Below are 270000 nucleotides of genomic sequence, written 5' to 3' on the forward strand. Positions count from 1 at the left end.
TGTGTGTGTTTGTTTAAAAAAAAAGTGATTTTTGTCACAGATAGTAATGCACTGTAAGGTTTCACTGCTAATGTAATGGTTTCTCTGTAGCAGCAATGTTTGGTTTATGACTAGAAATAGCGGGGCTTTGATGTGAGGGATTTTGTCTTTCTTGTGGGTCTGGGAACAGGGATTTCGCAGTCTTTTGTCGGGGAGAGAGGAGGAGAGAAGACACGAATGGAGAGAGTTGGTATACCGCTGGATGGAGCAGACTTGGAGTGAGGGTCCGAGGGTTGGCTATGCTCAGAGGAGGTCAACGGGAAACCAGTGGACTGAACTGTGAGCTCCAACATTGCGAATTAGACTGTTTCATGAGAATGAGCCCTATTCTTTGTTTCTTTACTAAACATATAGTCAAATTAAGAATTAGAAAGCTCAATCATTTAATTGTGTATTGTGTATGGTTTATTTTGTAGTACTGATTTGTAACAGGGGACACATCGCACAGCATCCACTCAAACAAAAATTATGGCTAGATTAAAATAGCCGAACCAAGAGTTACATACCATAATAACACATGAAGTTCAATAAGTAAATTATAAATACAGTGAAATAATTGTTCACATTATGCGTAACTTCGAGGAACGTATCCCTCGCATATAACGAGGATAGGGTGTACAACCTTGCGATTCATTTTCTTGTGGGCATACATGAAAATGAAAATAAAATCAGATCTGGAAACCTAGAACAAAAACAGAAATTGGTGGAAATACTTAGCATATCAGGTCGCATTTACCTTCGATCCAAGTTATTAACTGTTTCACTTCCCACAGACAGAGCTTCCAACATTTTTCAGATTTTGATTTAGAACACTATAGCACCATCATTTTCTCAATTGATTTTACACAAGCAGTCAATGGTGGGGTTTTCCAAATAACAGCCACATCCCACGAGGAAATTTAAAAAAAAAATTTAAATGATAAGATAATCAAACAATCCCCCTGACTGTAGGCACTCAAGTTTATTTAGATAATCCAGACAAAGACCTCATGGGTAATTGAAAGGTATGCACCAGTATCTCTTAGTTCAGATGTTTAAGGCCAGAAAACTGAGGGTGTCCCCAGTGTGACTGGGGGGGGGGGGGGGAGAGGAGAAGGTGGCTACCAGTTCTTCATTCTCCAGTAATGACTTCTGAGAAAGTGTTTCTTCCCTATCTTAAACCAATTCATTGCCAATAATCGCAGTCCACAGATGAAGTATGGGTAGTGAGTGACTACCATAGATGCAGAATTCGCTATTTTTTGCCAATTTTTTTTTGTCTCAATTGCAAACTGCAGAGTCCACAAAATCACTCTCAATTATATATATTTAAAAAATGCTGCAGCAAGGCTTTGCTCTGAGGGAAATTCAATTTCAAGTGATGGACCTCTGAATGTATTCTCATTTCCAGAGAAACATCAAATCTGAATTTATTGAAAAGGATATTTCAGCCTCTTTCTCAAATACTTTCAGTTGAATTTCTGCTGGCTGGCTTACATTTCCGATGAATGGTGAAAGCCATCTTTCGGTTTCACTATTTTCTGTACACTGAAGCTGTTAAGTCTTGTTGAACAATTTCTCATGCACAAACTGCTCTATTGGGTCTCACGTATGAAGCATGCAAGCTCATGTGGTGCAGCCACAGCGTGAAGTCAATATGGATGATTACCTGTATAACCTGAGACAGCTTCTGCCTACACCACAGTTAACTACAGTGTTGCACTGTTCAGGCTAACCCTCCATTTATCTAGTATTGTGCAAACTCACTTTCCAGAAAGTGCCTGGAAACCAGGAGGATCATCCGCTAATTCAAGGCATGAAATCAACAGCAGCCTAATCAAAATAAAACTTGGAATCTGGAAACTTGGAATGAACTAGGAATATAATTAAGCATTCTTTTATTGTTCAGTGTTGATTAAAAATATCATCCCCAAACTGATTCACTCTCCAAAGATTTTGCCCGAGTATTTTATACTTGTTTCAGATTCTCAGCATCGCAGCAATTTTTTTTGGCGAACTTTAGCTCATTCAAAATTGCTACAAACAAACTAACTTGCACCTGGTCCCATTCTCCTATCAAATATATTCACTGACATTGGGTCATAAATATGGCAAGTTTTGGATATTAGAATTCCCATTGTTATTTTCAAAATCTTCCATGTCCCTTACACAGTGCAGCAACAGGTCCACAGCAGATGCCACCTCACTGGCTCTTCACTCAACCCTGGAACATATGGACAGTTAAGATGCATACATAAGGATGCTCTTCATTGACTGCTGCTCAGCATTCAATACTATCATCCCCTCAAAACTAACCAATAAGCTTCAAGACCTTGGCCTCAATACATCCTTGTGCAATTGGATGCCCTACTTCCTCACTTTCAGATCTCAGTCAGTGCAGATTGGAAACAGCATCTTCTGCACAATCTCCATCAGTACAGATGCACCACAAGGATGTGTGCTTAGCCCCCTGATCTACTCACTTTGTACCTGACTGTGGTTAAGCACAGCTCCAAAGCCATATTCAAATTTGCTGATGACACTATTGCCATAGGCCGAATCAAAAGTGGTGATGAACCAGCATGTAGGAGGGAGATTAAATCTGATTGGGTGCTGCTCTTACTCAATATCAAGACTAAGAAGTTGATTATTGACTTCAGGAGGAGGAAACCAGAGGTCCATGAGCCAGAGTTCATTAGAGGATCAGAGCTGGAGAGGGTCAACAAATCTAAATTCCTAGATGATATTATTTCGGAGGAACTGTCTTGGGCCCAGCACACAAGTGCAATTATGAAGAAAGCATAGCAGTGCCTCTACTTCCTTAGGAGCTTGCGAAGATTCAGCATGACATCTAAAACTTTGACAAGCTTCTACTGATGTGTAGTGGAGAGTATGTTCACTGGCTACATCACAGCCTGGTATGGAAACACCAATGCCCTTGAATGGAAAATCCTATGAAAAGTAGTGGATACTGTCCAGTCCATCAGGGGTAAAGCCTTCCCCACCATTAAGCACATCTACACAAACTGTTATTGCAGGAAAGCAGCATCCATCATCAGAAACCCCCAATACCCAGGACGCATTCATTCCCACTACTTCCATCAGGGAGGTGGTACAGGAGCCTCAGGACACACACCATCAGGTTGAGGAACAGTTATCACCCCCCTACCATCAGGCTCTTGAACCAAAGGGGATAACTTCACTAACCCCCCATCAGTGAAATGTTTCCACAATCAACGGACTCGCTTCATGAACTCTTCATCTCATGTTCAATATATTTATTGCTTACTTATTTATTATTTATTTCTTTTGTTTTTGCATAGTTTGTCTTTTGCACACTGGTTGAATGCCCAAGTTGGTGCGATCTTTCATTGATTCTATTGTTATTGTTCTATTATGGATTTATTGAGTATGCTTAGAAGATAATGAATCTCAGGAACAGTTCTCGGAAGCTTGTATGCTGAAATGGTTTCTTGGGATACCAAAGTTCAAAGTAAATTTATTATATGGTGACATACAGTGCCTGTAAAAAGTATTCATCCCTCCTTGGAAGTTTTCATGCTTTCTGGTTTTACAACATTGAATCACAGTGGATTTAATTTGGCTTTTTTTTGACACTGACCAACAGAAGAAGACTCTTTTGTGCTAAAGTGAAAACAGACTTCTACAAAGTGATCGAAATTAATTACAAACATAAAACACAAAATAATTGATTGCATTTAAGTATCCACCCTCTTTAATATGACACACCAAATCATTACTGGTGCAGCCCATTGATTTTAGAAGTCACATAATTAGTTAAATGGTGGTCTCTGTGCAATCAAGGTGGTTCAACTGATTGTAATAAAAATACACCCTGTAACTGGAAGGTCCAATTGCTGGTGAGTCAGTATCCTGGCAAAAACTACATCATGAAGACAAAAAAAACACTCCAAGCAACTCCACAAAAAGATTATTGAGAAGCACAAGTCAGGAGATGGATACAAGAAAATTTCCAAGCCACTGAATATCCCTTGGTGTACAGTTAAGTCAATCATCAAGAAATGGAAAGAATATGGCACAGCTGTAAATCTGCCTAGAGCAGGCCGTCCTCAAAAACTGAGTGACTGTGCAAGAAGGGGACTAGCGAGGGAGGCCACCAAGAAACCTATGACAACTCTGGAGGAGTTACAAGCTTCAGTGGCTGAGTCGGGAGAAAATGAGCAAACAACTGTTGCCTGGGTGATTCACCAGTCACAGCTTTATGGGAGAGTGGCAAAGAGAAAGCCACTGTTGAAAAAAAAACCTCACGGGAAATCTTGGGTAGAGTTTGCCAGATGGCACGTGGGAGATTCTGAAGTCAGCTGGAAAAAGGTTCTATGGTCCGATGAAACCAAAATTGAGCTTGTTGGCCATCAGACTAACACAATGTTGGGCGTAAGTCAAATACCACACATCAAAAACACACCATCCCTACTGTGAGGCATGGACTTGGCTGCATCATGCTGTGGGAATGCTTCACTGCAGCAGGCCCTGCAAGACTTGTGAAGGTAGAGAGTAAAATTAATGCAGCAATATACAGGGAAATGCTGAAGGAAAAACTGATGTAGTCTGCAAGAGATCTGCCACTTGGGAGAAAATTTGTTTTCCAGCAAGACAATGATCCAAGTGTAAAGCCAAAGCTACACAGGAATGACTTAAAAACAACAAAGTTAATGTCCTGGAGGGGCCAAGTCAGAGTCCAGACCTCGACCCAATTGAAAATTTATGACAGGACTTGAAAAGGGCTGGTCACTCATGATCCCCAGGCAATCTGACAGAACTTGAACAGTTTTGTAAAGAAGAATGGGAAAAATTGCAGTGTCCAGATGTGCAAAGCTAATAGAGACCTGTCTACACACACTCAAGGCTGTAATTGCTGCCACAGGTGTATCTATTCAATACTGACTTAAAGGGGGTTGAATACTTAATGCAATCAATTATTTTGTGTTTTATATTTGTAATTAATTTAGATCACTATGTAGAAATCTTTTTCACTTTGATACAGAAGAGTCTTTCTGTTAATCAATGACAAAAAAAAGTCAAATTAAATCCACCATGATTCAATGTTGTAAATCGATAAAACATGAAAACTTCTGGGGGGGTGGGGGGGTGCTGGTGAATACTTTTAATAGGCACTAAATATATACTATAATAAATTAACTTTGAACTTTGATATCCCAAGTAACCCTTTCAGGGTACAACCCTCAGAGAACTGCTCCTCCAATTCTTTCTCTCTTAGAACTGCACTACAGTCTCAGCCCAAATTTTGAAAGTTTCTGGAGAAGGGCACAAAATTCAGATATATGAGTTCGAAGTTTCACCAACAAATTAATGGCTGACACCAAACATTTGGCCCTGTATGTCAGTGGCAAAATTTGTTTGATACTGCTTCAGTGAAACACATAGCTCCAGTTTTCTACATTCAGTGTTGAACAAATATAAACCATTGTTGGAACTCATTGTAGTTTAAATGAAAAACCTGGACATCGTACTGTAAGTGAATATATAAAGTAAGAATCAAACGACCAGGCAGCATCCAGGAAAAGAGTACGGTCGATGTTTTCCAGATTCTGCCTAGCCTGCTGAGTTCCTCCAGCATTTTGTGTGTGTTGCTCGGATTTCCAGCATCTGCAGATTTGCTCTTGTTTGTGATAAGAATCAAATGTTGGCTTTTGCATGTGTTGGTTTTACTTTCATCAACATAAATGTTTAGTGCCAGTATGAATTGTAAAAAGAAGCTCCAATGTTGTGGAAAACAGACTGTCACTGCTCATCCTTGAAATGTCACCTGACATTGAGCCAATTCATTAAGAACCAGAGAATATGTGGATCCAATACGTGTAAACCAGCTGTTCCACTTAAATATGAAGTCACACCAATGGGAAGATGTTAAAAGATTGTAATGCAAGCAAGGAATTTGAAAGAAGCTGCACATAAAAGCAATAGACTAGAGTCTGCTTTTTCCCAACATCACCAAGGTACTAAACTACCACCCACCTTCCCCAATTTGCTCTCTGGGCTTCTGCCAGATTCACCAAAGCAATGACTTTCTTAGAAAGTGTTCATGCTTCAAACTTCTTCTTTCCCTTTTGTCTATGGCCTGAATCTTTTTCTCAAAATAAATTGTGGTTACTTCCATAGAATTCAAACCTCCACACCTGAAAAGCACTGCAAAGTTCAAAATAAATGATTGACAAGCAGGAGGCTCTGATAACCTTCCTACAAATCCAGACTACTGAAGTCAATCGCAGCATCCCTCCCAGATTAATGTCCTCATGTCAGCCAGCTGAATGGGCTCATAGTGATGCTGATGGAAGAGCTCAGCAGACTGAACAGGATTTGTGGAGCTGGGGTGGGGGGGGGGGTGGAGATCATTAATGTTTTGCATCTCAATCCTGCATCAGCAGTCGGGGTTTCAAACTTAATCATTAACAATTCATTTCCTCTCACAGATGAAGCTCGTTTGAGTACTGTTGGGAGGGATAGCTTACCCGGGGGAAGCGACAGTGGCCGTGCCTCTGGCAGAGTCCGGCTCTGTAGCTCAGAAGGGTAGGGGAAGGAAGAGGAGGGCAGTTGTGATCGGGGACTCGATAGTAAGGGGGTCAGATAGGCGATTCTGTGGACGCAGTCCAGAGACCCGGATGGTAGTTTGCCTCCCTGGTGCAAGGGTCCGGGATATTTCTGATCGTGTTCAAGATATCCTGAAGTGGGAGGGTGAGGAGCCGGAGGTCGTGGTACATATAAGTACCAATGACATAGGTAGGAAAAGGGAAGTGGTCCTGAAAGGAGAATATAGGGAGCTAGGAAGGGAGTTGAGAAAAAGGACTGCAAAGGTAGTAATCTCGGGATTACTGCCTGTGCCACGCGACAGTGAGAGTATGAATGCGATGAGGTGGAGGATAAATGCGTGGCTGAGGGATTGGAGCAGGAGGCAGGGATTCAAGTTTTTGGATCATTGGGACCTCTTTTGGTGCAGGCGTGACCTGTACAAAAAGGACGGGTTACACTTGAATCCTAGGGGGACCAATATCCTGGCAGGGAGATTAGCGAGGGCTACTGAGGTGACTTTAAACTAGAATGGTTGGGGGGGTGGGAATCAAATTAAAGAGGCTAGGCGAGAGGAGGTTAGTTCACAACAGGGGGATGGGAACCAGTGCAGAGAGACAGAGGGGTGTAAAGTGAGGGTAGAAGCAAAAAGTAGTAAGGAGAAAAGTAAAAGTGGCAGGCCGACAAATCCAGGGCAAGCATCAAAAAGGGCCACTTTTCAACATAATTGTATAAGGGCTAAGAGAGTTGTAAAAGAGCGCCTGAAGGCTTTGTGTGTCAATGCAAGGAGCATTCGTAACAAGCTGGATGAATTGAAAGTGCAGATTGTTATTAATGATTATGATATAGTTGGGATCACAGAGACATGGCTCCAGGGTGACCAAGGATGGGAGCTCAACGTTCAGGGATATTCAATATTCAGGAGGGATAGACATGAAAGAAAAGGAGGTGGGATGGCGTTGCTGGTTAAAGATGAGATTAACGCAATAGAAAGGAAGGACATAAGCTGGGAAGATGTGGAATTGATATGGGTAGAGCTGCATAACACTAAGGGGAAGAAAACGCTGGTGGGAGTTGTGTACAGGCCACCTAACAGTAGTAGTGAGGTCAGAGATGGTATTAAACAGGAAATTAGAAATGTGTGCAATAAAGGAACAGCAGTTATAATGGGTGACTTCAATCTACATGTAGATTGGGTGAACCAAATTGGTAAAGGTGCTGAGGAAGAGGATTTCTTGGAATGTATGAGGGATGGTTTTTTGAACCAACATGTCGAGGTACAGAGCAGGCTATTCTAGACTGGGTTTTGAGCAATGAGGAAGGGTTAATTAGCAATCTTGTCGTGAGAGGCCCCTTGGGTAAGAGTGACCATAATATGGTGGAATTCCTCATTAAGATGGAGAGTGACATAGTTAATTCAGAAACAAAGGTTCTGAACTTAAAGAGGGGTAACTTTGAAGGTATGAGTCGTGAATTAGCTAAGATAGACTGGCAAATGACACTTAAAGGATTGACGGTGGATATGCAATGGCAAGCATTTAAAGATTGCATGAATGAACTACAACAATTGTTCATCCCAGTCTGGCAAAAGAATAAATCAAGGAAGGTACTGCACCCGTGGCTAACAAGAGAAATTAGGGATAGTATCAATTCCAAAGAAGAAGCATACAAATTAGCCAGAAAAAGTGGCTCACCTGAGGACTGGGAGAAATTCAGAGTTCAGCAGAGGAGGACAAAGGGCTTAACTAGGAAGGGGAAAAAAGATTATGAGAGAAAACTGGCAGGGAACATAAAAACTGACTGTAAAAGCTTTTATAGATATGTAAAAAGGAAAAGACTGGTAAAGACAAATGTAGGTCCCCTACAGACACAAACAGGAGAATTGATTATGGGGAGCAAGGACATGGCAGACCAATTGAATAATTACTTTGGTTCTGTCTTCACTAAGGAGGACATAAATAATCTTCCAGAAATAGTAGGGGACAGAGGGTCCAGTGAGATGGAGGAACTGAGCGAAATACATGGTAGTAGGGAAGTGGTGTTAGGTAAATTGAAGGGATTAAAGGCAGATAAATCCCCAGGGCCAGATGGTCTGCATCCCAGAGTGCTTAAGGAAGTAACCCAAGAAATAGTGGATGCATTAGTGATAATTTTTCAAAACTCGTTAGATTCTGGACTAGTTCCTGAGGATTGGAGGGTGGCTAATGTAACCCCACTTTTTAAAAAAGGAGGGAGAGAGAAACCGGGGAATTATAGACCGGTTAGCCTAACGTCGGTGGTGGGGAAACTGCTGGAGTCAGTTATCAAAGGTGATAACAGCACATTTGGAAAGCGGTGAAATCATCGGACAAAGTCAGCATGGATTTGTGAAAGGAAAATCATGTCTGACGAATCTCATAGAATTTTTTGAGGATGTAACTAGTAGAGTGGATAGGGGAGAACCAGTGGATGTGGTATATTTGGATTTTCAAAAGGCTTTTGACAAGGTCCCACACAGGAGATTAGTGTGCAAACTTAAAGCACACGGTATTGGGGGTAAGGTATTGATGTGGATAGAGAATTGGTTGGCAGACAGGAAGCAAAGCGTGGAAATAAACGGGACCTTTTCAGAATGGCAGGCGGTGACTAGTGGGGTACTGCAAGGCTCAGTGCTGGGACCCCAGTTGTTTACAATATATATTAATGACTTGGATGAGGGAATTAAATGCAGCATCTCCAAGTTTGCGGATGACACGAAGCTGGGCGGCAGTGTTAGCTGTGAGGAAGATGCTAAGAGGTGACTTGGATAGGTTGGGTGAGTGGGCAAATTCATGGCAGATGCAATTTAATGTGGATAAATGTGAAGTTATCCGCTTTGGTGGCAAAAATAGGAAAACAGATTATCTGAATGGTGGCCGATTAGGAAAAGGGGAGGTGCAACGAGACCTGGCTGTCATTATACACCAGTCATTGAAAGTGAGCATGCAGGTACAGCAGGCGGTGAAAAAGGCGAATGGTATGCTGGCATTTATAGCCAGAGGATTCGAGTACAGGAGCAGGGAGGTACTACTGCAGTTGTACAAGCCCTTGGTGAGACCACACCTGGAGTATTGTGTGCAGTTTTGGTCCCCTAATTTGAGGAAAGACATCCTTGCCATAGAGGGAGTACAAAGAGGATTCACCAGATTCCTGGGATGGCAGGACTTTCATATGAAGAAAGACTGGATTAACTAGGCTTGTACTCGTTGGAATTTAGAAGATTGAGGGGGGATCTGATTGAAACGTATAAAATCCTAAAGGGATTGGACAGGCTAGATGCAGGAAGATTGTTCCCAATGTTGGGGAAGTCCAGAACGAGGGGTCACAGTTTGAGGATAAAGGGGAAGCCTTTTAGGACTGAGATTAGGAAAAACTTCTTCACACAGAGAGTGGTGAATCTGTGGAATTCTCTGCCACAGGAAACAGTTGAGGCCGGTTCATTGGCTATATTTAAGAGGGAGTTAGATATGGCCCTTGTGGCTACGGGGATCAGGGGGTATGGAGGGAAGGCTGGTGCAGGGTTCTGAGTTGGATGATCAGCCATGATCATAATAAATGGCGGTAAAGGCTCGAAGGGCCGAATGGCCTACTCCTGCACCTATTTTCTATGTTTCTATGACCCACTGAGTTCTTCCAAGAAGATTATCTGTTGCTCCTGATTTCATGATCTGCATCTCCTATGGGCTGATTATGGTATGTATGCTCACTTACACATTGTAGAATACACTCAACTGTCAAGAACAGGAATGACCCGCTGCCCTGTTTGACACACATTACCCCATATGATAAAAATAACTTATCCAACATCTGTTGGGATTCCGCTTTCTCACATGGTAATGTGGAACTTCTACAAATGCAAATTAAGCGTGACATGTAGATAGTGCTTCTGCATAGCTCAATCAATTACGTTTGTGTTTAATGATGTTTAATGAGTTTAACATCTTCAAGGACCTCACAGCTGGAAGCAGAGTCACCTATGTTTGAATAACAAAACAAAGGGACAACACAAAGCTAGAACTGGCAAGACAGACTCTTCAGGTTTTAAGATTGGAATTGGAAAGCAGGGGAAAGCCCCAGCAGGGATTTGAAAACAAGAGTGGGAATTTTAATTGTGAAGCTAGAGCTTTAATCAGAATGTAGTAGTGATGTGAATAGTTATTCAAAGACAGGAAGCAATTCCAATCTCACCACCACAGTTACAGAAAAAGGAAATTCCAACTTCTATCTAAAAGACAAAATGGTTTCACATCAGATATGATACTCATACTCCCCTTTCCTGCTGTAGCAAATGCACCAATGTACATATACCAGATACCAGCAGAACCCTGCTGCCACTTCCCGTGTTTAATCTATAGCAGTACTTTACTCCTCGAGAGCTGCATGCCCTCTGGCATGACTCATCACTACAAGGGGGATCTCTTCGCTGCCACCTTTAAGCCAAATTTTATTGTTGTACTTACTAGTGCAAAATCCTTTCAAAGTAATTATTATGCAAGTAATATGGTTATCTGTTTGTTTCCATGAAGGAATTATTAACAAACTATTACCCTCTTAAGATGAACTTTGCAGCTTCCTCCTGACCAGCCAGGGAAAAAAAAATGAGCATCATTCAATGAAAATCATTTATATTTGAATTGTATGCATGTGTGATGACTGTTACAAATCAGTGATAGACTAACACATTACAGAGATGGTTAAGCTTTGGTCCAGGAGACTTGAATATATCCCTCACTTAAAATTTGCCTACATCTAAACAAATAAACAATGTTTCACTTTAGGTGGCAGCTACTAGTTACAAGGAACTAAAATAAGCTTTCACATATAATAAATTGCACTTATTAAAATAAAATGTTTTTTTATTGGTAATGGAATACTTTGCTTGGTAACAGCTGTGTTTTCAAAAAGAATAAAGCTCCTTCTGCACGGTTCCATCAAGCACTTATTTCCAGGGTAGAGGGTTACATACATAATCAAGCTAACCATATGCCTTCCCAACAACTTGCATTATTCTAAATTCACACAACTGCCAGCCTCTGACATTTAAGATTTTTGCCTTCTCCTATACAATCAGCCTAACACCAGGTAAAATGAATATAATCAGGGAATATTGTCATCTCCAGGAAGAGGCAAAAGGATGGATGTTGTTTGTGCATAGCTTTCAGAAGAGTGCCTGAAAACAACAATATCCAGTAGCCACCACTTGAACTGTGAAATGTGACTGGGAGAACACTATGAAGAAGCCTTAAAACTTGCTCATCACAAAACAAAGCAGTGGACAGGATTAGTGACAGATCCAGGATATTCCTACCTCTGATTGGACCTCCGGGTTTAATAACTATTGCTCCCCGGCTTCGAGTCTCCTCTTCTGCTTGAGTCATACGTTCCCTGGTCATTTGGTATGAGTCATCAGTTGCACACACAGTGATTTTATCCTGTATGCCTCCAAGACAGTCCAACTGCACATTCCCAGACCTGTCAGGAAATAAATGAAGAATAAACTCAGGCGTACTTTTAAATGTGAAAAAGCAAGCACAGGATGGAAGCCATAATAATCGGCAGGTCAGGGAACTGCCAGGCCATTGTACAGCCTGCTGGAACCCTGTGCGTTAAGTGGAGTACCTGAACCAGAAGGACAGAAGGAAGAAGACTCATCTCCAAGTGCCATGAATTTGCTCAGAGCCAAAAAACAGTGAAACGTTAGGACTAGCCATGTAGTAGGTGAATCAAGCTTTACCAAATTTCACAAGTATAACCTATTGGGCAATTGTAGAATAATTTATTTGGGATTTTACTCCAACAATGCCTTTATCTGGGCAATGAGTAGGTGGTTAAATCAACTCTTAAGAGAATTTTAAATTCAAGCAATTAAATACATTTTAGAAATTAGAGAATGGTACTTCTGAGAATATTAGATTGTTGCAAAACACTTGATCCACTAATATTTGCTAAAGGAGGAAAATGCCACAATTACCTAAATTGGTATGTGTGCAACTGCAGGCCCACTCAATGCCGCTGACTCTTAACTGCCTGAGGTTTAGGGTCAATTAAACATGCATATTAAATAGTGACATTACCAGTGACATACAAATCCCTTGAATTAGTAAGTGAAAATACGATGTCAAAGACTCGGCTGTTTCTAAACCGAGACAGGGAAGATGATATTAAGTGAAATTAAGGAACTGGGGAAAGCAACCAACAGGACCATATTGACCTACTGAAACCAAGAACTTGCCTTGGAAATCAGCTGCCGAGTTTTGTACCATTTTAGTTCTCACAAATAAATTGTCCGATAACATATTGAAATAATGTGGTACTAGGAAACTTATTTGTGAAAATTAAAACAGTGCAAAGCTCAATACTTGATTTCCAAGATGAGTTCTTGGTTTCAATAGTCCAATGTGGTCCACTGGCACACAGAATCCCCACAGGAAATGGGCACCAGTCTAGGAATGCTGATCTAGAGGCATGCAAAACAGTAACTTACCCAAAGGCTAGAAGTAAATAGGAATCAGATAACAAAGCTCCTCTGTGTCATACAAGCTTTCGTAATATTGAACACCATGACAATGGAGGCTACCTCAGCTCACCCTTCTCTACTGGGCATCTCTATATGCGCCATCTTCGCTCTTCTCTTCCTTTCAAAATTACATGGCCTCATTGCGCAATCACCTTGCAAGGGGTCATTGGGTCAAATTTAAATCATTCCCCCCAAATCATACATTTTGCCACTTAGTTAAAATAGTGAACTGAAAAATGTATGAGTAATGTGAAACACTGAATTGTTGAAAAACCCAGCCTGATTATTAGTGTACTTTACAGAAGAAAACTGGCCTTCCACAAGTCTAGTCCACAGGTAAAATCAGATTTAAACTCTAAACAGCACAGCAAGCTCCTCTAATCCTTCAAAATCATTGTGAGAGCATCTTCTAAAAAAGAATGCAAAAAAGTTCAAGCTGGTGGTTCACTATCACAATCTACTTAAGAAAAATTAGAGATGGATAACAACTGCTGGCAGCTAGCAGGGCTAACATCACACAAATCAATCAAAAACTTCTGCAGATTGATACACCAGCCATGGATCTGACTACTGCATTAAGGAAATACTCTTCACTGGATGAGACACTGAACCAAGATTCTGTGGCAGAATTCATAGACCTTAGAGTAATCCAGTACAAATCAATCAATATTCTTCCTTAAATTAAGACTTTAAAAAACATATCAATTATCACCAACTTCAATTGCTCTCTCAGAAAGCTGTGAAGTGCCTTATAACACCTTTGATATTCTTCACTGGATCTACATACTAAACAAGAAAAACTGAGTTTTCACTAGGGAAGTTCCAGGTAACAATAATCACACAATGCTTCCATTACAGAGTCAGTAGGTGACGGTTGGTGGAAGGTCTGAGGACAGCTTTAAAGGCTGGGAATTAACTATAAATTATGCTGGGTTGTATTTGAAATTCCAGCTCTGAATGTGCACCTGGGTCATTGCCAAGAAGCCTGATCATTAAACAGAATGTGATTTTCGACCTTCACTTACTAAATTGTAAATCACTTTAATGCCAAATTGCCCATCCCCATCCCTTCAAGATTTCCCACAGTAAGACCATATTCACAAACCCTAATGTCTTCTTTCCAATAGGGAATTTCATTCAAACGCATGAAGCAGCAGCAGGGCAACAGAATAGCACACATAGCAGAGTTGGTGGCTCACGGAGCTTCAAGATCAATTCTAACCTCTGGAGTATTCGTGTAGAGTTTGTGATAGAGTGAGGAATGTGAGTAACTGGTCTGAAGTGCAAACACTGCCTAAAGAAAAAGATTTGGTTAAAATGCCTGTTCTGTGAATTCTTGATCTAAGATTTAATGTGCCCACTCAGAAACTGCAAGTGCAACTGAGTTAACTTACCTGGATTGGTACTGCTGAATACAGTCAAAACTGCATTGAGGATTATCCCTTCCAACACTGCAGAGGTAAAACGTGAATGTCCGCACATCATTCGGGCTATCTGCCCTTGGAATGGTGATTTGCTGCAGAATAGAAATTAAGTTTCTTTAAAAAAATAACAAACATATTCCAGAAACATCCAACATTCCTGAATGCAGCACAGAGCAGAAAACAAAATTCTACAAATTTAAACCATGTGAAACTAAATCAAATCAAGATTTATCATCTCAGCTTGAACTGCCTTCATCTTACCTGGAAATGTGTTTAGACCACATTTTCAACTCAATCTAAACTGACAATTCACAGTGAGACTGAAGGTATGGTGCTTAGTAGTAAGTGCTGTCTGATATGACATCAAAATAAAGCTCATGATTAGATCTAAATGAAAAATTAAATGGCACAATAGAAAGGACAGGATTTCTCCCTTCACCCTTAGGCAAATACCACTAATACCTGAATCATAGGCAATTCTGCTCATTATTAACTACATCTTATTATGATGGTTTGCAAGTAGAGTAGTGCAGTCGACAGTGAGCACCCAATAATGGCTAGGGCAGCACAAACAGTAAAAATTTTATTTACACATGAGAATAAATATTTGGTACCACTTCAAGTGATCTCCTGATGTTAGATGCCAATGTCTGCACTTTAGTATTGTGCACTACAGAACCGGGGAAATGCTAAGGTTCTTAAAATTATCCATTGATTTCTGTACATCAAATATAACTAGGACAGGGCTCAGCATTTAATGTGATGCCCACTATATGGATGATAAAATAGCAAAATTGAGAAACAGTGATGGCAAGGAATGGAATGAAAAGTAAAGTTTTTTTAAAAGTAGAAGTTGTACAACCAGAACAAAAGGAGAAACTCCTACCACAGCTTACCTTCAGAACTTTGGGTTGCACACACCAAGAGTGCACTTCAGTGGAAAAAGTATTTCAGGAAATCTCTAAAAGCAATTCCAGCAGTATGGAATGTTGGAAGTTCTTAGCAAAAAACATGTAGCTAAATTTAGCTGCATATTTCCATATATTTGACTTGCTGTCTGATAACACTAGTGAAGAATGCATGTACTGCCTGATCCACATCTCTCAAATGCCTCCTGCCCATCACAGCAGTACCATTATGTAAAACAATCTAATGGCTAACAGCCCACACACTGCAGCAGAATGCACAAGCTTTTGGTAAAATTGGTTTGGGAAGAAACACTGGAAAAAGGAGTTAGCAAAGATTTGCTAACTGTAAATTTGTCTGACTAGATTTAATATTATTTGAAGTAGCAAGTAGATTGATGAAAATCACAATGTAGAAAATACCCTGAAAGCATTTGACCATGCCTGACCTTAAAATGAGCAAAACTGAGGGCCATGGAATAAGGGAATAACGATAAAAGAAATCCTATAGGCAAAAAATTCAATTATAAACAAGTCAGTCTTCCATCAGTGGTGGACAAACTACTGGAAAGGATTCTTAGGGACAGGATTTATGAGCATTTCTAGAAGTACATTCTTCGGGACAGTCAACATGACTCTGTGAAGGGCAGGTCATGCCTCACAAACCTGAGTTTCCGAGATGACAAAACAAATTGAAGGTAGAGCAGTGGATGTGGTGTATATGGATTTTAGCAAGACTCTTGCTAAGGTTCCCCATGGTAGGCTTGTCCAGAAAGTTGCAAGACATAGAGGGAGTCTTGGTTGCATGGATTCTGAATTGGCTCGCCCACAGAAGACAGAGTGGGGTGGTAGATGAAGGCCAGTGACTAGCAATGTTATACAGTATCTGTTCTGGGGTCCCTCCTCTTGGTGATTATTATAAATTACTTGGATGAGGAAGTGGAGGGGCTGGTTAGTAAATTTGTAGATGACATGAAGGTTGGAGGTAACAACTGAAGTAGGTTACAGGACATAGAGAGGATGCCACCTTGGGTGGAGAAGTTCAATCCAGAAAAGTGTGAAAGATCAAACTTGAAGGCAGAGCACAGGGTTTACTGAATTGACTTTATTACTTATATCCTTCACACACACACACACACACACACACACACACACACACACACACGTAAAAATCTTTATGTTACATCTCCGTCTAAATGTGAAATTAATAGTAATTTGTAATAAATAGTATGTACAACAATGTACATGCATTCTTCACTAGTCAATATCCATCAGCATGAATTAAATCAGTCTGATGGCCTGGTGGAAGAAGCTGTCCTGAAGCCTGCTGGTCCTGGATTTCATGCTGCGGTAGCGTTTGCCGGATGGCAGCAGCTGGAACAGTTTGTGGTTGGGGTGACTCAGGTCCCCTAAGATCCTTTGGGCCCTTTATACACACCTGTCTCTGTAAATATCCTGAAATGTGTGAAGTTCACATCCACAGATACGCTGGGCTGTCCGCACCACTCTGCAGAGTCCTGCGATTGAGGGAAGTACAGTTCCAATACCAGGCAGTGATGCAACCAGTCAAGCTGCTCTCATTTGTGCCCTTGTAGAAAGACCTTAGGATTTGGGGACCCATACCAAACTTCTTCAACCATCTGAGGTGGAAGAGGTATTGTGCTTTTTTCCACTACATAGCTGGTATGTACAGACCACATGAGATCCTTGATAAGTAATGTGTATGCCGAGGAACTTAAAGCTGTTCACCCTCTCAATACCCTTAAAAAGTAAGACCATATATTTTGGGTATATACTTCAAGAATGGTTGAAAAGAGACAAATATTTAATGAATATACTGCTGGTGGCTGGTAAAAAGTCCCTTACCAGGAAATGGTTATCACAGGAGAGCCCAACTTTAAATGTATGGATGAAAATTACAATGGACATTTACAAAATGGAGAAGATAACAGTATCTGTTAATCATAAGTTGGAACAATTTAATTCATACTGGGAAAAATGGTTTAAATACATAACACCTCCTAGGCCTGATTGTATTCTCACAAGTCAATGAATATGTTGTAAAAAAAAGAACACTCCCTACTTTGTACATAGTTTTCTTCTTTTGATTGTTCTTTCTTTCCTCTCCTTTCTATAAGTGTATACCTCAGATAAATATTATGTGGAGATTTGTGACAAATATGACTATATGATATATATGTAAAGTATCTGAAATACATCTTATGGAAAGTTTTGTTTGATGATGAACTTCAATAAAAAAATAAATTACAAAAAAACTGTTCATCCTCTCAACCCCAGATCCATTGATGTCAATAGGGGTTAGCCTGTCTCCACTCCTCCTGTAGTCCACAATCAGCTCCTTTATTCTTGCGACATTGATGAAGGTTGTTTTCTTGACACTACTGTGTCAGGGTGATGACTTCTTCTCTGTAGGCTGCCTTGTTATTATTTGAGATTAGGCTAATTAATGTAGTATCATCAGCAAATTTAACTAGCAGATTGGAGCTGAGGGTGGCGACACAGTCACAGGTATACAGAGAGCAAAGGAAGGGGCTTAGGACACAGCCATGAGGGGCACCTGTGTTGAGAGTCAGAGGGGTAGAGGTGAGGGAGCCCACTCTTACCACCTGCTGGCGATCTGACAGGAAGTCCAGGATCCAGCTGCACAAGGCAGGGTGAAGGTTGAGGTCTCTGAAATTCTTGTCAAGCCTGGAGGGAATTATAGTGCTGAATGCTGAACTGTAGTCCAAGAACAGCATTCTCACATAAGCATCTTTCTTCTCCAGATGTGTAAGGACAGGGTTTAGAGCTGTGGCTATTGCGTCATCTGTTGATCGGTTGTGTTGGTAGGTGAATTGTAAGGGATCCAGTGTGGGTGGTAGCATGCTGCAGATGTAGTCCTTGACCAGCCTCTCAAAGCATTTGCTTATTGAGGCGTTTGTGTGACAGGGCGCCAGTATTTCCAGACACGTTACCTTGGTCTTTTTAGGTACAGGGACAAGCAGGAGGGCACTTTACATTGGGAGAGGGAAAGATTAAAAATGTCTGTAAATACACCTGCCAGTTGTGCCGCATACATCCTGAGTACCCGCCCTGGGATGGCATCCAGTCCCTCAGTCTTGCAACTACCCACTCGTTGGAAACACCTGCGTACTTCAGCCTCAGAGATGACCAAGGTGCAGGTTCTCCTCGGGGGCTCGGTGTTGGTGATATCGAACTGAGCGTAAAAAAGATTTACCTCATCTGGGAAAGAGGCAGCAATGTTGGCAGCACCATTGCACTCAGCTTTGAAGTCTGCGATGGTGTCAAAAGCTGTGTGTGTGGTTGGTGGAAGGTTGTGCCTTGATCTTGTCCCTGTACTGTCGTTTTGCTGCCTTGATGACTTTGCGCAGATCATAGCTGCATTTCTTGAGCTCCTGCTAATTACCGGTAATGAAAGCTCTGTCTCACACGGATCCAGGGTTTCTGATTTGGGTAGACCCTGATCAAGTTCTGGGGGACAACATCCTCGATGCAGCTTTGGATGAAGCTTGTGACTCCATCTGTGACCTCTGAGACAGCCCCATCACGAAAGACATTCCAGTTGATGTCACTAAAGCAGTCCTGTAGCATGGAGACTGATTGGTCGGACCAACAGTGGACAGTTTTAACTATGAACAAGAGAAAATCTGCAGATGCTGGAAATCCAAGCAACCGAGTTTTAACTATGGCCACCTCATTTCAGCTTCTGTCTGTACATCGGCAGAAGCAAGATGGAGGAGTGACCCGACTTTTCAAATGGCAGGTGGAGGAGTGCTTTGTAAGCATTACAGAAGGGACAGTAGCAGTGGTCAAGTATACTATCTCCCCGTGTGCTCACTTGGATGCGTTAACAAAACTTTGGAGAGACTTCAGACAGTAACGCACTATTAAAGTCACCGGTGACGATGAAGGCAGCCTCTGGGTGTGCAGTCTTCAGAGTGCTGATGGTCTCAAAAAGTTCCATCCATGGCAGGATTCTTAGCAGTCTGGAGGAACAGAGGGATCCTGGGGGCCCTCAAAGTTGTTGAGCAAATTGATAGGGTGGTCAAGAATGCATATGGTATACCTTCATTATTTGGCAGGATTGAGTTTAAGAGCCACAAGGTTATGTTGCAGCACTATAAAATTCTGATCAGACCACACAGAGTATCGTGTTCGGTTCTGGAAGCTGGAACAGGAAGCTTTGAAATGGTGTAGAGGAGATTCAGCAGGATGTTGCCTGGATTAGGGGACATATCTTACATGGGAACATTGGAGTGACAGAGGATGAGCGGTGAGTTGATAGAGGTGTAAAAGATTATAAGGGGCACAGACCGAGTGGATAGCCAATACCTTTTTCCCCAGAGCTGCAATGGCCAATACCAGAAGACACGTATTTAAGATGAGTGGAGGAAAGTTTAGGGAAGTTGTGAGAGGAACTTTATTTTTTACACTGAAAGTGGTAGATGCCTGGAATGCACTGCTGGCAGTGGTGGTAGAGACTGATACAAAGAGGATATTTAAAACTCTTAGACAGGTACATGGTTGTAAGAAAAATGGAGAGTTATGGGCGCTGGAGGAAGGATCGGGTAGATGGATTATGGAGGGGCTCAAGCTGTTTTGTACTGTTTTATGTTTAAATAGTCAGGATCTAACAGACAGGGCTCCTCTCAGTGCCAGCCAAGCAATATCTTAGTGAGCTCTGGTGATAAGACATTCTGTCAAATGATTTTGACAGTATGCTTAGGAAGTTATCCCTTAAGGTCCATTGTATAGTTCTTCCACAAAACCTGTAGGCAGTTCCATGTCAACCACTGCCTGATGGACATGTGGTCAAAGATGTTTTTCTGAAGGAACTTTTCTCTAATGGTAGTACTGCAAAGTCCGACTGAACGGGCTTGGCAATAAGGCTGCAGCGCACAGTGACACTTGGGGATTGTGCACTTGGGTTCTGTGCATATCATGTTACAGCTTCACACAAAGGTGGACATCATGATGAGGGTAATGTTGGGCAATGTTTCTCCTCATATTTTCCAGAGACTAGAGGCATTGTGACCCACCACCTTGGACCTGCCAATGAAACAGAAGTGGCTCAGGTGATGGGCCACACCTGCACCATGTACAGCAACAGCAAGAGCACCCTGTACTTGATGACAGGATTCTTGTCTGTCTTCAGGAGTCAGTGCTGCCTCTATGCTTCCAATTTGCCTCACTGCTTTGGCCAAATTTTTTCAGTGTAATCTTCTCTTTAAGACAGAACTTCAGTACATTGGACAGTCAGACTGTGCTGAAAAGAAAGATGATTGATCAGGCTAATTCCCAAAGAATTGCAAAGAAAGCATGTGACTCTGGCCCCCAAGGTCAGTTCAAACAGGGCACAAATACTCTGGAACTGAGTAGAAGGTGATAACCTCATCCATGTTAAGTAAAGCTTTGTTCCAAAAGCCCCTATAATCTGGCATCATCACTCATTTTATGCCCATGCGCTTGGAAAAGGATTTTACACAATGCACTAAGGAAGGAGAAGGGCAACCTTTCCCACTCATTAACTTGGACTGCACAGTGAATGGCACCGAAAATCAGCTAGATTCAATTCCTGACCTGCATCACACCCCTTCCTCAAGCACAGTCTCTTGACATAAGATGACCAGAAAAGTCGCCACAACCCTATCCCACGCATAGGTGATGGTATTCCTGAGCAGCAGAGGCTATTAATTACTTTCTTGGCAGCTAGAGCACAGGATTCCCAACCCCGAGATTGATGGTATTGGTCCATGGTATAAAAAAGGTTGGGAACCCTCAGTCTAGGTGGATCACCTGTCCCTCAGTAGGCTTGATTTTAATGGCAATGACCTTGGACAAGATCCTGTAATCCACACTCAATATCTTCCTTTTTGTGCTCCCTTCTCTTCTTCTCCGCACTTGTTTAAAACTCTTTCAATTCTTACAATATCACCAAGTTTAATTACATCAGACTTATTTGAGCTATTCTATGATTTGCAAGTTGAATTTGTTCTGCATGGGAATGCAGTAAGAAGATGCTGCTCCAATCAGCCAGCTGCTTTGTCATCCAATTGATTCATAAAAGGAGTGAATTTTTTGAAGAATTTCCTAGAAGGTATTGGTTATGTGCAATGATGTCTGAAAATTAGTTAAGGACAAACAACTTGTTTTAGGTATGTTTTGAATAGCAGAGTACATTTCTTTTCCCTCCCCAAGAGGCCTGGCAATATCAATCTCTTAGCTATTGTAGTGCACATTCCCTAACCTGGTTATTTTATTTAAAGGATTAGCTACACTATTTTACTTATTATTGTAAGAAAATGTAACATGGTAAATCAACAAAAATAATTACATTCAAGGAAAGGTTTCCTGTTAAATTTCCACCTATCAAGACAAAATTGCAGAGAATACGAGTAATCCCATACAGGTTATAATGTGTAATGATGCCCAGAGATAGTTGGATCACTGCTCAACTTGGCTGCCTTGCAAGATGTGACGGGAAACAGCACAAGCTCACCAGATGCAAGCAACCCTATCAAGTGAAACAGCAATTTTTAACCATCCACTTTATAAATACATATGAAGTGATACGACTATTGTAGGATAGAGCTGCAATTCAGTCACCCACAGTAATTTTCAAATTAATTTCCAGTAAGAATACAAAATAAATTGGCAAGTAACTAGATATGGTCTGATAATGACTCAAGCAGGATGGCAAAAGCCTGCTTGGGTTCACTCACAGTGCACAGCCACTGCACAAAAGGCCCTACTCAGAGCAGTACTACATTACATAGACTCGCATCTCCCAGTTTACAGCTGCAGTTAACTGTAATACTTAAGAAAACTAATACATAAACACCTATTCAAATCATAGTAAACAATATGCAAAATAAAGTCACCAGCTTTCCTTCAATTCTGTTTCTCGACACCAGCTTTAATAAAGTATACCTTTTCCCAGAAAGTGGAAGGAGGCGGGAAGACATTTCACAAGGCAGAAACTTACTGTAATAAAAATGTTGTCATGTTCCTCTGAGTATAAAATCAACATCAAGCGAAAATTGGAGTTTCTGCAGTTCTCTTAACCTTTTGAGTACTGAACTGGCTCCAAACTAATTAAACAACTGCTCCTGAGATAGTGACTTTCTAAGTGCACAATATACAGGTGAGGAAATTATACCAAATTGAAAAGCCAAAACTAAAATACATGAAGTGTTTCTGATTTCTACTAATGAATAACATTTCCTAGCTCAGTTACTTTTAGGAAACTGATAGAAACTCATTTCACAATTTATCAGATCTTGTCTGGACAGAGGAAACATAAGACACTGCAAATGCAGCAATCTGGGGGACAAACAATCTGTTGGAGGAAATCAGCCAGTCAAGCAGCATCTGTGGGAGCAAAGGAATTTTTGATATTTCAGACTGAATCCCTGCACCAGTTCTGATGCATGGTTTTGACTTAAAGGTTAACAATTCCTTTCCTCCCATAGATGTTGCTTGATCTGCTCAGTTCCTCCAGCAGATTGTTTGGACAGAATCTCAATTCTATTATCTGTTTTAGTGTTACCTAACAAATACTTTACAGCTTTAAGGGATTTGCTTTTTTAACTGCAGTATAATAGTAGGAAGAGCTGAGGATGGCAGTGAGTATCTGGTTGAATGAGATGTCAACTCAGAGAAAATGAATGCCCTCGACATCAAGGCAACACTTGGCTGAATGCGGTATCTAGGGACACTTGAAAAATTGAAGTTAATCAATAAAGGAAAAATATCCCAATGGTTATAGAGTCGTAACTAGCGAAAAGGAAGATGGCTATGGCTGATGGAGTTCAATCACCCCAGCCATGGGTTTATAGATGCTTTTCATCGCGTCTCAGGTCTAGCCAGCTTCAGCTGCTTCATCAATGACCTTCCTTCCATCACAAAATCAAAAGTGGGGACATCTGTTGACAAGCATATAACATTCAATTCCATGTGTAACTCCTCGGACATTGAAACAGTCCATGCTTACCTGCAGCAAGACACAGACATCATTACGGCAAGCAAATGTTTCAACATTAATCTTTGATGTTCAATGGCATTGCTGCTGCTGTTGACTGCTGTCATATCCTCGTTGATTCATGGCACCCTATAGTGTGGTGATCGAACTCCATCAGCTCCATATTTTCCTTTCTGCTAGTCACGACTCTATAACCATTGGGATGTTTTCCCCTACGCAGATATCACTGCTGCCCAGCCAGGTTCAAACTGAAGACTATCCACCTCGAAGTCCAGTGCTGATGCCATGACATCACTGGCCAGCCCAGTGGCACTACCATCACTGAAACTCACACCATCGACATCAAAGATAATAGCACTGTCCAGAAATTCAATTGGACCAGTCGAAAAATACTGAGCTTTCAAGAGTTGGTCAGAGATTGGGTAACCCTTCAGTTTGACTTATCTTCTGATATCTAAAAGCATTTCCGATATGGAGAAGATGGTGGCGCGACGCAGCTTATAGCGGCCACTCAGGTGGTGATGTCCGTTATTTGTCAAGTAGGGTGCCGTGCACAATCCTGATTTGAAGGAGACGGACATGAGAGCACGGAGGAACATCTGGTGAAATTTCTGAAATCCCTGCTTCGCTGCTGCTGCTACTGTGTGGTCCAGAATCTCCGGAGGGGAAGGCCCCGAGTCCTCGGCTTTGCTTGTTGCTCGGCGGCCAGGGCGGTGTCAAAGTGCTCGGCAGAGGATGTTGCTCGGAGAGGCTGTGTCGGAGGCTCAAAGTTTTTGGACGGACTCAAGAGTCCGCTGCGGTCGGGTGCTTCCAATGGTGCTGCATCGGCAAGTTGGCGACACTGGAGGTTCATGGGAGGGAGAGTTTCTCCCTTCTGCTGCCTGCGTGAGATGATGAGTCTATCGGGACTTTGAGGCTTTTTTTTACCGTGCCTATGGTCTGCTCTTTATCAGATTACAGTATTGCTTTGCACTGTTGTATCTATATGCTATAAGTATGTGGTTTTGTTAGATTTGGTCTTGGTTTGTCCTGTGTTTTCTTGTGATATCATTCTGGAGGAACGTTGTATCATTTTCTAATGCATGCATTTCTAAATGACAATAAATGAGGACCGAGTGTCCTCATAATCTAATATAATCTAATTTCCACCATCTTTGCAGAGCAAAATATGATGGAATACCTGCTATTTGCCTGAAGGACCACAAGATCCAACAGCGGATAGTAAAAACCACCAAGATCATAAGGGTCTCCCTCCCCCCTATTTGTGCCAGTTACCAGAAGCATTATACATGAAGGGCCCAAAACATTTTTGAAGACCTCTACCACCCATAATCACAATTTCTCTGACTGACTACCATCAGGAAGGAGGTAAAGGAACATTAGGACTAGGACTGCCAAACTGGAAACAGCTCTTCTCAGACTGCGAGACTAATGAATACCCTGCCACCACTGAGGACAGTGAGCTGTTTACTGTTTACCCGTGGTGTGCACTACTATCATATTTTATTAATCTATTTGTGCTGTGTGCAATACATGTTTTGTGGGTAAACCGTGGTCTGGAGGAATGCTGTTTCATTTGGTTGTATACATGTAGTCAGCTGACAATAAACTTGAACTGAGTTCCAAAAACACTCAGATCAGAGGAAGCAACTCCCATATCTAGTATCCCATTAACACTAAATATTCATTCACCCATTAGAAGATCAGTGTCTGCAAATTGCAAATTACAAAATGCACTGCAGTTACTTTCCTAAGCGAACCTTCCTTGGTGGTAGGGGTCCCAACTTTTGACCCCTACCACCAAGGAGGATAAGTGTTTTAGGTGTATGGGAACATCATCTGAACATTTCCTTCTCAGTTACATTAGCCCAGAAACAACACGTAGGGTTGCAAGTCCTGGAACTGCTGCTGCCCAATAGCCTAATAGGAACACATGCATATTGAGGACAACAGCAGTTCAAAAAGGTGGCATTTTTCAACTGGCAATAAACACTGGATTTCCAGTGCCTTTCAAATTCTACCCAAAAACATTGACTTTTTAACGTTCCATGGGTTTGGGCTGGATAATAACTTAAAAGGTCCATTGCATCTAAATAAATTTCTCAATTAATGTCATCAATTTTACAGCTGAACACCCGGTCACACAAACTGTCGAAGAGCAACAGTGCCTATTTCTGACCAACATCTTAAAGGGACAAAATTCAAAAGCCAATCACTCACTCTTTTCGATTACCTAATGAAGGAGTAAAAATGAATAAGACATAATTAAAAGAAATTTAAACACATTTAAAGAAAAGTAATTTAAAATCTACTGTACTGACTCCTCAGACAATTTGCTATCTCGGCTGGACACTAATGGTTCTGTTAGCTATGCTCAATTGAAATTACGTCATGGAACTCACATGGTTGCTAAAATGGACTGAGTAATTCCATCTCCAGCACAGGCAGAACAAAAAAAGCCTCATCACTTCAGGTGAGGGTCTTGGCCCAAAATGTGACTGTTTACTCTTTTCCATAGATGCTGCCTGGCCTGCAGAGTTTCTCCAGCATTTTGTATGTTGCTTTCATCACTTCCATATCCAGTTACTCCAAAAAAAATATGCACATGCTGATGAAGGAGGGCACTAGATCAGTCGACTATGGAACCTATCCTACGCGCCAAAACAGTCTGCCAATATTTATCTCTCACTCATTGCTAGCTTCTTTGAAGTGCAGTAACACCCGTTACTCCAAAGATTCAGGAGTACATATGGTAGCATTAGTTAAAAATCAACATATAATGCTGTCATTATTGCATCTGTGTTTGTGGGAGCTTGCTTCTTGCAAATCGGTTGCAATGTCTCAAACTGCAACAGTAAATAGATTTCAAAAACACTTAATTGACTGCAAATCATCTTGAGATGTGTCTTGTCATGAAGTACTTGCAATAGAGGTAAACAACCAGTAAAATCCTAATCATAAACAAAAGAGATCCTGCAGATGCTGGAAATAATCATTATTCTAATCACTACAATTTAGTAACACGATCACCTTGACCATTTAGCACTAAATGGAATGTATTTTTATTGTCCTATTTATGTTTTCCTGTAAAAATTATGAATAATTTGTTTCATTTTTTTTCTTGTGACTGCTTATATTCAGCTATGTTCAAAAGTTCATTGAATGTAGCATACAGCTCTGAGATTCATCTTCTCCAGATAGCCATGAAACAAAGGAAACCATGGAAAGTCCACAGGACACAGAAGCAGAACCAGGCTATTCAGCCCATTGAGTCTATTCTGCCATTCTGTCATGACCAATCCCGGATCCCACTCAACCCCATACACCTGCCTTCTGGCCACATCCTTTGACGCACCGCCCAATCAGGAAACTATAAACTTCTGCTTTAAATAAATACACGGACTTGGCCTCCACCGCAGTCTGTGGCACACCATTCCATACATTAACTTCTCTCTGGCTAAAAAAAAATCCTCCTTATCTTTGCCTTAAAAAGTGACCCCTCAGTTTTGAGGCTGTGCCCTCTAGTTCTGGATACCCCCACCATAAGAAACATACTCTCTACATCCACCTAGTCTTTTCAACATTCAGAAGGTTTCAATGAGACCGCCCACCCGCATTCTTCTAAAATTCCAGTGAGTACAGGCCCAAAGCTGCCAAATGCTCCTCAGATGATAACCCCTTCATTCCTGACATCATGCTCATGAACCTCCTCTGGACACTCCCCAATGACAACACATCTTTTCTGAGATATGGGGCCCAAAACTGTTGACAATACTCCAAGTGCAGCCTGGCTAGTGTCTTATAAAGCCTCAGCATTATCTCCTTGCTTTTATATTCTAATCCCCATGAAATGAATGCCACGATTGTATTTGCCTTCTTTACATAGACTCAACCTGTTAATTAACCTTCTGGGAGTCTGGTACGAGGACTCCCAAGTCCCTCTGCACATTTGACATTTGAATCCCCCCCCCCTCCCATTTAGATAATGGTCTGCATTTTTGCTCCATTTACCAAAATGCATTTATCATACATGCTCCAACGCTATATTCCATCTGCCATATTTTTACCTATTCTTCCAATCTGCTCACCTTTCTGCAATTGCATTGCATCCTCAGCACTACCTACCCCTCCACCTATGTTCGTATCATCTGCAAACTTTGTCACAAAGCCATCAATTCCATTATCTAAATCACAGCCAAACAATGTTAAAAAAAAGTGGTCCTAATACTGACCCCTGAGGAACACCACTAGTCACTCACAGCCAAACAGAAAAGGCCCCCTTTATTCCCACTCGCTGCCTTCTACCTGTCAGCCATTCCTCTATCCATGCCAGTATCTTTCCTGCAACACCAGAGTTGTTCAAAGAGAAACAGCACGCCCCACAAAAAACTAACAAAATGCAACAAGAATATTGACTCTCAACACCCCTCCCATAACAAAATTATGAGAAAGAACAGGCGAAAACATAGAATATAAAAATCATAAGACTGAAAAAGTAGCTGGGATGTGTTGGCAAATAAGCTTTTCATTGCTCCTGTGCATATAACAAACTCGACTTTGAACTTCATGAAGGTTCACCATAGTGACACTTGAGATGGCAGAACTGTCACCTGAGGACAGGCCTGCATTCACATAAAAATTAGAAAAAAATTCATTGAAACAAACTGCTCCTCGTTCCACATTCATACAAACTGTGATATAGCTTTGGGGACAAACAGTCTGGTAACATGTACTGACTGAGGGACATACAAAGAATAACTTGTACCCAAAGAGAATACATCCAGCATTAACACCTCTTCACAGAGTCTGTTAAGTACTACACTAATGTATGAAACTTAATAAAGGCATTAATTGCACACATGTTCAAGCTGAAAATGTTCTTTTAAAATATGTAAATCACAAGCAGCTTTCGAAGATCCAGATAACGACTCTGGTTTTCTGGTAAATGTCAGCTGAGTACTTGTTCAAATTTATTACACAAATAACCTCCTGAAACTGCACATCAAAAGATCTCCTGGGAACCTTGGTGCATGCAAATGAACAAGAGGGATTTTCTGAGTGCCATGTTTAGAATATACAAGGTAAGCTATTGTTTCCGATTTTATATCTGCTGATCATCACCTCAAAATTTAAACTCTAATGAAATTAAATCCTTTGCTGCCTTCTTGACTTCGCATATTGTCACGATTTCAAGCTTAGTACTTCAGAGAATGCAGCCAAGCAACCAAAAATGGCTTCATTGCAACCAATGGTTTAGTTTGAAAATATGGGTTTCACTTCAGGTCTACAGCAAAGCCCTTTCTAAAAAGCATAACTGTATGATTCTGCTAGCCATCTTTCTCAAAGCCACACATACACAATCTGGAACATAAAAATATGCAAATGCTGAATATCCAAAGCAACACACATACAAAATGCCGGAGGTACTCAGCAGGCCAAGCAGAATCTATGGAAAAGAGAAAACAGTCGACGTTTCAGGCCGAGACCCTTCATCAGGACTGTTGCAATACATAATCTAATTTCATTCCATAAGTTCTGCTGGAACAGAATATGTTATATACCATATTTGAGTTGAGAAATGTAGTATTTGCATATTCGCTAATTGTGGGAAAGCGCAGTAGCCTAGCTTCCCATAAAGGCATCTCAACTGAAATTTTTCCTCTCTGGTCCAAAAGCACAAACTGTTGATAGTCCTTCCACTCTATAAATATTTCTGCAAAACTTCCTATATGCCTGGTTGGAGTGATAACAACTTCAATTCACTATTCAACAACACTTGCCAATATGCGTAACGTATGAGGCACTAAATAGTTGTCCAATTGTCAACATCAGCATTTAGTGGAACTACTATGCCTGGATCACTATTATAAAATGGTGAAGCAAATGTGATGTTGGCACCAACTCTACAAACCAATGTGTCTTTTTAAAGGAAAACAGATATAAAATAATCACCATATTCTCATGAACCTCAACCTCTGCAATTGAACCAAATGCCAAACCTTTTTACAAATTACAAACAGCAAATAAAAATCTGTATCATTCCTATGCTCACCTGCTTATTGTTTGCCCATTCCAACTACCATTACTTCCACCCCAAATACCCAGACCTTCAAAAGCTCCTGTTTAACTGAAAAACCTAAGTATCTGGGATACCCTCTGAAAAGAAGCTGACTGAATCATCTAGATCAGGGGTTCCCGAACTGAGGTTCACAAATCCCTTAGTAGTATTGATTCATTGCATAAGAAGGTTGAGAACCCTTGATCTAGATGATAGTTTGGCATAAAGCTGACTTTGATATAAGCAATTCATCTCATGACTTGTCAAAGCTGTCTACAGGAATAAAATCTGCAGCATGCTGTAATATTCACGAATTGTGACATCTATGCAGCCAAACATCACCTGCACACTTTCAGCAGCAGGACATATATGAACAGGACGTACCACAGTTAATTCAACAGCATTTCCTTCCAGGCATCTCTACTGCTGGGAATACCAAATCACACTTGATTCTGATTTAGGCATACATGCTTCTTTGCACTGTTGTTATTGTTCCTTTTCATCCCTTGTGGCACATCAGGTGGCATTTTTGCTGTTTCCTTAGCATTTGCCTGTTTTTTTCTTAAACAAGGCTGAGTTGCTCGCTCCACACTCAACATGGCACGGATGGAAAGCGTGCAAGGAGCCAGCCGGATTTGAACCCAGGACTACTTGCCTTGAGATCCGGCACTGATGCCGCTACACCACCGGCCAGCTATTCTTTGCATTGGATGACCCAATAACCTAAAAGCCACAGACACTACAACAGTCTACCACATTCATGGCTTACAAGAGTGGGCAAAAACAGTTCTACACCACAAGAACTGGTGTTTGATTTGTAGAAAACGTGAGCAGAGACTGGGCTGATTTCCTCCTGTAATCCAGATATTCTCATATATTGCTCTGGCTTACATGAGCAGTGCAGACCACAGAATAAATCTGGGAAACTGCAATTATAGCTCAGATTTCACTATTACAGGAAAGAGTAAACCTGTTTCAAATTACTCTGGATTGGAAAGTTACAAGGACAACCAGTAGCCAAGACTGTATCCCATTTGAAAGTACAATACCCAATAGATGCTGCAAACCTATAGCAGCAAAATGAACATAGAGCAATTCAGCAGATGATCAGGCCCTTCAGTCCACAATATTTGATGCCAATTTAAATTAATCTCATCTGCCTGTATAAGCTGTATATCCCTTTATCAATGGTAGGCTATTCAACTGTTCAAGACTGCACCAACCATTTAAAACGAACATAACAGACGATTCACCTGAATGTCGTATTTCTAACTTTGTTCCCTTGATAATTACTGAGAAGCTGGGCATGTACCTGAAGGGAGATTAGTGGCAATATAAGAGAGCAGAGGAATAGAACTAATTGGACCCATCTTTAATGACAAAGACTTGAAAGGATGAATGTTTTTTTTCTGTGATTTGACCTCCTAAAAAATATTGCTGCAGATTTTTCATCTTTAAAAAGCAGTTTGCATATGAAATTGTGAACAGTTTAGAAAAATCACCAGTCTCAAGGAAACAGCAACTGATTCTCCAGGTTACTGAACAAATCAGCCTATTAGTTTATACTTTTGCCCAGCATTCTTACAATAGTTTGCATGAAGTCCACATATAAATGACCCACCAAATCAGCAAAGGGCCATTTCAGGTGACAGAACCTGCAGTTTGACACAAACAAAAGAATAATAGCCCTGCCTTTATCAACAAGCCATATGCAAAATCTTTCATTGTTAGTTACTGGGGTCTCAAACTTGAACTTGCTGATTAGTAGAGAATATACTGTAATCAGACCACAATACTCAGACCACAATCCTTAATGTTCTGCACAGCACTTGTGACAAACAGTGATCGTAAGAGCTGCTGAGTAGGGAGCTCAGTGCTTCACTGCAGGGAAACATAATGTTATGTTTATCTGAACTGCCCATCAAGTATCATGTTTGTCTATCGCCCAGCAAATATTTACTATGGTATACTACTGTGTTTATATAATTGGAACTGTCTATGCAAATTCTTCTGTCTAAACAGTATGTTGGAACTGAGGATGACATGCTTCCCCTCAGTTACTGTGGTTTTCAAGTGACTTAAGGCCAATGTGGGAACTGAAACTCTTCCATGGATGAGTCAGGAAATGCCCAATGGTGGGTGGGTAGTTAGTTTGAGGTGGTGTAATCCATCTGTTGTTTATGCTGGGTTCCTCTGTGCGCCTGAAACATGGAATTAGGTTTTCAGTATGATCCTGAATGAGCCTGCTCCAACAAGCCCCAGGAGACAAGGTTGACATTGCATTATCTTCTGAAGAAGTTTTGAAAACAATTCTTGAATTTCTCTTTTCTCACCTGGCTTGGGATTAAGTGTCTGTTTCCGTAGTCTAGCATTGGGCATGTAAATAACATCGCCTGTCCAACAAAATGATTGATTGTCATTAGGATATCAACAATGAGAACATTGTCCTGGGAGATGACACTAATACTGGTTCATTTATGACACTAATACTGTTCTTCCAGAAGATTTGCAGGATTTTATGGAGACAGTGCGGTATCTTTCCAGTGCCTAGAAATGCAATTTGGAGGAAATCTTCGTCTCAAGGAGTTTGTACCACAAGTCTGCTGTGATCAAACACCCTGTTCCTTAGTCAAACAAAGGACGTGTCGGCCCACAGTGTTAACGGTGAATTTCATCACTGATACATCTCTGCCTTTGCAAGGGTCTAACTCCCAAGATTTGGGAAGTGGTGCATTTCTTGTGTCTGCTGTGAGGTCGAAGGCCAGTGTCTGCAGGCTGAGTCTGTGTCTGCTGGAGGCCTGTCCTAGGGTTAAAGGACTCTGTGTGTACATGGATGGGAGGGAGGAACAGGGTTTGAATTTGCTGTTTTGTTGCTTGTGTTCTGTACTGTTCTGCCAAGCATGTGGGCAGAATGTTGGCACCAGAAAGTGTAGCAGCACTTGCAGGGTGCCTCTAGGTTGGTTGTTAAAGCAAATGATGCACTCCACTGTATGTTTCAGTGTACATGTAACAGGTAAACTTGAATCTTGAACTGTGATGAATATTGGTGGAGGGCATTGTAAAGCAGGAGCAGCTTGATGGAAAACCTTGCCTTGCAGAAATTGAATACAAGGCCCATCCTTTGTACGCTTGAGTGAGCAAGTTAGCTACATCTTAGAGCTTGTCCTCTGACCTTGGGCAAATGCAAATGTCAGTGTCATTTCATACTGCTGATCAACTACTGACATTGAACCTAAGAACATTAGTCTAATAGAGTAGTCCTAAAACTGGAACTTGTTATGGGGGAGTTGAAATGGTGATGCATTGCAGTGAGAAAGATGGAGGGAAAGATGTTTGGCTACAACTACATTATTTGATATTAATCTTCACTGAGATTAACTCTGTTGTTAACCAGTTAGTTAGGGACCAGAGTGTGCTTAATCAGACACACCAATGTGCTGTTGAAGTAGGCCATCAAACCAGAATTTTCAAGGACACTTAGGAATAAATATTGGTCTTTAATTCTTTCACCCTCAGGTTGTACACGGCCGTGAGCTTCTTAGCTTAATTCCTGGAGATTCCAGAAAAATTGTGTTTCGACTGCATTCCAACAGCTGAAAGGCTTGCCTCAAAGAACTAGTGCTGCACTGAAGGAGAAAGGAAAGCATGATATTCCTGTAAGTCACAACTCAGACCCCACAGAACTTTCAAGCATTAGGTTTCGGAAGACAGATTTAGAAATATTGAGCAAGATTAATGAGGAGCCAATTCCACTAGCACTGCTCAGCAGAGTTAAATGTTAAGAGAAACTAAATGCCAGACATCCCACCTCTCCCGGAAGTTCCGGGAGTCTCCCGCATATTAATAGTGGTTCCCTGATGCCCGCAAATTATATACAATATCCCGGAAATCAATTTTTTTCTGTGAGAGCAAGAGAGCGAGAGAGAGAGACCACGCGCGCGCACGCACGCGTGATGGGAGAGTGTTCCAAAAAAAGAAAATATAAAACGTACGTCACCCCAGACTACCCTAAAGTGTACCCCTGCCTAATAGGGGTCAAAAATAATGACAGTGTTGCTCGCTGCACTGTTTACAACAGTGACTTTTCTATTGCCCATGGTGGGTTAAGACTGTAAAAGACATGTTGAGGTGAGTTTAACAGGTGTCATTCGTTCATTAGCATAGCTAACATTATTTAAACTAGCTGGCTAGCTGCTAAGGATACTCTATTACAGACATCCCACCTCTCCCGAAAGTTCTGGGAGTCTCCCACAAATTGATGGTGCTACCTCCCTGAAATGAATTTTTGCAGGGTGGGATGCCTGAAATGCAGTCTAGCTAAGTACTGTCTAATGAAGTCCAAGGCTGCATGACATAAGCACTTGAATAGGTTCATCCAAAGCCTGTCAGTCGCATCAATAATTAATAAACTGAATGGTGAAAGCTGCATCCCCACTAATAATATAACATTCATGACTTTTTGACTTTTAAATTTTAAAGACATTAGATTTTAAAATTGTCAACCTAACCTGCCATCCTAAATTCAAATTTTCATGAAACTGAACATTAAAAAGACAATATTGCAGTTGTTCTCGAAGCCTCTTTCTGTAGATACTGGCCCCGATACATATTTTACAAGTAAGAGAACTTTGGGAAAGTTACAATCACCAGAGAAGTGGCACTGAGCAAATGCTGAGAGTTGCAGACTAAAAAGTCCCTTTATCCTAAGGTCTTTGGGAGCTATTTAGAAAGGTGATTGGTTGGTGAGGTAGTTAATGTGTTGACTATAAGTTCCATTAAATTAAGAAGGGCATGGAACAACTTCTTTCAAAAATGGAAGCCAGACACAAAGGTGTAACTACAATCAGTTACCTTACATCTTAGGGGGGGAAAATAGAAGTGGTTAGAACACATAACATCTAACATTACACGACAGGAACAGGCTCTTCCATCCTTAAGGTTATGTTGAACAAATAATGCACATGCTCCATATCACTCTATTCTCTACATATTCATGTGCGTATTGAACAAACTATCATATCTGGCACCTCCACCACCTCTGGCAGTATATTCCAAGCACATACCATTCTCTGTGTGGAAAAAAAACTGGCTCCACATGTATCCTTTGGACTTCTCCCTTTCACCATAAATGCATGGCCTCCAGTATTAGAATTTCGACCTTGGTAAAAAGATATTGGTTGTCTACTCTATCCATGTATCCATGTGCCGGCTGGTGGTGTAGTGGCACCGGTACCAGACTGCAAGGTGAATGCTCCCGGATTCAAATCCAGCCGGCTCCTTGCAAGCTTTCCACCCATGCTGGGTTGAGTATTGAGCTAGCAACTTGGCCTCATAAAAAAAAGGACAGACAAATGCTAAAGAAACAGCAAGGCTGCTGCCCGATGCGCACAAGGTGCAGAGAAGAACAACAACAAGCAACAGCTCTATCCATGCCTCTCAGTGTTATAAACTTCCAGCAGGTCTCCCCTCAGCCTCCACTGCTCCAGAGAAAACAACCCTAGTTTGTCCAACATCTCCTTACAGGATATGTTTTCTTACCCAGACAGCATCCTGGTAGACTTCTTCTGGGTCCCTCTCCATATTCTCCACATCATTCTTCTAATGGAGCGACCAGAAGTTTATGCAATACTCCAGATGCGGCCTAGCCAGAGCTTTATATAAGTGTAACATACCTTCCTGACTCTTGAACCCAATGCCTTCGTTGCCACTCTATCAACTTGTGCAGACATCACGGCATGGACCATTGACCTACATCATTGACCTACAACTACTCGACGAGTGAAAAAACAAACGTCACTTGAGAGTTTCTTTGAAAGAGGTGGTAGGGGACATAAAAGGCCTAACAATGACGATAACGCGGAGACAGCTGAGGCCGAGACTGCAAACAAAAAAGGAAACCTTCCTTCAACAGAAAATACGATGAATCGTACATAAAATATGGCTTTATTGCGACGGATGACTCGCACGCTCCAAGCCCCCTGTGTGTGATATGTGGAGACAAGCTGTCTAATGAGGCAATGAAGCCCTCAAAACTGCTTCCGCACCTTGAGTCCAAGCACTCTGCACTTAAAGACAAAGCCATTGAGTTTTTTGAGCAGAAGAAACTTGAGCAAGCGGGACAGAAGCAATTGCTGAGAGCCATCACCTCCACCAATGCTGCTGCTCTGAGAGCGTCGTACTTAGTGGCTAGCCGCATTGCTAAGGCTAAGAAGCCTTTCACTGTTGGTGAAGAATTGATTCTGCCTGCTGACAAGGACATGGGCAGTACACTTCAGTGACTAGGAGTGGATAGCAAAACTCGCCTATCTGTGTAACATCTTCAAACTGCTCAATGAACTCAATCTGTCACTTCAGGGGAGAATAACAACTGTTTTCAAGTTGGCAGATAAAGTGTCTGCTTTCAAAGCCAAACTGTAACTGTGGGGACGGCAAGTGGACTGGGGCATATTTGACGTTCCCAACATTAGCTGGGATTTTGGGAGAGACTGAGGCTGCACATATCTTCACTGTCGACAGAATTCGAACGTTACTTCCCAACCACAAATGACCCAAGACGTGCAAAGGAATGGGTTCGTGACCCATTTGTGAATGTCCCCGGTGAATCATCCACGTCAGCGCGGGAAGAAGATCAACTCCTCGAGCTTGCAAATGATGGCGGGCTGAAAAGTATGTTTGACATAACATCTCTGCTGGCATTTAGGATCAAAGTCAAGGCTGAATATCCTGAGATAGCCACGAAAGCACTGAAAATGTTGCTTCCATTTCCAACATCATATCTTTGCCAAGTGGGGTTTTCTGCAATGAATGCAACGAAAACTAAATTGCGGAATAGACTGGACATAAGGAACCCCCTTCGAGTATTGCTGTCTCCCATCACCCCTCGATAGGACCGTCTTGTTGCAGAAAAACAATCCCACTGATTCAGCGATATTGGTGTGTTGCGATGATTTTATATGTTCATATGAGGAAAATATGCGCTGTGTGTTTACTATCCAAACGTTACTTAAAATGTTATGATGCTATTGACTTATAATTGACTTATCACTATATTCATGCGAGGAAAATATGTGCCGTGTTTAATATTAAATTTGTTAGGTAAACCCTTTTAGAAACGAAACTGAGTATATTAGCCACTTATAAGTGACTTATCACCTATATTCCAGTCATGATTAACAACCCCCCCCCCCCTTCGGCCGGTCCACGAGAATATTGTCAATATTAAACCGGTCCACAGTGCAAAAAAGGTTAGGGACTCCTGATCTAAGTGGTACGAGCCAGCAGAGCTCTGAGATGCAATGGAATCTAGTTGATCTAGTATACAATTCAAAAGGCTATTATGCACATACATCAAGATGTAAGATTTTCACAAAGAGAGTTGATGCAAAAGCAGAGAGGTTACAGTTGTCCTAGGAAGATCACATAAAGAGTCTTATATTCAATAGTGGTCTCCTTTTTAAACAATGATAAGAAAAAAAGTGTGTTGGAAGCAGTTTACCAGACTGATTTCCTAGATTCGTGAATGGCTCCATGAGATTCGGAAGTACCACACAATTTCTATATTCAAAACCCGAGGTTAGACACAAAACAGGAAACTACAGACTAGCAACACACACAAAATGCTGGAGGAACTCAGCACGTCAAGCAACATCTATGGAAATGAATAAACAGTTGACATTTCAGGCTGAGACCCTTCTTTAGGACTGAAATGGAAGGGGAAATGCTAGAATAAAAAGGTGGGGAAAGGGAAAGACAACTAGCTAGGTGCTGGGTGAAGCCAAGTAGGTGGGAAAGGTAAAGGTCTGTAGAAGAGGAATCTGGTAAGAAAATAGAGTGGACCATAGGAGAAAGAAAAGAAGGAATGGACTCCAAGAAGTGACTGACAGATGATGAGAAGAGGTAAAAGGCCAGAGTGGGGGAAAAGAAGAGGGGAGGTGGTGTTTTTTTTAAAAAAACAGAAGGAGAAATCGATACTCATGCCATCAGATTGGAGGCTACTTCTTCAGAATATAAGTTGTTGCTCCTCTACCCTGAGTGTAGCCTCATCTTGGCACAAAAGGAGGCAAAGGACTGACATGTTAAAATGGGAATGGGAATTGGAATTAAAATTAAAATGTTTGGCCACAGAGAAGTTCTGCTTTTGGCACATGAAATGGAGGTGCTTGAGGAAGCGGTTTTGCAATTTTCAACTGGTCTCACCAATGTAAAGAAGGCCACATCGAGAACACTGGACACAATGGATGACCCCAAAAGATTCACAGGTGAAGTGTTGCCTCACCTGGAAGGACTGTTTCGGGCCTTGAATGGAGGAGCGGAGGAGGTGAATGGGCAGGTGTAACACTTGGGCCGCTTGTTGGGATAAGTACCAGGAGGGACGAATGGACAAGGGAATCGCAGAGGGAGCGATTCCTGCGAGTGGGGGAATGGGGGTTAAAGATACATTTAGTGATAGGGTCCCTTTGGAGATGACAGACGTTATGGAGGATGATGTGTTAGCTTAACACTTAAGAATAAAGTTAGCAGTTACTAAAGTTGATACAGCAGGGTACTGAGAAAATTTCAAGATAATCCTATAATCCTACAGTCAATGAGCAGGTCACCTTATGCTCAACAGACTAGGTTTGTGTACAAACTCTCGTAAAGTGAGATGGAACTTTTCTGAAAACAGTCTTGTGAGTGGATCAGTTTAAGTGGATGCCAAAGATGAGTGATTTTTTTTAGGTCCTGAATCTTTGCAATTCTGGAAGCAAAGATTTAGAATTTTATCTTAAAAGCAAAGTTAGATAGATTTTTGATAAAGGAGATGGGGTTACCAAGGATAGTCAAATGAGTGCAGTTAAGACGATGGTTAAATCAGCCTTGACTTTATTGAATAGCTGAACGGACTTAAGGAGCTTTGCACTTAACAGCTGTTATGGTTATATTAGCATGTATTTCAAACACGTTCCCAAAGTGACTATTTTGCTGTACGGTACTTCTATTGATAGTAGTTTCTGATGGTCCTCATTAGCCATCACAATGTCTCAAGAGACAAAGGCCAAATGAGCAACAATTTGATATGAGCAGGAAACATAACCTCAAATATCCAGCTTCTTCCACGACTCAGCAGTTTTGTCTCATGACAATCTAAACCACACACAGCACAGCACGTTCAACCTAAGGTTGTGCTAAATTAACAGAATGAAGTGATGGGGGAAAAATTGTCATGATTCCTAGCTCCTGATCACTGACCACAGGCACATGGCTGCCATATCTTCATTCCATTGCATTTAAGTTACTGGACCAATAGATCAGAAGGCCAAAAAAACTTTGCAAAAGTGACCAGGGAATTTAAAGTATTCAGATATATCTGGAATTTAAAAAAGCTAGTATGGGTAATGGTGATCATAGAAGTACCACACTGTTGTAAAAAATTGTTTGTAACTCATTTCCTTCAGTGAGGAAAAGCAGTCAATGATACCCAGTCCCTTAGACTCACTAACATCAGCAACTCGATTGTTCAAGGCAATTTCAAATGTACAACAAATGATGGTCACCACAGCAAAGTCCACATCCCAGAATAAAATAAAAAGTGTGAATGGCAGACAAGGATTGGCCCTAAATAGTGAAGTTGGTTCTCGGTGTCAAGAATCATAATAAAATGATCAGCAATTTAAATTTTGCAATAGCCTGCAGTGATACCCACATCCCATGGAAGTGGATTGTGTGTAAAAACAAAACTGCAGAGCAGTTGAGGAATGATAAACTATGTGTGCTTCAGAACACATCCTGTACAGAATATAATGTTTTGTGCAAATAGTAACTGGACAAGTGGCTAAAGATATTAAAGACAGTAAAATTATTGAAGCTAGAGATAACAAGTGTAACACAATTTCACCATGCATTTCATCAGACACACAAGAAACTGCAGATAAAAACAAGGAAGTGAGTCATGTAAAAAAAACTTAGAAAGAAATTGACAACATGTCAAGTTGAGATCCTGCATCACAACTGGGAGTATGTAGGGAGGATAGATAATATAAAGGAAAAGGGAGGCAGGGGCTATTAGGTGATTGGAGGACATAGGTAGAGAGGGGGATGACGGGCAGATAAAAGTCAGACCTAGGGTATTAGATGGAACCAGACAAATAAATAAAGGGTAAAGACAGAAACTGAAGATGAAGAGTAATAAATGGAGGCACATAAGGCTTGAATCTGATTAGTAAGGAAGATGGCAGAACCCAGACAAAAGAGGGTTGGTGGACAGCTGGAATCAAATGGAGGAGACAGGAGACATGCTCAAGTGAATGGAACCAGATTGGGGAGGGAAGCCGTGGGGCTGGGAGTGGGGTTATGGGGGAAAGAAAAAGATGATTCTTCACATCTCAGTTATTGAGGAGCAAGAATATAATTCAGAGTTACCTAAATTTAATAATGTACCATCAAGGCAGTAATTGGGTTTCCAGAATGTGAATGGATTTTTAATATTATACTTTAACCCTTTTGAAAATTAAGGGCCAGGTAGTTGAGAACAGCCTGTTTTTAAGCAGTGAGGAGCAATAATAGACACTCCCAAACCAGAAATTAAACTTCAAGCGTGCCCCAATACTCTCAAGAAACTACTGCAACTCAGAGACAAGTTTGGATTCTAGAAATACATTAAATAAACTTTGTTCCAAACTTGCATGTTACCACCTGTATATTTTGTACCAGTTAAAAAGCATATCTACCCTTTGTAAAGTGTAAATTTTGAGAGTAGCTCCCTGCAAATACAAGCACCAGGAAACACAGGCCTGAGCTGAAGTTTCACTCCTACATAGCCAATATAATCACCAGACTGCTCCTTTCTTTCTGACACCTACAAATTGCAAATATTTGAAGTAGCTGAGAGAAAAATGTTCTAAAATTGCTCTACATTGACTCCAATCAAATGAAGTGAAAAACAATTTGTCACAAAGCAACATAAATCCACCACTAAATTTTTAAATCCCAGACACTGTTGCATGGAGTCGTTAGCCCTCATCAGTTTATTTCATCTATGCAAGATCCGTCTTAGTCATTCACTGGAAAAGCTCAACCCATCTCAATTCAGAAAAACAGGTCAGATCTACAAAAGAGCAAAAGATGAATGTTCCTCCGTCATTGCTGCATCTGCTCTCAGGGTGAGGCTTTTTATTCTAGAACGAAGAAGATGTCCTCCTTTTCCAAAGAAAGGGGCTTCCCTTCCTCCACCATCAACACTGCTCTTTATTCAACCTCAATTTCATTGTCAAGATAACTGCCAAATATTTTATTAACAGGACTGGAAGTTTGTATATTATGTAGTGGTGGGTCCCATTCTCTTCAATACAGGGGAAAGCAAACATCCAAGTACTATGGAAAGCAGAAGAATTGAGAGTTGATTCCCTGCACAAGACTGAACTAGATGAAGATCTTAGAAAAGGAAAGACTAGATAACAAAACTGAAGAGTGATTTTCAGATAATGACTTGGCTTGTTAAAATGGACACGTATCTGGTTGGGACATCTCTAGAATAGAGCTATTAATACAAGACAACTGCTAATAAATGCAATATGGTATTCAAAAGGAACCATTTTACTCAAAACCAATGGGAACAGGAGTTTGGATGTTGTGTTGAACATGTATAAGTCATTGGCGAGGCTTAATTTTCTTTGAACTATGAAGTTATATGCATTAAAATACTGTAGTTATTTCGGCTGCCATTATTGAAGACCAGCCATTGACAGAATAAAGGATGTGAACTTCCCACTATTCAGGACATTTACAACGACAGGTGTGTAAAAAGGGCCATGAAGGATCATTGGAGACCCAAGTCACCCCAACCACAAACTGCTCCAGCTGCTACCCCCCAGGAAATGGTACAGCAGCATAAAAGAATCAGAATCAGGTTTCTTATCACCGGCATTTGTCTTGAAATTTGCTAACTTAGCAGCAGCAGTTCAATGTAATAAATAACATAGAAGAAAAAAATAAAATAAATTAAGTAAATCAATTATAGGAAAGGAAAGGTACGTCGCATCCGGAGTTTCGCCGGTTAGCGGACCATTTCCCTCCATGCCTCTCTGACGTAGTGGGGAATCGCGTACGAGGCAAATTACAGCAGTGGTTTACCATTGCCTTCTGCCAGGTGAGTTTCTCACCAACTCATAGCCCAGCACGGATGGAAAGCGCGCAAGGGAGCCGGCTGGATTCAAACTCAGGACCTTTCATCCCGAAGTCCGATGCTGATGCCACTATGCCACCAGCTGGGTCAAATCAATTGTAGTACACTATTATTAAATAGATTAAAAATTGTGCAAAAAAAAAAGGAAATAATATACATTTTAAAAGTGAGGAAGTGTTCAAGGATTCAATGTCCATTTAGAAATCGGATAGCAGAGGGGAAGAAGCTGTTCCTGAATTGCTGAGTGTGCACCTTCAGGCTTCTGTACCTCCTACCTGATGGTAACAGTGAGAAAAGGGCATGCCCTGGGTGCTGGAGGTCCATAATAATGGAAGCTGCCTCACTGAGACACCGCTCCTTGAAGATGTACTGGGTATTTTGTAGACTAGTATCCAAGATGGAGCCGACTAAATTTCCAACCCTCTTCAGCTTCTTTTGGTCCTGTGCAGTAGCCCCTCCCCCCCATACCAGACAGTGATGCAGTCTGTCAGAATGCTCTCCATGGTACATCTATAGAAGTTTTTGAGTGTATTTGTTTCATACCAAATCTCTGGACCAGGACCAACAGGCTCCAGGACAGCTTCTTCCATCAGGCCATCAGATTGCTTAATGCATGCTGCTACAACTGCATTTCTATGTTATATTGACTATCCTGTTATACATAATACTTATTATAAATTACTATAATTGCACATTGCACATTTAGATGGAGACATAACGTAAAGATTTTTACCTCTGATGCATATGAAGGATATAAGTAATAAATTCAATTCAAACATTTTCATTTGATTTAAAATTTCCCTTCGTATGGTCAGAAAGTGATTGACTATCTGAAATAGTCTACCCCATGAAAAGCAAACGCTGGCTAACAGACATCTACAAACAAGTAACCAAATGATCAGGAACAGAAATTGCAATTGTTTAATCTTGTCCTTATTTGAGACACTGCTGACCTGAGGTCATACCACTCAGCACCAATTAAGGAATAAAGTTCAAAAGCAACTCCTAAACACTGATTTGTGTATCTTTCTGATTGTGATGAATGTGGAGATTAAGGGGAAACTAGAAATTCTAACCATGGTATAGATATAATTAGACAGGAAAATTCTTCCAGCTGTTCAAGGTTTCTAAGGCATCTACAATTATAAATGGATTTGAAATAGAAAATGGTGATAAACTAACATGGCCCAGTTGAACTATTTGAGAAAATAAGGACCTCTGCCCCAATGACCACTACTCATAATAAATTGGGAGGATGTGAAAATAATCCTCTTTCTGGGTACCTGTAGCTTTGGTTCTGCTGAATGCTGTATGATAAACGACATGTGGCTCAGATTAAAAAAAATATCAAAGCTTGCTATTTCTAAGGTCCATAGACAGTCTTTCAAGAGGAAAAGTTAAGCCTCACAATGGCCCATGGTCTGGATACAGAAGGGAAATGAATACTGATAGATAGATGGTGCTGATAAATAAAGCAGAAACATGGTTTTCACAAATAAGGATGATGTTTGGATTAATTTATTTCTATTGAAACAGTACAGTACATTTCTGGTAATGATATACTGATATAAGCATATCAAGGGGAAGGCAAGAGGGGTTGGGGAGATGGTTGACAGACAGCAATGACTACAAGAGAAAGTACCAGTAGCAGTTGGCTTTAGGAGAGCCAAACCCTAGGTTAAGATCCATACAAGAAAGAATTGATGGATTTTATGGATTGACCTGAGGATTTTGGGAGTCAGCCTGCCTCGCCAATAAGAGGCACTTGGTGGTTAGTGGGCTCTTTCCCCAGGGCTGTTATCAAATCACCTACTAAAACAAGCCTCCTTTGATCAAAGAGTGAAAGGGATGGAAGGGTACCAAGCACCATCCCACTTATTACCCCCACTCTGGCCATCAGTGCCAAGTGTTGTCTAGTCATCGCTGAGAAATGATAGCTAGAGACCAAGTAAGGATAGTAAATGGTTAGCAGAGGAGCTGCAACACCATTATAAATGTTTTTTTTCTTTAAAACCAAAGTGCTGAAAGCAGAAAAGCTTTATCTACCTTTACCCATCAATATGCCAACTGACTTTTGCAAATCACAATTAAGCAATCCATATTACTTACCTGCAATTCTGCATCCCTTGTTGGCAGTTTGCCATGATGTTTAGAAGCTTAATCAGGGAGAACTTTAACCATCTATGTTGTGTAATTAATCTTGAACAGAACACTTTATTCTATGCAAGCAGTCAATTCAGAATTGGGGGAAAAAAACAAGTTCAGAACCATTTTCTCCTGGGTAAAGGATTAAATGAACATGTAGTCTGACAGTTCAGGTAGATACTAAAGACCTCATGGCAACATTCAGCAAACAGAAAAGTCAGCCAGGATTCTGATCACCATTCTCCTTCGAGTAATGCCACTAAATGAACTACTCATTCAGTGCATTGCTGTCTGAAAAATTGGATGGCACTTACCAACACTAATACTCTATTCACTGCATAGTCCTTAATTGTATGAAATACTTAAGCCATTTCTAAAAGATGTCATACAGTGCTGTGCATAAATGTCCCTCTTTAGTCAGTTTGTTTCTATTGCTCACTTTCTGATGTAATTGGCTGCAGAGTGTAGAAGCTACAGGTAACAGATTGCCTTTAAAGTTTTGCTCTGCTGGACAAGTTCTGTACATGGCGTGTTCCTCTCCTGAAAGTACTGATTTACATAATCACTCGCCAGTACCTCATCCTAATGAGCGTGTATAAAGACACAGTATTGAGCATCAATAGAATAATCAACCGCAAATGGAAGTGCAGGTGCCAAATCTGATTTCACACAGCAGGCAAGCTTGTGTGCTGCTCATCTGGAATCACTGAGTGGAACTTGGAGGAGGATTTCAGGAAAACTTCAACCAATCAAACTCTATATTACTCTCATATTTGCAATTTAATAATGCAACAAATGCTGAATTCCATACAGTTATGAAACAATTTTCTATTACTAAAAATCATCCTGAAGAAACGTGGCAAGCTCGCATTACACTAAATTGTATTTGAATTGTGTCATTTGCAAAGGCAGAAATATAAATTTACAGTAAGAGGGATCAATGCTGCTCACTCATAGATCAAACCTGAGAGCTGCAGACATAGCGCCAGAAGATGCAGTGGCAGTTTCAGTCTATGAATAGCTTTGTGTCAGGTTTCAGATTTCTATAAAAGTGTATAAGATTTTTTTTTAAATAAGAACAGAAACCTAGAACAGGCCTACTAACTTGTACATATAATGCAAGTATCTCCATGGTACTGATAGCACTGTGGCAATCAATCTGATGTAATTCCATGCCATCATTGTGCATCTGCACCTGATCCACATTTACCTTTTTCTTGAAATTTTAAATGGTTACCTTGAAAGCACTCATTTAAATGTCACAAAACTGTGACTGCAAATATTGATCAACATAGTGTCAAATCTGATACTGCTGGTGTAAAAGTGTAAAATAGTCAGGAGAGATCCATATCATTATTTACTTCTGAATAATGTTCGGGAGAGAGCACACATTGGTGAAGTAGGTACAAGGCAGCTGGTAACAGCTCTGACAAGGATGTTTTGATCTGCTAAGTTTCTGGAACTGCATTCAAACATACCCCAACAATGCAAAGCAAATAATGTGATGCTATTGCCAGGGAACGCTTGCATTGATGAGAGTTGTAGCTTAAAAGTTGTAGCTTTGGTTTGAAGTCACGATGAATACAAGCTCCAGCTCCAAAGTATGGAGAATTACTGTCTCAGCAATAGGGACGTGCTATTTTCCAGGGTCATCTAATGGGTGGAAAGACAAAAACAGCCCATTTGTTTTATCCATGACAACACCCTGTGGGCCCTTGATGAGTGTGTTAGCATATATCATGATGAGGACTGGATTAGGCCCTACATAGCTGGATGGTCAGATTCACACATCAATAATGGACTTGGAGGCAAGATCCCTGAGGATGGAAGCTCTGGGACCTTGCCTCTTACTCCATTATTGAAGTGTAAATTTGAGTATAATAATGATAAATCTCTCAAGATCTCCAATTAGATACTCTGATTTTATAATTGTTGCAAATTATAATTGCAGCAAGTTATAAATTCAAATTTATTAAGTTCAGGTCCTGTTAACAAGATTTAAAAAAAAATCTATTTATTGAGATACAACATGGAATAGGCCTTTCTGGCCCTTCGAGCTGCCTGCCCAGCAACCCCTGAAATAACCCTAGCTTAATAATGGGATAATTTACAATGACCAATTAACCTACCAGACTGTACATTTTGGACCGTGGGAGGAAACTGGAATACCCAGAGGAAACCCATGCAGTCACTACGCTACCATGCTGCCCCATTATATTAGAGTAGTTCCTATCACAAACCTATAGAGAACTTATAACATGCTGCAGATTTGCATTTATTAGAAAGAATTAGTACAAATATCAAGAGCCCAAAGATGTTGGTGGAGCCTAACTGACATTGGGAGTTGCTTGCAGATACACAGCAATCATCACGCCTACCCAACTATAATTATACTCAAAAAATATTAATCATGACATTTGCAATGTTGGGAGGGAGATGGGGTGGCCAGATGTCTCACAATCTCAAGACCCATCAAAGCAATTTTTAAATCAATGATGGAATTTTGAGAGGAAATCAAGCCCATAACATAGGAAACAGTGCAACCAATTTGCATAGAGCCAATTCTCAAAAGTAACTTTGAAATAACAATGAGGTAATATTGATATAAATACTGGTCCAGGGTCATGGGAATTGGATAAGTAAAGCAGAAAAATACTGTAGCGGGAGCAGGAAAAACTGAACTGTTGGAGAGTATGGGATCCCAAAACTAGAGGACATAGGTTTAAGTGAGAAGGGAAAGATTAAAGGGGAACTTTTTCCCACAGAGGATGGTGAGTGAAACCCCCTTTTAGCAGGCGTCTCTAGAGATGCGACTCATTAGCCTCTCGCTAACAGGCACTGGACAGCGGTGAGAAAACCACCTTTCTCAAACTCTGTATATCTAGGGTCGGTAGGACTTGGGTCCCACCAAAGCAGGAAGTTGGGATGTCTTGACCACCCAAACCCCGATCTGTGCGGATACTGCCCCTGTGCAATTAGCCGTCTGCAAGAAATAATAGATTGTACACTGCATACAATTACAAAGAAAGCATATTTACAAATGTCAGCTTTAGGTTGAACAGTTAGTAGGAAAAAGAAAAGGAAAAAAAAAAGAATAAAAAGAGCCCATTACTGTAACCCAGTCCAAGTGTGCACACGAATTGGAGCTCATCTTGAAGTTGTCTTTAACTCACGTGCTGGACCCACAGTCTGCATGAAAGCACATACCATCTTCCAAGTGACACTCAAAGTCTATCTCGAACAAATGGGCTCCCCCATGGGAGTATTGGCCCCTCCTCCTTGAAGCCATTCATCTGCACTAAGAACCTTGTGCAACAAGGACAGCATCCTCGGCCATCTTCCCTCCTGTCTTCTCCCAGCTCCCACCAAAAAGATCTCGACCCACACTAGTATCTGTCACAAAAGCCTCTCCACCCAGCATTCTCTGGAACCTTCTACCAGTTCTACCATCCTGATTGGCTGACACAACATTGTTGAACAACATAGTTCCTTATCTTTAGCTCAAACTCAAACATGCTCAAAGCAGAACAGACTGCTCTTACAGAACTGCCAAAATTAAATACCTACAGCATAGCAGTAAAAAAAATCTTAACCAGGGTGTTACATGAGTATATGGAATAAACTGCCAGAGGATGCAGGTATGATTACAACATTTTAAAAAAGGACATTTGGTTAGGTACATGGATAGGAAAAGTTTAGAGGGATCGAGGCCAAATGACACTTGCTCATATAGCTAATTTTTATTAGCATGGGCAAGTTGGGTTGAAGGGTCATTTCCTTGCTGTCAGCTATGACTTTGCTCCTTGATACTCAGTACATACCCTGATGGGATGAAGGGTCTCCTTCTTTGCTACTGGATGAAATAGGTTAACCTTCTTGCATTTCTCATTGCGTCATGGGAACTTTCAGTCCAGAAGGAAGTTGATGTCCACCTTATAATTAGTGTAGCAAAATCAGATGCATTATGTCCTGTAGTTTTTTTTCTTTAATGGACTAGGTTTCTAAGCTACAGCACTGAGAATCTCAGAATTAATATGGGTTCAAGCTGCTAAAACAACCAAAGATTAACTCAATAGATACAGGTAACAACCTTGAGTCACAGATAACAACTCTCTCATGGCTTAGAGAGATTGGCTTTGCTCAAATATCTCATGAACATTGAAGGGTGTTAACTGTGAACTCAAATATCAGCAGTCATTCGACACAGAAAAATTCCACAAGTGATGATCAGCATTAGCCAGGACAACAAGAAAAACTACTTACTTCTCCCCTAACCAAATAAAGTACAGCATTTGCAACAATCAGTACAGATTCTTTTCAACAGTACAGATTGAATCAAAAGTAAGAATGGCCCTTAAAAGGATCTAGTCAATAGTTAACATCTTGTAAATATTAAGTTCACTTGTTTGTTCATGTTTCAAGTGGAGTTAGCTAATACAGTATTGGGGTGCTGACACAGAAATGGAAACATCCCAAAAACATCTGCTGCTAACTAGTGATAAGCAATTTTACACAAAAGATACAAGGATTAGAAAATTACTTTAAATTACCTTTATCTCAAGGAGACTAGAATGGTAACAGAGCCTAATCGGATTCCAAATTGCATTGTTTCAGATTTGAACCCAACATTGAAGTACTTGGTTTAGTCAAAAGTACAGCACTGGGATGCTGGGCCTGGTTTTGCTCACAACTCTAAGAAAGTGGGGTTCACAAATATGGGCAACAGTACCTTAGAAAGACCTTGAGAGAGAATGCAGCAAAATTCACCAAAAAGATTAAAGGACCAAAAGTCTTGCAACAGTCTCTGTGGATCAGACGTGCAATCCATTCAATATAGAACATAGAATTGATCTAATTTAGTTATTTGAGATTATTAAAGGAGCCGACAGAAAAGAGAAAATACGTCATTAAGTGCCCAGAAGGAGATTTTTGATTTAAGCCAGGCCATTTGGAGTAAAACCTGAAGTTGTGTTTTCACATGTAAACAAACGACAAGAGATAGAGTACAATAGATGAACTTTTACCAGGCAAATGAGTTAAGGGTTATGAATCAAGTAAGGTGAATAGAACAAAAGTACAAATTAGCACTAAGTGAGTGGCACAATAGAATCTACAACTTGAAGGTCAGTTACTATTTCTAAGAGTTGTTATTGCAGCAAAACAGATGCTTTCCCTCACCATTGCACAAGATTAAATAACAATCATCTACTCAATCTGAAGACTGAAATATGAATCACGGCTACTTGGAGACAGTTCAACTACCACATGCCCATGGAAGATTACCCAGAAATACGTCAATCGCTCCATAAAGAGGGAAGGGAAAAATCTGACAAATTTGAAACAACATACTGTTCCTCAAGTTTTAGAAAAACAAAGCAAGATTCCAAAGACTTACCCCTTGATTTCCTTCGAAGCGTATAGCTGGCTGGCAGGAAAGTTTACCCTAAAGAGACAACAGAAACAAAGTTAAGCATACTCAATAACTTGCAAAAAATATATGAATGCTCATTTTCCATAAAGAACACTAAAGAGTGTGGCAGTACTAAATACGTGCCAAACTTTAAGACTCCCAGTTCAAAGTATTGCCTATAACTAGGGAGCAACATTGTCAAGTTAAATCATATTATGCCCGCAGATCCTATCACTGATCATTACCTCATAACCTCCTGAAGCATAAAATGGCGAGAAGACCAAGGAATCCCTTGAACCTGCTTCATCATTCAATAAGATTATGACGGACAATGTATTGCAGCTTGATCCCCGTATATTCTGATGTAAAGAGACTTTTTAAAATTTGTAATGATTAATAGTTTATTTTTGAAATTAGGAAAAATTACCTACTGATCCAATCTCTAAAAACTATTTACCATCCATTTCCTTTGTTGGAAATTTCAAAGATATCAGACAAAACCTGAAGGATCATTTGTCTTTCTGCGTCGAGCTTTGGTTGGGGTCGAACTTACAAACCTCTACGTAAAGAAATGTCTCTCCGTCATCCTAAGCGGCTGTCCCCTTATCTGGGGCCTCATCCTAGCCCACAAGTTCTAATCTTTCCAGTCAGATAAAACAACTTTTCAGCATTCACCTTAAAGGGAATCCTCTATCTCAGAAATCAACCAAGCTATTCCAAGGAAAATGTAACTGCACACAATGGGCAGTGCACACACACCAACAAGAAAAGAATCAGCATCAAAATATTTCTGTCCCAATGCAGCAAGCCCCATTAATGTAAAACCACAAGGAATCATGCTATTTGTCAGAAAGGATTCACAGCAGTTCATTCAATGCACTCTCCAATTAGTTTCACTCCTCTATAACCTTTTTTCCATAGTCCTCCAATCATTTTTTCAAGTAATCATCCAATACATTTTAAATTTACATTTTTGTACTTCTAGATCATAATTTTTTGCACTAAAAATCTCCCCCGCCCTTTTTTTTGCCATTTATTGCAATTGTCTTTTCTAGTTACTGATTTATTCAGTCAAAACAGTTTACTGGTATCTACTTAGGACACCTGGTTGCATGATGCCACAACAACCCAAGTGAACTGATTGTTGACTTCAGGAAGGAGAAGAGCACGAAACTGTACCAATCTATTGGTAGGCTGGCAGTAGCTTTAAAATTCTTGGCATTAACATATTGGATAATCTGTCCAGGGCCAGGCATGACGATACAGTCAAAAGAAAGGCATGCCAATGTCTTTACAGGCATGTTACCAAAAAGTATGAACAAACTTCGACAGATCTACTGTTGAAAGTATCCTGACTGGTTGCATCATGGTCTGGCACAAGAATGCAAGAAACTGCAGATAGTAGTGGATTCAGCCAAATAAATCACAGGAACATTCCCCCCCACCCCACTACTGAAAACATCAACATTAGACACTGACTCAAGAAGGCAGCATCCATCATCAAAGATCACCACTATCCAGGCTATGCTATTGTCTTGCAGCTATCACCACGCGGGAGGTACAGAAGCCTGAGCCCTACACCACCAGGTCCAATGACAGCTACTTCCCTTCGTTTGGTTCTGCATAATTCTAATCTCGGTATAGCAACACTATGACCACTTTGCTCCAAAAAGCATTTTGTTTTCTTTTGTTTTAATTGTGTTTTCTTTTTTAATTTATGGATGTTTTGCATCTAATGCTATGTGCCCATGTTGTTGCTGCGTGTTTTTAAAAGAACACTTGTGTAATATACTTTATGCACATATGACAATAAGTTCGACTTTAACAACTTTGATTTTTACTCTTTTGTAACATTTCATATGAAAATCACAGAAACTATTGAAAGATGCCCCAATCACTGTTTCCTATCCCACCACCTCGTCCACATTCCCATCAAACACTTACACACTAACAGCAGTTTACAGTGACCAATTAAACCACCAACCTACAAGTTTTTGGGTTGTGGAGAGAAAGCAAAACACTCAGGAAACCCACAAAGACAGCACAAGAGTTCAAAATTGAACATAGGTCAATGAAGCTGTAAAGCAGCTAGTCTATGAACTATGCTACTGTTAGTATGAGAGGGTTGATTAGATGGGAGAGGGGCAGCAAATTAGGAAGACAATGGTTTTTGAATAATACAGCAAGGCTTTTCACTCCAACAGGCTTATATTTCACTTGAACCATATACTTTTACATGACCTTGCTCCCATATTTCATCCAAATGAATCTCTATTCCTTTCTGTGATGTGGTTTAAATACATTTCTACTGAACCACTCCCCAGCAGAAAGCTCCACACATCACTACAAAAAAAGAAAGTCATCCTCCCAAATTCTATATTAGATTCATTATTGACAATTATGAAGGTTATATCGTCCAGCAATAGGAACAGAGACTGCATGTGCAACTCTGGAAAGAGTTATATGCTGAAAATAAAGACAGATTAGAGAATCAGCACCCAGATTTCAGACTGCTTCCCTGAAGTACCGATGGTGTGATGTGAGCAAGTGTCAGACTGAGTTCCGTGAGCAATGGAAAGCCACCTTTACTACTGCACAGATTTAGAAGGTCTTTTTGGTAGACGCTGGCAAGTTGCTTGCATCTACAAATGCAAAACTCAGTTATATCTGAAAGTCAGTTTATTGCAGCTACGTTAAAACCTGCTTTATTTTTGCAAATGTTAAAGTACACTCTTAATTTAAACTATGTGCATATGCCTTTTAAAATCTACCCACATCTTTCTATCTGCTCTGTCACATCCCATCATAAAGCAAGGAACAAATCCAACGTTCTCTAAAGGGTCATTCCGTAACCTCAAAGTTGCTACATCCTGAGTATCTACCAATCATAATTCTGAAATTTAAAATTGGCCCTCAGCTGTAACCGCATTTTAATTGTTTCAGACCTCCACGATGTTCTGTTTGAAATGAAGTGTTTTGACCACACCTAAATATCTTCGATCAAATGTTAGTGCCTCCTTTATTCAAAACTTGCCGCAACTAGCTGCTTTTCAGTAACTCTCTCTTCATTCATCTCAATAAACCTAGAAGAAATAGTTTTCATCCGTCTAAATTGTCAAATGTTTCAATCATGTTGAACATCTCCAAAATGTCACCCCATTATCATATATTCTTGAAAGAGTACAAACATTCATGCATTCCTGAGGCAAGATACCTTTTCTGTGGCTATGCTCTAGAACAAAATACTACAAATGTAGCCTAGAAAATTATAGTATGATTCTCAGCTCTTGAAATAAAGCCCACAATTCCATTAAACTTTTGAATGATTTTGTACCTATTCATGAACATTTCTACTAAAATTTCTAAATTTATTTTAATTTGGCGATACAGCGAGGTCTGCCATGCAGCCCCAGCAAACCCACGATCCCAATTAACTGGACCTAATCACTGGACAACTTACAATGACCATTTAATCTACCTGGTACATCTTTGGACAGGGAGAGGAAACTGGAGCACCAGGGGAAATCCCATACATTCCACAGGGACACCGGATAGAGGATCTTTACAAAACGGTGCCAGAATTGAACTCTGAACTCCAGAACACCCCAAGCTGCAAACATTGCACTAACAGCTACGCCCTGTATCTTAAATATGCTGGCCGTCTTCCTACCCATCAAAGCAACTATTTTGGCTTTATATATATAGAGATATAGTGAACAAAAGGAAGTTATGCCAAACCTTTACCAAACACTGGTTGGTTTCAAGCAAGTGTATTGTACCCAATTCTAAAGATCATAATTTAGTAAGTATTTTGAGCCTTAAAAACAAAGGTTTGCTTTTTAAAAAAGGAAATTCCCTAAAATATTCTACCACTTTTGAAATAAAAATCTAAATTTAAAGAACGGTTTTTAAACAGGAATCCAGGGATGATTTATTCGACAGAAAGCAGCATCAATCGAGCAAAAAAAACCAGATTTGTGACAGGTCTTCAAAATAATGAAGCGTTTTGATTATATAAATAACAAAACAATAGTAGACTTAAAATATTTGGCCGAAGAAACATAAGATTTATTCACGGAGCTATGATAGAAACATAATTTTCAAAAGAGAAATGAATAAATACTCAAAAATGTATATGGATATGGGGAAAGGGCAGGAAATAGAATGAAGAACCAGCAATAGAATTATTTCTATAAAAGTTCATGATCTTCTTTATCCTGATTCTATAATTAGCCACCTGTTCAGCTTCTCAACATATTTACTTGGAAGTCTATACCAAGATGCATCAAGAAGTGTGCAAACACTGAGGAAGGATAATTCCTTTGCATTTTCCATCTAATACAAGAGCCACAAGGAATTTTGTTTTCAATTCAGTGTCCCCCAATATCCCCAGTGGCTCATGATTTTATACCTTACCTGTTTTTGCAAAGATTGAACCCTCAACAGAAATGTCAGTTACAAACAAGCCCCACTGAAAATAGACTAAAAGACTATAAATGAAACTGAAATACTCAGAGGAAAACAGTTAAACAGTTCTTAACCATCTGCCCTCCTGAGGTCTGAATGAAGGTGCATAACCACTCCCTAGTTCTTTCTAATGTTTCCAGTGTCCTAATATTGCAGAGTTTATTCTTTAATTAAAAGCATTTAAATCTGCTGGCTGATTTGGTGAAATCTGAACTGTCTTTATGTCATTAGTACAGTCTTCCAAATTACAAGTGTAATAGCTAAATCACCATGCTCTCTGAACACCTACAGTGGCAAAGACTGAAACACTTGAGTGTTTCTCTGTTGTGCTTCTACAACAGAACTGTTAAAACCTCAACCACCTGAAAAAAAATCAAAGGCTGGGTTTACAGTATTTTCCTGCAATTGTAATTTTGCATTGAGAACGGAAATTGCAGTCCTGGAGCTAACTCAGGAACATAACAAGAGATATTGAGCAGACATCTGAATCAGAAGTAATAATACAGGCGAGCCTTGACTTGTGAAGACTACTTGTTCAAGCAGGTGGTTAAAGGCTTAATCCACAAGCTAAAACACATTATGAAACATTTGGTGTAACTTGAACAAAAGTCAAAAAATGTTGTACTTTCAGTGGAAGGTACATAAATAAACTGGTATGTAACAAAAAGTTTTGTTGAAAAATCATTTTTTAGATTTTTTTTTAGATTATGAGGACACTCAGTCCTCGTTTATTGTCATTTAGAAATGCATGCATCCATTAAGAAATGATACAGTGTTCCTCTAGAGTGATATCACAAAAAAAACAAGACAAACCAAAGACTAACACTGATAAGACCACATAACTATAACATATAGTTACTGCAGTGCAAAGCAGTACCATAAATTGATAAAGAGCAGACCACAGGAATGGTTAAAAAAGAGTCTCAAAGTTCCGATCGATTCCCGATAGTCCCCGATAGCAGGCGGCAGAAGGGAGAAACTCTCTCTGCCATAAACCTCCAGGCACCGACAACTGTCGATGCATTGGAAGCACCCGACCACAGCTGACTTTGAGTCCGTCCGAAAACTTCGAGCCTCCGACCAGCCCTTCAACACCGAGCACAATCTCTGCTGAGCGCTTCGACCCTGTCCTGGCCGCCGAACAACAAGCAAAGCCGAAGATTCGGGGCCTTCCCCTCTGGAGATTCTGGATCACACAGTAATAACGGCAGCGATAAAGGCATTTCAGAAGTTTCTCCAGATGTTCCTCCGTTCTCTCACGTCTGTCTCCATCAAATCAGGATTGTGCACGGCACCCTACTTGACAGATTACAGATATCATTCACCAGAGTGGCCGCGCAAGCTGTGTCACGCCACCACCTTCTCCTCCTCTTAATAAGTTGCCAACTTTATTAATCTCATCCTATAAAACTACCATCTTCTTGCTGAGGGCATGGATTCCACAGACACTACCTGGACATTCTATATTCTGACCAGGTGATTTTGATCAATACTCACATATACCTGCTAGCAGGAGCCTTTGGATTGCCACAAGGGAAACTGCGAGAGGGAAACATAAATTGTAGGGTTCTTCCTGGGTTGAAATCACTTATCTCTATACAACTTGCGACAAGTAATGTCTTTTAATAAAGAATGAAGTCTCAAAGTACTTAATTCACACCCAGTAACTGACAAAGCCAGAGTGGACAGGAACAGTCGCAGTTAAAAGTCTGATCCAAGAGATCAGTTTTAAAATGGGAAGATGGAAGTTGGGAGGAGGGAGAGTGTCCAAGAGGTACACAGAATAGTGAACTTGGGTACGAAATTCCAGAACTTAGTCTGAAGGAGGTTACAAGGATAAGGATTCTAACATGCAAATGCAAATTTTAAATCAAAGGTGTTGAATCCGATGGAAGTCTTAAGTATACAAATGATAGACAGACAGGAAATGGTGCATGATCCAGTACAGTTAGAAGTTCTTTGGATAAGCCAAATTTAAACTAAACATTGCAACAGTTATTTATAAAGTGAAGAATGTGATTGCTGGATGCTGAAACACAAGCCAAGTGATGTGATGAAGGATAGAATAGCCAAACACAGTTCAAGATTAAATACAGCACTAAAATTGTGACACTAATCAGTCTTCAAGTTGGGATGTAGCCAAGGAACATACTAATTAACAAGCATATGGAAATTGTGGAAGTGTCCTTGGAAGATGGATTTGGTCTCTTTCCTTAGATGTCGAAAATCTTTAGCTTACCTTGTTTTGGGCATCAGTGAAGATGCAATGCAGATGCTGAGAAAAGCTTTCAGAATTATTTAGCTGGATGCCTTTAATGTATTGTGAAGAAATCTGAAGATGTGGTGTCAAGAGTAAACATGCTGGCAAAGACAGAGAGATCCTTAAGTGGCTCCAGTGGGAATAGCAATGTAAATTTAAATAAATGTAGATAAAACATTTGAGTTGTTCTGGCAATATCTGCTTTAATGGGAAAGGATTGAGATGCAGTCTCTCAATTGTAGAACAAGGGATATGTATGGGAGGAATGCATAGCCAACCCTGCCAAACACATACAAAAGACTACACAAGTTCATGTTGATATATGATGAAAGACCGGATCAACTAGGCTTATACTCACTGAAATTTACAAGATTGAGGGGGGATCTTATTGAAACGTATAAAATTCTAAAGGGATTGGACAGGCTAGATGCAGGAAGGTTGTTCCCGATGTTGGGGAAGTCCAGAACGAGGGGTCACAGTTTAAGGATAAAGGGGAAGCCTTTTAGGACTGAGATGAGGAAAACTTCTTCACACAGACAGTGGTGAACCTGTGGAATTCTCTGCCACAGGAAACAGTTGAGGCCAGTTCATTGGCTATATTTAAGAGGGAGTTAGATATGGCCCTTGTGGCTAAAGAGATCAGGGGGTATGGAGAGAAGGCAGGTACAGGGTTCTGAGTTGGATGATCAGCCATGATCATACTGAATGGCAGTGCAGGCTCGAAGGGCCAAATGGCCACCTCCTGCACCTATTTTCTATGTTTCTATGATATACAGAAATTTAACATGGAATGTTAAAAAATATAGCACCAAGACAGGCACTTCAGCCAAATGTTGTGGCAAACTAATAAAATTAGTAATCAAATGCCCAAGTAATCCCTTCTACGTACATAATAACTATACCCTTCCATTTCCTGCACATTTACACCCTGTATCTAACAATCTTTTGAATTTCTAATTCCCATTCATCTCCAATACAAGCCCTGGCAGCACATGACAGACAGCCACTCACAGTATAAAAACTGTTGCCCCACACATGTCATTTGAACTCTCTCCTCTCACCTTAAATACATGCCCTCTGCTATTAGACATTTTAATCCTGGGAAAATAATACCGGCGGTCTAAACTATCCTTGCCTTCCATAATATGGACTGATGAAGGGTCTTGGCCCGAAACATCGACTGCTTATCCTCTCCATAGATGCTGTCTGACCTGTTCCTCCAGCTCTGTGTCTTGCCCAACTTTGTCCAACCTTTCCTTATAGCACATGCCCTCTAATACAAGCAAACTCCTGGTAAAGCCCCTTCTGCACACTCTCCAAAGCCTTGGCATCCTTCCTGTGATGGAGCATCCAGAACATAATGGTCTGGAGTATTACACAGTATTATAAAGCTCAACATAACCGACTCTTGAACTCATTTCCTCGATCAATCAAGGTAAGCATACCATATGCCTTCTTTACCACCCAATAAATGTGTAGCCGCTTTCAGCAAGCTATCGATTTGGACGCCAAGATCCCTCTACACATCAGCAGAGGTCCCAGTATGGATCCCTCTGGAACAACACAAGATCACCAGCCAGAATAAATCCCATCGACCATCTCCTCTGTCTTCTCTGAGTAAGCCAATTCTAGTTCCAAATGGCCAATTCACTATGGATCTTAATCTTCTGCATGAGCCTCCAATGAGGGACCTTGTCAAACGTCTTACAAAACCACTTTTGTCTCCTTCTCGAAAAACTCAATCAAGCTTGTAGGATGCAAATTTCCCCACATAAAGGTATACTGACTGCCCTAATTAGACTATGGCTTTCCAATTGCTTGTAAATCCTATCCCTAAGAATCGATTCCAATAACTTCCCTGCGACTGACATAGGACTCACAGGTCTATGGTTTCCAGGATTACCTTTACTTCTATTTTTGAATAAAGGAACAGCATTAGCTATTCACTAGCCTTCCGGGACCTCACCTGTGGCTAGAAAAGACACAAAGGCATTGGCCAAGACCCCAGTAATCTCAACTCTTACCTCCAATCACCGGGGGTATATTCCATCAGGCCCTGAGGACTAATCCACCTTGTTTAACACTACCTCCTTCCCAATTTCAAAATGCCTTAGAAAATTAGCATGCTAATTTTAAACTGAAGTGGTGCTGTTTTGAGGCAGAAAGTCCAACGTATAGTCAGTGCAAAGATACATACACTTGGCAAAGTGAGAAAAATAACCCAGGTGAGAAAAATGAGACTTCGGGTTAGAATCTGTAAAGTGAAAGACCCATGGCTAGTGTTGAGAATTGGGAGGCATAGGAGACTGATGGCAGAATTTCTGGGAAGGGCAGCAATTAGAACCAGGATTTGTGGTGCATTGGGATGGCTTTATACATTTTGCCCAAAGGAAGATAACGAGTTTTATCTTTGTATTAAGTGTACCCATCTTGTGTTATCCAGATACAAAAACAAAGAAATTATTAGAAACCTCCAGCAAGTCAGGGCTATTATTCTATGCTCAGAACTTAATTTGTCCACAGGTATCTCCAGAGTGCATCTGCTGCTCAAATCTGTGCTCCAGCAAATTAAAAAAAGAAATTTAGTGATAATACCACAAATACTACTGACCTAATCAATTTATCCAACATTTTCCAATGCTCAGCATATGCATTTTTTAAAATTAAGATTTCACTTTGAACATTGCTATGTACCAACCGTTCCTACAAATGCACATTTTAAAATATCTAAGTCAGTATGGGGCAGAAATTCATCCATCTGCTTACAATGTCATATTCCACTGCACTGTGTGAAACTTTAAGTGTGAAACTTACATCTCTTTTTGCTGTTGGTGTAATCTAACCACTTCCTGATAATTTTTGGCCTATGCTGCACTTTGACCCCTCATATGGATTTCTCAAAAACAAACTGATAAGAGATAGTAAAACCACACAAGAGCTTCAGCTAATCCTAAAACAAGAAACAAGCTCCAACCTATATCCCAAAAGTCCACCGAAGCATCCTGAGGCTCTAGGCTTTGCAAGAACATTTACAACTTTTGTTTAAAATAAGCTGAATATGCAGTTAGCAATTGCATGACAAGATGCTGAGTGAGGAATCTGCTCAAATAGCAGCACTGCATTGTAACTCCCAGTAATCTTCCATTTTACAGCCACAACAGTTTTGCAGACTGGTGACCAGTGTACACTAGAGTTCTTTTCAAGAACAAAACAAAATGTACAAGAAGTCAGCAGCTAAGTTATCCATGAAGTATAAGGTCAAGCAAGGTAATGTAGTTGGAAGCTTTTACATCAGGCATATTAATCAGACATGTAATCATTGAATATCAAAATGAGTCACTTCCAACACTTAATTCAACCAAGAGTTAACCGAACCAAGAAGATCACTGGAGAAGGAACTGAAAACCCCTGACAATCAAAGGAAATAGCCCCAAATCTGCATTTTGGCTCAACAGCCCTGACTTACATAAAATAAGCTAGGTTCCCACCCCAATTACTTTTCAGAGATTGGCATTCATGTACTTTAATATGCTGCAATAGGATTTTAACCTTGATAATGTTCTGAACTGCAACACACTTACACTGCAACTTCCCAAATCAAATCAAAAATGGCAAGGTAGTGGGTGACTGATTTCAACAGTGAGGCTGCATCCTGTGTGTCAGTGCCAGTTGGAGAATGCGAGATCAATAACATCAATGCAACAAATGTTAGGTTCCAGATATGAGATGTCTAGGAATGCCTCTGATACTTACGCAATGGTGCCATTTTTAGTCTGAATTCAACAAAAGAATACTTCTATTGGTCTACAAAGTCAACCCCAACTTGTTTATCTTGGAAACAGGCTTAGGAAAACTGGTTTGGTTTGATTTTTCACCTTTCTATTGCAATGAAGCAGATGGCCGCGCACACGGATGTTGATTCTTAGAGACACTTCACTTGCACTCCAGAAGAGGAAAGCAATCTGCGCAGAGCTGTTTGGGATTGTGTACAAACCAGATTAAACCCTAATCGTAGTATGATCAGAAGGAATTTCATAGCTGAGCAATGCATAGCAAAAGAAGCAGCTTTAATTTCTGGGTTCTACTTACTGATCTCAAGGGGTGGAGAGCTACAATTGGATTTGAACATAGTCAGATTGATGGTGAGATGAATTAGGTGGGACTCCTCTCTAAGAGCTACAGTTATTCAGTGACTACTGTTAAGACACTCAAATGTGTCAGCACTGGGTTACTCAGCATGAAGGCAAGATTATGGCAGGTGATGTATTCTGGAGTAAAAAGATTCCAACATTTCTAACCTGTATGCCCCCACTCATTTTACAGCCTGTCTCCACCTTTCTCCTCCCCATCTACCACCCCTTCCATGTGTACTGTTAATGTTTATTTCCCTTTATCTGCTTTCATCTATGACCCACTTGCCTGTCTCCCAATTTCACCCCTCCTGGCTCCATCTGCCCATCATTCCTCCTCCTTGTTTCTCGTTATACTGGCCGCCTTCCCTCCCCACTCTTAGTCCCGAGGCATGGTTTCAACCTGAAATATTGACAATTCCTATCCTTGCATAGATGCCATTCAATTCACTGAGTTCCTCCAGAAGTGTGTTTTTCATTTGTTGGTATACTGCAAATGGCTCCTTGATTTTCTTATCAGGAGATGGCTGTCAGTACAAATCAGCAATATCTTCTCCTCTGACAATCAACACAGTGCATCTCAAGGATGCATGATTGGCCCACTCTTCCATCCTCTCTGTACTCACGACTGCATGGCTACAGACAGCTCAAATGCTTTCTATAAGTTCACCTATAATATCGATGTTGTTGATAGGATCCCAGATGACATAAGGAAGTCACAGAAGTGAGATAGTTTAGCTGGTTGAGTGATGTTGCAGCAACAGCCTCGCACTCAACATCAGCAAGATCAGCCTCAACTGCATAATGACCTCTCAATTTTTATACTCGATACCCTGACTGATAAAGGCCACCATACTAAAAGCCTCTTCACCATCCTATCTACCTGTGACTCCACTTTCATGGAACCATGTACTTGAAACTTGTTCAGCAACACTCCCCAGCGTCCCATAGCTCACTGTGAAATCGCTACACGAACTTGACTTTCCAAAAGTGCAACACCTCAATTATCTGAATTAAACTCCATCTTCCTTTCCTCAGCCTACTTACTTGATACCCCTGTAATTTTTGAATACCTTCTTCACTGTCCACTATACCATTATTTATTGTCATCGCCTTGTACGTTCTTATCCAAATCATTGATATAGGTGCCAAAGAATAAAGGGCTCAACACTGTTCCCCAAAGCACACCGCTGGTCACGGTGGTTCTCCAGTCTGAGAAGTTACCCTCTGCTTCCTACCATCAAGCCAATTGTGCATCTAATTAGCCAGAATTGAACCTCTCACAGCAACCTACTATGTGGAATCTTATCAAAAGCTTCACGAAGTCCATGCACATCACGTCTACACCCTGCCCTCATCAACTTTCTTATTCACATTAAAAAACAAGTTTGTAAGACATGATCTCCCACGCAAAGCTGTGCTGAATGAAGCAATAGAAAAGGTGAAGAAAGAGAAAAATATGGATGGACTGGTCAGAGTGGAAGTGGGAAAGACTCAGGGAGCAAGCAATCTGAAGTTGGAAAATTTAATGCTCATGTCACCAGGCTGTATGCTACTCAAGCAGAATATTTCCAATTTACATTTCAGCTCACCATGCCAGTGGAGATGAAAACCGACAGGTCAGTGTGGGAACAGGAAAGAGAATTGAAATGACATGCAATTGGAAATTCAAGATGGCCATTTTGAACAGATTACAGGTGCTCTGCAACAGTCACCTAGTCGACACTTGATCTCACCAGTGTGGTGGCACACCATGAGTACTGAATGCAACAGACCATGAACCTCTGTATCGCATGGAAGGACAGTTTAGATCCTTGAATGGTAGTAAGGGACAAAGTGCAAAGGCAAGTCTTGCATCACCTTCCAGTGCAGGGGAAAATACAATGGGGAGATGAATTAGGATACATGAGTGGACTGGAGAATCATACAGAGAATGGTTCGTACAGAAATTGAAAGATGGTGGAATTGGGTTGGGGAGAGAGGAGGATGTGGGCGGTGGTGGGACCCCACTGGACCTTGCAGAAGTTGCATAGGATGACTCCCTGTAGTGCAAACCCAGTTTCATTTTCCACAGATGCTGCCTCATCTGCTTGGATTCGCCGGCATTCTTCTTAATTTCAGTTTTTCAGCAATTTCTTTTAATGTGCTTTTTTTTCCCTCCTCCCTTACTCTGCCCTGTTCTCAGTACCTTCCTCTATTCATACCTTCGCCACAGAGTAGTTTTTCACCACCCTTTCTCAGCCAACACCAATCTATATTACAAACAGGAGAAAATCTGCAGATGCTGGAGAAACAAGCAATGCACACAAAATGCTGGAGGAGCTCAGCAAGCCAGGCAGTATCCATCAAAAAAATCATAGTTGATGTTTCGGGCCAAAATCCTTCAGCAGGACCATATTATCTACATTCAGATATTCCCTTTGGTCTCTCCATCTCTCTACCTTCTCTGCAACTTTAAAATGTCTGTTTTCTAATTTTTTTCTAGTCCTGATGAAAGGTCTTCAGTTTGAAACATTTGTTCTGTTCTACCCTTAGTTGACAAGGAGAATGAAGACAAACAAGCTAGGGGACACAAGGAGAAAAAAAAACAAAATTTCAACTTTTTTTTCCCCACAATTTATCAAGAGAAGAAACTACTTATGCATTCGTCTGCACCAGTTGAAAACTTACCAGAGTTCCAAAGATACTTCAGAAGGTTGGGGATCATTCTGGAGTTATGAATTTATCGATAGCATAATTATGGATTAACTAAAATGAGAACCAGTCCTCAGGAAATAAAACATGTACACAATTCCAACTGAAACTTTGTGGTTTATGAAACCATCATTGTGTGTGAGACATCTTCTGTTCCATTAGGTGAAGACAGTAAGTGAATATTCCTGCTATTAGCACATTATTAAAGGTGTATCCTTGTCATTTAAGGCACAGTTCAGAACAGATCTGTTTTGTCACCTTCTGGCTAGTTATCTATGCATGGCACCATCCCTGACACGATAACAAATGAGGTACATTTTGGGTGCCTGCAGTTTGTACATGGAGGCTTTCACAACAAACGCCAGTATTGCATATTCAAAGCGGTTCTGTTAATTGGGATGTGCTGCCATTGTAAACATATAATCCTGTAAATTTACCTGATCATATTCTAAATGTTAAAGTAGGTGATCATTGCAAATGAAACGAATTAATTATTTAGTGTTACCTTTGTGGTGAAAAAGTATAAAACAGCATGCTAAGAGATTTTCCTGGAGGTTTACTGTATGAATGAAGACTTCTATATTTCCCAGTTACAGCTTTTGGGTGGCTCAGTTTTAGATTAGATTAAACTATATTGTCATTGTGCCGATGAAATGCAGTTAGCATCTGACCAGAAATGCAAAGAATAGTGTTATTTACAAAATAACTGCGAATAAAAAGTGCTACAGCACACAATATAAAAGTACTGAGACAGTACAATATGGGTGCAATACTGCTTAGCGCTGTGATGGGAGGTTCAGCAGGGTCACAGCCTCAGGGAAGAAGCTCTTCCTGAGGCTCCTGCAGCACCTACTGGATGGGAGGAGAGTAAAAAGTCCATGGTTAGGGTGAGATGCATCCTTGATAATGCTTTTTGCCCTGCCCAGGCAGCATTTATGGTAGATATTCTCAATGGTGGACAATTGGGTGCCGTTAAGCCACTGGGCAGTTTTCACCACGCGCTGGAGTGCTTTGCGGTCGGACACGGGACAATTGCCATATCACAGAGATCAGTTGGTGAGTATGCTCTCAGTGGTACAGCGGTAAAAGTCCGTCAGTATCCTGGGACGGAGGTGAGCTTTCTTGATGCTCCACAGGAGATAAAGGTGCTGTTGCGCCTTTTTGATCAGGATGGAGGAGTTCAGGGACCAGGTGAGATCCTTGGAAATGTGGACACCAAGGAACTTGAAGCTTGATGCATGCTCCACTACAGCTCCGTTGATGTAGATGGGGCCGTGAATGAGGCTCCTAGCATGCCTGAAGTTCACAATGACGTCCTTGGTCTTCTGGGTGTTAAGGGCCAGGTTGTTGTCGGCACATCACACGGCCAGGTGCTGGACCTCGTCCCTGTAGGCCGTCTCGTCATTCCCTCTAATCAGGCCAACCACCGTGGTGTTGTCTGCGAACTTGATTATGGAGTCAGAACCACGTACAGGAATGCAGTCATAAGTGAAAAGGGAGTACAGAAGAGGGCTCAGCACACAGCCTTGAGGCACACCGGTGTTCAGGGTGAGAGTGGAGGAGGAGAGGTTGTCTAACTTAACTGATTGGGGTCTGTTAGTCAGAAAGTCCAAGGTCCAATTACAGAGGGATGAGCTGATACCAAGCTGGCGAAGTTTGGCAATCAGCCTGGAGGGGATCATAGTAAAGTCAATGAACAGCATTCTGACATAAGAGTTGGGGCTGTCCAGGTGGGTCAGGGCAGAGTGAAGTGCCGTGGAGATGACGTCCTCTGTTGACCTGTTGGTGCGATAGAACCACTCTCTCAAAGCAGTCTATCAAAGTGAGAGAGACAGTTCACCAGGTAGGGGATCTGCTTTGAGGGATCCTTGTTCCTTGTTCCTTCGGTCAAAGCCAGTCACAACACAGAAATCTGCTATACGAGCAACCAATATTTCAACAAATTCAGACCACACACACCCATAAACCTACATATTTACTAATTAGTCTACTGCCCGACTTCTGGAATTACTATTATCATCAGCAAATGAAGTAATTTTACTCCGTCAACCTTCATGTCCCTTCATTATAAAATTAATATTCACTTTCAACTGAGAAACACTAAAAAAGCCTATGGCTCATTATATATTGCACAAAGGAAATGAATGTTTAAAGGTGTAGGACTGGTCAGGCAGGATGTGGAATGGATGCTACTGGATTTTAAAAATGTGTATATTGTCAATGTGAGTGGACACTTAGAAAGATGATGAAAGCTAGTCTGAAGATCCCTGGATTAAGGAGATGTGTAACGGTTCTCTGTTCTGTCTATTTTGCCTCTCTAACCAGGGGCACTTAATTTGAACCTTCATCCTTTATACTTCAATTGCAAATCTTGCTGAACTATTCTGACATAGCATACTCTCACAATATAGTGGTTCTAATATTTTTTAGAATGTTCAGATGTTCAGAGAAAGACCCAGAAACCTGAGCTCAAATTGCATCATGCCAGATGGAGAACTTGGATATTCACATAAATTTTTTTGAAAAAGCAGGCTAAAAAAAACTAGATAGCAGTTACAATGATTATGCAACTACCGGAACTCCATAAAAGTCCTATCTAACTCACTAATGTCTTTTAAGGAAGGAAATCCTTCTGGTATCTATGACTCCTGGCACACAGTAATGCGGTTGATGCAACCCTTTTCTAAAATGGCCAGTTAAAGCAGTTGAAGTCATAGTCAAAAAATGCTAGTCTTACCAACAACATTCACATTCCATTCACTACTTAAAATTAAAAATCTCTATAATCAAGACAATGGCAGGAGAACACCTCTTCAAAGTTGCCCTAGACTGGTCAAACATCATTCCGACAGAGAAACATAAAATACGTGCCGTTACTTTATCAGTGCTGGCTATGAAGAATATCTTACCCAATAATAGCAGTACTGAACAGTTCAACCAGATACTGTACCAAGTATTGGAGGCCAATAACTTAAAATTTAAACAGCTGGATCAGTGTTTTAAATCATCTGCTTCTCTAGCACTCTTACAATGCTAAAATATAAATCAACCCATTACCCCCAAGGGCACCACAGTAGTGTAGTGGTTACTCCCCATGACATCGTGGGTTTCCTCCGGGTGTTCCAGCTTCCTCCCATGGTCCAAAGACCTACCAGTTGGTAGGTTAATTAGTTACTGTAAATTGTCCTGTGATTAGGCTAGGTTAAACTGTGGGTGAGTGGGCGGCATGGCTCGAAGGGATGGAACTGCCTATTCCGCTTTCTATCTCAAGAATAAACAAATAACTTCCTTTCTCCCAGGAAATGGGAGAATGTGTTGAAGTAAGCAAACCGATTTCCCACATGGGTACCATGTGAGGATTTACCTCATCATTATTTTATTCTCCAGCTAAGCCTCCGTCAGTACAGCTGCAGTTATATATGATACAATAATAAAGCAGAGAACAACGTCGATAATGCATCATGTTCTTCAGTAGCATTAAATACCAAACATTAGAGAGCTGTCCAATGAAGAGAAAGCATCCACCTGAACTATAAGCTGAGTTACTAGTACAATATAGTGACCTGACATTTATAGCTTAGGATAAGTCAGCATTTTGTAAAGCAAAAAAACTGGACCTTTAAACAACACACAAAATACTGGAGGAACTCAGCAGGCCAGGCACCATCTCTGGAAAAGAGTACAGTTAACCCCTCGGGCCAAGACCCTTCAGCAGTACTGGAGAAAGATAAAGCTTTTAAACAACTGGTTATCATTTAGTATTTTCAATTCATAAAACAAAAATACATGAGCTGGATGTACTGCCCTATAGTTGTGACTTTTAAATACAATCCTCAATTCTAGCATTTACTACATTATCAATTTAGTATGGATATACTGTTATGTGACTGGATAAATGAATGTGAGACAAATAGCAGCTGCTCAAATCCCACTGGATTTTGACTTCAGTCTTAAAATATGTAGAATGAAAAGCTAGTATCAATAGCCATAAATGCTGGATTAATAACCCAACTGACTCAATAATATCGCATATGAAAGCGGGTCTACAAGCTTTCCTGGGACTTTAGTCCCACATTAACTGTCAAACACACAAAGTTGTTTCAAACTTGCCACCATAGATTCAAAGAGGAAGTAACCAAACACCATCATCTCTGGACAGTTAGGAATGGACAATAAAAAGTGGCCTTGTAAACACTGCTCAAATTTAGAATTTTTCAATAAGTTTTTTGTATCAAAAGAATGTCTAATTGTTCCTATATTAGTTTATCAAAAATTTTCATCGAAAAGGCTATTCATTCAGTCCACTCTACTTGATCCCACATCAACTAAACAGTTCACAGTCCAGTCTTAATTCCAGTTTCCACCTCTTGATCTGGAATAGCTTACCTCATGCCATTTCCATAGCCAGGCAACTGTAAACTTTACTTCCTATCTCCCTGTTGTAAACTCTTTAATGATTATCTTTTTTGTGTTGCTTTAATTTTTGTTTCATGTGGGTCTGGCTAGCTAAGTGAAGTCATGGCTCCATCAGTTTTAGTCATTAGAATAAGAAAATAAGAATAGGCCACCCACCAAGCTTTCCCCCTCACCTGCCAACTTGTACTCCCTGCTCTCCACTCACCTTCCTATTCTGGCTTCTGCCCCCTTCCTTTCCTGTTTATTTGCCTCCATAGGTGCTGCCTGACTTGCCAAGTTCCTCCAGTATATTGTGTGTGTCAGCCCTTAAACCTGTCTCACCATTCAATATGGTGATGGCTTATTTGCCCCAGGTCTCATCTTCAGTGCCAGATATTCTCTGAATATAGTAATTCAACTGAGGCTCAACAGCATTGTTGCCTCCAAGCTTCACAGGTGTGCAGCTGCGCAGTAACTGAAATGCTCCCACGCACAAAGCCTTATTGCCATGCAGGTGGAATTTTTAAAATATATATGTTGATATTAAAGTGCCATGCAGTTTTTAGACCCTGTAAAAAATTTCCAGCTTGGAGCACTGGCTGGTCTGTGCAGCTGTAAAAGATATTAGAGGGAATGTTGCCCAACAGTGATGTCCTCATCATTAATCAAATGGGTGCAGGTATGAATTTTCAGAGATCACAACCTTCAGGTAAAACACATCAGGATGTATTCCTTTGCTGGATTTTAAATGCACGATACCAGTCAGACAATTATGGGAGTTCCCTCATGCCCTCGATGTTATAGATCTCTTAAACAACACCGAAACACTGGCTGAGTTTCTCATCCTCTGCGTGGACCTGGTAGTTAAGACTGACTACTGTACTTCAAAATTCAAAGTAAATTTATTATAAAAGTACATATACATTACCATATACTACCCTGAGATTCCTTTTCTTGCATTCATAGTAAATGCTAAAAAACACAATAGAATCAATGAAAAACTGAGCACAAAGACGTACAAAAATTTGATGTACAAAACACAGAAGTTGTGCAAAAAATAATAATAATTAATATTGGCCATAAAAGTTGTAGAGCCCTTGAATCAATTCAGTGAGTGGATGAGTGAAGTTTTCTACCCTGGTTCAGGAGCCTGATGGGTGAGGAGTAATAATTGTTCCTGAACCTGGGTGGTGTGCAACCGAAGACTCCTTGATAATGGATGCTACTTTCCTGCAACAACACTCCTTGTAGACATGTTCAATGGTGGGGAGAGCTTTATCTGTGATGGACTGGGCTGTATCCACTATTTTTTGAAGGCTTTTCCATCCAAGGCATTGTTTTTTCTACACCAGGCTATGAAGCAACTTGTCAGTATTCTCTCCACCATGTATCTATAGAAGTTTGCCAAAATCTTAGATGACACACCAAATATTCGCAAACTTCTAAGAAAGGAGAGGTGCTGCCATGCCTTCCTTGTAATGGCACTTTTGTGGTAAACCTACTAAATAACAATAACTGCAAAACAAAGGCAACTTACTGGTTGTAAAGGGCTTTGGGAAATAGCTGAAAGGTACGAAATGAATAATTCCTGTCACCCCACAAATGCTGATGATTCACTGAGCTCCTCCAGCATTTTTTTCCTCCAGATTCCAGCATCTGCAGTATCTTATGACCCCACTAAATGAACATGTTTGTATAAGTTGTTTTTGTTGTGTTAACCTAGACATCAAGTATAAGCACGTGATTTAAATTAAAAACGTTAAGCAATTCTTGCTTGTACCCAAAATGTATCGAACTGATTCAGATTTACTTTAGCTTTGCTGCTCAATGACAAATGCTATTGTTGATTCTTACTGTTCTCTCCCAGAAAGCCACTACCACCCGCCCCCCCCCCACCAATCAATTTAGCTATGTCTGTGTGACTAGGAAGCCCAGCACTCTTTCCAACACTGCATTGTGTTGAGCATAGACAATAAGGAAGAAGCTGGAGAATGATCAAAAATTGGACAAATTCAAAAGGGGAGTGATTGTACTAAAATGTCAGTTGACTAGTAGTGCCTCAGGAAAGACACAATCTATTAGGGGTTTGAAATTTAACATAAGCAGCAAGCAACTCAGGGTGAATTCTAAACCTCTTAGGTTTTGCCTTTGTGTGAAGAAGTGGAAACTCCTGTGCAAAACAGGCCCTCCCTGGGTTACAAATGCCTGGCACCTATACATACTATTTATAGAAACTCATTCGCAAGTGCACCAGGGGAAATAGAAAACCCGTTTATGTGAAACTTCCCCAAAGTAATCAGACATTGTTGTCTCTTAAGAACAGGCTGAAAGAGAAAATTGCTTTGGATATTGACAAGGTAATTGCTTCTACTGACACTTCTGATTCTAGCTCAAAGCCAATCCATTGAGTAAGGGACATCCTGATTCTGTACCACCGTAAATAGTAACAAATTTTGCATTTAAATGGAATATAGAACAAATTAAAGCACCAACAGTATCACAATATTATAAATGGAATAATTAATTGGTGTTCTTTGGATTGAGTATAATTGAACAAAATCAGCGCACTTAATGCAGGTAATGATCTACCTTCCTGCATAGAGTCAAAATAAAAAACAAAATGATCAAATATCACTGCTCTTTGAATCGGCATCCATCATTTCTTAACTTAACGCAAGTACACGCAACTGACACTATCTAAAATGTTCACTCTATAATGTCTAAAAGCCGATTCTGGCATCTCCAAGCCTGAATGCTTGAAAGCAGAGTGAGCAAAACTCAAACTGTCTTATTGCTTATTTTTCTCCAACTATCATGACAAAAAAAAATCACTGCTTTTTGAAAACAAACACATGAAGCTATTTAAAAACCTTTAAGCATGGTGTGGAGTCCAGCAGACACACAAGTGCACATAAGAAACATTAGTCAGACTGTCCAGCTAACGTCTTCTGTCCCAATTAAGTGGTATAGCGCCCCAAATAAACACAGGGAATCCCAGCTATTTTCTGTCAGTATTTTTTTCCTTTATTATCCCAAATAAGCGGCTGTTCCAATCAACCAGAATCCTCTGTATATGCTCATACTAATTGCAGCCCATCAACGCCACTTATTAGTACTATGGAGGAAATGATTACTGTATCGGATGGTTTTATGTTTCTTTTGGCTTATAGACAAAATCATATGGATGCCTGCAAAAATCAAACTTGTTCATAACGCAGGGACAGCCTGTATAGATGCACAGGTCCTGGAATTCCACATAGCTGATTCCCACTATTACTGCACGAGGGAAATGGTGTCTACAAATGTCTGTAATTTCCCAGCAGTTCAATTGGAAAAGCAGCCAACAGGTTAGACCTGCCAGGGGTTCAGTGACTCCATTCATCTCAAAGATGAGGAACAATGTGACAGAGATGTGTTACCTGCAATTGCCAAGACTTTTTAAAATACTCAGTTATTTTGCAGTATTTTCTCCTTTTAAAAAAAATTGAAATAGTATACTTATTCGTTAAACGTTCTTGAATGTGGATGAATACCAGTCATACTTCAATGGCAGGTTCACATGGTGTATGATTTTGCCGATTTCATTTTTTTCCCACCTGATGTAGGATGCCATTCAGGCCTTCAAGTTTGTGCCAATCCCATTACCCTACTTAGCTCTTTATAGTCTATTCTCTCCCATATGCTTCAACTCTATCCTGATTCTCTTAATATCCACCTATTTTGAGGTGATTTACAGTGGCTAATTAACCCACTTTGGGATGTGGAAAGAAGCTGAAGCACCCCAAAGGAAGCCCATTTCAAATTTCAAACAGACAGCTGAAGATCAGAATCAACTCTGGATCTCTAAAACTATCCAGCAACAGCAACACCACTTTACTACCTGGCAGCTGGGTGACCAAAGGTATGACCACCATTATGATCTTGCATTGTGCATGGCTTTCTCAATCAAGTTAGAACCATATTCTCTATTGTGACACTCACTGAAGGAAAAAGTGGGTCAAGAGGTAGACTACCAGCAAGTGGCTTTGCAGAAACTTCAGGCTCAGATTCCTAAAGTCTACCTTAAATTTCTAAAATGATCAGATGGACTCTCAAAGTGGCACCTTCACTGATGCAACATTGACTCAATACCTCATGTATTTAACTAGTAACTTAAGCAACACACTCATGGTTTAGTATGCAAACACTGGATTTACACAAAGTTCTAATTTAACCAGTAATATTGCTGACTGATCTAACAAACCCAAGTAGTCATCACTCATTGGTTAACTCCCATGATTCAGAATCGAGGATTAAATCGCTTATCCCCAAGAACACTGAATGCATTCATCTAACATTACCTTGCCCATCCTGACCATACACGCCCAACTAAATGAACTTGTACCATCCTAAAAGTATTGGTTTACTACAAGCTGGTACACACACCTTGTATTTAAATCAAGTCTTCAAAATCTCAAGTACTCAGATTCAAGTGTGTTTGGATGCTTCTCTTTAAAGATGAGCATCTGGTTTGACAAAAGCCAAGACAGAGCCACCATTAAATGCAGTATTCAAATAAAAACAAATTTATATTTTGCATAGTTGAAAGCTATCTTTCCAAATTATAACACATATCACTTTCTGTTCCACAGGTTGAGCACCCCTTATCCGAAGCATTTGTGGCCAGTAGTGTTATAGATTGTATTTTTTGGGATTTTGGAATATATTATGAGATGGCATGGGATCGTCATTATTTATGCTACCAGTAAGCAGTCCTTGTCTTTCACCTGTTCATCACACATGTATTTAACAGCAAAAATTATATACTCTTTAATATAATGAAAACTTAATATGCAGAGTAACAAAATCAGCACAGCAGCATCAGAATATCTGAATCAGCTGTTGAACAACAAGAAACAACAGGCTTTCAATCTGCACCTACGATGCTGTGTTTTGATTAAAATATTACAATTTTTTAAATTTTACTTTTGTAAGCCTTTATGCAAGGTATAAAGAAAAGGCATTGTAGACTTGTTCTGGTGTTAGATGTTAATTGCCGATGATCTTAGCAAATTTATCAACGCTTAGTGATCATTAAATGTTTTTAAATCTTTAAAAATTTAATGCTGAGCCTTTTCTTATATTTCTGCAACCAGCCTGCAGAATATTCACAATTACCTTCAATTTTCAGATTGCTGTGAGATCTTTGCTTGTTTCATGATCAGAATACCATTAAGTGACGACTGCTGACGAATGCACTCTTCCCATAGGGATTAAGATCTTCGTTTTTCACTTTATGCAGTATTTTTCTATTTTTCCATTAACTTCTGTTCATTACATAAGTCAGGTCACTTCTCAGAACAGCCTGTGATGCACAAAGACCTGTGCATCATCTGGGAACCTTTCCAGCACTGTGGAATTTTCCATTTGTGACATCACATCAGCACTCGGGGGAAAAAATATAGATTTTGGAGGCTTCCAGATATGGGGTACTCAACCTGTCCCGTTAAACTAATTATTCCTCCCCCCACCCCCCAACCTGGGTTTTTCTCCAAACCAATATCAGTTACATCATTAAAATGTGCAACTACTCCACACTGAAATCAATTTGAACATTACAGCTGCATTGTGAAATGATGATAGTGATGTTAACACAATGCAATTGGCACAGCTAAAATGAGCAACTGCGCTGTAACAAAGCCAAAGAGCATTAGCCATTGCACAACAGTCCGCACACGTTCCATTCGTGCAGTTCAAGTTGGATAGAGTTATTGTACTGATGTAACTTTGGCGTAAATTCCTTAAAATAACAGTCTTATTCATGATCAGGCAAATAGAATTATTTTAAAAGTGAGTATGACACCCATAGTTAACATCCAAGGATTATGGCTTCTATATGACTGGATATGTGCAGGTCCAAGACTCACTTCTACTTTAAAATGGCAAATTAGACTCATTGTCTCTGGAGCAGGTCTTGGAAAATCATCTGGAACACTTTTTCCATTTATTCTCCAGTGACACTGTTGACCTGAACATATAGATAAATTAGATACAGACATGTTTAGATGAGCTTCGGATGTTTCCAGAACCTAAGTTCATGGACAATCTTTACTTGCATACAAGGAAGACTGCTGGCCCTTGGTTGTAGAAACACTCAGTCGATCCCACATATCTGTGGATTGAAAATTTAACATTTCAGGTTGAAGAATTTCATCAAAATTATCAGCAGGATATGGGCACTACTGTTATCGCCATGCTTATTGCCCCAAGATGATGATGTTCAGGCTTTTCAGCGACCAGCTGCAGCCCAAAATACTTAATTTAAAGTAAATCCTACTAATCCACCTATGTCACAAACAGCTTACAGTTTTATTACCCAGTGTGGTAACTGATTTATGAAGATAATTCACAAGAGATTTCCAAATATACAATGCTGACACTGAGATAAAAACTACATTTACAGAACAAATGCAAAATAATTATCAAGGTACTCTTCGATCGCTCTTCCAAAATTTTATTGTCTGGGAATCACAAGCAGTTTTAAAACTAGAGACACATTGTCAGGCACGGACTTTAGAAATGCGGATGATAGATGAACTTAAGATACAAATCTGTCATATTGTTTTTCCTGTTTCAAGATGCAAAACTGTTCTATTGCATCAACTCTGCCTCAGGTTAAGTATTCCCAGGAGCAACCCATAATCTGCACATAGCTACAATGTATTACTTGTGAAGAACTGGAGGTCAGATATGATTTCTAGTGTCCTCTCCACTGGTAAACAAAATGCACACAGGAAATAGCCAGTTTTCTCCTTTAGGGTACTGCAGCAAATTAGAAAACCTCAGCTAGAATAAAAAGCAATGCACCCTAAGTCGATGAATAAGACAGCATCAGCCAAGGCACTACATCAAAGTCAAATGAGACTACAGATGATGAAATATAGAACAAAGAACAGGAATACTAGAAGAACTCAAAGTCAAGCAGCACCTGGCTTGACAAAAGTTGAATATCGATGTTTCAGGTCGAGACTGGACTGAGGGAGAGACAGAAAGAATGCAGTACAAGGAATGACTGCGACAAAGCTGGTGGTGAAAACAGCTGAAGAGGGAATTGTGGACAGATAGAACCAGGTAGGGGAGGGAAAGGGACTGAAAAAGGTGAACAAAGGGAGAAGAAACCTGGGTGGTTAGATGCATGAGGGAGGAGAACACTGGGAATGTAGATTACTTAAAATTGAAAAACTTCAATTTCATGCTTTTGGGTTGTAAACCGCTCAAGCAGAATAGAACATGGTGTTCTTCCAAGTTGAGTTTGGCTCACAACAGCAATGGAGAAGGCAGACAACATTTTAGTATGGGACTGCAAAGGAGAGTTAAAATGACATGCAACCAAAAGCTTGAGATAGCTGCTGTGAACAGAATAAAAATTCTGTATATAATATTCTGCTGGCTTGGTTTTTTCAAAGTAGACAAGATAACATTGTCAGCAGTGAACGCAGCAGGCCATGTTGGCAAAACCGCAGGTGAATCTCTGCCTCACTTTGAAGTACTGTTTAGGTCCCAGATGGTGGTGTGGGAGAAGCTGAAAGAACAGGTTTATACCATAATTGCAGGGGCAAGAGAGAAGGATTTAGCAGATCAGTCAGTTATGAAGAGAGTGGTTCTTGCAGAAAGCATAAATGAGGCAAGATGTTACAGGCAGTGGGATCACATTGAAATTGATGGAAATGGCAAAGGGAGATATACTGGATAAATTAGTGGGGTGAAAGCTGAGAACCAAGGGAAACTTATCACTAGTCTGTCTGATTGGTGGACTCTCACTCCAGCTGGAAGCAAACTGGTGTGATTTCTGAAGAACTGAGAAAGGCTCAATGATGTTATTTCCATGGCCGAGCATCACACTGGTATTATGACTACAAATCTACACAGAATCGCACCAATGTATGTTTGTAGCTGTGATATCTCATCCTGGTCTAGCCGTGACTGATTTTGGTTTCAATACTATTAGCTGTTATCATGCTTCCTGCTAAATAACACAAGCCAAAGAAAGTTTGAATATACCTGCAACTTTCGTAAAACTGACTAAACTTACATGCACAAAAGAACTGTGGGGAAAAAAATGAACATCCATAACTACTGAAGCTAAAGGCAAAAATCAATACTTTTAGCAAAGAAATCAGATTTAAAATGTTCTCTTGAAACAAGATCTTGGCAGAAACAGGTTTGGTGATAAACAGAGCAATAGCATTGCTTGGGACATACTAATGACATTCAGTAAAAGCACAGATTTACCTAAAAATCATTTTCACTTCATCAGATTTTCTGAACATAGGGCAATTCCTGTCCCAAATGGCCTTCCAAAAATATATAAGCAAATTTGAAAAGCAAACAGAAATAGCAGAAAAGAGTTGGTCAAAGGACCCTTGAGCTGATTGCGGCCAAACTCATACTTCAGGTACACTTTCCTGCGCTATCCCAATATCCAAATCTCTATTGATACCATTCTGAACATCCACAATGAGCAGAGAACTCCAAAGATTTACAACTCCTAAAGAAATTCCCCCTTACCTCTGATTAATCCTATGCCTCCTATAAAATCACCCACCACTGAAAACAGCCACTTGGCAATTACCCTTTCAGAACAATAGATTTCAGCAACTTTTGATTCTCCCAACCTATTCATATTCTCTCTGTAGGCCAATATCCTCATTCCAGGAATATGCAAGAGACAACAAAGACAAATAAATAGTTCCTAAAATAAAGGGCTGTCAAACAAGATGCAATAGAATTAATTAAAAACATACCAAGAGAAACAAAATTTGACAAGAAAACAGGTTTAATTGAGAACTCAAAACTGTAAGAGCTTTAAGGCTGATTTATACTTGTGCGTCAAATGTACGCCCTAGGTACCGCGTACCCTACGCCGAACGGTGACGTGCACCTCCCCAAAAATGTAACTCACTCGTCGCGGCAACGCAGACCGCAACAACTGTGATTGGTCCGCTTAGTAGCATCGCATTTCCTCCTACGCATTTCGGTTGCTTTTCTCCGCCATGTCTGTACACTGATGCGAAATAAATGGTTGGAGACGATGAACCAAATCGTCAAATCTACCTGCCGACATCAGAAAATATTTGAAATGCATTTCCTCCTCCATGTCTCTCATGAAGAAACTCAACACAGTGGCATATAAACCCCACCACCAACTAGCGTTTTGGTGGTGAATTGCAGAGCGACGCAGACACAACTACGCATGCTCGCTACGGTGTAGGGCTATGCAAAAGTATAAATCATGCCCACAGCATAGCCTGTACGCACAAGTATAAATCAGCCTTGACTCAACAGGTTGTGCAACTGTGTTTGCATCAGGTTCTAAAAACAAACTTGCATTAATAGCTGTTCAGTCCGCATGCTTATCACCAGAAGAATTTTGTTGTTATGCAGGTAAACCCAACTCTCCAGGGGCACAGCAAGAACAAGTATGGAGTAAAAAGATTAATGAATATTAATCTGTTATATCTTTGGTGTTGACCGAAAGAAGATGCACAATCTGGGTATCAGCAAAGGTTCATCCATTCTAAAGAGTGTGCTGGGATGTTGATGCCAATCAGAACCACTACAAACAAATGGACACTTGGCTTCACAACTCATCTAATGGATGCCAGTACTAATAATGCAGCTGAGTGGTATCATACAACCAATGTTGGTGGAGATAGATATCTGAAGTTGGAAAATGAAAATGCCTACAAATCCTTACAATCAATAATTGGTCTGAAAGTATTCAGTTTCCAAAACTGGAATTGTTTTCCATTTATTTCCTTTTAGTTTTCAATGCTGTGGAAATTAGTGATGACACAAAGGTTGGGTGTGTTGCAGATAGTGTGGAGGGCTGTCAGAGGTTACATTAGGATATTGATAGGATACAAAACTGGGCTGAGAAGTGGCAGATGGAGTTCGACCCAGACAAGTGTGAGGTGGTTCATTTTGGAAGGTTAAATATGATGACAGAAAATAGTATTAATGGTAAGACTCCTGGCTGTGTGAAGGATCAGAGGGATCTTGGGGTCTGTGTCGATAGGACACTCAAAGCTGCTGCACAGGTTGACTGTGTGGTTAAGAAGGCATACGGTGTATTGGCCTTCATCAATTGTGGGATTGAGTTTGGGAGCCAAGAGGTAATGTTGCAGCTACATAGGACCCTGGTCAGATCCCACTTGGAGTACTGTGCTCAGTTCTGGTCGCCTCACTGCAGGAAAGATGTGGAAATCATAGAAAGGATGCAGAGGAGATTTACAAGGATGTTGCCTGGATTGGGGAGCATGCCTTATGAGAATAGGTTGAGTGAACGGCCTTTTCTCCTTGGAGAGACGGAGGATGAGAGGTGACCTGATAGAGGAATATGAGATGATGAGAGGCATTGATTGTCTGGATAGTCAGAGGCTTCTTCCCAGGGCTGAAATGGCTAGCACAAGAGGGCACAGTTTTAAGGTGCTAGGAAGTAGGTACAGAAGTGACATCAGGGGTAAGTTTTTTTTTTAAAAACCGCAGACAGTGGCGAGCGCGTTGAATGGGCTGCCGGCGACGGTGGTGGAGGTGGATATGATAGGGTCTTTTAAGAGACTCCTGGACAGGTACGTGGAGCTCAGAAAAATAGAGGGCTATGGGTAACCCTAGGTAATTTCTAAGGTAAGGACATGTTCGGTACAGCTTTGTGGGCCGAAGGGCCTGTATTGTGCTGTAGGTTTTGTATGTTTCTATGATATCTTCAAATATGATGCACTAAAACCTCAGCAAAAAAAAATTGCCCAATAAAACGTTAGAGGATATCATGAAATATAAATCTTCCCTAACGAATGTACTGATTGGAACTGTGGTTTTCGAAAAGCAACAGGAATATATTCTTGAACACAAAAAAATGTGCAGGAAAGAAGAGATCAGTGAGATTGACTGAATAAACAGATCCTTCAACACAAGCACAACCAAACCAAATGATATTCTTCTGTGAGCTTAACTCCTCAAGCACTAAATTTCACCTATCTGAAGCCATTTCTTACAAATACACTCAGACCCCACTTAATCCTGAGGATTCCTTTGTCAGAGGTGACGTGCAATGTAAATCAGCACTATGCAGGGTCATTATAATATTACGTAAATGGACATGTGTGTCTCATTAAAAAAAATCAAACCCGAGATAGGAACTCAAGTTAGGGAAAGGGGAAGTACAACGAGATCTAGGTGTTCTTGTACATCAGTCACTGAAAGCAAGCATGCAAACACAGCAGGCAGTGAAGAAAGCTAATGGCATGCTGGCCTTCATAACAAGGGGAACTGAGTATAAGAGCAAAGAGGTCCTTCTGCAGCTGTACAGGGCCCTGGTGAGACCACACCTGGAGTACTGTGTGCAGTTCTGGCCTCCAAATTTGAGGAAGGACATTCTTGCTATTGAGGGAGTGCAGCGTAGGTTCACAAGGTTAATTCCCAGGATGGCGGGACTGTCATATGTCAAAAGATTGGAGAGACTGGGCTTGAATACTCAGGAATTTAGAAAGCTGAGAGGGGATCTTATTGAAACATATAAGATTATTAAGGGATTGGACACGCTGGAGGCAGGAAGCATGTTCTCGCTGATGGGTGAGTCCAGAACCAGAGGCCACAGTTTAAGAATAAGGGGTAGGCCATTTAGAACGGAGTTGAGGAAAAATATTTTCACCCAGAGAGTGGTGGATATATGGAATGCTCTGCCTCAGAAGGCTGTGGAGGCCAAGTCTCTGGATGCTTTCAAGAAAGAGATGGATAGGGCTCTTAAAGATAGCGGAATCAAAGGTTATGGGGATAAGGCAGGAACTGGATACTGATTGTGGATGATCAGCCATGATCACAGTGAATGGCGGTGCTGGCTCGAAGGGCCGAATGGCCTACTCCTGCACCTATTGTCTATTGACATGTATTTTATTTTCTGAATACACAGTATTTGTGGAGTAACAAACACACAAACAGGCCTAATATCAGTGGAGCAACAACACATCACAGCAGCAGCAGCAGAGGGAAGCGGGTGGTGGTTACATTTTACAGGAGGGCCCAGGTTGTGAGTACTCCCTTAACTTTAGCTTCTTCAAGTAGGCAGCGAGATTTGACAGCCTTTTCTTAAGTTTCCTCCCATGAAGCAGTTCTCAGTAGCAGGAAATCACATCGAGAACTCCTCTTTTTCCCTTATTGCTTCACTGCCAGTCATGGTAATTATCGATGAACTGGTCCATGATTTGTGTGATCATCAATGCAGCCAATTTCAAAGAGGCGCCAACATCAACTTAACGCTCACCAGCTTCCCAACGCTGTATCACTTGCAGTTTCACATCCCAGCTAATGCTTTTCCCAGACATCTGAGATGTACTACCCTCACTGGAATTTGCAGGGCATTTTCCAGACATTATGGGTGTAAAAAAAGTGGAATAAATTGGCACGGGAGCAAGAATGTTTATACATGCAGGGAGGCAATGTGATTGGCTGTGAGTAGCTCACAGCATACGAAAAGTGCTCTCATTGGCTGACTGGATGCTTATAGTAATGGCAGCTGCTCTTGAGAAGTTTTAAGTGTTGTTTAGAATGAATTTTTATCATTTTAAAAAATTCAATAATTAATTGAATAACCGCATTGTAATGAATCAGCACTATGCGGGGTCCAAGTGTACTTGTTTGTGGTTTCAATGTCAAGTATTCAAATACCCGACTGCAACCATAACCAATGCTCCCCATCTTCCCAAAACTGTCTCCATTCAGACAGAATACAAATTATTCCCTGGCCATCTGTACCTCCATACAAACACAGCTGGCCTCTCACATCAACAACATTGTAAACAATAAATAACCTTTGTTGGGAAAGACTTAATCAGATCTCTGCAAAATTTAATTTCGTACACTCTGGAGTAGCCTAAGGAAACAAGGAATACAGATTCAAATCTAAAGATGCCATTATCATGAGATAATGAAAACTTGTAACCTTGTCTTAAACAAAATTTTAAGCAAGACCCCTACTGAACATCAGGATTCCACTGTATAAAGAAAACGTTATAGTCATACAACACAGAAAAAGGCTATTCAGCACAGCAAATCCACACACACCAGCATTAATTCTATCTTCCAGCACTTGGCTCATTGCCTTTGATTCTGAGGCAAATTAAGAGTGCACACAGACATTTCTTAAACGATATAAGCAATTTTGCATTCACTACTCTCTCTGACAGTGCATGCCTGGTACTCCCCATACTGTCCTAATAAAAATCCTCATCAGAATCCCTCTAGGTCTCTTACACATTACTCTAAATCTATGTCCTCAAGTTTTATTCACCGTTGATAAAGGGAAATGTTCGGTGCAATCTATCCTGTTTATATCCCTCTTTCTACATGTACTCCATCTCCACACCCCCCCCCCCCACTCTTCATCCTCCTGGCACTCATCCCTGCAAGCAAGACCTGGGCATACATCTACCACTACAGCTCCTCCCTCACCATCATTCTGGGCCCCAACCAGTCCTTCCAGGTGAGGTGATATTTCACCTGCAAGTCTGTCAGGGCCACCTATTGCATCCAGTGTTCCCAGTGCTGCCTCTGCCATATTCATGGGCTCCAATGTAGATTGGGGGAACTGCTTCATCCAGCACCTTTGCTCCATCAACTGCAAAAGGTGGGATTTTTCGGTGGCCACCACTTCAATGTGACTTCCCATTCAAACCACTGTCATGATGAGGCACACTCATTTTGGAGGAGCAACATCTCATATTCCACCTGGATAGCCTGCAATATGATGGCATTCTCCCCCTCCCCTTCTCTCTTTTATCATTCCCCATTTTAGCTCCCATCTTATCCTTTCTATTCTCATCTAGACATGAAGAAGAGGTTCAGTTGTTGTTCAGACCAAACACCACAATAAGAAGAAATATGATCTAAGTGACCTTGACTGTGGAATGATTGTTGGAGCCAGACGGTGTGGCTTAACTATCTCACAAAATGCTACTCTCCTGGGATTTTCATGTAGAACAGTCTCTAAAGTTTACAAAGAATGGTGCTATAAAAAACAAAATAAACATCCAGTGAGTGGCAGTCTTATGGACAAAAACACCTTGTTAATGGAGAAGTCAGAGGAAAGTGGCCAGACTGGTTCAAACTGACAGGAAGGTGACAGTAACTCAAATAACCACGCCACACATCACAACAGTGGCATGCAGAAAAGCATCTCTGAACACTCAACATATGGAATGGTTAGGCTACCACAGTAGAAGGCCACACTGGGTTTCACTCCTGTTCCTAATAAAGTGGCCACTAAACGTATATGTAACAGTTTTCAATTGAAATGTGAACTGAGTGAAAGACTATAGGTTTCAGCCTAGGCCACTTCAACATGCTGTTCTAGGCACTTTCATTCCATCTATTATTCTTCACATACAATGATCTTTTCTTCAGAGATTAGCAGACTTCTATGAATGGAACTTTCCAGCCTTGGTCTGCAGTGTGGGCTGAAACATGTCAAACCAGTTTCCTCTAATCCGCACTCAGCACAAGAGACTCCAGCTGCCGTAATCTGGAGCAAAAAAAAAACGCTGGAGGAACTCAAATGAAGCTCTTGACCTGAAATGTCAACAATTCCCCCACCAGCCCCCACAATAAATGCTGCTTGATCAAAGTTCCGCCAACATTCATTTTTGTTTTGAATCTGCACATTATCTATAATATGCAAAGTTGGAACAGCAAGACAGTATAACATGACAAGTTCTCCCAGGACCACCTGGTTTATGATCTTGAATTCAATAGTTTACTCCAAGCATTTTTACAAGAGCTACAAAAGGAAAACTGACAAAAATATACTCACGTTAATACAAAGCTTGGCAGTATGCACATTTTAAAGACATTACAGTATAGTAGAAACAGCTTTTCATAGATTTTGCTGAACATTAAATAGTTTTGCAATAAGATACAGTTGTCTATGATAACTTGCACCACCATATGCCAATTACAATCAAGTACTGATTTGATTGTAATACGTCTCTACCAAAGGAGGTGTAAGGTGCTCCTTCCCTTCGCTAGCCTGCAGGTCACCCTTAGCCAAGGTGTAGCATCTGCTTAGCAATCAAGGTCAAGCCATGGGAGCAGGTGATGGATAGTCGTATGAGCAGCTGGTGCACATCACAACAACCACTGACGCCAAGCAGACAATCTTTGAAGAGTATTGACGACTGGGGTCACTCGTCTTGAAAAGACACTGTCCAAAAGAAGGCAATGGCAAACCACTTCTGTAGGGGAAAAAAGCCAAGAACAATCATGATCATGGAAAGACCATGATCGCCTACGTCATACACCACGGCACATAATGAATGAACCGATGTCCCAACATCCATAATCAATAAATCTTTCAAATGATACATTGAAGGATCATGATGACATCTGAGAAGGTTCCGGACTGTAATAGCTACTAAACTATTTAAGGTGTCACACAATGAGGAAGTGAGGTGTATGCTGGGTTCAATTCAAAGTTAGCACTGTTTAAGAGAACACCTAATCTCTTCAAATATACAACATACACTAAATGTTGGAGGAACTCAGCAGGCTAGGCAGCGTCTATGGAAAAGAGTAAACGGTCGACATTTCAGGTAGAGACCCTTCATTAGGAGTTTAAAGAAAGAGAAGTCAGAGTAAGAAGGTGGGGGAAGGGAAGGAAGAAGTCCAAGGTGGTAGGTGATAGGTGAAACAAACCAGGAGAAGTAAAGTGCAGGGAAGTCCATTGGTGAAAGAGATAAAGGACAGGAGAAGGGAGAATCTGATAGGATAGGGTAGAAAACCATGGAAGAAAGGCGAGGAGCACCACCAGAGGGAGGTGATGGGCAGGTAAGGAGATAAGGTGAGAGGGGGAAATGGTAAAGATGGAGGATGAAATTACTAGAAGTTTGAGAAATCGATGTTCATGTCATCAGTTTAGAGGCTACCCAGATGGAATAGAAGGTGTTCTTCCTTCAACCTGAGCGTGACCTTATTGCAGCAGTAGAGGAGGCCATGGACTGACATGTTGGGATGGGATTGGGAAGTAGAATTGAAATGGGTGGCTACCAGATCCTGCTTTCTCTGGCGGATGGATCACAGGTGCTTGGCGAAGTGGTCTCCCAGTCTACATCAGGTCTCACCGATAGACAAGAGCCCACACCGGCAGAACCGGACATGGTAGATGATCCCAAAAGACCTGCAGCTGAAGTGTCAGCTCACCTGGAAAGACTGTTTGGGGGCCCTGGATGGTACTGAGGAAGGACTATAGGGGCAGGTGTGGCACTTGTTCTACTCCCAAGGATAAATACCAAGAGAGAGATCAACTGGGAGGGACAAGTGGACAAGGGAGTCACATAGGGAGTGATCCCTGCAGAAAGTAGGGGAGGAAGAGAAAGATGTGCTTGATGGTGGGATCCTGTTGGGGATGGCAGCAGTTATGGAGAATTTTGTGGTGGACACAGAGGTTAGTGGGGTGGTAGGTGGGGACAAGAGGAACCCTATCTCTGGTGGGGTGGTGGGAGGATGGGGTGAGGGCAGACGTGTGCGAAATGGAAGCGATGCGGGTGAGGGCAGCATCGATGCCAGAGGAAGAGAACCCCCTTTCTTTGAAGGACATCTTAGTAGTTCTGGAATGAAAAGCATCATCTTGAGAGCAGAAGCAGTAGAGACGGAGGAACTGAGAGAAGGGGATGGGATTTTCACAAGTGACAGGGTGGAAAGAGGTATAGTCCAGGTAGCTGTGAGAATCAGTGGATTTATCTCTATGGGAAAGTGGCAAAGAGAAAGCCACTATTGAAAAAACACTCAGATAAAATCTCAGCTAAAGTTTGCTAGAAGGCATGTGGAAGATTCTGAAGTCAGCTAGAAGCTTCTATGGTCTGATGAAACCAGAACTGAGTTTTTTGGCCATCAGACTAAACACTACGTTTGGTGTAAGCCAAACAACGCACATCAAAACACACCATCTCTACAGTGAAGCATGGTGGCGGCTGCATCATGCTGTGGGGGATGTTTCACTGCAGCAGGCCCTGGAAAGCTTGTGAAGGTAGAGGGCAAAATGAATGCAGCAAAGTACAGGGAAATCCTCGTGGAAAATCTGATGCAGTCTGTAAGAGAACCGTGACTTAGGAGAAGATTTGTTTTCCAGCAACACAATGGCCTTAAAAACAACAAAGTTACGTCCTGGAGTGATCAAATCAGAGAATTTGTGGCTGGACTTGAAAAGGGCTGTTCCCTCACAATCCCCATGCAATCCGACAGAGCTTGAGCAGTTTTGTAAAGAAGAATGGGGGAAAATTGCAGTGTCCAAATGTGCAAAGCTAATAGAGACATCATCTACACAGACTCAAGGCTATAATTGCCGTCAAAGGTGCATCTACTAAATACTGACTTGAAGGGGGTGAATGCTTTATGTAATTATTTTGTGTTTTATTGTTGTTTTATTTTTGTGTTTTATTGCAATTAATTTAGATCACTTTGTAGAGATCTGTTTTCACTTTGACATGAAAGAATCTTTTTCTGTTGATTGTGTCAAAAAAGCCAAATTAAATCCACTGTGATTCAATGTTGTAAAACAATAAAATATGAAAACTTCCAAAGGGGGGGTGTGAATACTTTTTATAGGCACAGTATGTCTATAAAACAGAACTTGCTCATTTGTAAGGGATGACCTATATTAACATCACTACAAAATTTTCTGAAAATTTTCATATTGCAGTTTTTGGGGTCTTGTTCCATCTACACACTCATTGTCTTCACAATATGTAGTATCTCTAAATTACGTAGTTGGCCATAAAGTAGTTTGGATTTTATGGAGGCAGAGAAAGGCACTGTATTTCTCAGTTAGAAATAAACAGAGGACAGTTTTTTTTAAGTTGAAATATTCATTAATAATTTGGACTGAAATCAGATCCTCCCATCACCCAAGTGTTTTCACTCCCCAGCCCAAATAACTTCATTCTACCCTTTCACTTTTTGAAAATGTTTTAAAATGAAAACCCAAAATATTTCGATTGGCTGAAAGAGAAAGAAAAATGAACACTAATGTTAAAAGTACTTTGTAGTAACAGTCGAATACCTCTTATCCAAAATCCGAAAAACTCCAAATACAAATTTCTTTGAGCGCTGATAATCACAACAAATGGAAAATTCCACAAGGTACTGGGAAGGTTCCCAGGCAATATGCAGGTCTCTGCACACTGCAGACAGTTCTGAGAAGTGATATCACGTATGTAATGACAGAAGTTAATGAAAATACTACATAAAGCGAGAAATGAAGATCTCGATCGTGTATTGAAAGAATAGCTAAGTCAGCATCAGAGTGAACATATGCTGCTTAATGATTTGCTGATCATGAAACAAGCAAAGATCTATCACGACAAACTGAAAATTGAGGTTAATTGTTTCATGCACAAAATTACTAAAAATACTTTGTAAAAACTACCATCATAGTTGCTGTGCTATGGGCAGCTGATTGAAATCGACGGTGGATATAAAGGCAATCACAGCACTGGAACCCGATAATAAGACGCAGTCGGAGGCTGTCATTCAACTCCAATAGTCTGTGGAGAACCCAGCTCCATCATGTCAGATTGTGCTCCGACTGCGGACTGTTCACTCTGTGGTGTTCACTTCAGCCACACATAAAGCAGAATATGTAATGTAAAAGGATTGTGTGTTTAGACTTGGGCCCATCCCCAAGGTATCTCATTATATAGATGCAAATATTCCAAAGTCCAAAAAAATCTGAAATTCTAAACACTTCTGACCCCAAGATTTCAGATAAGGAATGGTCAACCTGTACCATTCTAAACAATTTCTTGTACTTCAGCATGATTCCTATTCCCTTCACTGCCAAATTTACATTGCAAATGCATTATATATTTGGAGAGAAGATTCCACAATTGGAGAGAAGATTCCACAATTGGAGAGAATGCACATCTTAAATTGTGGACTGAATTATACTTACCCTTACGTATTTGTTTTGAATATCCTCTGACCTCTAATCTGGCCAACTAATCATAATATAAATGCAATCTAGGGGAATTTAACTACCATAAAGTAATTGCATTTTGATCCTAAATTTATCACATGGGAGTTCTATGATTAGGATGTTAAACATTAATTTAACTAATTAATTTAATGAGTTCTGTAGACCCATGAGAATTCCCATTATAAAATGATCAACTGCAGCCCAAGGCCCTGTACAAATCAAACAGGAGACAAACATGAAACAGCACTCTCATTTGGAAATGAAACCAATAATCAATACAACTTCTATCAGTAAATATCTTCAACTTAGAAAACAGCTCAATATTACAAAGGTTTAAAGAATGAACTGAGTCATAGAAGATTCTATGGATTATGAGGAAAATGACATTTTTCGGCTTAGGCAAATAAATGCACAAATGTCAGTGGCTGGATGACCACAAAGGAATTTCAACAATAGGACTCAACATAGATTAACAAGTATGGGGCAATGAATGTGAGCAGAGCACAAGACAGGATTTTACAAAAGCTTTTTAAAACTGGAAGCCAGCCTGGAGAATAGCCTTGGCGAAGGAGCAACAGGGAAGGGTTACTGCAACCAAAGGAGGTAGTCTGGTACCATTAAGCAACAGGAATTCTGCAGATGCTGGAAATTCAAGCAACACACATCAAAGTTGCTGGTGAACGCAGCGGGCCAGGCAGCATCTCTAGGAAGAGGTACAGTCAGGACGAAGGGTCTCGGCCTGAAACGTCAACTGTACCTCTTCCTAGAGATGCTGCCTGGCCTGCTGCGTTCACCAGCAACTTTGATGTGTGTTGCTGGTACCATTAACGTAGTTTTGCAGATGAAGGGGACTTGAGGTTTAATTACATAAAGTTTGCTGCAAACTAGTTCAACCGTTGACTATGTGACATGTAGATGCTGAGGAACCAAAATAATGGTTTTGATGCTGTCTTCAAGAACTAGATGCTAATAACTCCTGCTAACTATGGAAGCTGCAGGTCCACTAGAGTAACCAGTGTCTATTGAATTGGAGATTGCACAGTGGCACAGCTGGTCAGACATGCCTCATGGCATCAGAGAACCAGTTTCAACCTGATATCAAGTGCTGTGCGGTGTTTGCACATTCTCTCTCTGACCGCCAAGGTTTCTTCCAAGTGCTCCAGTTCCCAAGCCTGAAGATCAGTGGTTTAGTAGGTAATGGGCCACTGTGACTTGTGTAACTAAGTGGTAAAACCTAGATGAATTAATGAATGCGAGAATATAAACAGGATCAGTGTAAGATTAGTGTAAATGGGTGGTATATGGTTGATCCGATCTTGATGTACTAAAGGGCCCATTTCCATCCAGCATGTCACGACAAGCTTATCAGCAGTGAAGAGACAAGAGAGATAAGGCAGAATTGGAAATCACTATTGTGAATGTGGAAGCTGACTTTTCATAATGGTATAAACACTACAAGCACATAGATGATATACAGGATTATGGGTGAAAGCCAGGGCCAAAGATAAAATTGTGACTGCCCATCCCACTGTCTGCTGGAAAGAACCAAATTGAGGTCATCTATGCTTTTTTTTACTCTGAACCTGAGAGAGCCAAGAAAATTTCTGGTTTGGGAGTCAGTTAGAGGAGGGCAGAAAAACATACATTTTGGAAGAAGGGACACACAAAAAGATCTATAAAAGTCAACCTCAGGATACAGATAATCCCAAGAGACATTACCTTGATGCCAATGCACACAGAACCTAGTGCTGTAGCAAGCCAATCATGTTTCAAACTGTACAGTGCAGATACAGGAATTTCCAAACCAGTTACAGTTAAAATTTAAGCTGTTTTTTTTCTCAAGCCCACAAGCTGAGAATGGAGCCATGATGTCTATAGCAAGCTGACTAGATTGTTTGATCTTCTACTTCAGCATTTAATAGGAAACCATATTTGTATAACGAGGCAGCCAATATATACATCAGCACAAACATTTCCTGGATATCATCACGTTAGTATGGAAATTCAAGCTTCCCTTCATTTTGTTTTAGCTCAATATTGACAAAATAGCTCAGTCCATTCATGGCCTGGTTTCTGAAGCTCAGTTCAATTAGACAAGGAGAAGTTTTTTAGATAAATTGTACTATGAACACACTATCCATAAGAATGGTGGAATCCAATACAACTATGAATTTCAAAAGAGATTAGACAAAATGAAGGGTATAAATAGCATGTTATGAGGAAGTCAAGATGGATAAATCTTTAACTGATCTGGCGCAGGATGGATTTATTTAGTCCTACAATTATAGGAGTCGTGCTTAGAACACTGCAGTGGGATCACTGTGGTAAATCTGTCTGCTTACGTAAAACTAGTTCACGCAACTCAGAATTCCAAGTGTGGCTTGAGAATTAAGCCAGTTTAAATGCTGACATCACACATTCCTTAGGCACTGATTTTTTTTTGACCCAATTGATCAAGATTGGATTCTCAATTAGATTAGGAAGATACATTTTCCAGCCAATTATATTTCCAAATGTAACAACATGCATCAGAGCACAATGCACACAAGCCCAAGGTTCAGTTTGTACAGTATATGGGTTTACATTCAGATTCCCCCAACCCCATTTAATAGAATAATTGCAACAGGTTCAAACTCACTTCCACTCAGCCTAGAAAATCAGAACAAGGAAATGCAAGCCACAGTAGTTATAAAGTACACAGCCAGTGAGGCATCACATCCTGCACCAACTATATCATAGGACACAGCACCGATGCAGCAACCATCACCTTAGCCTTGTTGCTGATGGAAGATGCTGTGTCACAGGTTTCAAAACTTGACTGTACCTTTCATTGTACAAAGTCTGAATAATACTCAGAGAAACTGAGGTGGATAAGACATAACATTCCAGATCACTTATTAAATTCATATCACTAGTTCACACAGGGAATTTGTGGTGGTGAACAAGAAAATTGAAAGATGGAGAATTAGAATTAAAATGTAAAATAAATAGCAGCAGACTTATATGTAAGCAACTATGACTTCTATTTACACTTTTGATGTTGCCACTAGGAAAGGAAAGGTAGGTGGCATCCGGAGTTTCTCCGGTTAGCGGACGATTTCCCTCCACGCCTCTCTGACGTAGTGGGGAACCGCACACGAGGCAAGTTACAGCACTGGTTTGCCATTGCCTTCTGCCGGAAAACATGTTTCAAATGTAATGAATTACATAGCAGATAAGTGACTTAATTGGAACAAACAGAGCACCCAATTTGCTTCCAATAGCCCAACAGCAAAAGGCTAATCTGGCTTACTTCTTGCACATACAGAGGATGAGGGTGGAAATCTGCCCAGGATGGTGGGAAAACAGGTCTTAACCCAAAACATTGACTGTGCATTCCCCTCTATGGATGCTGCCTGAGCTGAAGTTCCTCCAGCATTTTGTGCGTGTTACTCTGGATTGCAGGCATCTGCAGAATCTGTCTTTATGATGGGAAAACTTGCTGCATTTTTTGCAACAATGCTCTGAACTCTTTAAAATCCACATGAACCTCAGTGTTACAACTCATCCAAAGCTAATAATGCAACATTTAATTCCTATTCATACAGCACTGATGCAATAAAATGTATCAAGTTCTGTAAAATGAGGGTTATCAAAGAAAATTTAATGACAAAGTTCAAAAGGTACAAATGAGAAGAATTCCAAGTAGTTTTTACTGAGCATCTTAGAGGAGTGAGGTTTAGGGGAGCATCCAATATATAAAGCCTTAACTCCCACAGTGTCAGCTAAAATTATGCACTAAGTGCTCAACTGTGGACCAAAATATAGCAATTAAATTTAGCTTGAGGGAGGAGGGAATTCACAACAGGCATTAACTTGACATATTAACAGCCATGGACTAATAATTTATAAAAACACAATGAGCTGAAGCACAACTATTATTCAAAGGAACGCATAGACCAATTACAGGAAGGCACTTATCTAGTTTGGTGACAACTAAACAAAGATTTTGAGTTACTGGGCTGACAGGTTAATGTTCACAGATGGCTGAGTTAGAATACTGGACAGTCAATGCTTTCAAGCTGTTCTTAGACAACAGACTCTTTAAACTGAATTTAGGCCATATCCTTACCTCCAACCCTTGCGTCCCTAATACAAAAACCTTCCGTGTCCTATCAGGAGACAAAAGACTTCGCATCTGCCCAGATTCAATTCATGCAGCATGTTAGTTATGAAGGGCAAACCATCCTGCATCTAACTGAATGTGACCTGTCACATATCTACAACCACTTTAGCATAAGACCCCAAGAATAATATATGTAAAAATGCAAAAATCATGTTAGAAGAATAGTTAACTGGTTAAATAATTGCACTAATGATCAAGAATAACACCAGTTCATGGTGTAGAAATAATGCAAGTGAAAACACAGATTTTTATTCAAAAACATTGGCAAAACACCTTTCACAAAATTAGAAAATCTTAAATCAATGAGCTATTTCTGAAATATAGTAACTACCATAATATACTTGCTGGAACAGCTAATTTGCACACCAAATCATCCACAATGAGATAACAGCTAATGTTTTAATGAAATAAAAGTTAAAAATGGCTGATCGGTGCAGACAACTACAGATTTTGAAAACACAGCTAACACTAAACGTTCAAAATTCTTCTCCACAAATACAGGATGACTTACTAAGTGTTATCAGCATTTTCTGCTTCTATTTCCGATTTCCATTAATTCAGTAGTTCATTTTTATATAATCTGTCTTTAGCAATATTGGTTGAACCACTAAACCAGACATGAGTAATAATCTGTCAAGTTAAAGAAAGAAATTTCAACATTTAATACAAAGACTTCTTCAATGTTGACTAGCAATAAGCACTCATTCTTGAGCGTAAACCAATAAATAGCATGGAGAGTCTTGTGAGAGAAAGGAATCTACACCAGTCCTCGATTGATAAGGAGACATTAAAATCTATGTGTCTACTATTTAAGTGCAAAAGATGTCACACTGCATTGGAGAGAATCAAATTTAGGCTTGGACAGGAACAGTGCCAGGTTTGATTCTGCTGAGTATGTTGGCCTCAATTAAGCCAGCATCAACATACCACTTCATATCACTGGCTGCAGAAGAACCATCCATGATTCCACTGCCAGCTCCCTGATTATAACCCTCAACCATTTTGGAATGTTTTCTGGCATTCAGAATCGGGTTTAATATCACTGGCATATGTCATGACATTTGTTAACTCAGTGGCAGCAGTATTATGCAAGACATGATAATATAGAAAAATATGGAAATCAATTAAATTATATATAAAAAAGTTAAATTTAAAGAAGTTCAAAAACAGAAATAATAAAAGTGAGGTAGTGCTCGTGGGTTCAATGTCCATTTAAGAATCGGATGGCAGAGGGAAAGAAGCTGTTCCTGAATTGCTGAGTGTGTGCCTTCAGGCTTCTGTACCTCCTCCCTGACAATAACAATGAGAAGGGGGCATGTGCTGGGTGATGGGGGGGTCCTTAATAATGAGCACCCCATTTCTGAGGCACTGCTCCTTGACGATGCCTTGGATAGTACAGAGGCTAGCACCCAAGATGAAGCTTCAAAGCACATTAGAGGCATTGCATCATTGCAAATTGCTGCTGTTCCAAGTGCAATAAGAAATTGAGACTTGGATACATACAACATTACCATTCTCCGGAAAGTAGCAAGTGCGGTGTAGGAACAGGATGTGATGAAAGGTACTGACTGCAATTTACAAAACATTCACTAAGTGTACCAGTTCAACTATCCACCTGAAATGTTTTGGATGTCCAATTCTCCTTCCTTAATTTCAAATACTTCCAACCACCATCATTGTAAGCTCAGTTTTTTTTGCACTACTCCAAATCTGGTCTTACAATTCCCACATTCCACCACTCCAGCATTGACAAGCATGGTTTCTGAGGTTGAAAGCTCTGTAATTCTGTAACCAAAACTCAGTTTGTTTATTTCTCTTATCACCTTTAAAACACTCCTTCTACCTCTTTAACCAAATGTGGTGGCTCTGGTCAAAATTTGGCACAATTACTCTCAAGAAGCACCTTCCAATATTTTACAAATTATAACATTTACAATATATAAAGTAAAAATTACAAGCCCAGACTAAGATGGATTGAAGGAGACTATTGTGACATTGTGGAACATGAAACAATTCAGAGATATTAATACAATAAGGCAAGCTTATCCATCCTAAAGTGAAAATGGAAGGGATATGAATAAATTCAGTATAGATTACCAAAAGGAAAATCAAGTTTAACTAATCTACTGAAATGATTTAAGAATATGGTGCATTTAGATTTGGATTTTCAGATTTTTTTGTATATACTGTATGATGCTGCACAGGAGATCAGTCAACACGGCTAGAGCACATTGGGGGTAATTTACTGGCATACATTGAAAAGCAGTTCACACACAAAGTGGGAACGAGTATCATGAGAATCAGTGCTTGAGTTCCACAAACTAACTAAATTATTAATGTAGATTGTTAAAGCCAGGAAACCAGATGGGATTCTCAGTACATGGGTATACAGAGAAGCTGCAAGGGGACAGTCAAAATAGTGACGAGACAAAAACCTGGCAGATTGGTTATATCGAAAAATGTGAGGTCAACTGTGCACTAAACAAAAACTTTTCAGTTAAAATGGTAACAGATTGACAAAAGTTGATGTTCAATGTCCTTGTACATAAGCCACTGAAAGGTTCAGTAAGTAGGAGGACGACAAATGGTACATTAGCTTAACTATGAGAAGAATTGAGTTCAAAAATAAAGTTGTCCTATGATCCCTGGAAACTTGTGTGCAGCTTAGGCTTCCATTACTAAGAAAATGGGTGCCATTGCTTTTCAGGGAATGCAAATATTCATCAGACTGGTTCCAAGGACGATGATTTTGTGGTATATGGCTTGTTACTCGGCTCCTACTCTCCAAAGTTTAGAAGAATGAGATGACCTTCCCAAAATTTTTTTTATGAAACTTCACAGGGTAGATGAAGCATAAAGGTTTCCAGTGGTTAAGAAATCTAGAAGTAGTGCACAATCTCAAAATAAAGGGTACTCATTTAGAACTGAGATAAGGCAGCACTTTCTTCACTTGGAAGACTGGAGAAGCTTAGTCACTGAATTTATTTAAAAGCAGAGATCAATAGATTTCCAGATAGTAAGGAAATCAGGTGATACAGGAACCTGCAGGAAAACAAAGGTGATATAGGAGGAACAATAACGCAGACTCCAAGACCCAAAAGGCCTATTCCTGCTCCTAATTTTAGTACGTACCCCCAATATGAACTTGAACACAGGAGCTAACAATGGCACCAAAGTTATATGTGATGGAGTGCAAAAGGAGCTCCAGAAATTAGAATGTCTGCAGAGCTAGTCTTCATAAAGGTAGATTTTGCATTTATCAAAAGCTAGGGTCATGTGAAATTGCACTGGGGCTCCTTGGGGAAGTTACTTCTGTCCAGCTACTTCATAAATGACATTCACCCATCTTTCCATTGGGTACCTTATAGATTTGAACTCTCAAACTGTTTTTTTACACGTGTATTATTCAGGATGAGAGCGTCTGTGACAATGCCAGCATTTGTGTGGCAAATAGACATGGATAATAGGTGCAGCAGGTAACATTGTTTATTGCTAAATAACAATTAGATAACAGAAACTGGGCTGAGATAATAGCCAGTATTTGCACAAATGCAGTTCAAAACTCTGGAAGGAAGTGCCCTGTAGACAACCTTTAAAAACTCCATTCAGTGTGCACTACAGTAGAATATTCTGGAGTTTAAAAAAATCCTTCTTGAAAATACTCTCTATATTCCATAACTCTACTGTAGTCCCAGGAGTAGGTACACTGATAATCGGCAAGCCGCTTAATAAATGAAACCTACTGTAGATATTCAATAGATTCTATCCTCTTACACTCAGGAACTCTCCCTAAATTTACACATCTCATCGGTCCGGGAAACCCTTTTTTTATTTAATACCATTCATGTTGAATCCATTAGGACAATGTACTACATTAGAGATTTATGCATCTCTAATGTATAAATGTACTGTTCGACCAGGAATACATAGTCATGCATGTACCCATTTCAAACACTGCATGTGGAAAATTGAATTCACTCTCAGAATTTTAAGATTAATATTAAGGCATTAACCCTTTAATCGAAGAAGGATCAAACCTGAGGTATTACTTCCATAAATTCACAGACTGCTAATTGACAAACACATTAAGGCCAGCTTCCAATCAAGTACTAGCAAATTGCTGAGAACATTTCACAATTTCACGCTGATTGCTGAACTTGTGTATTATTTGGTGTTACTGGTGCACTCTCTTCCTCAATTTCCCTTTAACATATTAACCACTTTCCACTTTGAATATAGTTGAGGGTAAAGGCATTTCTAATACAAAATAAAATTGAGCTACTACTGAAATCCAAAACACTCTGATTAAACAACACAATGGAAGTTAAATCAAATGAGTGGAATGCATACTCCACACTCCAGCCAGGTAGGATTCAGCCAATTTATAACTGACGAGCATCTTCCAGTAAAATCCCAAACTATTTCATTTTCTTTTCTAGAATAAAAGTGTTCAGAAGAGATTGGCAGATTTCCAACCATGCAAGGTTTGGCAATATTTATGAAAGTGACTTACATTTGCAAGATTCCCACACGAGTGTCAGTGAAGGATATTTCAAATTCATTTCAGGAAGTTTCTGAATGCATCACATCCTTTCATTTGTATGGAAATTTACGTCCAGAAGCATTCAGAGATCTTTTGAGGAGCATGGACCCAATAGCCTCGTCCACTGTTTATTCTTAATTGTTTTTTAACTTCCAATTTCCACAATAAACCCAGCTGCTACATGCCATCATTTATAATCCCAATCAGATTTATGTCACACTATCAGCCCATCCTTCTCCCTCCTTCCTTATTGACTGGTTGTTTTAAAATAAATCTCAGCTATACACCTCAACCACTCCTTGCAGTAGTAATTTTATCATTTACACCACACCCTGGGAAAGGAGCCATTCCTGAACTTGTTACGGAATTTTCAATGGCAACCTTGCGTTTATTAGTAATTACAACTGATGGCTGAGCTGTGGCCTAAACTGTAAGTTTCAATGCCTTACGTGCACCCTATGCTATCCCTTCACAAGTTTTATGGCCACCAATCAGATTTGGCTTCCAGGTTCCACAGAAGTTTAATCACAAATTTAAAAACCAAGTGGCAAGTAACAGACCAACACAATGAAATAACTATCCGAATCCTTGAGTTCAGCATGTCTGTAGCTATTGCCAGGATGTTTAAACACAACTTCATTGAAGGCAATGGCAGAGAGCCGAATTACATGAGTAGTGTTACTGCTGTGGTGTTATTTTAAGGTTTGGGGGACTTATAGAGATGTGATGGGGATGGAGGGGGCAGTTCAAGGAAAGCTCTAGTTAGGAATTCAGGGATAGGGAGAGGGAAAATCCAAGGGAAGAAGGGAGATAGAACAGTACAGCACAATACAGGCCCTTCTGTCCACAATGCTGTACAAATCTTTTAGCCTACTCCAAGAACAATCAAACCCTTCCCTTCCCGCTCACGCAGCCCTCCATTTATCTTTCATCCATGTGCCTTTCAAAGTGTCTCTTAAATATCCCTAATGTATCTGTTTCTACCATCACTTCTGGCAGCACATTCCATGTACCCAACACTCCATGTAAAAAAAAAACCTACCTCTGACATCTCCCCTATACTTTTCTCCAATCATGTTAAAATTATGCCCTCATATTAGCCATTTCCACCCTTGGGAAAAAAAATACTGTCTATCCACTCCATCAATGCCTCTTATCATCTTATACACGTCTGTCAACACATCTCCTCTCATCTTCCTTCACTCCAAAGAGAAAAGCCCTAGCTCACTTAATCTTTCCTTATAAACAAACACACAAAATGCTGGAGGAACTCAGCAGGAATGCTGGAGGAACTCAGCAGGACTGCTGAAGGGTCTCGGCCCAGAACGTTGACTGTACTCTTTTCCATAGATGCTGCCTGACCTGCTGAGTTCCTCCAGCATTTTGTGTGTGTGGCTCAGATTTCCAGCATCTTCAGATTTCTTTTGTATGTGATTGCTTTCCTTATAAAACATGCTTTCTAATCCAGGCAGCACCCTGGTAAATCAGCTCTGCGCCCTCTCTCTGGAGCTTCCACATTCTCTCTATAATGAGGCGACCAGAACTGAACACAATAATCTGAGTGTGGTCTAACCAGAGATTTATAGAGCTGCAACATTATCTTGTGGCACATGAACTCAACCCCCAACCCCACAACTAACAAAAGGCCAAAAATGCTGGCGCCAGAAGTGTGGCAACATTTGCCAGCTGCCCCTGGCACAATCCTCATACTGTGTTGATACAAAACAATGTATTATAATGCATATTTCAATGTACATGTGACAAATAAAGTTAGTCTTTAAATTGTTATCTATAAACACATCATATGCCTTCTTAACCACCCTATCAACTTTCGCAGCAACTCTCATGGATCTGTGGACACGTTCTTCCACACTGCTAAGAATCCTGCCATTAATCCTGTACCCGGCCTTCAATTATGACCTTCCAAAATGTGTCACTTCTCACTTTTGCGGACTGAACTCCATGTCACTTCTCAGCCAAGCTCTGCATCCGATCAATATCCTGTTATAACGTACGACAGCCTTCTGCATAATCCACACCACCAAAACCTTGTGTCATCTGCAAACTTACTAATACACCCTTCAACTTCCTCATCCAAGTCATTTTTTCTTACAATTACAAAGGGCAGAGATTTCTGCAGAAGACTACTGGTCACTGACTTCCAGGCAGAAGACATGCCATCTATTACAACCCTCTGCCTTCTGTGGGCATCAATTCTGAATCCATGCAGCCATTGCCCTTAGAGGCCGTGTGTCCTGAATAAGCCTGGGGAATCTTGTCAAACACCTATCTAAAATCCACATCCACCGCTCTACCTTCATCAATATATTCTGTCACTTCCTCAAAGAATTCAATCAGGCTCATGAGGCATGATCTGCCCTTCACAACGCCATGCTGACTGTCCCTAATCAGACTACGCTTCTCCAAACGCTTGTAAATCCTGTCTCTTTAGAAACCTCTCCAATAGTTTGCCCACCACTGATGTAAAACTCACTGGTCCCTAATTCCTAGGATTATCCCCTTTACCTTTCTTGCCACCCTCCAATCTTCTAGTACTACTATGTGGCCAGTGAGGACACAAAGATCATTGCCAAAGGTGCAGCAATCTCTTCCTTCAGTTTCTGTAGTAACCTGGAGTAGATCTCATTCATTCCTGGGGAGTGATCTATTCTAATGTTTTTCAGAAACGTTACCTGCTTACCTTATTCTTATTTCTTCATCCTTAAGAATTGATGGAGTGTGTCCAATAGAAGTCATGGAAAATAGGTGTTTAGTAAGAGCCCAGGAAGGGTAGGTCGGAGGGAAGTCTGGTTTGTGGGAAGCACAGGGGTTCGGAAAGAATTCGAGAGGAGGCTGGGAACCCGTGGAAGCAACGGGCTGGTGGGGGGTTCAGATTCATTCAGAAGTAGAGTTCTTTGGGGTGGTGTGCTTCAATGAGGAATCCCGGGGGGGAGGTGTCTATGGGCCTGGGAGAGAATTCAAAGAGGCACTAGTTTGGGTTTGTGCGTCACGGAAGGCTTGATCAACTGAGTATACGAAGCAACCTACCATTAGCTATTACTCCCAGAACAGATAGCCACAGGGAAAGGACTACACCACGGAGGCCGAGGGAAAGGGGGGGTTAACTCGGCATTACCATAGCAACAACCCCCAGGATAGAGGCCTTAAAGTACGGGGCTCAAGTGATATAGTGGCCGTAAATCCGGCCCTGGACGCAGACGGGGAGGAATTCGGACCGCTGACCACCTCTTTCCATGCCCCCACCCGCCACTCTCCTAACCTCACCTTACAGTTCTGGTAGGCCTCGAGGGCACGCAGTGCAGTGTCTGTGAGCTTCACGTGAAACACCGATACATTGCTACCCGAGCTGAGTTTGCCACAGGAGAGCCCATAGCTCTGCTCCTCCTTCAGCGTCGCCATCTTCCCTCGCGCTGTTTCCCTTCCCCTTCCCCTCCCCCCGCGCACAACCAGGCCACCGGGATAGCCCGCCAGCAACAAAGATGGCACCCAGCCAATCAGGACATCTAGCGCCCCTCTGCCCGTCACAAAGATGGCGTTGTCGGGCCGGGCTGGCCTGGGGCGGAGATAGCGCAAGCGAGCAGACCTGCTACAAAGATGGTGCCCGTCAAATGAGACCACGTCCACCCTCAATAGCTTCAGATTAGCCCATATTAAAGATGGCGAATAGGGGAAGCCAATTAGTACGGTATGAGAATTGCTTCTCAACTTGCTGGTAGAGGTTATCAATGTTAACCATCAGTTTTAATCTGTAGAGAATACTTTGTTCATTGAAATCAGCAGGTAGTGTTATATATAAAATGACAAATCGGATCGAATTACCTTTGTTGGCATAAATAAACCAATACTGCTTATAATTGTACTTTGCTTTAAGAACAGTACACAGGCCTCTACCTGGACTAGCCTCCACCACTCAAAATATTATTTATACTACTTCTGTTAAATTTGAGGAGAGGTTAATTTGAAGACTTTAATAGAACTGGCCGGAGCACTGGCATTATCAATTTTAACTTCCCAAAAACAAATTCACTGACTCTATGTGTGCTTTACGGCAGATTCTTGTTTAAATCCTGACAGGAAAGTTTTCAAAACGTTAATCAGAAGTAACTCATCGATGCAACAAGCATGTTCTCGGCAGCAACGTGATCGTTTTTAAATGGAACATTGCAAGGATAATCGACTGATTTTAAGCATAAAGTGTTGATATCCTGCCATCTATAGGTATACAGAGATAATTACACCTGAGCTTCAAACATTTGGACGTTATTATGTTAAAAACAATTAACGGTGTATTTCCTATAATTTTCTACCTGCATATTTACAATGGAAATTATCATGTCGATTAGATAATTACATCCTATATTACTAAAAAGCCATAACCAAGAGACAGGTTAATGTTCATACGCATTTTTTATAAGTGTGAAAAGGACATTTGTCTTCAGTTGCAGGAATAAAGGCCGGCCTGTAAATATGAAGTCAGTAACATACACAAAATACTGGAGGAACTCAGCAAGTTAGTCAGCAACCGTGGTAAAATACAACAAGTCGATGTTTTGGGCCAAGACCCTTCTTCAGGACTGGAAAGGAAGGGGGAAGATGTCGGAATAAAATGGTGGGACGAAGGGAAGAAGAATAGCTAAAAGTTGACAGATGAAGCCAGGTGGGGAGGAAAGGTAAAGGATTGGAGAGGAAGGAATCTGATAGGAGAGGAGAGTGGACCATAGAAGAAGGAGGATGAGCACCAGCGGGAGGTGATAGGCAGGTGAGGAGAGGGAAGAAACCAGAGGAGGAAATAGAAGAAGAGGGGAGGGGGAGGGATTTTTTTTTACCGGGAGCAGAAATCAATATTCATGCCATCAGGTTGCTTTACCACCCTGAGGGTGGCCTCATCAGGGCACGAGAGGAGACCAAGGACCGGCAGGTCGGAATGGCATTGGGAATTGGAATTAAAATGCTGGGCCACCGGGATGTTCTGCTTTTGGCAGATAGAGTGGAGGTGTTAAACGAAGCGGTTCCCCAGTTTACAACGGGGCTCACCAATGCAGAGGAGGCTGCATTGGACACAATGGGCGACCCAAACAGATTGGCAGGTGAAGTGTTGCATCACCTGGAAGGACTGTTTGGGACCCTGAATGGAGGTGAGGGAGCAGATTAATGAGCAGCCCACTTGCAGGGGTAAGTGCTGGGAGCGTCAAATGAACATTGAGGAACAGACATGTAAACAGTTTAAGGAAATGTGTAAAAGTAATAAGATCGTTGTCATGGGTGGGTGGGTTTCAACTTCCCAAATATAAACTGGGACCTTCATAGAGCAAGGGGTTTAGGTGGGGCAGAATTTGTTAAGTTTTTCCAGGAGGGTTTATTAAATCAATATGTAGATGGTCCAACGAGACAAGGGACTGTACTGGACCTCATGGTGTAATGAGCCTGGCCAGGTGACTGACCTTTCAGTGGGTGAGCAGTTAGGGAACAGTGACCACAGCTCTTTAACATTCAGGACTACTATAGACAAGGGTAGCTATGGTCCTTACGAAATAGTTTTAACTTGGAGTAGGACAAATTTCGAGGGCATTAGACAGGAACTAAGGAGAGTTAATTGGGAACACCTCTTTTTCTGGCTAGTCCACATCAGACATGTGGAGGGTGTTTAGAGATCAATTGCACAGAATACAGGATAACGAGGGAGGGGTTAGGACCACTCAAGGGTAATGGATGTGGAGAATGTGAGTGAGGTACTTAATGAATACTTTGCTTCAGTACTTACCAAGGAGAAGGACAGGGAGAACCAGGAGATCAGTGCTGAGGGTATAAATATGTTAGGGCATATAGAGGTAAAGGAGGAGGAGGAGGTGTTGGGCCTCCTAATGAATAAGTCCCAGGGCCTGATGGGATTTACCCCAGGTTTATTGTGGCAAGAGATGAGATTGCCGAGGTCATGACCTGTATCTTCGTGTCCTCTCTAGGCACTGGCAAGGTCCCGAAGGACTAATGAGTGGCTAATGTTGTAGCTCTATTTAAGAAGGTAAAAAGGGAAATAGACACTGGTGAATCTCATGAGAGTTGGAGGTAAATTGCTGGAGAAAATTCTTAGGAGTAGGGTATATGAGCATTTGGAAACTCATGGCCTAGTTAGGGAGAGGCAGCATGGCTTTGTGTGGGGCAAATCATGTCTTACCAACTTGACTGAGTTTTTTAACAAGATGATGAGAGAGATTGATGATTGATGGATGTTGTCCACATGAATAAGGCGTTTGACAGAAGTCCCTCATGGAGGCTAATCTGGAAAATTAAGATGCACGGGGTCTGCAGCAAATTGGCTGTTTGGATTCGGAACTGGTTTGTGCGTAGCAGTGGTTGAAGGGACTTACTCGAGCTGGAGATCTGTGATTAGTGGTGTTCAGCAGGGATCTGTGCTGGGACCTCTGATGTTTGTGGTGTATGTACGCAAGTGACCTGGATGAAAATGTAGGTAGGTTGGTTAGTAAGTTTGCAGATGATACCAAGATTGGTGGAGTTGTGGATTGTGTAGAAGACTGGCAAAGAATACAGCACAACATAGACCTGTTGCCGGTATGGGCAGAGAAATGGCAGATGCAGTTTAACCCAGCTAAATTTGAGGTGTTGCACCTTGACAGGGCAAATGTAAGGAGACAGTACACTGTTAAAGGCAAGACCCTTAACGGTATTGCTGAACAGAGAGATCTTGGGATCCAAGTTCATAGCTCCATGAAAGTGGTCATACAGGTCAATAGGGTGGTTAAGAAAGCTCATGGAATTCTTGCTTTTATTAGTCCAAAAGTCAAGAGGTTATGTTGCATCTTTATAGCACTCTGGTTCAGTGACATCTGGAGTATTGCTTTGCACACAGTTCTGGTCACCCCACTATAGGAAGGATGTTGAGGCTTTGGAGAGGGTGCAGGACAGGTTTACTAGGATGCTGCCCGGTTTAGAGGGCGTATGCTAGTATGACAGACTGGACAGCTTGGGTTGTTTTCTTTGGAGTGGTGGAGGCTGTGGGGAGATCTGATACAGGTTTATAAGATTATGAGGGATATAGACAGAGCAGAAAGGAAGTATCGTTTTCCCAGGGTTAAAATGTCTAATACCAGAGGGCATGCATTAAAGGTGAGGGGGGGGTTAGGTTCAAGGGGGATGAGAGGGTAATTTTTTTTACTCAGAGTGTCATAGATGCTTGGAATGTGCTACCTGGTACGGTGGCAGAAGCAAATACATTGGAGGCTTTTAAGAGATATTTAGATAGGCACATAAACGTAAGGAAGATGGAGGGATATGGGTATGGTGTAGGTAGGAGGGATTAGTTTTTTGGGGGTTTTAATTTACTTTTTAGCTGGTTTGGCACAACATTGTGGGCCGAACGGCTTGTTTGTGTACTGTTCTATTGCAAGGGAATCACAGAGGGAGTGATTTCTGTGGAGAGTGTGTGTTGGGGGGGGGGGTAAAGTTGTGCTTGGTGGCAGGATCCGTTTGGAGATGGCAATTAGCGTACCTTGGTCTACAGTTATGGCACCTTTCCGACTATTTCATTGGTCTTAACGCCTTTGCTGCAGGAAGGCCATCAACTTGATGAAAGAAGCTCTTTAGTGTGTCCAAATCTTGTCTTCCAGTACAACTGGATGTCTATAAAGTTCCCACCGATCACATCCCAGGCTGCAGTAGTACATGCTAAGGGATGCACTGAAGCTTGATGCAGCCAACGCAAAGACTTTTTGGGGCAAGTCAGCAGACTAAGGTCCTGCTTCAACAAGATATTTTCTAATCCCTGTATACAAGCACTTGAATTTTATATCATCCAAGGAGGCTACATGAGTGGCAACGATGCCTTGTGCGTAAAATATGCGAACACCAAGAATGTACAGACCCAATGACACTGTGAATGGTTAGACTGACAGACAGTATGAATGGAAACAAAAGTAATGCATAGTTTTTGTTTTTATTCATTTTTATGAATTAAGTTGGGTTGATAGAAAAATGGTTGTGTAGGAGAGAAGGATTAGATTCATCTTAAAATAGGTTAAAAGGTTGGCACAACATTGTGGGCCAAAGGTTCTGTACTGTGCTGTAATGTTCGATGTTCTATATTCTATAATAAAACAGTGTCTCCCTTTGAGTATTCCATGACTCTGAGGTCCAGAACTATGTGCTGATGGACACACAGAGATTGGCTCCATTGCTCTAAGGTTCTATGGTGACATGCCAAATTTCAATAGTGTCCTAAGAAAATGGCGGCACTGGTGAACTTTCTTGGCCGTTGAGTCAAAGTGGTTGGACCAGGATAGGCTAAGGGTGTTGCTCCGAGGTTCCATGGTAAAAGGGTTGCTGGGCATTGAAACTAGGAAAGTGAGAGGGAAGAGGTGGTGGTTGTAGTTGTTTGGAAAAGATGATACCATCGTGGTGGGCTATATCTCAAATAGTGATGAGTCGGAGTACAGGAAGAAGATTAGAGAGTCTACTGACACAGTGTCACGACAACAGCCATCCCCTTGATGTCAGCGAAGCAACAGGGCTGGTCATTATCTTCAGGAAGGGTAAAGTTCCTGCTTGCATCAACAGTGCTGAAGCAAAGAGGGTTGAGAGCTTCAGGTTCCCAGGAGTGAACAACATCAGCAGCCTGGTCCAAACCTGTTGATTTCTCAGCCAGGAAAGCTCACTGGTGCTGCTACTTTCTCGGAAGACTAATGCAACCAGGAAGTGGGGCAAAGTTAAGACGGCGCTAAATGGCAACTCCTTTGCTTGCATCTTCAGAAACAGCTCTATTTCCATCTTTAATATCTTTATTTTTCCCTTTCAGGGTTCTTTTGAAGACCCCAACCTGGAGTTACACGCTGACTTTAGTTCTTTGCAGGAATGGGTCTCGCTCTCGGGATTCCATAACTGGCCGTTGTTCAGCATGCCAAAGGTTTGGCCTGAGAGCCCGGCTTGAATTAGGATGTCTAAGATCTTGGGGCTCTGGGGACTGGCGTATCAACAGTCGGTGTCACGGCAGGAGACCTGTGTGTCGTCAGGGGAGTCAGGATATCTGCTGTGGGCCCAAAGACCCGAGGTCTTTGCGATCTTCAGGCACAGAGCTCGGAAAAAGCAATGTAACGGACTTTTAACATCATAAACCAGCGATTTTTCCACTGTACCAATAATAAACCAATTTACAATTTACTGAAAAGTTTGACAATGGACAAGTGATGGCTGGCATTTGAAAAAAAAACTGTATACCTTTAGGGTTCAAAAACCCAAAAAGGCAAGTTATTCATTCATGACTGACCAGAGAAATCAAAGATATTGTTACATAAAGAAAGAGGCTTATACAGTTCCAGAAATAGCAGTAAGCGTGGGGAACGGAAGCATATTCAAACTTAACAAAAGGGGCCCAAGAAATTGATCTCAAAAAGGGAAGATAGAATATAAAGTATGCTAGTGAAAAATATACAAACAGAACTTGAGAGCTTCAATGTAAAAGGGAAAATAATAGTTTGGGCAAAGTTGGGTCCTTAAAAAAATGAGAGTATTAAGAAAAATGGGAGATTAAAGCTGTATTTTATGTTTCTCTTCGTGGAAAAAAGACACATTAAAAACCTGCTATAAAATATTAATGAACCAGGGTTCTAACAACAATAAGGAATTGAAGGAAATTGATATGGTCAAAGAAAGCACAAGGATTGGTAAACTCAAAGCTGATAAATCCCAAAGACTTGCATTCCAGAGTTTTGAAAGAGGTGGCTACAGAGATCAGGGTCACTCTGGTTATCATCCAAAAAAAAATGCTGTGTCCATGTGGACCAGAGGGAGGCATTTTAAAAAAAGTAGTAAGCTTTGATGAGAAAACTAGTTGGACTAATGTCAATGCATGCGAAAATGCTGGAATTTTTAATGAAATGGGTAGTAAAAGTAAAAGGACACCTTGAAAGCAATAATAGGATTGAAGAGAGTCAGCAGTGGATTTTGGATTTGGCAAACCAGCTGGAGTTCTTTGAGATGTAACGAGTAAAATAGATAGGGGAAACCAATGGATGTGTTGAATTTGGATTTTCATAAGCTTTTGATAAGATTCCACACAGGACGATGGTCGGAGCATGTGAAACACTGACATGGATTGAGAGTTTGTTACCAGATAGAAAACAAGTAAATGGGAATAAGTGGATCCTCCGCAGGTTGACAAGCTGTGACTAGTACCAGCATTAAGATTGATGCTTTACACCACCTACATCAATACAGTACTTTAGTTCTAAATTTGCTGCTGACAATAAACTATTCAGGATTGTAAACAATGAAGGATGTAGAGAGGCTATAGGGGTGATTAGGAACAATATGGAAGATGGAAAATGTGAAAACACCTCTTTGGCACATAACAGAAAATCAGTTTTTTTGAGAAATGGGAAGGAGATACAGAGTCCTGAAGGCACACATTCAGAGATTCAGGAACAGCTTCTTCACCTCAACCATACAATTCCTAAATGGACATTGAACCCATGAACACTACCTCACTTTTTAAATATATATTATTTCTGTTTTTGCACTATTTTAATCTAACTATTAATATATATATACTTTAATTGATTTACTTATTTTTTCTTTCTATATTACCATGTATTGCTTTGTACTGCTGCTGCTAAGTTAACAAATTTCACAACACATGCTGGTGGTAATAAACCTGATTCTGATTCTGCTTACGATCTTGTGCTTGTACACAAGAGCCAACATGCAAGTGCGAAACAAGATGACAAAGGAATATGAACTTGAAAAAAATAATAAATATTTATTATTGTAAGTTTACAGGAATGCGGTGAGATCACTCTGCTTTACTGTGTACTGGCTGGATCTCCTTATCTCAGAAAGTCTGAACTTATAGAACCATACTGTGACACCACTTTTAGAGAATTTTGTATCTGTATTCCCAGATCCCTCTGTTCTACTGAACTCCTCAGTGCCCTACCATTTACCTTGTATGTTCTACCTTAGTTTGTCCTTCCAAAGTGTAATACCTCACACTTGTCTGTATTAAACTCCATCTGCCATTTTTCAGCCCATTTGTCCAGCTGGTCCAAATCCCTCTGCAAGCTTTGAGAACCTTCCTCACTGTCCACTACACCTCCAATCTTTGTATCATCAGCAAATTTGCTGATCCAATCTACTCTGATATGCCTCAAGATAGCAAGCACTTATTCCTCTTCAATCTGTATAGTTTCAATGACCTCACTACTTGTTTGCCTTATTTCCATAGACTCCATGCCAGTTTCCTCAGTAAACACAGACACAAAAAACACATTTAAGATCTCCCCCATTTCTTTTGGTTCCACATATAGCCGACCACTCTGATCTTCAAGAGGACCAATTTTATCCCTTACAATCCTTCTAATATACCTGTAGAAGCTCTTTGGATTATTCTTCACCTTGACTGCCAAAGCAACATTGTCTTCTTTTAGCGCTCCTGATTCCTTTATTAAGTATTTTTTGCACTTTTTATACTCCTCAAGCACCATATTTTCTCCGTTTCCTACACTTGTCATACATCTCTCTCTTCTTCTTTATCAGAGTTCCAATATCCCTTGAGAACCAAGGTTCCTTATTCTTATTCACTTTGCCTTTAATCCTAACAGGAACATACAAACTCTGCACTCTCAAAATTTCTCCTTTGAAGGCCTCCCACTTACCAGTCACATCCTTGCCAGAGAACAACCTGTCCCAATCCACACTTTTTAGATCCTTTCTCATTTCTTCAAATTTGGCCTTTTTCCAGTTTAGAACCTCAACCCGAGGACTTGCCATAGAAGAAGTGCAGCAAAAATTCACTAGATTAGTGCCAGGGATGATGGAGAGAATGGGAAAGGTTGATGAAAATGTGAGTGGAGTAAACTACAGGGAAAATGCTTATGGGACAATGAGTTTGTGGAGTAAATTGGCATAGAATTGATAGTCAGAATGGCCTCCCTCTGTGTTGTAATGAAATATCAAGAGACACGTGGTAACGTTGCCGCTCTATAAAACTCTGTAAAACCACACTTTTGGAGTTCTGGTCACCTCACTATAGGAAGGATGTGGAAGCTTTAGAGAGGGCGAGGAAAAAGATTTACCAAAATTCTATCTAGATTACAAATCTTCTCCCAAGTTGCAGTTCTCTCGCAAACTGTATCAGGTTTTCCTCCAGAATTTCCCTGTATTTTGCTGCATTCATTTTATACTCTACTTTCACAAGCCTTCCAGGGCCTGCTGCAGTGAAGCATTCCCACAGCATGATGCAGTAGGGATGGTGTGTTTCTGATGCTGTACGGTGTTTGGCTTAAGCCAAACATAGCATATAGTCTGATAGCCAAAAAGCTCAATTTTGGTTTTCATCAGACCATAGAACCTTCTTCCAGCTGACTTCAGAGTCTCCCACATGCCTTCTGACAAACTCCAGCTGAGATTTCATGTGAGTCTTTTTCATCAGTGGCCACTCTCCCATAAAGCTGCGACTGGTGAAGCACCTGGTCAACAGTTGTACGGCAGTCTCTCCCATCTCAGCCATTGAAGCTTGGAACTTCTCCAGAGATGTCACAGGTCTCTTGGTGGCCTCTCTCACTCATCCCCCTCTTGCATGGTCACTCAGTTTTTGAAGACAACCTCTTCTAGGCAGATTTACAGCTGTGCCATATTCTTTCCATTTTTTGATGATTGACTTAAGGGATATTAAGTGTCTTGAAAATTTTCTTGTATCCGTCTCCCAACTTGTGCTTTTCAGTCACCTTTTAAGTGTTCTTTTGTCTTCATGGTGTAGTTTTTGCCAGGATACTGACTCACCAGCAGTTAGACCTTCCAGATACAGGTGTATTTTTACTACAATCAGTTGAAACACCTTGACTGCACACAGGTCTCTATTTAACTAATTATGTGACTTCTAAAACCAAATGGCTGCACCAGCGATGATTTGGTGTGTCATATTAAAGGGGGTGAAAACTTATGCAATCAATTATTTTGTGCTTTGTATTAGATCTGTTTTCACTTTTACATGAAAGTCTTTTTCTGTTGATCAGTAGAAAAAAAAAAGCCACATTAAATCCATTGTTCAATGTTCTAAAACAATAAAATATGAAAACTCCCGGGGGGAGGGGTGAATACTTTTTATAGGCACCGTAGATAGGCACATTGAAGGTTATGTGGGAGGGAAGGGTTAGATTGATCTTGCAGGAGGTTGAAAGGCTGGTACGAGATTGTGGGCTGTAGAGCCTGTATTGTGCTGTTATGTTCTATGTTAATATGGAAGAGCAGACTCACGCACTCCTACTTTATACTGGTGTTTAACTTTAAAACTTCTTGACTTGACGGTGATATTTCAGAGTAGGACGAGGGTTACTGCCGTTGGTTTGTATCCGAGGGGGATGTTTAAGGAGTATGTAATGTGATACTTGCAGATAACGTTCACAGAGTGTTAACGGGGGAGGGGCTTGTTGATCTTTGCACAATGGTGTCTGGGCTCTGACGGTGCTGATGAGTGGAAAATAGATGATACTGAAATACTGGGTTCGAATCCAATGATAAACTTGCACATTTGATGTGTATCTCATGTTTTGAACTCAGAGTTCAGGGTTTTTCACTGGACAGCGGAGTACCGGGTGCCTGAATGTGAGTATGGAAACGGGCGCTCGGTTTCAGGCAGCCGCAGAAGATCTCCGAAGCACTAAGCGGTTCCATGCGAACTGCGGTTCTATTGCAGGACTTTGGATGTTGGAACCGGAATCGCGGAGGAAGCGGAAAAAGGTCTGATTGACAAAGAGCAAAGCCAATCGACACAAGGGACGCTTAACTCCGCACCTTTGACCCACTAGAAAGGCGGGGCTTTTCAGTCAGAAGCGGAAACTGGGAAGGTGAGGAATGGCCGGGATTAGCGGGATGGAAAATATAGAGGGCTGGGGGCAAAGGCTGATGAGGAAAGATGGGGAGGATTGAAAGAGGAAAGGAGATGGGGAGAGAAGAAAACAGGAGGCAGATGGAGGGAGAGAGTGTGGAAATGGAAGGACGGAGATTGGAAAGATGGATAGATGTTGAGGGAAGAATGGATGGAGAGGGACAGGCATAGATGAAGGTAGAGAAATGAAAAGATGGAGGTGGGGAGGGTGGGAAAGACGAGCAATGGTAGGAAGGAAGGAGGGATAGATGAATGTAGGGGAAGGATGGATGGAGGTGGAGAAGATAGGGCTTGACAGAGGTAGTGAGGAAGGGAGAGACAGACAAGTGGGGAGGGAGAGATAGATGGAGGTGGGGAGAAGGGAGGGAGAGACAGATGCAAGGAGGGAGGTGGGAAGAGAATGGATAAATAAATGGAGGGGGAAGGGAGAGGCGGAGGTGGGAAGATGAGAGGGATTGGACCGAGGTAGGGAGGGAGAGAGATGGAGTGGGGAGGGAGGCAGAGGGATGGGGTCAGAGATATGGCAGTGAGAGAAATGGGATGGATTGGAAGTGAGGGGAAGAGGCAGGAGGAGGGATGGAGGATGAAACAGTATGGAGTTTGGGGAAGGAAAATAGTGGTAGAAAATGGTAAAGGAATGAATGGGAGAGGTGAAAAAGAAACAAATAAGGTGCGGTTTTGGTGGAAGGACGGGTGGTGAGGGCAGAAGAAGATATAAAGACACATTGTAGTTTAAAGAGTGTGAGGAATGGCACAGAGAAACTGAAGGTGGGAGAGAGAAATGCATTTTTGAGGTGGGTAGTGGGTGTGGGAGTGAGATGGTGGAGCGAGTGAGCTCGTAACTATTGGGCATGGGAGGAGTCTGAGACATGATCATGAAGAGAGATTTGGTTAATTTTTCACTTGGCAGTTTTTGATTCACAATGGATGAGAAGAGCTGGGAATCCCAGGAAGCCGCTGGTGATGCAAACTCACAAAACCTAGGAATCAAACAAAATGACCCGCCACTGAACACTTCCCTTGTAGCAAGTGGTGATAACATCGATAGCACCAATAGCGACACAGATGAGGATGATTCTGATGACCCTCCATCTCTAGAAGATGTTGGCTTCTCGGAGGAGCCTGATGTGCAGAGCATGAACCAGGAAAGTTCAGAACCCCGCACCAGGGAGGTCGGTGGTGAGCCTCAAAGCAGAGCAGGAAACCTGGACAGCACCCACAAGCCAGATGAGGAATGGCTACAGGTCCTTGGTATGATTCATCTGTCCTTGCACATGATGTTCTCTCATATCTAGTCTTTTTGAAGTACTTGTATTATGCTGCTCTGTTGATAAGACTTTCAGCAAGATCCGCTGTCAGGCGCATGATCTTGCACTGAGGCTGCTTCTGGTATTCATTCACAGTATAAGCACAAAGTTTGAAGTTTTCCGTTATCAGTCCTGTCTTATTAAGATGTTTTTACTAGATTTCTCCTCTCAACAGATGAGGGAAATCCTCTGTTTTTTTATTTTATTATGAATCCTCAACATTGTCAAACTGTACAGTGGATTCCAGTTAATTGGGACTCATCAGGACCAATAAGTTTTGATCCAATTAAGTGGCTGTCCCAATTAGCTGAATTTTCTTGGAGGTAGTTAAAAAGGTATAAAAAAGACAAACTGTGTAATTGATTAAAAATTATGTATTTAAATGAAAAACGGAACAAATTAGAACACTTTAAATACTACTACGGTACTATAAAATTGTGTAATAGTTCCCAATAGTTACTGATGGAGGAATTAATTCAGTGAATGCTACCGCATTCTTTTGATTTTCTGTCAATGAGCAAAATTAGCTCAGACACCCAGTGCAGATAATGAACTGCTTAATACAATGCTTTTGATGATTGCATCCTCCGTATTAGGGGTCGCCAACCCGTCGATCGCGATCGACTGGTCGATCTTTGAGACTTTCCCAGTAGATCCTGAAAAAAAAATCAAAAATAAATACACAAATACTGTTGTAATGTGAGCATTATAAAAATAAGTAATACTAATTAAGATAATGGTAATATAGCAATACTTTTGCTACAAAGCTGTTTGTAAAGAGAGATTGTTTCCGGGTTGTGGGGTTTTAGTTCCGTTCTTTCTGCCCACTGCACATGTGTGTAGCACCCCTGTCATGAACTACGTTTTCAGCGTAGCTTGTGCTGCATCAAAGTGACCAATTAAATTAGATATGCAGTGGTCCCCAACCTCCGGGCCGTGAAGAATGCGGCGGAACAGCGGTAGTCAGAACGCACCCAGCACATCTTTAAGGAAAAAGCCGAACTAAGCAAGCTAATTAATTAGGTGCCCACCAGCACGTAAATGTTGGCCCAGATCAGGGGCGATTGCGTCACCTCTGATCTGGGCCGACATTTACATGCCGGGCGGCACCTAATTAATTAGCTTGTTTATTTCAGCTTTTTTTCTTAAAGATGTGCTGGGTGCATTCTTCGCGGCCTGGAGGTTGGGGACCACTGGATAAGAGTACAGACTGTCGCAAACACCCGCTCGTGATATCCTGATAGCATGGCGGAGGCTCCACGAAAGAAGGCAAAAACGTACAAATTCCATCCAGAATGGGAAGAGGAATTTCTATTTACCTTGGTGAAAGACAAGTGTGTATGTATGTTGTGCCACTAAACACAAGCACTGACTAAAAGAGGGGATCTGGAGCGGCACCACAAAACCAACTTCCAGAAATTTAAAGACACCTACTCCCCCCAAAGAGCGCAATTCGTGCCAGGAAAGTTGAGGAGCTAAAATCGGGGTTGAAGGCCCAGCAATCGTTCTTCGCAAAACATGCTGCTCAAAATAAGGCTGCTATTGAAGCATCATTTCGTGTAAGTCACATTTTGGCTAATCACAAGAAGCCTTTTACAGATGGCGATTTATTCAAGGAAGCAATGGCCATTACTGCAGAGACTGTTTTTAACGACTTTAAAAACAAAAATGACATCACAACCACAATACATAATATACCGCTTGGCCCTGCAACAGTGACAAGGAGGGTAGAGTCACTGTCAGAGGACGTGGATATTTTTCACTACAATTCGATGAATCCCTGGATGTAATGCAAACAGCTCAGCTTGTTGTATTTGTCAGAACGGCTTTCCAGGATTGTACAACAAAGGAGGACTTCCTCACTCTTTTGCAATTAAAGGAGAGAACGAAAGGTGAGGATATTTACAATGAATTTAAAAAATATGTCCGTGAAAATGACAACCCCATTCATAAACTGGTGGCAATTACTACTGATGGGGCCCCAGCAATGCACAGTGTGCGCGTTGGCTTTATAGCACTAAAAGTCAGTGCCTTCTTCGGGTCAACTTATCTATGTGAAATTGCATTTTCACAAATGAAAAATTATTAAATCTAAGTACAGGAGCTGTCTTACTGACAGACACCTCACAGACTGTCTCAGACTGGCTGTCTGTAGTTATGAGCCAAATTTCAGGGAACTAGCAATAAGTATTCAGCCCCAGTCATCACACGGAGTGCAACAGTCAATTTTTATTCATTTATTTTTTGTGTTGGAATAAAATTAAATAATGAAACTTAGAATTAAAGGTGTGAAGTATTGTAATATTCTTAAAGAAAGATATGCTAGTTACAGTGTTTTCTTGTTTCAATTAATTTGAAAGTTTGACAAAAGTATTTTGTGTAATTCAAATACAATTCGCCCAAATAAAAGGCCTCAAATTGGCAGTACAATCTGAGCTGTTTTTTCTCTAAACGATTTTGTAGGTAGATCTTACTTTTCACTAAGGTCGAGGTAGGGGATCTTGGGCTTAAAAAGGTTGGTGACCACTACTCCATATCTTCATTTTCATTATAACATTCAAGATGATTGTTGATAACTTCAAATTCTTCGTAGATCCTAACTTGTTCAAGTAGTAAAATCATTTCATTTTCACTCTTAGTCATTTCTGACATCGCCAAGCCTGAATGCTTGAAATTACAAAACAATTCTGAATTGTCTTATTGCTTATTTCTTGCCAACTACCAGTGACAAAAATCACAGCTTTTTGAACACAATTGCACGCAACTGACACTATTTTAAAAATTGTTCGCTGTAATCATGGTATAGTGCCTAATGGTCACACAAGTGCATGCATCTGACGTTATTAAGAAACTGGAAACAGTCTCTAATTAAGCAGTCCAAATAAACAAAGGGAGTCCCGGCTTTTATTTTGATTAGTCTTTGTTCCTTAAGCGTTGTCCCAAATAAGCAGCTGCCCCGATGAACCAATGGCCCAATTAACTGGAATCCACTGTATTTCCCTTTGTACATTATGTGCATCCTGGCATTGAGCACCCAGCATTGAGGCTGTGTCCCTCATTGTGGGAAAGCGAACAGAGAGAAGTTTGCTGCTTATGTGGACCGCCTAAGCCAGTGTTCAAGAAATTGACAAGTGGAGGACAACGTGGGGAGTAGGGTCGGCAAATTATTAGGCAGAACTGCAATAAGTATATTTTTAATAAAGCGAGAAACTAGTAAGTGGTGTATAGAGAGGCGGGGAAGGGGTTGCTAGTTTTTGGACACAGTAAAATAATATGTAATAAAAAGCTATTCAGAGAGCAAATTGTGTTGTCTTTTATTGCAAACCATTGGAGTGCAAGGGAAGGAGGTTTTACTGAGATCTCACTGAACTTTCTGAGACCACGGGGAGTGAATGAGTGCAGTGTTGTTCTTTATTATTGATCCTTACGATGAAGGAATGGTCTTTTTAAGTTGAGAATGAGAGATGGTGTACATGACCTTGAGCAGGATGGACATAAGAGGCTGTGTCTAGAGAATCTGGAAACAAGTGGGCATATTGTCAAGGTTAGAACTGAGAAGACAAAAGTTTCTTTCCACAGTGTGTAAATTCTTGATTCCAGAAGAGCGTAGATGCTTAGTATCTCTCAAGACTGAGATGATAGACTGTTGGCTATTTAGCCGTACCAAAGGATGTGAGGAAAAGCTGGAAAAATGAATTTGAGACAGAGGATCAGCCATAAATGATAAAAATCAAAAGGCCAAATACTCAACTCTCTCAAATTTTTGCTATTAATCCATTGTGTTTGGCAATATAGATATGTCAGGAGACTTATTAATTGCACTTTCCTGTAGGGAATGAGCTGCTGAGGAAGAAAGTTCTGGTAGCAGGTCGGAACGATGAGCCAAAACCGCAGAAAGGTCAGAACATAACCGTGCGGCTGAAGATGACACTGGAGGATGGAACCGATGTAGAGGAAGATCCCTCCCTCACTTTCACCGTGGGGGATGGGGATGTTATCCAGGTTGGTGCTGGTAAGCAGTTGGTACCTTAGTGTTTTTGCAGGTGCAGGTTGTGTGAGGAATTTGTTTCAGTGTCTGTTTCCATCTCTCTGCAGGCATTGGATCTTTGCATCCAGCTGATGGAGCCAGGAGAAGTGGCTTTGATTGTCTCTGATGCCAAATATGCCTATGGTTCTCTGGGCAGGTAGGTGCTCAGAGGCTCATTGGAAACAATAGATGTAATAGTTGTTCACTGTGCTTCTTCACGTCCATTTCTCCCGTGGTTCCTACAGAACCATCTGCACCATCTAGACAGTAAAGTTCTTCTACATCATCCCATCAAAGAGGAATGGTATTGCAGTTGTTAAGTTGCTAAACTAAAAATTCTGTGGGACAAATTTGGTCTCTTGCATGGGGCAAGACTTGGAGCACCTTCGGGCACGGGCTGATAAGTATCAAGAAGCGTTCCTGTGAAGAATAGGACAATGACCATCTTTAACATAAGAGTCTAATCATTTACCATGATATGTTTGCCAATGGCCAGAGATTTTACAAGAGCTGCAAAATAGCTGGTCAGTGGGTATCCTATAGCAGATAACCCACTACCTGACTTCTTGAAGCCTTTTCTTTAGTTATATAGTGCAAATCAAGAGTGTGATAGAATATTGTTCTTGCCTAACTTGTTGAAGTTGTGAAATCATTTCCAGTTTCTGGCATCTCTAAGCCTAAATGCTTGAAGCCGCAGTGAGCAAAACAGGAATTGTCCTGCTTATTTCTCGCCAACTATCAGTGACAAAATCACTGCTTTTGAACATAAACACGGGCAACTGATACTACTTAAAAACTTAGCTCCAAGCATGGTGCAGCGGCTAATGGCCACACGAGTGCGTGTGACTAATGACAATTTGACAACAGTCTCCTGCTCCAATTAGGTGGTATAGTGTCCCAAATAAACTCTGGGAATCCCAAGTTTTTGTTCTTTAAGAGTTGTCACAATTAACCAATGGTCCAACTAACTGGAATCGACTGTATATACAGCCAATCCTTTATTGCTGCTGAGAATAGATCCTGGAAACCAAAAATACTTCAGTAGTTCAAGTCAGTCGTTCAATGCTACGTCTCAAGGGCAAGTAATGTGTACTAAATAAAAGCTGGTCCCACCCAGCGTGGTTTTTTTCCATAAATAATTTAATCTAAAAGAGATTCCACTCAACTGATTTTCCTTGGTCTGGGGGAATTTTTTATTGATTTATCTAGTTTGTGTCCTTGAGGTAGCCAGCACATTTGTGCCTTTATGTTTCTTTTAAAGGAAATGACCCAGTATACCTCTTACATAGGACCTGTGGCAAGGCTGGAGGTGCAGAGGTTGTGCAGTCTTTTTTTAATCATACTATCTCTCGTCCCCTGCCAGCATCCAGCCCACAGTACCTTCAAATGCCACTCTGCACATTGAGGTTCAGCTTCTGTCGGTGAAGGATGCCCCGGATATCGAACTCCTGTCGGGGAAGGAGCGCTTACTGCTGGCCAATAAGAAAAGGGAGCGGGGGAATGCCTACTTCCTACGGAATGAGTACGTCTTCGCAATCAACTCGTATGACATCGCCCTCAATATTGCAAACTCGAGCTCCAAAGGTACGTTCAGGTATTTTGAGTTGGAGTGGTAGGTAATGGCTAACAGGACGTGACCAATCAGTGAGACTGTGGCTTTGGACCCTCCAGTATTCCCTCATTTCAGTAAAACTTTGAGCAGTATGGTGGTAGAGCAGTTAGTGTAACACTTATTACCGTGCCAGCGATCTGGGTTCAATACTATTGCTGTCTGTAAGGAATTTGTACGTTCTCCCCGTGACCGTGAGGGTTTCTTCTGGGTGCTCTGGTTTCCCCCCACACTCAAAAAAACATGGATTAGTAGGTTAATTGGTCACAAGGGTGTTATTGAGCAGCGTGGGCTTGTTGAGCCGGAAGGGCCTGTACTGTGCTGTATAAATAAATAAATAAATACTTTGGACAGTTCACCTTTGGTCCAAAATCAATAACTCACAATTACCGGTATCGATCTCCGTTTGCTGAATCGTCCTTCTGTCCTACGCAAAGTGCTGTTCACTCATCTTTGTGTCATTGGCAATCTGTGCTCACTCTCAGGTTCCTGTCCCTTTTGCATTGTGTGAAACAATCCCCCTTGTATCTACTGCTGCTCTCAGGTGTCTTTCTCTGTGTTCAATCCCTTGCAGTTGAATTTTCACTGGAGGAAGAGCAGGAGTTGTTGGATGTGAAGGTGAAATGTCTGAATAATCTGGCGGCAGCCCAGCTGAAATTGGAACATTTCGAGGCGGCACTTAAATCCTCCAATGCTGCGCTCGAGCATCAGCCCAACAACATCAAAGCACTTTTTAGGAAAGGGAAGGTAGGCACTGGCCCACTGGTGGAAAACCTCAATCTTCTAAATTTTCTTAAATTAATCTCTCTTTATGTACATTACTAACAGGTTTAATTATTAGTACGTCCATGTGTTTAATGGGAAGTGCCAAATAAACTACACAGTAGCACAGCCAATGGTGGAGTGCTAACATTACAATGTAATATTCAGATGAGGAATTTCAAATACACAGAAACTTACAACAAATTGTTAAAAAGGCAGAACATGGACCAATTTACCTCTGTGCACTAATTCAATTATCTGTGTTTTTTCAGTCCATATCATCTGTAATTTTAAATTGTCTGTTATAGATATCATGAAGGTTGCACATTGCAGTCAAGGTTTACTTCTTGTCAGCTACAGAAGTAGGAACAAGTCCATAAGACATAGCAGAATTAGGCCATTCAGACCATCAAGTCTGCTCCCAATTTCATCATGGCTGATCCATTTCCCTCTCAACTCCATTCTCCCGCCTTCGCACCTTAACATTTCACACCCTGACTAATCAAGAACCTATTAACCTCCACCTTAAATACACTCAGTGATCTTGCCTTCACGGCTGCCTGTGGCAACAAGTTCCACAGATTCACTACCCTCTGGCCAAAGAAATTGTTCCTCATCTCCGTTCTAAGTGGACATCCCTCTATTCTGAGGCTGTGTCTTCTGGTCCTAGACTCCCTTTCCATAGGAATCATCCTCTCTACGTCCATTCTGTCTCTACCTTTCAACATTTGATAGGTTTCAGTGTGATTTCCCCCCTTAGTCGCCTAAAGTCCGGCCCAGAGCCATCAATCACTCCTCCTATGATAAGTCTTTCATTCCAGAATCATTCTTATCAACCTCCTCTCAAACCTCTCCAATATCAGCACATCCTTTTGTAGATAAGGGGCACAAAACTGCTCACAATACTCCAAATAAGGCCTCACTAGTGTCTTATACAGCCTCAGCATTACATCCTTGCTTTTATATTCTCCTTCTCTGGAAATGAATGGTACGTTGCATTTGCCTTCCTCGCCACCAATTCAGCCTGCAAGTTAACCTTTAGGGAACCGTGCATGAGAACTCCCAAATCTCTTTGCACCTTGGATTTTTGAATTTTCTGCCAGTTTAGAAAATAGTCCATGCTTTTCTTTCTTCTACCAAAGTGTGTGACCTTACACTTTCCAACACTATTCCATCTACCACTTCATCCCCCATTATCCTAATCTGTCTTAAGTCCATCTGCAGCCTCCCCGTTTCCTTTACACTACTTGCCCCTCTACGTATTTTCGTATTTTCAACAAACTTGGCTACAAAGACATCAATTCCATCATCCAAATCATTGACATACGACATAAAAAGAAGCAGTCCTAACACTGTTCCTGCGGAATACCACTAGTCACCAGCAGCCAAATAGAAAAGGCTCTCTTTATTCCTACTCTTTGCCTCCTGCCAGCCAGCCAATGCTGTATCCATGCTAATATCTTTCCATGGGCTCTTGTTATGCAACCTCATATGTGACAGCTTGTTAAAGGCCTCCTGACAAACTAACTACACAACAACCACCGACTCTCCTTTGTCTGCCCTGCCTGTTATTTCCTCAAAGAATTCTAACAAATTTGTCAGGCAAGATTTTCTTTTAAGGAAGCCATGCTGACTTTGACCTATTTTATCATGTGCCTCCAAGTACCCCAAAACCACATTCTTAATCAACTCCAACATCTGAGGTCAGGCTAACTGGCCTATAATTTCCTTTCTTCTGCCTCCCTTGCCTATTGAAGAGTGCAGTGACATTTGCAATTTTCCATTCCTCCAGAACCATTCCATAATCTAGTGTTTCTTGAAAGATCATTACTAATGCCTCCGCAATCTCTTCAGCTACCTCTTTCAGAACCCTGGGGTGTTGTCCATCTGGTTCAGACCTTTCAGTTTCCGATGCACCTTCTCTCTCGCAATAGCAACTTTACTCACATCTGCCCCCTAACACTCTCAAACTTCTGGCTTACTGCTAGTATCTTCCACAGTGAAGACTGATGCAAAATACTTAATTTAGTTCATCCACCTTTTCCTCTTCCCCCTTTATTACCTCTCCACCGTCATTTTCCAGCAGTCCAATATCTACACTTGTTTCTTTATTTTACTCTTTTTAAATTCCCGCGTCCTTGTTGATATTGTTGGCTAGCTTACCTTCATGTTTCATCTTCTCCCCACCCCCCCCATGGTTTTTTCACTTGCCTTGTGTTATTTTTTGAAAATGTCCCAATTCTCTATCTTACCACTATCTTTGCTCTTTTATATGCCCTCTTTTATGTTGGCTTTGACTTCCCTTGTAAGCCCACGGTTGTGTCATCCTGTATTTAGAATACTTCTTCCTCTTTGAGGTATATCTATCCTGCACTTTCTGAATTGCTTCCAGAAACTCCAGCCATTGCTGCTCTGCCATCAACCCTGTTAGTGGCCCCTTCCAATCGACTTTGGTCAGTCTCTCTCGTGCCTTTGTCCCTTTACTCCAAGGTAATACTGATACATCTGACTTTAGCTTCTCCCTCTCAAATTGCAGGATGAATTCTGTCATGTTATGTTCACTGTTCCCTAAGGGTTCCTTTACCTTAAGCTCTCTAATCAATACCGGTTCATTGCACAACAACTGATCCAGAATAGCTGATCCTCTAGTGGGCTCAACCAAAGCTACTCTAAAAAGCCATCTTGTAGGCATTCTGTAAACTTTCGGGATTCAGTACCAACCTGATTTTCCAAATCTACCTCCGTATTGAAATCCCCGATGGCTATCATAACATTGCCCTTTTGACATGCATTTTCTATCTCCTATTGTAATTTGTAGCTGACATCCTGGCTATTGTTCGAAGGCCTGGATATACAGTGCCTATAAAATGTATTCACCCCTGCCCCCCCTTGGAAGTTTTCATATTCTATTGTTTTACAGCATTGAATCGCAGTGGATTTAATTTGGCTTTCTTGACAATGATCAACTGAAAAAGTCTCTTTCGTGTCAAAGTGAAAACAGATCTCTACAAAGTGATCTAAATTTATTACAAATATAAAACACAAGATAATTAATTGCATAAGTGTTCATCCCCTTCCAGTCAATATTTAGTAGATGCACCTTTGGCAGCAATTATAGCCTTGAGTGAGTCTGTGTAGATAAGGTCTCTATTAGCTTTGCATATCCGGACACTGCAATTTCCCCCCATTCTTCTTTACAAAACCACTCTGTCAGATTGCATGGAAATCATGAGTGAACAGCCGTTTTCAAGTTCAGCCACAAATTCTCAATTGGATTGGGGTCTGACACTTTGACACGAAAGAATCTTTTTCTGCTGATCGGAGCCCCTTATGCCTCCCTGCCTGCCCTTTTGATACAAAGTGCATCCTTAGATGTTAAGCTCCCAGCTATAATCTTCTTTCAGCTGCGACTCAGTGATGCCCACAATGTCATACCTGCCAACCTCTGACTGTGCTACAAGATCATCTACTTTATTCTGTATAGCATGTACATTTGAAAATCACACCTTCAGTCCTGTATCCGTCACTTTTTATGATTTTGCCCCCCGCTTTACACTGCAACTCATCCCACTGACTGCAATGTTTCCCTATCATCTGCCTGTCCTTCCTGACACTCCATCTGCTTGTAAACCACTAGCCCTATCGCTCTGGTTCCCATTCCCTGGCAAATTAGTTTAAACCCTCCCCAACAGATTGAGCAAACCTGCCCACAAAGATATTGGTCCCCCTCCAGTTCAGGTGTAATTGTCCCTTTTGTACTTATCATACCTTCCCCAGAAGAGATCCCAATGATCCAGAAATCTGCAACCCTGCCCCCCTGCACCAGCTTCTCAGCCACGCATTCATCTGGTTAATCATCCTATTCTTGCCCTCACTGGCATGTGGTACAGGCAGCAGTCCTGAGATTGCTTCCCCAGAAGGTCTTGGTTTTCAGATCCCAGACGTCCTTGACCATGGCACGTGGGAGGTAACATATCATCCAGGTGTCTCTATCATGTCCACAGAATCTCATGTCTACTCCTTTAACAATAGAATCCCTGCATTCCTCTTTCCTTCCTTCCCTTCCGAGTTCAGTGCCAGAAATGGGGTCACTGAAGCTCCCATCCACACCCTAACCCCCCCCACCCCCTGATTTCCCACATCGCACACGACACAGCCTCTGAAACCATTCGCACTGCTATAACTATGTACTAATTGATGAAGAATGAACAAGAAAAAGGTAGATGAAACTTACCAGATACATACCTCACCTAAGCCTGTTCTCGCCAAACCATGAGCCAAAGCTTCCCCACGTTAACACTGGTCCGCTCCAACAATGACCACTCCGCTTGTCCCTGTCTCTTATTTTTAATTTGCCATTGCTAATGTGTGAGGCCTTGTGCACCAGTTTGACTGCGACTATGCCGCCGATAAAAGCACCCCCCCCCCCTTTCCCCTGCAGGTAGGATAGGAATAGAGGCATGCAAACTCAGACTGAGTTATCTAGTCTAGCACTATTTCTGGTCCTTTGACTCAGAATTCAAGCCATCTTAAATAGTGTGAACTGCTGTCTATTTTCTGTTATCTCCTTCCACATCAAGGACGTACATTTGATTGTGGATATTCACTGAGGAGGCTATGTCTGATCCAGGACATTGGTCATTAATTAGCTTTACTCTTTATTCACCTGCAAGGTTTGGGTGATGTTGACATTGTCATCTGTATATGTCCTACATTTGGTGTGGCAATGAGTCCCCATCTTGAACAGCTGCGGTCCTTCTGATCAATCTATCCCACAGCTCAAAGGAAATTTCAGAATCTGTACCCCGGGGAAATAAAAGAACCACATTATATTTCCCAGTTGGGATGGGGTGTGACTTGGAGGCAATTTGCAGGAATGTTCTTCTCTGTTTCTGCATCCCTTTCAAATGTCAGTTTCACAAGTTTGAAATTTGGAGAGGTCTTGAGCAACACACACAAAATGGTGAAGGAACTCAGCAGGTCAGGTGGCATATACAGAGTGGAATAAACAGTTTGTATTTTGGGTTGAGACCCTTCATGAGGACTCAGAACAGTGTTGGTGTGTGCCTGGAGTCTCTCATGTAGAGGTTACACATTGCAGCCTTGTAGAAGGGAATGATTGTTCAGATGGGTTCTGTCGACCTTTAAGTATTACTTGAGCTCTACCTATCCAAAATATTGAAGAGTATTTCTTCATATTCCTTTTTGTGTCAGGGCTAATTTATTCACCCTGGGTACCCAGCTCAGTCGTGTCAGTGTTTGAGGTTAGTCCAGTTGAGTCACTGGTCAACAGTGGTCCTAGGATATTAACGATTTGCAGTATCATTGCTGATCTGTGAGAGAACATGTACCTGCCTATCTATTAAAAAGTGCCACAAAGCTCTGTGGTCCTTCATGTGGAATTCATGAGTGGGCCATTGAAGGTTGCCATTCTGGCAGTTTAATCAACAGGATGAGGAGCCATTACCTGATCCCTCCTGGTTAATTCTCTGTTATCAGGTTCTGACCATGCAGGGTGAATATGCAGAAGCTATACCAGTCCTGAAGCAAGCTGCAAGACTAGAGCCATCAAACAAGGTGAGTGGGAAGCCAACAGAGTACCAGTGCACTTGTTCTTTGTTAACTGTAATTGATAGGGAGCATTGGGAACATCTCCAACAATGTAAGGATACTTTACCTGTGATTCTGGACACATTTTGTATTTTGTGTCTTTTGGCCTTAATTTGTGTGGATGAGGTATACCTTAGATTTGTGTGTGTCTATGGTACATGAGAACTGGGCTGTGTTTTTAAGTGCCTGATATGTGTTCTTTCACTGCAGTTTCAGATTCACAGATCCCTTCATAACATCATTGAAAGGTTATGACACAGGAGAAGGCCATTTAGCCCTTTGTGCCCATACCAGCCAAAAAAAGAGATGTGTAGTCAGATCTCTGGCTTTCAACACTTGGTATATAGCCCAACAGATCATGGCTTTTTAAATACACACCATGCTGTTTAAAATATGATGAGTGTTTCTACCTCTACCTCCATTTTAGGCAGGGAGTTCCACTCTCTTGGTTTAAAACACTTTTCCTCATCTTCCTCCGATCCTTCTACCAATTACTTTAAACTATGCACTCTGGTTTTGATACCTCTGCAAAAAAAATTAGCCTCCTTGTGGTTCCAAAGAAAACAACCACAATCTATCCAGTCTTTCCTTTTGCTGACATTTTCCAGTTGTGGCAATATCCTTGAAAATATCCTCTGCACCTCTCTCTCCAGCAATTGCTTCTTTTCTGTCCATGGCCCAGGACAGCACACATCATTCAAGCTGTGGTCTTACTAATATTGCATTCAGTTTTAGCAAAATCTACTCTTACATTTTGTACGCAAACACGAGGAATTCTGCAGATGCTGGAAATTCGAGCAACACACGTCAAAGTTGGTGGTGAACACAGCAGGCCAGGCAGCATCTCTAGGAAGAGGTACAGTCGACGTTTGGGGGTCTTGGCCCGAAACGTCGACTGTACCTCTTCCTAGTGATGCTGCCTGGCCTGCTGCATTCACCAGCAACTTTGATGTGTGTTTCTTACATTTTGTGCTGGGTATTAAAAAAAACATTCTATTTGTCTTTTTAACTACCTTATTGACCCATCTTACTTTATTTCTGGAGAAATATTCTACAGCCCTTCTGTTACTTTCCAGTTCCTAGTATCCTGCCATTTATTGTGCTGCTTCCAAAATACACTGCTTCTCACCTCTCTGGTTTTAATTCCATTTGCTACTTCCCTATCTGCCTTCTGCTGCCTTGCGGCCATACCCACTCATGGGAAAGGCTTCGGAAGTAAACCCTGAGGACAAATCTGGAGCTGGAGTCCCTAAGGCAGTCTGACGTTGCCTTCAACCTCTTTCTGGCGACTCCTGCGACGACACTGGTGCCAAGCTGTATCAGCCCTTGCCCTTCCCTTGGACAACATCGGTGTTGTGGAGAGGGGAGACTTGCTGCATGGGCAACTGCCAGTCTTCCATACAACTTTGCCCAGGCCTGCGCCCTGGAGAAAAACCCAGGCGCAGTTCCACGGTATCGCGAGACTGACGGATGCCACCATCACTTCCCTATCTAGCTGGACAACTATAATGGTCCAGTAGTTTCTCTCCCCCCACCCCCCACCACCCATTGTCACTTTATAGCCAAGTTTTGAATCATATGAATACTTTTTTTAATGCCCTTGCATTTGAATGTAAATCATTAGTACAAGTTTCAGAAAGGCATAGATTGTGTACTGAATGCTGTGGAACCCTACCATAAGAGCTTTCCTTTATTAACTGAACCACAACATATGACGGCAAGGAGATTATTCTACCATAAACGAAATGCCTATTAACCAATACCATTTGATTTGATTCAGACTACATGCAAGGCTAAAGTGCATTCCAAGCTGTGATAGTCTCCTTTTGCTATCTTCCCTAACCTAATGATCCTTCGACATAACACTTCCCACAGCTGTAATTGTTCCTTTGATCAATATTCCCACTATATTTGATTCTCCCTCTGAATTTCACTCGAGGACCTTATAAACAGGAATGTTACTTCTGTTATTCCCAACCTTTCTTGATCTGCATTTCACCAGTATCTTACTTCTTTGTGCCTATCTGGCTTTGACTCATCTGTCTTACTCACTGATCACCTGGATTGTGCATTTAAACACAGCCACGCTCTTTTAAAGATCATTTTCCGACCTTTGTTTGCTCTACCTTCCAAATTCTAATTGTCTTTTGCCTTGATTCTGCCTTCTCTCCTATTATTGGACCCAGACTTACCGAGGGTGCAGCCCATCTGACAAGAACCTAAGGCCAGCTATCCTTCCCGTAGCATCACAGTAATACATTTACTGACATTACCTGAAGCTTATGTCCTTTAAGTTTGTGATTTTTTTAAAATCCCTTTTGTGTCTCCTTCATTGGTACTGATATGCACAATAATCTCTGGCTAGTTGCCCTTTTCCTCTGCAGTTGCTCAATATTGATGAACCTCACATAGAGTCAACTGGAATCATATCTGCTCCCTAACGATGCAATCCCCTCTAACTTGACTTAGTGACCGTGCTCCTCCCACAGTGTAACTGAGCCTCCTGTGAGTCTTGCCTCTGTCTTAGGTTGTCACAACCTTAAAGATGTCCAGGGTTTGTTTGTTTTTTTGTTGGCTGGAATGATGGCTTTGCAGAGTGCTGCTGCTAGTTGTGTGCGATTTTTGATCTCTGTTAACGATCGCTGCTGCTGCTATACAGGCGATTCAGGCTGAACTCTCCCAGCTATTGAAGAAGCAATCTGAGCAGAGGACCTTGGAGCAGGCAATGTACCGGAAGATGCTCGGAGATATGGCTATGCCCCCTGCCTCCTCACCATCTCGATTCTCATGGGTATGTGAATTAAAAGCTTTGTCGTTTACATTTTCTAAAAATTAGGAAAGTAAAGGGTACAATAATGGATGGAGACGATAGAGGGAATTTTACTCTTCGTAACCTATGCTCCTTCCAGGTGGGAGGATTTGAAGGAATATCTAGAAGGAGCATCTAACCCATGCACTCCTGCCCCTGGGATGCTGATGAGGGAGCTAGCAGTTGGGGAAGTGATGATGTGCGAGTGGTCTGCTGTTCTCTACTTTTGCAGAATATTCCATGGAAGTGGCTGTTAGGAGCGACCATGGTAGCAGTCGGCGGCGTGGCTGTGTCTGTCATTGTTGCTGCAAGAACCTGACACTCGGAGAGTGGACTGAATATCCTCACGGGGATTGTGTCCACACCAAAACTCTTAACGGCCTCACCGGTGCTGAATTTAGTTAGCTTCCCCATCCCCTCACCCAGAACATTCTGAGCCTCAGACTGCTTCAGGTACTGTACATAAAGTTATCGGACAATGGCCACCCCTTCCTTTAACATCCCAGTACAGAAATGACCACAATGGAGCATGTAGTGATTGATGATCAGTTCACATTATAATACTGATTGGATTTAATTTATTTCTTGGGGGTGGCTTAGAGCTTCCTGTTGAGTGAAATTTATGCAAAATGTTTATATAATTATAATAAAATGTTTATATTAAATTCCATGTTGCTGAGTGTTGCTATAAATATTAATGGAGAGGAAGCTAGGCATCCTGAGGGGTGGGGCGAGATCATTTCCTTCCTCTGTAGATTGTAGGATTAGTACAGGGGTTGACTGATGTGAAGAGAAATTACTCAAAAGGGCTGTGAACCTTTCACATTCTCTGCCCCGTGAGTACCAAATATTCAATTCCTGAGCAGATTTCAAGGCTGAGGTCAGTAGAATTTTTGAGGGAACAGGGAGATCGGCTCAGGAAATGGAACTATAACTTTAATGAAGGCTGAATTGCATGCTGTACGTCCTTGCCAGGGTACCAATGCCCCACTTATGGATGGGCTATACATATGAACAAGCATTTGGGAGACTGGCAGAATAGATTTGCCAGCTGCTCAGGGCTGCAGGTAGCTTCTGTCTGGGGCTTCCCACTGCTGACTGTGAGGAGTTTGTACGTTCTCCTGCCCACATAGGTTTCCTGCCGCAGTCCAAAGACAATTTGTGGCTGAACTTCTGACGTGTGAACTGACCAGGTTGTAAACAGGTCACAGCTGTTTTCATGGAGGACCTAGATTCATTTTAAAGGTCATTGATGAATGAGAGCTCTGATGTTGGTTTCATCTAATAAGCACAGACCTTATTAAAGAGAATGGCTTTGGAAGCAGAGATTCAAATGATTTTTGATAGACTAACCTAACTTCCAGTACTTGTGTGTGTCTGAACATTGTCCTGGCCAGACAACATCCAAACACAGCAGCATCACCATCTACTGGTAAACGGAGCAAAAGTTTAAAAGATTTAGATAGGAGAAAAATCTCTGCTGGCCCTTTTTGCCCCACTTTACCCCGTGCTAGAAACTGGAATGCTAATATTTTTGATTTTACAAACACATTTTTTGTTAGGACTTCATCCTGTCTATGAGAACAACAATCTTTTTTACCTGAGCATTAGTTTCTGTTTATTACCTCTCACTACCTACTCTTGCCACTTGTTCGAAAGGTGATGTTGGCATGTTGTGTCACAGCGGTAGAGACTATTCTTGCAGCTGTGCTTTAACTGAAACTCCTTAGCTCTAAAATGGATTGTAGATTCTCTTAACAGCTTCTTTGAGGTGCCTTCCTAAAGTTAGGCACATAAACCCCGTCACAGAAACCACCAGATAACCACTGATTAGTGCTGAGAATCTGCAGGAAATAATCATCTCCTTCTGCTACAGTTCCTCTTTCACACTCTTTCCTACTTCTCAGTGACACTCTGGACTAAGAACTAATTCAACCCATTGTTGTATCTGAGTTAGCATCAATCCCTTTGCAAATATTTTACATTTACTCCACCATGACAAGTAAAAAACAAATAAGGACAACATTTATTTATATAAAAACTGTACTTTTCACAAGTAGGGAAAAATGGTTACAGGAGGGCAAGGGCTGAGCGTGACCTTCTCAAAATACCAGGTGGGACCGCACAGTGCAACTGAGGAAGTAACCCCTTGATCAGCCGGGGGAATGTACTAACAGAGCAAAGTGTCAGAGAAGGTCACTCAGTCATTTGGCCCACGTGGTCATTCATTCATTCTCCTGATCTCGTTCAGCCTCAGGCATCACTCATTCACTCTTCACATTCAGATCCCAATTTCTTTCACTCTTGGTCCCGAGCAGTTGCCTGCTTCCCCTTGGTTCCAGAGCACGAAGCCGGAGAGAGAGAGTAGTTCAAACTGCCTTGGCGAGGTAAATATATAAATGGGGATAATCCACTGCCTTCTTCAATAGGTGGTGGGCAATGTTACAGGGTAGATTCGTCACCTCCATGGGGTAGGTCAGCTAGCGGGTCAGAAAACCTCCTCTGGACCTTGGCTGGGGTGGGATTTGTTCCACCAGTGTTCGGTAGCGGTAGGAAGTCCTGCACAGCGACGTACATGGAGTGAATGTTGTCAGATCGCTGGGAGGGGGTGCGTCGTCGCATAGTGACTGCCAGTGAGTGAGGCTCTCCATCCGCGGTGCTGGGACTTGTGGGGACACTGCCCACGGCACTGACAATGCCGGGGGGGAGCTTGATGTTCCGCGTGGGCAGCACGGCTTTCCGACGGGGCAGCTTAATGCTGGTGAGCATGGAGAACGCCCGTCGCTGTGCGACAGGAGGGCGAGCTGGCGGCACGGGTTTAGTTGGGGTGACAATGCCCTCTGGAGCGGCAGGAAGAGGCTCGTGTCGTCCTGTGAACTGGAACACCGCAGAACCTGGAGGGAGAAAAGTTTACACCTTACATCAGTTTTGCAGCTGCCTATCTGCTTGCCTCTTGTGCAGACCACAGATTCACGCTGTCTAACACACTTGCCGCTTTGAACAAATGAAGGAGCCTCAGAAGTATACAAGATGGCAACCTACTTTTTACTGACCTCCGGACTCCACTTGTGCTGGTCGGTCATCAAGGAGGCTCTCCATACTCCATGAAGCCTCAGAATCAATGTTTTCCTCATCAGACCCTCTCTGCTCCAATTGTGGGAGCTCAAGTGTCAGCTGATCCCTGCGGGGAAGCAACAGACAGACAAAGGTATGGTTATCACATAACAAGAACCCAATTTTCTCCTTCATGCATCCACCATGTATAGCTATTTTTAGAAGTATCGAGCAATAAATTATCTTGGATTCTTTTAGCTAGTTTCTGGGCTAGCAAGACACTAAATGCTATTCAATGACAGGCTGATACATACTGGGTAGGGAGAGGATTGGGAGAGCAATATTAGACCATAACATAGGAGCAGAAGTAGGCCACTCGGCCCAATAAGTCTGCTCTGCCATTAAATCATGGCCGATTTATTCTCACTTGCAACCCGATTCTCCTCAAACTGTTAAGCACTGACTAACCAAGAACCTATTAAGACTCTGCTTTAAGTATACACAATGACTTGGGTTCCACAGCCATCCACGGCAATGAATTCCACAGATTCACCACCCTCTGGCTAAAGAAATTCCTTCTCATCTCTGTTCTAAATGGATGTTCCTCTATTCTGAGGCTGTGCCCTCTGGTTCTTTGACTCCCTTACAATAGGAAACATTCTCTCCACATCCACCCTGTCCAGGCCTTTCAATATTTTTGGTTTCAATAAGATCTCCCCCCATTCTTCTAAACTCTAGTGAGGGGGGGAAAAAAAAGAGCCGTCAAATGCTCCTCATATATTAGCCCTTTCATTCTTGGAATCATTTTCGAAAACCTCCGGACCCTCTCCAATGCCAGCACACCTTGGATAAGGGGCTTAAAACTGCCAACAGTACTCCAACTGCAGTCTGACCAATGCCTTATAAAGCCTCAACATCACACCCTTGCTTTTATTCTAGTCCTCTCAAAATGAATGCTAATGCTGCATTTGCCTTCCTTACCTGCAATTTAACCTGTGAGTTAACCTTTAAGGAATCCTGTGCACAATGACTCCCAAATTCCTTTGCATCTTGGATTTTTGATTTTTTTTCCTCATTTAGAAAATAGTCTGCGCCTTTATTCCTTCTACCAAAGTTCATGACCATATACTTCCCTACACTATATTCCATCTGCCACTTTGCCCATTCTCCCAGTCTATTCAAGTCCTTCTGCAGATGCTCTGCTTCCTTCTTTGCCAATCACCTGTCCAGCTCTTGGCTCCATCCCTCCCCCTCCTGTCTTCTCCTATCATTTCGGATCTCCCCCTCCCTCTCCCACTTTCAAATCTCTTACTAACTCTTCCTTCAGTTAGTCCTGACGAAGGGTCTCGGCCTGAAACGTCGACTGTACCTCTTCCTAGAGATGCTGCTTGGCCTGCTGCGTTCACCAGCAACTTTGATGTGTGTTGCTTGAATTTCCAGCATCTGCAGAATTCCTGTTGTTTCCTCCTTTGTCTGTTCTGCCTGTTTTTTCCTCAAATAATTCCAATAGTTTTGTCAGGCAAGATTTCCCCTTAAGGGAACCATGCTGACTTTGGTCTACCTTATCATGCACCTCCAAGTACCCCAAAATCTAATCCTCAGTAATACATTCCAACATCATCCCAACCTCTGAAGTCAGGCTAACTGACCTACAATTTCCTTTCTCCTGCCTCTCTCCCTTCTTAAAGAGTGGAGTGACATTTGCAATTTTCCAGTCCTCCAGAACCATTTCAGAAACTAGAGATTCTTGAAAGATCTTTACTAATGCCTCCACAATCTCTTCGGCTACCTCTTTCAGAACCCTGGGGAATAGTCCATCTGGTCCAAGTGATTTACCTACCTTCAGACCTTTGTTTCCTCAGCATCTTCTCCTTAGTAATAGTAACTGCACTCACTTCTGCTCCCGATACTCCCAAATTTTTGGCACATTGCTAGTGTCTTCCACAGTGAAGAGTGATGCAAAATACTTATTAAGTTCGCCTGCCATTTCTTTGTCCTCTATTACTACCTCTCCAGCGCCATTTTCTAATGGTCTATTATCCACTCAAGCCTGACTTTTAATCGTTATATCCGAAAAAAACTTTTGGGGTTTTGGTCTTCTCTTTGATATTTTTAGCTAGCTTTCCCTCGTATTTAATCTTTTCTCTCCTTGTGCATTTTTTAGTTGTTTTCTGCTGGTTTTTAAAAGCTTCCCATCCTCTAACTCCCCCTGATTTTTTCCACTATATTATATGCCCTTTCTTTTGCTTTTATGCTGCCTTCGACTTCCCTTGTCACTCACATTGCCTCATCCTCCCATTAGAACACTTCTTAATCTTTGGGATGTATCTATCCTGCACCTTCTGGATTGCCTGCAGAAACACCAACCATTGTTGTTCTGCCATCATGCGTGCTAGTGTCCCCTTCCAATCATCTTTGGACAGCTCCTCTCTCAAGCCTCTATAATTTCCTTTATTCCATTGTAATATTAGAATATAGAACATAGAATAGTACAGCACAGTACAGGCCTTTTGGCCCACAATGTTGTGCCGACCCTCAAACCCTGCCTCCCATATAAGCCCCCACCTTAAATTCCTCCATATACCTGTCTAGTAATCTCTTAAACTTCACTAGTGTATCTGCCTCCACCACTGACTCAGGCAGTGCATTCCACGCGCCAACCACTCTCTGAGTAAAAAACCTTCCTCTAATATCCCCCTTGAACTTCCCACCCCTTACCTTGAAGCCATGTCCTCTTGTATTGAGCAGTGGTGCCCTGGGGAAGAGGCGCTGGCTATCCACTCTATCTATTCCTCTTATTATCTTGTACACCTCTATCATGTCTCCTCTCATCCTCCTTCTCTCCAAAGAGTAAAGCCCTAGTTCCCTTAATCTCTGATCATAATGCATACTTTCTAAACCAGGCAGCATCCTGGTAAATCTCCTCTGTACCCTTTCCAATGCTTCAACATCCTTCCTATAGTGAGGTGATCAGAACTGGACACAGTACTCCAAGTGTGGCCTAACCAGAGTTTTATAGAGCTGCATCATTACATCGCGACTCTTAAACTCTATCCCTCGACTTATGAAAGCTAACATCCAATAAGCTTTCTTAACTACCCTATCCACCTGTGAGGCGACTTTCAGGGATCTGTGGACATGTACCCCGAGATCCCTCTGCTCCTCCACACTACCAAGTATCCTGCCATTTACTTTGTACTCTGCCTTGCAGTTTGTCCTTCCAAAGTGTACCACCTCACACTTCTCCGGGTCGAACTCCATCTGCCACTTCTCAGCCCACTTCTGCATCCTATCGATGTCTCTCTGCAATCCTTGACAATCCTCTACACTATCTACAACACCACCAACCTTTGTGTCGTCCGCAAACTTGCCAACCCACCCTTCTACCCCCACATCCAGGTCGTTAATAAAAATCACGAAAAGTAGAGGTCCCAGAACAGATCCTTGTGGGACACCACTAGTCACAATCCTCCAATCTGAATGTACTCCCTCCACCACCACCCTCTGCCTTCTGCAGGCAAGCCAATTCTGAATCCACCTGGCCAAACTTCCCTGGATCCCATGCCTTCTAACTTTCTGAATAAGCCTACTGTGTGGAACCTTGTCAAATGCCTTACTAAAATCCATATAGATCACATCCACTGCACTACCCTCATCTATATGCCTGGTCACCTCCTCAAAGAACTCTATCAGGCTTGTTAGACACAATCTGCCCTTCACAAAGCCATGCTGACTGTCCCTGATCGGACCATGATTCTCTAAGTGTCTATAGATCCTATCTCTAAGAATCTTTTCCAACAGCTTTCCCACCACAGACATAAGGCTCACTGGTCTATAATTACCCGGACTATCCCTACTACCTTTTTTGAACGAGGGGACAACATTCGCCTTCCTCCAATCCTCCGGTACCATTCCCGTGGACAACGAGGACATAAAGATCCTAGCCAGAGGCTCAGCAATCTCTTCTCTCGCCTCGTGGAGCAGCCTGGGGAATATTCCATCAGGTCCCGGGGACTTATCTGTCTTAATGTATTTTAACAACTCCAAAACCTCCTCTCCCTTAATATCAACATGCTCCAGAACATCAACCTCACTCATATTGTCCTCACCATCATCAAGTTCCCTCTCATTGGTGAATACCGAAGAGAAGTATTCATTGAGGACCTCGCTCACTTCCACAGCCTCCAGGCACATCTTCCCACCTTTATCTCTAATTGGTCCTACCTTCACTCCTGTCATCCTTTTTTTCTTCACATAATAGAAGAATGCCTTGGGGTTTTCCTTTACCTACACGCCAAGGCCTTCTCATGCCCGCTTCTTGCTCTTCTCAGCCCCTTCTTAAGCTCCTTTCTTGCTTCCCTATATTCCTCAATAGACCCATCTGATCCTTGCTTCCTAAACCTCATGTATGCTGCTTTCTTCCACCTCACTAGATTTTCCACCCCACTTGTCACCCATGGTTCCTTCACCCTACCATTCTTTATCTTCCTCACCGGGACAAATTTATCCCTTACATCCCGCAAGAGATCTCTAAACATCGACCACATGTCCATAGTACATTTCCCTGCAAAAACATCATCCCAATTCACACCCGCAAGTTCTAGCCTTATAGCCTCATAATTTGCCTTTCCCCAATTAAAAATTTTTCTGTCCTCTCTGATTCTATCCTTTTCCATGATAATGCTAAAGGCCAGGGAGCAGTGGTCACTGTCCCCCAGATGCTCACCCACTGAGAGATCTGTGACCTGATCCGGTTCATTACCTAGTACTAGATCTAGTATAGCATTCCCCCTGGTCAGCCTGATATTGATACATCTGATTTCATTTTCTCCCTCTCAAACTGCAATTCTATCATTTTATGATCACTACCTCCCAAGGGTTCCTTTATCTTAAACTCCCTAATCAAATCTAGTTCATTACACAACACCCAATCCAGAATTGCTTTTCCCCTTGTGGGCTCAACCACAAGCTGCAATAAAAAGCCATCTCGTAGGTATTCTACAAATTTCCTCTCTTGGGATCCAGCACCAACCTGATTTCCCCAGTCTACCAGCATATTTAAATCCCCCATGACAATCATTTCATAGAACATAGAAACATAGAAAATAGGTGCAGGAGTAGGCCATTCGGCCCTTCGAGCCTGCACCGCCATTTATTATGATCATGGCTGATCATCCAACTCAGAACCCAGCCTTCCCTCCATACCCCCTGACCCCTGTAGCCACAAGGGCCATATCTAACTTCCTTTTAAACATAGCTAATGAACTGGCCTCAACAGTTTGCTGTGGCAGAGAATTCCACAGATTCACCACTCTCTGTGTGAAGAAGTTTTTCCTAACCTCGGTCCTAAAAGGCTTCCCCTCTATCCTCAAACTGTGACCCCTCGTTCTAGACCTCCCCAACATCGGGAACAATCTTCCTGCATCTAGCCTGTCCAATCCCTTTAGGATCTTATACGTTTCAATCAGATCCCCCCTCAATCTTCTAAATTCCAACGAGTACAAGCCCAGTTCATCCAGTCTTTCTTCATATGAAAGACCTGCCATCCCAGGAATCAATCTGGTGAACCTTCTTTGTACTCCCTCTATGGCAAAGATGTCTTTCCTCAGATTAGGGGACCAAAACTGCACACAATACTCCAGGTGTGGTCTCACCAAGGCCTTGTACAACTGCAGTAGTACCTCCCTGCTCCTGTACTCGAATCCTCTCGCTATAAATGCCAGCATACCGTTCGCCTTTTTCACCGCCTGCTGTACCTGCATGCCCACTTTCAATGACTGGTGTATAATGACACCCAGGTCTCGTTGCACCTCCCCTTTTCCTAATCGGCCACCATTCAGATAATAATCTGTTTTCCTATTTTTGCCACCAAAGTGGATAACTTCACATTTATCCACATTAAATTGCATCTGCCATGAGTTTGCCCACTCACCCAACCTATCCAAGTCACCCTGCATCCTCTTAGCATCCTCCTCACTGCTAACACTGCCACCCAGCTTCGTGTCATCCGCAAACTTGGAGATGCTGCATTTAATTCCCTCATCCAAGTCATTAATATATTTCCATTGCCCTTTCTACTTGCTTTGTCTATCTCCCATTGTAATTTATATCCCACATCTTGACTACTGTTCGGAGGTCTGTATGTAACTCTCACTGTTTTTTTTTTAAACCCTTGCAGAATCCCACAAGGATTCTACATCTTCTGATCCTATGTCACCTCTTGCTAAGGATATTGGTGTCTCTTGCAATACCCCTGGAACAGTGATTTCATTCCCCAGTGAGAATTGATACCTGAACCCCAGGCGAAGTAGTATTTCATGATGGTATTCTTTCCTCACTGACCTCTCCTCCTTTATTGACTGGATCTGCTCTATCAGGATCTCCTCCTCGTGTTCCATGTCAGTGTCCGATGGCTCCTCTTCTTCCAGGCTTACTAGACTTGGAGGGTTCTCCTCAGTGGGTTTTGGGGTCCTAGGCCCTTTGCTCTAAAATGGAAGTGGGGAAGAAAATGATCATTGTTACAGAGCTCCTCCTTGGTGCCCTGGCTCCAACCAGAACACAGTTAGGGTGACAGCTGTGGGGGGTGGCAAAAGTGTGATCAGCTGGTAAACCTCCTAACCCAGTGACTTCGCTGTGGAGGGACAGAATGGGGCAAAACCATGACAACTCTCAGACTGCAGGGAGCCCATGAGCCTGCACCATATTGGAGGGATTGACGGAAAAGGGTGGGGGTGGAGGGTGAAACCATTTGTAATAATTGGAAGAACTTATTACAGTCCCAGAGATCCCAACGGTGGGCTGTGATGATGTCTTTCACTCCACAATGGTTTGCTGTGGGGTTGACTTGGAGGAGTGAATGAAGGCACAACAGGAGGTAGGTGGGGTAACCTCCGATCTGATGCTGGCTAGCTTCACCCATATTTAGCTGCAAGTAACTCCCCCCCTTAAACTTTTACGGCTGAAATCTGTGGACAGTTTATTACATTCGGAAACCCCACGTAACCACTCGCGGAGGTAAGCACAGCAATGCCTGGGTGGTGGACGTTGCCGGTGTTAAGTGGAAAGGGATACTCGGAGTGAAGGAACACTTCAATACAGAGAACACAGTGAGTAGATTCAAAGTGAGGTGGCATGCACAAAACACATGCTTCGCAATGAGTGCATGCCAGTGATGGAGATCAGGGAACATGCATGAACTGTGGAATGAAAGCAGACATGCAGAGTGAGGAGATTGTCCAAACTAGCCCAGTACCTACCAGTACCCCATCATACGGAGCAGCAAACCCGACTTCAAGAGGCCAAAGCTGGAGAACAAGAGTAAGAGTGAGGAGAAGGAGTAGCAAAGAAGAAAAAAATAATCACCAAACAGTCCCAAACTAATCAGATACAGAAATACCAACAGAGCAAACGTTCCAACGATTCTCAGAGCAAGAGGGAAGCCCAGATCCCACAAAAGGGCTGGGGTAGTTTGCAAACTGATTTCTATTTGCAGAGGTTGAACTGACTCCTCCTCGCCGAATCCTAAGCAACATTGTCACTCGACTCATGCCTTCATCACCTTGATTTTACTTCCTTGCAGATTATGCACAGTCCTCCATATAGAAACAAAATTAAAAGGTGGGGGGGGGGAAATCAGGAATACCATCTCAGGGGAGCTGAATGGCCTCCCAATCGGGTGCCACAGATACCAGGACCGAAAGGCCTTCAGTTTCTCAAAACCCCGCTATAGTACGTTTACCAACTCACACGTAGGAGTGAGAGGCGGCGGACGGCAAGCTGCTCTGCTGTCTCCAGTTGGGTGATTTCATCCATTTTCATTTTGTATTTCCGCATCTGCTCAGTGATCAGCAGCTCCACACACCTGCAAGGACCAACTCAATAAGACCTCAGCCAACATAGTGCCAATCATCAGCTTTCTTCCACACCCCCCCCCCCCACCACCACAAGACATTCCAAAGCTCACCGCAGCCAGGAAAGTAAATCTCATCTGTTGGAGCAATGCAGCACAATCGCACAAAAAAAGTTTGATTTGGATCTAAAATGTTGGATGAACTCTTTTGCTCTTTTTTAAAGTAATGGGCACTCCCACTTGGGAGTATTCTAACTGGTTGCATCACCGTATGGTACGGGGGGTGGGGGGTGGGGGGGGGCCACTGCACTGGATTGGGAAAAGTTTCAATGAGTTGTAACACAGCTCCATCATGGGCAGTAGCCGCCCCACCATCAAGGACATTTCAAAAGGCCACGTCCCAGAAAGGTAGCATCCATCATTAAGGACCTTCCCCCTCGCCCCCACCCCCAAACACCCAGGACATGTGCTCTTCTCACTTATACCATCAAAGAAGAGATACAGGAGCCTGAAGACATGCTCAACATTTCTTCCCTCCACCATCAGGTTTCCAAATAGCCTGTGAACACTACCTCACTATTTTCCTCATTTTTATATATATATTCCTTATTGTAATTTATCATATACTTTGTGAATTGCACGGTACTGCTTCTGCAAAACAACACATTTCATGACACATGTTAGTGATAATAAACTTGATTCTGAGTTTAATATTTCATCTGAAAGTTGGCATCTCTGACTATGGAGGATTCCCCCAGTAAGACAGTCTGGAGTATCCCCTTAACAAGAGCCAAACATCCTTCCAAAAGTGGTTCATAATTGTACCTCTCCTCCAGCTGAACTCTTATCAATGATTATAATAAAGGTACTTCATTATATATAGAGAATTTTTGTAAAGAAATCAAGCCATTGCAGCTCACAAGGAGATAGCTCAATCTTTTTGCTTGATAGGGCAAAGAAAACACATTCTCTACTGACATTGATAGATACATGGGGATGTTTTTCAGTCCATTGAGACTTCAGTGAAGTCATGACCAGCTTGTAGCCCAACCCCATTTTATTAAAATATATCCATCTCACAATTAGAATATGACACTGACCTGTTATCGGTTGTTATTCACAGATTTTCCTGTTTTCCTATCCCACTGTACTGAAATGCTTCAACCCCCACAGATCCCCAAACAGAAAGAATAGTTTTTCTCCATCTACTCTCATATCCCCTTCAATCAGCTTGTGTCATACATCTGCTGTGGAATTACAACCCTAGTCCACAAATCTTAACCCTCAAGCTTGAAGCACTAATCTGGTCATCCCTGGGCAATGTACAAACTGTTGGGATCTTTTAAAGGGGATTTTGTAAAGAAGATAAAAAAAAAGGTTCTGGAAAAAGAGCCAGGGTAGAGCAGTATGGGGTTAGCAAAACTAATTGGAGAGTACTCTGAGATGGCAAACTGAGTCAGTGATCCAAATAGCCTCCCTCGGTGTTGCAAGATTCCAAGATCTCAGTGGGGATATTTGCTCCTGGACAACAGCCCAATAATTCCTTGCTTGAGTGTGCAGAGGGGTGGTTTGGGCTTGGATTAGGTTAAATGCGACTATGCCAATGAATATTCTGCTCTCTTCCGTCTGCAAGTTGGCACATGATGATTAAGCAGTTAAGTAAGGCCCAGGGTGATTGATGCTGTTGGATTGCTAAACCATCTGGGGAAAGAGAGGAAATGCCATTAACTCAAGCACAACATTTTTTATTCACTTAAGGTTTGTATTCACAATGAATTACTTCACTTATCTTCAGAAAGGATCCCACAGGGTGTAATCAGTCCAGGGTGATTACCGTGAGACAGGGTGGTGCTGCTCAAGGAAGTGCTGGCACACAACTGCTGTGTCACGGCCTCTTTCAAAGGTTCAGTGCTACTACATTGATCAGATTTTGAGCAAAAAAAGACCACCAAGGAATGGTGCCTCTGAGGGGAACCTGAAATATTAACTTGTTTCTCTCTCCATGGAGGCTGCCTGACATGGGTACCCACTCTTCACAGGCTGGTTTTTAATAGGTACATTTAACGTCAGAGAAATGTCTATGATATACATCCTGAAATTCTTTTTCTTTGCAAACATCCAAGAAAACAGAGAAGTGCCCCAAAGAATGAGTGACAATTAAATGTTAGAACCCCAAAGCCCCCCCGACTCCCCCTCCCACGTATAAGCAGCAGCAAAGCAATGACACTTCCACTAGCAAAAAAGCATCTGCACCCTTCACCAAGCACTCGAGCATGCAGCAAAGCATCAATAAAGACACAGACTTGCAGTACCCCAAAGACTACTCGTTCACCTGGTATTCGACATACCACAGGCTCTCTCTCCCCCCAATAAGGGGGAAAAAAAGGGTCCCCGTTTCACACAACAGGTAAGAACAGGCAGTGGGTCCCTCAGAACCTGTGTTTTACATACACACACACACACACACACACACACACACACTCAACTGCTGAGGCTGTCAGTCACCTACACACAACCAGTAGAATTCCTGATGGATTAAGGAGAATGAAGACTCACATGGTTGTCTTGGAGACGTCTTTCATGCTCATCAGTGGGTCAGAGCTGTCTGGGGACCGGAGGATACAAGGAGCAAAGACAATCGCTAGAGCATTGGGAGACATTCGATTCATCTCTTCTAACACCGCTACCCTGAAACCAAGAACATCATCATCATAGGGGAACTGCATTCCCAACAAAACACCACCACTGAGGTCAGAGTTCAGAGCCTAACCAGGAGTAACTAAGTTATGGGTGTTCTGTACAATCACCACCTCTATACACGTGGTCTCTCCTATTGAGAAAATTTTCTAAGATGCCCAAGTCACCCCATCAACCTGTCAGAATGGTGGAGCTGGGTCTTGATATCTTTCATCAATTGAGTCAAGACCACACATCTCCCAATAAGGACAAAAAGAAATGTTCAAATAACAACCCCAGCCCCTAGTAATTCTTACTTTTCTGGTTGGGAGATGAGCAGAATCTAGGACCCATGCAGTGTCCATTGAGTATTCCAGAGAGCCAGTCCTACAAGAAATTTTGAATAGAGCTCTCTCCCTCACGGAGAAAGTAAAATTTTCCCTCAATAATGCAAACCTCCGCTCCCACCCAAGAATACATCCCACCCCACCCCACCCCAAATTCATCTGCTTTCCATTCCTACCCGACCCAGATGGTTCTCTGTCCTAATTACACAAATCTCATTGAACCTACTCTCACCTCAGGCTCCCCGAGCAAGAAGTGTTTCACTGTACCCTCTTCTACTTCCCACCCCTTTTCTTACCTCGCCCTTCTCTTCCCTTCAGGAATCAGAAGGCAAACTCAGCTTGTGCCATGATTCTGCATTTGCAAAATAACATCTCTAAGGACAGTGGTTTAAAACATCCCTAACTGTACCTACCAGACCCTCCCCCTTCACCCACTTTTCAAGTGGCTCACTTACTTGACCAGGTGGAAGATGAGGCGTTCAAGAGTGTGGAAGATGCCGCTGGGCAGTTGCTCAAGGACACTGTAAACTGCTTGTACCTGCTCTTGCCTCCCTGGGTGTTCTGAAAGAAAGCAATGTCCAAGTATAGAGATGGTTCACTTATGTGCGAAGGATAAAGAGATAAACTAAATTTGAACCTTGAAACAAGGCTGAAGACATGGGGTGTGGGATGGTTAATGAAGTAATTACAGATATCGTTTAAAATACAAGGACAAATTAAGAAGGCCATTAAAGAAATACAGGGGTAAACAGGAACATAGGACTATAAAACAATTGTTTACACAAGTCACTGCTTAGGTCCCAGGAAGTTTGCAGTTCTGGCCACCTTATTGTCGGTAGAATGCAAAGGCATAGGAAAGGCTGTGGATAAGTACTGGAACAAGTTCAGGGGCAAGTAATGATCACTATGTGGTAGAACAAACTCAAAGGCATGCGTTTCCTCTGGGTACACCAACCTCCACAGTCCAAAGATGTAGGTTAATTGGTCATTGTCAATTGTCCCAGGACTAGGCCAGGATTAAATTGAGGGATTGCTGGTCAGCGTGGCTCGAAGGGCCAGAAGGGCCTATTCCACACTGTATGTCAATAAAAAACCCTTCTGTTCTTAGGCAAGGCACATTGAAGTTATGATCCCCACTCTTTCTAGTAAATAACGATGGATTGAATGACCAGTTTGTGTGCTAGATAATACTATAAACCAATGAAACTAAACCTGTGCAAACCATTCCCTACAGTCTCTCTGGGGTTAGGGCAAATTTGGAGCCCAATACTCTGGTTATGAAACAATAGACAATTGATCAACTGAAACAAGGGGGTGAGTAACATCAATCTGGCAGCAAGACTGGAGAAACTGGAATTGTTCTTGGAGCTGACGAAGGTAAGAGGAGATTTAATCAGGTGCTTAAGAGAGATTTTTGTAAAGTGAAACCATATCCTGTGGCAGGATTGATGAGCAGTGGGACATGGATTTATGTTGATTCAGAAAGGGAAGAGGAAGGAGGAAATATTTTCTTTCGCATCCAGTCATTCTAAGCTGGAACAATGCCTTAAAAATGTGTGGAAATTAATTTAATGTGATTTTTTGAAAGGGAAAAGAAACATACTTGAAAATAAAGATTTTAAAAAGCAGGAAAGGGGAGAGTGGGAATAATTAGAGGGTTCTTTCCAAAAGCCAGCAGAACTATTTTGGGCCAATTGTTCCCCTTCAATGATTCATGTCTCAAACCTATGAAATGCCCAAAGATCAACTGCTGTAACTCACCAATTGCACGCAGGAAGTCACCATACAGATCAAAGGTCATTAGTGGAACTGGGAGTTCCCGTAGCCACTGTTTAAGCACTCCGGTAATGGCGTGAATGTGGTAATTCTCCAGGTGAACTGAATCTGGATCTGAGAAACACATTTAACAAACATTTCATTTGGAGATAGCTGTCTGCATGGGTTAAGTGTAGTATGAATCTCCCTCTGTGGTGTCCATGAAATAAGTCCCATCAAGTGCTCCTAGGTTAAGCACAGCTCCCTTACAGAGATGCATGGGATCAGCTGGGGTGAAGGGCCTGTTTCCTTGCTGTATGACTGGTTATAGGGCACCCTCATAGGCCTGGCGGATCTGGCAGTGGCCTGCCAAGAATGATCTCCATCTCAATTGCCTGCACCTTTTGAGGTTGCATCCATGCCTGGGTATCCCAGGAGACGGAGCGTGCAGTGTGGTCTGACTCTTCGAAGGCCTTAATCCGCTGGCGGTCACCGCAGTGGCAGAATGCATCCTGCACACTCGGGAAAATGTTTAAAATTTTCATTACTCTGTTTCATAAGCTTATTTTCAAACAAAATAACCCTTACAAAAGGCTAAAAAAATAGTGGTCTAGACATGAAGGTTTAAAAATAAAGCTCCCAGGGTAGAGAAAGCACAAAAAGAGCTCCAATCCTCTCCTTTTGATGTTGCACAACATCCTAAGACTTTCTTAGGAATGTTAACTAAAATAAACTGAATAGATTTAGGACATTCTCGAGCAGTCGACCAGCACTTGGTGTTAAAGGGAGAGGGAGCGAGGCAGAGAACATTCTGTAAGGGAATTCCAAAGTTAAGGGTACAGACAGCTAAAGGAACACCTACCATGTTGTTATACTATATTTATGGTTGATCAAGGTTAACAGTATTAAATAGAGTAAATACAAGCAAGTCTGCAGATGCTTGAAATCCAAAGCTACACACACAAAATGCTGGCATAACTCAGCAGGTCAGGCAGCATCTATGGAAATGAATAGATGGTCGATGTTTTGGGCCGTGACCTACCTTCAGGACTGAGAAGGAAGGGGGAAGACCCCGGAATAAAAAGGTGGTGGGGGAGGAGAAGGAAGCCAGCTGGAAGGTGATAGGAGAAGCCAGGTGGGAGGGAAAAGTCAAGGGCCGGAGAAGAAGGAATCTGATAGGGGAAGAGAACGGACCATAGGAGGAAGGGACCCAGGTGAAAGCGATGGTCAAGTGAGGAGAGGTAAAGTGTCAAGAGTGAAAAGTAGAGGAAGTGGGGGTGGGGATTTGTTTTACAGAAGGAGAAATCGATATGCTATCAGGTTGGAGGCTACCAAGATAGAATATGAGGTGTTGCTCCTCCACCCTGAGGGTGGCCTTGTCTTGGCACAAAAGGAGGCCATGGACCAACATGTCAGAATGGGAATGGAAATCGGAATTAATATATTTGGTCACCTGGGGTTCCTCCAGCATTATGTGTGTGTTGCATTAGAGTAGTTTCTTTCTACACTACACCTCAGGTTCACACCCTGCCCCAGAGTGTTGATGCCTCACAGGGACAGCCATCACACTCTATTCTCACATAGCTATGTTGACAGAGGTGACAATCAGAGGACCTGGACCCACCCTCCTCCAGCTGCTGCCGTAAATCCTTCATCTTGTTGGCTGCTCCCGATTTGCGGTAAATTCCTTCGGTGTACAGTCCATGCATTTCCACGTACTCCAGCAGCTTCTCCATCACCATGGGCAGTGTCTGGTTCTCATCCGTCAGAGCAAAAACCTGCACCCCAAAGTGTCGCGACACCACGTCTGCATCATTCTGTCCACAGGGAGAAAACCATGGGTGAGATGGGTCCAACCAGAGAGTGCTGTGGATTGCTACACAGTAAAATGTCGTATGAACAATGACAGAGCCGTTTCAGAGTTGGAAAACTTGGCAAGGGACAGCGTCTTGAACAAGTGGGGGACGAGAGAGACATGCAAGGGTTGATGCGTGTTAATGGAGTGAAGTACCACGAGCAGAGCAGACTTGGGTCAAAGAGCCTAATTCTGCTCTATTGACACAAGGCCTTATGGTGTTTGTGGGAAGGGTCTGTATTCCCAGAGAGGGCATGCAGAGCACTGCAGGGTTGGGTGGTGAGCAGAAAAGAATGTGTAGTTCTGCACTAACAGTGCAGTATTTGCGTGCTATCTGAATGCAGAACAGCAGGGGGTCCTGTGATCTGCACATCTTCATCGGCCTAACAAGTTCATGCTGGAACTGCTCACCTTGTTGCAGCCAGATTGACAGGAATGTTGAATCTTTGTCAGGCATCTCTTGTGACAAGTCATCCTGCAGGCTGTGAACAGGAAGGAAACAGGTAGTTTAGCATCTTCTGTCCCCGTTACCGATCAAATAAATTCCACCTGGTTCCTCCAAATCAAAATCTCCCCAGGAAATGTACACAGTTTAAGGGAGAAGAGATTTTTGTCGATCATCTTGATTAAATCTACCTAACAAAGATACGATACTAATGGACAGTGATACCACAGACAGTCAATGAGTATGTAGAGTTGTGAAAGAGCTTCACATCCAAAACTTTCACTGTTTTCTTTCTACCAATGCTGCCCGACTTGTTGAGTTTTTCTCAGCACTTCCTGCTTAGTTTCAGATTCCCAGCATCTGTGGTTTTTTGTTCAATTGTTAGTAGGAGATTCTGTCATAACCTTTACAAGAAAATTCCAAGAGATACAAAACACTAACAACATGCAGAAAACAATCCCCAGTTTATTCAAACCAATGACTGAGCGAAGAAATTAATCGGCTCCATTTCATTCAGTCTAGGTTGACACCCAACGTTGACCCAACCAATCAACTTCCCAGCTCTTTACTTCACTCCCCTGCCCCCGGTTTGACCCATCACCTACCACCTTGTACTTCTTCCCCTCCCTCCCCCAAACTTCTTGCTCTAGTTTCTTATCTTTTTTCTCAGTCCTGATGAAGAGTCTTGGCCTGAAGTGTTGACTATTTACTCTTTTCCATAGATGCTGCCTGCTGAGTTCCTCCAACATTTTGTGTGTGTTGCTTGGATTTCCAGCATGTGCAGATTTCAAGTTAAAGATGTGCCATTCCCCCACATCCTGCTCAATAGAGTAGTGAACTGCAGAACTGCCCATCTCCCCTGTAGCTGGGATCATAGAAACATAGAAACATAGAAAATAGGTGCAGGAGTAGGCCATTTGGCCCTTCGAGCCTGCACCGCCATTTATTATGAGCATGGCTGATCATCCAACTCAGAACTCCGCCCCAGCCTTCCCTCCATACCCCCTGACCCCTGTAGCCACAAGGGCCATATCTAACTCCCTCTTAAATATAGCCAATGAACTGGCCTCAACTTCATGTATTTAGAAAGATGATGCCATTAGATGGCTCTTTGCATGCAGCTCCAATGGAAATTGTACATTATTCCTTTTTAGGATTATGACAGCTGAAATCCACAGTCACAGCCATGGGTACTTTAGTAAAGCATCATTGCCTTAAGATGATTAAAAAATCTATTATTACTCAAAATTGATGAACCTCGGATGGCAGACTCGGCTCGCAAGTGCAGCTTCCCTTTAAGAAAATGCTGCAGGGACACCGTGCTGGTTTACAGATACGATTGAAATGTGGAGGATTTAGATGCACCCCCCCCCCACCCCAACTCCCGAATATCCGCTGGCAAATGTACAGTCTCTGGAAAATAAAATTGAAGACCTGAGAGCAAGATTGCTATACCAGAGGGACATCAGGGACTGCTGTGTACTTTGCTTCATGGAAACAAGGCTATCCCCACCATTTCAGATGCAAGGCTGTAGCTCGATGGCTTCACTCTTCTCTGCAAAGGCAGGACAGCTCAGTCTCTTAAAGGCAGAGGAATTGGAGTATGCATTAGGGTGCACAGACGTGGTGGTTCCGTCTCATTCCTGCTCACCTGACTTGGAACACCCAGTGGTCAAATGTCATGCATTTTATCTTCTGAGGGAGTTTTCCACCATTATCCTGGTAGTGGTGTACATGCCACCTCAGACCAACGTCAGACAGACACTGGAGACGCTGAGCAATGTAATCAGCAGGCACAAAACTGTGCACCCTGATGCCTTCCCTATCATTGCAATAGATTTCCAACACACCAGCTCGAACAACTACCACCAATATACCACCTGTTCAGCCAGAGGAACTAACACACTTGACCACTGTTATACCACCATCAAGAATGCCCCGTGCCATCCCAAGCCCACACTTCGAAAAGTCCAATCATCTGGCTGTACTTCTACTCCCAGAGTACAGGCAAAGACTAACGACCGCAGTACCAGTGATGAAGACCAAAAAGGTATGGTCAAGGGAGGTAGAGGAGGTACTTACAGCACTGTTTTGAGTCAGTGGAATGGATAATATTCAGGGATTTATCTTCAAGTCTAAGTGAATAGTTGTCACCGACTTCGTCAAGACCTGTGTGGATGAGTGTCTGCCTTCGAGAACATACCAGACATACCCAAACCAAAAGCCGTGGATGAACCGGGAGATTCATAGTCAGTGAGTGCTTGATCTGTGGCATTCAAGACTAATGATCCAGAACTATATGACCTATGGAAGTCTATTTTAAAAGAGTATGAAAACAATTCCGATCGAGGTTAGAAGCAGAATTGGATACATGCCAACTCTGGCAAGGATTGCAGGCCGTTACTTCTCACAAAGCAAAACCTAACATCATGAAATGCTGTGATGTTTCACTCCCAGGTGAGCTGACTGCCTTGTATGCTCACTTCGAAAGGAAGAATAAATCCACACCTGTGTGGATTCCTGCAGCAACCGGTGACCCTGTGATCTCTGGCTCGGAGGCCGACGTCAGAACACGTTTCAGGAGGCTGAACCTCACAAGGCATCAGGCCCTGATGGTGTAGCTGGTAGGACCCTGAAAACCTGCGCCAACCAACTGGCGGGAGTGTTCAAGGACATCTTCAATCTCTCAGTGCTGCAGTTGTGTTGTTCCCATCTGCTTCAAAAGGATGACAATCATACCAGTGCCCAACAAGAGCAGAGTGAGCTGCTTCAACGACCATCGCCCAGAGGCACTCACATCTACAGTGGTGAAGTGCTTTGAGAGGTTGGTCATGGCTAGAATCAACCCCTGCCTAAGCAAGGACCTGGACCCACTGCATTTTGCCTGTCTACAGTGGATGCAATCTCACTGGCTCTCCACTTGGCCTTGGATCACCTGGGCAATAGTAAAACCTGTGTTAGGCTGCTGTTTATTGATTGCAACTCAGCATTCAACATCCTCAGGTGTAATCAATAAGCTCTAAAACATGGGCCTCTGCAGCTGGATCCTTGACTTCCTCACTAGGAGACCAACCACAGTCTATGTGGATTGGAAATAACATCTTCTCCTCGCTGACAATCAACACTGGGGCACCTCAAGGATGTGTCTTACACCCACTGCTCTAGTCTTTCTACACCCACAAGTGTGTGGCTAGGCACAGCTCAAACACCATCTAAAAATTCTCTGACAACACAACTATTGTCGTCAGAACTTCAGATGGTGGTGTGGAAGTGAACAGGGGTGAGATAGATCAGCCGGCTGATTGGTGTCGCAGCAACAACTCAGTAAGACCAAGGAATTGACTTCAGGAAGAAGTCGAGGGAACCCACACCAGTCTTCATCGAGGAATCAGAAGTGGAAAGGGTGAGCAGTTTCATGTTCCTGGGTGTCACCACCTCTGAGCTCTATCCTGGGCCAACTTGGTGCAATTATAAAGAAGGCATGACAGTGGCGATATTCATTAGGAGTTTGAGGACTATTGTTTGTCACCAAAGACATTCGCAAATTTCTACAAATGTACTGTGAAGACCATTCTAACTGGCTGCATCACGGTCTGGAATGGAGGAGGCACGATACAGGATCAGAAGAAAAAAGCAGAGAATTTAAGCTTCAGCCAGCTTCCTCATGGACTCCACCATCTAGGACACCTTCAAAAGGCGATGCCTCAAAAAGGGACCATCCATCTTTAAGGACCCCCATCAACAAGACATGCCCTCTCCTCACTGCTACCAACGAGGAAGTAGTACAGGATCCTGAAGACACACAAAGTTTCAGAAACAGCTTTTCCTCTCTGCCACCGGATTTCTGAATGGACACTGAACCCATGAACACCACATCAGTATTTTTCCCTCTCTTTTTGCACTACTTACTTAACCTATTTTTTTTAAATATACAGTACTTATTGTAATTTATAGCTTTATTACTATTATTGCAATGTACTGCTGCCTCAAAACAACAAATTTCATGACATACAGAACTGTACAAAAATATTAGGCATATTTATATATCTCTAGGGTACCTAAGATGTTTGCACAGACTGTATTTGTCAATGTGGAGCTGAGAGCATGTTGGTAAATCTGGTGGGAGCAGTGGATGTTAGGAATGGAGAGGGTGGTACACTGCATGAGGGGTGTGGGACAGGTGGCAGAGAAGGAGTGACGGGGGTGGGAGGTGGCACAGGTGCAGACACATCCAGCCCCGAGACTCCAGGCAAGGTCATTTGGCTCCAAACAATTGGTTTATTGATCATTGCAGAATGTCTCTCTGGTGCTTCCTGCTCCCTCCCCTCCCCCCCTTCCCCTTTTCCCAACCAAGATTCCCCTCTCCCTGCCACCTTCCCACTGTCAGTCCACAATAACCCATACCAGAATCAGATTTATCATCACTCACATATGACATGATTTTTTTGTGTGGCAGCAGTAGTGTGATATATAAAATTATTACAGTCCCATGCAAAAGGCTTAGGCACCCTGGATATATATATCTGTAAGAATTTTGCACAGTGCTGTATGCCAGTGAGATCAAATCTGATTCTGATTCTGGGCCGAAAGCCAACCTTGATCCTTTGGGAACTTACAGCAGCATAACAGAGCCTTCTCCATGGGCCAGATGTAGGACGAGCACTGCTCACACGACTGCCCAATGTTCACCTGGTAACTGCGGAACATGTGCCCACAAACCTCCTCTTTCTGAAAGATTAAATTCAGCAGGTCACGATACCCTGGTCAGGAAACAGATGGCACACGGTATCCCCTATAAAAACCCGCAAGGGCACCCCCCCCCACCCTGGTGCCCACAGGGACCCACTCCTTCCACCCACCAAAGCAGCAGCCACGTTGGCATCGCCCGACCACACCCCCAACTCCCCGGCACGCAGGAGTGTGGGCCACATTCCCCAACAGAGCTATAGTCTTCTTTATGCAGAGATACAGCATGGTAACAAGCCCTACCAGCCCACCAAGTCTGCGCCACCCAATTATACCCAGGTGACCAGTTACCTACTAACCCGTATGATTTGGAATGAGAGAGGATACCAGAGCATATGGAGCAAACCCACATGGTCACATAGAGAACGTTAAAGCTCCTTACAGACAGCACCAGAACTGAACCCGCATTGCCAGTGTGATAATTGCGTTACGCTAGCCATTATGCTACCATGCCATCAATAAATGTGCCCCTCCACTATGACAAGAGGTTCCAAGTGACTATGGCCATTGCCTTCCCCTGTCCCCTCTCAATGACCAAATGCAGGATGTCCAGAATGACTGTACAAACAGAGCCAACACTTCAAAACCTTTTGATTAAGATCTTTCTGCTACTGTGGGCCTTTGTTCTGTGAAAACTAAGTACTGACGTCACTGTTACACTGAACACTCGAGAACAGAGGCTAACCATTCTCTGAGGTCCCAGGCTAACACAGCATTAAGAACCAAGTACTGGACTAGAGCTCTTGGTTGATGCAGGTCAACAGTCTCAAAGCAGATGAGAAAAAGAGGGAATGTTGACCCTAAACTTACAATTCGATTGCGTTTCCGCCTCTTCTTCTGGGATTTTGTAGGCTGAGAGAAAGGAAAGAAACAGGCCAATGATGTAAAATAGCTCATCGCCTCCCGCTTTTTCTGCCCAGCTCAACCCAACGAGTGGCACAACTCCTTCTCTCCTCCTTTATTCACATTCTCTCCATTCCTCCCCCAACTCAACAAAATATCCACCTGTGTCCAACCCGTTAAGCTCCCACTGATCTCAAACACCCAGGGAAAGAGTTCAAAGTTCAGAGTTAGCTCTGTGTGCAGAGGATCTTTCCAGCCCTTGAGCACTTATTTCGAGGTTCTCCCTTCTTATTTTAGAATCTTCAAAGGAAATAGTTTCTGCCTACTCTGACCAATTTCTTTTTCAATTATATACAGACCGCTCTTCAATCTAACTAACTAAGGTGAACTCTAGAAAAGTTTACATTTCCTCGTTCAGTTTTGTTTACTTCCAGCTGGAAGTGGTGTTAATCTACCTCTTTGAAGTGCTACTGTGCTGCTGGGTACAGTTTTTCAAGAATTGGATCTAATGACAATGAACATCACCAAGTCAGAGTGGTGTACAAATTGGAAGGCAACCTGGAGGCTGCAGATGGAATTTATTCTCCTTGCCTTTGTGGAAGATATTGTACATTTGGGAAGAACAGTCAGAGTAGTCACAGTGAGTAACTGCGTGTATTTTAAGATGATACGTGTAACATTTATGTTGGGGGTGCAAATAAATGTTGGTGGTTGAGATACCAGTTAAGAGGACAGTATTGCCCTGTACATTCCTGAGTGCTGTTAGAATTGCACTCATCCTTGCAGATCAACAGTATTTCATCATACTCTTGGATGCGCCTTGTATATGGTAGAGACGATAAGTTTCTTGCTGAAGATGGTTATTGATTGCCACTTGTTGGGAGGGGTATAGCAAGTAGTCAGTGAGAACTGCGCCTCAGAAATACCAGACAATGACAATCCCAAACAAGAATCTAGAAACTTTGCCTTGGTTTTCAACAGAATTTCTTCACCAAGTCCCCTCCCATCAGCCTCTTGGAAGCTGGGCCGGTATTCACCTAGAACTACTGAAGATGTTACCAAATTAATCTTTTTCCATCTCACTGTCAAATTCCAGATCACAACAATATACTGTTATCTACAATTGATATTACCTGGTTACCATTGCTTCTGTGTCACTAGAATCAATTTTACCTTTTGTGTGCAATGCTTGTTATGTAAACTTTTATCGTTTTGCTTGAATACATTTTCCTCATTTTAAACATCTCAGCAGAATTTTCTCTCAACCTTTCACCCAGAATAACTGCATCTTTTAATATCTCCTTGCCCCAGGGAACTGTTCTACCCTTCCCTCCCCCTTCCACCATATATGATGCCCACATTTACCTTCGGTGTCTGCGTCTCCGTCTCCTCCTTTCTGGAATAGCCACGGGCAAACTCATCCAGGAGAGACTGGAAGAGGTTCAGCACAAACTGAACCTCAGTCTTCTGCCTCTCGCCCACCAGCTTGGCCAGTAGCATCTGGTAGTTCTGTATCAGATCCTTGTAGCCTACGTGGGTTTGTCCATTCTGGAGACAAACAAGGCATGATGGACAGTGAGAGGAAAGACAAAACAGCAAAACTAATCTGTTGCTTTAAACTGGGTTCACGAATTGCCTGCTGGGAAGCAAATCTCCGCTGTACCTATCTGTGCAGATCCCACATTGACTACCAGGCTGGAGAGTATGGGAAGAACAGCATAGAATGGATTTAGATGACCAGCAACATTCACTCTCCAGCAATTACTTGTGGTGGTAAACCTGTGTCTCAGCATCATTTAAGGACTCTCATCACCTGGGACAAGCCCTCTTCTCATTACTATCATCTGGAAGCAGGTACGGGAGCCTGAAGACATACACTCAATGTTTTAGGAACAGCTTCTTCCCCTCTGACATCAGATTTCTAAATAGACCATGAATACTAAGTCACTAGGACTACAAGGTCATAGGGTTGATGTTTTTCTTTGAACTCCTTCCACGGTTTTCTTTGTTTCATGGCTGTCTGGAGAAGACAGATCTCAGAGTTGAATACTACATGCTTACTTTAATAATAAATGTACCTTGAACCTTGAATACTACACTGCTCCTCCTCTTTTGTACTACTTTATTGTATGTTGTAGTCATTTTTTATGTCTTCCTCTCTACTGCTCCCACAAAACAAATTCCATGACGTATGTCGGTGATCATAAAACTGGTTGAGGTGCTGAGCCCCTGTAACAGGACTGGCTGGTGAAATTGACGGCCACAACTTGCGTACTGCATACAAGGAAGTTGCAGAATCTGTTAGGAGTTGATGGAAACGTGGGGGAAAATAAAATGGGAGTTGTGTAGATTAGTGTAAATGGCTATTGCTGACTCGGGCTACTTTTGGTGCATTATTATGATCTGAATGGATCACCACCCAGACACCACTGGAGTCAGTGTTTGTTGGTCCAAATCTGTTCAGTTTGAGAATTACTAATCTGTATCCCAGTGAGATATGGGTTATATGCACACCATAAACCTTTGTGGTTAAGTTCTCTGGGGATCCCGATATCAATGTTTACCCTGGTGAATGAGGCTGCAGATCAATGGCAGAAGGTTACTGACAATACTCACATGGACTGGATACATGCTTTTGAGTGTGTGGCGGAATTTCTCAGTCACACTGATGAATAAAGTCTCGATGTTCGACTCCTGGGAAGCTCGAGAACCGAGGTCGTTTACCTGGCAACAAAGTATTTTAGTCACCACGGAGTTCGAGGCATTTTGCATCGTGACTGAGAAGAAGAGGGCGACAAACTGAGAGGAGGAAAAATGGAGACCAGGAGGAAGACTGGAGAGGAAAAGGAGACACGGTATGACGGGCAATCAGAGATACGAGGAGAGTGTGGGGTAGAAAGCCCCAGATGGAGAGGCTGACGATGGACCATGAGGGCAATGCACCTGTGGTAGACCAGCCATCAGAAGCTGCCAGCTCACCTTGTTCAGCAGGAACTCGTCCAGATGTTTCAGCTCATTGGCGTTGGTGATTTTACGGCCCACGTGCGCGCCCCATTGCTCGGACACAGTGGTGGCATTGCTGATTTTGATGCTGCGGCTCCGCTTGACTTTAGTGGTCTGATCTTTGGTCACGTCTATGTATGCATGTTGTGCGGAGTGCGCCATCGGCAAAGTAGCAGATTTCCTCGCCTCTGGTTCTGCAAAGAAAAAGATGAGCTTTATTTCTCACACGCACATTGAAGCAGCGAGACACGCATCATTCGTGCCAAAGACCAGCACAATCTGAATACATGCTGGGGGCAGCCCACAAGTGTAGCCATGCTTCTGGTGCCAGTGTAGCATGCCCACAACCTACTGTCTTTGGAATATGGGAGGAAACCAGAGCATCTGGAGGAAACTCATGCGGTCATGGGGAGAACGTACAAACTCCTTACAGACAGTGGCAGGAGTTAAAGCCTGAACACTGCTGCTATAAAGCACCGTGCCAGCTACTATGCCACCTTGCCACCAAGCGAATCACCAGGAAGGTTTCATCAACGTCGCACTCTCCAGGGTTGATCTGCAACTCATTCCAAAGGGCGATCTTGCTGTTGCACGGTGCAGTCAAAAGAGCCCAGAGCTGTCCTGAGGGCAGGAGGTCAATCAGAGTGGGTGCCAGCCCTCTCACGAATTCCACACTCTCTGACCGGTCAACCAGTGCAAAGACTTATACCCCACATCCCCACACTTATCAAGAGTTACCCATGGCAAGGAGGGAGGGAGCAGTGGTGTCGAGGAAGTGGTTGTAAGTGCTTCTGTATTCTTGTGAAAGTTTGGGAGTTTCACTGCCTTTGTGCGTTTTATGCACCTGGCTGGAGCACTTCCTTAGGAAATAAAAGCAGATTCAGAAGGAGATGGAAGCAAATCTGCTGAAGAGGAGGAAGATTCTAATGAGACAGAGAGAGGGAGAGGGAGAAATGGAAGCAGAATGGTCTAACGTCAGAATACGAAGGGTGATTGATAAGTTTGTGGCCTAAGGCAGAAGGAGTCAATTTTAGAAAACGTAGCACGTTTATTTTTCAACATAGTCCCCTCCTACATTTACAGACTTAGTCCAGCGGTCGTGGAGCATACGGATCTTGGACCTCCAGAAAGTGTCCGCAGCAGGGGTGATTGGTAAGTTTGTCGCCCAAGGTAGAAGGAGATGAGTTATACAGCTCTCGTTACATGCACATGCAGTTCAACTCTGAGTTATTATGCAGAAGGTTTGAGGTTAATAACTCATCAGGGGTGATTGATAAGCTCGTGGCCTAAGGTGGAAGGAGATGAGTTATGCTCCACGACCGCTGGACTAAGTGCGTAAATGTAGGAGGGGACTATGTTGAAAAATAAATGTGCTAGGTTTTCTAAAATTGACTCCTTCTACCTTAGGCCACAAACTTATCAATCACCCCCTCATAATTAGATTTAGAACAGAAAACAAAATGCCACAGGAACTCAGCGAATAAGAGGGAAAAGACGGTCAATATCTCAAATCAAGAAGCTTCATCTCATTGAGTTCCTCCAACAGTTTGTTTCTTGCTCCAGGATCCAGCAGCCTCCGGTCTTGTGCATCTTCTAGTGGAGTCTGGATGCAGGGGTATTGATAGGAAAGGTGATGGAAATAAAGATGACTCCTTTTAAACTGAGGCAGTGACTAAAGCAAGGGAGGTACACAAAACCACTGCCAGTCCCAGCTGAAGTTTTGTGCACAGTTCTGAGCACAAATGTTGTGAAGGCGTCCAAGGCCTTGAAGAATGTGGAGAAGAGATTTACCAGGATGATAAACGCCGGTGTATGTTCAGAACAGCAGTGGTATTGGCAAAACTAGGTGGGAATAATAGGCAAGTAGATCACTGGTCAGAAATTTTAAAAGTTGCTGGAATTAGTGAGGAAACATGGAGAGATATTGATGATTCGTTTTACCATTGTCACATGATAAGGTCTGGAGGAGCTGATAGAATGGGACTGATGAGCTGAATGGACTTTGCTTGCTACATTCTCCAGGGATGCTCCTGACAATGCAGGTGAAGATACTCACTGTCACCGAAGTTCTTCATTGCTTCAGGGGTCAAGGTGAGAGCAATGTCCTCCAGAGTGGGTGTCCCCTCCTTGGAGAACTTTTTATCGGCTTGCCGCTTCCCCAGGAACCTCCGCAATGGGATGCGGAACTGGGACCTGGGCGGGGACAGAAAACGAAACTCAGCAGGGACAAGAACAAAAACAGCAACACTGCCTGGAAGCAGCACATCACAGGGACCACCCAATTAGATCCGCATAAACCACTCCCCTTCATCTCTACCTGGATAACCATCCTATGACCCCACCCAAAACCAACGAGTGGGAACAGTCTAGGCTGATCTCATTTTCCCACTTCCACTCCTCCTACTTATAGTGGCCTTCAGATTCATCTCCCCTTCCCAAAGATCTTCAGCCTAGAATCAGGAGCCAAGTGCCACTCCAAAGGAAGCAATGGAAAGCAATCCAGGGAAGAATTATGCTTGAAGTAATGTTGTAGCTTAGGAAAGTTATAATTTCCCAAGATTGATAGGGCTAAAACCCAGGGCAGCCCTTGTATGTTTTGAACTTACTTGGGAGATTCAAGGGGTGGGTTAAGATCCAGCTCTTGGGAAGTCTTCTTCTGGATTGCTAGTTTTGTTGGCGTTCTTTCACCGTCCTGTGATTCATTCTGAGTCTAAATGGATGGGTTGAGAGAGGAGGAATGGGAAAAGGGGACAGGAGCAGCAGGAGAGAGGAAATAAAATTATTGATTATGTTTAAAGTAAAAACAGTACTTCATTTCAATCAAAGTTTAATAAGGATACTTTGTAACCTGGTTCGTTGAGGGTGGAAGGGATGACCTATGACCTTCAGCATCCAGTATGGTAACAGGATGCAATGGGTTGCTTGCTTCAGCATCTCGCCCTCGTTCGGGGTGGGGGTGTTAACAGTGAGTGACCATCCACAACTTTACCCCTAGACTCTTCCCAATGCTTCCTTCCTGCTGTCTACAAACACAACCCTCCAAAGCTTTTAAACCAAATGTGCTCCGAGGTTGATAATTACTTTATTCTCAGGCACAAATCCGACAGGGAATAGGGTTGGAGCCTGACTGGCATCCTGTCGGGAACTGGGAACCCACTCAGTCATTCAGAAGGCAGAAGGATGTTCCAGCATTGAGTCTTCCCTCCCATGGCTAAGTTGAGGAGGGAAGCACTGAAGAAGACCATGGGAGCAAGAACCTAAGTGGGATCTCACCTACTAATCCCAGGGTATCTGAAACACACTGGGGCAGGTTGGTCTCAGTTCTCCACCAGGGCGCTGAAGCCAACTCCCCATTCTACCACTCAAGTTTTCATGCATTATCCTTTGTCTCTCTCCCTGTAAATATTTCCTGTGCTTTCCAACTGATTAGGTAAGAAACCAAGAGTAGACTCCCTGCCTAAGCGGGTAAAAAAATACTTGGCAGGTGTTACTAAGCACAGTGGAACAGACAATGCCCATACCATGTGGGAAGGCAAAAGAGGAGTGGGAATCCACATCCCCCCCCACCCACTCTGAGCCTTGACTCCCCAAACTCGACAGTTACCGGGAACACACTTACCTCGGATACATTTTCCGTGGAAGAGGTCAAAGTTGGCAGCAAGCCCTCATCCTGAGGAAGCAAGATCTCTTTGTTCCTGTTTGGAAATGGGGTGGGCAGGGAGGGACAGGGACAGGTGAGTGGTTCACCAGAGGAATGAGGAGGCATGAGTGAAAGGAAGTACGAGAGGGGGTTGGTGAGAAAGAGAAGTGGGATGGGCAAGGTGAAGGAACAGGGGAAAAGAAAAGAGAAAACTGATCAGATACTCTTGACAGCAGCCTCCAAACCTCACCCCTCCCCACCTCAGTTCACAACACTGGACCATCAGTCCAATCCTCATGAGGTTGTACAGCAGCCAGACACCTCCTGTTCACTGCTTCACCAAAGTACACTATAGCTCCAAAGCAACACACACAAGACACTGGAGGAACTCAGCATCCGTAGAAAAGAGAAAACAGTTGACGTTTTGGGCCAGCGCCCTTCATCGGGATTGTCTCGGCCCAAAATGATTTTCAGGCCTACAGATATTCTCCTGTTTGGGATACCACAGCTCCAGTTCACGACGGCCACATCAGGACATCGGTCACCCAACCACCATTAAAAGCAGGCGATGTCGCATTCACATTCTCTGGCCCAACCCAATCCTGGGGCTGGACCACTTCGGACCAATTGAGAGAATGCAGCATGTGCGCATGCAGCCAATTGTAATGGGTGACCAGTCCGGGGAATCAGTGCAACCAGACCTTGTGGGGCCTCTTTTAAGGCTTTGATTCTGTGCTCCCGCAATTCCCCTTTATAGGGGTGGGGAGAGGGAGAACCATATCAGATCAACTGTGAGAATGTGGCAAGTGCACATATGGCCGACTGATTGGGCCTTCTACGTGCAGGAGGCACGGGCAGGTTTTTCTGTCTCAGCAGGCCCGGTTCATCGGTCCCACATTGTAAGGTGCCCAGCAATTACCGTGACTAAACTGTGAAAACATTTAATCCTACTATTCTGTTGTTGTTCTTGCTCCATACGTACATAACAGGAACTACACCCCTGACCCCAGGAAGTAGAACCCAATTCATACTTGGTGCTTTTTGACGGAGACTGGTTTTCCTTTTTCTCTACCGATAGACTGGCCAGCTCATAGTTATGCTTGTCCTTCCACTTCTCTGCCTTAATCTTCAGCTTCTTGTAGTCATGGTAACGTTGAATGGTCCCTGGTGAGGATCCAGGACTCGGCGGAACTTTCTTAGCTGCTTGCCCGCTCTGTATCTCATTCTCATTGGTCCAGGCGTCCTCCTCCGAAGCATTGCCGGCCAGTAGAGGGTCACCAGTGTCAAGTTGCAGAGATGTTGGTCGCTGCAGTGCTGCTGGTGGCTGCTGGCTTTCTACCTCAGCACTTGCACCTTTCCCTACTTCACCGTTATGGGCCAATCCCACGTCCAGCTGCTTGTCGCGGTCTCCACCGTCTGACCACTCTAACCGAGAGCTATCTGGCACTGTGGGCACTGGCTGCCCCTCCGCCAGAGGCTGGCGATCGTCCTGCTGCCCCTTGGCCAGCTGACGGTCACCCTGCATCATCCTTTCGATAATCTCCCGGGTCTCAAGTGCGGGAGGGGCAGTGGGATTGTCCTGAGAGGTGGGCGACGCCAACTGTCGCTGGAGCTTGTCGTGTTCCAGACCGCGCATCCGCCGAGTCTCTCGTTTCTCACGGGAGTTTGACTTCTCTCCGCCCTCCGGCTGTGCTTTCCGGTATGGGACCGTAACTTTCTCCTGAGGTTTTGGTGACTCTTCTGGGCTAACGGTATCCACGGACGTCTGCTTTTCTGGACAAATCTCAGCCTCCGATGGAACCTTAGTGTCTTGGTCTGTGATTGTGGGCTGCGATCGGTTGGAAACTTGCTTCCTGTCTTCAGCCTGTATTGCACTCTCCCCTTTGTCTTGCACACTCTCTTGTACCTGCCGCAGTAGACAGACCCTGTAAGGGAGCAAAACACTTTAATTAAGCATTCAGAAACAGGAATGATTTGAAATAATTTACAACATGAGAACAGGAGCAAACAATTTGTCAGAGTTCCAAATAAATTTATTATTCAAGTAGGTCATTTTCTTGCAGGCATTTATAGGAAAATAAAGAATTACAATAGAACTAACCAAAAACTATACTTAAATAAAGACTGACAAATAATCAGGGTGCAAAAGAAGACAACTTGTGCAAAAACAGACAGATAATACTGAGAACATAAGTTGTAGAGTTCCTGAGAATGAGTCCATAGGTTGGGGAATCAGTTCAGAGCTGGGGTGAGAGAAGTATTTTCATTTTTATGTATTTTATTCAATTCTTTAATTTATTTAATTTTATTTTATACGGTGCCCAGAAAAAGTATTCACCCCAACTGCCCTTGGAAGCTTTCATATTATTTTACAGCATTGAATTACAGTGGATTTAATTTGGCTTTTTTTGGCGCTGATCATCATAAAAAGACTCTTTTGTGTCAAAGTGAAAACAGATCTCTAAAAAGTGATCCAAATTCATTACAAATATAAAACTTAAAATAATTGATTGCGTAAATTCTCACCCCCTTTAATATGACACCCCAAATCATCATTGGTGCAGACAATTGGTTTTAGAAGTCACATAATTAGCTAAGTGGAGATCACCTGGGTGCAGTCAAGGTGTTTCAATTGAATGTAGTAAAAGTACACCTGTATCTGGAAGGTCCAACTGCTGGTGAGTCAGTATCCTGGCAAAAACTACACTGTGCAGACAAAAGAACACTCCAAGCAACTCCACAAAAAGATTATTGAAAAGCACAAGTCAGGAGATGGATACAAGAAAATTTCCACGTCACTGAATATCCCTTGGAGTGCAGTTAAGTCAATCATCAAGAAATGGAAAGAATATGGTACAGCTGTAAATCTGCCTAGAGCAGGCTGTCCTCAAAAACTGAGTGACCATGCAAGAAGGGGACTAGTGAGGGAGGCCACCAAGAAACCTATGACAACTCTGGAGGAGTTGAAAGCTTCAGTGACTGAGATGGGAGAGACTGTGCATCCGACTGTTGCCCGGGTGCTTCACCAGTCACAGCTTTATGGGAGAGTGACAAAGAGAAAGCCACTGTTGAAAATAACTCACATGAAATCTCAGCTAGAGTTTGCCAGAAAACATGTGGGAGACTCTGAAGTCAGCGGGAAGATTCTGTGGTCTGATGAAACCAAAATTGAGCTTTTTGGCCGTCAGACTAAACACTGTGTTTGGCATAAGTCAAACACCACACATCATCAAAAACACACCATCCCTACCATGAAGCATGGTGGTGGCTGCATCATGCTGTGGGAATGCTTCACTGCAGCAGGCCCTGGAAGGCTTGTGAAGGTAGAGGGTAAAATGAATGCAGCAAAATACAGGGAAATCCTGGAGGAAAAACCTGATGCAGCCTGCAAAAGAACTGTGACTTGGGAGAAGATTTGTTTTCCAGCAAGATAATGACTCCAAGCAGAAAGCAGAAGCTACACAGGAATGGCTTAAAGACAACACAGTTAATGTTCTGGAGTGGCCAAGTCTGAGTCCAGACCTCAATCCAATTGAAAATTTGTGGCTGGACTTGAAAAGGGCTGTCACTCATGATCCCCATGCAATCTGACAGAGCTTGAGCAGTTTTGTAAAGAAGAATGGGGAAAAATTGCAGTGTCCAGATGTGCAAAGCTGATAGAGACCTACACATAGACAATGCTGTAATTGCTGCCAAAGGTGCATCTACTAAATACTGACTTGAAGGAGGTGAGTAATTATACAATCAATTATTTTGTTTAATAATTATAATACATTTAGACACATTCATGGAAATTTGGTTTCAGACATGAAAGTGTCCTTTTCTGTTGATCATGTCAAAAAAGCAAATTCAGTCCACTGTGATCCAAGCAAAAAAAACATGAAAACTTCCAAGAGGGCTGAATCCTTTTTATAGGCACTGTATGTGTTTTAATTTGTTCATAGAAGGTGAACCTCCTATCCTCTCCCATCGTTGCTACCCTCCAGTGTTCACTCCCAAGTAGACAAGCTGGATTGCCTTTGTCTGTGACTGCATTTGCAAGAAATGAGGAACTACTGCGACCTGTTCTTGCAGAACCGTGGCTCCTGGATAACGTCTATGCACCATCAATCTGCAGGCTGTGATCCTCAAGGACTTGGGCTATACTTTTTTTTTTATACATTATTTCTTGTAACTTTTTTTTGCTATCATAATTATAAGTGTTATGTGTGTGTTAGTACAGTGTTTTACACCATGGCCCCAGAGGAATGCCGTTTTATCTGGCTGCATTCCTGTGTATGGTTGAATGCCAATTAGACTTCAACTTAAGAACATCACTGGTGTTCATTGCCCATTCCTGTGGAGGCAGCTTGGAGCCAGCCACAATGGTAAATCTGGGGATCAGGTAGGAATGGCAGCTTTTCTTTGTTCAAGTACCTCGGCTGACCAGGTGTGGTCTTGCAATCATCTGGTGGCTCCACGATCACCATTACTGAGAGACAGAACAACCGAACACTGCAAGAGGGAAGCTGCCTCACAGATCCAGCGTGGGCTCGATTTACACCTGTTGTTGATTCACCTTGCGATCCTGTGGATTTCTTCCAGGTGTTCCGGATTCCTCCAACACCCCAAAGTCTCACTGGTTGGTAGCTTTATTGACTACTGTAAATTACTCCTGGGGTAGGTAGTTGGTGGGAGGTTCAGGGTGGAGTTGACGGGCACATGTGGATGGGTGGGAATAGGTTAAAGGAAAATACAGTTGATACTCTGCATGGACTTGGGCTAAACAGCAATAAGGAAATACAAGAAATTACTTTTTACTGCAGATTTATTTAATTACAGTGCCTATAAAAAGCATTCACCGCCCCACCCACCTGGAAGTCTTTCATGTTTTAATGTTTAACAACATTGAATCACAGTGGATATAATTTGGCTTTTTGACAATGATCAACAGAAAAAGGCTCTTTCATGTCAAAGTGAAAACAGATCTCTACAAAGTGATCTAAATTAATTACAAATGTAAAACATAAAATAATTGATTGCATAAGTGTTCACCCTCTTTAATATGTATGACACACCAAGTCATCACTGGTGCAGCCAATTGCTTTTAGAAGTCACACAACTAGTTAAATGGAGATATATTTTTGGAGACCTGTGTGCAGTCAAGGTGTTTCAATTGATGGTAGTAAAAATACACCTGTATTCGGAAGGTCCAACTGCTGGTGAGTCAGTATCCTAGCAAAAACTGCACCATGAAGACAAAAGAACGCTCCAAGCAAATCCACGAAAAGGTTATTGAAAAGCACAAGTCAGGAGATGGACACAAGAAAATTTCCAAGTCACTGAATATCCCTTGGAGTACAGTTAAGTCAATCATCAAGAAATGGAAAGAATATGGCACAGCTGTAAATCTGCCTAGAGCAGGCCGTCCTCAAAAACTGAGTGCCCAATCCTTTGACTGCCATGTTTGGTATTGTTGAGGATAGTGCTACAAAACTGAAGCCATCTAATTTGCAGGTATTGGCCTTTATGTCTCTTATGGCCAGGAGGGCGACCTTGCTCAAGTGGAAGGAGGCCGCCCCGCCCACTCATGTTCAATGGCTATCTGACGTTATGTTGTGCCTTGATCTAGAGAAGATTCATTGTTCGATTTCTGATTCTAAACATGATTTTCTAATGTTACGGAGACCCTTTCTGGGTTATTTTCATAATCTTTGAACTGTTATTAAAAGTATGGATCTGAGCCATTATTATTATTATATTATATCGTAAGGTATTTCTTTTTTTCCCTTTTTTTTTTACCAACCAGCTCATTTTGGTAGTGGGGGTAGATTTTTAAAATAAAATACAATTATTTTATTTTATTTCATTTCATAATTCAATCTTTTTTTTCTACATGATTGATTTGGAATATGGAATACTGTGATCATATTACTGTGATTTAAATGTAATGTAATTCGTATTACTTACTTGTATCCTTATGTTTTGTATTTGTATTTATTCAATTTATATAATATTAATAAAAATATTGAAAAAAGCTGAGTGACCGTGCAAGAAGGGGACTAGTGAGGGAGGTCACCAAGGACAGTTCTGGAGAAGTTACAAGCTTCAGTGGCTGAGGTAGCAGAGACTGGCATAAAACAACTGTTGCCCGGGTGCATCGTGGGAGAGTAGCAGAAAGAAAGCCACCGTTTGAAACAAAACACGTGAAATCTTGGCTAGGGTTTGCCTGAAGGCATGTGGGAAATTGTGACGAAAGGTTCTATGGTCTAATGAAGCCAAAAACGAACCTTTTGGCTATCAGACTAAACGCTATGTTTGGCGTAAGCCAAACACCACACATCAAAAACAGACCATCATTATTGTGAAGCATAGAGTTGGCTGCATCATGCTTCACTGCAGCAGGCCCTGGCAGGCCTGTGAAGGCAGAGGATAAAATGAATGCAGCAAAATACAGGGAATCCTGGAGGAAAACCTGATGCAGTCTGAAAGAGAACAGCAACTTGGGAGAAGATTCGTTTTCCAGCAAAGTAATGATATTGGCATAAAGCCAAAGCTACACAGGAATGGCTTAAGAACAACCAAATTAATGTCCTGGAGTGGCCAAGTCAGAGTCCAGACCTCAATCCAATTGAGAATTTTGTGGCTGGACTTGAAAAGGGCTGTCCACTCATGATCCCCATGCAATCTGACAGAGCTTGAGCAGTTTAGTAAAGAAGAGTGGGAAAAGTTTGCAGTGTCCAGGTGTGCAAAGCTGTTAGAGACCTATCCACACAGACTCACAGCTGTAATTGCTGCCAAAGGTGCATCTACTAAATTCTGACTTGAAGGGGGTGAATACTTATGCAACTAATTATTTTCTATTTTATATTTGTAATTAATTTGGATCACGTTGTAGAGATCTATTTTCACTTTGACACTAAAGAGTCTTTTCTGTTGATCAGTGTCAAAAAGCCATTTTAAAACAATAAAATACATAAACTTCCAGGTTGGGGTGGGGGGGGGTGAATATTTTTTATAGGCACTGTACCTGAATTAGAATTTTCCTGCAGCATTTTAAGTTTAGTTCAGTGGTTGTACTATTGCTGCTATAATATAGGAAACACAGTGGCCAATTCGCATATAGGCAGGTCCCACAAACAACCAAGTGACAATGGCCAAGTAACACACATCAAAGTTGCTGGTGAACGCAGCAGGCCAAGCAGCATCTATAGGAAGAGGCGCAGTCGACGTTTCAGGCCGAGACCCTTCGTCAGGACTAACTGAAGGAAGAGTGAGTAAGGGATTTGAAAGCTGGAGGGGGAGGGGGAGATGCAAAATGATAGGAGAAGACAGGAGGGGGAGGGATAGAGCCGAGAGCTGGACAGGTGATAGGCAAAAGGGGATACGAGAGGATCATGGGACAGGAGGTGGCCAATGGCCAAGTAATGACTTGTGGTGTTGATGGAAGGATTAAATATAACATTGGGAACATGGGTAAGTTCCCTGTGTTTCTATGCAATGGTGGGATGAGACCCCACCTGGAACATGTTATCTTTGACAGTGCAGTGATCTCAGTACTGAACCAGAACATCAGCCTGAAATGCCACATCACATCCTGGACTTGGAACTTGTTGGTGGGGAGAGGCTTTGGACTGCTGGAGGAGAGTCGCTTGCCAGCTAACACTCAGTCTTTTATTTGCTCTCGAAACTACACGGCTGGTCCAGTTAAATTTCAGGTCAAGGGTAACAGCCAGAATTTTGAAAGTGGCTGTTCTGTGGATGGTAATGCTTTTAAATATTAAGGCAAAGTGTTAATCTCTTTCTTGTTGGAGGTGGGCATTGCCTGGTACTTTTGTAATGTGAATGCTGTTTCCCAGTCATCAACCTACTGTCCCAGTCCTGCTGATTGAGGAACAAAGGGTTTCATTGTGTAGTTTAGCAATATATTCTTTCCATCTTAGTCAGAACTGGAGAAATTTGCTGATCGTTGCACAGTATCCAATTACATTGTAAATCTTCAGATACAGAAAAGCCAGAGCCTCATCATGTTCCACAAAGACTCGGTATCAATTTACACGTCTGCTCCTTTTATGAGCCACAGGACATCTGGATTAAAGGCCTTGGGTGAATGCATGGGCTGCTCTCGTTGAACTGGGAACAACTTTACGCATGGGGCTCCTTTACCTTTTGCGCGCCAGGTAGCTGCGGCACACAGCCTGGCAGAACTTGATTGCACGGACTTGCTTCAGGTACGCACATCTCTGCACGTAACCTCGCCACACCAGCTGGATCAGATTCGCTGCGTTCAGCCTCTGCAGAGCCAAGCGAACCAGCACAGATCGAAAATGGGCCTGGAGAGAGAGAGAGAGAGAGGGAGAGACTCCACACTGATTACCAGCCTGTGACACAGCCCCCACCCTGCAAACCATCCTGAACAGAGAGCGAGCAACTCTCACCCTGAACAAACAGCGAGTGATGCTTACTTTGACCAAACAAGATATTGACCCCAGTGCCTCTGTGATTAAACAGCAACCGTCATTACAGAATAAAGAGCGGGATTAGTGATTCTTATCCTAAACAAACAGCAAGTGATGCCCACCCTGAATAAACAGTGGCTCTGTGCAGTTGCACAGTGGGTGACCCCGTAATGCTTACAGTTTCACATGCTGATTTAATTTTAGATGCGGTGACGGTTATCACGCAAACATCAGCTGCTACTGGAAGACTGTCAACTCAGTAAAAGGTACCCTGAGGGCTGCCCAAAGCTCTTCGGACCTCCAGTGCAAGGACAGGATTGTAACCAACTGCTGCTGAGGGGCAGAAGAGTGGACTGAGCTCAGTGCTGTCTGTGGGCACCGAGCAGCTGAACCCTGTGTAATAACCTACTGCCGATGGAATGTTCAAGACTGAAAAAACTGAATTGTTGACATATTTTGACCAAATATAACAATGTATTTGGTACTGTGAAGGAGGACATTATAATTTCTGCATTGAACAATTAAGTATTTTATGAGCGTAGTTGGGTTTTTGTTTGGAGGGGGGAATAAAACCTAGCACACGGGCACCGCCCCATGGCATGGACCGTGAGCTTTTGTTGGGCCGGCAACCTCCACCCACCTGTATGGTGATCGCTGCCCTCCTCATCCTCAAAAACCTCTTCCTTTCCAGGACAGTCCGGAACCAACTCTGCAGGAGCAGGATCTTCCGCATCACTTCCCGGTGCAAGACATCCTGAAGCTTCTGACGTTCCGACTCCTTCATAAAAACCTGGCAAGGATAGGGAGAGAAAAGAGGGGGTGATGAGCCTAGAGAAGTGTGAAGCGCACAGGCCATCAAGCCAACGCCAGTGTCAAGGTGCAAGGCCAGGCTGAACCCTAAGATTTCCACAGCTGATACCGTCCAAAAACAGTCTGGTCTTAGCTGGAATACAATTCCTTCCAGTGTCAAAGGAAAAAGTTAAAGATTGGCTTGCTTTATTTATTTGTTGAGATACAGCACGGAGTAGAGGTGGCCTTTCTGGCCCGTCGAGCCGCGCTGCCCAGGAATCCCCCGATGTAATCCTAGCCTAATTACGGGACTAATTACAATGACCGACTAACCAGCTCTTTGGACCGTGGGAGAAAACTGAGCACCCAGGGGAATCCCACGCGGTCACAGGGAGAGCGTACAAGCTCCTTACAGGCAGTGGCGGGAATTGAACCCCAGATCACCTGTACCGTAAACTGATGTGCTAACCACTATGCTACCATGCCATACCTTGTCCCAAGCGGAATGAATATATAAAGTGAAATGTGTTATTTGCATAAAATCAAATCAGGGAGCAAATGCCACCAAGCTTCCAGCACCAGCATAGCACGCCCACAACTCACTAACCTGACCATACATCTTTGGGAGGTGGGAGGAAACTGCGAAGAATCGACACGCGGTCACGAGGAGAACATGCAAACTCCTTCAGGACGATCCTCAGCACAAAACATCGACTCTTTATTCCCTTCCGTAGATGTTGCCTGATTTGCTGAGTTCCTCCAGCATTTTGTGTGCGTTGCAAACCCTTTACAGGGCAGCAGCGGGAATTGAACCCCGATCTGGCACTGTAAAGTGATACACTAAGCACTACACTACCACGCTTGCTGTCTGCATCTTTCCTTAGCGGACAATGAACACGGGGATCATGACAGTGTTACTCGACACAAGGGCCACGAGGTAGAGATGGCTCACACTGATCTCTCACTCTCACTGCCGAGATGGTGGAGGAAACATGGCCAATGGGTTCAGAGACAGGAAGGGTGTAGCAATCAAAGGTGATGGGGGTGGGGGCAAGGAGGTGTGGAGCAAGGGTGGAGCACGATAGAAATCAAGGCACTTTATCCTGAGGCCACGTGTGTGAGGGCGAGAGAGGACGAACAAGAGCAAGTTAACACTAGTTTTACAATGTACGCCCCTAGCATTCAAAACTTTTACAAACTTAGCTTCAACAGCGAGGATTCTGGTGCTCTGATCCAGTTCTGTCTTTGCCTGGACCTCCCCTCAAGTGCTTCTGAGCTGCGTGTTTAACAGCTCCCTATGGGGCCCAGGGAGTGGTTGGCATTCTCAACATTCTCTGGGTGATGAATCCTTTTTTCCCAAATTCCCTGCTGGATTTCTTTTATCGATGCCTTCTAGCTATGCTCTTCTCCAAACTGGAAACATTTCTTCTGCATCCCCTCTTGTACAGCCATCATAATTTTAAAGCTCTTGAGTAGGCCACTTGTGTCTTCTTTACCCAAGAGATTCAGTCTGTTTTTCCCTTCTTAATATCTATATCTTTGTATTTCTAATATCATCCCCATCTGTGCAGTGCCTTTTATCTATACTAACAGTATTCTCAATATGGTTTAACTTGGGTTCAATACAATATCAGTATAATATCCCTACTTTTTAAATTAGACTTCTTCAGAAATAAACCTACACTTTTTTTTAAAAAGTGTGTCTTGTAAGCCTTTTTTTTATGATCACAAGTCATTGCTGGATTCTAAGAACATCCAAGTACTGCAGGACTATCCCGTCAGCAAGTTGGTCAGTATCGATGGAGTTTCACATGGTTGCTGTGTTGTCGCCTGGACTTTTTTGTGTATCGTTAGACAGTTTGCAGTGCGGGTGATTGTCTTTCCATTTTTATTGTGGTTACAAGACTCCTTTGGACATTGGCAACGTAGAATACTGCAAGTCGGGTTCGTAGGTTTATCGGTGAGACCAATGGAGGGAGAGCTGGGTCACCTCAGTTGTGACAAGGATTAGTCCGAGGCCACAGAGTCGTCTGCTGCAGCCAACCAGGAGACGAGACGCCAAGGGAATCCATACTTGAGTTGGGGGCTGCCCCCGCCCATCTGTGCTGCCCTCTGGTGTTCGCTTGGTGGAAGAACAAGCTGGGCCAGGACAACTTGCCATCAATTATACAGTCACTCAGGGAGTTGGGCTATTTATTTTTCTTTGTGGGTACGTTTTTTTCTGAAATCTTAACTATATGTGCTATTTGAGCTGCGTGCAGTTTGCTGTTGGTAATGTGTTTTGCAGCTTATTTTGTGTACTGTTGAGGACCGTTGTTCATTTGGCTAGATTCATGTGTGGTTTAATGATAATCAAACTTGAAATTGAAGTGTTTGTCTTGTGGTCGAACTATTGGTTCAACTTTTAGAGACTGGTGTATTTATGTTTCATTCTGCTTCCCCACCTTGATTCACACTCTCCAAGCAGTATATCACTCTCCTACTGAAACATGGTAGCCCCCTTTTACCAGTGTGAACTTTGAGAGATACATTCTTGGTTTATTAATGTCTTCCTATCACTCGTTGCTGTCTTCTATAGATATGGATGATATATCGAACATTCAGGCCCTTTGGCCCATGATGTTGTGCTGACCTTTTAAATTACCCTACTCCATTTTTATATCATCCACAAATTCCGAAATCATTTTTTTTTGATTCCAGTGTCCCAAGTGCAAATGTAAATTGTGAACAGCAGTAGTTCTAGCCTGGATCCTTGCGGAACACCATAACACAGCTCACTCGACAGCAGACATATCTGCTTCCTGCCCCCAAGTCTGCTGCAACCCATTCCACTGCATGTCTCCTGATACTGCTTTCTCTGACCTTATTCAGCAGTCTATCATGCACCACCTTATTAAAGACTTTTTAAACATCTAGATCATTTATACCTACTCTACTGCCTTTGTTAATTTTCTCTGGCATCTTCTTAAAAGCTCTGTAAAGTAGGAGATGCAAGATTTCCCCTTTTATAATCCATGCTGACATAAAGATGTCATTGTATTACCTAGCACTAATATTAAGCTGATTGGTATATAATGCCCAGGCAATAATCAAAACCTCCCCTTTTAAAATATTGGCATATTAATTATCTTTTTCCTAAAATAATTATTAAACATGCGTAGTAATGTCTCTGCTTTCTCTTTGTGGATAGTTTTATAATGTGTTGTTGTAATCTATCTGGACCAGGATTTTATCCTCTAAGTTTATATATGTAAGTAATATTTTATTTATTAAAAAAATAAACACATTAAATTCATTAATCATCTCATCACCCACTCAACATTCTATCTTCCTGGTAAATACTGAAACAAAATATGATTTAAAGGTTCCACCACCTTATGGTTGATTTTGGCCTGTTTCTCTCTTAATGGCCCTATTCCCGCCTCAACATGTTTATTATGTGTTTGTAAAATATTTTACTATTTTATATTCCTTTCCATTTAATTTCATCTTTCTTCCTTGCCAGTCTCTCTCCCCCCATGGAGTCTCTTGCCAGAAACCCCTTCATATTCTCCCTTACCGTGTGCTCCTCCAATGCCTAATTTGTGCCCCTTGCATCTTCCCATTTTTCTTCAAGAGTGGGATCAGGGGTCATCCTCATCTGTCAGCTTCAGCTTTCCATTACTTGGCCTGAATCAACAAAACATCTCCCCCATGGGGCTGCTGTAATCCTGTTCTGAATGGAACCCATCTAAAAGCAAGCGCAGTCTGTACCCTCAGATAGTGAGTGGGGTGCTGAGAAATTACCCTTCAACCTTCAGGATTCGGAACCAATGTGGTTAGCTTCACACACAACACTGAACCCATTGACTCACTGTCAATGGCACTGCAATTCACATTCTCAGTATTATTTATTTACTTATTACTTTTTTTTGTATTTGTCTACTTTTATATAGTAGTTGTTTGTCAGACTTTGTGTGTAGCTTTTGGTTGATTCTATTATATTTCACACACTCAGCAATTCAGAAACAGCTTCCTCCCCTCTGCCATCCGATTCTAAATGGACATTGAATCTTTGGACACTACTTCACTTTTTTTTTTAAAGCATAGTTTTTTTAAAAATCTATTCAATATAGGTATACTGTAATTGATTTACTTTATTTTTTATGTTATTTAATTTTTTCCTCTCTGCTAGATTATGTATTGCATTGAACTGCTGCTGCTAAGTTAACAAATTTCACGTCACATGCCGGTGATAATAAACCTGATTCTGATTCTTTATTCTACTGTGAATGCCTGCAAGAGAATGGATCTCAGGGTAGCACATGTATACCTTCACTGGTTAATCTGTTCTGTACCTTAATATTTAATATTAATACACTTTATGTGTGAGTCATCTGTAGATTTCATCCTTACCTTCATTAGTTATAATGTGTTATGTGCTTTACACCCCAGTTCAAAGAAACACTATCTCGTTTCTATATACATTATATGGTTATATACACATGTATGTATACACGTGGCCAAGTGGTTAAAGCATTGGACTAGCGACCTGAAGGTCGTGAGTTGGAGCCCCAGCCAAGGCAACATGTGTTATGTCCTTGAGCAAGGCACTTAATCACACATTGGTCTGTGCCAAGCTGTATGGGTCCTAATGCCCTTCCCTTGGACAACATTGGTGGTGTGGAGAGGGGAGACTTGCAGCATGGGTGACTGCTGGTCTTCCATACAACCTTGCCCAGGCCTGTGCCCTGGAGAGTGAAGACTTTCCAGGCGCAGATCCATGGTCTTGCAAGACTAACAGATGCCTTAATGTAACTAAGTGACAATAAACATCACTTGCCTTAATAAATTTACTTTGAACTTTGAAATAGGAAATGCTTCACTTCTCTCTTCCACCACTAGATGGAGCACATTTGCAAAACGAGGCCCCCTAGTGGTCCGGGCCACCAGTGCATACCCATCCAACACTAGGATCTAGGCAGGTCTGGGCTTTGCCACATCATGACTCTGCTGTTCCTGGACATTTTGCCAAAATACTGGCAAGTCTTAGCTGGTCTTACCTTAGTTTTTCCAATCTGACAGTTATTCCTGTCCAACTCCAGCCTGTTGAACAAGGCAGCGATAGCTTCCTGTAGTGGCTCGGCATTCCTGGGGAGCAGCACCTGGAACTGGTTCCTGAATTCCTGGAACAACAAACATCTGGAGGTGAGGCTAAGGTTGACCTCACAGAGGGCAAGCTGTGGGGAACGAGCCCCACAAAGCGCGTGGAATTGGGAGAAGGGTCTCAGCACAGATGAGTATAGGAGAACAGATTGAGTGTTGGTCAACAAGTGGGAGGAACAATCGTGCCCTCCTTGGGTAGTCCAGCTGTGATCAATGGGGCACAACAGAGCTCTTGTTCTCAAGCCCCAGCTATTCACAGTCTACCTCAAAGAATTTGCTGACAGAATGAAATGTAACATCTTCAGGTCTGGTGATAATGAGAAACTAAATGGGAACATGTGTGGTAAGAGGGGGTTTCAAAAGGATGGAGAGAAGTTCAGTGAGGGGGCAACCACATGAGAGATACCATGTGACAATACCCACTCAAGTACAAAAATCGCAGGAATGCCAAATAATCATTCAAAATGGTGATAGATTGGAAATGTTCATATTCAACGAGCAAATGTCCTTGTACACAAATAACCGTGAGCTAATATGCAGTTATAGCAAGCAGATGGGGAAGTAGTTTGGGCTTTCATTACAAGAGGATGTGAGTACAAAAATAAATATGTCTGCACTACTTTAGAAGCCTTGCTAGTAAAGGGCTGCAGCAAAGCTTTATCAGATTAGCAGCCTCAAAGCAACATGTTTCACATCTATGTCATGGGAGTGATAACCATCTAATTCTGGTTCTGAGGATAGATCTGTCATGAGGTGAGATTAAAAGGAGGACTATCCTGTTTAAGAATTTCCCCATTTCCCCAAAATCCTTAGAGGACTCAGCAAGGTGGTTCTGGCCGAGGAGATAGAACAGCGGATCCTGGTCTCAGAAGGTTGCAAACCTTCCAAAAGTTCTCTTCCACCAGAACCATGGAGGCTCAGTCAATGATTCCATTTGACACCAAGACCGACAGATTTTCTGGATATTAGATGATTCAAGTGATTATGGGATAAAGTAGGAAAAGCCACAATCATACTGAAGGGCAGGGCATGTTCAAGGGGCTGAATGGCCTGTTCCCCACAGCAGAGGAGGTAAAAGTTATGGACCAGAAGTTCAACGTAGCTGCTGTCAGATTAAAAAGAAACCCAGAGGAGGGAGTGACTCTGGAACTCACCGCCTGAAAGGACGGCAGAGACAGACATCCTCATCACGTAGAATAATGTCTGAGTGTGCACACCTAGAGCTGGTGGAAGGAGGGAGGAAATCCTCTTACTCATAATCAACGCAGACACGATACACCAAGTGGGCTTCTTCCTTGTAATAAATATCATTGGATACGGATCCCGTGCGCACCTATCCTTGCTGGGGCACGGATCCCAGGGATGAGAAGTTAGGAAAAGAATCATGCGAAGGCAGGAACTGGATGAGCAAATGTGATATCCTGCTTCCCGCCCATTCCCCTACTCCGTACCTGGAAGGTGTATTTGGCACTGTACCCAGAGCGCCGGATTCGGACGGTCTCCAGCATTCCGGTGTACTTCAGCTGCTGCAGTACGAGGTCGTCGTCGAAACAGAGTTCCATCTGCAGGGAGACAAGCAGGAAGATCATCAGCGACGACACCAGGCCTGAAGACACATGGCTGAGCCTGTGACACAAAATCCAGCTGGCAGGAGCAGCATCTATATACAGTTCAGAGCCAACAGAGGCCATTAATTCCACAGTAAAAAACGGTTTCTGACTCATGACAATATAGATTTCAGCATCAGGCCATCTCAGACCCCAGCTTACAGTACAAAAGTGAGGTACAATGTGGGTACCCCTGCTACAATGCTGCACAGGGACTGTCACCATATCACAGGATAAGACTGGGGTACAGAACTGGTAGGGAAAGGATTGTCACTGTACACCTGTGGGTACAGCTCCATTGGGATATAGAAATCTACAGCACAGTACAGGCCCTTCAGCCCACAATGTCGTGCTAACCATCGGTGAGGTTTGCTGTAGGGTGTGCGGCCTAGAGCCCTGGAAGGCTGGAGACAGGCGCAAGCCCGCGATCGGCTCCACTGCTTCTCTCCATTTCAGGCATCAGGCAAGGTTGAAGTCAACGAGGACGAGCGCGGGGGATAGGCGGGTGTTTGGTGCCGTCTGCCCGTACTTGACCTGTCTTCCTCCCCCTCTCGCTAGCTGCTATCGGAGGAAAGTGCAGGAGTCTTGGGATCCACATTGCAAGGACTGATTGGCAAGGCTCATGGCTGTGGACTCGTTTTGGGGGACTTTGAGGTTCATGTTGCATGTGTTTCTGGTAATGTAGACCACCTTAGCCATTACACTTTTTTGGGAACAGGCCACCACCATTTTTTGATCAGCTACAAGTAAGCCCCATTACTATTTAATTGAATGTGAGGACCTTTGGAATTGGGAAATGTTTTCTAGAAGGTTATGGTTTGCTCTGAAGCATTTTGTGATCTCTGGAAGCCCTCGTTCCGAGCTCTCCCAGGAAGGTCTCTCAATTAGAAGGCTCAGGTTGGGGAACCCCCAGTCCTTCAGCAACTTCCTTCTGGTGCACGGACACCGGATAATCACAGTAAAAGCAGTAAGCCCAGTCCGTCACACCCTTCCCAACAACATGCCTCACCTTTTTGGCGTTTGAGCGGATGCATCGAATGAAGAAAGGCTCAGCTTTGCCCAGGGCTTCCATCAGTTTATTCAGGGAGGCCTGAAAAATCAAACCCAGTCACTGTAAGGGATCTAAGAATCACGCTTAACCACCGGCCGGTCAGATCAGAGAGAGCGCCCGCCATACCCACCTGGAACTGTGCACTGATGCTGGGCGGTTTCTTCTTCTTGTGCAAGTGCAGCAAGGATTTGGTGGTGCGGTCGTAGAGAGTCATGCCCATAATGTGCTTTAAGGAACTCGAGTCAATGAGGTTCTGGCAAAGGGTGTGGAGGGAGGAGAGAAGCGATTTGTCACATGTGTGGTTCGGAACATGACTGACGTTTACATAGTCAGCAGTAATCGCTGGGGTAGAGTCAATTTGCATAATGATTGGCCTAGTCCATTCCCAATCAGTTCTTCTACTCCCAATCATGTTCAGCTACTACCCCCAGGGAATGATTGTAAATTGTCCCATTATTCCAGAATGGTTAAATTTGCTACTTCAACATTAAAAACCTAACTGCACAGTTGTCAAATCCTGCCCGGTCCTCAATCTACCTGCTGAAACCTTGCCTGCTTAGCCATCAGCGTGCGTAACAAGGCTGGCATGGACTGACCTCACTGGTCTCTGGAGAAGAAGGATTTTCCTACCCACAACCCAGAAACGTTCACCCCGCCAGTTTACCCATCTTGGCCTTGGACAGTTTCTATGACTTGGCCTCTTCCAGTTCTTTGGGGCAGAGAAGTCTAAGTATTCACAAGCTTAGAGAAGTAATTCCTCCTCATTCACCTTAAATGGGCCACTTCTATTTGGGAGCTGAGTAAACATTAGGGGATTCCACTCTTTGAGGGGTGGGAGTCTGGGATTCACTGTCTAAACCCAGTTGGAGACCGAAAAGGTCTCCCTAGTTCTAGATTTCTCCACAAGGAGAAACTTTGCCCCAGTCATCCTCATAATTCTGGAAGTTTTAGTGAGGTCACCTCCTGTTCTTCTCAATTCCATTCAGTAGAGGCCTAAATTACTGAACCTCTCCTCACGAAACAACTATTCACCCAGGAATCAATCTAATGAGCCTTCTCTAATACCTGCTTTCTAATCCTTCTACCATCTTAAATGTATTAATTATGAGCATAATTTACATCTTCAACCTCTTCAGCAAAAGCTTGCAGCAACATTAAATATTCATCTATTCACATTGCACCCGAATATTAATGATAGGGGTATTTCTTTCTCAGCTTTGTTACCGGCTTGTCAGCACAACCAATGACAGGCCTCTATTCTGTTCATCCAATTAGAAGAGCTGATGCTGAAGGGGTCCCAATGGGCAATGTCTTGTGAATTTTACCACTTGTATTCTGACCAAAATGTCAAACAGAAAAAAACATTAATGAACTATTCAAAGGGACCACTTACCTTAGGAATTACCAGCTTTTGTTTCAAACCTTTATTTTTCCTGTTGAGATACCAAAATGTTTCTTTTTTAAAAATCTTTTTACAAGTGATAGTGGTAGGGGTTAGTCCAATCAGCAAGCAGCACAAGGCAGGCAGAAAAGGGGCAGCAGGTGGCTGAAGATGGCAATTCCGAGAGTGCAGGGATTAGTTGAATTAAATAACAAGGTCAAAGAGTAGAGCCTGGGATTAAAGATCAGCTGAAAGCCCAAAGAGGTAACTCAGTGGCTGAAGGCCTGCAGGGCTGAGGTTGGCTGCTGTGAGAAGTATTTCTCGTGGGGCTACCTCTTCAGAAACCTCTGCACTCTTGGTTAGCCATCAGCATTCCTCCTTTTATTTGGTCAGCTTTCGCTGGTCTCGTTTCCCTGGGAGTAGCTGCATCTAACTGGTCTCTTTTCTTCCCCTTCACCCAAAAGCCTCAAACACACCACGGAGGCCTGGCGGTTAGCGCGACTCTTATTACGGCTCTGGGCTTCAGGGTCAAAGAGTTCGTCTCCAATGCGGTCTGTCATACATTTACGCGTCCTTCCCGCGAGTGTGTGGGCTTCCTCCGAGCACCCCGGTTTCCTCCCACAGCCCAAAGGCATACTGGCTAGTAGGTTAATTGTCCTGTGATGGGATAGGGTGAAATAGATGGGCCTGCCCACGCTGTATCTCTGAATAAATACGTACATCTTCCCACCACTTACTGCTGGGGGAGAGCAGTCAAGTGCCCACACTCCCTTCCCGACCCCACACATCCTCTCCCTCTCTTTGTTCTTCCTTCCCCACTCCCACCAGCCTCCGCCCCCGATTCATCACACCCCCTGCACCTAGTCCCTCCTCACCCCCCCGCTGTCACTTCACTTCCTTGTCCTGTTCTCATCCCTCATTCCCCCCTCTCCTTCTCTTGCCGCTCAACTGTCTCCCTCTCCAGTCAACCGTCTCCAATTCACCCCATCCCGCCCTCCTTCCCCTCGATTATATTCCCTTCCCTCATTCTCTCTGCCCAATCTGCCAACCATCATGGCAGAGGGGGTTTCAGTTTCTCTTTGCCAATGGAACAAGGCAGAGCAGAGCTTCAAGCGGGTAGGACAAAGCACCCTGACACCTCTTGCCACTCCCATTATACCCGTACAAAAGGCCCGAGGAAACTGAGCTAGGGGGCAAAGAGGCAGGAGATTGACCTGAAAGGCAAGGAGGCAGGCAACTGGACGCAGCACATCTGAATGGAAACTCACAAGAAGAGGGTGTGAGGTCTCTCAAAGCGTCTCAGTGGTTTGAGGAGGCTGTGAGGATTGTCAAGGGATTGAGCCCATCCCTGGATACTGTTCATCACCTGGGCATGCAAGTCACTAGCAAATCATTCCAAGGAAAGAGGGAGAAAGCAAAGGAAAGGTTGAGAGATGACCAATCACCAAACCACCGCAGCAAAGAGGGCTGATTATTGCCTTGCGATCCCACGCCATGCAGTTAATGGAATTCCTGCAGCATCTAACACCAAATGGGACTGACTTAGATATTGGGCCACCAGCCCAGCAAAAGTCACGGCTTCAACTCCCGGCACAGCTTGTGGAGGGAGTGAAGACAATAATTTTCCAAAAGGTCCCGTTGAAAACTGTCAGAATGCAGTCCGATCCAAAGTGAGTCACAGATTCCCTTTGAATCCACATTCCAATCCATTCCTTCAGTCACAAGGGGACAGGTACATCCCATAAAATCATTAACAAACAGCACATTTCTCAGTTAATCTATTAATGGAGAACATTAATTCATTCAACATTAGTCTGCAAGAGGATTAAACATTGAAATGGAAACCCTTGGCTCTGAGACAATTTGCAGACTGGAGCTCCTCTGTGGCAGCTCTAGCCCAAGGCGTGGTACCCCCAGCCCAAGGCAAAGTAAGCCCAGCCCATGCTAGCATCACTCACCTCAGCCCTTGTTTCCACGGAGGCATCAGGCAAAGAGAAAATCCAAAGGTGTGAAATTCCATCTCCTTACCCAAGAGGGAATAAAAATACCAATTCCACCCCCCCCCCTCACCGCCACCCACTTATCATCATCCCCTCAGAGGGGTCAGCAATCACTTCGAACTTGAACCTTCGCGAGGAACCAAAGTCTCCGGCGAGCATATGGACCCGAATCTCCAGGAAGGGTCAAGATTGCGAGGGCTACCAAGCGTTGGCCAACAGAGCCAATTACAACTCACATCTGATCAGCGTCCACCAATTCCACCTGTGTCGGTGTGGAGCATTCTGACCCCCCCCCCCCAAAATCCAAACACAGGTGTTGGCGCGGGTGTAATCCTCAGATCAAGGGGCCTGGAATACCAGGAGTTGACGTGGCTGTATGACTGGAAGGAGCCTATGGGGATGACAGTACTCAACGCTGAAATACATTGCAAACATATTAAACTTTAACAGGCTAAATTGAGAGGGTAGGGTGTGTAGGCCACGTTCCAGTTCTCTTGTGCTTTAAATATTGCCGTCAATCTTTAAAAAGTTAAAAGGATTTAATAGGGCAGAAAGGAAAGGATCATGGGGAGGACCGAAAGAAACTCTATACAAAGAGTAAGTGGATGGGGCTTGGTGAATATCTAACCCTGGTCAACAAAATACCGAGAAACAGCTCTGAACCAATGCAATTTGTTGGCTTGGATCTCAATATGATTCAGCTCTGGTTGACTGAATGATCACGAGGCGGTCAATGCTGAGGCCACGCAGAGTCTGGAGGACGTTTGCCTGGGCTAATGCCTCCACTGAACAGGAGTTACCTCTTACTCACTTCTTGCTGATGTCTTCAAAGGGCTCAACATTGAAATCTTCACAAGTACTTTCAAATGAATAATCGAGCACTGAAAACACACAGGGACACGAGGCCGGACTGAGCACTAAAGATCCTAGGCATTCCCCCAGTCCCCCTTGCCTATCACTTGCAAAAACACCTGGTAAAGGCCACAGGCCCAAGAGAGGCAAGATACACTCAGTGGCCACTTTATTAGGTATACCTGTACACTGGCTCATTGATGCAAATATCTAATCAGCCAATCATGTGGCAGCAACTCAATGTATAAGAGCACGCAGACGTGGTCAAGAGGTTCAGTTGTTCAGACCAAATAGAATGGGGAAGACAACAGGAATTCTGCAGATGCTGGAAATTCAAGCAACGCACATCAAAGTTGCTGGTGAACGCAGCAGGCCAGGCGGCATCTCTAGGAAGAGCTACGGTCGACGTTTCAGGTCGAGACCCTTCGTCAGGATTCCGGCGAAGCCTGACGGTCCTGACGATGGGTCTCAGCCTGAAACGTCGACTGTACCTCTTCCTAGAGATGCCGCCTGGCCTGCTGCGTTCACCAACTACTAGAACGGGGAAGAAATGTGATCTAAGTGACCTTAACAGTGGAATGATTGTTGGCGCTAGATGGGGTGGTTTGAGGATCTCAGAAACTGCTGATCTTAATGCACAACAGTCTCTTGAGTTTACAGAGAATGGTGCGATAAACAAACAACATCCAGTGAGTGGCAGTCTCCAGGTGAAAATGCCTTTTTATGAGAGTTCAGAGGAGAATGGCCAGGCTAGTTCAAGATGACAGGAAGGTGACAATAACTGGTATAACTATGCATAACAACAGTGGTGTGCAGAAGAGCATCTGTGAATGCATGATACCTGAACCCTGAAGTGGAAGGGCTACAGCAGCAGAAGACCTTGAGCATACACTCAGTGGCTACTTTATTAGATACACCCCAGTCTCGAATAAAGTGGCCACACAGCGTATTTCACCACAGGTTTTTGACAGAATAAAACATAAATGCAATGATAGCATTACTGTTCCAAATCTGAAATAACCTGCATTTCCCCAACAGCACTGACGTACAGATGAATAATTTCCCCCAACAAGCACAGATTTACAGATGAATAATTTGTCTGGGATCTCCTCGAAACTTGTCGTGAACCAGGAGTACGGTCCTGGAATAGTAATCCAAAGGTTGCAAGTTTAATCCCATCAGCTCAGTTTAAAGAGCTAAATCAGAATTTAGAAGTACGGAGGTGCAGTAAAAACGACAATGAATTACCAGGCTGTTGGGAAAAACCCAACATGTTCACTCATGTCCTTCAGAGATGGAAACTTCGTGTATTTACCAGGCCTTTCCTAAACCTCTTTCTGCTCTTCAGGCCCCGGAAACCTATCGTTCTGATCAAGCTTCACTTTTCTTAACGGCCCTTTAAATGGCTCTGTGCTAAACTTTTTCCATTACATTCCCAGAACATGGTTCAGCGCGCTTTCCTGGATTATAAGGATGTGCTATTCTATTTCTAGGTCAATGTGATGGACAGTGCCCTTCGAAGTGGTGGTACAAGACCAGCAGTGGATACCTTCCTGGACTTTATGGGGTTTGGCAGCCAATGCCTGTGGTAAATAGATAGTATTGCTGGCAAACTCTGGTCTGCCACTAGAGGGGGTGCCAGGAAATTGGCTCCACACCAGTAAAACCCAGGCATTCTAAACCAAGCAAGCGTACACACCCGAATCATGAGCTTGCCTTTCCAGACTGTGTACTTAAAATACTTGAACACGCAGATGCGCAAGGATAGCATATGGCTCCTCCAACTGCACGCACCAATCAAGAACTCCCAAGGCTGACCCTCAGAACCATTGTGCTTTGCTGGCTGATAGTCCATTCCCTCAGCGCAGAAAAACCCCTCAGAGGCTGCCCTAATCAGCTGCACATCAACAAGTTTTGGGGGTAGAGCATCTCAAGGATTCGTGACCACAAACACAACTTCTAACCCAGCCCAACCCACTTCAGGGGGGGAAAAAAAAAGAAGTCTTGGAATTAAACACATAAGTTTCATTAAAAAGGAGGGAGAGAGAAACCGGGGAATTATAGGCCGGTTAGCCTAACGTCGGTGGTGGGGAAACTGCTGGAGTCAGTTATCAAGGATGTGATAACAGCACATTTGGAAAGCGGTGAAATGATCGGACAAAGTCAGCATGGATTTGTGAAAGGAAAATCATGTCTGACGAATCTCATAGAATTTTTTGAGGATGTAACTAGTAGAGTGGATAGGGGAGAACCAGTGGATGTGGTATATTTGGATTTTCAAAAGGCTTTTGACAAGGTCCCACATAGGAGATTAGTGTGCAAACTTAAAGCACACGGTATTGGGGGTAAGGTATTGGTGTGGGTGGAGAATTGGTTAGCAGACAGGAAGCAAAGAGTGGGAATAAACGGGACCTTTTCAGAATGGCAGGCGGTGACTAGTGGGGTACCGCAAGGCTCAGTGCTGGGACCCCAGTTGTTTACAATATATATTAATGACTTGGATGAGGGAATTAAATGCAGCATCTCCAAGTTTGCGGATGACACGAAGCTGGGTGGCAGTGTTAGCAGTGAGGAGGATGCTAAGAGGATGCAGGGTGACTTGGATAGGTTGGGTGAGTGGGCAAACTCATGGCAGATGCAATTTAATGTGGATAAATGTGAAGTTATCCACTTTGGTGGCAAAAATAGGAAAACAGATTATTATCTGAATGGTGGCCGATTAGGAAAAGGGGAGGTGCAACGAGACCTGGGTGTCATTATACACCAGTCATTGAAAGTGGGCATGCAGGTACAGCAGGCGGTGAAAAAGGCGAACGGTATGCTGGCATTTATAGCGAGAGGATTCGAGTACAGGAGCAGGGAGGTACTACTGCAGTTGTACAAGGCCTTGGTGAGACCACACCTGGAGTATTGTGTGCAGTTTTGGTCCCCTAATCTGAGGAAAGACATCTTTGCCATAGAGGGAGTACAAAGAAGGTTCACCAGATTGATTCCTGGGATGGCAGGTCTTTCATATGAAGAAAGACTGGATGAACTGGGCTTGTACTCGTTGGAATTTAGAAGATTGAGGGGGGATCTGATTGAAACGTATAAGATCCTAAAGGGATTGGACAGGCTAGATGCAGGAAGATTGTTCCCGATGTTGGGGAGGTCTAGAACGAGGGGTCACAGTTTGAGGATAGAGGGGAAGCCTTTTAGGACCGAGGTTAGGAAAAACTTCTTCACACAGAGAGTGGTGAATCTGTGGAATTCTCTGCCACAGCAAACTGTTGAGGCCAGTTCATTAGCTATGTTTAAAAGGAAGTTAGATATGGCCCTTGTGGCTACAGGGGTCAGGGGGTATGGAGGGAAGGCTGGGTTCTGAGTTGGATGATCAGCCATGATCATAATAAATGGCGGTGCAGGCTCGAAGGGCCGAATGGCCTACTCCTGCACCTATTTTCTATGTTTCTATGTTTCTATTAACAGCAACTATGAAACCACCACATTCTTGCAAAAAAAAACCTTTAATTCCCTCACTCTTTTGCAATGAATATCTGCCAACCTTATCTGATCTACTTGCCTATCCAGACTCACCAATCCAATTGCCCCTTCACTACCTCCTCACTTTGGGGGGCAATAAGATTCAGACAATAAGTACCAGCGTTGTCAGTGACATCCAGACATGGTCAAGAGGTTCAGTTGTTGTTCAAATGGACAATAAATGCCAGTATTGCCAGTGACATCCATGTCCCTCAAATGAATAGCGGCCACATTTTTATGTACACCAGCTCGTTAATACAAATATCTAATCAGCTAATCATTTGGCAGCAACTCAGTGCATAAAAGCATGCAGACACGGTCAAGAGATTCAGTTGTTATTCAGACCAAACATCAGAATGGGGAAGAAATGCGATCTAAGTGACTTTGATTGTTGGTGCCAGATGGGGTGGTTTGAGTATCTCAGAAACTGCTGATCTCCTGGGATTTTCAGACACAAAAGCCTCTAGAGTTTACAGAAAAGGGGGGAAAAAATCCAGTGAGCAGCCGTTCTGTGGGCGAAAGTGCCTTGTTAATGGGAGAGGTCAGAGGAGAACGGCCAGACTGGTTCAAGCTGACAGGAAGGCGACAGTAACTCAAATAATCATAGTGACATCTCTGAATGCATAACATGTCGAACTTTGAAGTGGATGCAACAGGAGACTGCAAACATATACACAGTGGCCAACTTTATTAGCTACAGGAGATAGCTAATGGAGTGTTCTCTGAGTGTATACCAAGAGACCCCTTCTCACAGGCCAAAAAAAAAAAATCCCAAGATTGTGCCCCCATTTGTCAGAGGAACCGTTGCCTCATGCCAAACAAACTTGCTACGTTGCATGTAACTAAATCGATACCACTGATGGTGGTTGCACTGTCACATGGCTGGCACTTTAATGGTTAACCAGTTTCCACCCTCACACAGTCCGCCCAGCATCCTTACCGGTAGACCTTTTCTATTGGAGTGTTTGGCCACTGCATCTCGCTGAGTGGATTGCGGGGCGTGGAGCGTATCATCCCTGTGAGGGAAGGAGGCAAGGTCAGAGTAGCCAACACGCATCCAATCCCGACCTCTGACTTCCAAAGCTAGTTCTAGATCCGCACCATTGCGCCTCCGCCCACAAACACAGCGCGTAATAATACCTCCCGTGGTGCCATTATCCACCCCTACACCAGCCCATTACCCAGACCCAGCACCCCATAATGCTCCTCGTGCTGTTGCTCACCCACATACCAACCCACTACCCAAACCCCTCTCCTCCTCCCGGTGCTTGGCAACCTCCCGTGCCCACCTCGCCCGGCGCGTACCCGTTTTGTTTTTCTTCGCCCGCTGCCGCGCGGCCTCATTGAAGGCGGCCACCGCGCGGATCGCAGCCCGGAGGGTGGCCCAGCGGAACACAGACACGGGATCCATCCCAATTAGCTCACGGATGAACGCACTGTCACTACCCCTCAGGAGTGCCACGATATCCGGCCGCATGTAGTCAGTGTTCTTCTCCCGAAAGTCCTGTGATGGAGGAAGCTCTGTTCAGTTCACAGGGAGCTTACGAGCGACGAGTACCAACCAGAGGGGTTTTTGGGGGCGGTTGCTAATTGGAAGTTTGGTTTTTGGGTGGGCGCCGGGCGCTCAGAGAGACTCGGCGGGGGCCGTGGTCGAGTGGTTGGCGACTTGGCCGGCTCCCCCACCGGACCTAGTCTGGTGGGGAGGGTGTGAGGACACTCAGCGGGACTAGAAAAAACAAGATCTGACAAAGGGCGGGTGAGCTGCTTGTGAGCCAACGGCCATCTTCTGTGGAAGAGATTAAAGCCTCACCACATATCTACGAAACGTGTGCTATGCACCTAGTTGGAAGAGACATGATGAACTTGGGCGCTGCACCGTTTGCCTTGACCTGACCAAGGCCTCCGCCTGAGGAAGGGCCGAGCTCGAAGAAGCAGCCGCGGCTGGAGGCCAACACGGCCTCGGGCTCGAGTTCGGCGGGGGGGGCGGCTGGCGAGGGCGGACTGGAGGAGAGGCTGTACTCAGTACTGTCACACGATCGAAGAAGATGGAGGTGCATAGCCGCCAACCCTGGATTCGGGACGGCACCCACTGACTGACTGACTGCCAATTGGGAGAAGTAGTTGGGAGTAAGGAGCGAGACTTAGAATGAAAGACAAAATAAAAGACAGGGCAGGAAAAGGGCTAAGAGATGAGAACTTCCAAGCTGAAACATGCATTCAACATTTCAGACCAAATGTGATCAGCAAAACGTGGGTTCTGGGTGGGTACACAAAATGAGCGGGCATAGGGGGAAATGGAGTCAATACAGGTCAAGGGGTTTCATAAAGACAGCTATGAAGTGATGGGACAAAGGACTTGTTTCAAAACGTTACAACTATGACTCAGTGTTCTGCCTCCCAACAAAGAATTTCCCAAGAGGGAGAGAAAGAAGCTGAGGAACAAAGTGGGGCCAGAGCACACCTTGATCTGGTACTTGACTCTGCCAGCGAAGTGCTGGATGACGAAGGCTGGCTCCATCACTGGCGTCCCCACGAAGTACCGATTGTCCTCGTGCTGCTGCTTCAACTTGGCCAGCAGGGTCTGATTGGTGGCGTGGGGGAAACTGTAGCCGGGAGAGGAGAAGCCAGTCACAGGCAAAGAGTACACACCCACAACACACATACACATACCAAACAGAGACAAGGACACACGGACATACACAATGAGACACACATGCGTGCACACAGATAGAAACAGAGACTCGTGCACACAGACGTTCAGACACAGAAATAGAGACAAGTATACCCACCCACCCATCCACACACACACACACAAAGACAAGCATGCACAGACATAGTTACAAACACAGAGACAACTACAGACACACACACACTCACATACATAAGACTGCATGGACATACAAACAGAAACAAGTACACACACACACACACACACAGACATATGCACTCACATACAGAGAAACAGACAAACGTGCACTCACACACACACACAGACAAACAGACAAGAGTGCATGGACATACACACAGAGACAAGCACATACACACACACACACACACACACACACTAAGAAACAGGGACAAGTATGCACACACAATCAAAGACCTAGAGGCGCACACTGAAACACAGGCACAAGCACGCACAAACACACTCCTACACAGACACACTGAGATGCACCTTGCACCCACCAGCCCTGCCCCTGAACTCCTCCCACTACTCCGACATACTTGCTTTCCTCGTCCAGGAGATGGAAGAGTCCCGTTGGCTTCTTGCTGATGAGGTGGATGCAGCCCACGTTGTCGATGTAGTCAATGTTGTGCCAGGTGATGCCTTCGCTCTGATACTCCTCCTGCAGAGAGGCAAGGTCACACTGTCAGACACGCTTGCAACCAAGCTTCGAACAGTGACAATTTTCACCAAACCGTGGGATTCCTGGATATACCTGCCACAATGCACGGAAGTTCCTCCCCAGAATTCATCTAAACTCTGTTACTACATTGACTGGTCACAATGCTGACTGGCTGCACATCTCACACCATGTCCCCTGTATTCATTACAAGCTCATGGCCAAGATCTCACATAGGAGACTGGTCCAAAAGATTGAGCCTGTGGGGTCGAGTCAGGTGGTGAACCAGTCCAAGATCAACTTGGCAGTTGGAGGTAAATGGTGAGATAGTGAAAGGTTGTCTTTGTGATTGAAAGACTGCAACCAGTGGGGTTCTGCAGGGTTTGGTGCTGGGACTCTTACTGTTAGTCATATACATTAATGATCTGGTTATGAATTACAGGAGGTATGATTGGTAAGTCTGCAGATGATATGAAGATTTGTGATATTGTTGATACTGATAGGTTACAGGATGACATTGTTGTCCCTTTTCACACCTTGTGGCACAAAATCCTGTTACCTTAGCATTTGTCTCTTTTTCTTTACCAGGCCAAGTCAACCCAGCATGGGTGGGAAGTGTGCGAGGGGCCGTCCGGATTCGAACCTGGGACCATTCGCCTTGACGTCCGGTGCAGATGCCACTGCACCACCGGCCGACTAACAGGCTGACATTGCTCAGTTAGTAAGACGGGGAGAGCTCTGGCAGGGGAATTGAATCTTGGTGTGCGTGACTTGGTGTACTCTGGGACTAATAAGGGTAGAACGTACGGTGAATGGTCCCAGGGGAACACTGAGCAATAGAAGGACCTCAATGTTTACATTCAAGGGTCCCCAGAGTTGGCCTCACGAGCAAAGTAGTGGAGATGTCATATGGTATATTTGCCTTCATTAGCCAGGACATAGGATACAAGAGCAGGGAGGTGATGCATTGATATTGCTTTACCTTATTCTCCCTCAATGCACTGAGTAATGATCTGATCTGTATGAACAGTATGCAGGACAAGCTTCTCACTGTATCTTCATACACATGACAGTAATAAACCCATGCAACAAGGTTTATCATTGTCACATTTACCAAGGCTCAGGTCACTACTGGAGGTCTGGTCGCCACACTATAGGAAGGGTGTGATTGGGCTGGACAGGGCGAGGAGGAGATTCACCAGGGGTGGGGCACTCCAGCAATGAGGAGAAACTGAGTTTGACGGACCAATGGAGGCTGAAGGAGGACTTGACTGAGGTATACAAAAAGATGAGGGGCATAATAAGGTAATTTTCGCCTGTAGCTAAAACAAGAGGGTAGAGGATTAGAATAAGGATTAAAGGGTTTTAGAGAGAATCTAAAGATTAGAGACAGAGCTCCCTCAATTTTGACCCCAGATGGGGATAGTGCTCCCTCAGAAATACCCCCCAAATGGGGGTAATGCTCCCTCAGTACTGCCTCCAAATGGAGGGGTAGTGCTGCCTCACTATGCCCCCCCAAATGGGGTTAGTGTTCCCTCAATATTGCCCCTGAAATGGAGGTAGTGCTCCCTCAGTACTGCCCTTCCGACAGGGTGGCGCTCCCTCAGTACCAGACGAGGATGTCAGAAGGGTTGTACTGAGGGAGCGCCGTGATGTCAGAGTGGGCACATATGTGATGAGACCATCCAACCAAAATGTATACAAGCATAATTAGGACATTTGGCTCATCTAGTCTGCTCCACCATTCAATCATGGCTGAATATTGTTAAACCCCTTTCCCTATTACCCTTACAAATCAAGAACCTATCAATCTCTGCCTTAAACACACCCAATGGCTTGAACTCCATAACCAGGGTCTGGTCTCCAAGTTGAATGCAAAGTATCACACAGCCATCCAAAGCAATGAAGAATGTAGCCCCCCCCCCCGCTTCAGCGTCACCAACAACAGATTACTTGTTCATTGCCGCAGTGATGATTGTTGGACCTTGCTGTGGAGACAACTTGCCATGTGTTGTGGACTGACCACAATCAGTGGACCTTGGTTAGGAGATTGTGTTATTTCCTTACAGCTGTTTAATTTTTTTTTCAGTAAAAGCACCAGGTAGAGTGGGGTGAAAGTTCGCTCCTCACCTGCTCCAGTTTGAAGATGTGTTGGTTGAAGTAATACTGAAGCTGCTCGTTTGCATAATTTATGCAAAACTGCTCAAAACTGTTGTTCGCAAAATCCTCAAAACCGAAAATATCCAGGACTCCGATCGACAAGCACTGTGGGCACAGGTGAGGAGGGGTAACGAAAGGACAGGGAGGGGTGGGGGTGAAGGGAGAGTGTGGGAAGAGGAGGGCCGACAAATGGTTGAGGGAGGGAGGGTGGAGGGGGAGGAGGAGGAGAGTGAGAGAATGATGGATCAGGTGAAAGGGAGGTAGGGAGAAGAAATGGTTCAGATCATAAGCAACATCATATTGCAAAATCTTTCCTGTAAACCTCCTCCCCCCCCACCCCCAACCCCCACCCTGACTGTCGTTGTCATTTCCCCACGTGCTCAGCCACACTGAAAGTCAACAGGTTAGTCAACTAGGGAGGCCGTCAGTGTACCCCAGGGTAACCAGATCTCAACTCCACCGCTGTACACTTGCAGTAGGGTGCCTGAATATGAATGCAGGTCAGATTTTGACATTGAAACACACACCACAGAAATACTTTATTTTCAATTTGTTCAGAAACTTAGCCAACTCCTCTTTAGATATATTCAGCAGCCTGGTCTCACGTATCTTGAGGCCACGAGCCTCAGTTCTAGTTACCCCTCTCTGCCCCCATGCGAGGGACCCCTGCATTCTGTTCAGCCCTTTCAGAACTTTTGTACCTCAATGTGTTCATCCATTAGAAGCCAGAGACTGGTTACAGAATAGAGGAAGCCACCCAGTGCAGAAAAACCTGCTTTGTCATGTAATTACCTCAAAGCTGATCACTATCTGAACTCCCTTTAGCTGCCTGGGCTTCATTACATGCGTCAGTCCATCCAGAAGCAATTGAGCAGTGCAGATAAATATCCAGCCAGTGCCCGTTCTCAGCAGCTCTCCAGAAGAGAGCTACTGCCCTTTGTGTGAGCGGGGGCCTATCCATATCTGCCTTGAATGGTCTTCCGCTCTCCCCCTCCCGTGCGTATATTGGATTCCACACCTACCCCTCCCTCCAGCAAGGAGGCTATCTCTCCATCTAACGCATCGCCATCGCTTTAAAAAAAACCTCCAGGCACCCAATTTTCTGAACTCAAGTAACAATTTAACTCTTTCAGCCCCTATACCACTGCACTAAATCCGCATATGCAGCCAAGACTCTTCCTCCTCCCTGGTACAGTGTCCAAGGAGCATCAGAATATGGCTCTGCACGGCTGAATGCAACTCTCGACCTCCCCCCATATCTCATCGCCACATCGTAACCCGGCAACAGCGCGGAGACACCCAACGGGTGTGGTTTTACCATGACAGACTCCTCCATGTCCTTTTTATTGAGGAGAGCGTGGTTAATCCGAAGGACGATCCAATCAAAGAGAGCAGTGTAGAGAGATTTGGCCATGGAGTCTCGTGTGGTCACAGCCTGTGAAAAGCACAATCGACAGTAGTTCAGAGAGCAGAAGGACCCAAGTTCCCAGCTGGGCCAGCCCAGTTCACGGGGACTAGAGCTGGTTCTTTGACCTAGCTAATCCGGACTAGTGTCCAGCTACCAGAACAGGACAGTACTGACCTCTGAGCAAACATCCAATGCAAATCCATCACCATCACACACACCCGCATCGTCAGCCAAACATTCCTGACCCAATGAGCGTCAGCAGACTGACTTTCACCCTCCAAGTACAAGGCTACCTTAGGAACCCACAACTCCCCCCACCCCCCCCAAATGAAGAGCGAGATTGGTGTGGCAACTCAAACTATTGATGCTGCTTCAGAATTTGCTAGAGTCTCTCCACCACCAGTCACTTCGGCCTTGGTGGCCAAGTTGACATTTCCTAATTTGGAGAGGCAAGAATGGCCATCATTTTATTTGGGTGATGGAGAGCAAACTCTTTCTCTGGACTGGTATGTATGCATTGGATCTCGAGCAAGGATCAGTACAGCAGTTCACCCACACCAGATCAGTAACCCACCCACGAGCCCAAACCCTCGTTGCCTCCAACACAGATCACAGAGCGTACCATCTACAAAATGCACTGCCGTTACTCACGGACAGCTCTCTCAGATGGACAAGCTCCACCATCAAGGAGGACAAAGGCAGCAGACCTGTGGGAACACCATGACCCCAATTTCCCCTTCAAGTTGCAATGTCCTGACTTGGACATTCCTGCAAAATTGGAACTCCCTTCCCTGAGGGAGCAACTTCACATAAAGAGGAGCTGTTCAAGGCAGTGGCTCACCGCCACCTGCCCATGGGCAATTAGGGCTGGGCAATAATTCAATAATAGGGCTGGCGATATCCACATCCTGGAAAAACAAATTATTAAATTGAGCCAGACTGCTTCACTGTGGGCTGGAGAGAAGAAACACTGCAGAATAACCAACCTCATTGAGGCTATATGGCAAAATCAACTTCTCGCCAACTGTCACCGTCTTCCTCTTTGTTAATGCCTCGACCAACATGTCTCGTTTCACCTGAGAAGCAGAGAGTACAATTAGCTCACAAACTACCTAGGGTACAGTTCTCACTTGACTATATGGCAGACGGAGCAAAATTAGGCCACTTGGCCCAAGGAACCTGCTGTGCCTATCAGTCAAGCCCGATTTATTATCCCTCTCAACCCCTTAATCCTGCCTTCTCTCCGTAAACTTTGACGCCCTTATTAATCAGACTCTGTTTTAAATATGCCCTATGACTTGGCCTTCCAGATTCACTACCTTCTAGCTAAAGAAATTCCTCCTCTTCTCTGTCCTAAAGGGACGTTCCCCTATTTGAGGCTACCTCTGATTATACGACACACAAAGGCATTGGAGAAGGTGGCAATGGACCAGTGGGTGATACACGAACTGAGGGGTTGCAGCTTTCAGAAAAGATTGTTCAAACTGGGGTTCTTTTGCCTTGGAAATAAATTCAGGAAGTGGTTGAAAAGGCTATCGCTCTATCTCTCTAGAAAGAAATGCCTCCAGAATTCCCAATTGAATTAGTAAGGGATTAGTTTGCACTGATAGCCGAGTTCTGGTCTCCTTTGCAAGTGTTGCTGTCTTTTCTCCAGAAGGAGAAAAATGTATTAATTCAGCTGCGAATACAGGAGGCATTTCTTTCTCCAGGGATCAGTGAAAACATGGAACTCACTCCCACAAGGAATGAATGAGATGAGAAGGGTGGAGATAGATCCAAGCACAGGAAGGGAAAAAAAAAATCAGAGATGCTGATAAGGGAGACGCAGGGCTTGCTAGAGAAGTTGGAGATTGTAAGTTTTCACTTATAAAGCAAACTAGAACTCAAAGCTGCAACACAAGGTATCTCCTGATAAACCCAGCAAGGACCCGAAAGACTAATGTGGGGGAGAAACAGCAGAGTGGACCAGATGAACCATACACTTGGTGTGACATCCAACCCGATAGCTGAAGTTCAGGGAGAAAGAAGGTGGAAAGTCCTGACATGAAACCTCAGCTCTGCCTCTCTGTCTGCTGACGAGTTGGACATGTTCTGCTTTCCCTGTGGAATGGAGAGGACCACTTCCCTATGAAGATGCGGAGTCCCCGTTTCCCTCCCCAGCTCAATGTTAGGGTCATCTCTGTGCTCTGATGGAGAAGGACTGGTGAGGGAGGGTGGCGAGGAGAATGCCCTCAGCAGTCACTTGCCTTCAACAGCTCCGATAGGGTGTCCAGCACCTCAGGAGGTCCCACCTCCAATCCCTCCTCTCTTCCCGTTGCTTTCTTCGTGTAGACAACGTTCCCCAGATAGAGGATTGCAGAGAGCACAAAAAATATCCTGTAGAGGTAAGCGCAGCAGTCAGAAGCTCGGGCAAGGACCGTGTCCGAGATCCCGCCCACTCCAGAAACTTTGCAGACCGGTCTGCGGTTAAAAGGGTCGTCTGGTCCCTCACAGCCCATCCACAGGCAGAGCTGCTTCTCCACAGGGCTCATTACTGAGCAAGGAAAGGCAGAGACAGGGGTTTACACCAACCATCCGCTGGGACTGACCTCCCACAACGCGCTGCTGGGAGAGGCCCCCATTTCCTCCAAAACCTATAGAACCCGTCCCACCCACAACATATCTCCAGCAGAGGCAGCAATTCCTCTGCCGGGAGAGACCTCCTATGGGTCCAGCTCACACCTAGACATCACTAGGTGGAGGCAGTACATAGGCAGTCGATAAATACTACAATGATCAGTAGTTGAAGAGCCACAGTGAAACCCAGTGCCTTGCTGGACTCACAGATTTTCCAGATAATTGGAGCTGTACTGTAGAGCGACCGGGTAAAAACTGCCTTTGGAAGCTTTAAGCAATGGAAACCATAGAAACCATAGAAACTACAGCACAGAAACATGCCTTTTGGCCCTTCTTGGCTGTGCCAAACCATTTTCTGCTTAGTCCCACAACCAAGAGAAAGAAATGTAAAGCTGAGAATCTCACTGATTCTTGGTGACGTGGAGGAAGCCCACCATCTCCATGGCCTGCTTCAAACGCTCAAAGTCGTGCTTGAGGTCCTCGCCATCGTCGATGCAAAAGTTTTCCTTCTGGAAGAGCAGGAACAGACAATATTAGAGGAGGGTGGGGAGAGGGGGAGTAGGGGTCAGGGAGAGTGTGGGGGGACTCTGGTGGGAGTGCAGGGCGCAGGGAGCTGATGGGCAAGGGCGGCGTAGGGTGGCAACAAGAGAGAGCCCGCGGGGTGGCAGAGGCAGGGAGAACGAGATGAAAACAGAGGAGATTAAGAGACTGGCAGTGAGACGACTATCACAACGGCCTGTCTCTGGCGCCGTGGCCCCACCTGGTTGAGGTAGTGATAATTCTCTGGCAGCTGCAGCTGGAAGTCCCTGCGCTCCTCCTCGCTGGCCCCCATCAACAGGTAGTAGAAGACGTGGTAGTTCCTGCTCCGGGAGAGGGACAGCAGAAATCAGGAAGGGCAGCCGGAGGGGAAAGCAAAAAGGCAAAATACTAACAGCCACGACTAAGCCGTTAATCAAGTCACGGCAACAAACCTCAACTCCTGGTGAAGTCTCCGGGTGCTGGAGACGAGAGAGTTGGGGTACACATGGGACGATGGGTAGTGGTTACATAGTACGGCACAGTACAGGCCCTTCGGCCCACAATGATGTGCTGACCTTTTAACCTACTCCAAGATCACAATGTTATGTTGAACTTTCTCCAAGGTCACTCCAACCCTTCCCCCCACCCCACATAGTCCTTCATTTTTCACTCATGTACCTATCTAAGAGTTTTTAAAACATCCCTAGTGTATCTACCTCTACCACCCATGGCAGTTCATTCCTTTTTTTACTTTTCGTGTAGAAAAAGGTATTCTCTGACACCACCAGCCCTACATTCTTTCCTCCAATTGCTAAAAAACTATGCCTTTTTGTATTAGCCATTGCCACCCTGGGAAAAAGGCACTGGTAGTCCCCTCTATCTACGTCTGTTATCACCTTACACACCTCTAACGTCACCTCTCATCTTCTTTCATTCCAAAGAAAAAAGCCCCAGCTCACTCAACCTTTCCTCGTAAGACACACTCTCTACTCCAGGCAGCATCCTGGTAAATCTCCTCAGCACCCTCTTTAAAACTTCCACATCCTTCCTACAGTGAGGCGAACAGCACTGAATTAGCTCCAAGTATGGTGTAACTGGAGTTTTAAGGATCTGCAACATTACCATGGCACTGAGTTTAAGAGCCACAATGAATGAAGGCTGACACACCGCAATGCCTTCTTAACCACCCTAACAACTCATGTGGCAACTTCGAGGGGCCTTTGGATGGGGGCCCCAAGGTCCCCCTGTTCCTCCACACGGCTGTTCCAGATCTCTCAGGCTTTGTCCACAGGGCTAGGCCGAGATGTGGAGTGGCCTGTCAGTCCTGCCTGTGGGTGCAGGCCCACAGTAGAGAGGTCAGTCCAGGAAAAAAGCTGAACTGTGGCAAGGAGTCATACAACATGGGAACAGGTCCTTTGGCCTAATTGCTCTATGGGCCACGAAGAGGGGGGAGGTGGGGAAAAAGTCAGCCCTCCTCCCACCCCGAACACCACCCCCCTCCCCGTGGTTAGCTGGGCCAAAAGGCAGGGATAGACAATGTTTCAGGAATCACTCAGGGTCACACATCTGTCACACCAGATGCAGGGGTCCTGTGCTCCGACCAGAAGGCAGCCAGGCTGTGACCTGCTGAGATACACTGAGAAACAAAGAGGCCCGGCTCCCGCCAAGACCCCCGCCCTGGCCCTCTCTCTCGTCAACTTTTGGCAGCTCGTAAACCGACACCAGCTCTGCACTTTGATCTCCGGCTTCTGCTCTGGCGAGCCTGCCTTGCTCACCGCTCAAACTGCCTCCTGACAGGAGGTCATCTCAGGTTACCCTGCACAGGTCACGGGGTCAACGGCCACCTCAGTGCCTTTTACCTCTCGTCAGCCTCTTGCGACACCAGACGGGATTTCTCCAGGAGGTACTTCTCCACTACAGCCCTGGAAAAGGAGACAATGTTAATCTCAAGCACGGAACAGAGAGATCTGAATGAGTGCCACTGGAAGGGCAAAGGCAACGTTTGTAAAAACACGAGGGTGAAAATGACAGTGGGGAAAATCAAAAGATCAATCTGACATCAGAGAAGCACAAGGACACTGAGCAACACACGCAATATAGTGAAGGAGCTCAGCGGGGCCAGGCAGCATCTACGGATGGAATAAACCGTCAACGTTCTGGGCCAAGACCCTTCAGCAGGACAGGAAAGGAAGGGGGAAAGGAGTCAGAATAAGGAGGTGGAGGGAGGGGAGGAAGTAGTACAAGGTGGCAGGTGATAAGTGAAAGAAGGGGAGGAGATGAATTAAAGAGCTGGGAAGTTGATCGCTGGAAGAGATAAAGGGCTGGAGGAGGGGGAATCTGATAGGAGAGGGTAGAAGACCATGGAAGGAGAGGAGCACCAGAGGGAGGTGATGGCCAAGTAAGGAAAGAAGGTGTGAGAGGTGTGGGAGGGGGGACACTGAACTCAATCAAAGTGTGCTGGTGATGCAGAAGTTGGCGACGGGAAGGGGACGAGTGGAGGATTGAATTGGGGGGCCATGGTGGCTGGCAGCGAGAGGGGAGGCGTGCTGTGGAGGACTGGGGGGGGGTGATGGAGAAAGGCACGCTGAGCAGAAAAGCAGGCAGCAATAAAGGAAGGGCAAGTGAGAGGCAGTGGGAGGAAGAACAGGGGTAGGTGAACGAGGGAACATTTGCCGTGCAAGGGGGAGACAAACGGAGCATCTTTCCTGGGAAGTGAATGCTCCCACAGGTAGGGCCAACATTGTCACTACAACCATCTCTCAGCAGCTTCACTGAAGGTCACACTCACCCACGGACTAGCCCGTTCTCCAGGTAATTGACTTGGATGAATTTGCCGAACCTGCTCGAGTTGTTGTTGTGAGCAGTTTTTGCATTTCCAAAGGCCTGCCGAGACACAGCAAGGAGTTACTCCAGATCCCATCAGCATGACTCCCACTTCCCGCTTCCCACCCCCCCACTTCGTACGAGGAGCCTTAACAAGGTTCCCAGTTCTCCAGGAGGCCAGGGACACTCAACTGGGAATTTCAAAGGAGACCTTGGTGGACAGGCACTCTGTGTTCCGCTCCAGAGAACTGTTCAGCTTGGTTCAATATTCATCTGGGATGCCACGAGGTTTCTGCCCAGATTAAAGCTCCCATTTTATACAATTAAATAGATTATAGCACAAATAAATTACAACTGAAGTAAAAATCATAATGTAAATTTATTTAATTCAGATAATAAGACCATAAGATACTGGAGCAGAATTAAGCTATTTCATCCATCAAGTCTCCTCCGCCATTTTGTCATGGCTGACCGATTTTCCTCTCTGCCCCAATCTCCTGCCTTCTTCCTGTATCCATTCATGCCCTGACTAATCAAGATCCTATCAACCTCTGTCTTAATTATTAATAAAGACTTGGCCTCTACAACTGCCCAAGGCAAAGAATTCCACAGATTCACGACTCTCTGGCTGAAGAAATTCCTCCTCATTCTGTTCTAAAAGTACACTCCTCTATTCTGAGGCCATGTCCTCTGGTTTTAGACACTCCCACCCATAGGAAACATCCTCTCCACATCCACTCTATCCAACATTCGATAAGATTCAGTTAGGTCACCCCTCATTCTTCCGAATTAAAGTGAAGAGGGGCCCAGAACTATCAAACACTCTTCATATGACAAGCCATTTGATCCTGGAATCATTTTTGTGAACCTCCTTTGAACCCTCTCCAGTTTCGGCACGTCCTTACTAAGATAGGGGGCGCGAAACTGCTCACAATACTCCAAGTGAGACCTCACCAGCGCTTTATAAAGTCTCAACGTTACATCATTAAATAAAATCTCCATTAAGGTGACCAGGAATGGACATGATTGTCATTAAAACCCATCTGGTTTGCTCATGTCTTTCAGGGAACGGAATTAGCCTCCTTTAGCCAGTCCAGCCTCGACGTGACAGCAGAGCAGAACGCAACCAGCGAGGGCAGTTGGGTATGTGGCGCAGGTCCTGAGAATGAGGCAATTAAAGGGTGAAGAGGCAATTGGGAAATTGCCCCAGGGTAAAGGCACCAGGATGACTTCCCCATGAAAACATTAGATTTTTCCGGCAGTCCGAGCTTCACAGTCACTTTGTATTTAATGGATTCCTCTGCCTAAACTGAGGTAGAACTTGAAGACATGATTTCTGGATTTGATGAAGAGTAAGTGACGCCACGTTGCTGCAGATGGAAACAGTACACAGCCAACGCAAGGGTCTCTGGAACACAGACCGCGTGGGCCACAGCAATAGTGTGCACAGGGCACTGAGTAAACTCAACGCGTGGAAGTGACCTCAGATGAAGAGGGAATCATGAGGATTTATAATTAACTCAAAAAGATCTAAACGATGATCTCACTTCCGTATTTGAGTTCATTCACTTCTCCCCTACTCCTGCCTCCTTTCAGACAGTGTTCAGGGGCAAAGCCTGGAGAGGGGAAGGTACCATCGGGTGCCGTGTTCAGATGTGCAGGGAGAGGTGGAGGGGGGGGTGAGGAGAAGGAAGGGGGGGTGAGGAGAAGGAAGGGAGGTGTGTGGAAGGGGTGCGTGAGGAAGGGGTGTGTGGAAGGGGGGTGTGAGGAAGGAGGTGTGTGGAAAGGGAGTGTAAGGAAGGAGGTGTGTGGAAGGGGCGCGTGAGGAAGGGGTGCGTGAGGAAGGGGTGCGTGAGGAAGGGGTGCGTGAGGAAGGGGTGCGTGAGGAAGGGGGTGTGTGGAAGGGGTGCGTGAGGAAGGGGTGCGTGAGGAAGGGGTGCGTGAGGAAGGGGTGCGTGAGGAAGGGGTGCGTGAGGAAGGGGTGCGTGAGGAAGGGGGTGTGTGGAAGGGATGTGTGAGGAAGGGGTGCGTGAGGAAGGGATGTGAGGAAGGGGGAGAGTTGAGGATGGGGAGGAGAGGGGTTGGAATAGGGGGTTTAGAGGAGGGACAGGTGGAAAGAGGGAGAGGGGGTGAGGCAAGGGGATGGCAGAGGGAGGAGGGGGGATGGCGGAGGGAGGAGGGGGGATGGCGGAGGGAGGGAGCGAGGGCGATGGCGGAGGGTGGGGTGGGGAGGGGTGAGGGGAGGGCCAGAGAGAGGGGGAGAGTGGGAATGGGGATTGGTGGGGAAGAGCGGGGAGGAGAGTGGGGACTGGGAGGGGGAAGGGGTAGGTGGTGAGGGTGGAGAGAGGGTGAATGTGGAGAATGGGGGTTCTGGGGTGAGTGAGGGGAGTTGATGGAGTGAAGGATCAAGAGAGGGAATAGAATGAAGATTTCGATGAGCCCAATGATCTGTGGCTGCTCGTTCAGAGTTCTCTAATTAGTTCTGTTCCCCTGCAAAAAATTTCCTCCTATTCACCCAATCTGCCTGTGTGTTCCACATTATGACGGTCTATAAAAAGTTACTTGCTTCAAGAATAGAGACACCACAAAGCAAAAACTGGGTGAAAGATGGAGATATTTTCAGTCCTCAGCCTGACTCAAAGTCACACAGTGAATGAATCATTTTTAAAGAATGATCACTGAAGAAATGAAGGAAAGAATGAGCAAGATCTCACTCATAACACCGAGTCGATGGGTCAGTTTAGTCTATTTTTGCAGCTTGGTGTTTGGTGAAGGAGTGCTGACCAGGTCATCTGAAAAATATCCCCACTCTCATTAGCAAAGCATCTAGCATCCTGTCCACACCAGCCCAGACCCTTCCATCCCATTCCTACACTACACCCCCTATCCATCTCCAACAGTTCCTTCCACCCATGCTGGATCTCTTCCCCCACCCCTCCACTCAGCCCTGGATGCTGCCCAATCACCAAAAATCATTTGCACCATGTTCTGGACCCATCCCAATTCCTCCTAACCCTATACACAGCCCTGGATGCTATCCCATCCCCTTCAATTGTTTCTGGCATGTTCTGGACCATACTCTCTCTTCACTACCCCCTCCTTCCTATCCCAGAACCTACATGTTCCTCTACACCCCACACTCACTACCCTATCCTCCCAAATGACTTCCATTCCCCCTTTGTCACCCGCTCTCTGCCCTCTACCCAGTCCCTTCCCCATCTAAAACGTGGCACTCTCCGTCTACCATACCCTGTACCATCCCCCACCACCACTCTAATACCCCAAACGCAGTCCAGCCAGCGCTCAGAAACACTCCCACATCACGAAACCAGGTTCGGAAACTCTCCATATGGGGAACTGAGTTCATTCAATGGAGTCAGCAACACAGACAGTTGTCACGTAAACAAGCATTGCACAAACCTAAACACTCAATGGCCAAACGCCCGGGAATGCTTGAACCCAAAACGCAAGAGATTCTGCAGATGCTGGAAACCCTAGACAACACAAACCAAATTCTGGGAGATCTCAGCAAGACAGGCAGCATCCAAAGGCATCCGTTAGTCTTGCGAGACCATGGATCTGCGCCTGAAAAGTCTTCACTCTCCAGGGTGCAGGCCTGGGCAAGGTTGTATGGAAGACCAGCATGTTGCCCATGCTGCAAGTCTCCCCTCTCCACGACACCGATGTTGCCCAAGGGGAAGGGCATTAGGACCCATACAGCTTGGCACCGGTGTCGTCACAGAGCAATGTGTGATTAAGTGCCTCGCTCAAGGACACAACACATTGCCTCGGCTGGGGCTCGAACTCACGACCTTCAGGTCGCTAGTCCAATGCCTTAACCACTTGGCCACGTGCCCACAAAGACAGGCAGCATCAAGGGAGGGAAACAGTCAGACTGATGAAGGGTCTCGCCCTGAAACGTCGACTGTTTATTTCCTTCCATGGGTGCTGCCTGACTTGCTGAGTTCCTCCAGCAGTTTCTGTGCGATGCTTGAACACGACTTCCTGCTAAGTTTGCTGCAGTTCCCAGTTTGAATAAATTGTACTTTCCCTCCATGTGAAGGCAGCTAATGGCCCCCCCTCACTCGTTTCTACTCTGTCAGCCACTTTTAAATTTAGACACTTTTTAAATCATCATGCAGCCTCTGTAATAACAGCCCAGCACAAAATAAAGACTAAATGAAATAAGAACTCTGTACAGATTAAATTACAGGCTGCACACAGAGTCCAATCCACAAGAGACCTGCCGGTGTCCTCACTTAAACTCCTGCTCCAGCACAGGCCTCGAAATGAGGGGAAGATCCCAGGACAGCAGGGAAGCAGTGTGTAAACTGCACACCTCCCCCATCAACGCAGGTCACCCTATTAGTCAGCACAGGAAATTGAGACACTATGAACTGAGCAGCAAGTTAGAAGGGTTTAAGTCTTCTGCTTCCTCCCCCGGTTACATGTTCCCATAACCACCCTGTCTCTAATTAATCTTGCCATCAAGATCGACTCCAGATTTTATCCCCCGTCCCTGGAGATGTCCACACTGAACCAATAGAGTTAATGTCCATTAATCCTTTGAGCCTCAGCAAGGATCCCTGCCAAAGGAAACACAGACAGGAAGCTGGCTGGTGGCTTAGTCGGTCCAGGCTATGTATTAGTGATTGCCACAGAGCCCCGTCTGATCCTTGGACCAGATAGTCAAGGCAGGAGTGATCAGCTCACACCAACCTGCTTCGTACTCTGGAAAAGAAATCTATTGCCTTCTTCATTTCCAGCCCCCGTCCTTACTGGAAAAGACAGGTCTGTGCGCACGCACGCGGAGGTTTGAGCGAGCACGTGGGCGCGATTACGTGTGCCAGGACTCGCGCTAAGCGAGGGACAACAAAATTGGGGTGCCTTTCGAGGTGAGATTCATGCCAGCTCTGAGGAGGGATACTGTGGCTGATGGGGTAAGCAGCTTGTGGGTTTGCTCATGAGGAAAGCAAAGTGCTGTTAAACTTTACACTGAGTAAGACGCGCTTCAGATCTCCTGTCTGAGGGGCAGGGCTGAAGGTAGAATGAACACCAGCATGTATTATCTGACTCAGCCGTGTGTCATGGCAGGGGGTCAGGTCTGTCCGCCTGACACTCTCACTCAGAGATTCTCAGCTGCATCACCCAGCCCAGAACAGCTTACTTTCCAGTTTCTGCAAAATGACATATTTGGAGTTACTTCTGACCAGTTTCCAAAGCGTCCTCCCCAGCAGATGCTATAAAAGGTCACCCACTAACCCGAGGAAGCACTGGAAGTCTGAATTCCAGATTCTCATTTAACACTGACATCAGCCATGTTTCTCAATGGGCAAGACCTCAGATTCAATTACACAGATTAAAAATACATTTCAGTAACCGGGTAGGGGTGCAGTATATCAGGAGGCGATCTTTCCCTACTCCCAAATTGGAGGAAAGAGTGGGACAGACAGAGCGAGGGAGATGTACAGATCGGGAGAGACAGGCTGATGCGTAGACAAACAGGAAAAGAAAGGACTTGCACTTCTACAAGTCCTTTCATGCGCCTAACAGCCAATGAACTCTTTGAAGTTTCTGTACTGTTGTAATGTAAGAACTGTGGCAGCCAATGTGAAATTAGTCACTGTAGCTGGTAATGCGGTACTAATCTGAACAAAGATGTAGGAATAGGGGACAAAGCTGGAAAGGAACAGGCCATTCTGCCCCTCGTGGCTAATCTGGTTTTTCTCAAATTCAATTTCCCTGTAACTTATACAGATTGGGAGTTTATCTTAGTCTTAAAGTTGTTATAGCCGGGGGTAATAATGGGGACAAGCTCCTACTACCTATTAAATGCTCCCAATGACACACACCTCAAATAGCCTGACAACCAAGCCCGGCTCCTGGCCTTCACGTGTGGCTTAGCTGCTAAACATGGCGGAACCGTTTCTACTGACAGGAGAAGGGGGAAAAGGTGGGTTACTGGTGCCTTAAAACCAGTCGCTTCAGGCAGATGGGGCTCGTGCAAGATGGGGCAGATCGGTGGTTGACAGCTTATCTCGGAGAATGAAAACTCTGGTCTCAAACTTCCGCTGCCTTGTGGCTATACCCTCTCCTGGGGAAGGCGTTGGGAGTAAACCCCAAGGGAAAGATCCAGAGCTGGAGTCCCCTAAGGCAGTTCTACATTGAGTTCAACGCTGACTGGCAACTCCTGTGATGCTGCTGGTACCAAACTGTATCAGTCTCTGCTGTTCCTTTGGGTTCATCGGATGCATGGAGAGGGAGAGCTTGCTACATGGGCAACAGCTTGATCTCCATGTTGTACTGCCCAGGCTTGCACTTGCATATCTAGACAGCTAGGACACCATATCCAGGGTCAGCTCTGACCAACGGGGGCCTCAGAAACATACACAAAGAGCATGTCCCAAAGAAGGATCCCAGGGCAAAGTATTGACTCATTATTCCTTTCCATAAATGCTGCCTGACCTCCTGAATCCATCCAGCAATTTGTGTGCGTAACACAAGGGACAGCTGTCTTTGTGAGAAGTGCAAAGCAGAAAATCCTTCCTCATCTCTGTCATAAAAGGGCATCTCTCTCCCCACAATAAGTCCATGCCCTTTGGTTCTGAACTCTCCCATTAGACAAAACATCTACCCAGACCTTACCCCTACTAGCTTCCTAAGAATCAGAATCAGATTTATTATCACTGGCATGCATTGTGAAATTGTTAACTTAGCAGCAGCAGTTCAATGCAATAAGTAATATAGAAGGAAAAAAAACAAGAAAAAAATAATAAATAAGTAAATCAACTGCAGTATACGTATATTGAATAGATTAAAATCATACAAAAGAAAGAAATAATATATATTTAAAAAGTGAGGTAGTGTTCACGGGTTCAATGTCCATTTAAGAATCAGATGGCAGAGGGGAAGAAGCTGTTCCTGAATCGCTGAGTGTGTGTCTTCAGGCTTCTGTATCTCCTACCTGATGGTAACAGTGAGAAAAGGGCATGCCCTGGGTGCTGGAGGTCCTTAATAATGGATGCTGCCTTTCTGAGACACCACTCCCTGAAGATGTCCTGGGTACTTTGTAGGCTAGTACCCAAGATGCAGCTGACTAGATTTACAAACCTCTGCAGCTTCTTTTGGTCCTGTGCAGTAGCCCCTCCATACCAGACAGTGATGCAGCCTGTCAGAATGCTCTCCATGGTATATCTATTGAAGTTTTTGAGTGTATTTATTGACATACCAAAATCTCTTCAAACTTCTAATAAAGTATAGCTGCTGTCTTGCCTTCTTTGTAACTATATCGATATGTTGGGACCAGGTTAGATCCTCAGAGATCTTGACACCCAGGAACTTGAAACTGCTCACTCTCTCCACTTCTGATCCCTCTATGAGGATTGGTATATGTTCCTTTTCTTACCCTTCCTGAAATCCACAATCAGCTCTTTCATCTTACTGACATTGAGTGCCAGGTTGTTGCTGCGACACCACTCCACTAGTTGGCATATCTCGCTCCTGTACGCCCTCTCATCTCTATCTGAGATTCTACCAACAATCATTGTATCATCAGCAAATTTATAGATGGTATTTGAGCTATGCTCAGCCACACAGTCATGTGTGTACAGAGAGTAGAGCAGTGGGCTAAGCAATCACCCCTGAGGTGCACTAGTGTTGATCGTCAACGAGGAGGAGATGTTATCACCAATCCACACAGATTGTGGTCTTCCGATTAGGAAGTCGAGGATTCAATTGCAGAAGGAGGTACAGAGGCCCAGGTTCTGCAACTTCTCAATCATGATTATGGGAACGATGGTATTAAATGCTGAGCTATAGTCGATGAACAGCATCCTAACGTAGGTGCTTGTGTTGTCTAGGTGGTCTAAAGCCGTGTGAAGAGCCATTGACCTATTGTGGTGATAGGCAAATTATAATGGGTCCAATAGAAGATTTAGTAGCATCACAATTTAGCAACTCTACTTCCCTAGGATTATGAGGAGATTTGGCGTGATATATAAAACTTTGACATACTTCTACAGACGTGTAGGGGATAGTGTATTGACTGGCTACATCACAGCCTGGTATGGAAACACCAATGCCTTTGAATGGAAAATCCTACAAGTATTGGATTCAGCCCTGTACGTCACGGGTAAAGCCCTCCCAACCATTGAGCACATCTACATGAACTGCTGTCATAAGAAAGCAGCATCCATCATCAGAGATCCCCCCCACCCAGGCCGTGCTCTGTTCTCGCTGCTGCCATCAGGTAGAAGGTACAAGAGCCTCAGGACTCGCACCACCAGGTTCAAGAACAATTACCACCCCTCAACCATCAAGCCCTTGAATAAAAGGGGATAACTACACTCACTTGCCCACCATTGAAATGTTTCTACAACCAACTCTTTATCTCATGTTCTCATTATCTATTGCTATTTATTTATATCTGCATTTGCACACTTTGTTGTCTTCTGCACTCTAGTCGATGTTTCATTGATTCTGTTATAGTTACTATTCTATGGATGTGCTGATTATGCCTTCAAGGAAATGAACCTCAAGGTTGTATATGGTGACGTATATTTACTTTGATAATAAAGTTTACTTTTTCTTTTCCTTAATCTTTTCTCTGAGGATAACTCTTTCACCCCGTGATCATCCGTAACTTCCTTGAAACATTTCTGACGAAACAATTCCTGTCCTTAAGTAGTGGAACCAAAACTGTTCTTGCTGTTCTAGACGTGCTCTCACCAGAGCATTGTAGAACTGCAGAAAAACTTCCCTTTTGTATCTGAGAGCAACAGAAAAATGACCAGATAATCTGTCTCACTGTCGCTGGTTGATCTGATTATGAACAAATTTTGTCATCGTCGCTGCCTCTGTGGGATCTTGCTCTGTGTATACTGGTTGCAACATGCCAGATGATCTTTGAGAACACAAGTTATTGCAAGTGCTTCCCCCTTTTCACTATAGAAGGTCACATTCTATCTTTAGACCACAAGCGATCATCGCAGACAGGGAAACGATTTCCCAGGAGCAGGGGAGTACCTTTGCTCACAACGCTGGAGGGAGACAAGCCCTGGGGAGCACTGACGGCAAGAGCAATCACAGCAAAGGCGCAGGCACCCCCAAGCCTCAGCAACACGAGGGTCACACCAGCAGGGGGAAGAGGCATGGAGGGCAAAAGTTAATATTTCCTCACTAACTTTGAATCTTAAAGATTCATAATTGGAATTAACAATTTTTTTTTTTAAAGAGTCAAAAATGTGCCAGAATCGACATCAGTGCTTGGGAATGCTTAGCTCTGGGAATGTGCTACAACAGCTTCCTGCTCAGCTTTGCCCAGGGGAACAACCAAGTCAGAGAGACACAAGAAGCAGAGGGCATGATCCAAGCTGATGCCTCACAGTCCTGAAGTCTGCCTCCTCCAGCAGCACATTAGGATATGTACCGAGGGTACAAACCTCAACACCCGGTTGCTAACTACTCAGTCTACAGTGGTCAGGGGTGGTGGTGTTCGAAGGGGAGGTAAGAGGGCAAGGGATGGGGATTTGTGGGGGGGGTGTAAAAGGTCCCGGGGAGGCAAAGGGTCCAGGGTTGTAGGGAAGAAGGATCCGGGGAGGATGTGAAGGGGACTGGGGCGGGGGTTGCAAAGGGGTCCGGGTGCTGGGAAGCCCAAGTATGGGGTCAAGGGGGCCGTGAGGCCCAAGGGGCCCAGAGCGCTGGGAAGCTGGGAGACCTGAAAGGGGAACAAGGGGGGCCAGGGCCCGAGGATGGGCTCAAGGGGACCAGGGAAGTTGGGTGGCCGGGGGTGGGGAGGGGAGGAAAAAGAGGGCCAGGGGAGCCACAAGGCCAGAGAGGGAGTGGCAAGGGGACCAGAAGGAGCTAGGGGCCAAGGCCTGAGAGCCTAGGTATGGGGCCAAGGGGACCAGGGGAACTGGGGGGGGGGTGGCAAGGGGCCAGCAAAGCTGGGGGGGGGTGCAAAGGGGCCGGGGAAGCTGGGGAGTGGGCAAGGGGACGGAGGAGCAGGAAGCTGGGGTGGGGGGCTAAGGGGCCGGGGGGGCCAAGAGGCCAGAGAGGGGAAGGGGGAAGGAACCCGGACATGGGGGGAGGGGAGGAGGAGGAGATTGGGGGCCAGTGTTGCCTTTAGCACTCCAGTTTCCATCCGCATTTCAAAATCACACAGATTGTGGGCTGTCGCGTAACCTAATAATGAGAAGCAAGGGCGCCCACTCATTACTGCTGCTCCTCCATTGTCCACTCATTTGCTGCTTGAAGTGTGTCGGTTTGCAGCATGTCATCAGATTGAAAGGAGAAGGATGAAGGACCTCGTGCGCCTCACTACGCGATCGCAGTCGGCCAGCCCATCACCAGGCCTTTGGCAAAAGCAAAACAGGAAGGAACTTCTCTTTCTTCCTCTGAGCCAACAGGGAATGGTGTGTGGTCAGTGAACACAGTCCCTCCCGACAGCAAACCACCAACCACATCTTCTCTATTCTCTCTCTGCAAAGGAGGATCAGAGGGAACCAAGAGGTCCCGGGGGGAGCAAAGTTGCAGCAACAGCTTGTGGTCCAGTGATGGGGAGGAGCGAAACCTCTTCACTGTCCAAAAAAATAATTATTTATCCCCAAGATACCAATGGAGAAAGCAGGGCAGGAAATAGTCTAGTAAAGTGTGTGCTTTATAAGAGGTTCTTTCCTTCGAGTTCTTCTGTGAACCAGATGTAAGAATCAGGCTCGGATCAATGACGACCAACAGACAGAAACCATTCCATGTGGTAATGCAGAATCTGTTCACTTTCCAGCTGGCTGTGGGAAGGCCGGTCGTGACATGAATGGGCAGCTTGGGTAGCCAATGGCAGAGCTGTGGGGGCGGCACCAAGGAAAGTAGGTGGTCAAGCAGGGAAAACTTCCTCACAAGTTCGTTGGGTTCCTTGAAACTCGCTACCAACCCTCTTTGGGGCAAGGGAAAGGGGAGGGCTGAGCTGGAATTGGACACTCCGGTGGAAAAAGGTGACGGAGATGGGTGGTAAAAGGTTACTGGGTTCGTGGGGCAGAGGGAGCTGGGGAGAGATATATGGAAACCAACAGTTTATAGATATATAAACTATTTTGAGAGATAAATGTAAGGGGGGGGGCTGGGAAAGGTCTGAGCAGAGCAGGAGAATGAAGCAGAGGGTGGACAAAGGAGAAGAGAGAGTGCTGGAGGAGGGTTGAGGCTAAAGGGGAGTTCAGTTGCTACTTGCTAAACTGAAAGTGATCCATTTATCCTGACTCTCTGTTTTCTGTATGTCAGACATTCTCTTCTCTATGCCAATATATTACCAATCCTCTGCACTCCTGCCTTGTACCTTCATACATGGCAGCTCATTGAATGCCACCAGGAAATTTAAATACTCTACATCCTCAGACGCACTCTAGTACAATTACCCCTTAATAAAATTACGCAGACTCTAGCTGATTAACACACAATTTTGTATGTCGCCTGTTATTACTTCTTCAACAATGGATTCTCCAGTGGCACGTCTTTGACCCATATATTATGGATTTCTCTTTCCCTCCTTTCTTGAATAGTGGTACTGCTTTCACTGCTTTCCAATTGTCTCAGACTTCCCTTTCTTTCTTTATTAATCTTTTTATTGATTTAAAAGGAACATAAATACAAACAAGAGGAGAATTATCTCAAATATATATATATATCTATCTATCAATAACCATATGGAGATTAAAATAGACATTATCAAAATCATAACAGTGTTAAGCTAGTGTATAATATATAATAAAAAGAAAACAGCAATTCTCCTCTTATCAGTTCATAAAGAGGAAAGAAAAACAAAACTTTGAATTTTAAATGAGAAAAAAAAGACCCCCGCTATACTATACAAAAAAAAGGGACTGGGCAGTCCATTCTGAGGATATGACCGGAAAAGAAAAAGAAAGACTTTCTGATCAGATCTAAAACTTTGAAAAAAAAATTGGAAGAATAATAAATCAAATCAAATGAAAATATTGAATAAAAGGCCGCCAGATTTGCTCAAATTTAAAGGATGTATCAAATGTCCGACTTCTTATTTTCTCTAAACTTAGACAGGACAAAGCGGAGGAAAGCCAATAAAAGACCATAGGTGGATTGGAATCCTTCCACTTCAGTAAAATGGCTCTCCTAGCCAATAAAGTTGAAAAGGTTATCATACGTTGAGCAGATTTCTCCTGAATCCGAGGAATCTTGGCAAATTATAGCCGGTAACTATAACCGAAAGTCTTGAATGACTACCATCCAGAGACCCATGAAGACCCTAGAGAAGCTGGTCCTGGCTCACCTCCAACCCCTGATCAGATCAGCCCTCGATCCCCTGAAATTTGCCTACCAGGAGCACATTGGAGTCAACGATGCTGTCATCTACCTACTGAACAGAGCCTACTCGCACTTGGATAAGCAGGGCAGTGCTGTGGGTATCATGTTTTTTGATTTCTCAGGTGCCTTCAATACCACACAGCCCTCATTGCCGTGGGGAAAGCTCCGTTCTATGCAGATTGGCACTTTCATTATATCCTGGATAATGGACTACCTGAGTGGCAGACCACGGTTGTGTAGCTTCAGAGCTCTGTGTCAGACATGGCTATGAGCAGCAATGGGGCCCCACAGGGGACTGTATTAGCTCCCTTCCTGTTTACCCAGTATGCCTCGGACTTTAGATACAACACTGAGTTATGTCATCTGCAGAAATTATCTGATGACTTAGCAATAGTTGGGTGTATAAAGGGAGGATGGGAAGATCAATACAGGGCCCTGGTGGAGGACTTTGTCGAATGGTGCAAGCTGAATCATCTGCAGTTCAACATCAGTAAGACAAAGGAGATGGTGATGGACTTTAGCAAGACTAAGCCTGCACTGCTGCTTGTTACTATTGATGGTGAGGACGTGGATGTGGTGAGGTCACGTGTGAAACACCAACAGAGGCTGTGTACAAGAAGGGCCAGAGATGCCTCTGCTTCCAGAGGAGACTGAGCTCCTTTGGAGTATGCAGGCCTCTCCTTCACATGTCCTACCAATCTGTTGTCACCAGTACAATCTTCTATGCGGTGGTGTACTGGGGCAAAGCCAACAGACTCAATAAACTGATTAGAAAGGCTGGCTCTGTTATAGGAGTCAAACTGGACACACTGGAGGCTGTGGTAGAACAAAGGACCCTATGGAAAATCCTGGCAATTCTGGACAATGTTTCTCATCCTTTGTATGCCACCTTGGCTGTACAGATGAGCACTTCTAGTAATAGACTAAGACAACTGCGCTGCTTCAAAGAGTGCTATATGAGGTCGTTCTTAACCTCAGCCATTAAGTTCTATACTGAGTCAACCTATAGCTGGGGAAGTGATGTTAGAATGTTTGAGGTAACTTATTTTTTCTAACTCTTTCTTACTTCTAATATTTGTATATCCGTGCACTTATAATGCTACTGCGACACTGTAATTTCCTTTGGGATCTATAAAGTATCTTTCTATCTAATGAATCTATTACTTCCACAGCCCTGTCACTTAAGACCCAAGGATAAGGGGCTTTTCAGACACTTGCCCCTTGTACCTTTACTTTCTGGTGATAGAGATACCTATAACTTTTTCCTTCCTGATAAGCCCTTGAATACGTATGCTTGTGTCTGATAAACCACAAACGCTGCCTTCCCCTGTTCAGAGCTGCCTCCTGAACTCAATCAAAAGCTTGTTCTTGCTCAGTTTATGTGATGCCACAAATCAGGGAGTGGAATCCAAGACAAAAATCAGTCTCACATGAACAACATCCCCTTCTGACACAAAAGAAAAGCTCTCACAACTCTTCCTCTTAATGACATACTTTCACCGACACTAGTAAATGAATACTCCTCACTGCTTCCTAACTCTCAAAGGGTTTTCTCCTGCCCTCAGAGGCCACCATTATTTCCAGTGGTAGCTTCGTTGCCGCAATTAGATGTAGAAGGAAATGATTTTGCAAAGGATTTCCTTATCCAATAACATTATTATCCATAAACACGGAAAAACAGACAACATCAACAACCATCATTCTCAAGACATGGATACCTTGGATTAGACAGAGAGTAAAGCTTCTCTGCACAGTCTCAGCAAATACTCTTGGGTGAGGACAGCTCAGGCTAGTTTACTGAATGCAATCAATGTAAAACTGCAGGATGTAGACACTGGAAGGAGTTTCCCATCTATATTTACTGGCAAAAAAAGGAAGAGACTTTAACCTTGCTTTCTGCTTACTGTAGGCTTGGTTGGTGTGCACAGGAAAACTATTTGAGTGGGGGGGGGTGGGAAAGAAAAATACTTAACATCTTGGGGTGGGGGTGTTGGATTTCCACAGGGATTTTAGCAAAGGTAAACCTCCCCATCAGGTAGAAGCTGCCTGAGTGAGGCGAGTTTATTCCCGAAACTTAAATGATCTTGACAATTTTCAGATGGACGATGGCTTCTTCCCCACTGAAGGTTTGCACACACGGACACAAAACATAAAGCCATGGTCTATGGCCTTCCCCTCATTTTCTTGATTCCATTCAACTATCCCTAACCTTATATTTTGGTATTATTCTTTCAACCAGGAGTGGGCAGGTCTTTGGGCCCTGATGGGCATCCCATCTTCTGTGATAACAAGGCTTCTCATCAAGAATGGAGATGACGCCATCTTTTAAAAAACAGCGTCCATTATGTCTCCTCCTCTTCCCACCATCTTTTCACCACCCTGGTGAAGGAGGACTTTGATGGAACTTTCAGTGTCTTGTTCCTGGGGGCCTGCCTAGAGCATCTTCTGGATTTGTGCAGGCCACAGAGTCATGCTTACAAGAAGGCGGGTCACATTTGGTAGAAGGGCTGCGGTAGAGGAAGGGAGAGTCATTCTCTCTCTCCCAGGACCTGGATCCAGCTGGATTTCTGGGATTCTGAATGGTATGACCACTCTTTGGCCTGATGCCTGGGGTGGAGATGGATCTTGGCTACTGCCTGTGGATCTACATTTCTTGGCAAAGCCCAAAGGAGGCTACTCCATTGTCAATCCTGAAGCATCTGAAATGCTTAGCATAAACCTTTTGGGTGGGTTCAATGCTCTTGGTAACTGTTCGTGGGGCAATGGAACTCACTGTGGGGCATTCAAAAGGATTTAGTGTCCACCAAGGTCCATCATGCCCCCAAACAAATCTCCCCTCATCCCCACCGGGAAACTCCAGGAATTCCTGAAAAAGACCGTGAGTTGCCACAATAAAGTCTGACTGGCCATTGACCGGTAGTTGGAATTGGTGCTATTCTCAACATCTGTGCCAGCCATAAGAAGATGGAGAAGGGGCAGAACCCCACTTGAGAACCATCGGTTCATGGCGTTCTTCACTGGCTGAAGGAACAGGAGGGCAGCAAGTGGATCTACTCCCTCCCAAAGCAGGGTGTGATACGGTGAAGAATTCTTAACTCTAAGAAAACCAGAACTATTCTCAGCATCAGTGGCAGTAAGCAATCTTTCCATATGTTTATCAATCTTCAGGAAGGGAGATCTGAGGCTGTACAGGTCCCTGACAATGCCCCTTCATGTTGGGAGGGCTGTACAGCTGGACTGCCCCATGACCAGCAGAATGCATTCTATCAGCGTGAAACTCATCTGCAGTCGTCTTCAGAAGAGACTGATATGTTTTGCTCTCCTGGGCTGGACCCAGAGGTTGTTCTCTCAGCTTATGCTGACAGTTCACTCCTCACATTCACAGATTCCATCAACCTGCAGGGGATGAACAGGCCTTTGGTGCTGCTTTTTCTGCCTGAATCAATTGGGAGAAATGTCCTGGACTCTCAGTAGGCCAGTGGTGGATAGGCTTCCTGCCAGTGGAGATGAGACAACTTGCACAAAGCACTCCCTCTCTCTGGCTCTCCCTAAGCACCACTGAGGAGACGTCTGGCCAACAAACAGGCATCGGGAGGATGTCATTATTCAGTTAAGGACTGCTCTGGACAGTGGGATTAGCCGTTCGGGCCGCTGCCGCCACCTTTCCACCTTCTTGCCTCTCTCTGCCATCAGTGCCCACCATGATTGACCGTTCCATCATCCACTGGGGAGGTGGGTCCCCACTGGAATCCTGTGCAACAGGTTTTTAAGTAGGTTCACAGACTTCTAGAGCCTCTGTTTTTTTCTCTTTGCTCCATACATACCAGTGGAAAGTTTGAGACTGCGAGGCGTCTTTGAGTACTTAAAGGGGCTGCTTCCAAGGTTCCGGCTGCAGTCCACCTCAGCCCCACGTTACTGCTCTTTGGGCATGAATTGATCAGGGACCCCTCCTCATCCCTGCTTCCAAGCCCGGACAAGACGAGCATTCACAGATCCATGCAGTGCTCTTGCCTGAGCCTCTCCTGAGATTACTTTTATACCTAGGTATCCCTGGAGAGGGAGCACATGGCTTCTGCAGGTTTCTGAAAGACATCTACTTATTGAGACACAGCACAGAATTGGCCCCTCCGGCCCTTCGAGCCACACCACCCGGTAATCCCCCGATTTAACCCTCGCCTAATCACGGGACACTTTACAATGACCAATTAACCTACCAACCAGTACGTGTTTGGACTGTGGGAGGAAACCAGAGCACCCGCAGGAAACCCATGCGGTCACGGGGAGAACATACAAACACCTTACAGACAGCGACAGGAATTGAACCCGGGTCGCCTGTACTGTACACCATTGTGCTAACCATACGGCCCTTTATATGACTGGTGGGAGCAACAGTGGATACTGAGAACAATATATTAAATTTTTGCTTCCTTTGTTGATGTTGGAATAAACTTATTGTAAAACAAAAGCATTCAAAATGGAGGTCGTCCATACAGTGCTGGGTTAGATACTGCATTATCCTCCCTTAATTCTCTCCCATCAAACATCCCAGGATAATGACAGCAAGCATTCAAACCAGAATAGTCTGTTTCTCCTATGATTTACTGGATCCCAATGTTAAAAACTACAAACCTAGTGCAGTTCGAACATTTTACATCAGAAGTTCGGTGCCTCTAGACAGCATCAACAGTCAGTACCACCCCACCAAATGCAGCGAAAAACTTCACCGAGTTAAATTTAAAAAAAAACATTCCCTATGGCAAAAGCATGAGGGACCAGGGTGCGGAGATCGAAGATGATTGACAGAAGCTGAGCTGGTGTGATCTGCCATGGGGGAATGGCCTCTTCCTGTGCTGGGTCACATCAAGTGCAACCAGCCCAGTTGGTAAGCAGCCCACACAAAAAGCTGGAGGAACTCAGCAAGCCAGGCAGCATCCTTGGGGAGGAGTACACGGTCGACATTTTGTGCCGAGATCCTTCACCTTGAAGGATGTCAGCCTGAAACATTGACTGTTTACTCCATCCATAGATTCTGCCTAACTTGCTGAGCTCCTCCCGCAGTTTGTGTGTTGTGCTCAAGACTTCCAGCATCTGCAGGATCTAGGATTAGTATCAGTTTTCACCTGTCACATGTACGTCAAAACATACAGTAAAGTGCGTCAAATTGTGTCAAATCAAATCAGTGAAGATTGTGCAGGGCAGCCCGCAAGTGTCTGGAGCCAACTCACTTGCCCTAACTGTATGTCTTTGGAACATGGGAGGAAACCAGAGCACCCGGAGGAAACCCATGCGTCACGGGGAGAATGTACAAACTCCTTACAGACAGCAGCGGGAAGTGAACCGTGATCTTACAGTCGGGACTGTAAAGTGGTTGCACGAACCGCTGCAGTAACGTGCCGCCCTGGTACGGGTAGAATCTCTCGTGTTTATGATTGGCAGCCTGGTTTCTGCTGAGCTCTCAGGAGCGGTGGATTAACTAATGACTGCTTGGATGGGTTTGCAACGCTGGGAGATGCTGATTTCTAACCGGGTCGAAGGGGTGTGTGACAATCCTACCTCTAGTACTGGTCCAGCGCCCAGGATGGTTCTCTCAACTCCGCTGGCGTACCCCTTCTGACTGAGAGCTGTCAGGCAGTGGATGAGGAAGTTGGTGCTTTGGGTCTTGCCGGAGCCACTCTCCCCCGAGATCACGATGCACTGGTTCACCTGCTTCTTCAGCATGGTGTGGTAGGCCACGTCGGCCACGGCGAAGATATGAGGCTCCAACTTGCCCAGCTGGTGGTTCTCGTACATCTTCACGTACTTGGGGTTATAAATAGGCAGGAACTTGAAGGGGTTGATGGCGATGAGGATGCTGCCAGCATACGTGTAGATCTTGTGCTTCAGGAAGCGGGTCTTGAAGGTCTGGAGGATGGTTTCCTCGGTCAGGGTGGGCAGCTTGCACAGGTCATTGTACAGGTGGGACTCTGGCGGCAGGAAGCCACGTTCCACCAGGCTGTGCTTCTCCCGCTCCTTGGCCACGACCTGCAGGTTGATGTAGCGGATGGTCCCGTCGCTGTTCCGCTCCTGGAGGAGGAAGTAGTAGCCCTCACTCTGCGAGTGCTTCTCCTGCGCCCGCCGCGGCCACAGCAGCACCCGCTGCACGGGCTGGTCGTTGGCATCAAGGATCCACTCCTCGCCCCCGGACTCCTTCACCTCGGCCAGCACGTAGCACTTGGAGGCGTCGAGGTTCAGCTGGCCAGTGAGCTCGCGGATGACCTCGGCCGCCGTCACATCCTTGGTGGCCGGCAGACAGTAGCACACCGAGTCCTCGCTGTAGAGGCTCGGGCAGATCTGAAGGGTATAGACCTTGCCTTCTCGGTTGTCTGATTCATGTGCAGCTTTAATACTCATGGTTCCACAACGGTGACAGCGTCGCCCCTCACCATTCCACACACTGCTCAGGGCACAACTCCATCAACCTGGGGCCAACAAGGGAGAGGAAGAGGGGAGAGGGAATGTTTGATGGTGGGAGGGGGGGAGAAAGAGAGAAAGAAGGGTTAATAAACATCTTTCAACCCAGCTTGTTGTTATTCCTCTCCGCGCCCTTTGGTCATCGGGGTCGACCGTGCCATTTCTTTAGCACTTACCGTTTTCTTACGAGGCCGAGTTGCTAGCTCGACGCTCAACCCAGCATGCGAGGAGCCGGCCGGATTCGAACCCGGGACCACTGGCCTCGAAGGCCGGTGCACATACCGCTCGAGCACCGGCCGACTAACCCACCTTGTGTTCACGAGTGAAAGAACATGCATATTTTGGCACCACCAAAAAAAACATCAGTTTTGCTGAGCAAAGACGTGAATTCACTACTCAGCACGCAAGTTCTTAAGTTGGTACAGTAGGAAATATTGTTAATAATATTACAAAAATAGACCTCCACCATTTTGTCCTGTGAGCAGTCAGTAGGGAAGAGGAGATTCTGCTCTCTTGACCTTGAGGCCTGGCCCTGGCTTGATTCCTTCAGTTGTGAACAGAGGTTCCACTGGCCAGTGTGTTGGTCTGATGCCCCGTCTTTGCTTTATTTTAGCTATTTAGATACACAGCACGATAGCGGGACCTTCCAGTCCAGCAAGCCTGCACCGCCCGATTTCTCTCACGTGGCCAATTAACCTACTAATCCATAGGTCTTTGGATTGTGGGTAGAAACCAGAGCGGCCGGACAGTCACAGGGGTGAATGTACAAACGAACGTACAGAGAGCGGCAAAACTGAACCCAGGTCCCTGGCGCTGAGATAGCGTTGCGCTCACCGCTAAGCTAACCGCGCCTGGCCTAATGTGTGGGGGAATTCCAACATGTCCCTGCTGGTGTGGGGGAGAGGGGGCTCGTTGTTTCGCTGCTGCTTACATGTGGGAGGGGAGAGCCGGGGGGGGTGGAGCTTTGGGGCTAACATTTGACTGCTGTTCATTCTTTGGGGCACTCCTCTGTTTTCGTGGATGGTTGTGAAGAAAAAGAATTTCAAGGTGTATGTTGTATGCATTTCTCTGACATTAAATGTACCTTTGAAAGATCCTTCTGCCATCAATCCTCAGGATGGAATTGTGTCGGAGGCAGGTCTAAGTGACGTGAGAGCAGGATGATGGCACGGTGCGGAGGGTGCATATTGGCTGGTGGCATTGAATATAACAGGGGCACTGTGTGGGCAAAGAGAGAATTTGGAGTCCATTACCGGGTGCTGGACACCTCACATCCATCGCTCTTTGAAAGGAAACTCTCACTGGGAAATACTATGACTTCCATTTGAAAACTTAGCATTACCATGGTAAAGTTCAGCTGGCTGTGTCCAATGGGGTGTGTCCGTGTTATCCTGTGGAGGGTGGAGGTGCTGGGAAACCTGCAGCTAGTGACTCATCCCCCGACAGCCCAAGGCATTGCTCACCTACTTCAAGGCACAAGTCAGTGACGTGATGAACACGAACAAGAGAAAATCTGCTGACGCTGGAAATCCCAGCAACCCACCCAAAATGCTGGAGGTACTCAGCAGGCCAGGTAGTATCTATGGAAAAGAGTACAGTCGACATTTTGGGCTGAGACCCTTCGGCGGGACTGGAGGAAAAAAGACAAGTAGGGTTAAAAGGTGGGGGGGGGGAGGGGGAGGGAGAAACATGAGGTGATAGGTGACACCGGGAGGGGGAGGGGTGAAGTAAAGAGCTGGGAAGTTGATTTGTGAAAGAGACACAGGGCTGGAGAAGGGGGAATCTAATAGGAGAGGACTGAGGGCCACGGAAGAAAGAAAAGGTGAGGGGGGAAAGGGAGAAGGAGAGGAGGGAGGGCATTACCAGAAATCGATGTTCATGCCATCAGGTTGGAGGCTACCCACACAGAATATAAGGTGCTGTTCCTTCAACCTGAGTGTGGCCTCATTGCGACAGTAGAGGAAGCCATGGATAGACATATCGGAATGGGAATGGGGAGCGGAATTAAAATGGGTGGCCACTGGGAGATCCTGCTTTTTCTGGCAGATGCAGTGTAGGTGCTCAGCGAAGTGGTCTCCCAATCTACCTCGGGTCTCACTGATATATAAGAGGCTACACCAGGAACATCGGACACAGTATAGGACCCCGAGAGACTCAGGTGCAGTGTCGCCTCGCCTGGAAGGACTGTTTAGGGCCCCGGATGGTAGTGAGTGAGGAGGCACAGGAACAGGGGGAGCACTTGTTCCGCTTGCAAGGGTAAATGCCAGGAGGGAGATCAGTGGGGAGGGACAAATGGACAAGGGAGTCGTGTAGGGATCTCTGCAGAAAGCAGGAAGTGGAGGAGAGGAGAAGATGTGCTTGGTGGTGGGCTCCCGTTGGAGATGGCAGAAGTTACGGAGAATTATGTGCTGAACGGGGAGGCCGATGAGCTGCGTAGGTGAGGACAAGAGGAACCCTATCCCTGGTAGGGTGGCGGGTGGATGGGATGAGAGCAGACTTGTGTGAAACGGAAGATTTGCGGTTTTCGGTATCACTGATAGTGCAGGAAGCTCCTTTCTTCGTTCTAGAATGAAAAGCCTCTTCCTGAGAGCTGATGCAGTGGAGATGGAGGGACTGAGAGAAGGGGATGGCATTTTAACAAGTAACAGAGTGGGAAGAGGTATAGTCCAGGTAGCTGTGAGAGTCTGTGAGCTTATAATAGACGTCAGTAGATAAGCAGTCTCCAGGACAGAGACAGAGAGATTGAGAAAGGAGAAGGAGATGTCAGAAATGGACCAGGTAAATTTGAGAGCAGGGTGGAAGTTGGAAGCAAAGTGGATGAAGTCAACGAGTTCTGCATGGGTGCAGGAAACAGTACGGATGCAGTTGTCGGTTCACCGTAGGAAGAGTGGGGGACAGCCACCAGTGTAGGCTTGGATGAACAAGTGATGAACACAAGTCTGGACAGACCAGCACCAACAACCCTTCAGACGTTCAACACCACTGAAGACAAAGCAGTGCACCTGATTGACATCCAAAACAATCGTTCCCTCAGATAACCTTGTTCTTCACCCCATCACCAACATTCCTTAAGGCTAGGAGAAAAATATGCCATTTGGTTTGTCAGATCTAACCTGCTATTCAATCATGGCAGTAATTTTTCAACCTCATTCCCCTGCTTCTCCCTATAACCTTTAACACCTTTACCAATCAAGAATGTATTAATCTCTGCCTAAAATACACCCCATCACTTGGCCTCCACAGCTCTCTGTAGGAACAAATTCCTCAGATTCACCACTCTCTGGCTGATGAAACCTCTACTCATTCCAGTTTTAGAGGGACACCTATTTATTGCGGCTGTGCCCTCAGACTTTAGACCATCCTACTAACTGCCTTTGTTCTCTCCACCCCCTCTGTCTCTCGCCAATTTAAAACACGCTTGAGTTTTCGCATTTCGCGTTCTGGTGGTCAATGAACCAAACATTCACTGTTTTTCTCTCCACAGATGACCATATGACCAGTTGGATATTTTGAGCACATTCTGTTTTTATTCCCCAGGGAAAATCAATCTGTTCCTAGAACAGAGGGATCTGGGAATACAGATACAAAGTTCCCTAAAAGTGGCATCACAGGAAGATAGGGTCGTAAAGAGAGCTTTCGGTACATTGGCCTTTATAAATCAAAGTATTGAGTATAAGAGTTGGAATGTTATGATGAGGTTGTATAAGGCATTGGTGAGGCCGAATTTGGAGTATTGTGTACAGTTTTGGTCACCCAATTACAGGAAGGATATTAATAAGGTTGAAAGAGTGCAGAGAAGGTTTACAAGGATGTTGCCGGGACTTGAGAAACTGAGTTACAGAGAAAGGTTGAATAGGTTAGGACTTTATTCTGTGGAGCGTAGAAGAATGAGGGGGAGATTTGAGAGAGGTATATAAAGTTATGATGGGTATAGATAGAGTGAATGCAAGCAGGCTTTTTCTACTGAGGCTAGGGGAGAAGAGACCAGAGGACATGGGTTAAGGGTGAAGAGGGAAAAGTTTAAAGGGAACATTGGGGGGGGCTTCTTCACACAGTGAGTGGTGAGAGTGTGGAATGAGCTGCCAGATGAAGTGGTAAGTACAGGCTCATTTATAACATTTAAGAAAAACTTGGACAGGTACATGGATGAGAGGTGTATGGAGGGATATGGTCCAGGTGCAGGTCAGTGGGACTAGGCAATAAAATGGTTCGGCACAGCCAAGAAGGGCCAAAAGGCCTGTTTCTGTGCTGTTATGTTCTATGGTTCTATGGTTTTTATTCCCCAGGGTGACTAGTACCCTTCTTGTTGCACAGAGCAGCCATTATCCTGCTGCCAAAATGGGGAAGGTCTCTCTCTTTCATAAAAAGTGGCACTGTCTCCCTCAGCACCAATTACAAAACTCTGCTCAGTCCATATTCACTTGCCTGGGAACTGTGCTGGTCCACTCTTACCAGCCCTGTATAGTACACAGGCCTATACGATCCTTTTAAACAATACCTATCTTGTCCTGGGCTTGAACAACTATCCCTGGAGGGCTGGTTTGTTAGTCACCGTTCAGTCCCTTGGCCAGGAGAAGCTGTTCAATGGGGTGAATTGTGAGTACCTCTCTGTTTCACCTCACACACCTGGACTTGGGCCACATCCTGTGGCTTGGGTCCAATTTCTATACATTGCCGCAGAATATCTGCTAAAGTTACTGTACCCTCAATGCATCCTTTTGCTCTGAGAGAGCATACAACCTGGTCCCCTCACACTCCATCTGCTTTGAGCCAATCCATTGGCCATCTTTGGAGGAGATCGACAGGTTTGGCTCTTTGCCTATGGAACTCAAGGGGATCCCCCCCCACCCCCCGTCGCGGCTTGTACCAGTGATGTGCCCCTCGAGGTCGTAGAGTGCATGGGCTTGCTGAGGGTGCACACCGCCACCAGGTATGTCTGCAGCAAGGATCAAGCGGGCAGCCCGATTGCCCTGACACGGCCGGTAGCTCAGCGACACCAGTCAGAGGTGGTGAGAACTTTGGCGGGAGACCACAGACTTCCTCAGTCTGGCGGTTTACCCAGACACAGCCGGCAAACTCACAGGAGGTTGTGCCGAAAGTCAGTCATCTGCCAGGTCACTGAGCAGGGTGTTCCAACTACTTCCCCACAAGGGCAAAGCACTGGTCGTAAAAGCAGGTGGTGATATAAACATTAACTAGTCATTTTCGCTTTGATCCAGAAGAAGCTTGTTGACTTACTTTGGGTCAAGACTAACCTCTGCGTCTCTGCCATTGCTCTGAACAATGGGACCCTCCATAGCCAGAGAGCTTCAATACTCATGTTGCAACAGACCTCCTTTTGTTCGAAGGCAGGTCCCTGCACCTACAGCTTCCTGCCAGATGGCGTGTGCTGGTGATGGATTTCCAGATGATGTACTGCCCCCAGTGACAAACATTCGCTCCACCCCTCAGAAAGAGAAGCCAATTTTTTTTCACTGGGCCGTTTCTTTTGAACTTGAAACATGTCCATCTTCAGTCAGTTTGCACCAGAGCTGGCAAGGGAAAGGACACTGGACATCAGGATCAAGAGGACTGGAATACAGAGTCATAGAGAAATACTGCACTAGGTACTTTCCTGTACAGCATCCCTTTAGAACAGAGATGAAGAGGAATTTCTTTAGGCAGAGGGTGGTGAATCTGGAATTCATTGCTCAGACGTCTGTGGAGGTCAAGTTACTGGGTATATATTTTTTTTAGATTATGAGGACACACAGTCCTCTTTTATTGTCATTTAGTAATGCATGCATTAAGAAATGATACAATTTGTTCCTCCAGAATGATATCACAGAAACACAAGACAAACCAAAACTGAAAAAAACCTGACAAAAACCACATAATTATAACATATAGTTACAACAGTGCAAGCAATACTGTAATTTGATAGAAGAACAGACCATGGGCACAGTAAAAAGTTTCAAGAAGGTTGATATTTTCTTGATGACTATGGGGAAAAGGCAGAGGAATGGGGCTGAGAGGGAAAAGGAATTGGCTATGATTGAATGGTGGAGCAAAGTTGATGGGTTTAATGGCTTAGTTCTGTTCCTATGTCTTATAGTCTTATGACTTGCAGGTAGATTCGTTGATGGAGTAGCCTTGTGACTGAAGACTCTCAAGAGCTCAACACTCTGAGTGTCCAAAGAGGATTAACAGGAGATCCTGCTTGATCTGATGTCCTGCTCAGGAGGTGCTGCCCATCGGACCCAGGCTCAGAAACACTCGACAGGAGCCAGTCACACACAACCGAAGGCACCTCCTGGAAGTTCCCTCCCAGCTCTTCCATAATGCACAAGACACTGTCCAGTACAGGCTGTTCCCGCATGCTCTCCAATTCCACACCCCACCCCCTTGCCTGCTGCGATACTCTGTTCTGCCTTTTAGTGAAGAGGGAATTTCACACCCCCCCCCCCAGCAGAGTCTCCCTCCCCCCATATGTTGTCCTTTTTCTGTTTGGGGACCTGCATATGTTGCATATGTGGCTCTATTAAACAAGTGCATGGACTACCAGGTCATCAGTCATTCCTGCAGCATAGACATTTCTATATACCAAATATATATGGAACGTGAGAAGTTGCACCAGCTCTGTGAATACTTAAGGTGACGTCTCCTCACTGGAATGCATCCCATATGCAAAGGGCAACATTCAAGTTTAACTTTTGTTACTCTTAACAAAATTCTTTTAGAACAAAAACTATAGGAAAACATTAAATGATCCTGGGATTGTAGGGATTGTCATACGAGGAGGGTTTGATGGCTCTGGGTCTTTACTCATTGGAATTCAGAAGAATGGGGAGCGGTGAGGCAGATCTCATTGAAACCTGCATATTGAAAGGCTTTGGTTGAGTAGATGTGGATAGGATGCTTCCTGTGGTGGGGGAGTCAAAGACCAGAGGACACTGCCTCGGGATAGTGGGACGTCCACTTAGAATGGGGACGAGGAAGAATTTCTTTGGCCAGAGAGTGGTGAATCTGTGGAATGTGTTGCCGCAGGTAGCTGTGGAGGCCAAGTCATTGGGTATACTTAAGGTAGAGGTTGATAGGCTCTTGATTAGTCAGAGCAAGAAGAGATATGGAGAGAAGACAGGAGATTGGGGCTGAGAGGAAAATGGATCAGCCATGATGAAATGGTGGAGCAGACTCGATGGGCTGAATGGCCCAATTCAGCTCCTATATCTTATGGACTTAAATAATTGGGGCCAAGGAATAAAGGGAAGAAATGAGTTGAATAGAAAGAGAAACTCTCATTAACCTGTTCCTTCCAATCCTCCCAAGTGCGGAAACTCTGATTTTCCACGTCAGCGCTGCCTCCATCGCCCCTCCAGCCTTCCCTGCTTCATTGGGCTCAGATCTGAATCTCACTCTTGCTGCCCATTCCTCCCACCGGCATGTCAACACAGGGACTCACACCCTTCCTCCCCAACTTGTTTAACATCTGCATTCCACTAATTGGTATCTGAACATGGAGATAAGGGATCAGCCCCATTTACTAAAAATGTGCAACCACACCTCCTGTCATCTCCCATCAGATAATTAATACACTTTGCTGCAGTGTTGCCCTCCCACCACACAGTACTGTGGGACCGCAGCTTTACCTCCCAGATCATGGGACAGTGAAACTTCAATGAACCAACTGATTCATTTTCCTCTTTCATCATCATTGCCCTCCGTCCACAGATAGAGCTCAGAGAGACAGAGTTCTCACCTCTACTGCTGTCCACGTGTCTGCAATCAGTGGGCACCAGCAAGAGGCATGAATAAGCTCAGTTGTGCTTCTCCCTCCCTCCCATCCACCCCTGCAGCTAAACAGCCTGCTCACTATTACAGCAGTGGGATCAAATTCTAGTAGATCTGCTGGTAAGTATCAGGCAATACGTGCGAAGCTTACACAAACTCCAAACGTCAGAAGGAAGCAAGTTTCCAGCTCAGCGGGAAGCTATCTAATGGCCCGCCCCAGGATACAAACCCCTGACATATGGACACCTTGGGCATCCAAACGAGTGGCTGGGAGGCCGGCATGTTGGACGTGGATGGATTTGCCAGCTGCCGCGGAACTGCGGGCACCTTCCGGGGCATTTCCGTACGCCTTCTCGCCGTGTCCCCCGCGAGCCGCGACAATCGGGCCGGGTCGAGCAGAAGCGGGCCAGGACTCGCCCACTCAGTGAGATCACTCTTCCTGTGCCTGCTCGCTCTCCTGTCACAGCTCCTTCTGTGAATCTGTCCCATACATTGTTTGTGTTCATAATAGTTCAGGATATGAACAATTTTCACCAACAGAACCCTGTTGCAACCTGGGCACTCCCTGCATATGAGAAAGCTTGCTTTCGTGCACTCGCCTGGTATTAACAACTGGCCACTGTTTACTTTCACTATTTATAGATTTTCTTGTCTGCACTTTCCTGCTTTACACTACTCTGCCCAACACATGGGATCTGCCTGAGTAAGATCACTTCATACGGTGTCCGCCAGTTCCCCCACACACGGCTATGCTTTCTGAAATTCTTACCACGTTCCATTTATTTCCATTGTACATGAATTTTCTATTGTCCCAAATATACACTCATTAGCCACTTTATGTGGTACACCTGTACACCGACTCGTTAATGCAAATATCTAATCAGCCAATCACGTGGCAGCAACTCAATGCATAAAAGCACGCAGACATGGTCAAGAGGTTCAGTTGCTGTTCAGACCAAACACCAGAATGGGGAAGAAATGTGATCTGAGTGACTTTGGCCGTGAAGTAATTGTTTGTGACAGACAGGTGGTTTGAGTATCTCAGAAACTGATCTGTTGTGGTTTCATGCACAAAACGGTCTCCAGAATTTACAGAGAATGGTGCAAAAATCAAAAATCATCTGGTGATATCTGGTGACCAGCAGTTCTGTGAGTGAAAATGCCTTGTTAATGAGAGAGGTCAGAGGAGAATGGCCAGACTGGTTCAAGCTGACAGGAAGGTGACAGTAACTCAAAAAACCATGCATTACAACAGTGGTGTGCAGAAGAGCATCTCTGAACCTACAACACATCGAACCTTGCACTGATGGGGTAAGACAGCAGAAGACCACACCAGGTTCCACTCCTGTACCTAACAAAGTGGCCACTGAGTGTACTTTCAACAGATTGTGTTAGACTTAACAGGACAATTAAATTAACGCACTGAACTTGATTTACAGGTCTCCTAACATTGTCATTCACGTTAATCTGGGACCTGACCAGCATACATCTGCCTGGAGCCAATACTTGCGGGCCAGAGTCTGTGTGCATGCTCAATTTAAAAATCGGCATCGTTCGCCAAATCATACATTTCTTCTGCTTTTTGCAAACTTCCTGGCTTCCCACAAATTAAAACAAGTTTGGATTTTGAAAGTTTTAATTTTGTTTGTCTTTTTTTTAATGTTTTGAGAAGGCACGATAGCGCAGCGATGAGCTCAATGCTTTACAGTGCCAGCTGTAAGATCAGGGCTCAATCACCGCTGCCGTCTGTAATGATTTTGCCCGTTCTCCCCATGACTGCGCGGGTTTCCATGGGTGCTCCGATTTCCTCCCACATTCCAAAGGCCTATGGTGAGGGTTAGTGAGTTGTGGGCAAGTTAGAAGCCTACCCAGCACAATACTCGCTGATTTGACTGGATACAAATGACACATTTTACTGTATGTTTCGAAGTACATGTGACAAAAAAAGTTAATCTAATCTAAGGCTGGGGGGGGGGGTGGTGATGGTGGAACAAAGGAGTGTAAAGAAATGGTTACAAAACCTCACAATCAAGTTTTGCAAAAGGTCTTTTAGATACCAGAACACTCCTGCCAAAAACCACATACCAACCCACTCCCCGCTGCCGACAGTCCACAGTCCTATTTTACAGGAAAATTAACCCCAGGACCTTCAGAAGAATAGTTCAGAGACATAGCTGCACTCAGGAGTGTCAGAACTTTGAACTCTCTTTCATGAGCAGAAAGTGATTCTGAGTCCTTTTTTGCTAACTTTAAATCGAAAATTAATAGATCTTTGGTAACCTTAAGTACTAAGGAATTTGACGCTCAGGAGTAAACGGAGTTACGGTACAAATCAGTCTGAATGGCTCCCTTTCATTGCAATCTTCGTCTCTACACTACTGACAAATGGGAGCCCAACAGAGTAACTCACTTGTCACACAAAAGTACGGACATGTGAATTAGAGAGCGTAGGCTGCTTCCACCCCTAGAGCCCGCTCTGTCACTAATTCCACAATCCCACTTAGCAAACTTTCTCCCTCTTACTTATCAAGAACATATCTAACTCTGCTGTGAAAAAAAAAATCAAAGACTTGCTTCCAATGGTATTTGAGGAGGAGCACTCCAAAGTCTTATGGTTGTCCAAGAGAAATAGTTAGAGATTGCCTTTAGCGACTGTCGATGTGGAGGAGGTCTGGTTCTCCAGGTGTGGCCTCCTCTACATCGCTGAGGCATGACGCACACTTGGCGACCATTTTGTTGAGCACCTTCGCTCCATCTGTTGCAAAAGGCAGGACCTGCTGGTGGCCACCCATTTCAATTTGACTTCACGTTCCCATCCTGACAGGTTTGTCCATGGCCTGCTCTACTACCACAAAGAGACCAAACTCAGTTTCCTCCCACACTCCAAAGACGTACGGTTAGGGTGGGTGGTCTCTGTGCATGCTATGCTGGCACCAGACGCATGGCGCACTTGCAGCCTCCTAGCGCCATCCCTGCTGATTTAACGCAAAGCAACGCATTTCACTGCATGCGGCAAATAAAGGTCATCTTTAAATTTGGGATACCATACTGAATGGAAAAGGTGTACAGGGATACGGGCCAAACGCAGACGGAGGGGAATCTATCGGATAGACAACTTGGTTGGCGTGATGGAGTTGGGCCAAGGGCCTGTTTCCGTGCTGTATAACTCTGAGTCATGCCACCCGGCCACAGAAAACTATAAACAGAAGAATACCTCTCCCCTTCATCCCATCCCCAACTAGTCAGCCATTCAATCCTCCCTTCGGCGTGACCAACCTCCAAGCATTGCCTGTGGAAGGGCATTTAAACCCCACACCATTCTCGGCTCCAACCAATGCTCCTGCCAACCTCTCTTCACCGCATCCACATTTATTATGGATTCAGCCCACTATAGCCTCCACTGAATGGAGGGTACAATTATAGTGGGATAGGTTAATGCAATGTGCTCCCAAAATAATTGTATGCAGGTCAAATTAATCTTAATTTATAAATGGCAGGATGCACAATTATCTACAAATGACAGGATGCACAAATTTTAAAAATGGAAACTAGGCCAATGCAAGCACTCTGGTCTAATTATTTGCAGGCTTACTGCCCTTCACGTCAAGGTGATATTCCATTCTGAAGGTTGAATATTTATTCCCATTTTCACAACACAATTCTGTTTGGTGGCTGCGCTCACCAAATTGATCTCCCTTGGTGCTTTAATCCACGCCAACAAGTTGACTAACCCTGCTTCACACTCAGATGCTGCTTTGTCCTGCAGAAGAACACAAATTAACACAGATTCTCAGCCACAACGACTTGCTTCAACAGACATTCACTAGAGGCTTCTTCTTAAATTCAAAAAACAGCTAAACACAGTCCTGCATCAGCCACACTTCCTGTCACATGACACCATCTGACCTGCTTTTACCCCACTGGATCACCAGACTGCCTAATATATCAGTGAGAGATGTCTCGACTCCATTCAGCTGATTTTGCTCACACAGACAGCAACGGGAGGTGCTAGAACCTGCCTTACTGTCAACCATGATGCAATGGGTAATGTCATGCCTCAAAGTCAGCAGGATGTGGGTTCCAGCTCCACTCCAGAAATTTAAGCAGAAAATTCGTAAGACACAAAACCATTAGACATGGGCGTAGAATTAGGCTGTACGGTCATCGAGTCTGGCTCTGCCGTTCCATCATGGCTGATTTATTATCCCTCTCAACTCCATTCCCCTGCCTACTCCCAGTGATGTTGTGGGGATGGAACTGGACTCTCTGACCGTGGTGTCTGAAAAGAGGATGCTGTCCAAGTTGCATGCCATCTTGGACAATGTCTCCCATCCACTACATAATGTACTGGGTGGGCACAGGAGTACATTCAGCCAGAGACTCATTCCACCGAGATGCAACACAGAGCGTCATAGGAAGTCATTCCTGCCTGTGGCCATCAAACTTTACAACTCTTCCCTTGGAGAGTCAGACACCCTGAGCCAATAGGCTGGTCCTGGACTTATTTCATAATTTACTGGCATAATTTACATATTACTATTTAACTATTTATTACTATTTTCTATTACTATTTATTATTTCTATTACTATTTATTATTTATGGTGCAACTGTAATGAAAACCAATTTCCCCCGGGATCAATAAAGTATGACTATGACTATAACCTTAGACAGCCTTGCTGCTCAAGAATCTATCAACTTCTGCTTTAAATTGTCCCAATGACTTGTCTCCATGGCCGTCTGAGCTAATGAATTCCACACTCACCACCCTCTAGCTAAGGAAATTCCTCCTCATTTCTGTTCTAAAGGGGAATTCCTGTGTTCTGAGGTCATCCCTAATTATACAGCAGCAGGCAGAGGCACTGGAGAAGGTGACAAAACTCTTACGCTGGGCGAGAGGTTGCAGCTCTTAGGAAAGGTTGTCCCAGCTGGGGTTCCTTCCCATTGTAAAGGAATGGACAAAGGCTATCTCATTAGCTGTAATAATATGTTGGGCAGGACAATGCAAGAGCATCCTGCTTTTCCCTGGGATCTTCACGTCACCAGTCTTGCTCAGGGTGCTCCCTCAGCTTGCTGCCCCCCGTCCGTTCCCTCAGTTCTGATGAGTGCTTGGAAGGAGGTCCGAGCCCACAGCATTCCGAGCCGGAGAGAAGAATGCCGTCGGCTGGACAATGCGGACACTGCCCACTGAGCTGGTAGAGAAGATGCTGCCTTCTTTTCACATTTGCACTGAGCTCCCATTTATAAATAGACCAGAATAAATTCTTTAAATAGTGTTTGGTAGCCGGGCATGTGTAGCTCTCTGTTGAGAGTCGCAGGACAACGCAATTCCTGCCAATATAGCCCATTCACCCGCCTCTGCTCCATTCATAACCATGGAAGGGTCATTTGACACCAACCAACTGAAATGAAAGAGCTCGATTGTCATACAACCCTGGACCTCAACAGAGACAAACAAGCAGGGGTAACTGGAGGAACCCAGCACAACCTCTGGGGTTTTAAGTAACACCAGGTTACTTCAGAACAATGCAGTCAACACTTATCTAGACATCTGACTCCCCAGCCACATAATCTATCTGCAGCTGCTTTACCATCAAGACCCTCCCCTGGACTAACCCGGAAGAATTCAGACACTGCAGCAAGTGACCCCAGTGGAAGAGACAAGGGGAAATCATTTTCTTTTCAATAATGCCTGCTGAACACATTTTAATTGTGTGAAGCTTGGGCAATGGATCTGATCACTTCACCAAAAGAAAACTACAACAGTGGATAGGAAATTGTTGTCAGTGAGAATCTAAGAAAACGTGTGAGAAGATTTTTTTATGATCTAAGCATTTCCTCATTCTCCAAAACTCCCTGCAGAGTAATTAAGAGGGGTTTTACAGCAAACCAAGTTCAGGACACACCCACACTTGAAATCTCCTCCTGCTGGTTCAGAGGCTGATCTTGAGTGTACACTGTTTTTCACACTGGAATATGACACCACTATAAAAACAGGGCCTCCAGACTTGGTTCAACGTAAAACATAAGGGTGAATACTACTGGCTACAGGTCTGTCAGTGCAATACTGGTGTGTCCGGGTCAGTCATATAATGCTGGAGTACTCTGCCGATGGGACGGGCTTCTCACTGTATCATGCTGGCGTACTGCTTGGCAAGTACTTATCTGTCACATTATAACATTCAGAACAATGCTAAAGGTGGAACACATACCAATCCTCACCGAGGGATCAGAAGTGGAGAGAGTGAGCAGATTCAAGTTCCTGGGTGTCAAGATCTCTGAGGATCTAACCTGGTTCTAGCATATCAATGTAGTTATTAAGAAGGCAAGACAGTGGCTATACTTTATTAGGAGTTTGAAGAGATTTGGCATGTCAACAAATACACTCAAAAACTTCTATAGTTGTACTGTGGAGAGCATTCTGACAGGTATACCACTGTCTGGTATGGAGGGGCTGCTGCGCAGGACCAAAAGAAGCTGCAGAAAGTTGTAAATCTAGTCAGCTCCATCTTGGGTACTAGTCTACAAAGTACCCAGGACATCTTTAGGGAGCAGTGTCTCAGAAAGGCAGCGTCCATTATTAAGGACCTCCAGCACCCAGGGCATGCCCTTTTCTCACTGTTACCATCAGGTAGGAGATACAGAAGCCTGAAGGCACACTCTCAGTGATTCAGGAACAGCTTCTTCCCTTCTGCCATCCAATTCCTAAATGGGCATTGAATCTTTGGACACTAACTTTCAGTTTTTAAAAAAAAATATACAGTATTTCTGTTTTTGCACTTTTTAAAATCTATTCTATATATACACACTGTAATTGATTTACTTGTCTATTTATTATTTTTATTTTATTTATTATTATTATTTTTCTCTGCTAGATTATGTATTGCATTGAACTGCTGCTGCTTGGTTAACAAATTTCATGTCACAATCTGATGATAATAAACCTAATTCTGATTCTGGTCGCTGTTTACTGATGGGTACAGGAGGGTGTGATTGTCGGTCACTGTGTAACACTGACAGTGTATGTCCGTCACTGAATAACAGTGGGGTACCGGTCCTACTCTGCATAACAATGGTGTACAGTATTAGGGGTGTCGGTCAGTCTGGGAGACAATATTGGATCTTGCTGATCAGTTCTGCGACTTGCAGCCAGCATTGTGCCAAGTTGTAGTCCTGCCAAGTACTGCATGTTAGTGGATAAAAAGGGTCAACCTACTATTGAGAAAAGGAAGTGTGGCATTGCATCAGCAAAGCCAGGCACCCTTCTTTTGGCAGTGAATCTACAGGCTTTGGAAGCTAGTTCCAACACAAATCTAACCATTCCTTTGAAGTACACCCATTATCTCCAAGGAAGTAAATTCTCCCTGTAAACATCACTCAAACTTTTCTCCCACCCTAGACAAATGGCTCCCAGTTCCCTTGAGCAATGTTCCCAAACCAATTCAAGTCGCGGCAAGCTGACGGGAGCTTCAGAACCAGACCAACAACTAAAATACACGAGTGGCTGAGTCTCATGGCTCAGATCCAAGCAGCATGCTTCTCTCTAACCACCGCCAACACAGCTAGCGTGCCCACCCTCAAGCATCACCTTCCTTCCCAGAGGGAATGACCACCCCCCACAAGTGGGAAAACTGCAATAGAATTAGTCTTCATCAGAAAGTCCACATGGGAGAACCAAGTTTGGGATATTCCAACAATGCTTCATTCTTCCATGTTACAACCAGTTAATGAGCATTGCCTCTCTGACATGTAGATACTTGTTATGTATCCTTCTATAACATCTTTACCATCACACATTTTCAAGAACATTAAAAATATTATGTAATGTGGAGTCACAAGAGACTGCAGATGGTGGAACTAAGGGAAACAATCAACTGCTGAAGCATCTGAGGAGACAACGGGATAGTCAATGTTTTGACTGCATCCGCACATCAGGATTACAAGTGTAGAGGGGAGGTAGCAGCAAAGAAAAACGTGAAAGAAAGGGGTGAGGCAGGGGCTGGCGGGGAAACGGTGGCAAAGGGCAGAGGAACAGCAGAAGCAGGAAGAGGGAGAGAGACCGAGATAGAGATTAGTCGGGGAACCCAAATCCGCAAAGTAGACTCTACAGAGTGAAGGGCCTGGCAGATCGGGGTGTGCTAATGCCCAAGCAGTGGAATGCAAAGCTGCGGGATCAAACAATAGTAATAATAAATATTACATGTAATAATAATTAAAAAAAGGGCAGAGTCAAACGTAGGAGTAGAGGATAGCAGAGTTCAGGAGATTACAAGGAAGGCGATCATGGAGAGGACTGAAGATAAGCATGGGAATTTGAACAGCAAAGTATTGAAGAACTGAGGTCCAGTCCAGGCCAACGGGCTTAGAACTGATGGGTGAACAAGGCTCTTTAGTCTGGATCCTGCAGCAGTTCAAGTTAATGGAACTTGCTCAAAGTACTGCCAGGAGACCATTAGAATGGTCAAAGAGAGTCACATAACACTACAGCAACAGAAACAGGCCCTTTTACACATCCAGTTAAACCAACCCAAACTTCCACCTAGTTCCATCTACCTGTCCCTGGATCAAATCCATCCAAATTGCTCTCATCCATATCAATATCCAACTGAACCCGCATCCATCACTTCTGCTGGCAGTTCATTACACACACACACTCTCTCACACACACACACACACACACACACACACACACACACCTTCTTTGAGTGAAAAAGTTTCCCTTCAGACACCTCTTGAATATTTCAGAATATCTATAACTTTCAGTTCTGGTCTCACACAACCTGAGGGGAAAAGCCTGCAGGCATTCACCCAATCTATACCGGTGACAATTCTGTAAAACTCTATACAATCTCCCCTCATTCTCCTGCACTCAGGGAATAAAGTCCTCACTTATTCAGCCTTTCTCTATAACCTAGGTCCCCAGGACCCGGCAAATATCGTTGCAAATTTTCTCTGTGCTCTTTCAAGCTTATTGTTCGATTTCCTGGAGGTGATCAGAATGTAGGCATGGCAGACAAGCTGCCATGGGATGGAGCCTACAGATATGGAGGAGAAAACAGACGAGTGGTTGAAGCCGAGCGCCCAGACATGAGCAGTTCTGCTCATGTATCAGATGAAATCGAAACATTTGGCCGAAGAGGCAGCTTTCAAGAAGGTGAAGGCACTGCAGATATCTTCGGTAGAGGGAACTGCTGAGCTTGGGGCCTTGGTAGATGAATACTCGAACATCAATGGTGGAGCACTTAAATTCAGAGATTTACACCTACGGGGTACACCAGGAACACGGCGTTCGCAGAGCCCACAGCTTTGTCAAGGATCCCTCCCATCCGTCGGTCCCACAACCTTTCTGACCTCCTTCCATCAAGTGGAAGAAACCACAATATCCAGGATTGTTGGGCTGGGTAACCACTTCTACTCACAGACTGTTAGACTTCTGAACACCCTACAACCACCCAGGGCACACATGGTAGTGCCAGTAGCAGTAATACAGTGGTATATTTAACTAAATGCTGTTTCTGCACTTTGTGTCAACTACAGAATACTTTTTAAATCTGTTAATGTTGTTTTATGAGGTGCATGTGACATACATACTGTGTTTTTGCATCTTGGTGCCTGAGGAACTTTCTTTGTTTAGCAGTATACATGTGTATGGTTGAACGACAATAAACCTGATTTGCAAAGAGATGGAGTAGTTGTACCAAAATCTCAGAGGGCTGTGGGGTTGGAAGAGACTGAGGGTGCAGTTGAAATCTGTAACCACTAGCACCTGGGGACAAGAAGTTTCTCGGTTTGACACACTGGATTCTGTTCTGGGACTCATCAACCAGAGAGATGAGGTCCCCTGACAAAATTGGGTCCAACTTTAGCTGAATGGCTGCAAGTAAAGGATAGGCAGGATGAATGATTTTATCAGCTACTGCAGGGCTGAATCAATCGTTTTCTGTCATGTATGATAATGATTACGACTGAAGTGTGCAAATGGTGCAAAAATCAGCTGAGGGTCGACAACAGGGAGGGAAGCTGATAAAGATAATCTAGTCATTTAGGCTGAAAAATGGTAACAGGTGCTTAAAGAAATGTATTTGGGTAGATGCAAGAAGGCAAGGGAATTTTTCATAAGTGGGAGGGGATTGAGTGTCCTGGAGGAAGGGGAGGACCCTCAAAGTGTTACTTGAGATATTTAAAAGTAGAGGACAGGTCAATGCAGTGGCTCAAAAAAAAGGCAAAGTGTGCAATGTTTAATTAACCAAACTATAGAAAATATGAGCAACACACACAAAATGCCGGAAGAACGCGGTAGGTCAGGCAGCATCTGTGGAAAAGAATAAACTGAGACCCTTCTTCAGGACTGGATAGGAAGGGGTAAGATGCCGGAATAAAATGGCGGGGGAGGGGGACGAGCTAGAAAGTGATAGGTGAGACCAGGACCAGGATAGGTGAGAAAGGTAGAGAGCTGGAGAAGAAGGAAGCTAAAAGGAGAGGAGACTGGACCATGGGAGAAAGGGAGGAAGGAGGGGCACCGGGGGCAGGTGATAGGCAAAGAGGTAAGAGGCCAAAGTGGGGAATAGACGAGGGAAGGGGGAAGGAAAAATAAATTACCTGAGGAAATCGTTGTTCATCCCATCAAGTTAGAGGGTCAGAGCAAGAGGCTGTGGTCAGAGCATTTAATGTCTAACTCAGCCCTTTGCCTCATATATCACAACATTCTCCTTCAGTTCTATTCTTTCTTTCATTCTGTGTCATGTCAAGAATCTGCTGATATTTCAAATAGTCAGTCTGAAGTACAACCATACATGTTCCTCTCTCTCCTTCCAGCGCCAGACTCAGCTGCTGAAATGAAACATCACTCCCTCCCCCCCTCGCATCAGTCCTGCCCAGAAAATAGCCTTTTCTCCCCCTCCCACAGGAAAACACCTTGAGGAGTTTTACTGCACAGTTTGGTGTCACCTAGCAGCTCAGAGAAACAGGATCACACCTAGAGTCAACAACAAGTCATACGGTGACTGTTGCTGAGAGGGTGAAGTAGAAAGCAGTGAGCTCGGGGAAAGGGTTTCTGGATGAGTTCACATTCACTGAGCTTTTCCAAAAGACTTTCATAAGACTCCTCATTCAACCCAGTATGAAATATTTCAATAAGATGGTGCTTCGTCTCATATGGAGCACAGTGTATAATTCCAGTTATTCAACCTAAAGGTTCAGTGTGAGTGATAGAAATGTTATTGTGAAAGGTTTCAGCTACGGGATTTGATTGGAGAATATGGGGTTGTTCTCAATGGAACAAAGCAAGGCCTGGTTTAGATAGGTGAAATACTTTATACCTTATTGTCGCCAAACAATTGGTACTAGAATGTACAATCATCACAGCGATATTTGATTCTGCGCTTCACACTCCCTGAATTACAAATATTAAATATTAAAAATATTAAAAATAGCTAAAATTAGTAAATATTAAAAATTTAAATTATAAATCATAAATAGGAAATAGAAAGATGGGAAGTAAGGTAGTGCAAAAAAAACCCGAGAGGCAGGTCCGGATATTATAATAAAAGGACATGGTTCTCATTTAGGATCGGTTCAAGAATCAGAGGACAATTTAAAATTTACCAAAGAAAACATAGCAGAGGTGTACAAGGAAAAATATTTTTTTTGGAAAAAATATAAAGGCAGCTACAATTTGGAACTCTGGCTGAGGATTAAGTGGAAAAAGAATTTATGAAGGGTTTCATCAAGGGATAGTCAGGCACTGAGGAGGAATATTTCACTGGGTAACAGGACAGATGGTATAGCTTTTCTGGGAGTGAGCATAGTCTTGATGGGCAAACGGCCTCCTTCTATGCACTAATGCTTGGTTTAAAAAGAGCCTATAGTGACTATCCCAACCCCAGGACACTTTACAGCACACGGAGTATTTTCAAAGTCTGGCCAGGCAGCATCTAATCTACACACTGTAAGCATGCAGAGTGACCTGATGGTGCTGGCTGAACGTTGACCTAGGATGGAACATCTCTACTTCTCTTCAATTGATCCTCTTACTTCCACCTGTGAGGACAGATGGCTTAATCTCTTATCAGAAAGATAGCACCTTCAACAATGCAGTGCCCCCTCAGTATTGGAGAATTGTATTGTTTAATACTAATCTAGTTCTCAAATTCAATTCACTGGAGTAAAAGTTTAAGTTACAGCCTTCTAATCTAGTTACTAAGGCACAGTTCAATGTGGTACTCTTCATATTACTGCATTCAGTCAACCAGCAATGAAATTGGAACTTGCACATACTCTACAAGGCCCCTGGCCAGAATCCTTTTCCACTATAGAAAGGAATGTCAAAGACTCGGAGAGGAGATTTACTGGAAGGAGCTCTCGATTACTCATCAGCAACGTGGAAAAGTTGGAGAAGGTGGAGTGATCTGCTTGGAGAACATGACAAGGAGAATAAAGAGTTGAAATAGAATTTGATAAAAAAAAGATAAGGAGAAATGGTTTGCTGTGGCAGGAGGACCATTAACCTGTGGGCACAGATGCTAAACAAAACAAAGGGGAGATAGTGAATTGTAATCAGGAATGTGCTACTGGCAAGCAGAATGGAGACAATTAAATGGTTTTGAGGAAAGATTGAGATTGTTTCTGCAAAAATCCACAGGCAAAATAGGCTGCATGGATGATTGACCTATTTTGGCCACTTTAGCCCAAATCGGCCAAAAATTCCGATTTCAGCCTTGGCACTTTGTTTTCCAATGGCTGGTGAACTAGCCTGAGCAGCTGAAGCCTGACAATCTTCTGAGTCCTCCAAGGAACCACGTGCACTTTAATAGCCACAGTCCTGCAAAATCTAACTCTCAATAATGACAAGATCACTCAAACAGAGAAGTGAATGTCTCATCTGCGAGGGGCCACCAGCTCTATCGTTTACCCATCTGTTTAACCTGTGCAGGACCCTCCACCCCCATCTCTCAATGACCAGAAGACCAGAAGACAAAGGAGCAGAAGTCAGCCATTCGGCCCATTGACTCTGCTCCGCCATTTTATCATGAGCTGATCCATTCTCCCATTTAGTCCCACTCCCCCGCCTTCTCACCATAACCTTTGATGCCCTGGCTACTCAGATACCTATCAATCTCTGCCTTAAATACATCCAATGACTTGGCCTTGACTGCTGCCCGTGGCAACAAATTCCATAGATTCACCACCCTCTGACTAAAAAAATTTCTTCGCATTTCTGCTCTGAATGGGTGCCCTTCAATCGTTAAGCCATGCCCTCTCGTACTAGACTCCCCCATCATGGGAAACAACTTTGCCACATCCACTCTGTCCATGCCTTTCAACATTCAAAATGTTTCTATGAGGTCTCCCCTCATTCTTCTAAACTCCAAGGAATACAGTCCAAGAGCGGACAAACGTTCCTCATATGTTAACCTTCTCATTCCCAGAATCATTCTAGTGAATGTCCTGCATACTTAAGGCAAACCCACAAGTCCTTCAAAAGCACATAACCTGATAAGCAATGTCTCCTCATCAATAGCATCCAATTACATGATATTTGATATTAGAACGTTTCTCTCACTTCTCCCCCCCCCCCCGAATTCCCACTATGTGTCCAAGGCATCCTCTTCGCTTCCTGGGAGTCCCAGCTCCATACAGAAATGCTAGAATAGGAAAAGACTCAATGAGCCTTCTCCACCATTTATCAGAAGCTCACTTTATCCTCTACCTCACATACATCTGCTATAATCCTGAGATCCCTTTTTGCACAAATCATCTCCCAATCCGAATATATAATAGGGGCGACACAAAAGCTTAGCTGTTAGCGTAACGTTACTGCGACACTAGTGGCCCAAGTTCAATTCCACCACTGTCTGCGAGGAGTTTGTACGTTCTCCCCATGATCGTGTGGATTTCCTCCAGGTGCTCCAGTTTCCTCCCACATTCTAAAGTCACACGGGTTAGCAGGTTAAGTGGTCACATGGGTACAATCGAGCAGCTCGGACTTGTTGGGCAAGTATCTATATCTGTATCTATAAATTTAAATCTTCAATATACCCAAATTACTCAAAGTAAAAGGTCACCATACCACCTGTCTCCTCAATTGCTTGCTCTGTGCTAATTCAGCTGCACAAGTCTTCCTCTCAACATCACTTACTAGTTTTCAGCATTTACCAAACACTTCTATTTCTATTCTTCCTACCAAAGTGAATAACTTCACATTTCATCTGTGACCTTCTTACAACCCATGAGAACATGGCACCGTGGAGCTACACAGCAATGAGAACAGGCTGACCATGCTGACCATTTGCTCAAGGGGCAGAGAGACAGAACGCTGCAAATCTGCAGGTCACCGAGAGAGAGAGAAGGACAAAATGATTAAAGGACTGAAATACAACAATGGGGATTCTTATATCTAAGCATTAATTTGAGATATTACAGTAATATGTCAACACATAGTTTAGAAAGACGGTAAGATCGTAAGACATAGGAGCAGGATTAGGCCATTCAGTCCATTGAGTCTGCTCCACCATTTCATCATGGCTGATCCCGGATCCCATTCAACCCCATACACCTGCCTCTCACCATATCCCTTGATGCCCCGGCCAATCAGGAATCTAACAACTTCCACTTTAAATATACCCACAGACTTGGCCTCCATTGCAGTCTGTGGCAGAGCATTCCACAGATTCACCACTCTCTGGCTAAAAAAAATTCCTCCTTACTTCTGTCTAAAAGGTTTTGAGGCTGTGCCCTCTAGTTCTAGATACCTCCACCAGAGGAAACATCTCCTCCACATCTGCCTTGTCCAGTCCTTTCAACATTCAGTTGGTTTCAACGAGATCCCCATGCATTCTTCTAAATTCCAGTGAGTACAGGCCCAAAGCTGCCAAACACTTCTCATATGTTAACCCCTTCATTCCTGGACTGGTGACCCTCTTCTGGCCCCTCTCCAATGACAACACACCCTTTCTGAGACAAGATGCCAAAAACTGTTGACAATACTCCAAGTGTGGCCTGTCTGGTGTCTTAAAAAGCCTCAGCATTATCTCCTTGAAATGAATGCCAGCATTGCATTTGTCTTTTTTACGTAGACTCAACCAGTAAATTAACCTTCTAGGAGTCTTGCATGAGGACTCCCAAGTCCCTTTGTGCCTCTGATGTTTGAATTTTCTCTCTGTTTAGATAATAGTCTGCACTATAGTCCCTTTCACCAAAATGCATTTTCATACATTTCCCTGCATTCTATTCCATCTGATACCTTTTTGCCCGTTCTTCCAACTCGTCTAAATCGTGCTGCGATTGCATTGCTTCCTCAGCACTAAGTACCCCTCCACATATCTTCATATCATTTGCAAACTTTGCCACAAAGTCATCAATTCCATTATCTAAATCATTAACAAACAATGTGAAAAGCAACGGTTCCAATACTGACCCTCTGAGGAACACTACTAGTCACTGGCAGCCAACCAGAAAAGGCCCCCTTTATTCCCACTTACTACCTCCTGCCTGTCAGCCATTCCTCTATCCATGCCAGTATTTTTCCTCTATAACACCATAAGATTTTATCTTGTTAAGCAGCCTCATGTGAGGCACTTTATCAAATGTCTTCTAAGGGCAAAGAAAACAACACATTAAAATAATGGTTAGATAAATACTGACATAAAACCAGAAAGTGCCAAAAATACTCAGCTAGCCAGTCAGTGTCTGTAGAGAGAACAACAGAGTTAATGTTTCAGGTGAAGTAAACATTTTCAGTTAAATATTGTTCTTCCCACACAACATGAAACTGGAAAGCAATTAGTCACCAGTTTCAGGAACTGTTAAACACATTAATCCAGCTTTGCTGAAGATCAAAGAGACAACATAAAATAGCTAAGCCAAGCTAAAAAAAAGTGTTTTTGTCCCCTCCCTTTCCAGTCCTTATGAAGGGTCTAGGTCTGAAATGCCAACTGTTCATTCCCTCTATAAATGACACCCAATTTACCGAGCCCCTCCAGCATTTTGTGTGTTTTGCTAAAAAAAAAGTGATGTGGCAAACTTCAGCACATTCCTTACTTTGCTATTGTAACAGATTCAACATATGCTTAGCAAAGACAGAAACTAGGGAGTGGAGTACAGCTTGAGAGTCTAGTCTGCTGAGATGTTAGATCAAGGTTATGTATACATTTCACAATAACCCGAGCCTTATGAAGAGCGGGGACTTCTCCCAGGCTCTGGGTCAACATGCCACAAAAACACACCTACCACTCGCTTTTTGAATTGGCCATTTCATCTTAGTGTGTATAATTTTACCTGAATGCTAACTGAGAGATAAGGAAACCTTGTCTCAGACCTACTATGGGGAACCAAAGGACAAGATGAGAGACATTATACAAATCCAGCCACAGTGCTATACAAGGAACACATTGCTAATGGCCCATTGAGCTTTCTTGAGCAGGCATCAAGGGGGAATGATGAGGCGAGGGCTGTGGATGTTGTCGACGTGGACTTTGGGAAGGCATTTGACAAGGTTCCTCATAGTAGGCTCATCCAGAAGATTAAGATGCATCGGATCCAAGGTTGCGTGACAATGGGTTGCGGTGGCGAGATGTTATTTTAAATGGAGGTCCGTGACCAGTTGTGTCCCACAGGGATCAGTGCAATGGCCTTTGTTGTTTTGTGATGTACCTAAATGACTTGGATGTCAGTGGAGTTGGGCTGGGAGTTACGAAGTTTGCAGACAACATGAAGATTGGCCGAGTTGCGTACAGGGCTGTCAAAGGATACGTCAGCATACGAATCAATTACTGATATGGATGGAGAAACAGCAAATGGAGTTTAACCCAAGTAAGTGATGTGCTGTACTTTGGGAGGAGAAATAGAAAGGAACATTGTACAGTCAGTAGCATTGACATAGGTGGAACACCAGCGGACTGACACAGTAGCACAGCAGTGAGCGCAATGTTATTACAACTCAGGGTGTTAGGGTTCAGAGTTCATTGCAGCGCCACCAATAAGGAGTCTGCATGCTTTCCCCATGACCTCCAGGGGCTCTGGTTTCCCCCCACAGTCCAAAGACATGGCAGTTAATAGGTTAATTAGTCATTGGAAGTTGCTCAGTGAGTAGACTTCACTAGAGTGAACTTGTGGGTTGATAGGCTCACCCTACTGGGCCGGAAAGGCCTGTTGCACGCAATATCTTTAAATAAATATATAGTCAGGGTCCAAGCCCAGAGCTCATTGAAAGTGGCCAGGCAAATAATTAGAGTGGTAAAGAAGGCATATGATGTGCAAGCCTTCATTAATCAGGGGACTGAGTACAAGGATAAGAAAGTTATATAAACCTTTTATATAAGTTTTATACAGTTACATAATACTTTGATCCAGCCACACTTCGTCAATTCTGATCACCCCATTACAGCAAGAATATGGAAGCTTTGGAAAAACAGGGATCCTGTCTCGACTGGAGGGTGTGAGCTATAAACAGAGATCTGACAAACCTGAGGGGAGACCTGATAAAAGTTCGTAAAATTGTGAGCAGTATATTAGGATAGACAGTTGGGGTAGAAATGTCATGCACCAGAGAACATGCATTTATGATGAGAAGTGGGAAGTTTAATAGGGATGTACCAGATAAAGATTTTTTTTAAAAAACACAGAGAATCGTAGGTGCCCAGAATGGACTGAAGTGGTTGTGGTGGAAGCAGATACAAGGGTAGTATTTAGGAGTTTGTTAGATATATGAATATGCAGGGCATAAAGGGACATGGATCATGTACAGGCATTGTGTTCACATGGGCCAAAGAGCCTTTTCCTGTGCTGTGTTCTAAACCCACTCGGGCACCCCTGGGGCCAAACTATTGAGGGGAGAAACACCAACAGGATTTGGAAATTGGTTACGTTATGGATAGAGCAATGGAAGAATGTGGGTAATTTGTAGGGGAGGAGGGAGAAGGGGGTGAGGGGGGCAAGTGGAGCGAAGGGGTGGTGGGTAAGAGAGTGGTGGATGGGGGTAATAGGGCACATAGAGGGAGGAGTGGGCAAGGGGAAAGGAAGGAACACAAATGAGGGGTGAGTGGAGGGTGGTGAGAAAAGGATAAGAAAGGAGTGCGGGGTGGGGGTTGAGGTGGGAGAGGGAAGGAGTCAAGTGGGTTGCTGTGTGAAAGGGGAAAGACAGGGGACAGGAGGCCGAGGGAGGGGGCAGGGTTGGACAGGGAAGTGAGTACATCATTGACGTTTTCGTTCAAAGAAACAGGAAACTTCCAAATGTCATCAAAAACATAGTTATAAATTTAGGTTGGATTTTTAGTCGGCTTCATCCCTTTCACAGATGGGCGTAAAAATGATCATATTACTTCCTCACCACATACATAAATTTTCCCCACGGGGTGAAAAGTAAAAACCTATTCGGTTTTGAGAATCCGGAGGCGCCGCTCGTTTGCTGGTAGCCCTATAGCCGAGCTCTCTACTGAAAAGGACACACTTGAAATCATTTTCACATCTGCAACGCCCTATGCGGTCGGAAGCGGCCCGGACTCTTGATTAATGCAGGGAGCTGATAAATGGCTCCTTGAGTCTTTGAGCGTCAGTCGCCGACAGGCTCTAAGACCCCGCGGAGTCCCCGGGCGTGCAAAAAGCTGGAATTCGAACACGGATACATTGTGACTGTTGCCGGAAACCGGCTTAAAAACTCGCAACAAAAGTGCAACATTGTAGCCAAAGCGGAATTCCTCACCGGCCCACTGATGGTTCCTTCAGCCCGGCGCTGGACTCCGGGTCCAGGCGCTCCTCTCCAGCCCGCCTTGCGAAAGCCGCTCGGCCCGTCTCAGCCCGTTTGAATTTCAGACATCCCGCGGCCCGGGCGCCAGTTCCACCCCGGATCGCTGCTACCGTGTGAAGACAATCAGCCCGACCCCTCCCGGTACCTCCCCGTCCACTCCAAGCCCCCCTCAGCCTCACTCACCCGCAGCTTCCGGCTGCAGCAACTAAACTCTACTAAAGGCTGACCCGCTTTCCTGTCTTGGCTCAGTTTCTTTCTTTCTCTCTCTGCCGGTTTCCGATGGCCAGGCTGCTCCAGACTCGAACCAGTGGCGCCTCCTGACGGGCGCAGGCGGAATTTTCATCCAGTCTCCCCGAAGTTCCGCCGATTGCTGCGATAGCGGGACCTTTTCCTCTTCCTCAAACAAGCAACCAAGTCCGCGGCGGGGCGAGTTACTCGACCTTGTGAGGAGGCACTTTGCAGCTGGGGAACGCTTTAGTTACGTGAGATGACAGTGCTCCAAGTTTCATAGAAAAAGAATTCATTTCTTTTGCTGCCACAGGATTTTTAATAGCAAATAAAGGTCTGAAGTGTAGAAAGGGAAGTCTGCAAATTGGGGAATAATATCTCACAGCATGAAGACACGAGGAGGAGATGCATCTGGCCCTTTGAATGCCCATCGGTCCCCGTATACTGTATCCTGATTCCCACTGACAGTAGCTAGTATAAAGAGTGTTGCGGGGGGTTCAATAGTGACCGACCGGAACAACCTCCCAAAATGAACGCTGTGGGATATTTTGCAACTGTCTGTGAGGTACATTATCACTTTCAGCGGATCCGTTGAAATACGGTACAGTACCTGGAATATTATAACTCGCCCTCTCACACAGCAACCCAAATCCCGGCGACAGTGCGGCGCTCCCTCGGCAAGTTGTTTCCAGCTGCCCGGTGCTCCCTCAGAGCTGTACCAACGACAGTGTGGCTCTCCCTCCACGGGACCTGTGCGATACCTGCGGCTCTCCCTTATTAGCACTATTCCTCTGACAGTAGGTACTCTCCCTCCTCACTGCCCACAAGTCATGCGGCGTGGCTATTGATGTCATTTTTCGGGGGGGGGTGGATTTCAGCCTAAAGTGATTCACATTACCGCAGCTGAGCCAGTAATAAGTATGTGTTAAACAGACTCACAGAGTTATACAGCTGGGAAAGAGGCTGTTTGGCTCAACTTTAAATTCTTTGGTGATATCATAGCAGAGGATCTGTTCTGGGACCAGCACGTAAAGTCTTATCACGACAGCGTCTCTACATTCTTAGAAGTTTGCACAGATTCTGGGGCCTCCTCTCTCTGCGATGCCAAGGCTGTGAGACTGCACCCCCCCCCCACCACCGCTGCTGCAATTTGCCCCACTAATATGATGAACTGAACACTGAGGTTTTGGGCCTACTCCTGGCTGCTCCGGGGATTTGGATGTAAGGACTCAATTTGGTTGGGAATGCTGTTGTTGCTAGCTTCTGTTGTTTTGACTTCAGGAAAGGTAAGGCGAAGGAACACATACCAATCCTCATAGAAGGATCAGAAGTGGAGAGAGTGAGCTGCTTTAAGTCCCTGGGTGTCAAGATCTCTGACGATCTAACCTGGTCCCAACATATCGATGTAGTCATAAAGAAGGCAGGACAGCAACTATACTTCATTAGGAGTTTGAAGAGATTTGGTATGTCAACAAATACACTCAAAAACTTCTACAGTTGTACTGTGGAGAGCATTCTGACAGGCTGCATCACTGTCTGGTATGGAGGGGCTACTGCACAGGACCGAAAGAAGCTGCAGAAAGTTGTAAATCTAGCCAGCTCCATCTTTGGTACTAGCATGCAAAGTACCCCAGACATCTTTAGGGAGCGGTGTCTCAGAAAGGCAGTGTCCATTATTAAGGACCTCCAGCACCCAGGGCATGCCCTTTTCTCACTGTTACCATCAGGTAGGAGATACAGAAGCCTGAAGGCACACACTCAGTGATTCAGGAACAGCTTCTTCCCCTCTACCATCCGATTCCTAAATGGACATTGAACCCTTGGACACTACCTCACTTTTTAAATATATATTATTTCTGTTTTTGCACATTTTTTAAAAAAATCAATTCAATATGTGTAATTTATGTACTTATTTATTTATTATGATGTTTTATTTTATTTTATTTATTATTTCTCTCTCTCTCTCTCTCTGCTATATTATGTATTCCATTGTACTGCTGCTGCTAAGTTAACAAATTTCACGTCACATGCCGGTGATAATAAACCTGATTCTGATTTGTTTTTTTTTCTCTCTATCTTTCTCTGTGTGCCTTGGGGGTTGGTCTTTATTTTTAATTGGGTTCTTTCGGGTTTCTTGCTTTGCAGCTGCCTGTAAGCAAAAAAAAATCTCATGGTTGTATAGTTTATACATTCTTTGATAATAAATGTACTTTGAATTTGAATAAAACTTTGACAAACTTATACTGATGCACAGTGGAGACAATTAAACCCCTGGTTTATTATTGGACTGGCATGAAAACTCCAATGCCCAAGAACAGAAATGCCTACAAAAACCCACAGGAAAAACCCTCCACACCATGAAGCACATTTACAAGATGCACTGCTGCAAGAAAGCAACATCCACCATCATGGATACCAGCTCATCCAAACCATGCTCTCTTCACACTCCTAGGAGGTACAGGAACCTTAGATACCACAGCACCAGGTTCAAGAATAGCTATTAACTTTCAACCATCCTGACCCACACTGGCTCCTGAATGAGATATTAGTTACACTCACCTTAACACTGAAATAATTTCACAACCCATGAACTCACTTTCAAAGACTCTACAACTCACGTTCACAGTACTGTTTGTTTGTTTCTTATTTGTTACCATTTATCTTCTTTTGCTTATTGGACTCACCTTCAGGCACTCATTGTCTCAATATCATTTGTCTATTATTTATTTATTATTATTATTTTTAAATCTTTTTTCAGCTCCAGCTGAGGTACAGGCACAGCCAAGCACACTCACTTCTCAATTGCTAGGAACTTTTGGACTACTCTAGTGGTGTTTAGTATTGTGGCTTTCTGGAGATTTATATATATTTTTCTGTGTAGGCCTAATTGTTTAATGCTATTATGTAGTGACTTCAAGATGATACCAGTTGTAGATATTACTATTGGGACAATGTATACCCTGTCATGTTCCATAGTCTTTCAATTTCCTCTTTTAATTCAGCATATTTCTAGTGTTTTCACATTGATTTATGCTATGTGTGTTTGGAATAGTTATATGTATTAAGTATGCTGTTTTTGCTTGTTCATCCTGTAATATTATATCCAGACAGTTATTATGGATTGTTCTATCAGTAGTAATGGATTGGTTGTAATATAATTTGTCAGACTCCGACTCTACACTGGATCAAGCTTGTACTTATAGAAACGTATGGTGTTGTTTATGAGTTTGTATTTTAACGCAAGGATTTGATGAATGATGTTTGCCACTTGATTATGCCTGTGTAGGTAATCAGATTGAGTTAAACTGCTGCAGGATCCTGTGATGTGTTGGATCGTGTTCGGTTTCTCGTGGCATTTTCTGCACTTATCATCTTGAATTTATTGGTCTTCTGTTACGAATTTTTGATTTTTTTGTGTGTTGACCTCCTGGTCCTCCTGGAACCCTTTTGTTTCTGGGAAGAGGTCTCCTTTTCTGACCCAGTCGTTTGATGCTTCCTTGTCAACATCTAGTCTTCTTGGATCATGGGGATGTCTTCCAAGGAGGGTCATGCTCTTTCATTGGTTAATTTTTTCTCCTATAGTGATAATGTTTTCATTTTTCTGTGTTGTGCTTTCATTTAAGTTTAGTGGTGTGTACTTCTTATCAGAATTACATATGTCCGTGTGGAGGGTAAAAACACACCATCCCTACCATGAAGCATGTTGGTGGCTGCATCATGCTGTGGGGATGCTTCACTGCACCAGACCCTGGAAGGCTTGTGAAGGTAGAGGGTAAAATGAATGCAGCAAAAATACAGGAAAATGCTGGGAGGAAACCTGATGCAGTCTGCAATAGAACTGCGACTTGGGAGATGGATTTGTTTTCCAGCAAGACAATGACCCCAAGCATGAAGCCAAAGCTATACAAGAATAGCTTGAAAACAACCAAATTAATGTCCTGGAGTGGCTGTCAGAGTCCAGATCTCAATCCAGTTTAAAATGTGTGGCTGCACTTGAAAACGGCTGTTCACTCATGATCCCCATGCAATCTGACAGAGCTTGAGCAGTTTTGTAAAGAAGAATGGGGGAAAATTGCATGTCCAGATGTGCAAAGCTGATAGAGACCTACTCACACAGGCTCAGGTCTGTAATTGTTGCTAAAGGTGCATCTACTAAATACTGATTTGAAAGGGGTGAATACTTATGCAATCAATTATTTTGTGTTTTATATTTGTAATTAATTTAGATCACTTTGTAGAGATCTGTTTTCACTTTGACACAAGGGAGTCTTTTCTGTTGATCAGTGTCAAAAGATAAATTAAATCTATTGTGATTCAATTTTGTGAAACAATAAAACATGAAAACTTCTGGGGTTGGGGGGTGGGGAAGAGGGTAAATACTTCTTATAGGCATTGTAGCTAATGATCTTGCCTCCACCACCTTTGGGGGCAGAGAATTCTAGAGGTTCATTATCCTGTGAGAGAAGAAATATCTGTGTGCCAGTTGTAAATAGTCATCTCCTTATCCTGTAACTGTGTCCACTTAGGACACAAGAAATAGGAGCAGGAGTAGGCCATCAATAAAATCATGGCTGATATGACCATGGACTCATCTCCCCCACCTGCCTTTTCTCCACCACCCTTAATTCCCCCACTATGCAAAAATCTATCCAACCTTGTATTAAATATATTTACTGAGGTAGCCTCCACTGCTTCATTGGGAAGAGAATTCCACAGATTCACCACCCTCTGGGAAAAGCAGTTCATCCTCATTTCCATCCTAAGTTTACTCCCTCAAATCTTGAGGCCATGTCCCCTAGTTCTAGTCTCACCTACCAGTGGAAACAACTTTCCTGCCTTGGTTGTATCTATCCCTTACATCAGCGGTCCCCAAACACCGGGCCGCAAAGCATGTGCTACCGGTCTGTGAGGAAACGATATGAGTCAGCTGCACCTTTCCTCATTCCCTGTCACGCACTGTTGAACTTGAACATGGGGTTGCCAACTATCCCGTATTTGCCGGGACATCCCGTATATTGGGCTAAACTGGTTAGTCCCATACGGGACCACCTTTGTCCTGTATTTCCCCCGCTAAGGTAGAGTGTTCCTATGAGATATTTCATGCCGAAATGGCGTAAAGCGAAGAAGCAATTACCATTAATTTATATGGGGAAATTTGTGAGCGTTCCCAAACCCAAAAGAAACCTAACAAATCATACCAAATAACACATTAAATCGAAAATAAATAACACTAACATATAGTAAAAGCAGGAATGATAAGATAACTACACAGCCTATATAAAGTAGAAATAATGTAGGTACAGTATAGTCGGGAAGATGAAGGCAAACCGATTTGTTGCGGGGGGGGGAAGAGAAATCGGCACGTACGCACATGCGCACATCATATGCTCAGTCACGCATGCGCACGCAGGTGATCGCGCAAGGCTTCATGGTTATGGTAGTCTTTCCTGGGGTAAGTGTCCCGGGATTTGACTGCTACTTATGTCCCTTATTTGGGAGTGAAAAAGTTGGCAACCCCCTGTAAAAAACATGCAGACATCCCACCTCTCCCGGAAGTTCTGGGAGTCTCCCGTATATCGATAGTGGCTCCCTGATGCCCGGAAATTATATACAATATCCCGGAAATAGATTTTTTTGAGAGGGAGAGCAAGCATCCTGATTGGTCTCTCTTCGTGCTAAGAGTGGTTCCCAACCACCGGGCCGTGAGGAAACGATACGAGTCAGCTGCACTTTTCCTCATTCTCTGCCACGCACTGTTGAATTTTAATACATGCGAGGTCATCAGTGACCCAAGACGTGCAAAGGAATGGGTCCGTGACCCATTTATGAATGTCCCCGGTGAATCATCCATGTCAACGCGGGAAAAAGATCAACTCCTCGAGCTTGCAAATGACGGCGGGCTAAAAAATATGTTTGACATAACATCTCTGCTGGCATTCTGGATCAAAGTCAAGGCTGAATACCCTGAGATAGTCACGGAAGCACTGAAAACGTTGCTTCCATTTCCAACGTATTTCTGTGAAGCGGAGTTTTCTGCAGTGAATGCAACGAAAACTAAATCGCGGAACAGACTGGATATAAGGAACCCCCTTCGAGTATCGCTGTCTCCCATCACCCCTCGATGGCACCGTCTTGTTGCAGGAAAACAAGCCCAGGGCTCGCACTGATTCAGCGATATTGGTGTGTTGCAATGATTTTATATGTTCATACGGGGAAAATATGCGTTGTGTGTTTAATATCCAAACGTTTCTTAAAATGTTATGATGCGATTGACTTATCACCTATATTCCGGTTGTGATTAACACCCCCGGCCCCGGTCGGCCGGTCCGCAAGAATGTTGTTAATATTAAACCGGTCTGCGGTGTAAAAACGATTGCGGACCCCTGCTAAGTAGACCTATCAGTTTTCTCTGTGGGCGGGCTTTACAGTCGATCTCAAAAATAATGACAGTGTTGCTCGCTGCACTGTTTGCAACAGTGACTTTTCTATTGCTCATGGTGGGTTAAGACTGTAAAAGACATGTTGAGGTGAGTTTAACAGGTGTCATTCGTTCATTAGCATAGCTAACGTTATTTAAACTAGCTGGCTGGCTGCTAAGGAGCTACGCTATTGATGTCCTACGTGATGAGGCCAAACTCCCTGTAGACTTGCTTAAAGTTGTAATAGAATAAACATGATAATATAAGTACATATTTTAATGTCACATTTTCTGCATATACCCAACTTGGTTTACAGATTAGACAAAATCACTAAACAAAGTATTACATACACCCTTGGAAGTCGGGGAATATGGGGTTGCAGGGGGGCGAGGATGCTACCTCCCTGAAATGAGTTTTTGCAGGGTGGGATGTCTGGACATGTTGAGGTGAGTTTAACCCTGCTTGAACAACCCCCGGGTCGGTCCGCAGTGCAAAAAAGGTTGGGGACCCCTGCCTTACGTAATGTTATGCTTCCTTTTATCCTTCTGAATTCCAGTGAGCACAGTCCCAGGCGACTCAATCTCTCCTCATAGTCTAACTTCCTCATCTCTGGAATCAACCTGGTGAAACTCCCCTGCACTGCCTCCAAAGCCAGTATATCCTTCCTCAGGTAGGGAGGCCAGAACTGCACGCAGTTCTCCAGGTGCAGCCTCACCAGCACATTTGCAGCATAACCTCCCCGCTCTTAAATTCAATCCCTCTAACAATGAAGGCCAATATTCCATTTGCCCTTTGGATAGCCTGCTGCACCTGCAAACCAACCTTTTGCGATTCATGCACAAGTACTCCCAAGTCCTTCTGCACAGCAGCATGCTGCAATATTTTACCATTTAAATAATAATCTGATCTTCTATTTTTCCTTCAAAGTGGATGACCTTGTATTTACCAGCATTGTATTCCATCTGCCAGACCCTTGCCCACTCACTTAACTTATTTAATATATCTCTGCAGGCGCTCCATATTCTGTGCACAATTTGCTTTTCCACTCAATTTAGTGTCATCAGTAAACTTAGATACACTACGCTCGGCCCCCTCTTCCAGATTGTTAACCTATATGGTGAACAGTTGCGGGCCCAGCACGAACCCCTGCGGTACACCGCTCACCACTGATTGCCAACCAGAGAAACACCCATGCATCCCAGCTCTCTGCTTTCTATTAGTTAACCAATCCTCTTATCCATGCTAATACATCACCCCAACTCTATGCATCCTTATCTTAGGTGGCACCTTATTGAATGCTCTGATGGAAATCCAAGTAAGTAACATTCATCTGTTCCCCTCTATCCACTGTGCTTGTTATATCCTCAAAGAACTCCATTTTATATTATTACTTATGTGAAACTTCTCTGGATGTACCGTGGAGAGTATTCTGACAGGCTGCATCACTGTCTGATATGGGGGCCGGGGGGTTGGGGGGGGTGCTACTGCACAGGACTGAAAGAAGCTGCAAAGGGTTGTAAATTTAGTCAGCTCCATCTTGGGCACTAGCCTACAAAGTACCCAGGACATCTTCAAGGAGTGGTGTCTCAGAAAGGCAGCATCCATTATTAAGGACCCCCAGCACTCAGGGCACGCCCTTTTCTCACTGTTACCATCAGATAGGAGGGACAGAAGCCTGAAGGCACACACTCAGCGATTCAGGAACAGCTTCTTCCCCTCTGCCATCTGATTCCTAAATGAACATTGAACTCCTGGACACTACCTCACTTTTTTAATATATATTATTTCTGTTTTTTTCACAATTTTTAATTATTCAATATATGTATACTGTAATTTATTATTAATTTTTCTATATGATGTATTGAATTGAACTGCTGCTGCTGCTAAGTTAACAAATTTCACATCACATGCTGGTGATAATAAACCTGATTCTGATTCTGAAATTCTCATGACTGAAAACATCATCTACCATATCAGGCTCCCTTAGGACTTTATATTTTTGAATAAGGTCATCCCTCATTTCTGTAAAGTCTAAAGAGCCTAACTGTTTGGCCTCTGTTGGCAGGACAACTCTCTCATCCCAGGAACTAAACTGCTGAATTTCCTTTGAAGAAGTTTCACTTTATTTGTCACATGTACATCAAAACATACAGCAAAATGCACAGATTGCATCTCAATTCTAAACAGAGGAAAAAGCCCACAAGAGTCATCAGTATGCCCACAACTCACTAACCCTAACCCTATGGAAACCCATGCAGTCATAAGGAGAACGTGCAAACTCCTTATAGACAGCGGCAGCAAGTAAACCCAATCTTATAGCTGGTGATGGAATAATGTTACGCTAACCACTACACTACTGTGCTATTCTGCTTTGCATTGCTTCTGACTTTACTGTATTCCTTTTTCATGTGAGAGGAGCAAAACTGTGAACATTATTCCAGGTGAATACCAACTGTAACAAAACCTCCCTATTCTTAAACCCCAACCCTTCACGACAAAGGCAAATTTATCATTTGCCTTCTCAACTGTTGGACCTATTCGTGATTCATATTCAACAACACCAAGATCCCTCTGTACCTCACTCTCTTGTACACCTTGTGAATCGTCGGCGAGTGCACAACCTCACACGTCCCCACATAAAACTCCATTGCCATGTTTGTGGGCAGTCACTCAGTCTACCCACATCCTGTTGCAGAATGACAATATCCTCACCACAACAAGCCCTTCCACTGATTTTCATATCATTGGGAAACCTTACATTTCATTCCCTCCTGCAGGTCATTAATGTAAATAATACATAACTGAGGACCAAGAGCAGATCCCTGGGCACTCCGGTAATTATACCCATCGGCATGAAAAAGATCCATTTATTCCAACTCTGTTTTCTATATGACAGCTAGTTTTCAGTCTATGTCAACACACTTCCTCCAGTGCCTCGGGCTCTTAATACAGGAGCGCAGGTCAGCATCCTGGGGGAGATGAAGGAACTGGTACCTCGAAGAATGCCTGCATCATGGGAAGTGGATGGGAATCCTGCGATCATGAGGATTATTCAAGGCGGAGCTGATTCTGTGACTGTGCAAACCAACAGGCCACCGCGAATCATTGTCCTCTTGGAGAGATTTTGTGAGATGCCTCTGCTAGTGCCTCTATTTCAGGCCACCCTCATGTCGGCAGTTTGGTGAGTGTCAACTTTTGTTCCGTGCTGGTAAGATACCATTTGACTAAGCAGCCGACAGAGAGAATGTCCCTATTACTCTAATAGTAGGTGAGTACATCAACCCAATCTGCCCAACCCAGATTTCCCCACAAGGATTCAATCATGCCTGGGACAGAAACATTCCTGGGTTTGCCCCATATACACAGGGCTCTGGAATGTGAAAAGAACAACTGACGTTGTGCTGCTAAAACATAAACTTTGGCCGCAAATGGAATGATATCCCAGAGGAGCAGGGGAATATGTGCTTGGAGAATTAGCTAAGAAGGAGGCGACCAGCGTGAGGATGAGGTGAAGTTATATATCATCGTACTACAGCAGTTGGTACAGGGATCACTGCTCCCTTTGGTGTCCAAGATAACCAGGATTTGGGAAACAGATTTCAAAGTTTGCAAATGATGCAGAAGTTTGAAATGTTGTAAACATTTAGAAGTATGCAAGTAGGGTTCAGGAGAACAGGACGGTGGAATGGGAAAATACGTGGTGGATCAAATTTAATGCATAGAAAAATGAAGTAATTCATTTTGGTGGGCAGAATGTGAGACTAAATGAGACAATCCTGAAGGGATCATTGGATCGGAGACAGAGTCGGAGAGGGTTATATATACAGCAAAACAAAATTAGATTCAGATTTAGATTATTTATCACATGTATATCAAAACAGTGAAATTTGTCATTTCCGCTAATAGCCAACTCACCTAACGACGTGCTGGGGGCAGCCCACAAGTGTCGCCACACATTCTGGCGCCAATATAGCATGTGCGCAATGCTCAGTAAAACAACACAGAACATGACCAGCCCCTTTCCTCCCTCCCATCCACCCACACGCAAGGACAGTCCTCCAATTCAAGGAGATGCCTCCATTCTTCAGCCTTTGGGTATCAACTCCCGCACTTAGCGACGTTGGTACCCTGAACTCTGGGTCATGTCATGCGTGTACACCCGATCCCTGGGCCCACTGACCTGGGACTGCCCGACATTCATGGATGTCCTTCATCACCCATGCACGTCACTGGACGTTGAATGCAGAACACGGAGTGGAGGTCTAGACTCCAGCCTGACCTTCAACTCCTCCACATCCCTATCCCCAAACCCCAACCTGACCCCTAACTCCCCTTTGTCCCCAAAACTATCCCTACAAACTTAAAATAAATACAACTCTGAGCCGCAATCTCAAAGGAGGCGGCATCTCGACTGGAAGTCTGAGATCGCTGAGGTTTAGATTTTTCACACGGGTCGTGTGGGTCACTCGTGGCTCTCATACTGTTAGATCTGCTGCACCTACACAATATATTTCCTTTATGTTATTGGATAGCAACACAATTCAAATTAATGTTCTGTTTTTGGGGAAAAGAACAGGTGGTGGAATGGAATTGTTGTAATTACGCATAGACACAAGTTCAAATCCTACCACAGTAGCTGGGAAATTTAAATGCAGTTCATTAATTAAGAAGTTTTAAAAAATCAAACTTTGGTATAGATTTATTAAGTGTTGTATAAATTACTGTGGTGTCTCGGGGAAGGAAACTGGCCATCCCTATCTGACCTGTCCTGTATGTGACTCCACCCACAGCAAACTCTCAACGACCCTCTGAAGTAGCACAATCAAACAGTTTGGCACTGTTAGTTATACCTTCACTGGTAACTCAACTTCTAAAGGGCATTTGGGGATGGACAACAAATGTTGCCCTTGTTACATTGAATGTACGGCACAGGAGACCATTCAGGCCATCTGGTCTGTTCTAGTGGTTATACTCCACATGGGTTCCCTCTCTCTTCATTTCACTTTAGCATTCTATTCTTCCAGCATACTCTTCCATTCCTCTCCCTCTCTGGGTTTTTATCCCATTTCCCTGCATCTGCCTGTGATGCTCAGCGCAATGGCCCCGTCAGAGTGAGGTCCACATTCTTCTCGTCTCTGGGACATGAAGTGTCCTGAATTCCCAATGAGATTTATCAACATATCAATACCAATGATTCCAAATTTTGCTCTTGCTCACTAATGGAAACATCATCTCCCCCATCTTATCTCTGCCTGGGTAACCTTCACCCCTCTGTTTTTCCTGATAGTTGCAACTCTGTCTTTCTCATGCTTGTAAACTGTTCTATATTCTCTCAATTTTCCCTATAAATAGTGAACAAGCTGTAATCGAGCCACAGTTATTGTAATTTCTGCACTATTCATTTTCATCCTGTATAAATAAGAGAGTTCTGGTTTGTTTAAATGGCTTTCCGAGTTTTTGTTTCTAGTTCAATATCCTTTTGCTCCACTTAAATCTAATTAATGGGAACCTGTGTTTTATTAATAGTGGGATTAGGAACGAGAAGGAAGTTATGCAGAACCTTAGTAAATCACTGGCGAGGCACTAACTGAAGTATGGTGACGCTTTCTGGACCCCACACTTTAGGAGGTTCTCAAGGTCAGGGGAGGCGGGAGGCAGTGAGAGAAGAGTTAATTTAATGGTTATAGGGATAAGGGGTATCAGTTCTGTAGAAAGATTGGAGAATTTGTGGTTGTTCTCCTTGGGTCAGAAAAGACAAGGAACAGCACAGCACCTTCATCCACAAAAGTTGTGACAATCTTATAAACTACTCCAAGATCAATCAAACCCTTCCCTCCTACATGGCCCTCCATTTTTCTATCATCCGTGTGCTTATCTAAGAGTTTCTTAACCACCCCTAATATATCTGCCTCAATCACCACCCTTAGCAGGGTGTTCCACACACCCGCCACTCTCTGTGTGAAACACCTACCTCTGATATTCCCCCTCCCCCCGTACGTTCCTCCAATCACCTTAAAGTTATGCCCCCTTGCCATTGCCATCCTGGGAAAAAGTCTCTGGCTATCCACTTGATCTACACCTCTTATCATCCTATGCATCTCTATCATGTCATCTCTCCTCCTTCACCCCAAGGAGGAAAATCCTACCTTGCTCAGCATATCCCTATAAGGCAACCTCTCTAAAGCTTCCACATCCTTCCTATAATGAGGTGACCAGAAATGAACACAATATTGCAAGTATGTCTAAGCAGGGTTTTATAGAGCTGCAACATTACCTCGCAGCTGTTGAACTCAATTCCTTGACTAATGAAGGTCAAAAAGACCATACACCTGCTTAACAACCCTATAAACTTGCACAGCAACTCAGAGGAATCTATGAACGTGGACCCCAAGATCCCTCTGTTCATCCACATTGCTAAACATCCTGCCATTAACTCTGTATTCTGTCTCCAAATTTGACTTTACAAACTTCACACTTTTCTGGATTGAACTCCATCTGCCACTTCTCAGCCCAGCTCTGCATCTTGTCAATGTCTGATTTAAACCTATAACAACCTTCTACACTATCCACAACTCTACCAACCTTTGTGTCATCTGAAAACTTACTTAACTCACCCTTCCACTTCATTATCCAAGTTATTTATAAGATCCACAAAAAGCAGGAGTCCTAGAACAGATCCCTTCGAAACACCACTGGTCACCTAACTCCTGGCAGAATACGCTTCATCTACAGCAAATTGTAGGCAAGCCATTTCTGAATCTACCAGCCAAGTTTCCCTGAATCCCATGCCTCCTGACTTTCTGAATGAGCCTACCATGGGAAATCTCATCAAACACCTTATTAAAATCCATATACACCACATCCAATGCTCTACCTTTATCAGTGTGCTTTGTCACATCCTCAAAGAATTCAATCAGGCTTGTGAGGCCTGATCTACCCTTCACAAAGCCATATTGACTATCCCTAGTCAGGCTATGCTTCTCCAAATGCTTGTGGATCCTGTCTATAAGAACCTTCTCCAATAATTTGCTCACCAGGGAAATAAGACCCACTGGTCTATAATTCCCAGGGTCACCCCTACTCACTTTCTTGAACAAAGGAATAACCCAGATTTCCATAAGACCATAAGACATAGGAGCAGAAGTGGACCATTTGGCCCATCAAATCTGCTCCACCATTCAATCATGGGCTGATCCAATTCTTCCAGTCATCCCCACTCCCCTTCCTTCTCCCCAAACCCTTTGATGCTAATCAAAGAACCCTTTGATGGCTAATCAAGAACCTATCTATCACCCAATGATTTGGGCTCCATAGCCGCTCGTGGCAACAAATTCCACAGATTTACCACCCTCTGACTCAAATAATTTCTCCACATTTCTGTTCTAAATGGACGTCCTTCAATCCTGAAGTCGTGCCCTCTTGTCCTAGACTCCCCGACCATGGGAAATAACTTCGCAATATCTAATCTGTTAAGGCCTTTTAACATTCAGAATGTTTCTAGGAGATCCCCCCTCATTCTCCTGAACTTCAGGAAATACAGCCCAAGAGCTGCCCGACGTTCCTCATACGGTAACCCTCTCCTTCCTGGAATTATTCTCGTGAATCTTCTCTGAACCCTCTCCAATGTCAGTATATCCTTTCTAAAATAAGGAGCCCAAAACTGCACACAATACCCCAAGTGTGGTCTCATGAGTGCTTTATAGAGCCTCAACATCACCTCCCTGCTCTTATATTCTGCACTTCTGGAAATGAATGCCAATATTGCATTCACCTCTGCACCACCGACTCAACCTGCAGGTTAACCTTTAGGGTATCCTACACAAGGACTCCCAAGTCCCTTTACATCTCTGTATTTTGGATTCTCTCCCCATCTAAATAATAGATTGACTGTTTATTTCTTCCACCAAAGTGCATGACCATACACTTGCAAACATTGTATTTCATTTGCCACTTCTTTGCCCATTCCCCTAAACTATCCAAGTCTCTCTGTTTCCTCAACACAACCCGCTCCTCCACCTATCTTTGTATCATCGGCAAATTCAGCCACAAATCCATTAATGCTGTATTCCAAATCACTGACCTACATTGTAAGAAGCAGTGGTCCCAACACTGATCCCTGTGGAACTCCACTGGTAACCAGCAGCCAGCCAGAATAGGATCCCTTTATTCCCACTCTCTGTTTTCTGCTGACCAGACAATTCTCCATCCATGCTAGTAACTCCCCTGTAATTCCCATGGGCTCTTATCTCCCTAAGCAGCCTCATGAGCGGCACCTTGCCAAAGGCCTTCTGAAAATCGAAGTACACCACGTCTACTGCATCTCCTTTGTCTACCCTGCTTGCAATTTCCTCAAATAATTGCAGCAGGTTTGTCAGGCAGGATTTTCCTTTCAGGAAACCATGCTGGCTTTGGCCTATCTTGTCATGTGCCTCCAGGTATTCCGTAATCTCATCCCTAACAATCGATTCCAACAACTTCCCAACCACTGATATCAGGCTAACAGGTCTATAGTTTCCTTTCTGCTGTCTCCCACCCTTCTTAAATAGCAGAGTAACATTTGCAATTTTCCAGTCATCCGGTACAATGCCAAAATCTACCGATTCTTGAGAGATTATTGTTAATGCCTCCCCAATCTCTCCAGCTACCTCCTTCAGTACCCGAGGGTGCATTCCATCAGGTCCAGGAGTTTTATCCACCCTCAGACCATTAAGCTTCCTGAGCACTTTCTCATTCATAATTGTCACTGCACAAACTTCACTTCCCTGACACTCTTGAATGTCTGGTATACTGCAGATGTCTTCCACTGTGAAGACTGATGCAAAATACACATTCAATTCCTCTGCCATCTCTGCATCTCTCATTACAATATCTCCAGTGTCATTTTCTATTGGTCCTATATCTACCCTCAACACTCTTTTACCCTTTATATAATTAAAAAAGCTTTTAGTATCTTCCTTGATATTAGTCACCAGTTTCCTTTCATAATTCATCTTTTCCTTCCTAATGACCTTCTTAGTTTCCTTCTGCAAGTTTTTAAAAGCTTCACAATCCTCTATCTTCCCATTAGCTTTGGCTTCCTTGTATGCCCTCCCTTTTGCTTTTACTTTGGCTCTGACTTCACTTGTCAGCCATGGTAGTGTTTTTCGTCCATTCTAAAATTTCTTATTTGGAATATATCTGTCTTGCACTTCCTTCATTTTTCGCAGAAACTCCAGCCATTGCTGCTTTGCTGTCCTTCCTGCTAGTGTCCCTTTCCAGTCACTGGTATTAGTTCCCCTCTAATACCGTTGTAATTTCTTTTATTCCACTGAACTACTGACACATTGGAATTTAGCTTCTCCTTCTCAAATTTCAAAGTGAACTTGATCATATTGTGATCACTGTTCCCTAAGGGTTCCTTAACCTTAAACTCTCTTATCACTTCTGGATCATTGCACAACACCCAATCCAGCACAGCCGATCCCCTAGTGGGCTCAACAACAAGCTGTTCTAAAAAGCCATCCCTTAGACATTCTACAAATTCTCTCTTGAGGTCCAGTACAGGCCTGGTTTTCCCAATCCACTTTCATGTTAAAATCCCCAACGATTATCATGACATTGCCCTTCTGACACGCCGTTTGTATCTCCTGCTGTAATTTGTAATCCACATCTCGGCTGCTGTTTGGAGGCCTGTATACAACTGCCATTAGAGTCCCTTTTACCCTTGCCATTTCTTAACTCAGCTCAGAGACTCTACACCTTCCAATCCTATGTCATCGCTTTCTAATGATCTAATATTATTTCTTATACACTGAGCCACATCACCCCCTCTGCCTACTAATCTACCCTTCCGATACACTGTATATCTTTGGATGTTCAGCTCCCAATGGCAGCCATCCTTTAGCCAAGTTTCAGAGATGGCCACAACGTCATACTTGCCAATCTGTAGCTGAATTTCAAGATCATCCATTTTATTTCTTATGCTGCATGTTTCGACAGAGTAAATAAACCAGAGAGACAACTTAAGGTGGAAAATAAATAACCAGGAGAAGTTGTGATCTAATGGCAAGTTGTGATAAGCAACTCGATGCCAGAGAGGAAGGTGAAAACAGATTCAAGAGGAACTTTCAAATTGAAATTAGATAAATACTAATAAGGGAAAAATCTGCTGGGTTGTGGAAGAAGAGCAAGAAAGCATTTCAAAGAGCTGGCACAAGAACAAGGGTTGTGGCTTCCTCCCGTACTGTATCGCGTCATGGTGTGTCGTTAAACTCAAGAAACATGAGAAATAAAATGCTCAAGTCAAAATGGATATTGGCTGTGATCTATTCTAATCTCCTAGATCGGCCAGTGATCCCAGGTTCAAATCCGGCTGGCTCCTTTGCACGCTTTCCACCCGTGCTGGGTTGAGCGTCAAGCTAGCAACTCGGCCTCTGTAAAACAAAACCAGACAAATGCTACGGAAACGGCAAAAATTGCCACCGATGCACAACATGACGCAAAAAGGAACAACATCCTGATCTCATATTTCAAGTTTCTCGGGGTGAATGGAATCTTCCAATCCCTAAGTGCTCCCGAGAAAATGTGTCTTCTGCTCCCGAGGCAGATTCAAGATGATTTGATAGAAACCACAAATTAAGAGTCAGAATAAACAATATCAATTTTAAGAGATTGTCACTTTTATTTTTGGAAGGTCTGACTTATCACCTGCACCTCACCTGGCCAAATCTTGTCCACTGGTTACCAGTCCTCTCAGCCCCTGCAGGCAGCCAGTGACACCACAGTGCATCACCTCACAGTCCCGTTCTGAGGTAGGCCACAGTATCCAGAGCAGTGGGAAGGGACAGGGCCACCATTTGGGGAGTGAGATGCGATGGGGGAGGTGGGGGTTCAGGGGTTGGACAACTTTTATACATTGCAGGATGGGTTAGATTTCAGGGCGGCTGTAAATTCAGGAGCCCATGAGGAAAATCAGTGATCAATCTCTTTCGGCCTGGATGCTACTCCTGAATGGATGCAGGGGCGGGGAGGAGGCAGAAGGCAAGATGAAGGGATGAGGAAAGGGGATTTCCTGTCAATCCCTTCTTCTCTACTCTTAGCATGTTTAGCTGCCCTGTTTAAGGGTTCAGGAAGGAGGAGAAAAATCGTAAATTTAAAAAAATTAAATAATGAAAGTTAGGAAGTTGACCAGTAACCTTTGACCCAGCTCTGGAAGGGAGAGCCATGAAAGAATCTTTAACTAAAATCACAAATATAAATATCAGAGAGGTAAAGATCAGAACACATAATTACAAAATATAAATACCAGCTTCCTCTATCGTGCCTGTGTGGTTACAACATATTACTAAAGGATAGATATGCCTAATCTATGTAATAGTTGGGCGTGGATATATAGTGCTGTCTTCAGCAACAGTGCTTGGTCCTTGTAACATATAAACACATGTACAGGTTAGAACATCCATGTTCTTTGATTCATCCTCTTTCCACGGCTGAGAGCCCATATTCTGTGAGGAAGGAAAACAGAATGCAGTTTATCAGAACGTCAGGATTCACACACTGTACAAGTGCTCACTCTCAGATATGTGGTTAATATGTGCAAACGCACAACAATCAACGGCAAATGACACGGCCGGTCTGGTCGGTCAGCCGCACGAGTGCTATTTACTGGTGATTACCGTTCATTTTTTCCCTGCTGCCCTCTTCTGTTCTCCTTTCGCTCCCTGGCTCAGTCTCTCCACCTGATCTTCGTTCATCTGAAAAGCATCGTCCACGTCGCTCTCAAACAGCTCCGGGTCATACTCGTAGCTCGTTCCGTAGGAGTAATAGGAGAGCTCCGACTGGGCCACCGTGACATCACCTGTGTGAGGGGAGGGAGGGAGAGACCAGGAAAAGAAATGGGCAGGTTAGGAGGCAGAGAAGAGAGAAAAGAGAGGCGTTAAAGAGGGAGGAGGGGGAGAGAGGAAGAAAAATTGTAATGGGGGGAAACAGAGGGACAGTAAAAGATTGAAAAGTTCAAGTGGGGTATTTGAGAGAGAGGGTGGTAAACAAAAGGAATGACAGAGGGAAGAAGGGAAGAAGAGAGGAATAGAATAGAAACAGAAGAAGGCGAGTGATAGAGAGATAGTGGCACAATATGCTGGAGGTTAACCAATAGACCATTAATAATGCTGAGAGCTCCCAAATACAGCTCACACACGTTTTAAAATATATATTTAGGGCTTGAATTTTTAGCTCAGTTCAAGTGTACTTGCTTTTTGTCTGTCCTTTGGGCACTTTTGGTACAAAAATATTCATTCATGAAGTATAGCAACTCCTGGTCTCCATGGCGTGCAGTTAATTTGAAATTAATAATAGTAATAGCAGTTTCTTAATTATAGTTTTGACAGCTTTCTTTTCACATCACCATGAATTTATTTCATGCTCCCCCACCCCATTCCTTTCCTGCTTGCGATTTTCCCACCACTGTCAGAGGTTTACGGCAAATGGTAGATGGAGACGGCGGAGGTGGAGATCTGCCACTGCAGACGTGGAATTCATTGCCTGAAGGGCTGGGAGTGGTAAAAACCATTAAATGTAAACACTGGTGAGAAATTGTCATCTACAGTCCAGTTGTTGGAAGATACAGTAGGAGAGGAACATAAAAATGTAATTCAGTCCCCTCAAGCTTGCTCCATCAGGTAATTCTGAGGAAGCAGTGAGTCTGCAGAAAGACTTAAACAGATTAGGAGAACAGGCAAAGTGACAGGTGGAATATAGTGTGGGGAAGTGTATGGTCACACACTTGAGTAGAAGGAATAAAGGCAGAGCCTGTTTTTTCTAACCGGGGGAGAAAATTCAGAAATCAGATGTGCAGAGGGACTTGGGAGCCCTCAAAGAAGAGAAAATCTGCAGATGCTGGAAATCTGAGCAACAGACACAAAATGCTGGAGGAACTCAGCAGGGTTCCTCAGGAGTTGTGCCACAATCTCAGAATAAGAGATTGCCCACCTCGGGCTAAATGAGAATAAATGTGTCCTGCTAAAGGGTTTTGGCCCGAAACGTCGACTGTACTTTTTTTCCCCAGAGATGCTGCCTAGCCCACTGAGTTCCAGCACAACACAACATTTTGTGTTGGGAGTCCTCATGCAGGGTTCCCTAAAGGTTAACTTGCAGGCTGAGTTGGTGGTACGGAAAGCAAATGCAATGTTAGCATTCATTTTGAGAGGACTAGAATATAAAAAGCAAGAATGTAATGCTGAGGCATTGATCAGACCTTATTTGGAGTTTTGCAAGTAGTTTTGGGTCCCGAATCTAAAAAAAAGTATGTACTGGCTTTGGGGAGGGTCCAGAGGAGGTTAACAAGAATGACAGGGTTAACAGATGAGGGAGCCTTTGGTGGCTCTGGGCCTGTGCTCGCTGGAGTTTGAAAGAATAAAGGTGATCTCATTGAAACTGATTGAATATTGTAGAGACTTAGATAGAGTGGATGTGGAGAAGATGTTGCCAACAGTGGGGGAGTCTAGGACCCGAGGGCACAGCTTCAGAATAGAAGGATGACCCTTCAGAACAGAGGTGAGGAGGAATATCCTCAGCTAGAGGGTGGTAAATCTGTGAAATTCATTGCCACAGATGGCTGTGGAGGCCAAATCATTGGGCATATTTAAAGCAGAGGTTGGTAGGTTCTTGATTTGTAAAGGCGTCAAAGGCTATGGGGAGAAGGTAGGAGAAAGGGGATGAGAAGGTTAATAAGTCAGCCACGATTGAATGGTGGCTAAATGGCCTAATTCTGCTTCTGTGTCTCATGGTCTAAGATCATAACTGATTCTCTATACTTTTTACTGTTGTGTCCCCATATCCCTTGAAATCCAGAAGAATATCAATCTGTGGTTTGATTGCAACCAGTGACTCATGCCACGGTTCCCAGGGGTGGAGAATTCCAAAGGTTCACCATCCTCTATGGGAACAGATTTATCCTCATTCAGCCCTAAGTTGGGAGTCTCTCATTTTGAGATCGTGGCCCAACTCCTTAGCCTCAACATTAAGGTGTCTGAATATTTCAGCAAGTAGCAAAAAAAAAACTGCTGGAGAAATTCAGCAGGTGGAGCAGCATCCAAGGAGGAGAAGGCAATTGTCAATGTTCTGGGTTGAGAACCTGCCTCTTTCGTGCTCCAAATTGCAGCATCTGTAGTCTCTGGTGTCTCTATTTCAATAAAAAGGTCTAACCTAAGCAGTCACTTTTCATGTGAGAACTCACCATCCCAGGATTCAGTATGAGGAATTTTCACTGCAGTCCCCTACAGTAGATGTAGTTAGCTTGGGGAGTTCAGCACTAACATATACAAGCACAGAGGGGGGAAAGTGTCAGTATTTTCCCATGTTTCATCGGATGACTGACCAGCGTACAAGAAATGGGATCAGTCAGTAGTGTACAACATCATTTTGGAAGCAATGTGCAGTATTCTTAAAGCAAAATGAATGAAAATGTATATTCTGTATGGCTGACACTGTTGGCACAGAGCTTTGTCAGTTCAAAATTTTCAAGTTGGCCTTCTTCAAACTTTGCTAAACTTCAAGACCATAAGGCATAGGAGCAGAATTCGGTCAATTCAGCCCGTAGAATCTACTCTGATATATTTGCCCTGAAGACCTAAATGTATTTAATATTGAAAGTTACTACTGAAAAACACAGCTGTAGAACAATTTTCTAGCAATATTGTGGAAAATGCCCCAAGAAAGTGTGGTTGTAATGGAATGCAGGAAGGGGTGAATCAAGTTTGCTTCTGACACTTCTTGATTCCTATTTGCTTTAATTTTCAGGGTTGTTTGGAGCTGCAGTGAGTGTCCCTGACCCCCAGGTGGCGCTGCTGCTCCAGCTCAGGAGGACATTCCCTCAATAGCCTCAGTGGAAAGTTGGTGCAAAGACAAATTGGGAATTCCTGCAAAACACTCAACCGGATGAGATTCAGGCTTTTGGAACTCTGAGCAAACAAGACATCCATTTACATTTGAGAGTCTCTGCATAAATTTTCCCTATTTTAATGCATTTTATTTATGAACACTCTGTCCAAAACGTTACTGGAATATTTTCAATGCGTCAACATAAATCTCAAACATTCATCTACAAAATAGAATGGCAATGACATTTAAACAAGGAGTTAGTATTCCGATGGTCACTTGCCCCTGTGCCAAGTTGGCTGATAGTGGCTCATGCATTTCTGGTCTCAGTATTGATTGCATGGGAGGCCATTCAGCCCCTCATATCTGCTGCTCCATTCTATCAGGCTGTGACTGATTGTTAGCTCAGCTCTTGACAGTTCACCTTAACCCCAGATCTCTCGATCCTCTTACCAAACACAAATGCAAGTGATGTCATTTGGGGAGCTCCCTTTCTGTCAGAGAAAGTTCCAGATTTTTGGCCCCCTGAAGATGCACTTCCTGATTTCACTCCTACACAAGGCCTGGCCCTATTTTAGGGTCACAGAGGAGATTCAATTTGCGCATCAAATCAAAGTCAGGTTTAGATCGCCTGTCCAAACTTTGAAATGCAGAGCTCAAACAACCTGGTTTTGCAGTTTAACTTCCTCAGCCTCAGGATCATGCAGCCCAGTCGGCACTGAACCCACTCTCCACACATCCTTGGGCACTATGTCCTCTCCCATGTGTGGGGCCAGATGACTCACAGGCACTCACCAGGTCTCAGCAAGGTTCCTTTCGATCGAGGAGTAACTCTCCCCCCGCCACCTCACCGTGCTTACGTGAAGGGTATCCCTTCCAGCAGTGGCTTTGATGACACTTTTTACTAGCTGTCGGTGATCCATATAAACGGACACCCAATCTCTCTTTATCCACACGTTCTTCATGAAAATATTTCAATTTATTTTCTCATTTTTGAAGATTTCACACTACCACTCAATAATGCAAACTTTGAAGAGGGGTGTGACTTCCTTACCCACCCCCACTCCTCTTGTCCAGTCGGTGGTCACCGGTCAGTGTTCCAGTGTCCTGACCTTTCACATCCCGGGAGATGGGCACTCGGATCAGAAATTGTTCTGAGGACAGCTGGTGACACCAGGACCTGGTCAACTGCCACATCACTAAGCAGCTGGTTCCACATCTGGATAACAAACAAATGCTTGATTCCAGAGCTGGGGCTAGCATTTGTTTCAAATTTGCACAGGAACTCAGAGAATGTCTCTGGTTGCCAGTGCCAACCTGCAAAGCCCTTATTAAACATCACAGTTTTGTCTGTTGGATAAAGTAGTTTACAGTCTGACTTCTTTTGCTGAGGTGTAATCACCCAAAAATTGAAATTTAAAAAAAGATGAAAGCAGCTCTAAATTAGCAATCACTTCCTTTTCACCTGCCCAGAACTAAAATCACTAACACCTTTAAATTGGCAGGGATAGGTTCAAAGAATGTCTAGTTCTCACTGGGTGGAGGCAGATGAACAAATGGGGAAGGAGTGCAGATAAGAGGCTCGACGGTTGTGGGCTGGAACATTCAGGCGCATGATGATTATTATCCTGAGTACCACACGTGGGGCGGCAGCTACTGAGCACAGCTGGACCTGGACATCCTGAGCACAGCTGGACAGACCTCCACCACCACTTCCCAATCCCAAAACTTGGCTGGGCTTGGACCCCGCACTCAGCTTCAGGCGGGACGGAAGCAACCCCTTTGCTACCGAGCCCTGCTGAGTGCAAGTGAATGCCCAGGCTGCATTGTTCACTGATTATGGGACAGGGAGCGGCTAGGCGGCCCATCGAGCTCGTACTAGCTTTTTGAAATCAGTCCCGTTTCCCAGCCCTTTCTCCACAACTCTGCACATACTCCTTCTTTATCAATTTTCTTTATGTTCCATTGACTCCACCCCACCTTTGGGGGGGGGAGCTTGAAATTGCAACCTCGTTCCCCTTCTTCCCCTCACCCCCCAGTGATTTCCTTCAGCAAGTGTCTGAGTCACTGAAAACAGTTCCCCTCCACTGAAAGCCTTCTGTCAAAGTCCCCTCCTCTGCTCCTAGGTGAACAAATCCCAGAACCACTCCTTCCACCTGCTGGGCTATTTCATACATTCCAAGTTTGAGGAATTGTGCATGTGGTTTATTGGATTGATTTTGCCTACAAGGAGAGCATCCAAGGACAAAAGACGGGCTCCAGTGAGAACGGTGGGGTCTGGACCACCAGGAGATTGACCTACCTGACTGGTTCCGTTCTGACATCTCTGGGTCTACGGGTGAGGTCACAGGCTCTCTCTCTTCAGGGGCTGCTCCTGCTGCAGGACGGAGGCAGAGATGGAAGTCAGAAGGTATTGGGCCGGAGGGATGCCCCAAATAAAGGAAATGCACCCCTCATGCCAAACTCATTCCCAGAATCAGACCCTTCCTTCCCAATAATAATAACCACGTCAATGAAGGAGAAAGCAAGAAAGCGGAAGGGCAGATCGATGGAGAGATGTCCAAATGCCCAAACCAGAGAGGGAGAAACATGGCATGAAAGAGGGAGATAAATAAGGCTGAGAGAGGTAGGGACAGAGGGAGGTGAAGGGGAAGGAGGCAAGATATCCAAGTGGACCGGCAGTGTAATAGATGGAAACACACAAAACGAGTGAGAGAGACTCACAAACACGTAAACCCCAGCTTATAAAGGTCAAAAGTGTGCAAATACTAGAAACCTATAATCAAGATAGAAGATAGCAGGAACACTCAGAAGATCGCGCAGCGTGCGTGGAATAATGCAAGCTACCTTTCTGATCTGCACCACACTTCTGACCAAGGGTGCTCGAGGGCATTGTTAACTTGGTTTTAATTTGCATATTTCCAGCATTTTCTGTTTTTACCCCATCTTATGAGTTTGTTCTGGAACTTCTGAGGCAGGGAAGGGGAGGAGGAGGCACCTCCTGTGGGCTGAGCTGAGAACGTGCCATGCTCCACGCTCTCTGCTCCGCGGTGCTGGTAGAGTAGGGTCTCACCGGAAGGGCAGTGTGACAGGGGGACTTGGTCGATTCGCGTGTTGTTGCGGCAGGCAGCCACCTCCATCTGACACTGGTTCTGGTACAGGACTCTGTCGGAGCCGCACACTGGCATCCCATCAAAGCCGCAGTCACGGTAACAGGCGCACAGCTCGTAGCGTTCTTCCTCCAGGCAGTCGTACACGTTCTTGCAGGTGGCAGGCTGGACAAACCCTATTGCAAACACACAAAGTATCAAATGAGCCCACAGAAACTTGGGTCTAAACCTTCACCATTCTAGAGGACTTAGCTCTTACCTCCTGTCGACAAGGGGGATCCACAACAGAACATTTATATAGCAGCCTAAATGAAATAAAATAGTTCACGGTGTTTCACTGGACCCAACAAAAATCGACTCTGATCTGACACAAGATCACATAATGCGAGAGAGAGGAATGGAGAGGAGAGGGGCTTAAGGACGGATTTCCAGAGCTAAGGGCACAGCTGTCAATAACAAGTTAGGGCTGAGACTGGAGGAGCACAGACACCTCAGTGTACTGGAGGTAATAGAAATAGGGAGGAGTGGGACCATGCAACACACACAAAATGCTGGAGGAACTCAGCAGACCAGGCAGCATCCATAGGAAAAAGTACAGTCGACGCTTTGGGGCAAGACCCTTCAGCAGGACTGGAGAAAAAACCGAATATTTCAACGCTTGAGGTATTGCTTAACCAGGAGCCCGTGTGGGTTAGTGGTGATGGCTGGGGGGGGGGTGGGGGTAACATCTGGACAGGATGGTCAGCCTGAGGTTACCGAGAATCTGACCGGGACTGGGAGTAAAAAATGGATAAATTGGGACTGGAGCTGAGTGATATTAGTTGAGAGCCTATAGAGGAGGTCAAGAGAAGTCTTAGTAGTTTGTCATTCAGCTGAAATGGAAACTAAAGCAGATGCTGAGGGCTAGAACATGGTCAACAATTCGGAGAGAGTCCGTAAACATCTTCCGTCAGCAACACAGAGCTGCCTTTGCCACTTAGCTGTTACCCCAAACAGCAGGGAAACAGCAACCGAATGAAAGGAAGACTGGCATTTTGGACAGATGAAATTTCAACCCAAGTTGGTCATTTGGCAGAAAGAACAAGGGGAGAAAGGACAGGGTTAACGGCACAGCTACACAGGGTGTTTATGTGCAGAAGTCTCTAAAGGCAGCAAGGCAGAGAATGTGATCACCAAAGCGTATGGGACTGGAGATTTGTAAACAGAAGCACAAAGTACCGAAACAAGGAGGTTATGTTGGACCTTTGTAAAACACTGGTTAGACTCCAGCTGGAGCACTGCATCCAATTCTCCCTGCAATAAACTTGGAGAGGAGATTTGATAGAGCTGTGAGCAACACACACACACAGCTGGAGGTTTCAGCCCAAAACATCGACTGTACCCTTTTCCATGGATGCTGCCTGGCCTGCTGAGTTCCTCCAGCATTTTGTGTGTGTTAACCTGGACTTCCAGCTTTGCTCTTGTTGTATAAGATTGCGACTGGTTTACAGAGGGTAGCTTTTCCCATTAGCAGATGGTTTTAAGGATCCTGAGTGTGGATTTAGTGAAAGATATTCGGATAAAATGCCTTTTACGGACAGAGAGTGTGATAAACTGGAACTTTCAGCCTGTGCAATTGTAGAAACAGTGAATCAGAGCTTTAAATAGTGGAGCAGACAGGCATTTGAGAGGGAATAATTTGTATGGCTAACGGCAAAGGAGAGAGGAATGGGATGGATGGGATTTCTCTCCAAAATGATGGGATGGACAAGAGGCTGAATGACTTCCTCCTATGGTGGAAAATTCCTATCAAAGAGCCTTCCCCTCAATCTTACATGTTCAAGAATATAAATTACTTTATGTATTTTATAGAACCTTTTACAACATAAGCACATTTCACAGATGAAGTAGTATTTTGGAAATCCAGCTATGTTGTAATGAAAGCAAAAATAATGGATAGTTTATTCACATGAAGCCTCCACAAACGACCCTGCAATAAACGAGCAGACTGTTTGCTTTAGACTGGTAACTTTGTACGATCAGAAATGATGCCATTTGGAAGAGATGTTGAACAGAGGTGGACATGCAAGATTATATAGTTCAGTCCAGTGAACTGGCAGACATTTATCCCTCACACAGATGATCATATTGCTAATTGTCACAGCTTGTTTACAAACTGGATGTTTGGCTTTCGAGACAGTAACTGCACTTGAATTCATGGGTTTACTGGCTGTAAGTGGTTGCGGGGACATCCTTAGGATGTGAAAACTGCTGTGAAAAAGCAAGACAAATTTTAAAATGGAACTTGAGCCCATTTTGTGCAAAGTGTCCTTTTAGTTTAATCCCTCAGCCCCCAATATCACTCCTTTTCCAACCCCATCCCTGTTCTCTGAATGCCCAACATCATGGGGAAATCCCCAACATTATTAATAATTGACGATGGAAGGATAGAGGAAGCATGTGAATATTTGTTTGTAGTTTTGTTACGAGTGGTGTGGTTACCCTGGCGACGGAAACTGCTGGATTATGGCCAAGGTATGTTTCCAAAGCAACGGGAATATCTTGGTTACATCACTGGGGCAGCTGCAGTCTGCACTGCCCAGCAGCTCTCGGCTGTGGCTGCACACTCCAGGAGAGATTAAGGTGCTTGACAGCTCATTTACCAAGGAATGTGCTTACAACCTCCAGTCCTCTCACTCTTCCTGTGATAACTGAGTTCCAGTCATCCATCACCCCCGTGTTCACTGACCTGCACAGGCTCCTGATTAAGCCATCTTTTAAATTTAGTTTTCAAATCCTTCCACGGTGCCACCCCTACCCTCCCCTACCCTGTAATCGCCTTCAAGTCCCATAGTCCTCCAAAATCTCTGTGATCCACAGACTGAATATCGAAACTCTCCACTGTTTCCCATTGTCATCACTTCATCGGTGGCTGCGTTAAGGTGCCATATAAATGTCAGGTATTGCTCAAGGTGTAGGAATAGGGGAAGGGGATAACAAGAGAGAGTATGGGGTTCTCTTCGCCCTTGACCTATTATTGAGGCTAGACATAGATGGGACATTCTGCCATGGTGGGAGTGGAACATAGGGTTAGACAGAAGCTTGGCATAACCAGTCCCCTCTACAATGTCCAAGCAATGGCACTTCTCAGTGGTCTGTGGCTTGCACATCCTGGCAGTGATCACGGGGTGCAACCAGTACTCATCCTGCCCTGATGAGCAAAGCCGAGGGCAATTCATGAGGATGAAAGGTGGAACATCTTCATTTCTATAGCACTCATCACAACTTGGGACATCCCAAATGTTTCGCAGCCAAAGAAGCACCTCTGAAAGGTCATCATTACTGTAATGTAGGAAGCAAGATAGCCAATTTGTGCTCGGACATCTCCCGCATACAATGACACGGTTACAGTAATGGACAGTTATAGTAATATAGAACTCCCAGGTCAGCAGGAAGAATTTCTCTGCTCTTGTTCAATATAGTAGCAGGGGCTCAATTAGAAAGGGGTGTGATTGCTCAGCTTTTAAGGACAGAAAATGACCATTTACTGCCTTCATTTCGCCACAACTTTCAGTGAGATTGTAGCTGATCTGTAGCTTCAGGTTTCTGTCTTTTCCCCTGATCTGATAATGCATTTGGTGAATAAAAAAACCCATCAGCTTCAACTGTAAAACCTATGGACCTGGTATCAGTTACTGTTTATAGAAGAAATACAAATATCTAGACTTTCTGTATGTAGAAGTACCTGTCAAATTCACTCCTAAATAGTCTGCCTCTAATTTTAATATTTGCTTATCGATAGAAATAGTTTTTCTATCAACCTTATCAAAGCACATTAATATCTTGATACTGTTGATAAATATCAGCTGTGAGAACTTTAAAAGAAAAGTACTGTATGAAAGACAGAGGCAAAAATGTTTTTATTATAGTTCTATAATAAAAAAACTCAGGTAATTTATTGGCAAAGTGTAAGGGGAAATGAATGGATGTAAGTCAGTCAGGTGCACACAGAAACATGATCATAAACTATCAGAACAGTGGGATTGTTCGTAGTGCGCGACACTGATAGTGATCCTTTCCACAAACACACAGGGAACAACTGATGAATTGAATATGTCAATTCTACTCAGAGCATTTAATATGGTAATCATGATTAAAATATGTTTATAATGCAGTCAGTACTGGAAACTAAATGCAGCAGGTTATAAGATCAGCAGGAAAAATAAGAAACATGACAAATTGGGGGAGTATTGTCAGTGATGAAAGTCGACATGAGAGATGAATAGATGGCGAAGACACTGTGGGTACAATTAAGAATCAGAAAATGTTTCAAGTTTCTAATGTTAGTTGAGCACAACCTTCCACAAAGTTCAAAGTAAATTTTATTATCAAAATACATATATGTCACCATATAAAACCTTGAGATTCATTTTCTTGCAGGCATACTCAGCAAATCTACAGAACAGTAACTATAATAGGATAAATGAAAGATCAACCAGAGGCCAGAAAACAACAAACAGTGCGAATATAAATATAAATAAATAACAAGAACAAGAGATAATGAGATAAAGAGTCCTTAATTAGGAAAGGGAAAAAAGATTACGAGAGAAAACTGGCAGGGAACATAAAAACTGACTGTAAGAGCTTTTATAGATATGTGAAAAGAAAAAGAAAGGTTAAGACAAATGTAGGTCCCCTACAGACAGAAAAAGGTGAATTGATTATGGGGAACAAGGACATGGCAGACCAATTGAATAACTACTTTGGTTCTGTCTTCACTAAGGAGGACATAAATAATCTTCCAGAAATAGCAGGGGACAGAGGGTCCAGTGAGATTTTTGAATTTAATATAAATACATGTTAGTAGGGAAGTGGTGTTAGGTAAATTGAAGGAATTAAAGGCAGATAAATCCCCAGGGCCAGATGGTCTGCATCCCAGAGTGCTTAAGGAAGTAGCCCAAGAAATAGTGGATGCATTAGTGATAATTTTTCAAAACTCTTTAGATTCTGGACTAGTTCCTGAGGATTGGAGGGTGGCTAATGTAACCCCGCTTTTTAAAAAAGGAGGGAGAGAGAAACCAGGGAATTATAGACCGGTTAGCCTGACATCGGTGGTGGGGAAAATGCTAGAGTCAGTTATCAAAGATGTGATAACAGCACATTTGGAAAGCGGTGAAATCATCGGACAAAGTCAGCATGGATTTGTGAAAGGAAAATCATGCCTGACGAATCTCATAGAATTTTTTGGGGATGTAACTAGTAGAGTGGATAGGGGAGAACCAGTGGATGTGGTATATTTGGATTTTCAAAAGGCTTTTGACAAGGTCCCACACAGGAGATTAGTGTGCAAACTTAAAGCACACAGTATTGGGGGTATGGTATTGATGTGGATAGAGAATTGGTTGGCAGACAGGAAGCAAAGAGTGGGAATAAATGGGACCTTTTCAGAATGGCAGGCAGTGACTAGTGGGGTACCGCAAGGCTCAGTGCTGGGACCCCAGTTGTTTACAATATATATTAATGACTTAGATGAGGGAATTAAATGCAGCATCTCCAAATTTGCGGATGACACGAAGCTGGGCGGCAGTGTTAGCTGTGAGTAGGATGCTAAGAGGATGCAGGGTGACTTGGATAGGTTAGGTGAGTGGGCAAATTCATGGCAGATGCAATTTAATGTGGATAACTGTGAGGTTATCCACTTTGGTGGCAAAACCAGGAAAACAGATTATTATCTGAATGGTGGCTGATTAGGAAAAGGGGAGGTGCAACGAGACCTGGGTGTCATTATACACCAGTCATTGAAAGTGGGCATGCAGGTACAGCAGGCGGTGAAAAAGGCAAATGGTATGCTGGCATTTATAGCGAGAGGATTCGCGTACACGGACAGGGAGGTACTACTGCAGTTGTACAAGGCCTTGGTGAGACCACACCTGGAGTATTGTGTGCAGTTTTGGTCCCCTAATCTGAGGAAAGACATCCTTGCCATAGAGGGAGTACAAAGAAGGTTCACCAGATTGATTCTTGGGATAGCAGGACTTTCATATGATGAAAGATTGGATCGACTAGGCTTATACTCTCTGGAATTTAGAAGATTGAGGGGGGATCTGATTGAAACGTATAAGATCCTAAAGGGATTGGACAGGCTAGATGCGGGAAGATTGTTCCCGATGTTGGGGAAGTTCAGAACGAGGGGCCACAGTTTGAGGATAGAGGGAAAGCCTTTTAGGACCGAGATGAGGAAAAACTTCTTCACACAGAGAGTGGGGAGTCTGTGGAATTCTCTGCCACAGGAAACAGTTGAGGCCAGTTCATTGGCTATATTCAAGAGGGAGTTAGATATGGCCCTTGTGGCTAAAGGGATCGGGGGTATGGAGGGAAGGCTGGTACAGGGTTCTGAGTTGGATGATCAGCCATGATCATACTGAGTGGCGGTGCAGGCTTGAAGGGCCAAATGGCCTACTCCTGCACCTATTTTCTATGTTTCTATGTTAAGGTAAGATCATTGCTTGTAGGAACATTTCATTGACGGGCAAGAGAGTGTAGTTATCTCCTTTTGTTGAAGTCCCTGATGGTTGGGGGGTAGGAACATTCTTGAACCTGGTGGTGTGAGTCCTGAGACTCTTCTACCCTGTATCTGATGGCAGCAGTGAGAAAAGAGCATGGCCTGGATGGTGAGGGTCTTTGATGATGGATGCTGGTTTCCTATGACAGCGTTTCGTGCAAATGTGCTCAGTGGTTGGGAGGGCTTTACCTGTGATGTACAGGGCCGAATCCTCTACGTTTTGTTGGACTTTCCATTCAAAGGTATTGGTGTTTCCATACCAGGCTGTGATGCAGCCAGTCAGTACACTCTCCACTACACACCTATATAAGTTTGTCGGAGTTTGAGATGTCATGCCAAATTTCCACATAGCCCTAAGGAAGTAGAGGTGCTGCCATGCTTTCTTTGCAATTGCACTTCATGCTGGGCCCAGGAATTTAAAATTGCTAACCCTGGTTAGCAACCAGGTTCCTGGTAGTGGTTGTGAAATAGTAGAATGGATAAGTGGAGAGAATAGGGAAGCACATCGCAAAGGCACAATGTGTATGGGGTATTTTAAATTTCAAACAGATTGAGGTAAACAGACCAGCTCAAGTATGAAAGGTAGTGTTCAAGATAGCTTTTGGCAATGATATGCTCCAGAACCAACAAGAGACCAAAGCATTTTGGATTTAGCAATCCGTGGAAAGACAGATTTAGCTAATAGTCTGATGGTGCATGTGGCTGGTCAGCTCACAACAGAGCTGAGCATAATGTTTGAGAAGGAGAAACATAAAGCAGTTGCTTTGACTCAACACT

The 270000-nt window shown here is 43.7% G+C and overlaps 4 protein-coding genes and 1 long non-coding RNA gene across 9 annotated transcripts in view; 2 read left to right on the forward strand and 3 right to left on the reverse strand.

Annotated features, from left to right (window-relative positions):
• The window catches only part of ell (elongation factor RNA polymerase II), a 158179-nt gene extending 59870 nt beyond the window's left edge, over nucleotides 1–98309 (reverse strand). Inside the window, exons 1-4 of the mRNA XM_063032024.1 lie at nucleotides 98164–98309; nucleotides 49210–49257; nucleotides 14515–14636; nucleotides 11683–12075 (exon numbers count right to left, since the gene is read on the reverse strand). Of these exons, the coding sequence (XP_062888094.1) occupies nucleotides 11683–12075; nucleotides 14515–14636; nucleotides 49210–49257; nucleotides 98164–98298 (698 nt within the window). The 5' untranslated portion in view covers nucleotides 98299–98309. The remainder of the gene's footprint in view (nucleotides 1–11682; nucleotides 12076–14514; nucleotides 14637–49209; nucleotides 49258–98163) is intronic.
• A 10363-nt stretch (nucleotides 98310–108672) lies between these two features.
• fkbp8 (FKBP prolyl isomerase 8) lies at nucleotides 108673–126651 on the forward strand. 2 transcript variants are annotated; one of them, XM_063032358.1, is made up of 9 exons: nucleotides 108673–108749; nucleotides 109701–110041; nucleotides 113930–114099; nucleotides 114193–114281; nucleotides 115488–115708; nucleotides 116308–116480; nucleotides 121995–122072; nucleotides 124765–124896; nucleotides 125015–125152. In XM_063032358.1, exons 2-9 carry the CDS (start codon nucleotides 109714–109716, stop codon nucleotides 125051–125053), a joined length of 1230 nt encoding a protein of 409 aa, XP_062888428.1. In that variant the 5' UTR covers nucleotides 108673–108749; nucleotides 109701–109713; the 3' UTR covers nucleotides 125054–125152. The 2 variants fall into 2 exon arrangements, with proteins under 2 accessions (XP_062888428.1, XP_062888426.1); XM_063032356.1 differs by having other exon boundaries at nucleotides 108677–108749; nucleotides 125147–126651.
• A 183-nt stretch (nucleotides 126652–126834) lies between these two features.
• On the reverse strand, nucleotides 126835–238356 carry si:zfos-588f8.1. 4 transcript variants are annotated; one of them, XM_063032352.1, is made up of 41 exons: nucleotides 238028–238355; nucleotides 210666–211570; nucleotides 192748–192842; nucleotides 191819–191881; nucleotides 190201–190300; nucleotides 189846–189949; nucleotides 189071–189200; nucleotides 187811–187900; nucleotides 186735–186851; nucleotides 185387–185521; nucleotides 183138–183259; nucleotides 182374–182515; nucleotides 181218–181416; nucleotides 180853–180928; nucleotides 174807–174920; nucleotides 173551–173590; nucleotides 172288–172410; nucleotides 172116–172196; nucleotides 170951–171061; nucleotides 169397–169519; nucleotides 164206–164355; nucleotides 163273–163439; nucleotides 156159–157052; nucleotides 155107–155182; nucleotides 154094–154197; nucleotides 153544–153680; nucleotides 151464–151681; nucleotides 151101–151208; nucleotides 149850–150032; nucleotides 148452–148493; nucleotides 147512–147623; nucleotides 142862–142932; nucleotides 142220–142412; nucleotides 140602–140730; nucleotides 139296–139401; nucleotides 138374–138505; nucleotides 135715–135829; nucleotides 135225–135272; nucleotides 134311–134453; nucleotides 127968–128095; nucleotides 126835–127808 (listed from the first exon to the last, which is right to left on the reverse strand). In XM_063032352.1, the coding sequence occupies exons 2-41, from the start codon at nucleotides 211500–211502 to the stop codon at nucleotides 127357–127359; spliced, it is 6510 nt and encodes a 2169-aa protein (XP_062888422.1). In that variant the 5' UTR covers nucleotides 211503–211570; nucleotides 238028–238355; the 3' UTR covers nucleotides 126835–127356. The 4 variants fall into 4 exon arrangements, with proteins under 4 accessions (XP_062888422.1, XP_062888424.1, XP_062888423.1 ...); XM_063032355.1 differs by having other exon boundaries at nucleotides 127671–127808; nucleotides 127957–128095; nucleotides 238028–238356; XM_063032354.1 differs by lacking the exon at nucleotides 174807–174920.
• On the forward strand, nucleotides 183433–194434 carry LOC134337391 (uncharacterized). Its single transcript, XR_010015979.1, has 3 exons — nucleotides 183433–183973; nucleotides 185346–185533; nucleotides 193848–194434. It is a non-coding gene; the product is annotated as an uncharacterized LOC134337391 (long non-coding RNA).
• Nucleotides 238357–255377: 17021 nt separating the features above from the next.
• Nucleotides 255378–270000, reverse strand: part of cpamd8 (C3 and PZP like alpha-2-macroglobulin domain containing 8) — a 108392-nt gene continuing 93769 nt past the window's right edge. Inside the window, exons 40-43 of the mRNA XM_063032606.1 lie at nucleotides 262646–262858; nucleotides 261875–261949; nucleotides 256374–256555; nucleotides 255378–256202 (exon numbers count right to left, since the gene is read on the reverse strand). Of these exons, the coding sequence (XP_062888676.1) occupies nucleotides 256377–256555; nucleotides 261875–261949; nucleotides 262646–262858 (467 nt within the window). The 3' untranslated portion in view covers nucleotides 255378–256202; nucleotides 256374–256376. The remainder of the gene's footprint in view (nucleotides 256203–256373; nucleotides 256556–261874; nucleotides 261950–262645; nucleotides 262859–270000) is intronic.

The sequence above is a fragment of the Mobula hypostoma genome, chromosome 24 (genome assembly GCF_963921235.1).
Source record: "Mobula hypostoma chromosome 24, sMobHyp1.1, whole genome shotgun sequence".
NCBI lineage: Eukaryota > Metazoa > Chordata > Chondrichthyes > Myliobatiformes > Myliobatidae > Mobula > Mobula hypostoma.

What these genes read in the sequence shown, in the direction of transcription:
- fkbp8 (XM_063032356.1), top strand. Translation starts at nt 109,714, where the DNA reads ATGGATGAGAAGAGCTGGGAATCCCAGGAAGCCGCTGGTGATGCAAAC. An exon ending in TGCAAACTCGAGCTCCAAAG is followed by an intron (nt 115,709 to 116,307) that starts GTACGTTCAGGT and finishes AATCCCTTGCAG; the next exon opens with TTGAATTTTCACTGGAGGAA. An exon ending in CACTTTTTAGGAAAGGGAAG is followed by an intron (nt 116,481 to 121,994) that starts GTAGGCACTGGC and finishes CTCTGTTATCAG; the next exon opens with GTTCTGACCATGCAGGGTGA.
- si:zfos-588f8.1 (XM_063032352.1), bottom strand. Translation starts at nt 211,502, where the DNA reads ATGAGTATTAAAGCTGCACATGAATCAGACAACCGAGAAGGCAAGGTC. An exon ending in CTCCACGTCACCAAGAATCA is followed by an intron (nt 189,201 to 189,845) that starts GTGAGATTCTCA and finishes TTACCTCTACAG; the next exon opens with GATATTTTTTGTGCTCTCTG. An exon ending in CTCATCTTCCACCTGGTCAA is followed by an intron (nt 138,506 to 139,295) that starts GTAAGTGAGCCA and finishes TCTTGGTTTCAG; the next exon opens with GGTAGCGGTGTTAGAAGAGA.